This window comes from Melanerpes formicivorus, unplaced genomic scaffold (assembly GCF_026170545.1).
Source record: "Melanerpes formicivorus ecotype bairdi unplaced genomic scaffold, bMelFor1.0.p_v2 SCAF_84, whole genome shotgun sequence".
Taxonomy (NCBI): Eukaryota; Metazoa; Chordata; class Aves; order Piciformes; family Picidae; genus Melanerpes; species Melanerpes formicivorus.
Genome location: NW_027142436.1, coordinates 651,173 through 939,530, shown reverse-complemented (window position 1 = coordinate 939,530; position 288,358 = coordinate 651,173). Strand labels below are relative to the sequence as shown.

The 288,358-nt window shown below is 45.4% G+C and overlaps 1 protein-coding gene across 6 annotated transcripts; it reads left to right on the top strand.

The window, feature by feature from the left end:
* Positions 1 to 68,082: 68,082 nt before the first annotated feature.
* EML4 (EMAP like 4) lies at positions 68,083 to 272,068 on the top strand. Of its 6 annotated transcripts, none has more exons than XM_068165144.1 (24): positions 68,083 to 68,314; positions 179,118 to 179,300; positions 191,751 to 191,880; positions 197,326 to 197,499; positions 199,563 to 199,691; positions 202,679 to 202,704; positions 203,163 to 203,195; positions 219,485 to 219,608; positions 223,848 to 223,997; positions 226,261 to 226,330; positions 227,685 to 227,795; positions 231,032 to 231,127; positions 239,049 to 239,183; positions 239,404 to 239,539; positions 241,332 to 241,483; positions 243,425 to 243,550; positions 243,654 to 243,785; positions 244,359 to 244,426; positions 253,328 to 253,416; positions 255,098 to 255,195; positions 260,536 to 260,623; positions 261,868 to 261,966; positions 268,660 to 268,790; positions 269,259 to 272,068. In XM_068165144.1, exons 1-24 carry the CDS (start codon positions 68,290 to 68,292, stop codon positions 269,721 to 269,723), a joined length of 2,970 nt encoding a protein of 989 aa, XP_068021245.1. In that variant the 5' UTR covers positions 68,083 to 68,289; the 3' UTR covers positions 269,724 to 272,068. The 6 variants fall into 6 exon arrangements, 5 of the variants coding, with proteins under 5 accessions (XP_068021245.1, XP_068021246.1, XP_068021243.1 ...); XM_068165145.1 differs by lacking the exon at positions 68,083 to 68,314 and adding an exon at positions 118,005 to 118,144; XR_010990686.1 differs by lacking the exons at positions 68,083 to 68,314; positions 269,259 to 272,068 and adding exons at positions 152,438 to 152,663; positions 263,719 to 263,864 and having other exon boundaries at positions 268,660 to 268,715.
* The last annotated feature ends 16,290 nt before the right edge of the window (positions 272,069 to 288,358 follow it).

Here is a 288,358-nt window from a genome sequence, read left to right as displayed (position 1 = left end):
ACCCCATGACTAGACCATGGCACCAAGTGCCACGTCCAATCTCCCCTTGAACGCCTCCAGGGTCGATGACTCAACCACCTCCATGGGCAACCCGTTCCAATGACGAATGACTCGCTCGGTGAAGAACTTCCTCCTCACCTCGAGTCTAAACCTCCCCTGGCACAGCTTGAGACTGTGTCCCCTTGTTCTGGTGCTGGTTGCCTGGGAGAAGAGGCCAACCCCTTCCTGGCTACAACCTCCTTTCAGGTAGTTGTAGAGGGCAATGAGGTCACCCCTGAGCCTCCTCTTCTCCAGGCTAAACAACCCCAGCTCCCTCAGCCTCTCCTCACAGGGCTGTGTTCAAGGCCTCTCCCCAGCCTTGTTGCCCTTCTCTGGACACGTTCAAGTGTTTTGATGTCCTTCTTAAACTGAGGGTATGATTCCATGATTCTTGTATCCTGTGGGCAGTGTGTAGGCCTATTTTTCCATGCCATCAGAACTGATGGCACATTTCTCCGCTCTCCTAGAAACTGAGACAATGCAGAATGACTACAGCATCTCTTTGGATTGTCAAAATGCCCGTGGTAAACTTGATGTATCATTTAGCCTAAGTAAATCACAGCAAAGGACAGTGTCCAAGGAATACAGATTCTTTTCTCTTGATTAATGAAGGCTTGGAAATCATGCTTAAGAGCATTTTGTGGTCCCTCAAGGTCAAGGAGCAGATGGAATGCTTAAGAATTAGATGTGGTTCACTCTGAGGCACTAAGCAGTACTTTATCTCCCCTTACATTGCTCAGTAATTTACTTAAAAAACTTCAGTGTGGCTTCATCTATCCCTTCCCCCTCTCTCTGCAATGTTTTGTTTTGTTTCCCATCTGGGAAACAGTGCAGACCCCAGGGATGCTCACTCAGTCTTCATTCCATGGGCAGTGGTGGTTTTGGCAGAGCTGCTGAAGGGAATAATGCACTTAATTCTTCTGTGGGAAATACTGTGCAAACCTGTCTCAGTCCAGAGGAGGAGAGAAACTTGCTCTTATACATTCCCATGTTATGAAACTAAGGCACAAAAGAGGTCAAATATCAAAAGCAGGGCTATTTATTAAAGGATAGAGTGAACAGGACAGAGGAAGGGAGAAAAAAGAGAGGGAGAGGGGAAATGGGAAAAAACAGAGAGCAGGAAAGGAATTTTATTATCACACCTCCAAGAGACTTTCTTTGGCTGAAGGAGGTCTGAAGAGGGGTGCTGACACTTTGGCTTGGAGTAGAGGAGGTAGAGAGTTTATAAAGTCCAAGTCCTTTTCAGCTTGTGGTATCCAAGGGTGCTGCTGAGTCCTATGATGTTTGAAGGTGTTCAGAAGGAGACTTGATGGGGTGCTTGGTGCCATGGGTTAGCTGTTTGGGTGGGTTGGATTGGTTGATGGGTTGGACACGATGATCTTGAAGGTCTCTTCCAACCTGGTTTGGTTTATTCTAATAAAGGTTTATTCTAATAAAGGTTTCCAGAGTGTGTTGTTTTCAGTGGAGTTCCCACTTACAGAGGGCTCAACATGGTCCTTTGGTGGTGGTAGTGATGGGGAGACATCCTGGACTGCTCATTCCAGGCTGAGCCATGGTGATGTTTCCCCACAGAAGCTGGTGTAGCTCAGGGCTTTCACTCAGTTATTTTGATCACAGCTTCCTCCTGGCCCCTCACCCTTAGTCTTGGTCTTGCCTCCAGGGACTCCTGTGTGCCTGCAGGGGTCCAGCAGAGACTGGACTGAAGAGGGGTTGTAAACAGGCAGAGGTTGGTCTCTTCTCCCAGGCAGCCAGCACCAGAACAAGAGGACACAGTCTCAGGCTGCACCAGGGGAAGTTCAGGCTGGAGGTCAGGAGGAAGTTCTACACAGAGAGAGTGATTGCCCATTGGAATGGGCTGCCTGGGGAGGTGGTGGAGTCGCCGTCACTGGAGGTGCTCAGGAGGAGACTTGACAGGGTGCTTGGTGCCATGGGTTAGTTGATTAGGTGGTGTTGGATGATAGGTTGGACGCGATGATCTTGAAGGTCTCTTCCAGCCTGGTTTATTCTATTCTATTCTATTAGAGTGGACCTCCACTCCCCCACCCCACCCCCACCCCCACCCCTTTGCATCTCACTCCCCCAGTGCACATCCCTGGGCTTACCAGGCCAGGAGGTAATGTGTTGCATAGCCTTTTCAACATCCTCCCCTCCTGGGGTAGCTGCAGTTTTGATGGGTACAGATGATCTCATATTTATTGCAGATTGCAAGGGTCTTCCAACACAGCCCTTGGGCAGCTGCTGTCTCAGGGGAGGGGGCGGGGGGCAAAGGTGATTTTGCCTTTGTTGATTTACATGTACAAGACTCTTTCAAAAACCCTGATAGGAATTATGGCATCAACTCAAATTTATCTTTTATGTATGATTTCTTGAGTTTGGAATTTGCCACCACGTAACTGAAGTAGACTTCACAAGGTTGCTATAAAACATAAGGTAAGGCCATGTTTTGTAGGAATGATAAGGTCAGGTTTTGTAGGAGCTATGTGCAGCATCAGCAAACATTTTCTTTCCAGCCTCTGTCTCAGTAATTTATTTCCAAAGCAAGCTGCAGTGATTGTGACAGTTGTAAGAGACTAAATCTTGTCTCTCTTGATGTGAATCAACACAGATAAAATTACCCTTGCTCCTTGTGACAGTTTCAGGCTATGCCTTTAAAAGTTAGCTGCAGATTTTCCAGCAGAAGAGGGAAGAAGTATAAACAAATCCACAGTTGGGTGTAAAAAGGAAAACAAGAGATTATTCTAAACGAGTTCCATTGGCCAGAGGTGTGAAAGGGGACCCTTAGCAGTCTTGTTTCCCACATTCATTCCTGTCTGTCTCTTCTGTCTGCTTGGCTGCTTTTGCTAGAAGGGATCTTCTAATGACCTTGCAGATAAGACTAACAGAGCTCTCTAACATCTCTTTTCTCTTTCCTTCTAACTAAAAAGAGGAAAAAGGGGGGAAAGATTAGGAGGGAAGCGGGGCAGTTTTCCCCTGTTCAGGGAGGGTTTCTTGCTGCTTTCACCTTGTAAATACCTGTATAATATTGTAAATCCTGTATATTTGTACACATTTATTGTATTCCATTGTAGAGTGTAGTTTTGCTTGTAAATAGAGCTGCCATTTGCTTCTCCAACTGAATGAGCCGGGTTTTTGTTAATGCTGGTGGGCCAAACCATCACACTCCTCATCCAGACAATAGCTGCCAAGAGAGGGAATGGTGAACAGAGGCCACTGGATAATGACTCTCTGGAATGTGCATAGACAAGATCATCTCTACCCATCATCTACCCCAGAAAGGGAGGATGGTAAAAAGGACAATGGATTCACCACCTGGACTCATATCTAAAAAAACCTGTGACTAAAAGAACTGCATAAAAGACCTGGACAATGCCTATTCAGAAGAAAAACGGAGAAGAAAATACAAGGAGAGAAAAAGACAGACACAGGAGAAACGACATCACCATGTAGCCTGGAAGCGGCAGACCAGGAGGAGCCCTCTCTCCGTGTCCTGGGTTCTGCCTGCTGCAACTCATGGAGCTGAAGAGGCTGCTCAGAGAAGGTCTTGGACTTGGACTTTGGTATCTCTGCCTCCACCCCTCCAGTGGAGGACAGTACAGCTGACATGGATGACATGTCCTCCAAAGCAGCAGCACCCTTCCTTGGACCCAAACCATCTTGGGGAGTGTGGTAATATAATTCCTTTCTTCTCTCTCCCTCTCCTCCCTCTCTCTGTTTTTTAACCTCTCTCTCTCTCCTTTATTCTGTCCTGTCTACTTTACTCTGTTAATAAATAGCCTCAAGGGCTGTTGATATTTTGGCCTCATTTGTGCCTCTAATATCATAACATAATCAAAAGAGCTGAGTCTCTTTCCCTCTCCGGACTGAGACAGCACAGTGACTCACCAGTGCTGGTAAGCTTTCTAATGCACAAGGAACAGGGTGGGTGTTTAGGCAAAACCAATCTGTATTTTCTGTCATAACAGTACAAATAACAGCAAAGGAAATATTTATGAAGAGAGATTTTCAAACCAACGAGCATCACTCAGGAGCAACCCAGCTGACACAGGAAACAAGATGGAGCAAGGAACAATACACATAACTCATGGGGACACAGCACTCAGCAGTACTGGCTGGAAGACAAAAGCCCTCCCAGGAAAACTTACCCCTCTGACAGCCCAGTGGTGAACAGGAAAATTTTGTAGCTTCCTTATGCTGTTTTGACTATTTTAGCCATTGAAAGAGAGTGATAGCATGGTTCAACAACACCTCCTGCGTGTTTGCTTCCTTAAGTTCTTATAGACAACTTTTTAGTATAATAAGTTTGAGGAATGTGTTTGTCAATGCTTTCAGATGGTTTCTTCAAACAGCAACACATGGAAAGCACTATTTTCTATTGAGAAAAAAAAAAAAAGTCTGTGAATGGCTTATATAAAATGCAGCACTGAATGTCTTGATCAGTGAAACCCCAAGGGATGTGGAACAGAACTCCTACCACAGTAGCAAGTCCCAGGAGCACAGGCCTATTGTTTGATAAAAATTATAGAATAATAGAATAGAATAATAGAATAATAAACCAGGTTGGAAGAGACCTTCAAGATCATCGTGTCCAACCCATCAGCCAATCCAACCCACCTAAACGACTAAACCATGGCACCAAACACCCCATCAAGTCTCCTCCTGAACACCTCCAGGGATGGTGACTCCACCACCTCCCCAGGCAGCACATTCCAATGGGCACTCACTCTCTCTGTGTAAAACTTCTTCCTAACATCCAACCTGAACCTCCCCTGGTGCAGCCTGAGACTGTGTCCTCTTGTTCTGGTGCTGGTTGCCTGGGAGAAGAGACCAACCCCCACCTGGCTACAACCTCCCTTCAGGGAGTTTTAGACAGCAATAAGGTCACCCCTGAGCCTTCTCTTCTCCATGCTAAGCAGCCCCAGCTCCCTCAGCCTCTCCTCACAGGGCTGTGTTCCAAACCCCTCACCAACTTTGTTGCCCTTCTCTGGACTCGTTCCATCAAATCAACATCCTTCCTAAACTGAGGAGCCCAGAACTGGACACAGTACTTGATGGAAATACAGGCATTCATTACAGCATGTTCATTAGGAGCATTTCTGGTTTGTCATCACTGGAATAGTCTAATATCTGCCAGTCAGCTCAGGGATGTGAGCTTGCCACGTGAGGGAAATGCCTTTTTTAAAGGATGGAAGATGCTCATCCACCTGTCTCAGAAGCCGGTCTGAACATATTAGGATAACATTGCTGTGTAGAAAGGAAGGTGCATGGAACGCTAGAAAAAAGGTGAATGTCAGGTTCAGATTTGTCAACATAGATCTGCAAATCCATGTATTTTAAGTGCTCTGTGAATCCCAGTGTGACCGTTTGAGGCTGTGCCTTTAAGAAAGGGACAGTGCTGGGGCACTCTGGCTGAATGGTTTGAAAATGTTCAGATATTCTAAACGAATTTCATTGGTAGACAGGTAAAATGCAACTTCAAGTTTTAGTTCAGTTTGAGTCTCTGTCTCAGTTCCAGTCTGTTCTGTCTTTTCAGCCTGTCTGCTTCTGAGCAACAGCTGCAGGACCTGTTGACCTTGAGATAAGAGAACTAATCCTTGCATGCGCTTTGAGCCTACCAGAATTTCCTCCTTAATAATTACCTTTTCTCTCTCTAACCCTTTTGGGAAAAAAGGGAGGTAGGTGGAGAGAGGAGGTACAGGGGGGAAGTTTTATTCTGTATTACTTTCTTTGCTGTGTATTTCTGTGTATATTGTAAATAGTGTATATTGTGTATATATTCACTGCATCTCATCCTGCTTGTAAACAGAGCTTTGCTTCTCCGACTGAGTTAGCTGTGCTTTCTTTGTGGGGGAGGGAGAAACTTTCTCTCACCACCACACCCAGTTACCTTTTGTTCATCAAAAGAAGGATAAAAATTTTAAAAGTGAAGGAAAAGTTTTCACTGCAGTTAGGAGTCTGAAATATCAACTGACCACATCCTCAGCATGGTTTTACTGCTCCATCTGTAATTACTGGCCACCTTAAAAAGAAGTGACAACCACAGTGGTGTGGTTAGAAAACCCAACAGCTGCAATTTAGCTGCAATTTAGAAAGAGTAATAAAAATAAATGTCAATAAACACATTAGTTTCACGCTGCAACAGTTGGCTCTTACTCCCAGTATTCCTCTGTTGAAGCCCACAGTTATCTAATTATATGCACATACATCTAAAATAAAACTAGAGACAAAAAATACTTCAAACTCTCCAAAATGCATAAGGATTAGCAACAGAAAATAGTATGACCAAAGTATCATAGTATCATAGTATCAGTCAGGGTTGGAAGGGACCACAGGGATCATCTAATTCCAACCCCCCGGCCATGGACAGGGACACCCCACACTAGATCAGCCTGGCCAAAGCCTCATCCAGCCTGGGCTTAAACACCTTCAGGGACAGGGCCCCAACCACCTCCCTGGACAACCCATTCCAGGGCTTCACCACTTCCTCCTCACATCCAGCCTGAATCTCTCCACCTCCAGCTTCATTCCATTCCCCCTAGTCCTATCACTCCGTGAGATCCTGAGCAGTCCCTCCCCAGCCTTCCTGTAGCCCCCTTCAGATACTGGAAGGCCACAATGAGGTCATCTCGGAGCCTTCTCTTCTGCAGACTGAACAGCCCCAACTCCTTCAGTCTGTCCTCATAGGAGAGGTGCTCCAGCCCTCTGATCATCCTCGTGGTCCTTCTCTGGACACGTTCCAGCACCTCCACATCCCTCTTGTAATAGGGGCTCCAGAACTGGAGGCAGTACTCCAGGTGGGGTCCCACCAGAGCTGAGTAGAGGGGGAGAATCACCTCCCTTGCCCTGCTGGCCACACTTCTCCTGATGCAGCCCAGGATATGATTGGCTTTGGGGGCTGCAAGTGCACACTGAGAGCTCCTGTTGAGCTTCTCCTCCCCCAGCACCCCCAAGTCTCTCTCCTCAGGGCTACTTTCCAGCCAGTCCCTGCCCAGCCTGGATTTGTGCCTGGGATTGCCTCGACCCAGATGCAGGACCCTGCCCTTGGTCTTGTTGAACCTCATGAGGTTGGCTTGTGCCCACCTCTCCAGCCTGTCCAGGTCCCTCTGGATGGCCTCCCTTCCATCCAGTGTGTCTGCTGCACCACACAGCTTGGTGTCATCAGCAAACTTGCTGAGGGTGCACTCAGTGCCACTGTCCCTGGCACCCACAAAGATGTTGAACAACCCTGGTCCCAGAACTGATCCCTGAGGGACTCTGCTTGTTCCTGGCCTCCACTGGGACATGGAGCCATGGACAGCCACTCTTTGGGTGCGGCCACCAAGCCAGTTCTGTACCCATCTAGTGTCCACCCATCACACCCATGTGTCACCAGCCTGGAGACCAGGATGTGGTGCGGCAGTGTCGAAGGCTTTGCTCAGCTCCAGGTAAACGACATCAGTTGCTCGCCCCTCAGCTATTGATGTTGTCACCTGCTCATAGAAGTATGAAGAGCAAACTGAAATACTCCAAAGTAAATGAAACCTTAGCAAAAGTATGCAGTGGAAAAGAATATAGAAAAGGTCAGGGGAAATTCAGTACAAGTGATACAGCTAAAATAGGAAAGGAGGAAAAATAAACAAGGGGAAAGCTGTTTTTTAGAAAAGAGCATGAAATACCATACTCCACCTTCCCTGGAAACAAGTCCAGCCTTCACTTCTTTTATGCACAGAAAAGTAAACATGGACTAACACACTCGCGCTTCCCAACAGCACTGTCAGCATAAACACTGCCAGGGAACACAAGCTCTGCACAGCCCTTGCCCTGGAGCTAATGTTGTTGTTCTGACTTCTGAGCAACTCACCATGCCCATTCCTCAGTAGTGCTACACCTGGACAATGTGCATTGAACAAGGTGCTGCTGATGTAGTCTGGATGCATGTGGAAGGCTGCTCAGCAAAGGGAGAGATACTTTCACCATGGGGCTTCTTTGCAGGGCACTGGCCACAAACCTGCGGGCTCCTTCTTGCCTTTTTCAAAGCTGTTCAAACCGGGTAGCTTTCAAATTTGACATTTCATATTTGAAATGCAGAAAACCTACACTGCATCATATTTTACACCCATGTTCCTCTGCAGCTAAGGATAATCTCATAGCTGCCCTCTCAACAGCTGAAACCTGCTCTGGCTGCATGACCCATTTCATGTCACCTATCCTATGTGGTTACAACAAACTGTTACCAAGCTTCTCTACTGATTTTGACATTTTGATTTAAAATACCTTCGTGTGAGAGCCATTGGGAAGTGTCAGGAATTTAAACAGGTCTTTGTCAGGTCGTTTAGAAGCTACACTGGTGCTGAAGGTCATGGACTACCTGCCCATTGAGGCACAGGTACCAGCATCTGCTGGAAAGTGGTCTTGTCACCTCCTGAAGGCTTTCTGACTCTGTCAGTGTCCTTTTGTTTGGTGACTTCTGCCCCTTGCTAAGGGAGGAGATAGAGTGGTGGACAAAGGGATCTAACAGTTTGTAGATTCTGCATAGTGTCCACAACACATGCCACAAGAAAATCAAGCAACTATTTGATGTTTAATGTATGGAGGCAGGTGTTAGAACTTCTAAAAAATGCAGAAGTGTTGTTAACTGGCATGAGAGTATCAAGAAAAAACTCCCAGCCAACAGCCTGTGGTTCAAGTAATCACCTCACAGAAGTGAAGTCCAGCTAATGTTTAAAATGTTGCACAAACACTGCATAGTGGATACCTTTTAAAGCAGAAGACTACAGGGGTTTCCTTTGAGTAGGCACCAGTGATTTTTCTGGTGAAGACAAGCAGAAAGCCTGTCTCAGGTATCTCAGGGGAGGACTGTCCAGCACTGTTGGCAAATTGTTTCCCAGCAGGGTAGAATTGTTTTCTTGTTTTTCCCAAATCCTGTCTGGAGAGTGAACAACAGGCAGCGAGAAGGACAGCCTTCAAACTATCCAGTCCCCTGCAAGATCTCAGCACGTCAGAGTTAGAGTGCATGCACGCACACATACATGGGTGTGCTAAAGTGTGAAAATAGAAGGCTTCAAACTATCCAGTCCCCAGCAAGATCTCAGCACGTCAGAGTTAGAATGCATGCATGCACACATACATGGGTGTGCTAAAGTGTGAAAATAGAAGGCTTCAAACTATCCAGTCCCCTGCAAGATCTCAGCATGTCAGAGTTAGAATGCATGCATGCACACATACATGGGTGTGCTAAAGTGTGAAAATAGAAGGCTTCAAACTATCCAGTCCCCAGCAAGATCTCAGCACGTCAGAGTTAGAATGCATGCATGCACACATACATGGGTGTGCTAAAGTGTGAAAATAGAAGGCTTCAAACTATCCAGTCCCCTGCAAGATCTCAGCACGTCAGAGTTAGAGTGCACGCACGCACACATACATGGGTGTGCTAAAGTGTGAAAACAGAAGGCAAAATTAATGCATGATAGACTCTGCAGCCACTGGGCAATGTTAGGAGAGGGGCCAGCAAGATCCCTGACCTCTTTCCATTCATCCTAAATTACATGAACATTATTTTGCTCTGCTCACTTAACCATTGTTGTGTTCTTGTATTGGCTTTGTTTTCTCTTATTACTGTCACACTTCATTTGCTAACAGATAAGCATCCAACTGTTTATTTTTAAGAGCTAGGAACTGTAGATCATCATAAAAAATAAGAGCTACTGAAAAATAAACGCAGGAATGCAGGCTGGTTTGAGTCAGAAACACAAAAATGCAATGTTCTCCAGATAGCAAATTGCAAATCTTTCTGCCTTCCCCTGGTGAAAAGTTAGTTGTTGCTTCTTTATCCTCTCCAAGCTGTCTGACAATGGTGACCATGCAGAGTGAATACTCCTGAGAGGGGCTGACAGCAAAGCAAGGCATGTCTGGAATTGAAAGCTTAAAAATACAGTTTTTAGTGTCAGAGATTTTGCAAACAGTTTGCTCTTCTAAGCCAATGATTCAGAAGTATTTTCAAAATCAGGAAATCCTTTCTGTACAATGGATACTTTGCCATGCCAACAGGCAGATCCAAAATTGTCTTGTGACTCATTCACAAGGCATTTGAACACTTCTATTTTCTTCAAGTGTCTGGAGTTTGAATCATTCAGATCTCCATCAGAAGGAGCAACAAGCAGGCACTTCCCCCTTTCAGACGGGATGTTTTGGGAAGAGGCTGCGCCTTTCACCAGACACTGCAGATGTCTGGTACTCAAGGATCTGGGGACAGCAGTCAGTGATGCTTGCAGCATCCTGGGTGCTAAGTGGCTGCTTACCAACTCGTCTCCATAGATTTTTACCTTTGATAGAGCCTTTCAAAGAACAAAAGTACTTTGGCTGTGGTAAGGTATGTGTACATCATAATCACTTTGTACAAGCTATGTACCGTTGAAATTAATCTGTTTAGACAAGTTCCTCATCTGACTCACAGCTTAAGTAATATACCCTGAAAGGTTTTCATAGAGTTGTTATTAATTTCCTGTGTTGTTTCTGTTCAAATACTGCTGATGTAAAAAAATTTTATATGAGCACAGGAATAGCAAAGATATTCATCAGTGACAGCGCCAAAACTCCACAAAGTGCTTCTAAAAGTGATTTTCTCCTCTGGTGCACTGTGCATGCTAGAAAGCACCAATAGTGAGAATTTGTGCACAGATATTTTAAGTCAGTGCTCACTTTTGACATTGCACTCATAACCTGTGGGATTATTCCTGAGAAAATTTGTCATGTTTGTTTTGTTTCTTACTTTGATTATCTGCTGCACTGTTCATTAATGAGCACTTGTCACTTGTGAGTAGTGGGAAATGGAGACATAGGTAGAGAAAGTTCATTTTGGCCTTATCTCATCTCTTTTTTTTGATCTGAGAGTGCTTGGATTTTGTTCATAAAGGTTAATAATTAGTGCAAACAATGAATTTTAAATGGGTATGAGAAGTCCTACATGGGGTAAAGGATCAAAAGTTTTGCCTTTTAAATCAAGTGAAAACCATACCATGCTATTTTCTGATCAGGAATAAGTGCATCACATCACAGGGAAAACTAATCAGTTCACACAGTTCAAACCACATCAGTATTGAAGTGACTCACACAGTTTTTAATGACATAGTTAAAACAGTGATCTCTGAACTTTAGAATCAGGATCAATACTGATAATAGAACAGATACACCCCAGTGCTGGGCATTTATGAAATGTTAATAAACATCTGAAAATATCCAAAGACATCTCCAGTGAGGTTGTGGTTACTGCTGTTTCTGCTGCAAGGTCTCACCACCAGCTACAAATGGTCACACTTCTTTATAGACTACCCATCCAAAACTTGCAACTATTACTAATCAAGAACTGTGAAATATTTAGGTTCTTGCTTATGAGACAAGCAAACTAACTAAGTTGGTACAGTTTATTCACTCAGCTGTCACTGAAACAAAATACCATGCTCCAAATTTAAGACTGATTGTACAGGCTCCTACAAGCCCTTGTAGGACTGCTTAATTTTACCACGAGGAGCAGTTCCAGTTGGCCACTGAGCTTCACTTAAACTTGATGATTACTTTGACTTAATTTCAATGATAATTCAGTTTTTAGTCTCCTCATTGCAAAGGCAACAGCTACTTACTGCAAGCTTTACAATTTACAATTATCTGGAATTATACCATGAGGAGGAAGTTCTTCATGGAGAGAGTCATTTGTCATTGGGATGTGCTGCCCAGGGAGGTGGTGGAGTCACCGTCCCTGGAGGTGTTCAAGAGGGGATTGGATGTGGCACTTGGTACCATAGTCTAGTCATGAGGTCTGTGGTGACAGGTTGGACTTGATGATCTTTGAGGTCTCTTCCAACCTTGGTGATTCTGTGATACTGTGATACTGTTTTATTCATCAAACAAGTAGGTTGAACATTTGGTTAGAATCAAAGCAGTTCATGCACTTCAACACACACACAAAATTTAATCTCTGATAAGGAAATATAAAAAGAGACCCAGGAACTCCCACAGCCTGGAGGCTCATGTTTTTAAACTCAGCAGTGGCACAAAAAGGCAGACCTGAGATTCCAAGCCTCACCTTTCCATGATTTCCAAGCACTTCACTTTAAAAAACTTCATTAATATAAAGTCCAGGCTCTCAACATACTCAGTAACTCCTCCTAACTGTTTCAAAGCAGGCACTCCAATGCTGTGAAGACTGGCATACACAGCTGTTGGTTAATTAATGACACCATGTTCCATACACCACACATCAGAATGTGCAGTTCTACAAACGGTGTGCATCCAGGTGCAGCAACATTTTTGAGGTGCTAAATGTATAATTCTGCATGTTGCAATCTAAAATTAGACTTATTTTTGTTTGCAATTTCTGCCAGTTATAATGAGCTTTGAAAACCCTTTAATCTCCACAGAGTGCCTCTACCACATTTGCTTCCCCATCAGATGGAAGGTTCAGAAAAATGCTCTGCCTTTTCCTACATCAGGTTATTAAGACATCAGAATTACTTTTTCAGACTTAGAAATATATATGCAATATATTTCCAGCCTTTGTTCATCTTCGTTCAGAGCTGGAATAAATATATATAAGAACTGCCAACTGGAAAAATACTGGTAAGACAAGAGATTTTCCAAGAGCTGGATTACACCATGCAACCATAAAACCCCTAGGAGCACATTTTAATCACTTCTTCTGGAATGATTTGTCCTAGTCTACAGTAGCAAGTCTTATTAAATTGTCCTGGGTTTGATGGGATGGAATCACAGGCCAGCCATGGGATGCCAACCCTTACTCAGCTAGGACAGCTGACTCAAGTTGGCTCACAGGTGGATCCCAGACCATGAGCATCGCACTCTGCAGCATAGCAGTTAATCCTTAACCTACACCACCTCACTTCTGTGTTGGGAAAACAGAAATAGACAGGTTAACCCACTGGTTCAGTTTGACCCATTTTGCTCTGATTTAAATCATTACAGCTTCCAAAGGGAAACTACAACCAATGAAAGTCACAGTATTTCACAGTATTTCACAGTATCACTTAGGTTGGAAAGGACCTCGAGGATCATCGAGTCCAACCCATCAACACAGACCCCATGAGTAGACCATGGCACCAAGTGCCACGTCCAATCTCCCCTTGAACGCCTCCAGGGTCAATGACTCAACCACCTCCCTGGGCAACCCGTTCCAATGACGAATGACTCACTCGGTGAAGAACTTCCTCCTCACCTCGAGTCTGAACCTCCCCTGGTGCAGCTTGAGACTGTGTCCCCTTGTTCTGGTGCTGGTTGCCAGGGAGAAGAGGCCAACCAGTCACTACTACCCCCACAATAACTTGCAAAGACAACTGGCTGTTACCACAGTATTATGCACTTAAAGTGCCATTAGGGTAGATGTTCTTTTTGGTGTGCATTTGAACCCCATACTTTTATGAATATTCATGCAGTAGTGGATTGAAGCTTGACTCATTGAATTGAACTGTAAACACAAAGTTCCCTGGAACAGGATATCCATTAACACACCATTCTGTCTTAGCTTATGAATGGCTGCCGCAGCACGATAAAGTTACTTTGAATAAAATACAATTAACTTTCAAACACCACTCCAGGAGAAACTGACCATGAAATCTGATGCAGGAAAACTGAGGTTGTCCATTAGACCTGAGTTTTCTGATGAATCTGCAGTTGTGGGACAACATAAGATACAGGACATTAAATTGCCGGTTGCTTCTCAGACTGTGCATCACAGACAATACAGAACCAACCGTGGCTCTTTGTTGCCCATTCAGAATCTGATTCGTCAGTTGGAGAGTCAGAAAGTCGTCAGCAAAACTCATTCACCTTTCAACAGTCCAGTGTGGCCTGTGCGGAAGCAGAATGGAGACTGGCGTCTGACAGTCGACTACCGAGCCCTGAATGAAGTGACACCACCTATGAGTGCAGCAGTACCAGACATGATGGAACTCCAGTATGAGCTGGAAGCCAAAGAGGCCAAATGGTATGCTACCATAGACATTGCTAATGCATTTTTCTCTATCCCATAGCAGGGGAATGCAGGCCTCAGTTTGCCTTCACCTGGAGAGGAGTCTAGTACACCTTTAACAGATTGCCTCAAGGCTGGGTTCACAGCTCCAGCATCTGTCATGCAGTGATCCACGATGCTCTGGAGAAAGGCAGTGCTCCAGAACACATCCAGTTCATCGATGATATCATTGTCTGGGGTAAAACTGCTGAAGAAGTCTTCGAGAAAGGTAACAAATTCATTGACATTCTCCTGAAAGCTGTTTGGCTATTGAGGTGAAAGGACCTCAAGAGAGATCCAGTCTCTGGGAGTGCAGTGGCAGGATGGATGCTGACACATTCCAGTGGATGTAGTAAACAGAGTCTCTACCATGGCAAATCCCGTGAACAAGCAGGAAACTCTGGCTGGTAAATAGTAGAGGTTCAATGAATAGAGGTGGACCTGCACACTCAGATCTGCTACAAAAAGTAGAAGGTGATAGAGTTCCTGATGTCAGAGAAAAGAATCTGTTAGGCAGAACTGTTTGGGTATTTTCTCCCTCAGGAGAGGCCAACCCTGTCGAGGGGTGGTTGCAGCTGAAGGTCCTGGTCACACTTACTGGGTAATGCAAGAGAATGGTGAAATTCAGTGTGTTCTACAAAGAAATCCAACTTCAGCTGAGGGAGTTTAACTTCAGAGTGTTGTACAGATACAACGTCGTGCCCAAAGGAAGAATCCATGCAGAATCTATGGTGCATGAACCCTGAGAACGCTGAGAGGCCTGAGTCACCTGAGAGTTCCTGTTCCTTTTTGTTGCTTTGGCTGCAGAGAGACAAACTGTTTTCTGTTTTCTTGTTTCCTAGTTTATGGACTTCTGAATCATCTACATCTGAGACAGCCTGAATGGACTGTGAACTGTATGTACTCATTATTGTAGAGATTGTTTTAGATTAGATGGACAGTACTAGCAGGCAATGAAATTGTTTAGAAGGGGTAGATTGTGGCAGTTTTAGACTGTGCCTTTAAAATTTAGTTACAGATTTTGAACAGAAAAGTGGAAAAATATAAATAAATCACTATTGGGTGTAAAAAGGACAACAAAAGATTATTCTAAACAAATTCAACCAATATCTACAATAAGACAGGCTGTACCATAACAATTCTCTTTCTTCTTTCCTGATCTCTGCTGTTTTGCTTCGCTCAGGAGAGATTAACCTTCTTGTCAGCTGGCCTTGTCTGAAATTGTTTAGTTAAGTCTAACCCACTGCTTTCTCTCCTCTCCTTTTCTCTCATTGGACAGGGGGGTGGGGGTGCACTGGAACAGCTTCCCTCATCTCTGACCAGGTGTTGCTTGCTAATTGTAAATATCTGTATAATATTGTAAATCCTGAATATTTTGTACATATTTGAGATCATCAAGTCCAACCTATCACCCAACACCATCTAATTAAACAAACCATGGCACCAAGTGCCTCATCCAGGCTCTTCCTAAACACTTCCAGTGATGGTGACTCCACCACGCCCCTGGGCAGCACATTCCACTGGCAATCTCCCTCTCTGTGAAGAACTTCTTCCTAATGTCCAGCCTAAACCTGCCCTGGCACAGCTTGAGACTGTGTCCTCTTGCTCTGGTGCTGGCTGCCTGGGAGAAGAGACCAAGCCCCACCTGGCTACAACCTCCCTTCAGGTAGTTGTAGACAGCAAGAAGGTCTCTTCTGAGCCTCCTCCTCTCCAGGCTAAGCAACCCCAGCTCCCTCAGCCTCTCCTCACAGGGCTGTGCTCCAGACCCCTCCCCAGCTTTGTTGCCCTTCTCTGGACACCTGCAGCATCTCTACATCTTTCCTAAACTGAGGGGCCCAGAACTGGACACAGGACTCAAGGTGTGGCCTAACCAGTGCTGAGTACAGGGCACAATGACTTCCCTGCTCCTGCTGGCCACACTGTTCCCGATTCAGGCCAGGATGCCATTGGCATTCCTGGCCACGATGCCATTGGCATTCCTGGCCACGTGGGCACACTGCTGGCTCATGTTCAGCGTACCATCGACCAGTACCCCCAGGTTCCTCTCTGTTTGGGAGCTCTCCAGCCACTCTGACCCCAGCCTGTTGCTCTGCATGGGGTTGCTGTGGCCAAAATGCAGCACTCTGCACTTGGACTTGTTGAATGTCATCATGTTGGACTCTGTCCCTCTGTCCAGTCTGTCAAGGTCCTTCTGCAGAGCCTCTCTACCCTCCAGCAGATCAACTCCTGCCCCCAGCTTGGTGTCATCTGCAAATTTACAGACAATGGACTCAATGCCCTCATCCAGATCATCAATGAAGATCCCTGGGGGACACCATTAGTGCCTGGCTGCCAGCTGGATGTGGCACCATTCCCCACCACTCTCTGGGCTCAGCCTCCAGCCAGTTCCTAACCCAGCTCAGAGTGCTGCTGTCCAAGCCAGGGGCTGACAGCTTGGCCAGGAGTTTGCTGTGGGGGATGGTGTCAAAGGCCTTGCTGAAGTCCAGGTAGACTACATCCACAGCCAGCCCCACATCCACCAGGCAGTCACCTGGGCATGGAAGGAGATCAGGTTGGTCAGGCAGGACCTGCCCTTCCTAAATCCATGCTGGCTGGGCCTGAGCCCTTGGCCATCCTGTAAGTGCTGTGTGATTGCACTCAGGATGACCTGTCCCATAACCTTGCCTGGCACTGAGGTCAGGCTGACAGGCTTGGAGTTTGCAGGTTCCTCCTTTCAGCCCTTCTTGTGCATGGGCATCACGTTGGCAGCTTCCAGTCATCTGGGACCTCTGCAGTGAGCCGGAAAAATGATGGAGAGTGTCTTGGCAGATCATCAGCCAGCTCTCTCAGCACCCTACGATGGATTCAATCTGGTCCCATGGACTTATGAATGTCCAAGTGGCTCAGCAGGTCTCTGCCTGCTTCCTCCTGGATCACAAGGGAACTATACTGCTCCCTGCCTCCATCTGCCAGCTCTGGAGGCCAGCTGTCTGGAAGACAACCTGTCCTGCTATTGAAAATTGAGGCTAAGAAGGCTTTAAGTACCTCTGCTTTTTCCTCACCTTTTGTTACTGTGTTCCCCTCCATGTCCACCAAGGAGTGGAGGTTGTCCTTGCCCTCCTCTTGCCATTAATGTATTTGTAGAAGGAGTTTTTGTTGTCCTTCACAGCAGAGGCCAGGCTAAGCTCTAAATGGGCTTTTGCCTCTCTAATTTTTTTCCTACAAGACCTGGCAACATCCTGAACATTCCATGGGTCACCTCTCCTTCCTTCTAAAGATGATACACTCTCTAGTTTTCCCTTCATTCACTCAGAAGCTCATTGCCCATCCAGGCTGTCTGCCCTGGCGCTCATCTTCCAGCACATTGGCACAGCCTGTTCTGAGCCTCCAGGAGTTCTTTCTTGAAGCAGCTGCAGCCCTCCTGGACATCTTTGTTTTTAAGGGCTGTTTCCCAAGGTACCTTCTGAGTTAGTTCCTTGAGTCACCTGAAGTCTGCCCTCCAGAAGTCCATAGTGGAGGTTGTGTTGCTGCCCCTGTTCTGTTCAGAAATAGAAGAAGAGGGAATGGCCTCAAGCTGCAGTTGGGTAGCTTTAGAATGGATATTAGGAAAAATAATCACTAAAAGGATGGTCAGGCATTGGAATGTGCTGCCCAGGGAGGTGGTTGAGTTGCCAACTGTGGATGTGTTTAAAGGTCATTTAGATGTGGTTCTTGGGGATATGGTTTCAGGGTAAACCTTGTAGCATAGGCTTATCAGTTGGACTTGGTGATCCTGAGGTCTTTTCCAACCTCAGCGTTGCTGTGATCCTGAGTGATTCTGTGATTGTGCAGAGCTTAACAAGTGCAGGCAGTGATTAATAGCATGTTCATTGTGGGTCTTGGATACCTGGTGATCTGTCTCATGGCACTCAGTTCCCAGCATCTGCTGCTTTCAGAAAACATTGTGAAGAATTGGTGCTTTGTAATGTTTCTCTGAGGGTTTTTAAGTAACTTTGCCTGCATTGTTTACAGTAATCATGCCCTATTATTCCTACGGTGGTGGACTTTGTGTGCCCTGAGTTATGTCTTGATACCTGCATGCAGATATTGTATAAATATACATCCATAGCAGATTTCCAGGCTGCTCAGGACTGGACTAGCTATTGCATCCTGGCAGTATCTTAGCAAGCAAGTTTGTTGGCAGAAACACTCAGTACTTAAATGTTGCATTGTAGAGTGTAGTTTCCATTTGCTTCCAACTGAGTCAGTCACTCTTATGAATGTGAATGGGAAACTTTAACCCACCACACTTAAAACAAGTCTGAAGCAGGTCTTATAGAAGTCTGTTTTGAATGGGTATCATGAAAGTTCCCTGACATATAGATGTCTGAGGAGTGTGCTGGAACACTTGAACCCAGCCAAAACATACTCTGACTCACACTTGTGTATGATATGAAATACTTGTAAAGAACTGGTGTTTTGTAGCACCAATCCCCATCCTAGAATTCCTTGTGCTCCCAGTACAACACTCTCCTTAGCAGGCTTTCAATCAGCTAAGTCCCTAACAAGAGAATCATAGAATTAATAAGGTTGGAAAAGACCTCAGAGATCATCAAGTCCAACCTGTGACCCAGCACCTCATGACTAACTAAACCATGGCTTCAAGTGCCTCATCCAATCCTTTTTTGAACACCTCCAGGGACAGTGACTCCACCACCTCCCTGGGCAGCACAAAAATCCAGCCTCCTCCCCAGAACATCTCCCAGTGAGAAAAGATGCTGGTGTCTCTGTTGCTGGGGATGGCTTGGGCAGAACTGGTGGACTGCAGCCCTAACAAGAAGTTTTCTCAGTTGCTGCTGGGGGAGCTCCACCTCTGTGTACTCCACATCTAGTTGGCGGCTCCAGCTTTTGGCACTGAATTTGCATGGACATTTGTAGGCTGTTGAGTAGTTTGATGAAGAGTATGATGGTCAAGCATGTCAGTTTTCATGTCATAGAGCACTGCCAAAACACATTTTTATTTAAGACTATCTGGAAACTCGCTTTCATTCTTCCGTGATGTCTCAGGGATTACTGAAAGTTGGGGATTTTTTGAAGGCCACAGTGGCCTTTACAGCTTAACCTCCATTCTTCCTGAATTGCTCAGGGCATCTCCATGCTCCTCCCCACCCTGAACTCAACCACAGGCAGGTAGAATGGCATTCAGTGTTATGCTTTGCACACACAAAAAAATCCCAGCAATGTTCACATTTTGCAGTGTTTACACATAACTGTAGAGCAGGCTTTCTCCCTGATGGAAGGCAGCATCCAAACAGTGTAAGAGCTGTCCCACAGCAGGGCAGTCTTCTTCAAGTGAAAATAGTACTCAACAGGGAAGGAAAAAGTAAATGTTTGAACGAGCCTTTGTGTATACAAGGGTTAGAATCTGCTCTCCTTCTTCCTCTCTCCTGTCAAATTCCCCGCTGAAGCATGATTCTGGTGAAAATCCTTCCTTTTCTACCCCTGGACCATTAAAATTTGCCTTGTTTCCCCCACACCAATGGTTAGAACAGGAATTATCTGAAGTGGCAAGCAAAATATGTCTTACAGGAAGGCTAGAGCCATACACTGTATGCCTGGCTTGAATAACTCCCTTCCTCCCTCTTTCTACATTAGTTTTTTTGAGGTGGTTAAAAAAGTCTCACCAACTTCAGAGAGGAGAATATCACCCCAATTAGTCCAGCAGCCACTACAACAGAAATGTTCTGACATTATTTCAGTTTAGGCTAGCCTCTGAGAGGGCTGTGAGCTTGTAGGAAGGAGGACACTCAGGAAAGTTAATCCTTATTTGTCTTGAGAGGAGATTGGTTAAACCAAATTAAACTCCACATAGATGTTTTTACCCTTTGAAAGGGAATGAGCACTGGCAGTCACACTAGTATGTGTAACAGTGTCCACAGAGCAGTTTAACTCAATTTAATTAACTCCTTTAAATCAATTCAAGCTCACTTTCTAGATGTATGTCTTGTTGACAAGCCCTTCAAACGAGGCTGTCTGGTTTTGCTAACCAAAACATGGGAGAAATAATTCTAGGACACTAGTGTTGTTTAAGCTGAAGAAACGGTAAGAGAAGCTAGTGAAAGACAGTGTATGGCTTTGTTTTAAACCACAAACGTTTCTATGACGTTCCATATCTATTGGCTATTCCTGCTTCAGGTTTCCAAGAGTTCAAGATGCAATGAATTGATAAGAATTTCTCCTGGTTGAGATGGTTTAGTCGATTAGGTGGTGTTGGATGATAGGTTGAACACTATGATCTTGAAGGTCTCTTCCAACCTGGTTTATTCTATTCTATTCTATTCTATTCTATTCTATTCTATTCTATTCTATTCTATTCTATTCTATTCTATTCTATTCTATTCTAAAGAATCATCCAATTTCTGTCAATCTGTAATGACTTGAAACTTAACAAAAGCAAGACTAAACACATTCACTTAGAGAAACATGCTACAAATGGAGCCTGCTCATCCTGGGGCTCTATTCCAGGTAGCAAAAATGTATAGAAAATATTGCATTCATTTTTACACAGAGAAACCCCAGCATTTGGGGTTAAGGGAGTTGAAGCCCTATGAGGAGAGGCTGAGGGAGCTGGGATTGTTTAGCCTGGAGAAGAGGAGGCTCAGGGGTGACCTCATTGCTCTCTACAACTACCTGAAAGGTGGTTGTAGCCAGGAAGGGGTTGGTCTCTTCTCTCTAGCAACCAGCACCAGAACAAGGGGACACAGTCTCAAGCTGCACCAGGGGAAGTTTAGGCTGGAGGTGAGGAGAAAGTTCTTCATGGAGAGAGTCATTCATCACTGGAATGTGCTGCCCAGGGAGGTGGTGGAGTCCCTATCCCTGGAGGTGTTCAAGAGGGGATTGGATGTGGCACTTGTTGCCATGGTCTAGTCATGAGGTCTGTGGTGACAGGTTGGACTCAATGATCTTTGAGGTCTCTTCCAACCTCAGTGATATTGTGATACTGTGATACTGTGAACTCGGAGAGATCCGAGACCTGTTGGAAGACAACTACAGCTTTTAGGAAGAGGAAACTGGTAACACAGAATGACTAATGACTAGTGCATTTATGTTGTAGTTATTTACTATCTGAGTGCTCAACCTGTGGTATTTTCAGGCTGCCTGAATGCATTGGTGCACAAGCTTCAAAAATCTTGTTAAAGGCAGATGTTGAGTGAAAATCTTCACTTTCTTGAACTGCTGTTTAGAATCTGAGGAATTTGGGGTAGCTAAGACACAATTCTCCAAGGGGTTATTAGATGTTATCTTAATCCAACATAGCACTTAAACACTAATCTTAAGAGCTCTGCTGGATCTGTAAACCAGATGGCTCTGGTGCGCCTTGGTCATCAATTCCCATGTGAAAGCTGCTCAGTGAGGAAGAGGAAAATTAAGTGCTTCCAGACCACTAAGGGTTAAAAACACAGCTGCAGCATTCCAGCGATAACATCCAGGAGATATTAGCTCCCATAAGAACACATTGAGCACAAACATTTCTTAAGTTTAAACACTGAGAAAATTGATTCCTGCTACTTTTTAAAAAGCCCTGACTAGTGACAGGAGGTTTATGAAGCAGATTTGTAGTCACAGTCATGCCCAGTACCAAGTGGATTTCATCTCTGGAAAGAGAGAAGCACAGCAGCAGACACTGTCTTCCAAAACCTCAGAAAGTGAAACTCTGAAGGATTATTCAGTGTCTTTTCTCTCAAGTCCTCAAGGAGAGGGAGGTGGGCATTAGTAGTCATCACCTTCCACAGTTATACGAGCTCCAGTTCACCACCACCCCCAACATTAAGGCTGTTTTCAGTCTGGTGAACCACTCTAGCAGCAGCACTCTATGTCTCATGCAACACCCAAGCGTTGACGACGGAGTTTGGAATCAATACGGATGACCAGCATGATCTAAGTATTGTTCAGTTTATTAAGGAACCTTTACAGCTTATACAGACTGACAGAGCATCGTTGGCATAAGTTCATTGGTTCCCCCAGGTGTCCACACATTCTACTGTTATACAGTATTGGTTAAACTACTAATATCACACAAGGTTGCTGATCGACGTGTGCATCCTGTTGTTCCCAGACAGCTCTCTGTGTTTATAGCTACCAGTACCTTGCTTTAGTTACATGCTGCTAGCACAGCACTGTTTTGCTAAACTTCTACACTTAGGCTAAGCATGGCCTGCCACTGTGTCAAGCTCTAAGCTTATATTGCCAGATTGCTCACACCACTTATTGCTATGATTGCCACACCCAAGTGTTTCATTCTGCCAAGCAGCTGCGTTATCAGTTTCACTTGGTATAGATGTGTACATTTACTGGAAGCAAGTACAGATCCATCATGGTTCTGGGTGCCATGTACAAGTACATTAAAGAGCTCTGGGGGTATTCTGGAATTTATCTGTGAAGTGGCTGATCAGTTGTGGCATGGTTGCAACTGACCTTTGGTCTGGCTGCTGTCTCAGCTTTTCCCCTCTGAAAATATATCCCATAGGGATATATAGCCTGAAGAAAACCCTGTGTGATCTGAAAAACACACATAGTTTTCCTACTTTTGAGATAGCTTAGCTCTGTTTTTAATGATTACATTGCCCATGACACTAAGAGAGCACAGAATGTGGTGTTTAGCAACAGCAGCCATGCAGCAGTAGCAGTAGCAATGCATCTTTATTAGACTTGCTGCTGCTGCTACAGGAAGAAATAAGCTGTGACTTTGTGTGACACTGAAAGCCTTCTGAACATCTTCTGTTTAATTCTCCTTTTGTATGAACCATGCCTTAAGTCTTTTGTAACAGATATAAGCCAAAGAGAACAGGTGAAAAAGAGAAGTCAAAGTTGGTTCCATCAGAAATGATTAACAAAATAAAAGTGTACGCCCTTTTTCAAATGCTAAGTTGTTAAGTAACAGCCTGGATTCAAGCAAGGTCAGTTTACCTAGTGTCTTAATGTGTGAAATATAGCCCAGACCATATTTTTTACCTAATGCTTGCAATTTTATCAAAATAAAATAGCCCAGAGCCCAGTTGCCAACCTATCTATTGGTGCCACACATGAAGAAAATAGAGCCTTTTCTGCCTGTTCTATTTTATTTTTTCCCCAAGCAAAAAATTATTTCACTGTTTAAATCTTGCTAAAGATCTATTCTCCAAAGCATTGTAGCTGCAGAATTGTAGCTGGAACATTGCAGATGTGAGCTATTTAGATTCTTGTTTGGAAGCAGTCTGTAAGTGTAGATGATTTCTGTACCTCTGTTTCTGAAACCTATGCAAGCAGAGATGTAGAAAGAGAGGACCTATTTCGAGGTACCAGAACTCTGTGGTGAGTGAATGTTGTATGGTTGCTTTCAGCTTTAGCCAAAACCTTTGTCTCTGCTATACCAAGGAATCTTGAAGGATGTAGCAAAATAATAGATGGAAATTCTTACCTGGCAACTGTTAATGTGAAAGCCAGTTTAGCACTGCATAATAATCACAGTAGCAATAATAATACTACCTTAATTTCTTGAAAGGGCAGTTGAAGGCACTGCAGACAAGTGCAGTGATCACTGTTTGCAGATTGATCTAAAACTTTCCACGAAGAAAACCATAGCAAGTGGCTCAGAGCTTTTGCCAGGGTGCTAGTATTGCCATCACTATTCACACAGTGAAATATCTTCATCAGAGAGCAGGCCAGAGGCTTACCCTCTCCCTGGCATCAAGGGTGCAGACACAGAGAAAGGCACGCAGCAGCACTGGCAGTGACCCTGGTCCTGCTTCCCATGGTCAGAGGCAGTTAGGCTTTGGGCCAGCACTGATTGAATGACAGGGCTATCAGCAATCCCTCCAAATTATCTGGAGGTGTGTCTGAGGGCTGGCTCAGAAGGAAACATGTCACCCACTGACTCTTGCAGCACCCAGGATTTTCCCTGGAAAATCCTATTAAAAAAAGTCACACTGAGTGTCACTGATTTGTGGGTAAGGGATCAAGCTAAGACAAGCGTCATCAGGCAGAATGAGAAACTGGATCTGCTTACGGGACTCCTCTCTTTGCTTTACACAGTTCAGATTTTAGTTTTTAGTAGCAAAGCAATCAAAGACTTCAGAGAAAATTTTGCCTGAGAGGCGCTGCTCTGCAGAACTGTGCAGGACAAATGACAAATTTCCAGTGAAATAATATTAGTTTCAGGTTTATGGGATCATTCTGCTAATGGTCATTCTCCCAAATACAGTCTGGGTGATTTGCATACCTTAGCTTCAGTGGGCTTCTTCCCTAGATTTGCAGCTGTCTAGAGTCAGCTTTCTTCCTGTCATGAAGGCATCCTATGCCCAGAATTATGCCCCAGATATTGCCAAAACTTGTCCCAACATGTTTGGGTCACACCCCCCCCTTTCCCCTCCTCTCTGGAGTGGGTGCTCAGCCCAGAGCTGGGAAGACAAAGACCAAGGCACCAGTCAGACACCATTAACAACCCAACCTGCCTTGTTTGGGGCAAACAAGACCACACACCTGCCTCATGGGATGCTCATGCTTAGCCTGTGCTCCTTACAAGTTTGGGCATAATTCTAGCCACATGCTTGGTCATAGACTGAAAAGATATTAATCACTGTTGACTATAGGTCCAAATTCAGGGCTTGAGTAATGTATAAGTATTACCCCAAGATGTAAACAAGTTACTCTTTGCTTTGTGCTACCAAGCTCTTTGCCTGAGCTCTTTGCTACCAAGCTTTGTGCTTAAGCTCATGCTACTAAGCTCCTTGCTATTGCTTCTATTAAGCTCTGGTCATTCACACACATACTACCAGGCTCTGCAGTTTGAAGAGAAGCCACCAACCTGGGGAAAGCCACTGTGTCTCAGTTAACCCAGAAGCCCACAAAGAGTCCTTCACAAGCTGCTCTGAAGCTACAGCCAGCCTTGCATCACATCTGCAATCCCACCGCATCTCAAAGGGGCTGACCCCCTGAGGGCTCAGGGGGGTTCAGTCAGGGAGAGAACTTGTTTAAATCTCAGCAAGTCCAAATGTCTGCTACAGCTATGAGCTGCAGACCAGCAAGCCACAATCCTTCGTGTACTAGCTCACAAAGCAGGAATTGCGGTTGGCCACATCCTGCCTGACCTTGCTGTCCTGGGAGAAGAGGATCCACCTGCCCATGTGTAGTAGGTTGAGACACCAATTCTTCCCCCATGAGCAAAAGACAGACTCAGACAAAACAGTTTGCAAAAATGGTGGAAAGTTTAAATGGAAAAAAAAAAACAACCAACAACAGTTTTACAGAAAACCACAAGAGATAGAGATCCCAAAACATACCCAAGAACATCCCACCCCCACCTGGGGGTACACCCAAAACCCCCCCAGGGCTCTTTCTCCCCCCCAAACCCAGCCTTGGGCCTGGCCAGGCGCAAGGGAGGCAGCTCACACCATTACCTAGGCAGCAGCAAGGGAGGGAAGAGGAAGTGAGGACCCCTCGCTGATGTTTTATAGGGGAGCAGGGCATTATGGGATGAAATACCTGGCTTCCTGTGACCACCCACTGGGCTGGGCCCTCTTTTGGGACATCGCGGGTGTGGCTTGTGTGGCAGCACCCAGCCTAAACCACCACACCATGTCTGCTCCATAGCTCTGTATGAGCCAGGGAAATTCAGAGAACCGTCCATGCCCATAATTCGTTGTCAGGACTACTTGTGAGCATCCCATAGAGCTTTACAAAGGACCACCTGTAACCTTAGAGTGCAAAGCAGTTGCCCCCAGTGAGCATCAGCACCGCTTGCTCATTTCGAGCCAAGCCAGGGGAAAGCCTCGTCGCCATCCCCTCACCGACCCCCAAGGTCTCAAGCAGCACCTGCAGAAGGGGCCTCCCTCACAGCACCCTGATGGTCCCCCTGCAGCCTCTGCTATCCAGAAGGGACCACCATGCCGAGGGAGCCGAGAAAGAGAGAGAGAGCCTGTTTCAGGGTGAGCCTGTGTCTGGCAGAAGTCTATGTCTCATCCCCACCCCTGCAGTTGCAGAAGAAAGCTGCCCCCACTGCCATGTCTGGAGAGACCACCCTGGGTGCTGCACCAGCCCTTCAAGCCCCAAGCCTCAGAAGAGACTGCCCCCAGGAGCTCCAGAATGAAGGGTCATGGCGGACATGGCTCTGCCAGGACCCAGAGCCTGTCAGTGTCAGCAGCCAGCTTGCAGTCACCTAGAAACCAGCTCAGCTACAAGCGATGCATTGTATCTTTTCAGAGTGCACATCCAGTACCGTATAGAGTTCAGTTTAAATCACTGTGGTTTTAGCTGGCATGGAATTGTAACCCATGCCTTATAAGTAGCACCCTGGAGCCATAACTTGTGACAATTGATTTGAGTCTCTGAAAGGTTCCTTTAAGTTGTATTGCCCTGACACTGTTTCTTCTAGCTACTAGCAACCACCAAGCGTCTTGTCAAACAGCCATCTGCTGGACAAGTGCTGGAGTTGCACTTCAGTGCTTAATTGAGTAACTATTTTATGATATTCCTAATTGGGTTCAAATTGTTACCTGGTGCCAGGTTATGGCAGACATCCACAATCGTGCACTAGAATCTGCATATTAATAATGAAAAACGTTTATTCATAATCTTGAATAGTAATTAAAAGTATTTTCCTATTTCAAATGTTGATATCATAAATTAAGAACTTCCTTCATTACACTTCCATACATACTGTGGAAGCTTTATATCACTAAATAATAATGAATAGTGAAAGAGCTCTGAAAACTCTCCTTTTGTTACTGAGGCTGTTCTTTTCTCTCTGTCTACAGAGCGAAAATACTGTATCCCTAATTCTGCCCTTATTTACATTACTGTTCATTTTTAACAACTTGGTTTCTTTTATTTGCCTGAATTATTATTTGTATTGCTAACAGCAGAAACAGGAAGCCTATTTTTGACAGCTGGTGAGCCAAATTGTACTTTGTTACATGACCATGCACCTAAAATGAGCCCTTTCCAAAGTCCATGGCATTTAGCAGAGGCAGCATTCTCCCTCACAACTGTCTTTTCTTTAGTAAAGTTTGATTATCCCTTGCTTGAGATAATAAAACCCTACTCATTTAGATGAACTTGAAAGAGTCTTTCCTTAAGAAGACAAAGTGTCAGAGCCATTTTGCAAACCAATGAAGCTGCACAGGGGCACTACTTTTGCTGTTTCTGAAGCTGTCTTTAAAAAGAAGTGGAGTTTGTTGATGAGTGTGATCCCAAATGCTTTCAGGATACTGCTGTGACTCTTTCATTGCAAATTCAAATTTTATATTGCAGAAGATTTAAACAAAGAGACATCTGGGTAAAAAGCTGTGGATATGTTGGCTGGCCTGCCTTTCTGACAAGACACCATAGTATCACAGTATCATAGTATCATTCAGGGTTGGAAGGGACCACAAGGATCATCTAGTTCCAACCCCCCTGCCATGGGCAGGGACACCCCACACTAGATCAGCCTGGCCAGAGCCTCATCCAGCCTGGGCTTAAACACCCCCAGGGACGGGGCCTCGACCACCTCCCTGGACAACCCATTCCAGGGTTTCACCACTCTCATGGTGAAGAACCTCCTCCTCACATCTAGCCTGAATCTCCCCACCTCCAGCTTCATTCCATTCCCCCTAGTCCTATCACTACCTGAGATCCTGAGCAGTCCCTCCCCAGCCTTCCTGTAGCCCCCTTCAGATACTGGAAGGCCACAATTAGGTCACCTGGGAGCCTTCTCTTCTCCAGACTGAACAGCCCCAACTCCTTCAGTCTGTCCTCGTAGGAGAGGTGCTCCAGCCCTCTGATCATCCTTGTGGCCCTTCTCTGGACACACTCCAGCACCTCCAGATCCCTCTTGGAATAGGGGCTCCAGAACTGGACACAGTACTCCAGGTGGGGTCTCACCAGGGCTGAGTAGAGGGGGAGGATCACCTCCCTCGACCTGCTAGCCACACTTCTCCTGATGCAGCCCAGGATCTGATTGGCTTTGCGGGCTGCAAAGCCAATTGAGAGCTCATGTTGAGCTTTTTGTCCACCAGCACCCCCAGCTCTCTCTCCTCAGGGCTACTTTCCAGCCAGTCACTGCCCAGCCTGTATTTGTGCCTGGGATTGCCTCGACCCAGATGCAGAGAAACCAGACAGAAACACCCAGAAAAGTGCTGTGTGCAAGCCCCTGCTGTGCAGAACGTGGATACACTGGGGTCAGATTTAATCACGTCCTGGTCCATACTCACTCGAGTAGCAGTTTGCCTCTTTGCATCAGGAGTAAAATATACCAGCTGTCAGTTTAAAACATACATTTTCCCTTCTGCTTCTGTTCTTCTCTCACTGGCAAGCCCCAAAGTCTGTATGCTGAAATGAATTTCCAGAGCTGGGGTGTGTTTTCTTTTTGCAGATCAGATTTCAAGGCTTTACTCCTACATGCGTGAGATCTGAGGTTGGCTGAGCCTTCTTGCCTTAAAATGGAGCGACATAAGAAGTACTAGAGAGTTTGCCAGCAGAACTGGGTCAAGTACCCAGAAGGAGTATGGTATCTATTATAAAGAGTTTCCATGGTATCACATATCCAGAATCTATTTTTAGTTACACAAATGATCAGGAGTGAGATTACTCTTTTGTTGTCACAAGCAAAATGTCTTCAACTTTCACTTTCAAGTATCTTCTTCCAAAACCAAGTGAAGCCAAGTGGCCAGAAAGATCACCTGCTACTGATGCAGAGATTTGCAACCTGGTTTTTGAACCCCATGAGGGTTCATAGCCACCTCTCCTCTGCATAGGATAAGAGACCAAAGGACAGGGCAGCATGGAAGAGCTGGTGACAACTTATCCTTCCCTAGCATCCGGGCAGATGTTCCCCTTCCCTGGCCTAATTGCTGCTCATTCATTGGGCACAAAAAGGCTTAATTTAGAGAAACATCAAACACAGATTAAAGAGGGAAAATAAAGGAGGTGAAGACCACCCTCTGAGTAATTTATTCACTCAGTCTCCTGACAACATCTAGTATCTTCCTTTGCAAGGAAGATGTAATTCTTCATTTCCCCTCTTTGCGCCGTCTCCCCTGAGTTCGACACGCTCCTTCTCCTGCCCCAGTAATTTTGAGACGCCTCCCCCTACAGCCTGTTGAACAACTACAACTCACCTTAGAAAAATTAACATCACTTCTAGCTGCACTGAAAGCTGCTAAATTAATTCTTCAAGTGTCTGGCAGCACAGAGTTATTTCCCATTTTTGTCAGCATTCAGCCTTCTGGTCTTGTTCTCAGCAGCTCATTCTCTGTCCCTCTCCCCTCCAGCCTGCTTTTCATTTCCTGCCACTCAGATCCAGTCCCTGCAACCCCCTTACTGAGCATGGAAGAGAGAAAGTAAAACCTAACATTCTTTCCCAAATTCACAAAGAATAAACTTATCTGCCAGATGCCAGGCACCAAAACTACCCAAATCTAATACACATTTTCCTTTCCACCCTGAACAGCCATGTCTATTATCTCAAGGAAATGCAGACAGAAGGGAGGGTTTGGCAACATCTGCATTTCCTGTTGCAGATTCTTTGGGGTTTTTTTCCCCTCTTTTTTTTTTCCTGCAGGGAAATTTGGAGCAAACAGTTGAGAAAATACTGTCATTCTTCTTTGATCTAAAATCATGCCCATATTTTATCAGGGGAAAGAAAACAAACTCAAGACAGCTTCCTAATAGCCACAGGGAAATAAAAATAAGGTTGTCTATTCAATAGCACCAGGGGTGATGAAAATAGATTTCAGTGACTTGGCATTCTCATTGTCTGAAGCACAGTTTACCATTTACAGTTGAGACTGTCAATACTCCCATCCTGCACCCCTTCACCAGACATACTTACTCTGGGCTGAAATGTGGCATGCTGGACATGAGGCATCTTTTATTAAGCAAACGACAATTGAAGTGGTAGAAAGGCCTTAGCAAACGCTGAATTTTCCTGACAAATTCATGAGCCCGTGCTGAAAGCAAGAGAGCAGACACTCAAGTAGTGCCACATTATTCATCATGATAGTATCTCTCAAGAGCAGATGGGTATCACTATGGCTATAAGCAAAGCAAGACAAGGCTTCTAGGGAAAGACAGTTTGGTGGATTTTAGACTAGTTGGCATATTTACAAGAGAAAACCAAGCTTTGAGGACAACAAACTCTTCTGTGAGGCGCCATCTGAAACCGTTTTCAGGCCATTCTTTCTCCAGTCTCTCCTCACTCCTCAGAGAGGACTTTTTGTTGTTAAGGGAAGTTTAGAAGATCATTAAATAAGTTACCCTCTCACTTGATTTTGCTCAGGCAGATTGAATTTACACCGCACACGTTATTTGTATCACATAGCCATGATGTCTGCTGATGCAGGAATCAGAGCAGCTGTATGAGGGCATAAGTCTAAAGGAAAGCAGTGGTGAAAGTTGTGGTATAAAAAGATACCAACTTCCTGGGTTTAATTATTTTCTACAACCTGCTGTTCCTAGCTGGGCTATTGCTGCACATGTCTCCTTGGCCATGGGCTGCTTTGAGTGTAGCTTTGCAGCGCCAGTGAGCACCCCAGAGTCTGTGGCAGGAAAGGGGCACCCATGGCATGACAAGGGGGTAGAGAGGTGATGCTGGCATGACAGAGGAGCCCTCAGGAAAGCTGCATCCTGCAGCTTTCCCCTGGTGTTACTCCCAGGTCTCCCCCTAAGGCTGCCAGGGGACTGCCATGCACAGTGGTCCAGCACAGGTACAAAGTGGCAGGGGCTTTCCCGTGTACACCCCACTTGCAGCCTGCTGTGAGCAGCCTCCCAAATGAGGGGCAGAGCATCTACCCTCTTCTTCCCACTGTTCATACTGCACTTGCTCTAAGTGACTGTCCTCTCCTGGCCATGCCATAATTCTCCAGAGGCTTAACTCCCTCAGGGCCCTGAAGCCAGCACACCAAGTCCCCATCACGCAGGGAATTTTGCTAGTTGGCTGTGGAGGGATCATGATTGGAGGAAGGCTGTGCTGCCTTACTGCTGTCAGCTCAATGATGGGGAAGAGTGTTTCCTTAGGGATAAATCCCGACCATTTGTACCAGTAGAATAGCTCTCATCATTGCAGCAATGCACATGCCTTGTTTTTGGATGAGAAGAGGGGAGGACACATGTGACAGCCTGCAGGCAGATGCCACAGTGCCAGAAGGACTTGAGCTCACTCCCAGCCTGGCTTCTCCCCACTAAGGGGGACAGCTCATGGCAAGCAAAGCCACAGCTTTCCCCACACACTGGGGAAGAGGCCACTTGAGCAAGCTGTCACACCACAGTGTGCATGTTTTCCTTGTTTGGAAGGTGGCAGCTGCCTTCAGCAGACTGTGAGCTCCTCTACCTATGCTGTTAATAGTCTATGCTGTTCATAGTCCTCACCTTCTCTTGAATACCTTCTTGGTTTAAACACCAGTCTCGTGTTGCAACCACCTCCCAAAGCCTTTTGAGTCCTCTTTCCCTGAATGGTGAATCTTCACAGATTAAACCTGTCACAGCTTGCTTGCATCTTTCTCACCATGCTCCCATTCTGAGGTCTGGCCATACAGACATGTCAGCTTGCATAATGTTATCAGAAACTTACACAATTTGTAATTTTCCCAAGATCCCAGCTCCTGCCACAGCAAGGTTTTGGCTTTCTCTTTTATTAAACACAGCTGTATCCCTTACAGGAGTAGGAGTTATGAAAATGAAATGCTGTTAGTCCAGAGAACAAAGGGCAACCAAACCCAGAATCCACAGTTAGTGTTTTCAAAATAATCATGATGCTAAACTTTCTCAAGATTTCTCAAAGCTTGAGGTTGGCAGTACAAAACCTGCCTCCAATTCCTAGAGTCTGGAGAGAGATCTATCTGCACTGCAAAAGCACTGCAATAGAGATTTCATTCTGCTTTTGTTAGCAGCCGTCACCAGCGCGCCAGGCACAGGCACACGCACCCCATCCCGAGCAGCCCAGGCCACATCCTTATTTAGAGAACAGTCTCAGCTTCCTTGTGCTTTTGCTCAGTGCCCACTCATACCATGCAACACAGCAACATAAAAGCTGACAGAATTAATCAGCAGTAATAAAAGCACTTGCATGACTTGAGCCATATAATCTGAGGACCTCTCTCTCTTGCCTGGTCTTTCACTCACCCTCTGCTTTTACGTCTAGCTCGTTTATTTTTACTCATCATCTGCAGGACCATTTAACCATGCACAGTGCTAGTGTGATTAGTGGGCTACACAGCAGAAGTTAGTTTTGGCAGTGGCTATTGTATGAAGCAGGTCAAATATAGCTGCAAAGCTATTCTTGGGCAGCCTATTTTCTTTTTCTCCAAATGATGATCTGCACTGGGCAAATGTCATTTGGGTTGAGAAAAAAAAAAGCCTCAAATATTAACCCAATTAAGATTTGAAAAAATATTAAGAAGAGACAAAGCAAAGAGTAAAAAAAAAAGGAAATAAAAAGAAGGGAAAAATAATCATGGAAATGACCATGAGAATTAGTACATATGACGAGATAAGCCACTCTTTTGTCCTGTGTGTTATTATTGTTAATGAAGTAGATTTAATCTAATCAGAGGACAAAAGAGTGATGCTCAGATTAGGGAAATGAATTTTTTTTACAGACATGTAGGCCTTCAGTTCTTTAAATAGATGAAAATGCCTGCTTTTGTTTCTTGTGCAAGGAAGTAAATTATGAGGACACAGACCACTCAAGAAGAAATACAGGAACAATTACAGTTTCAGCTATAACCAAAGACAAAGACAGCTCTTTGTCTGGACTGGTGGTGGATGTGAGGCAAATCTAGCAACAGCAAACTCCTTCTTATGAAGCTGCACAGATGTGTGATTTTCCAAGGGAATACTGTATTTTGTTGTTCACTGAGGGCTTATCCCAGGAGATTTGTATTGGTGGGATGATCTGGAGAGTGATTCTGCATGCTGACCACCTTGCATGGCCTCTCAGCTGACAAGTTGTGAAAGCAGATCTCCAGCACTGGGCCAGTGTTTCCTGTTCCCACGGGTGCAGGTGAGGTCCAGGATTGGCTAGGAGAGTCTGATAGTGTGACTAACATGGAAAGAGGTGCCTTCCTGTCCCAGCCTTCTCGTGAACAGGGTGTCAGACTAGCCTTTATCAAGAAAGTTGAAGTAGAAGCTAATTCTGAATTTGGAAGTATGCAAACACATGGCCCAGGAGAGCTGCTCTGCCACCAGGGTGCAGCTGCACATTTGAGAGGGCTCCTCAATTAGGCAACTGCATGGCTGCTCTCCTTAAACAGGCTAATGATGATAAGATACCTTCTCCACCTGTGTCAGATTCCCTTCCTTCATTCCACATTGTTGTGACAGACTCTATTTGCACAATTTTTGCTTTTAAAGGTATCACAGACAGATAGGTGAAGATGAATAAATTAAACCAAGCCTTATTAAATATACTTTCTACTTGTTTAGCATCTATACACTACCCATTTCCAGATGTCTGTTTTTCCAGCTATGTTTCATGTTTCTCTGATTTCACACCTGATGAGCCTGTGGAGCTGCCCAGGTAGAGTCACCATCCCTGGAGGTGTTCAAGAGGGGACTGGACGTGGCACTTGGTGCCATGGTCTAGTCATGAGGTCTGTGGTGACAGGTTGGACTCGATGATCTTTGAGGTCTCTTCCAACCTTTGTGATACTGTGATACTGTGTGATACTGTGTGATACTGTGAATGAATCATTTCTGTTTGCTGGCTCTAGAAAATGGTTAAGCTTCAAAAGAAAACGAGCATGAGTAGGTCAGGTTCTAGCAACAATCCAATTTCTTTGAAATATGCACACCTCCACACTGTCAAACCTTTGCTGTTAATGTCTCACAAAAAAAAAAAACAACCAAAAATAATCTGGAAACAGAATTTCTTGGCTATTTACTGAGCCCAAATCAAGGGGAAGGACTTTCAGTAAATATTAATTTGGAATGGATGGGTTTGCTTTGTGCTTCTCCTGTGTACCTCCGCCTGACATTCTTTAATGACAACTTCTTAGTTTTCTTTAGAAACGCTGTCTGGAGAGAGGCACCAACAAGCCAAACCTGGTTTGCTACTACACCCTCTTCCCTCCCTTGTTACAGGGCACAGGGTGAGGTGGAGGAGCAGACAATAGGCCAACACCATCAAGCCTGGCTGGGGGGTGAGAGCTAAGCCCCGTGCTTCACGTGTTTCATGTAGCCTGTAACACGTGGGACTGCCTGCTTGAGAACGTGGGTGCAGTCTGCGTACTGTACAGCATTTTGAGTGGATTGACTCCATTTGAATAGGTTATCTGCCACTGGGCCTTTTAGTTTTCAAAAGGGGAATTTGTAGGGGATGATCTGAGAAGTCTCTGCCTGTCCTTAGTGGATTCTGGACAGCAGTGAGGACATGTTCCTGTCTTCCTGTCTTCAGGGCAAATAGCTCTTTGATCCAGTGGCAATGAGTTCCAGGTACAAAAGCTCTTCTACCACAGCAGCTCACTCTCTCACATTTCCTTTCTTTTGGGATTTACCATTTTGGATTTTATTGCCTTTTGGATTACAAATCACAGCTCCAGGTAGCACATTATCTAGCAAAATTCTGCTGAGTAGCAGCCCAGTGGATTTGTGAGTAGCTTTGGCTAATTCTCCTAATTGTTTGTAAAAGGGTTTGAAGCTTAGCTTTACCTGTTGTTTGGCTCTGTTCCTAACCTGAGGGGTCCATCTCACAACTCAAGCTGGCATTCCAGTTTGTTGTTGTGTTTATAGGATTTTTCCTATTTGTTCTTCTTAATTTCCAAGTTTCTGAGTTTTCCTAGACTGTTATCCTACTGTGTTATTAATACCTTTTGTATGTAAACCCCTGCCATAGGCCAGGCAGTCTAATTAATCAGTTTGGGATACATTTGTTATATTTAACAAATCACAATTCATATTTTATCATATTCTGGGCTTATCAATTTTCATAAATTATACCAAATATCAAATATTTTGGATATGCACTCTGGTGTCTCATTTACTGTTTGAACCCAACCTTTCACCAAATGAAGAGGTCCTGCCAAACCTTAAGCTCTGAACAATACTGCCCCGCACACCACACAGAAGTTTCAAACGCCTCCTCCTCTCTTTCCATGACTTGTCAAGGCATGAAATTGCCATCACAAGAAGGGTTCTCAGCTCTTTGTAAAATATTATTAATTAATTAGCAAGTGTTCAAAGCTTCATGAACATACCTGTATATCTGCACATACTTTTTCTTATGCTCGCAGCCAAAACATACCAGTCAGTTTTAGAACAGAATAGAATTAACCAGGTTGGAAGAGACCTTTCAGATCATTGAGTCCAACCAATCATCCAACACCATCTAATCAACTAAACCATGGCACCAAGCACCCTATCCAAGCTCTTCCTAAACATTTGGTGGTTGTAGCCAGGAAGGGGTTGGCCTCTTCTCCCAGGCAACCAGCATCAGAACAAGGGGACACAGTCTCAAGCTGCACCAGGGGAGGTTTAGACTCGAGGTGAGGAGGAAGTTCTTCACCGAGCGAGTCATTCATCATTGGAACCGGTTGCCCAGGGAGGTGGTTGAGTCATCGACCCTGGAGGCGTTCAAGGGGAGATTGGATGTGGCACTTGGTGCCATGGTCTAGTCATGGGGTCTGTGTTGATAGGTTGGACTCGATGATCCTCGAGGTCCTTTCCAACCTAAGTGATACTGTGATACTGTGATTTCCAGTGATGGTGACTCCACCACCTCCCTGGGCAGCACAGTCCAATGGCCAGTCTCTCTTGCTGGAAAGAACTTCTTCCTGACATCCAGCCTGAACCTCCCCTGGCACAGCTTGAGACTGTGTCCTCCCTCAACTCAAGATGATGGTGTTTCTCTGTTTCTCTATTTGTCTGTCTCCATTTTAGTGAAACAATAGAGCCCAGGAGGGAAGCCACACATAAAACTGAACTCACTGGCAAAGTTTCAGCCCTTCTCTAAGTTTTTTACACTTGCCTGGCTGAGCTGTTGAACTCTTCCACAGCACACTAAAGGTTCCTAAAGGTTATGATTTTGTAAAGTGGGTGGATTAAGATAAGAAAGTAAACATTTTGGGCTGCAAAATCATCTCTAGGACAGCAAGACTTCAAGCCACACTTTTCTGGATTTGGAGGAGATATTCTATGGAAGTTATTAAGCTTCTCTTTAGAACCTGCTATTGAACAGTGTCTTTGGAAAGACAGAGGGAGAAGTTCTACAGTCTTTGTCCTCTTGTCGACAGATGGAACAAACAAGAAAGTTTTACAGGTATTTTAATTCACTTTAAATTTCCCAAGTGACCTCTACATGCAGATGTACAGCAGCCAGTAACAGACCTTTTGGCCTGTCATGTTTTCTTCCCCTGACAGTTTTACTGAATCTGCCAAATCTGGATTCACAGGAAAGCTCCAGTACCACCTGAGAGCAGTGGAGAAACTGAGGGGATCTTGAGCAAAAATGTCCAGAAAGAATCACTTGTTTCAGTTCAGTGCAGAAAGAACTGAGCAACATGAAATCAGCTGGAGGGCTCAATCACTTACATCTAGGTCATGGAGGAGGATAAAACTTCTATGGTGGAAGGTAGAAAATGACAAGCAAGCCATGACTATGAAAGGAAAAGGAAGTGTGTAAAATTCTACATGGGTAAAATTCTGCATAATTGGAAGCAGAGTGAGCAGCCTGTAGAATATAGAAAGCAGCAGTGGCATGTTAAAAATAGTGAATGGAAGAAGGAAAGGAAGTTTACAATGAAAATATGCACCAGAAATGCATATTACAAGGTATTGTAAAAACTTGGAAAGGGAAGCAAGAAAATGAAGGCCAGCACAGTTCAGAACAGTGAGAAGAGATCTTCAAAAGATTAGGAGTGAAAGGGCTAAGCCATTCAGTGCAGGCACTGCAGTAAGCAGTCAGCTTTGATAAAATGGCAGAATTTTCAACAGGAATCAGAGAGTGAGAATATCTGACCTTAGTGGGGTGGCTTGGACAATTTCTATTCAAGAATTTTACAACAGCTCTCTGAGGACTTTTCTGAATTCCTTCCTTGAGTAATTTTTTATAGTGAGGGGTTTTTTTGTTTGGTTGTTTCCCCCCCCCCCCCTTTTTTTTTTTCTTGTCTTTTTTCAGCAGGTGCTGGATCAAGGGGGGTGAGCAGGAAGGGGTAAATCTGGGAAGAGAGATGAATATCATTTAGAATTGTGCCAATATTTAAAACAGCTAGGTAAGATGAAAGCTATTTCATGGGTGCTTGACTGTGACTCTTGAAGGATATATCCATGTATCTCTCATCAGTCTTACAGAGCATATCTGTATTGCACAGTGCAGCTCTTTGCTGAGATAGTATCTTTGTTTCAGGAACAATATAGATGTATCAGTGCAGCCTCTGCCCTCTTTTAATTAGCCTGGACATACCACTGTGCTGACGCAGCTAAACAGCTCCCAGTTCTGGAACTGGTTCATCTGGAGTTATGTCAGGTATTGTAGCATATTTTGGTATTTCACCATAAAGACAGAAAGATTAGGCTCCATATGCCTGGCCGTGTACTCTATCGCTGAACAGAGGGGTCACGCTTGTACCAGTAAAGAGAGCTTCCTACGGGAAGAGCAGGAAGCAGTACAGTATAAGTCTCACTGGTTGTCCTTCCAGCAGGGTAATTTGTACTCATCTCCAGCAGTTGTACACTTGCAGTGTTACAAACACTGATATGCAAGTACTCATGTGGAATGTAGCTCAGCTGCCACCATATCAAGGAAAGGGAAGGGAAAGGGAAGGGAAAGGGAAGGGAAAGGGAAGGGAAAGGGAAGGGAAAGGGAAGGGAAAGGGAAGGGAAGGGAAGGGAAGGGAAGGGAAGGGAAGGGAAGGGAAGGGAAGGGAAGGGAAGGGAAGGGAAGGGAAGGGAAGGGAAGGGAAGGGAAGGGAAGGGAAGGGAAGGGAAGGGAAGGGAAGGGAAGGGAAGGGAAGGGAAGGGAAGGGAAGGGAAGGGAAGGGAAGGGAAGGGAAGGGAAGGGAAGGGAAGGGAAGGGAAGGGAAGGGAAGGGAAGGGAAGGGAAGGGAAGGGAAGGGAAGGGAAGGGAAGGGAAGGGAAGAGGGAAGGGAAGGGAAGGGAAGGGAAGGGAAGGGAAGGGAAGGGAAGGGAAGGGAAAGGGAAGGGAAAGGGAAGGGAAGGGAAGGGAAGGGAAGGGAAGGGAAGGAAGGGAAGGGAAGGGAAGGGAAGGGAAGGGAAGGGAAGGGAAGGGGAAGGGAAGGGAAGGGAAGGGAAGGGAAGGGAAGGGAAGGGAAGGGAAGGGAAGGGAAGGGAAGGGAAGGGAAGGGAAGGGAAGGGAAGGGAAGGGAAGGGAAGGGAAGGGAAGGGAAGGGAAGGGAAGGGAAGGGAAGGGAAGGGAAGGGAAGGGAAGGAAGGAAAGGAAAGGAAAGGAAAGGAAAGGAAAGGAAAGGAAAGGAAAGGAAAGGAAAGGAAAGGAAAGGAAAGGAAAGGAAAGGAAAGGAAAGGAAAGGAAAGGAAAGGAAAGGAAAGGAAAGGAAAGGAAAGGAAAGGAAAGGAAAGGAAAGGAAAGGAAAGGAAAGGAAAGGAAAGGAAAGGAAAGGAAAGGAAAGGAAAGGAAAGGAAAGGAAAGGAAAAGGAAAAAAGAAAAAAGAAAAGAAGTAGAGAGAAAACAGTTCAGAAAGAGAAAGAAAAAAACCTGAAGACATGAAAAAGCCATCACATATTCTAGAGGATGGTTTGTTAAAGAATACACAATGGGATCTTTCATCTGTGTATCATTTTGGTTTAATTTTCTGAAGCTGGAATTTTTTTTTAATTACTTTTTCTGGGAGCCTTCTGGGAATTCTCCCACAGTAACTGCCCTGGAAGCCATTAGCCCAATTGCACAGACAATCCATGCAACCTGTAGGCTAGTACTTGGACTTGGCTTTTCCTGCTGCTAGCTTTTCTTTTTCCCCATCAGATTTTCTTCCTTGTTTAGTGCCACACTCTTAATTTTTCTCTTTTTCTCCCTGCTGTGGAAATGCATTTCTATTTTGCTCTCTCTAAAGCTCCTCCCCTCTGATCCTGCAGAGCTGTCCATCAGCTGCTCACAATTGAGAAAACAGCAGCTGCAGCAACCTCTTCTAGTACCTGGGACAACACAGGAGTGAATACATGGCTATCCTGCTCCTTGAAGCCAGTGTTTCCTGCTCCCACGTACCCTTTTGAGGCCTTCTGAGCAACATTTGGTGTCATCAGCTCACTGCGGTGTGGCTCAAGTCCTGGCGTAGCTATCACAGGTTTGGCTGTTCCCTGAAGAACTATTCAATGGCATGGGCAAAACCCCCAGCTCTGTTTGTGTATGGTCCTTTTGCTTTGAAGAACATGGTGCCCCAACTTAAATGTAGTTGTTTTTATCACTAAAATTACAAGGCAACAGTATTCAAGGAAATACAGACTAGAGGCAAGCCCATCTAGGCACAGCACCTGGCCCCCTCTCCCATCCTCCAAAACACAACAGACACTACAGGTTCCCTCCAATATTTGCCCTGTTCTTGCTTGGCTTGTACCCTCAGCATTCATGAGCTTTCACCCTTAGTTACAAAACAAATGTTCAGTGTCCCTGAATGTGCATGTAAAATCTTAAGAACAAAACTGTAGGGCAAAAGAATGGGAAAGAAGACTGAGGGGGGGAGTGAGGTAAACTACTAATGGAAACCTAAGACCTTTTCATGGTGGCATCATGGTTCTCCTTCCCAAGCTAACACCCAATTTGCTTCACCATGAGATTAGGGGAAAAATAAATACAGTCTTCATGATTAGTTCCAGAATTTGCAGAGAGATGCTTAGCTCTCCTCTTGTAAAAGGCCTTTGTGTGTACATGCACGGTTTTTAAAGTCTTTGGCAACCTCCCATCACCACAATAGATTCACTGCAAACATATGCATTGTATTAGTAAGTTATAGTCTTTTACCTTCCCCTCATCATGTCAGCAGTATCAAGTTCTGGAATTAATTTGACGTTCTCTTTCTTCATTTTAATTGTAATAAACCAGTCCTTCCCAGCGACTCAGGAAATGTTTTGAGTGGAATGTTTCAAAGTCATACCATCTGAAAGTTTAAGCTCTTTTGGTTTTGGCTGGTTTTTTTTGACTTCTGGTTTCTAGAGTCCCATAGATTTCATTAAAAAAATTAATTTGTCCCAGGATTGCAGAGAAAAGTTGAAATAAAATGGAAAACTTTTAACAATCCAAAGCAGATGAAAAAAATAACCTGCACAAGTAGTGTTTTACAATATCCTGGCTTTTGGACCATCACCATATCACCACAGTGACTTTTGTAATCTGCCTTTTGACTTCTAAATGCACAGGGCTGGTACATCTGCTTCAATCCCTGGTGCACATCAAGGGCAAAGTGCTCAGGTACTGAGGTTCTGGGAAACCTACCTGGAGGTGTCCCTTTGTGTTGAGGATTGGCTTAGGGCAAAAGGACATGAGTCCCAGGAACACCTGTGCAATTTAGGCCTTGAAGGACTCTCTGTTGAAGATATAGCAATGGAGTAGGGGTTGTGGAAAAGTGCTGATTGCCTGGTATGCTACGGTCAAGCTGCCTCTGAGAAGAGACAAACAAGATAAGGAGGAGGTGAGATCTGGGAAAGAAGAGCAATTAGACTGAGTAGAAAAAAACCACAAAGTAGTGAAATAATGATGTAACCTTTTAGAGAGAATCCAATAGTATGTGTTAAATTAGAATAGAATTAACTATGCATAAGATAAGACTACAAATAATGAAGTGTGGAGCAATAAAGTTGGATGATTTCTATCACTCATATTGAGTGGTGTCATCCCTGTCTCTGTTCTCATCACCTTTGTGCTTTACTTGAGGTGACCCTGCCCCAGCAGAGGGCTTGGGCTGATGCTATTGAGAGGTCACTTTCAATCTCTACCATCCTCTGCAAGTAAATAAACACAGTTGTACAGAATTAGGGGCTAAACAGAAGTACTATTTACAAAAGTAAATTAAATAGAATCATAGAGTCAGTCAGGTTGAAAAGACCTCAGAGATCATCAAGTCCAACCTGTCACCCAACACCTCATGACAACTCAACCAAGTGCCACGTCCAATCCCCTCTTGAACACCTCCAGGGATAGGGACTCCACCACCTCCCTGGGCAGCACATTCCAATGGCAAATTACTCTTTCTGGGAAAAACTTTCTCCTCACCTTGAGCCTAAACTTCCCCTGGCACAGCTTGAGACTGTGTCCTCTTGTTCTGGTGCTGGGTGCCTGGGAGAAGAGAGCAGGCCCCCAACTGGTTAATAAAGGTTCAAAGGCAAAGGATATCTATACACAATCAAAATCAGCTCAGGCCTAGGTCCCCAGCTGGGCCCACCCAGCCTCCCCCACCAGCACTTGGCCTCAGTAGTCCTCACTGCTCCCCCCCAGGCCTCTCCCCCTCCCCTGCCCTCCCGAGCTGGGCCCCAGCTGCAGGGAGCAGCTTGCCGACAGGGCTGCACCCCCTGCAAACCAGAGACTGCTGCACGCCCAGAGCAGAGAGCAAGAACTGGCTGGCAGGGCTCCTTGGCCAGGCAGACGCAGGATTATGGGATGGATCATCACAACATCCTGTGTCCACTCTCTGGGACGGACTCTCTGCCCCCTTGGTCTTCCAGTCCTCTGGAGGAACTCTACCTCCATGGTAGGAGAGTCAGACCTTAGTGCACAACCCTGTGTGGAGTCTCAGATGGTGCTCAGCTTTGCTGGGTGCCAGGGCAGAATTAAACATAGCAAAACACCCCAGCTTGCATAGGTGAGCAACAATTGATCATGAAATCTCCAGGCTGGAGGATTAGGAAGTTTCCCTCTCACCTAAGCTGTGTTGCTGCCAGAATCCTCAGGGGCAAATTTTCGTCCCAGAGCCATGGGCACAACAGAGACAGTGCCAGCAGAGACCTGGGAAGGCCTTGTTTTAGCCAGAGAGTGTGGGGGCAGCCAGGGAAATGCAGGAGATGCCCTGGTTCTGTAGGCCTTCCTGCAGAGAGGAGCCACAGATTGCCATGGGCTTCCATACCAACCTTCTGTCTCCTCAGGTGCTTGGAGACCCCTTGCTGCCATCACCAGTTCCATGGGCAGCAGCAGGAACAGTGACCTCCTGCTTGCAGCACCACTCAGCCATCCATGAAATGGTAAGGAAGTGTCTGTGGTGGTTCAGGAAGGTCTTCTGAAATATGTTTTTTTAAGCTGGATAGGAATATAACAGAATCTTAGCTAACACACCTAAGAGTTTCATAGTTTCATAGTTTCATTCAGGGTTGGAAGGGACCACAAGGATCATCTAGTTCCAACCCCCCTGCCATGGGCAGGGACACCCCACACTAGATCAGCCTGGCCAGAGCCTCATCCAGCCTGGGCTTAAACACCTCCAGGGACAGGGCCTCGACCACCTCCCTGGACAACCCATTCCAGGGCTTCACCACTCTCATGGTGAAGAACCTCCTCCTCACATCTAGCCTGAATCTCCCCACCTCCAGCTTCATTCCATTCCCCCTAGTCCTATCACTGCCTGAGATCCTGAGCAGTCCCTCCCCAGCCTTCCTGTAGCCCCCTTCAGATACTGGAAGGCCACAATGAGGTCACCTCGGAGCCTTCTCTTCTGCAGACTGAACAGCCCCAACTCCTTCAGTCTGTCTTCATAGGAGAGGTGCTCCAGCCCTCCGCTCATCCTCATGGCCCTTCTCTGGACACCTTCCAGCACCTCTAGATCCCTCTTGGAATAGGGGCTCCAGAACTGGACACAGTACTCCAGGTGGGATCTCACCAGGGCTGAGTAGAGGGGGAGGATCACCTCCCTCGACCTGCTGGCCACACTTCTCCTGATGCAGCCCAGGATCTGATTGGCTTTGCGGGCTGCAAGTGCACACTGAGAGCTCCTGGTGAGCTTTTTGTCCACCAGCACCCCCAAGTCTCTCTCCTCAGGGCTGCTTCCCAGCCAGTCACTGCCCAAGTACCTGAAGGTACTGGAGGCAGCTAAACCTTTTCTCCCTCTGCACTTACATATGATATGAAATTGCTGTACAGCCACAACAACCTGTACTGAAATGTACTTTCTAGACAATAACCAAATTTACTTTGTTCCTATTCACATCCCATGGATATAATTTATGAATGTTAGTATGCCAAGAATATTATACAATAAGAATTATGATTCAATAAATTAAAATCATTTATTTTCTCAATTAACTAGGATCCTCTGCCCAGGATCTGGCAGGTATTAATAATGCAGTAGGAAAACAGTCTAGGAAAAATCAGAAACTTGGGAAAAAAAAGGAATACACAGGAAAAATCCGTATATATGATAACAAACTGTGATGCCAGCTTGGGCTGTGAGATGGACCCCTTGGCTTAGAAACAGAGCCGAGCACCAGATGAAGCTAAGCTTTAAAACCTTTAGAAACAATTAGGAGAACTAGCCAAAGTTACTCACAAATCCACTGAGCTGCTACTCAGCAGAGCTTTTGCTAGACAATGTGCTACCTGGAGCTGTGATTTGTAATCCAAAAGGCAATAAAATCCAAAATGGTAAATCCCAAAAGAGAGGAAATGTGAGAGAGCAGGTTGCTAAGGTGAAGAGCTTTGTAGCTGGAATGCATTGCCACTGGCTATTTGCCCTGAAGACAGGAACTGTGGGACGACGGAGATGGGAATCAATATGGCTGATCAATATGATCTAGTATTGTTCCTTTATTGCTTCAGCGTTGTTCCGTTATAAAGCAAGCACAGTACAGAGCAGACAGTGGAGCTGACAGGCTAGGAAGAAGTGCGTACTAAGAAAAACTTTACAACTTGTATAAGCTCGGGGGGCATTGCTGGCATGGCTTCATTGGCCCCTCACGAGTGACCACACACTGTGCTACTGTGGATTATTGGTTAGCACGTGGGATGGTTGATATACCTGTGCGTCCTGTTATCCCAAGATAACTCTCTGTGTTTATGGCTACCAGTGCCCTGCTTCGGTTACACAGTGCAGGCACAGCACTCTTCTGCTATACTGCTAGCCACTTCCACACTCATGCTGGGCACAGCCTACCACCGTGTCAGGCTCTAGGCCTTCACTGCCAGATTACTCACACTGCTTGTTACAACCATTGCCACAAGGAACACACGAATGCAGTCCAGAATCCACTAAGGACAGGCAGAGACTTCTCAGATCATCCCCTACAAATTCCCCTTTTGAAAACTAAAAGGCCCAGTGGCAGATAACCTATTCAAATGGAGTCAAGCCACTCAAAATGCTGTACAGTATGCAGACTGCACCCACGTTCTCAAGCAGGCAGTCCCACGTGTTACAGGCTACATGAAACACGTGAAGCACGGGGCTTAGCTCTCACCCCCCAGCCAGGCTTGATGGTGTTGGCCTATTGTCTGCTCCTCCACCTCACCCTGTACTCTGGAACAAGGGAGGGAAGAGGGTGTAGTAGCAAACCAGGTTTGGCTTGTTGGTGCCTCTCTCCAGACATTCCACTGGGATGGCATTGGGCATTTTTGTGTTTAAGAGCTGGAAATGATTAGTAATTACCCTTGTGTATGATCTTGGCAGGTTCTCATTTCCACTATAGAACATAGTAACTTATTTAGCTATATAGACATTACGCAAACAATGTTACACAACCATATAACCATTAACTCCATACCTGGGTCTTATGCAGAGCAATGTTGCTCTGAGGCTAATCAGTCTTTGTTCAATGCTGACAGGTCTCCAAAGGGGAGTTGTCTCTTCTGGATGACCGTGGTGGTTGGGTCTATGGGGAAGACTTGTCTTCTCTGGTTGTCCACCCCAGTGATGGTCCCTTGTCCCTGTGTGACTTGTCTTCCTATTCCTGAGGCTGACCTCCCTGTTCCCAGTGCTGGTTGGAACCAGCCACTCAATCCAGGCTTCACCCTGTATGGAGGCAAAACTGGCATTGGTGTGTAGCAACCAGGCATATTAATTAATGGTTAGGAACAATCCACTCCACACTGATGCAAAGGGTCCTTCTGTTGGCATCCAGTGCTTTCCATGCATATAACTCTCAGGGTTTGGGCAGTGTCATGGGGACTATACCAGTTAATGTTAATGGCAGCTTCACTAATACAGGATGGCCTATCTGTAATTGTAGCAGTGAGTGCAGTAATTTGCCCTCTGGCTCACCTGGCATGTGAACAGCATCCACCATTGGTTCAGCTGGACAGAATGCCTTGTTCTTGGGGCTACTTTAACTTCACCATTGGTTGTTTACAGTAAAAACCACCTGGGCTAAACGCTTGTCCCAGTTACCTTTGGAGACATTTGCATGTCTGTTAATGAGGCCATTTGCCCTTTCCACTATGCTGTTTGCCTGGGAGTAGTATGGGGTATGGAACACTCATTTGACCCCTTCACCTCATGCCCAGTCTTGCACTAAGGCTGTGGTGTCCTTTGACCCATTACAGTGATACAGGCGTGAGATGCAGCTTGAATGGCTGTCACAAGAGTTCAGGCTTGGGAGTGCTGCTGCAAGAGGGGCTGTGTTGTCATTCAATCATTGGTAATCAACCATGAGTCACCACTGTCCATCAGGTTTTCACACCAGCCAAATCAGTGAGTTGTAAGGTGAATGACTCCTGCTGATAATCTGCCTCTGCTCCAGGTCTCCAATCACTTCTGAGAGGCCTTGTCTGGCTCCTGCTGCTAAGGGATACTGGTCAATGCAGGTTATGATAGACTGGGGTAAAGCAGGAGCAATTTGCAAAGTGTTAATACAAACAGTGTGCCCCTTTTGCCCCCATGCCATAGAACCCAAAAGACCATAGGGAAACATCAGAAAGATACCACCTTTTACTGGCCAGAACATCAAATCCTAAGATGTTCCCCAGATAAGGGCTCAAGGCAACCGCCACCGTGGTGCTACACTTGTCACCTGGGAGCCATGGCCTTGCCTTAGCCAGGTGGCAGATATTGGGTGTACCTGTAATACCACTAATTCTCCTGGGGGATAGCTGTATTCCCAGTCCCTTTTCCTTCTGCACATTTAAAACACTGATTTTTGCACCAATATCAATGAGGAATTTAATGGCAGTCTGGGCTGGTCCTGTTGGTTCCCAATTACCAGATGGTTGCAAGGCATACACCACACCATAAGAGAGGTCTGCAGCAATCATTGCAGCATTTAGTGTTTTGGCACATCAGTGGAGCTTTGGTGAGGAGGCATGAATGGGTTATTCACAACAGCAGGTGGATCTGCAGTGGAATCACGGCTGCTACCCTACAACTACCTGAAGGGAGGTTGTAGACAGGCGGATGATGGTCTCTTCTCCCAGGCAGCCAGCACCAGAACAAGAGGACACAGTCTCAGGCTGCGCCAGGGGAGGTTTAGGTTGGATGTTAGGAAGAAGTTTTACACAGAGAGAGTGATTGCCCATTGGGATGGGCTGCCTGGGGAGGTGGTGGAGTCGCCGTCATTGGAGGTGTTCAGGAGGAGACTTGGTGGGGTGCTTGGTGCCATGGTTTAGTTGTTTAGGTGGGTTGGACTGGTTGATGGGTTGGACACGATGATCTTGAAAGTCTCTTCCAACCTGGTTTATTCTATATTCTATATTCTGTGCTGCCACTGAGACTCTGTTTCCATTCACCACTTATTCAAGGCCTTAAGCACAAGTGATTTAATTTCCCATACGGTCATGCATTTCAAAACATGTTCAAGCATCCCTAAGGAAAGAGCTTGCTGGAACTAGTTCCTAGCCAGTGAAGCTTGTTTCAGGCTGGAATTACACCCTCAGTTTTTCCTGGTGTGACATCTATCCTGGTTTGGGCTGCTGTGTGGGCTTGCGTGGGAAAATGTTTTTGTTTGGAGCACTTCTCGTTTTTTGCCACGAGGTGACACTGTGTGGCTGTCTGTGTGGGTGCCAGCATGGTGTTCCTCACCAGAGGGCGCAAGGACTGGATAACCAATAAGACCCCCATAATTTGACAATCCCATTAAAAGTTCTTTCCACGCTAGGATGTGTTCACAGGAATCATCAGAGCTTTTATTCCATTCGATTGCCTGCTTCATTTGCTCCATTCAATTGAGCAAGCATCCCTTAAAGGCATCTGGTACTCCTCAAACAAGGGGTTGCATCCATAGGAGAAGCATGACATCCTCATTCATGCATGGCTTGAATGCAAGGCATTCTCCAAACTGCTGCAGACAGTTCAGCCAAGCTCTTCATCTGTACTGCAGTGGGTTCACCCCTTTCAGGGCTGTCTATACCCCCAGCCCAACAAGCAATTCTTGCAGTTAGGGAATAATTGCCATATGGACCTGGGCTCAAAAACACATCGGGGCCCCAGTCTGTGTCAGCTTCTTCAGAGCTCAGGAAAACAAGACTCTGAACAGTAAGTCCATAATGGATTTATTGGGATCATGGGAAAATTTTCCCTGCAATTCATTTAGTTGGTCTGCAGAGTATGGGCAAATTTGGGTTTTGGTGGCCCTGCAGCTGCAGCAGCTGGTTGTAACCTCCTGTCTAATCATGGGACAGACATGCTGTAGTATGACTCCATCATCAGAGCTGGAGTCTATGTTGCTAAACCTAGGAGAAGTCCCGGCTGGCCAGAGGTTTGCAGCTTGTCTGAAGCTGTCAACCACTCCTGGTTCAGGTTGGGCTGGGTGGCTGGTCTCCAGGTGGACCGGCTGCCAAACTGGCGAGTGGGGTACAGCATGGAGAGCTGGTGAAGCTGAGCTTGGCTACGCAGCTGGTGGTGGAGCACGCGGGGCCACGCTCAGAGTGCCAATGCGAAATCTGTTTCATAGTCCTTTAATGGAAAGCCTCTGTCCTGCGGCTGAGTCACAGATGGCCTTATTTCACATCCAGTGGCTGGGCTAAAAGCACAAGCAGCTGATGCACTACACTGAGCAGCCAAACTCAAAGCTGTTTGGTGCAGCACATAGGGGCTCAGCGTGGGGTGGGCTACGTACGGAGCCAGCGGAGCGGCGAGTTCAAATACACTGCTGTGGGATGAGCTCGTGCACGGGATGGGCTGTGTGAGAGCTGGCAGAGCGGCTGGTCTTGGTGACACAAAATCCAAATGAGCAGCTGGTGGTTGAACGTGCTGTAGATCTAACACACACACTGCAGCAAGGCTTGGCAGAGCCGTGCCTGGAGCTACACACAAAGCCAACATGCCTGCAGCTCTTAATGGCTCAAAATCTTGTGCCCCTGTAAAAGACACCGGTTCAGGGTCTATCCCCTTAAAGCCCTGTTCACGGGATCACAGTTCAGGCATCTCATAAAAAGAAGTCACTGGGGACTGCGCTCTGGCCACCTGGACTGAGTCGAGGCTGCAGTCTGGAGCTCTTGGACAAGCTGGGAACAGAAGCAGCACCTGACTCTGCATTCACTCTAATAGCTGCTATTAGACTCACGGAACAGAGAGGCGAGACAAAGAGAAAGAACTGGCTGGCAGGTCTCCTCATATAGGGAGATGAAGGATTATGGGATGGATTATTACAACATCCTGTGTCCACTCCGTGGGATGGATTGTTTGCCCCCTTGGGCTCTCTAGTCCTCTGGAGGAATTTTATCTCTATGTAGGACAGCTGGAGTCTCTTCCAAGACACTTACTTAGATCCTCTTTCTGGGAAAAAATATGCTGAAAGTGTCTCTTCAGGATTACTCAACTTGCAAGAGCAAATGCAGAACCTGATGAAGAGATTATGTGGGTGTAAATGCAGATTTGCAGAGACTAAAGGGTTTCCCAGGCAGGTATTTCTGGGTCAGGAACTGGGTGTCAGGCTGGCACTGTGGAAAAGATACCACCAGGAGCTTGTACTCAGCTGTCCCTCTTTCACTAGGGGTCTGCCTATGCAGAGGTCCACTCCTGCACTTGCAGTGACCTAAAAACACATGACAACTGCATGGAAAAGTGAAAGAGGCTGAGCTAAACATTAGTAATTAACTCTGTTGCCTCTCAGGGAGACTAACAGCCATTTAGGCTACAGTAACACCATTAAGGACCATGACTGGCAAGAGAGGCCCTTCATAGTGAGGAAAAGATTTATTACCTTCTCTACATAAGAAATGGAAAACTACAAAGAGGGCAGAGTGCTAAATTACATGTGCAATCTGCTTGAGAACCAGTTTGGAGACATGGAAAGTAAAAGGCAATACACCGTTGACAAGCACTGGACAGGAAAAGGAGAACACTCTGTCATGCTACACACATTACACCTCTCTCCAAGAGCTCACAGGAGAGGACATTCCAAAGGATGCCAGGAAGGAATTGAAGAGGACTGGAATTTGTTTTCTAGGAAGATCAACAAACTCCAACCATTGGACTTTAAAACAATAATAAAGTGACAATTTAGAGGAGCACTGAAATTAAAAAATCATTCCAGGAATGCTACACATGAAACAGAAATGAATGGTGAGACTGGTGCTGCCCAGCCACAGCTCCAGACCACATTGGCAAAACAATAAATGGGCTTATTTTGCTAATACAGAAATATCACAGTATCACAGGATCACTAAGGTTGGAAGAGACCTCAAAGATCATCAAGTCCAACCTGTCACCACAGACCTCGTGACTAGACCATGGCACCAAGTGCCACATCCAGGGATGGGGACTCCACCACCTCCCTGGGCAGCACATTCCAATGACGAATGACTCTCTCTGTGAAGAACTTTCTCCTCACCTCCAGCCTAAACTTTCCCTGGCACAGCTTGAGACTGTGTCCCTCTGATCTGGTGCTGGTTGCTAGAGAGAAGAGACCAATTCTCACCTGGCTACAACCACCTTGCAGGTAGTTGTAGAGAGCAATGAGGTCACCCCTGAGCCTCCTCTTCTCCAGGCTAAGCAACCCCAGCTCCCTCAGCCTCTCCTCACAGGGCTGTGCTCAAGGCCTCTCCCCAGCCTTGTTGCTCTTCTCTGGACACGTTCAAGCGTCTCAATGTCCTTCTTAAACTCAGGGGCCCAGAACTGGACACAGGACTCAAGGTGTGGCCTAAGCAGTGCAGAGTCCAGGGGCACAATGACTTCCCTGCTCCTGCTGGCCACACTATTCCTAATGCAGGCCAGGATGCCATTGGCTTTCTTGGCCACCTGGGCACACTGCTGGCTCCTGTTTAGGCAGCTGTCAATCAGCACCCCCAGGTCCCTCTCTGTTTGGCAGCTCTCAGCCACTCTGACCCCTGCCTGTAGCACTGCATGGGGTTGCCATGGCCAGTTCTTGCAAAACATATTCTTCATAGATAATTAGAACAATGCATACATTCATTGTCTATGAGGAGAGTGAAAAGTACATTGTAAGTACAAATAACCACAAAACTTTGCTTTGATGCTGTGTGCTGCTGAAATATGCTTAGATTTGCAGGCACCAGGGGTGGATGCAGGTCCCAGTGAGTTTTAATGTGACTTGATGTTATCTGGTGCATCAAATCTGGTGGTGTTCCCAACTGTTTGGCCATTTGGAGCAAGCACAAGGGGTCTATTGTTCAGCTACACTTCCCGCAGCAGATTGGGAATGAAGATCAGTTTGCTGTCAGGGTGGCTGCTACAGGGAATCCATCGATGTGATTAAGGCATTACAATGGCAAAAGAGGAAGAGAGATTTTTATCTATCCGTTATCTCTATAGCTTTTTCTGCCAGGTAACATTTTTTATATGCCAGATAACATTATCTGTTTGTCTCTTTATAACTGTATAGCACATAGGAACTGGCTGGAGGCTGAGCCCAGAGAGTGGTAGTGAACGGTGCCACATCCAGCTGGAGGCCAGTCACCAGTGGTGTCCCCCAGGGATCAGTGCTGGGCCCTGTCCTCTTCAACATATTCGTTGATGATCTGGATGAAGGGGTAGAGTCGGTCATCAGCAAGTTTGCAGATGACACAAAGTTAGGGGCAGATGTTAGTCAGTTAGAGGGTAGAAAGGCTCTGCAGAGGGACCTCGACCGACTGGACAGATGGGCAGAGTCCAATGGGATGGCATTCAACAAGTCCAAGTGCCGAGTGCTGCACTTTGGCTATGGCAATCCCATGCAGAGCTATAGGCTGGGGTCGGAGTGGCTGGAGAGCTCCCAAACAGAGAGGGACCTGGGGGTGCTGATCGACAGCCACCTGAATATGAGCCAGCAGTGTGCCCAGGTGGCCAGGAGGGCCAATAGCATCCTGGCCTGCATTAGGAATAGTGTGGCCAGCAGGAGCAGGGAGGTCATTGTGCCCCTGTACTCTGCTCTGGTTAGGCCGCACCTTGAGTCCTGTGTCCAGTTCTGGGCCCCTCAGTTTAGGAAGGACATTGAAACACTTGAAGGTGTCCAGAGAAGGGCAACAAGGCTGGGGAGAGGCCTTGAACACAAGCCCTATGAGGAGAGGCTGAGGGAGCTGGGATTGTTTAGCCTGGAGAAGAGGAGGCTCAGGGGTGACCTCATTGCCCTCTACAACTACCTGAAGGGAGGCTGTAGCCAGGAAGGGGTTGGCCTCTTCTCCCAGGCAACCAGCACCAGAACAAGGGGACACAGTCTCAAGCTGCGCCAGGGGAGGTTCAGACTCGAGGTGAGGAGGAAGTTCTTCACCGAGCGAGTCATTCGGCATTGGAACCGGTTGCCCAGGGAGGTGGTTGAGTCATCGACCCTGGAGGCGTTCAAGGGGAGACTGGATGTGGCACTTGGTGCCATGGTCTAGTCATGAGGTCTGTGTTGATAGGTTGGACTCGATGATCCTCGAGGTCCTTTCCAACCTAAGTTATACTGTGATACTGTGATACTGTGATTTTCATCACAGATAGACCTGCCTTAATATGAGATTAAGGATATGTTATGAATAAAAAGGTGTGGGGTGGGGAATTAATACAAATATAAATGATGCATTAATTTAGCTCTGCCACCCACAGATCGATACACAAAAGAGATGAAATATTATACAGGTTTTATGTTTGGTTGGAAAATATCTTCAGAGTACAGGAATGGTTACAAATAGTTTGAGAAAACAGTATTTGGAAAAGATAACTCTAAAAGGAGTGTGTTACCCCCACTAACAAAAGGCAGGTATTTCCCAGAGCCTTAGGAATTTACTCACAATGCTCTCTGTCGATTGTGGGGATTGCCCTGGGGTCTCTTTCAGTCAGAAAATCCTCATAGAACTGCGACACATGTGGGAGGGGAAAACTCAAGAAAAAGAGCATACGAGCTCTGCAGCTTATCCATTTAAACACCCACCCGAATTTCTTGCCCTAAATGATAGCAGAAAGCATATTCCAAAAGCTGAAAAGGGCAGAAGCTGGTTACCATCAGTTCTCTGCTTAAACATGCCCAGGCTGGCATAACCCTGGCACGGGGGTCTGTGCCTGACATGCGGCTTGTGGGGAGAGGCCCATGTGTGTATACCAACCACAGCCTTGGGGAGAGGGAGGTGCCTTCCTCCTGCCCCCTTTTCCCACACTTCTCTGTTTTCCTGGGTTCTAGTTTTATTTATTTAAGTACAATTTTTCACATCTCATCCTTTTTACCATTGATTCCCAGTAAAAAATGAACTTTATGGACCTGAACTCTTAAAGTTCAAGCACGTACGGTGTGGTTTCATCGAAGCAATGGTCATTAGCCATAAACAGGGCCAGACCTTCAATTAGTCTACATGGGTGTTTTTTGAAGCATTTGCTAGCATTCATACAGCAAGAATCTACTCTGCACATTTTGCTGGACAGAATATGCATGAAAATACTTTCAAACTAAATGCAGCTGGTTCTAATCCTCAGATAATTTCATCTACATGCACCCTTAGCTTTAACAGGAACCAGGCCATCTGTAAAATGTTAGTTACATGAGAAGTAACAAATCTAGGGTTTGAGCAGACCTGGGCCAATCTGTATGACTTTCTTCCTTTGATCTTTGTATTTTCTGGAATAATGGCAAGTAACCACACGAAAGTCACCATAAAATCAATCCAAGCCATAATGTAATCTTAAAACTACTAGGCCTTCTTTTTCATGAGGGACTCCATTGCTGGTAGAATGCCATACACATTCCAGTGGTGGATCAAATTTTTCTACCAATATGAGTGTAGAGGATAAACTGTACTTGCAATCATATTACAAGCAGCAGGAATATAAAAATGAAACATAAGTTTTACCCTTAAAGTCATACCTGACCTTCCCTGCTTTATTCACATGAAATCTAGACCAAATTTGTCTAAATAACCAGTATAGAAACTACAGGAACTGAATGCAGGAAGAATGCTGAGAAAAAAATAAACCAGCCAATTCCATTATGCCAAAAGCATTTTATTCACATTATATTCAAACTGTACTTGTCCAATATTCTCACATGCCAGCTAAAATGTGGTCTTAGCAGCCCTTGCAGATAACAGTTTGCATTTAAGGGGAAAAAAGGTTATTTTATTAAAAGGAAATGAGTTCTCATGACAAGTGCCCTTGTCTTCTGGTTTCTTTTTTTTCTTTCTTTCTTTTTCTTTTTTTGTGGTGAACCTGCAAGGGCCTCTAGCCACACTCCTGATGTTATGGAAGACAATGCCAGGGACGAGGAGGAAAAACTGCCTATCTTAATTGAAGATCAGTTTGGTGATCACCTTAAGAACCTGAAAGAGTTCAAGTCCATGGGACCCGACGGGTTACACCCACGGGTACTGAGAGAACTGGCAGAGGAGGTTGCTAAACCCCTCTCTATTCTATTCCAAAAGTCATGGCAGTCTGGGGCAGTCCCCACAGACTGGAAAAGGGGAAACATCACCCCCATTTTCAAAAAGGGGAAGAAGGAGGAACCAGGGAACTCCAGGCCAGGCAGTCTCACCTCTGTGCCTGGAAAGATCATGGAGCAGATCCTCCTGGAGGCACTACTGATTCAGAAGAATAGTGAAGAGGTGATTGGGAACAGTCAGCATGGCTTCACCAAGGGCAAATCCTGCCTGACCAACCTGGTAGCCTTCTGTGAGCAGGTGACAAAATTAATAGATGAGGGGCGAGCAACTGATGTCATTTACCTGGAGCTGAGCAAAGCCTTTGACACTGTCATGCACCACATGCTGGTCTCCAAACTGGTGACACATGGGTTGGATGGGTGACCACTAGATGGGTACAGAACTGGCTTGATGGCCACACCCAAAGAGTGGCTGTCAATGGCTCCATGTCCCAGTGGAGGCCAAGGACAACCAGAGTCCCTCAGGGATCAGTCCTGGGACCTGTCTTGCTCAACATCTCTGTGGGTGCCAAGGACAGTGGCATTGAGTGCACCCTCAGCAAGTTTGCTGATGACACCAAGCTGTGTGGTGCAGCAGGCACACTGGAGGGAAGGGAGGCCATCCAGAGGGACCTGGACAGGCTGGAGAGGTGGGCACAAGCCAACCTCATGAGGTTCAACAAGACCAAGTGCAGGGTCCTGCATCTGTGTCAAGGCAATCCCAGGAACAAATCCAGGCTGGGCAGGGACTGGCTGGAAAGCAGCCCTGAGGAGAGAGACTTGGGGGTGCTGGTGGACAAGAAGCTCAACATGAGCTCTCAGTGTGCACTTGCAGCCTGCAAAGCCAATCAGATCCTGGGCTGCATCAGGAGAAGTGTGGCCAGCAGGGCAAGGGAGGTGATCCTCCCCCTCTGATTAGCCCTGGTGAGACCCCACCTGGAGTACTGCCTCCAGTTCTGGAGCCCCTATGACAAGAGGGATGTGGAGGTGCTGGAGCGTGTCCAGAGAAGGGCCAGGAGGATGATCAGAGGGCTGGAGCACCTCTCCTGTGAGGACAGACTGAAGGAGTTGGGGCTGTTCAGTCTGGAGAAGAGAAGGCTCCCAGGTGACCTCATTGTGGCCTTCCAGTATCTGAAGGGGGCTACAGGAAGGCTGGGGAAGGACTTCTCAGGATCTCAGGTAGTGATAGGACTAGGGGGAATGGAATGAAGCTGGAGGTGGGGAGATTCAGGCTGGATGTGAGGAGGAAGTTTTCCCCATGAGAGTGGTGAAGCCCTGGAATGGGTTGTCCAGGGAGGTGGTTGAGGCCCTGTCCCTGGAGGTGTTTAAGCCCAGGCTGGATGAGGCTCTGGCCAGGCTGATCTAGTGTGGGGTGTCCCTGCCCATGGCAGGGGGGTTGGAACTAGATGATCCTTGTGGTCCCTTCCAACCCTGACTGATACTATGATACTATGATACTATGATGATCATGTAGTTTTCCTCCATTTATGAAAGGCATATTCTTACAGCAGGCTTTTCACTATCCTACTTTTATTTAAGTGAATGCTACTTGAGGGCATAAATGAGCACAAAGCACTGCTGCTGGTGTAGGGTAATGTTTTGATTTTGTCTGGTGCAATTATCCATGCAATGGGGAGGCAGAGTGAGAAACCAGTACCTGCCCACCAACTCCTCTTGGGAAAAGAGAGTAGCACTCCAGATGCCCCTGAGTAATTTTTTTTGGCTGCATACAATGATGATTGAGATGCAGCTCTTCATTTGCTGCCTGAAGTCCACTGCATGTTTTCAGGAGTTTTTGTGCTATAAACCCAAATCCCTAAGGCACAGAAAGCAAGAAGATTGCTAACTTGTTAGAAAAGGCTGCTCTGTTTCTCCCATTATCAGGCAAAATTAGTAAGTTCTCCTCCATGTTTTTTCCCCCCAGTTGCTGCAGGTTTGTAATTTTCTTGTCATTTTATTCATATATATTAGCTTCAATCTACATTATTTGCAGTCCTCAGGATCAGCCACTGTTTTTTTTTGGTTGGGTTTTTTGACTGATTCAGTGTCAGCTAGGATAATTTAAACGCCTTTCCAAATGCCTGTCATCACAACTAAACTTCTATTGTTTAATTTACCTGAGTTGTGATATTTTTATCTGGACTACTAACTAAGGTCTATTAGTGACTGATGGTGCTTTTTGCTTTTTCCATTTACATGATATCTTTACAGGCTCCTCACAAACCAGGAGACTGGTTTCTCATCCCTTCTTCCATGTAGCTCAAAAATTTGGGCAAACTCCATCATTTCATCCATTTTGCTGCTGTGGTGTGCCACGACAGAAATGGCCTTGTCCAGGTACATGATGAGTAGAGGTAAATCCTCCAGTACTCTGTGGTGGGTTAATGCCCTTTTCTGATAACAAAAAAAAACAAAGCAGGGTGGAGGGCTTGTGGGTACTTTACCCTCCCTGCAGGGCGTTTCCCCCTGGGAAAGCTGAGTCTGTTCCACTCCCCCCTCCCTGCCCAGCTAGGGTATAAAAAGCAGGACATCATAGCTGTTGGATCTCCTTTTGGCTCCTGCCTCTGCTGGATGAGAGCTACTGCAGCTGCCCTCCTGCTCCTCAGCCACATGGCCAGACCTGATCCTTCTCCCTGCTGCCTCTGTGCCTCCTCAGAGAAAGACTGGTTTTGTATTATCCTTTCCTGTCCCACTCCCATCCATTCTTGTTCCTTGCCCTTGTGAACTTTTTCTGTTATTGTCATACATATATAGTTTAAAGAAAAAATTCTTCACCTCTCTACTTCCAAGCCGACTCCAAATTGTTGTTTAGTGGATTTGCTCCTTACCCTTTTTTTTTCCCCTCTCTGTTTGGAGGGAGGAGGGGGCGGGGGGGAGTGGGGAAGAGATTCTCAGCCTTTTTCCCCATTTGGGCTTTTTAACTCCCAGTTAAGGCTCAAACCACTATATACTCCTAATTCTGAATGATGCTGGAAGGCTGGGCCAAATAGGGACTGGACAAACCCTCCCATTCAGTGCAGATCTCCTGGGCTTCAGAATATTACTTGAGGCACAAAACATAGTACCAATCATATGGAAATAAGATAAATAAGAAAAATTTGATTTCAGATTTCCTATGCTGGCACCTGTCCTCTGCCAGGAAGACTCTGGTTTGACAGTCTTTGTAGAAGGAGCACTTGAATCATATTTTGACCTCCATAAATTGTATCAGCTGGAACAGCAAAATATAAAGCATCTCACAATGGTTTTCCATAGGAAGAAATGCTGGAGACATCTCTAAATCCTTTGATTTGGCAGAGAGAAACAGTATGTATAGCAAATATAGTCTGTTTTTCATCCAGAATGAAAATGTGGTCATTATCCTGCATACTTCAACCAAAGCATGCAGAGATACACAAAGAGAGAAGAAACCTTGGGAAAGTGGTACATAGGCACAGGAAGAGCACTGCAGCCTTGAAGTCACTGTAAGAAATGTTGTTTAAATTGGAAACAAAGACCCTTCAGTTGTGAATTCTGACTGAAACAGGCAGTTAACCTGGCAGGGCCATCTGAGACACACACACACACACACAAAATCATGTCCCACAGCAGAAAAGAACATGATGAAAGAATGAGCAAAATGTAAAAATAAATAAAGAGGCTTTGATGAGCATGAGGCTGCCTGACCCAAAACACGGCAAAGGGATCTACAGAGCATGAGACAGCTGCATACTCAAGAAGAGTAAGGAAAAAACCTCACACAAGAATGTCTATAAAAAGATTGGAAATGAGGAAATTGCTCAAACACACACCCCACCCCACCCACCCCCCAATTAAAAAACCCCAAACCCACCAACATTATTCATAATGTCAGAGGAGTGGTTGAGACATTTCTGCTGACTCTGAGTCTGCACTATTCCAGCACGCTTGTTTAGTAGGGCTTTTTTTTACCCTAAGTTTTGTCTACATTTTAATTTGCCCTGAAGGAAATTTGCCCTGAAGGAAATTTGCCCTTCTCACAGTTCAAACTTTAGTTCCTCAAAACATATTACTTATCTGCAGAGATGGAGCTGCAGAACCTACTGCCCTGAACTACCTGTGGAAATCTCACTTCCACTGACTGCTGTTTAGTTGACTGCTCCTTTAGAGATATTAAACGCAACTCTTGTCTTTATTGCCTGTCTCACAGCGTTGGCAACATCAGCTTTTGTATGGCATTTTTCTTACTCTCTCAAAAAACACTGCCCTTGTCTGTGACTCCACTTGTTTATCACATTATGCTCAGGCAGCACTTTTCTCATATCTTGTCTCCAGTACAACACATCCTCTGCATCCAGAGTAACCCTGGGAGTGGCAGCCCTGGCACATGAAGGATTTTTTTCTGAGAACCATGTTTTAGGAGAAATGCTCCTATTCATCAGTGTTATATTTAAAACAAGATCAAGTTGTCCTGGGCACTCACCTTTGCCTGCAGCATGATTTCTCAGCATTATAAACTACATAAAAGGACAAAGGATACTTCTGCACCATGTCAGAAAGATTTAAGCCAAGAAATACCTCCCCAGGATGATCACAGACATTGAGACCATATGCCCAAAAGAGAAGGGAAGTTCATATTTCCGTATATATTCATGACCAGAGATATTAACCAAGAAACAATTCAAAGCCTGCCCACCAAAGTGAGGAAGGAAAGCCACAGATTTGGGTGCACACTGTCTCTCTTGCTGCCATCTGCTGTTTTCCTAGGGAAGAATGGAAGACTTCAAATAACATACCATGATTCTTCCCTCTACCTACTGCATTAACCCTACTTACAATCTGGCAAAGTTTCAGAGACAATGTGGGAATGCATTACACTCATTTGTTCACTCCATGGTTCTGGAAAACAAACAGCAAGCACAGCTCTCTCATTTGCAGAGTTACTGACAGCAACCACTGTTACTGAAGATGCTGGACTTGACTCAGCTTTTCTTGTAAGCACCTGCAGAAAAAGCAACTTGTGGAAAGGCTAATGCTAGCTGAAATGCTCAGAAGAAGCTTCTCTGTTAATCCCTTGGGAACAGAAGGGCACCAGGGATATCTTGTTGTTTTTCTTTCCCCCCTGATTCGAAGGCCATTGGGTGATGAATGAAGGCATGAACCCCACTGCCATACAGCATCGAGATTCCAGAAATGCAGAGAATCTCAGAAGTCCTCCCAGAAGTCCTTTATTGCTGTGTTGTAGAATCCCCAGCATTACAGAGTCTTAGAGTCACACTTACAGAAGTTGTCCCAGAAGCCCTTAACAGATGAAGCAGCTAACAGAAGTTGAAGTCCTGAACATATCCCTTGCAGCATCCCTACACCGAAGCCCTAGCCAGATGAAGTCGTGAACTAATAGAAGCAGAAGTGCCTAGCAGCCCTAACTGAAGTGGTTCGTACTTAAGTCTCTAACCCAAGATACCTATTGCTCAGAGTGGCTGTTCTTTATGCTTTTTGTTATCAATCCCTTAACCAGTAAAATCTAACCACATTTATAAGCTAAAATCTTTTCCCAATAAGAGACACCAGCATGTCTTGGAGGTGGCTTCTGCAGTGTGTTCCAATCAAAGGCTGCCAATGTGAGGATGTTGTTCTTGCCGCACATGGAATGTAATTGCTTTGCTCTATGCAGCATGCTAAGGAATTGGTCAGCTAAGAAATCAGTCAGCTAAGGAATCAGGCACTCTGCATGCACCCAGCAGCTGCCTTCAGAACAGTGGCTGCAACAATATCTCATCAGACTTTCACACAGCATTTCTGTATGACCCATCCTGCAAATGCAACAATGGTTTAAGTGTGCCCAAGAGGCTGGCAGAAGCCTCCTCCCTATGCCTACATTTCCTCATGGAGTAGTAAAGTCTGATATTGCAGATACCAGTGTTGAAAAGCCCAGTTTTGCACTGCTGGTATTCAGAGAGCAGGCTTGCCCTTAAACCAAGCTGTCTATATATAGTTGTTACTGCAGCAGTAATATTATTAAATAACAGAAATGGAGTTGCTTTCCAGATTATTTCAGTTTAGCCTAAGCTGACCTGGTTTTGGTCTGCATTCTCCAGAATAAAAATTCCACATGTAACACTAACTTATTCTCTCCCCAAGGGGGATCTCAACAAGGTCATCAGTCTAAAAAATCAGCTCCTCTCTCAGTGGTTATAACAGTTACTAGGCAGCAACCCTACTTAATTTTTCTAACCTGCTAGATTCACCTTTTCCGGATATTTCTAAGTAAGAGCAGAAAAGGGATGGCTCCTGAGCACAAGCTGAAGCACACTGTTTCCTGAGGCAGAGAATAAACTGCACCCTAATGTAAATGGCTGACACAAAGCCAATGCATCCATTTATGATTCAGATAAACCATTAACTTAGCACTTATGTAAGACATTAGACTTCTTAGGAGCTTGGACCAAGGTACAAATTTCATGGAGACCTCACTAATTTGAGAAAACAATTGAGTGTGCTCTTTAGCATGACAAACCAGACCACTTACCCATCGGGGAAAGATAAAGGAAGACAGGATTCTCTTTTTCCAGCTTTCTGAAATGCTTTTTAGCTTTCCTCATTTAATCTAAGCTGGATACAAAGTTCCAGAATAAAACTTTTAACTTGCTCTCCAGCTAAATGCTAAGCCTTGTCCCTCGTGAGGAAAGAAAACCAAACCATACACACAGGGTTTCAACAATCTCTGCTCGAGTTCAGCCAAATTTCAAATGCTGAACCTGTTCATTTCCCACCAGGGCTGGTGAATGAATTAGCACCAGAGCTATTTGTCTCTTACTCTGCAGTCACATTTCTAGGAGATTGCCATTTTCTAAATATATTTATGCAATTATGTGAAATTCAGCTTAGGCTGACAGGATTCTGCAGGTTCTACACTTGAACCAAAATGCACATTTAATGAGGACACCAGAAAGTTACCCCTCTTTGGCCAAAGTTTTGTTAATGGTCTGGAACTACAATTTTGAGGTAATCAATATGAAGCAGTAGATTGTAAGCTGATTTTGCTCAGAAAGTGGGTGCTCAGCACTCCCCCCAAATAAATCCCTCTCTCTTGGGTTTCCATTACAGAAGTCCTCACAAAGACATTTCTGAACCCTTGGGAACAACTTTGCATACTGATCAAAATCTGTTTGCAACAAACTGAAAGACTGAACATGCAGAAATAAAGATCAGTAATACACAGCTGCAAAATTCAACCTTGCTTGTGAAATTTTGTGCTAAATAAACAACAACGAGGTAGTACTGTTGCATTTCTACAGAAACAAGACTGTGATACATCTTACTACAAGAAATATTCCAGCTGACCAGAGTTTAGCCACTTGAGACCTATCAGCAAGCTATTCTTCATACAGAGAGTGATTGCCCATTGGAATGGGCTGCCTGGGGAGGTGGTGGAGTCGCCATCATTGGGGATAACTTGATGGGGTGCTTGGTGCCATGATTTAGTTGATAAGATGGTGTTGGGTGATGGGTTGGACTTGATGATCTCAAAGTTGTTTTCCAACCTGGTCTGGTCTGGTCTATTCTATTCTATTCTATTCTATTCTATTCTATTCTATTCTATTCTATTCTATTCTATTCTATTCTATTCTTGTTCAGAAGACTAATTCTGATCCTACTTTATATGATAATGGAGGGAAACCAAGAGATGCTTAGGTATGCCTTAACTGGAGACTTCTAGGAATAAACAAAACCTGAGCGAAGCAGACACAAAGCAGCATCAAAAGATAGGCTTCTAATCTGTATTATGTAGCAGCAGCTAGGCATCTTTATCAGAATTAATGAGCAGTTGTTAACAAATTTAGCATCATTTTTAAAACCCTATGTCATATTTTAGCTGAATACATAATTAAAAGCTTTCATTAAAGCTCTCTAGTTCTCTCCCTCAAGTCCCCGGCAAGACTTCTATTGCCTTCCAGCCCATCCAGCATTACAGGTGCTGATTAATGCCGTTGGGCAATTTAGTGGGACTAAATCTTAGGCTGTTTCTGTGGGGAGGCAAAATCTCAGCCCAGAAAGAAAAAACTGAAGCTGAAGCAACTTCTGGGTTCGTTCAGGGAAGCTTGTCCCCTTGCAGCGCTTGGCTTGGGCATGGTGTACTTTGCCTGCTAGGACAGACCTTTCAGCTGCAACTTTGGTGGTATTTGTCTCTTGTTGCTTTCTTGGTAAGAACAAGGCAAACAGTTTGCCATCTTGGCTGGTTTAAATAATTAATGTCTACTGGTAAAATGATGCCTTAACCTACAGAACAAGGCACGTCCAAACATGGCCAGAGACACACACAATTCACAGGTGTGTTACAAGGGCAGTCGCACATACATTGTGTGCTACATGTTTACCTGGACCATCCAGACCCCAGGAGATATACATTCACATTGCAAATTCACAGGTGCTTAGCCCATTGTCTGGTTTATGGCATGTTCTGGGGCTTGTCCCTTCAGGACAGGCACCAATTTTTCCCCTCACATCAGTGACCCCTGGGAACTTCTTATAACTTGGCTTTACTTGCAAGAATTACCGATATCAACCAACACCTCACAAGCTAACAGAGTTGTCCCTCTTCAAGCAAGGCTCCGTAAAGAAGCCCTTCATTCTGCAAAGGGAGAAGATTTCAAATGAGCACTATCAAGGAAGTGATTACACTGATTACACCAACAGCAGCTGCAGGACACAGCTGGTTAAAAATAGCAGCACTTTCCCCCCTCTTCCATCTCTGCAGGGGAGAGATGGAACCAGATTTAGAATAGAATAGAATAGAATAGAATAGAATAGAATAGAATAGAATAGAATAGAATAGAATAGAATAGACCAGACCAGACCAGGTTGGAAGAGACCTTCAAGATCATCGTGTCCAACCTATCATCCAACACCACCTAATCAACTAAACCATGGCACCAAGCACCCCATAAAGTCTCCTCCTGAACACCTCCAGTGATGGTGACTCCACCACCTCCCTGGGCAGCCCATTCCAATGGGCAATCACTCTCTCTGTGTAGAACTTCCTCCTAACCTCCAGCCGAAACCACCCCTGGTGCAGCCTGAGACTGTGTCCTCTTGTTCTGGTACTGGTTGCCTGGGAGAAGAGACCAACCCCTGCTTGTCTACACCCCCCCTTAAGGTAGTTATAGAGAGCAATAAGGCCACCCCTGAGTTTCCTCTTCTCCAGGCTAAGCAGCCCCAGCTCCCTCAGTCTTTCCTCACAGGGCTTATGTTCCAAGCCCCTCACCAACTTTGTTGCCCTTCTCTGGACTCGTTCCAGCAAGTCAACCTCCTTCCTAAACTGAGAGGCCCAGAACTGGACACAGGACTCAAGGTGTGGCCTAACCAGTGCAGTGTACAGGGGCAGAATGACCTCCCTGCTCCTGCTGGCCACACTGTTCTTGATGCAGACCAGCATGCTATTGGCCCTCCTGGCCACCTGGGCACACTGCAGGCTCATGTTCAGCCTACCATCCACCAGCACCCCCAGGTCCCTCTCTACCTGGCTGCTCTCCAGCCACTCTGACCCCAGCCTGTAGCTCTGCATGGGGTTGCTGTGGCCAATGTGCAGAACCTGGCACTTGGATGTGTTCACTCTCATGCTGTTGGACTCTGCCCATCTGTCCAACCTGTCAAGGTCCCTCTGCAAAGCCTTTGTGGGGCTGGAGCATGTTATGGGATGGATTGGATCCCCCCAATAACTTTTTTAGAATCTGCCCCAAAGAGCAAATTCAGCACACTCAGAATTTGGAAGTAAAAGTGGAATTGTATTTACAAAAGAAACTACATAGAAAAGGTGTATTTACATATATGTGCACAGTTTAACAACAGCACAGGTTCCCCCTGCACCTTAATACACCTCTTCCATCCCCTCCTGGGGATGAAAGGGCCACAGAAGGCTATACAACCATATGGGCTCCCTTTTAGAGCCCTCTTAGTTTAGAGAAACCAAAACAGAGAAGCCACCAGCATCAGAGGGAGAATAGCACAGCCCAAAACCCAGACTGGAGACAGAGAAGCAAAGAGAGCCAACAAACTGTGCTGCAAAGTATAAGGCTTTCAATACACCAATGGGATGATATTAACCTATCTATTATTATTCTGTGTCCAGTCCCTAACATTATTTATCTTTTACTCAAAGTCTCTGCAAATTTCCTATTTACAATTAGTGTCTAAGCTAGGTACTAGCTCAAACTGCCACAGGGCTCCCTGGCTGCTCCTTGCCACACATCTAGGCTCTTGGTGCTCACTGTGGTGAGGTGCATCAGAAAAACTGTAGGAGGAAGATTTATTTCAGGCATTTCCACTTTGGTCCAGAAAGCTAGACACCATTGTAAGCAAAAAGATATTCATACTGGCTGGAGGACTGTACCAGACTAGCAGCCTTCTGGTAACATCTCTGACCTGGGCCCCAGGGAGGCAGCAGACTTCCCTGTGGGAAGGCTCTGGCTGACACATGGGACCCTCTGTTCCCCTCAGGAGGGAATCACCAGTAACAATTACCCTCCTCTTTTTTCAAGGGAACAAGTCCTGATGCAGGGGACAGGCTGTTTGGCTTTAGGCAACACCTCAGATGGTGTTTCTTTTGCCTTCTCATTCACCTCACCCTCAACTTCCAGTACCCCATACTTGTTCTGCAAGGGGAACTTGGAAGGTGAGGGGAGTCGTGAGGGTTTTCCTTTGCCTGTCCTAGCAGGGACATGTATCCATTCCCTGCTGCTTCTTGTGTCTCCCCCCTCTGCTAGGGGAGCCTGCAGAGCCTGCGTGGTGGGTTGAAGTTTCCCCCGCAGCATTAACTTTGCCAGACCAACTCAGTCAGGAGCAAATGAAGCTGTATGTACAAGCAAGAACTACACTCTACAATGGAATGCAATGAGTATGTACAAAATATACAGGAGTTACAGCATTATACAGATATTTACAATTAGCAAACAACATGAAAAGCCCCCTGGGCAGAGACCAGGGAAGCTATTCCACTGTCCACCCCCCACTCCCCTGTCCCAAGAGAGGAAAGGAGAGGAGAGAAAGCAGTGGGTTTGACTTAACTAAACAGCTCAGTCAAGGCCAGCCGACAAGCAGGTTAATCTCTTCCAAGCGAAGCAAAACAGCAGAGACCAGGAAGGAAGAAAGAGAATTGTTATGGTACAACTTGTCTTATTCTAGATATTTATCCAATGAATTTGTTTAGAATAATCTTTTGTTGTCCTTTTTACACCCAATAGTGATTTGTTTGTATTTTTCTACTTTTCTGCTCAAAATCTGTAACTAAATTTTAAAGGCACAGCCTAAAACCATCAGGTACCTCAAATCCAACTCCCGTTCACGCTCTCTTACAGTCCTCAGTCTTGCCACTTCTTCCTTCAGTTCAGCCACTAGATTAAGCAGATAATCAAGCTGCTTGCACCTCAGACAGGTGTTGTCTCCACCACTCTCCATTTCAGGTGCCAGGTTCCAGCACTCTCTGCAGCCACTTGCCTGCGCACTTGCACGTTTATGTTCGACCCCAGCCTGGGTTGACACAGGTCTTTTGGAACAGCTTTACTCTGAGCTGCAAGCATACATGTATTTACTGGATTTTTTGTTGTCTAAAATTGCTTGTCTATTGTGCACACCCCAGTTACACCCATTGTGTACACCATAAACACAACCAATAAATACATTAACACTCCAATCAAAACTCCATCTAAATTTAGGGAGCATTCAGAACTCAGCTTAGACTAAGCTGGAGTTTGCCATATTTTGTTAAGCTCTGCACAGTGTTCGCTTGTCAGAAATTCCCAATTCACAAGTCACAGGAAGGTAACATTCTTGGCTTTTAAAAATTCTTTATAATTCTTCAGTTCCTTAACTCTGCAGTGATACAGTTTGTAGCTCGTTTGTTTGTGTGACAGACTGCGTTCTTATTTTTGGCTCGAGTTGCTGCACCCACAGCACCACTCCGGACCACAAAGCTAATGTCAACCAATCCACGAGAGGGAAGGCTTCCTGTTGTCTGAAGGTGATACTCATTGCTACTCAACCTCAGGACAGGGACTTTGTGTTTGTTGACTGTGGAGTGAGTTCTGAAAAAACAGGCCTGACAGGGGGGGCTTGACTCCTGTAAGTGACCACTGGAGACCCCCCAGTGAGCATGCCCACCACCACTGGGTGGTGGGTCTGGTTAAGCAAAATCACTCTTGGAATATGCTAAGTGGTTCTGAGATACACAATGAGGCAGCCAGATAAAAGGAGAGAGACCACCAAGCTGGACACGGACTTGATGGGATGCCCCAGGCCCGTGGGGGTAGCTATTTCCTGCCTTTTTTCCTGTACTGCTGACCCTTTCCCTGGTGAACATATGATTAAAGTCATTTTCTCAGCCGAATACCAGGCTGTGTCTCGGTTGTATTCAGGGAAATCTCTAACAACCCCTGTGTCCCACGACAGCGGGTTGAGAGAGTTTGTTTGCTGGGGTTTTTCTGCTTTGTTTTGGGGTTTTGTGGTTTGGGTTTTTTTTTTTTTTTTGGGGGGGGGGGGGGGGGAAGGTTGGAAGTTTGGGGTTTCAACAATACTTGTGTACCATACTCATCTTGGGTTTAAGAGAAGATTATGGAGAATTCCATCCTACCTCTGCACTTCAGTTTGGCAATACTACTTAGAAAGCCATGGATGTCTAATAACTTACTGGTGCATCTGAAGATGGTCCTGCTGTGAGAGATCAAGGTGGCAGCAGCTGGGCATGTGTTTTGTTTGTCTGGGGTTTTTGTTTTGTTGGACTGGACAGCACAGGCAATCACACAGGTGTCACCTGAAGGTTCTGCTTCAGGGGCAAGAGGCCTTTTTCTGAAGGAAACTGTCCACAGGCTCTGGATTCTCACTGTACTTCTAGCTGGAGGAGATACTTCTCTCTGTACTCCCAATGCTTTAAGCATCTTGAAAAACCTGGCCTGAAGCAAGTGGAGGGTTGGGGAGTTGGGGAGCTGTAGTGGCTGGTTCTTGCTGTTGTTTGCAAAAGCATTTTAAAGGGAATTTGTACTGGGCCGGACTCACTGCAGCGCTCATATGCCACAGCTAAAAGGCATTTATGTATCTACAGTCTACACAGAGCCACTCCACAGCAACAGACCCCAGAAGCAAGAAGGAATTATAATACCTAATTAAGTCTAATGAAGTCCAGAATGTAGTGGCTAATGATGTCCCACAGATTGAAAGGCATTTCTTTTGACCATACTGTAGGATGTAAGAAGATGGATTGCTGGCAGCCACACTCAAATTCATTGTTGTAGCATCTGTTGAGTAAAATCTGCTGGAAAATCTGGTGGGAGATTAGGATTTGATGAAAAATTTCAAGGCATTTTCCACTCTGAGCAAGTATAAACCGCCTGGGTTTTGTTTGTATCACAGATCAGCAAGGTAACAATGCTTGTGCCTGAGCGGATGGAAGGTGCTGGGAAGGTGCTGCTGCCATCAGCTCCGTGCTGCTCTCCCAGTACCGCATTCATCACCAGTCCTGCTTGACAACATCCACAGCCCATCATTAGAGGACATGGGTGCAACCGCCAGGAACAGGCTCCCAAGGCCAGCATCCATTTCTCTGTGCAACCACAGAGCAGCACTTGAGCTCATTACAGGAAAATGCTTATAGCAAAACAGGATGCCGCAACGGGGACGTTGCTTTTCCTGACCAAGGAGGAAGAAGTCGCGCATCACACAACCTGATGATGTTGCTTAACACGGCAAACACTGCTAGCTAAGAAATGAGGCGGTACGCAGCAGGGTGACTTGAATTTCTGGTTCTACTTTTGGTTTTCCCTCACCATCCAGCAGGTTGCTGTAAGTTACAGGAGCCAGCCGGGAGTGCTGCTGGCTGCCAGGGGAGGGAAGAGATCGCCTATACAGAGCTCTGTGAAGCAGACGGTTACAGAAGTGAGTTCCTCCGGCTTAAACAGCCAGCGCGGAACTAGTCTGAACGAACGTTTTAAGCTGAATCTAAAACATGCCTGTTTTGCTTGCAGGGATCATTCAGTTAAATCACTTAATTAACCCTCCCCCATACTGCTCGGTAGCATTAACTTCCGAACGTAAATCGAGACGCTACAACTGAATAGCTTATCCTGGAGACGGAGTGCTGCCACCGGCACCCCGCGATGCCCCCCGCCAGCAGCACGTCGTCTCCCGCTCCTCTTGGAAGGGCCCTGGCAGCCCGCGCCACCGGCACGGGAGGAGAAGGGCAGCGGGGCGCGGAGGAGCCACAGGCCTCTCGGGACGAGCCGCCGGCGGAAGCCGGGCCCGGGGCCGCCCCGCCCCCAGGGGAAGCGGCAGCCGCCAGCGTGGGCGGAGTCGGAATCACGACAGCGCGGGGCGCTGGGGCGGCGCTGGCGGCGGCGGGCGGAGCCGGGCAGGAGCTGCCGCGCGGGGCTCAGCGGCGCAGGGAGCGGGTTGGGTGCTGCCGCCGCCAGACCAGCAACTGCAAGAGAAAGAAGGGGAGGAGCCGTCTCCCCTTGGAGCCGCCTCCCGCCGCCACTGCCGAGCACGGGGAGCTGGCGGAGCCGCTGTCCCGGGCAGCTTGTGAGCGCCGGGCTGCGGCGCCGCCGCTGCCTGCCGCCACTCCGCGGGTGAATGAACCTGTCCCAGCCGGCGACGACGACGACGGCGGCAGCTTCACCTCGGGCTGCGGTACTGGCTCTCTCTCCCACAAGATGGACGGTTTCGCTGGGAGTTTGGGTGAGCGGCGGCGGGAAGCGTGAGGGAGGGGGCGGGACGGGGCAAGCGTGCCGGCAGCTGCCCGTCAGCCCGCCCGGACGCGGGGCCGGGGGCGCGCACCTGCGGCCCCGGGGGGGTGCCGGCGCCGCCGGCTGGGACGGGACTGCGTGTGCCAAGGCGGGCTGCGAGCACTGGCCCGGCGGGCAGGGAGCGCCCTGTGCGGCGGCGGTGGCCAGGAGCGACGCGCTGCCAGCCGGGCCGGTACGTGCAAACGGCTCCCGGAGGGGAGGAGATGCCAGCGGGAAAGCTGGTCTTCAAACCATCTGTTGCCAGAGCCCGGCTGCACTTGCCTCCTTTGTTCTCCCCTCGCCGGGGGCTTGCGCTTCATTAGAGTTAGTTGCTTGGATTTGGGCTGTTGTGGAGTTAAAAGAAAAAGAAGATCTATATTTGAAGTTCCTCTCTTCGGCTGCGGGGAAAACCTGGCCGGGCGCAGCGGGCCCGAGTGTCGCAGCCAGATCCCCGGGGGCGCCGCTGCCGCGGGGAGCTCTTCCCGGGGCCTGGCTCTGCTCGGCTCCGTCGTGCTTGCTCGCTAGCACGCCTTAAAAGTTGGGAGCGGTGGCAGCGGCCGCGGAAATGTCAAAGGCGGCGGCAGTCAGCGGCTTCCCGGCGGCCGCGCATCTCTGCGTGTCCCCGAGGTCCCTCCTGGCTCCCTGAGCGTCAGGTTCCGCTGCCTCTATCTGTGCTGCTACCGAAAATATCTGCAGCCAGATACTCACAGGAAACCGACAGGCTGCTTTCTCTTCAGTTTTGTTAACGTTGCGGCAAATTGTCATCATCGTCTTAAAGAAAAAATGTTTGCCCAGTCCCCTTTCTCAGTGATTTGGGGAACGCAGTATGTGTAGTATGAAGTTCGTGGGGATTAAAAGTCTGAACCGAAAATGTATCCAAGTACAAGAACTACAGAGTGTGCCTACTCCTACGTATGGTGTACAAATAAGGGTCACTTTGTGGTAACATTACATCTGGTGTCTACCTGCTGCTCTCTTCCTATGCCTTCTGTGTGCTTTCAGGGCTGCTGCATCTCCTGAAGGCATGTAGTGATCAGATTTGCTCCGTCTTTTGTACGAGAAGAAAGCCTGTGCTTCTGAAAACCGGCTTAATTTATTTTTATGGCACTCCTGTGTAGTCTCTAATAATAGTGAATAGGTCTCAATTTTCTGGAAAACCTGACTCATTTAAATACTTCTGAGAGTGATCCTAACCTTTCAGGTTTCCAAAATGTCAACTCCAGCATTTTGGGCACACTTCCAAACCAAACTGGTGCACCATAATTAACAGTATGCTTTGATAGTTTGGCTCTTTGCCTGGTGCACTCTCCTTGCTGAAGTAACTTCCGTGGTCATTTTATATCTGACAATCGAAAGGTGACGCGCAGAGGAATTGTCCAGGCTCTGTTCCTGGCTTACAGAGGGAAGATCGTGCCTGTGACATATGCAAATGTGCTGCATTTAATATTCATGAGCCTCTTTACCCAGTAGTGGAACTGATCAGCGTATCGAAGGGCACTGATACCACTTTTCACTCATTGGTTATTGGCTCCACTGAGGTCAGTGTTTGGAAGCAGCAGCATTCAGCTGGAAGTAGAAAAATGCCCAATTATTTTTAAATGATAAAGCATCCTTTTCCTGTGCAGAGGTTGCTTGCATGGGCTGGTTGAGTGGCCCTGCTCCTTGCTCTGGTGCGAGGATGGGTTCATCAGCACATCCTGCTTGCCTTGCTGAGGGGAGCCCCATCTGAACCTTCGATTTGTTTCACTGTTTGGTCAGGAAGACACTGTAATTTTAGTAGAGTTTAATGATGATTAAGCCCAGCTGAATTTGTGTATCACGATACTCACTGCTAGATGGGCTTTGATGTTGCTTTTCAGGCAAGCACTGATGCAGTGTGATTTCCTAACCTTGGGCTGAGAAGAGGGCATTTCCAGAATCTTTGAAGTCTGGAACTGTATGTGGTTTTCATATTGTGAGGTTTGAATCGTGGTGCTTCGTCCTCTTCTCTATTTGTAGTCACCTGTTGGTTGCTGTAGCTGCTCACAGGCATGCACTGTTCGGAGATGTGTGCATTTCCTGAGATGATTGTTTTTTTAAGCATCTCTAATTAGCTGTCTGCTGTCTATAAGCTATAAATGAATGCAATTTAGACTGAAATGTAAAAACTGAAGTTGTTGGCCAAACTGCTAACTGTGCGATTTCTGTGTGTGTGTGCTCAACAAGTTGAGTGAGCTTGTTACAGAGCAAGTTGTCCTTTTGATGCCTCCTGTCATTATCGGCAAGGCAAAATGTTATTACAGATTATGCCCTCCAGCACAGGCAGAAATACCTTCATGCATGCCTCTTGCAGTTGAAAATACTTTAGGCAGCTGTCTTGTTTTGGCTTCCACATGGAAATTTTTATGAGAATAAGCAGATGAAGGAAACCATTTTATATATAATTTAGACAATTGTTTGGGCTGTTGTCTCAGTGAGTGCTTGTGTAGCACTCTACTTAAGAGTACACAATTGCTGTGTACATTAACACAAAAAAGAATATGCATTATGAGTTGAGCTTGTCAGCCAAAATAGGTGTTGATTTACTTGCTGTGGTTGATAAAACCCTGAGTTACATCACATTTGTTGGGTCTTCAGTACCTTTTTGAGTATCAGCAGTAGCAAAGTGGCTGTTGAATCTCATTCATTGTCTGAAGCAGGGCAGTTGTATCTTACATTTGAGCAGTTCCAGTAAGATGGGCATCAGAGGACTCAAAGGATTTTGGCAGTCTGCTTTTTCACATGCGTGCCTTGAAGCGAAAGAATGTGCTTCTGAATAGAAACGAGAAATCGGCAAACTTGGGCTGAGTGCCTGGGCTCCTCCCCTGCCCCTGTGCCGAGACAGCAGCGCAGCATGGGTGTCTTGCTCTGGGTTTGCCAGGTTCTTTCCTGTCGTAGGGTCACGATCAAAGCAACCTGAAGGTGGCAATTTCAGGGACAAGAAAGCATTGTTAATTCCACCAAAAGAATTGGTCAGAGAGTTCTGCCAAAAAGCTCCAAACCAGCACAATTCAAAAGCAAACGAAGCAAAAAGTTCACATGAGAAAATCGGACAGCCAGGCCTGGCTGTAAGGATCAGGATCATCCTGCTGTAGCCCTTTCTCCTTTGGTGCTCCACCTGCCCTGTGCCTCTTCTACCTCGCACTGGTGCCTTGTGAGCCCGTGGGGAGCTGGTGCAGGGATGTCCAGTAGAGGGCTGCAGAACTGTAGGAGACTGACAGTTTTGCCCATAGTAATGTGGATTTTTATATAACTTCGTCTAGAGCTTTCCTGCTCCTGTTTTTGGCAAGGTTTATCTTGAATTGACTACCCTTAGGTAGGAGAAGCTAGTAGGACCTAGGTGGGATGTGGTGACACTGAGTATAGTTGGCAGCTGTTAGATTGGCCATGCTGCTGCTTTCTGTCACTCTTGGTATTAATGCTTCAGAGTTTTGTTACAGTGCCCACACCTGGAGTGAAAAGGAGAGGCAAGCAGAGGCCATTGGATCCAGCAGGTGTTAATGGGAGTGCTGCATCCTGCAAGGCTGTCCTTGTCCTTCATAGCTCACTAGCCTCTGCACACCTCCCCAGTCCTGCTAGAAGCATGCCTGATGCAGTGAGTGTCCTTAACTGAAGTGTGTGTTTTACAACTGTGCTTAATCATTTGCATCTCATCTGATGAGATGGTTTTGATCTGTTGTGCTTGTTAGGTGACTGCAGATAAAACATAGTTTAAAAGGAAAAAAACATTTGTTGAGCCTGGAGAAGAGGAGGCTCAGGGGTGACCTCATTGCTCTCTACAACTACCTGAAAGTGCTTGTAGCTAGGAAGGGGTTGGTCTCTTCTCCCAGGCAACCAGCACCAGAACAAGAGCACACAGTCTCAAGCTGCGCCAGGGGAGGTTTTGGCTGGAGGTGAGGAGAAAGTTCTTCATTGAGAGAGTCATTTGCCATTGGAATGTGCTGCCCAGGGAGGTGGTGGAGTCCCCATCCCTGGAGGTGTTCAAGAGGGGATTGGATGTGGCACTTGGTGCCATGGTCTAGTCCTGAGGTCTGTGGTGACAGGCTGGACTTGATGGTTTTTGAGGTCTCTTCCAACCTTGGTGATACTGTGATACTGTTTTGTGAACTTGCTGCAGCATGAAGGGTGATCCCTTTCTTGGCCCTGAAATACAGCCTTCTGCTGTAGCTAATGTTGGCATTTAACTGAAAGGTGTCACTGTCACCTCTCCGTGGCACCTCTTAAACTGTTCATTCATCTTACTTCCTTTAAGGTTAATTGGCTAAGGTATGAGATCATCTAGACTTTAGCTTTGTGAAGAGTAAGTGATGACTGGCTGCCTGGGGCAGGTGAAGTATCAGAGTATCACAGTATAACAAAGGTTGGAAGAGACCTCGAGGATCATCGAGTCCAACCTATCGATGCAGACCTCATGACTAGACCATGGCACCAAGTGCCACGTCCAGCCTCCTCTTGAACGCCTCCAGGGATGGTGACTCCACCACCTCCCTGGGCAGCACATTCCAATGGCCAATGACCAGTGAAGAACTTTCTCCTCACCTCGAGTCTAAACCTCCCCTGGCATAGCTTGAGACTGTGTCCTCTTGTTCTGGTGCTGGTTGCCTGGGAGAAGAGACCAACCCCTTCCTGGCTACAACCACCTTTGAGGTAGTTGTAGAGGGCAATGAGGTCAGCCCTGAGCCTCCTCTTCTCCAGGCTAAACAACCCCAGCTCCCTCAGCCTCTCCTCACAGGGCTGTGCTCAAGGCCTCTCCCCAGCCTTGTTGCCCTTCTCTGGACACGTTGAAGTGTCTCGATGTCCTTCTTAAACTGAGGGGCCCAGAACTGGACACGGGACTCAAGGTGTATATGCTCTGTAGGGGACAGTTTCCCAATGCTTTTAGCTGTGGCATTGTTTTCCCTTCTAAGAAAGCTCTTGCTAGTTGAGTTCTGTAGCAATAACTCTTTGTAAACAAAGACATTGAAGCATTCATCAGATTACACTGAAAAATGACTACAGATGTTCCCAAGTTTGCCAGCAGTGCAGAACAATGTGGCATAAAGCATTTCAGCAGGGTTCTCTCCAGCACTGCTGCCTGTGACAGAGTAGGAACTCCTGAAAACAAAGAAGCCTCGACTTCTGAATCTTAACCCTAGCTTTTGCACAGCAGTGCAGGGTGAGCTTTGCTTTCACAGGGAGATTAAAATCAGGCTTGAACTCTCAGGAAAATAATTGTTGTTTTGTTTTAAGAAATCAGTGGTTGAGCATAGGAGTTCTGGTTGGTTGGTGGGGTTTTTCAGATGAAGAAAAGGCAGAGGAGAGCTGCAGTGACTAGGTGAGACTGATGCTTTGCTATTGAGCTTATTGGAGGAGAACTGAAGGAGAAAGATTCATTTTTAAATTTTATACATCAGTTTCACACATAGTTTTGTTACTGTCTTTGTACTGCTGCTGACTGCAGTATGCCTAATGACTTACTGCTGGAGAGGTGGCATATATGTCAGCTCCTTTTCACATCCCCCCAGGCCCTCCCCCATTGATTTTACTGGGTATTGTATAAAAAACTATTGCAACACATGCCTTTTGGATAGGTGTGGCAGACCTCCACCGGGTAGCTACTGTGACAGCCTGATGAGTCTGTGCTGCTTCTCTGCACGGGAAGAGCCAGCAATGGCTGGGGACACATGGCTTTGCTCAAACCCACTAAGTCTTCTCTAGAGCCCCCCCGGGCTGCACAGGCAGGAGCATCCTCTCTAGAGCCCCCCTGGTGATGCACAGGCAGGAGCATCTTCTCTAGAGCCCCCCTGCTGATGCACAGGCAGGAGCACCTTCTCTAGAGCCCCCCTGGGGCTGCACAGACAGGAGCATCTTCTCTAAGGCCCCCCTGGTGGTGCACAGGCAGGAACATCTTCTCTAGAGCCCCCCCCCGGGCTGCACAGGCAGGAGCATCTTCTCTAGAGCCCCCCCGGGGCTGCACAGGCAGGAGCATCTTCTCTAAGGCCCCCCTGGTGATGCACAGACAGGAGCATCTTCTCTAGAGCCCCCCTGGGGATGCACAGACAGGAGCATCTTCTCTAGAGCCCCCCTGGTGATGCACAGGCAGGAGCATCTTCTCTAGAGCCCCCCCGGGGCTGCACAGGCAGGAGCATCTTCTCTAGAGCCCCCCCGGGGCTGCACAGGCAGGAGCAGCTTCTCTAGAGCCCCCCTGGGGATGCACAGGCAGGAGCATCTTCTCTAGAGCCCCCCTGGTGATGCACAGGCAGGAGCATCTTCTCTAGAGCCCCCCCGGGGCTGCACAGGCAGGAGCAGCTTCTCTAGAGCCCCCCTGGGGATGCACAGGCAGGAGCAGCTTCTCTAGAGCCCCCCTGTTGATGCACAGGCAGGAGCAGCTTCTCTAGAGCCCCCCCGGGGCTGCACAGGCAGGAGCATCTTCTCTAGAGCCCCCCCGGGGCTGCACAGGCAGGAGCATCTTCTCTAGAGCCCCCCCGGGGCTGCACAGGCAGGAGCATCTTCTCTGGAGCCCCCCCGGGGCTGCACAGGCAGGAGCATCTTCTCTGGAGCCCCCCCGGGGCTGCACAGGCAGGAGCATCTTCTCTGGAGCCCCCCCGGGGCTGCACAGGCAGGAGCATCTTCTCTGGAGCCCCCCCGGGGCTGCACAGGCAGGAGCATCTTCTCTAGAGCCCCCCCGGGGCTGCACAGACAGGAGCAGCTTCTCTAGAGCCCCCCTGGTGATGCACAGACAGGAGCAGCTTCTCTAGAGCCCCCCTGGTGATGCACAGGCAGGAGCAGCTTCTCTAGAGCCCCCCCCGGGGCTGCACAGGCAGGAGCATCTTCTCTAGAGCCCCCCTGGTGATGCACAGGCAGGAGCATCTTCTCTAGAGCCCCCCTGGTGATGCACAGGCAGGAGCATCTTCTCTAGAGCCCCCCTGGTGATGCACAGGCAGGAGCATCTTCTCTAGAGCCCCCCCGGGGCTGCACAGGCAGGAGCATCTTCTCTAGAGCCCCCCCGGGGCTGCACAGACAGGAGCATCTTCTCTAGAGCCCCCCCGGGGCTGCACAGACAGGAGCAGCTTCTCTAGAGCCCCCCTGGGGGTGCACAGACAGGAGCATCTTCTCTAGAGCCCCCCTGGTGATGCACAGGCAGGAGCATCTTCTCTAGAGCCCCCCCGGGGCTGCACAGGCAGGAGCATCTTCTCTAGAGCCCCCCCGGGGCTGCACAGACAGGAGCATCTTCTCTAGAGCCCCCCCGGGGCTGCACAGACAGGAGCAGCTTCTCTAGAGCCCCCCTGGGGGTGCACAGACAGGAGCATCTTCTCTAGAGCCCCCCTGGTGATGCACTGGTATGCCAGAGGAGTCAGGAGGGCTCAGGCAGGGAGCACCTTGTGGTCACCAGTGCTCAGAGCTGGGGGAGCAGGTGTGCCATCATGGTTCACCTCTGTCTCAGTTCAGTACCAAGAAGAGTGAGTGTGAAATGACTAGCCATAGCAAGTGTTGTCGTGTATTTGGGCTCGGGGATGAGGTTCTATGCTTGCCTGTCCAGACTGCCGAAGTGGCTGTGGTGTTGCAGTGCAGTTCTTGCTAGCAACAGTGAGTTCAGCTTCATCCCCGGGGCTCTGGCTGCGGGATGGCTGTGTGCTATTGTCAGCGTGCTGCTCCACTCAAAACCAGAACTCTGTCTGGCCGTCAGCATAGCCAGCTGGAGAAGGATGGCCTTGGTGCCAGGGATGATTAAGCTGCAGCACAAGGAGGCCAGGCTGTTTGCTTCAGAACCTCAGTGGTGGCCCATCTTTTAGTTAGTGGGCGACAAGGAGGAAGCCTTTGTGCTGTAGCTGGCTGCGAAGCAAAGGATCTTGTGTTTGAAAGAGTTTTGTTTGGGTAGTTGTTGTTTTTTTCCTACAGCACAATTGTCAATATTTGGCCTGGATGTGAGTAAGAGTCACTGCTAGAAGCACAGTCCCAAACACAGCAGTGTCTGTTGGAGAGACACTCTCCCCTGTCCTTTAGAAAGGCTTTCAGTGCTTGGGGTGCTGAGAAACATTTTGTGGCTTGTGGTGTGCTCTCCATACTTGTAGAGAAAATGTCTTTGATGTTGGAAGTACAGATACCTGACAGCATCTTCTCTTGCCTGAACAACCTGCTTTGAAAGTATTTTTTTCCCTGGTGCTCTTTATCCTGAGGTGTGTAAGAGGCAAAAAGCCATCAGTCAAGAGCAGCGCTCTTGCAAATCCTCCGAAGCATCACTGTGTTTGGCAGGCAGCATTGTGTTGCTGATTGTGCTGTCAGCAGTGTGCAAGGGGATCTGCATGGCACTCTTGCTCAGTGGGGTAGCTGATTCTCTCCTTGGAGTGCTTTCTGTGGGTAATTGAGTTTTACTTTTCCCTTCTCTCTTTCGGTCCTTGCTAAATCTAATCCTTCATGAATGCAACTTTAAGGCCAAGAATGTTGTTCCTGTTTTATGCCGGCATAATGTAATAGGAAGGGTGTTAGAGGGTAATTAATTTTACAGCACATGGCATGTCTGATGACAGTGCAAGTCTCTGACATTCTCCTGTTTAGGAGATGAGAATCACCTCATAAACAACTTTTTACAAGCTTCACTACCTTCCTTTTCAAGAGATCTCCCTGCAGTTATGCATGAGCCCAGGTGGAGCCCGGGCTTGCCTTGTTTCTCCTCTCTGTAAACAAGTCAGCACAGGCACCAACAGTCTAAAAAGGAATTGTTTGCCTTTTTCCCCTTTCACTGATGTGTTTAAATGGGTGCAGAATTTTGGCTTTCTAGGCTTTTCATTCATCAGTTGCTGAAGGATGGATGCCTGGAGACAACCCGTGGAGATGTGCAAGCTCTTCTGAGAGTTCTGAGTCGTCTTTCAGAAGCACACATCTATGCACCCAGGTTTGAAGAAGCTGTGCTGGAGAGTCTCAGGCTGCGCCAGGGGAGGTTCAGGTTGGATGTTAGGAAGAAGTTCTATACAGAAAGAGTGATTGCCCATTGGAATGGGTTGCCCGGGGAGGTGGTGGAGTCGCCGTCATTGAAGGTGTTCAGAAGGAGACTTGATGGGGTGCTTGGTGCCATGGGTTAGCTGTTTGGGTGGGTTGGATTGGTTGATGGGTTGGACACGATGATCTTGAAGGTCTCTTCCAACCTGGTTTGGTTTATTCTAATAAAGGTTTATTCTAATAAAGGCTTGCTGCCTGGGCTGATCGTTCAGTCCGTGGAAGCGAATGGGTGGTGCTGCTGGAGGGGTGGGATGTGCAGAGGGGCACCAGGGTCACTAAAGGCAGGAGTTTATTGCTAAATCTTAGAACATACAAAATGTTCTTCTCTTCCTGTGTGCTGCTGTTTGGGTTTATGGTGTGGGTTTTGTCGTTGTGGATTCTCCCAGTTTCTTTGCCATTATTTTCCAGCCCATAGTTGGTTGCCTCTTCTGCCAGTTTCTCTGGGCTTATAAAACAAGGGAAGAGGGATAGGGGACTGAAACCAAAGTGGTTTATGTTTCAATGTGTCGTGTGTGTAAACAGTGTTAATGCATCAACCTACATTGGCAGGCACTGCTAACCCTCTGGGGAAACTGGGGAGCTTGGAACCCAGTGGGTAAATTGAAGTCACAGAGGCTCCTGAGCCCCAGATTTGCCTCTGTGAAGGGATGCTGTAAACTAGTTAGAAGTGTGTTGCAGTTCAAGTAAGTAAAAATGCTTTTCTGTGAGAACTTTCTACTTTTAAAGACAACAGAGTTGGATTTCTTTTTTCTGAGTCGAGGTGGCCCTCCCTTGGACTCTCTCCAGCAGGTCTCTGCCCAGGGAGGAGGTGGAGTCACCGTCCCCGGAGGTGGTCAGGAGGGGATTGGATGTGGCACTTGAAGCTGTGGTTTAGTAGTTGTGAGGTGTTGGGTGACTGTCTAACACAAAGGGTTGGTATTTGCTGCCCAAGCACAAGGGGTAATGGTTTCACCATTTTTGATGTTTTTAATGAAATTATGACATAAGGCTAATAGGAATTGCTTTAAAATGCTTAATTGCAGTCAGCAGCTAAAGTAAGCAAGCCCTCACATGCATAGCTGGGTTAACAATCCCAGCTACACATGAAGCAAATGGTAGAACCATTCCTTTGCTTACAGTCTACTGTGTGTGACAGCAAAATGTCACTCCATGCTGGGGCTGTGACCAGACTTGGGCCCATCTGTGTGCAACAGAACAGGAGCAGAGCGGGCTCCAGTTTGTATTTTCCCCACTTCCTCATGGTCACAGACCCCTTAATGGGTTCTGTGTTGTGTGGATTACATGGGTCTTTAATTCATTAGACCTCTGACTTGCACTGACAAGCTCTGTTTAAAAATGGCAGAACAAAGCCCAGCCTTGCAGGCTGTGTTTGGGAGGGAGAATGTCACCTTTTGTATACCTGTATCAATGCAGCTTACAGTACTGCTGGCTTTTGTAACTAATAGACAGACTTGGGATTTGCATTGAACTGTAGGTGGAATCCTTTAGACAGGACATGACTGACCAAATTCCTTTCTAGGAGCAGTAGGTGCTGGAAACCTGACCATGTGGAAAGGAAAGAAAATGTTGCTGTTAGACTTTTCCCAGCCCTCTGCTCTGATTTAGCTGTGGTGAAATAATGCTTTGAGTTGGAACAGTTCTGCGATGACACATACACATCTGGGCTTCTGTCTGGAAGCAGAGTCCACTTCAGATGCCCCAGCATGCACTAGGACTGCTGCAGTTCAGGCTTGGTTGTTTGTTTGGATGCTGTTTGATTGAATGGCAATTGATGAGAGTGTTCCTAAACCACACTGCTAAGTGTTCTCCAGAGAGAGCTGTGGAAAGGAGGAAGCTTCACCAGCAGGAGCTGTAAATTAAACTCTCTTGGCTGCAAGGTTAGAATCAGAAATAATAGGGTTGGAAGGGACCTCAAGGATCATCCAGTTCCAGCCCCCCTGGCATAGGCAGGGACACCTCACACTACAACAGGTTGCCCAGAGCCGCATCCAGCCTGGCCTTAAATCCCTGGGCAAACTGTGCCAGTCTCTCACCACCCTCATGGGGAAGAACTTCCTAACATCCAGTCTGAATCTCCCCATTTCTAGTTTTGTTCCATTCCTCCCAGTCCTATCCCTCCCTGACACCCTACAAAGTCCCTCCCCAGCTTTCTTGTAGCCCACTGCAGATACTGAAAGGCCACAATAAGGTCTCCTCAGAGCCTTCTCCTCTCCAGACTGAACAGCCCCAACTCCTTCTGTCTGTCCTCACAGCAGAGCAGCTCCAGCCCTCTGCTCATCCTCGTGGCCCTTCTCTGGACACCTTCCAGCACCTCCAGATCCTTCCTGTAATAGAGGCTCCAGAACTGGAGGCAGTACTCCAGGTGAGGTCTCACCAGAGTGGAGCAGAGGGGGAGAATCTCCTCCCTTGACCTGCTGGCCATGCTTCTCTTGATGCAGCCCAGGGTGGGATTGGCTTTCTGGGCTGCAAGTGCACACTGAGAGCTCCTGGTGAGCTTCTCCTCCACCAGCACCCAGTGCCTGGGTTTGCCCTGACCCAGCTGCAGGACCTTGCCTTTGGTCTTGCTGAACCTCATGAGGTTGTCATGGGCCCAGCTCTCCAGCCTGTCAAGGTCCCTCTGGATGAATCCCTTCCCTCCGCCTGTCTGCTGCACCACACAGCTTGGTGTCATCAGCAACCCTGCTGAGGGTGCACTCAATGCCACTGTCTCTGGCACCAACAGAGATGTTGAACAAGCCTGGTGCCAAGACTGATCTCTGAGGGACTCCACTTGTCCCTGGCCTCCACTTGGACATGGAGCCATTGACAGCCACTCTTTGGGTGTGGCCCTCAAGCCAGTTCTGTATCCACTGAATGGTCCTTCCATGGAACCCATCCTGCCCCAGCTTGGAGACCAGGATGTGGTGTGGGACAGTGTTGAAGGCTTTGCTCAGGCCCAGGTCAATGACCTCAGTTGCTCAGCCTTCATCTATTGATGTTGTGACCTTGTCCTGGAAGGCCACCAGGTTTGTCAGGCAGGATTTGCCCTTGCTGATGCCCTGCTGATTGTGCCCAACCACCTCTTTGTTATTCTTCTGCCTCAGCAGTGCCTCCAGGAGGATCTGCTCCATGATCTTACCAGGCACAGAGGTGAGACTGCCTGGCCTGTAGCTCCCTGGGTCATTCCTCCTTCCCTTCTTGGAAATGGGAGTTATGTTTCCCCTTTTCAGTCAGTGGAGACCTCCCCTCCAGCAGATGTCAGGGTGGTTGAAATCCCCCACGAGGAGCAGGGCCTGTGAACACAAAGCCACTTCCATTTGCCTGTGGAGTGCCTCATCTGCTTGGTTCTGCTGCTCAGGTGGCCTGTAGCAGACCCCTACAGTAACATCACCTTCCCCTGGCTTCCTTTAACCTTCACCCATGTGCTCTCCAGCAGCTCATCATCCTTGCCCAGGTGGAGCTCCACTGATTCCAGCTGCTCACTGATCCAGAGAGCAACACCTCCTGGCCTGCCTGTCCTCCCTAAAGAGCTTGTACCCATCCATCCCTACCTTCCCCTCATGGGAATCATCCCACCCAGTGTCAGTGATAGCCTCTAGGTCATAGCACTCCAGCAGCACAGTGCCCTTCATCCATCCTGTTTGCTGCCCCAGCTGTGTGCATTGGCACAGAGGCACTTCAGCTGTGCTGGCTGTGCAGCCTCTGAGGTGAATCCCCCTTGATTCCCTTGGGGTGTCCCAGTGCTTCATCCTTGGCTTGCCTCAGGGCAACAAGTGGAGAGCCCTTGCTAGCATCCATCCCCCTGCCTCTGGTGAGCTGCCCCAATGTTTGTCACAGGCAAGCATGAGATTCACAACCCCTTCCCCCTTTGAATACTTCTGGCCTTGGTGACACTTCTGGCCTTGGTGAGCCCTCGTCCTTGCTCACAAGCAGTTCCTCCTGCAGAGCCTCATAGCTGTTCTGCAGGGGCACTGTGGGTGGTGTGGCTTCTCAAAGGAGCAGGTTTGCTCCATGGGTATTGTTTGTTTGGTGGGGCAGCTGCCTGTTCCCATTGACCCTGCAGGGGTGAGCTGCTGCAGGAGGGCTGGGGGCTTGCTGATGAGAGGATATCGAATCCTCTGCTCCACTAAGAGTCAACTCCTGTTCTGTATTTGTAAAGAGCAGTTTGTGAAAGTTATCAATTCTCCTCTCACTCTCCATGATGCTTCTTAACCTACTCACCTCTCCCCTGAGCTCCACCACTTCATCCTGGAGCTGTGCCTACCAGCTGAGCAGGTGAAAACCCTGCTCACACCTCACACACCCAGAGTCAGTGTTGCCTCCCTGTTGCCTGTGAAAGGCTGTGGCATTCCTCACAACCTGTGGCCTGGATGCCTATATCCATTTTGGTGGGTGCAGAAAGCACAGTCTTCCTCCTCCTGAGTAGCTGCCATCCTGCCTTCAGTAAGGCTGAAGCACCTTGTGTCCTGCCCACACACCCTGCTTGTGCCAGCCACTGAGCTAATTCCCAAGGAGCCCCTGGGGTAGCTCACACCCCACTCGCTGGGCTCCAACAGAGCTAGTTCAGAAGGAGCCCCTGGGGTGCACTCAGTCTCTCTTTGCTCCCCCTGTGCCTCGCAGCCTGCCTGCACCGTTGGCCAGGCGCTCCCAGCGGTCTGACCACACCGCTCCCCTCCCTCTCTCACCCCCTCCCTGCGTCCCCAGGAGCCCGAGGGCTGGTTGCCTCGCAGCTCGCAGCCTGTGCTTCAGGGACATGGCAATACTCACATCTGCATAGCATCACTTAGGGCTTTTAAACACTTAACAAGGAGAAAATGACAACTTCGTTTAGCTGTGAAACTTTGCTGTCATCTCCCTTCTCAACTTGCACTGTGTGAATTCCCTCCAAGAGCTGCAGTAGCAAGTCAGTAGTTTGTGTGGCTGCCATGCTTGCCTGCTGCACTCTGAACGTGTCCATTGCAGTCATGAGGCAAGGAGGTGGGGGAACAACAGCAAACAGGTCAAACTCTTTACCTTTTTTCCCTATAGGATGAGCATGAGAGTACACTTGAGTCCCTCTTGACAGGCTCGAGGTAGCTGTAATAAGCAGTGCTTTGAAGTGGTTTGACTTCCATGCACTGGGACTGGTGACAGGGGAGATTTGTGTGTTCATTTGCTGAACACTTAGCGTGTGGAATGGCTTATTCCCATGAAAATGATAAGGCATACTTAAAGATGGCTTGTTGGCACTGCTGTTCTTAGGTTTGGATTTGTTTAATTCCTGTTAGGTGACTTGATGGTGGTAGTGCCATGGTGGAGTGCTGTGTTTCAGTACTGTTGGGGTGATGCTATCCCTCTCCACTAGCACTTTGATTTTATACTGCTGTATGTTCTCTTTAGTAGGCTGAACTGCAAAACCTGCTGTAGCTTGGGCAAGTGTTTAGCCTGAAGCCTAGAAACACCTGAAATCTTATTCTGAGTTTGGTACTTGTGCTTGTTTTCCAGGAGAGGCATCCTGTAGAGAATGTCTCTTCTGCAGCATCCCTCCCAGGTTATTGCTTTTGTTTTCCTTACCCCATACTAGGGCTGACAGAGCAGGTTGGGTGAAATAGGAGCTGCACAAGGACACCGTGCTAGTGCAGAACTCATGGTAAACTAGGGTAGAGTGAGGGTGCAGTGTGGCCAGTGGTGATGAGGACAGATCCAGTGGGTCTATAAAGAAAGGGAAGGGATAGGTGCTTATCCGTACCCAGTACTGCTGATGTGCCTCTGAGTGCTGGAGCTGAATGTGCGTGCCGCAGGGGACCGGCACGGCTGAGCGATTAGGCTGCTCTGTGATCGTGAGCTGAAGAGAGTCAGGGATGTGCCTGTTCTGGGGAACTGCAGTACCCACAGAGGAACACAGGTGCAGAAATAAATCATCTCTGCTACAGGCAGGAGTACCTTCCACTAGGTCAGACTGCTGAAGTCCTCATCTAATAGCACTTAATTCTGAACCAGACTTCCATTGTTCACTTGCCAGACCTCTGGATGTGAGTTGCCATCACCTCTTTGAACAAAGTTGCTGATGTGAGCTGTTGGTTTGAGAGCATTGCCTGGAAAGTACCTATTTGTAGTTGATGAGGGTGCAAATACACCAAATGAGTTGCTTAAAGACCTAAGTGTAATAAAAGTCTTACTGATTACCTATACTGGCATTGGAAAGAGGAAGTAGGGAGGGTGCAGGTTAAGGGAGTTGAATATTCCAGGTAATCTGCATTAATGACTTCTTTACAGCTGCTAGGTACATAGAGTGTATGGCATAGGGGGGAAAAGAATCCTCCTGAACTGGTCTTTTGAGCATGGCAGTTTAATACATTCAGATTTAATGTGTGCAAGAATCCTAGCTGCAAGAGGGGGTAGCTGTGGTTACGCTGTTGCATGCCCCTCTGACCCTATGGGCTCAACAGCTTTGCTGCTGAGGGCCTTGCAGTCATTTGGGCTGTGCTTTGGAGAAGTTTTTGAAGACAGCTTGGCATATGCTTCTACTTTTCACTCCATTGCTGTTGAAGTAGAGGAACAGGATCCTGTGCTTTGGTGCCTCTGTAACTGTCCTGCCATAAGGTCTGTTTACAAAACGTTTGCAGCCCTCCCCTGCTTGCCTTCAGGCATTTCTTGTTCTGTGAAAAACCAGCAGTGCTTTCTATAATAGCAGCATTCTGCTTTCCACTTGAGCCTTGAATTTGTAGAGGATGCTGTGACCCTTCTGCAGGGGAGCCCACAGAAGGCACTTTCCAACCTTTAAGCAGTGGTGAGGATGCTGGCAGGAAAAGGGATCTGTTCTGTGCAAACATACTGCCAAGGTATCTTTGATGTGAAGGGGTTGAGGCTGTGGGCATCAGATGGGCAGTTGTTATCTCTGACCTTTGGCTACTGTTTTCTCTTGAGTTAAAAATCCTGGTGTGCATTAGCAAATGCTGAGAATCTGATTGCCTTGGAATAATCTTCTGTTGCCTTTTCCCTGGGATCATTTGTCAGTGAGTTGTGTAGTATTGGGTGGGACTTAATTTGGCATCCTGTTTCCTGAGCTGCTGTGAGCTGCAGTGGGGTTTTGGACCTGAAATTTGAACAGATTTTTGATCATTCATTTCCTATGTGTGTGCCAAGCTCCTGGTACTGCTACAAAAATGTGTGTGTGTGTTGTGCTCTGGATTACAGGGTTAAGAGAGTATTTAATATGAATGTTGACAGTCAAGTGTCTCTGTGGTTGAATCATGCCTCTCAACCATAAGGAGTGTAGGCTGTTTACTACTGTGCTAAGGCATTTCAAAACACATGCATGTGAAGATGGCAAGCTGTACAAGCCCCAAGCAGTGTCTCCTTCTCTGTACCTGTGGAAAGCCTTACAGCTTAATGCATGACCTGTCCCTGAATATATCTGGAGCTATTGGAAGGAGGAGGGCTCTGAGATGCTGTATATGTGTGCTCTGAACCTGGGGTGCTTGCCTGTGACCAGCAAGGAGTTGTGGTGTGAGAGGGAAGAAGTTGCTTAGCACGTTAAGCAAGAGTGTGTCTCTAAATGAAGGCAAACATGCAGCTTTGTTCCACACAGGCATTGCTCAGCAGTTCTTCCAGTTGCTTTACAAGAGGCTTCCATTTTGATGCTCCTGTATTCAGTCCATCTCCTCCCATTTGTACCTCAGGTCTTCCTGGTTTAGGTGGTACTGAAAGTATGGGCCATCAGAGTTAAATGCCTGTCCTGTAGCTCAGGTATTGACTGGTTGAAGTTCTGGCTATGCTGAAATAACATATTGAGGTTTTTTCTTTCTTTTTAAAAGCCCTGTCAAAATGTTTGCCTTTTATTTCTCGTCCCTGAATCTTTGTTCCTGTCCATGGCCTTCTTGAGTTCTCTCATTTTCCTTGTCCCAGTGCAGGCAGTCCCTGTTGGCCCCAGTGCCATCAGAGTTGAACATGACTTGCTTCCTCTAAGCCTTATGAATTCAGGGTGAAGGCTGGAGGATGGTGGAAGGGGGGAGGTGATGTGTGTGCAGGTAAGATTTGAACCCCAGGTGGGACTTGTCCTACTTGGTCATACTTCCTCTTACTGCCTCCCCTGTGTCCTCTCCAGCATATCTAAATACATGGATTCAAAACCTTCAGAAATAGGAAAATGAGATCTACTCTTTGTGCACTCTCTGGATATCAATTCAGTTATTGCCTAGCTAAATACTGCAGGTGTGGGTGTAGGGATTCTTGCTAGCATGCTTTTCATTTCCTGCATTTATGTACTTCCTGTTTTCAGCAGACATTTCAGCTTCCTGGTCCTGTAGCTACAGCAGCTTTACCAGCAAAAGGCCTCCTGGCCACTCCTCCTGTGAATGAATGGCAGCATTTGCTGTGCTGTTTTTAAAGACCAGAAAAGGACTATTTTGTTTAATTTTGTTATTAGCTGTGAACAAATGGGAATTGTGAGAAAGCAAAAGGGAGCTGATAGGAAAGCAGGTGTGGAGTACTTGCAGCAGGTCGTGTGTGTGTGTGTTGGTACCTGTGAATGTCTGTTCAGTAGGGTCACTCACGTGTGCTGTGCAGCCTTTAGCTGCAGTTAATTTCAGCAGATTAAATAGTCCTCATTTTTGTCTCTGGAAATAATTGGGAACCTTCTCAATTCTATTGTGTACCAGTGCCACCTTCCTCCAGGTTTTGTTTACAGGAACTGAAATCCCTTCTCAGTTTATAACTGAATGTTTCAAAGAATGACACCACCAGCAACCTGCAGTGGCTTTAATGTTCAGCAGCATCTCCTCCCAGTCCTTCTTGGCTTCTGCAAAAGCTGCAGGACATCATTGTGTAGTACTGTTACAACCTCAGGAACATTCTTCCTTTGGAACATTTCTGTGATGTTATATAGCTATAATTTCATTTAGAGGGTAGAAGGGCTCTGCAGAGGGACCTGGACTGGCTGGACAGATGGGCACAGTCCAACAGGATGGCATTCAACAAGTCCAAGTGCCAGGTGCTGCACTTTGGCCACAGCAACCCCATGCAGAGCTACAGGCTGGGGTCAGAGTGGCTGAGAGCTGCCAAACAGAGAGGGACCTGGGGGTGCTGATTGACCGCTGGGTGAACATGAGCCAGCAGTGTGCCCAGGTGGCCAAGAGGGCCAATGGCATCCTGGCCTGCATTAGGAATAGTGTGGCTAGCAGGAGCAGGGAAGTCATTGTGCCCTGTGTTCAGCACTAGTTAGGCCACACCTCGAGTCCTGTGTCCAGTTCTGGGCCCCTCACTTTAGGAAGGACATTGAGACACTTGAAGGTGTCCAGAGAAGGGCAACAAGGCTGGGGAGAGGCCTTGAGCACAGCCCTATGAGGAGAGGCTGAGGGAGCTGGGGTTGTTTAGCCTGGAGAAGAGGAGGCTCAGGGGAGACCTCATTGCTCTCTACAACTACCTAAAGGGTGGTTGTAGCCAGGAAGGGGTTGGTCTCTTCTCCCAGGCACCCAGCACCGGAACAAGAGGACACAGTCTCAAGCTGTGCCAGGGGAGGTTTAGGCTTGAGGTGAGAAGAAAGTTCTTCACTGAGAGAGTCATTCGGCATTGGAATGTGCTGCCCAGGGAGGTGGTGGAGTCCCCATCCCTGGAGGTGTTCAAGAGGGGATTGGATGTGGCACTTGCTGCCATGGTCTAGTCATGAGGTCTGTGGTGACAGGTTGGACTTGATGATGTTTGAGGTCTCTTCCAACCTTTGTGATACTGTGATTTACTTTCTGTATGCATGACCACATGTTTTAGTTCATGACCTTGATTACCCTGTGCTTTGCAGTCTGTCTATTGGCTTTGTAAATCTTTAAGCTCACTTTGAAGGACCTTTTTTCCTTTTTGCCATATTGTCTTTCAGAAGTCTTCTGCATACAATGCACAGATTTAAGCTAAAATGCCTTCAAAGTTAAACTAATTGGCAGATAAAAGATGATAGAAATCTTTCCTAGAAAGAATTTATTTGTCTGATGTGTTTGAGGAGCTACATTTTGGCAAAGAGCTCTTCTGTACTATCATTTGATCTGTGTGTATGTGTTCTTAGAATTAAAATGGGTAGGGTCAGTGTCATCTGAGAGTTGCCTGTTCACTCTTAACTCTTCTTCTTCAGTTCTTCTTCTTCATCATAACATCCTGGGATGTTATGGACCCTCGAGTTGCAGCACTGTCTGAACAACCTTAAGTACCAGCTTCTGTTTCGCTCTGCACGATTTTCTGCTGTGGAGATGACCATTTCATCATCTGATTCATCAGCTTTGATGTCTCTGTGTTGGTGTCCTCTTCTCTGCAGTGCCTAGTGCGCATTCTATCTAATGTTTTCCTGTAAGCTCCATGAGGCCGGCTGGTGGCCTTGAGCCACATGCCCCCTGTCAGTGCCATCGTGCCAGGAAGCAGAGCTGAGTCTGTGTTGGGGCTCGGGGTAACCCATGTGTGGTAAACTTTGAGGTGCTGCTGAAGATGAAAACCCTCCCTGTGCTTGGCTGCTAATTATGCTGCATATAGTTTCATAGTTTCATTCAGGGTTGGAAGGGACCACAAGGATCATCTAGTTCCAACCCCACACTAGATCAGCCTGCCCAGAGCCTCATCCAGCCTGGTCTTAAACACCTCCAGGGACGGGGCCTCGACCACCTCCCTGGACAACGCATTCCAGGGTCTCACCACTCTCATGGTGAAGAACCTCTTCCTCCCCTCCAGCCTGAATCTCCCCACCTCCAGCTTCATTCCATTCCCCCTAGTCCTATCACTACCTGAGATCCTGAGCAGTCCCTCCCCAGCCTTCCTGTAGCCCCCTTCAGATACTGGAAGGCCACAATTAGGTCACCTCGGAGCCTTCTCTTCTGCAGACATATGTGGTCCTAAGTGGTGTCTGCAGAAGGTTGTGTGACAGCCAGACTTCTGTATGCTTGCATGGAACAGGGGCAGTCTTCATCATGCAGTTTCGGCTCACCCAGAAGCAGCAGTGTTGTAGTAGGGAACGAAAGGCAGAGGTTCCATCTGCAAGGCAGGCTTCTAATCAGAAGCCATGGGAGGCACCCCCAGCTGCTCTCAGGGAGCTGTCACTGGGATGTTGACGAGCTGCAGCTGGCTGCAGTGGTGCTGCATAGAGTAAATCCTATCTCTTCCTGTTGTGTCAGGCCTCCATAATGTGCTCTCTACTATGAATACCTGGATTGAGCAGCACCACTGTGTTTTGTAGAGCTTCCCCTCCCTCCCTCCCTGGCCCCAGTGTCTGTATGCATGTTTTGTTGTGAGTGATTGTGGCTTGTTTGTTTTTCAAGCTTCTATTCCTTCAGGAATGCTGTTTTGTGCTCCTCACTGACTGCTGTTTGACACCAAGTTTCTTCTGAAAAATTCTTTAAGTGGGTCCTGAGTGTTTTTATTGTTGGCTGCAAGGCTGCACTGTAATCCTTCAAGAGAAGAAAGGGAAAGGTGGTGATCATCCTGCCAGCATACCTGAGGGCAGAGACTTGCGGCCTCCCTTCACAGTGCTGCCTGTCCTGGGGAGAGTGGTGGAGATGACATGCACTGATGCACTGCACACTTCTGTTTTTGCATTAAAAGAACCTAAGCTGAAGTGGGGAGGCCATCTTTGCTGTCTCTTGGCTGATGCCTCATGGACTCCCTAGCCCAAGCACCACACTCCTGTTTGTGTTGTGGCTTAGGATCCCCGGCAGTGTGTCCCCTGGCGTTGTGGTGGTGACAGAATAAAGTCATACCTCAAATCTGGGGTCTGCTGTGTTGTGCAGGCAGCAGAGTTAGCAAAGCCTTGCTCTGCAAATAATTGTCCAGATGTGGTGGTACCCAGCATGCACCCCATGTTCTGCTGTGCTCTTGGCTATCATGGGCTGTTGGCTAGGCAGTGACTGGCTGGAGGATAGCCCTGAGGAGAGAGACTTGGGGGTGCTGGTGGACAAAAAGCTCAACAGGAGCTCTCAGTGTGCACTTGCAGCCCGCAAAGCCAATCAGATCCTGGGCTGCATCAGGAGAAGTGTGGCTAGCAGGTCGAGGGAGGTGATCCTCCCCCTCTACTCAGCCCTGGTGAGACCCCACCTGGAGTACTGTGTCCAGTTCTGGAGCCCCTATTACAAGAGGGATGTGGAGGTGCTGGAACGTGTCCAGAGAAGGGCCACGAGGATGATCAGAGGGCTGGAGCACCTCTCCTCTGAGGACAGACTGAAGGAGTTGGGGCTGTTCAGTCTGCAGAAGAGAAGGCTCCGAGGTGACCTAATTGTCGCCTTCCAGTATCTGAAGGGGGCTACAGGAAGGCAGGGGAAGGACTTCTCAGGATATCAGGTAGTGATAGGACTAGGGGGAATGGAATGAAGCTGGAGGTGGGGAGATTCAGGCTGGATGTGAGGAGGAGGTTCTTCACCATGAGAGTGGTGAAACCCTGGAATGGGTTGTCCAGGGAGGTGGTCGAGGCCCCGTCCCTGGGGGTGTTTAAGAGCAGGCTGGATGAGGCTCTGTCCAGCCTGATCTAGTGTGGGGTGTCCCTGCCCATGGCAGGGGGGTTGGAACTAGATGATCCTTGTGGTCCCTTCCAACCCTGAATGAAACTATGAAACTATGAAACTATGAAACTATGTTATGTCTCTTTATCCAACCTGTGCCCTCTTTGGATGCTGACTTGGAATGGTTTCAGCATTAGAGAAGCTGCTCCAGGAAGCAGGTATTAGAGGAGATGTTAGCAATTTAACTTTTGTGTGATGCTAACCATCAACATTCTCAAAGTGGAAAGCTGAGTTATCTTGATGCTCTGATTCACAGGACATGTTGCTGAGCCACTTCCAGAGGGCTCAGAGCAGGAGGCTACTGCTGCAATGTGTTTTCTGTTCAGTCCAACAAGGATCTTCTCTTCAGTTCTCTTCTAACAAGAGCTGTCTTTCTTACTTACTAAGATCATATCTGGCATGTGGCTTTTTTTCCTCTCTTCTTTCACTTTTGCATGTGTTTATCTACTAAAAGCATAGGAAATTGTCAGGAAGACAGTTTGCCATCCTAGTTGTCATGGATCGAGTTGAACCGTTACACTGAACCGTTACACCAGTGTAGCACCGAAAGTAGGGAAGTTTCTACTTGCTTTTAGGGACAGCCTTGTAGTTTAATGAATGAAGAAAATGCTGATGCTTGCAAAATAGACTCCTGGAGTTTCCACCTTTGTGGGGTTGTTGTGATGTTTGAATTTTTGGATTCTTTTGTTTGCAGAAGGGTTAAAGCATTTTAAGATCACAGACTCTGGAACCTCTGGTTTTGCAAAATAGGGCAATGCTTTTGTTAAAGTCTTGACATATAATCTTATTTTAAAGGCTTTTACACTGGGGAAGAACTTTTTGGTACTGCAAGGTGTGTTCTGTGTCTTTGTTAATCATTAGGGTTTGATAGTTTAGTTTGATGTGACTCATTTTTCCAAGGGCCTTTGTTGTAGCAGATACACATGTGCAACAGGAAGCCTAGGAGGAAGTGCAACGTCAGATCGTCAGAGATTCTCTAGTGCTTTTAAAGCTAATTTGTATGTATTGTGGTGATAAAGTTAATGGTTTCTTGCTGTGCACATTCTGTTTGACATGCATAGTGTCTGTTCTCTGCTTTATCTCTGGGAGCATTCCTTAAAAACCCCACATGTGTCAACAAGTCACAGGAAAACTGTCTTTGGTTTTGTAATTGTGCATTCAGTTGTACTTAAAGTGCTTTTTATTGCTGCTGCTTTTTATCTGGGAAGGGACCTGTAGCAGCTGTACAGAACAGTTATAGCTGTCAAGCGGCAGGGCAACACTTCTGCTGCATTTTGTGATCTCACTGCTGCCATATGTTGTCTTTGAAGCCCTTTTGTGTTTCCCTTTCTGCACCCTTTTGAGTAAGCCTTAGGGAGGAGTTGCATGTTCAGCTACTTCCTACCTACCAGAAGCAGCTCAGTTTTAGTTTTGACACAGTATTTATACTCCTTTGGTACAAGTCACTCCTGTTTATGTTACTGGAAGTGCTGATCAGGGCAAACCGGATGGACTAACATTCTGGCTGTGTTCTCCCTGGATTCATTCCTTGAACTGTGGATGACACACTGCTGCTTTTGGGACTGTGCTTTGCTCTGTGTAAGTTCTTCACTGGGGTACTATGCTGTGGTGGACCCAGGAGGAGCTGACCCAATGACCCAATCTGGAGATGTTATCCATGACTTGTGGTTCAAACTGTGTGGAGTGTGAGGCTGTGATGACTGAACGTAGAAGGCTGGGAGAGGCAACTCTGGCAGCGGAGGACAATGGGCTACCCAGGGCCGTACAAGGAGAAGGCTCCTGAGCATGACTCTCCTGCCTGGGGAAAGAAAAGATTTACTTACTGGTTCATTTTTATAGACCCTTGTCACATGGAGATTGCCCTCAAATGTAGCTATTACTCAGAGGGATGAGAACTATGACAGGTGAATGCTTGAAACCCAAATTAGAGCACTTGGGAAGCCTGTTGGATTCCTTTGAACTTTCCTCTTCCTCTCTCCAAAACCCAACAGATTTCTTCCCTGTCCATTCTTTCTCCTCCACTTCTTCTCCACCTTCTCCTTATCACATCATCCTCAAAAAAAGTGTGTGAGAAGAGAGACCAGATGCTCCCCTCTTGAGAGTGGATTTTGCTTTTCCAGAGCCTTCTCAGAAAGGTGGATGTGTAGCCTTAGGCCACGTGGTTGTATGATCTCACAAATCATGTGTAAAGAAATGTTGAGCCACAAACATCCCCACCTTGAATGCAGCTGACAATACTAGTCCACTTGATTATCATTATCTATCTTGCTGTGCCTATTAAAACAGTTATGCATACATTCCAGACCAGAAAATGTATTTTAATTTGGTTTTACTGCTGTGTGCTAAGGAGAGGAAAAAGCAGCAGCCAGCCTTAAGCAGTCCCTTGGCATGTATACAGTTTATGCAAGTAGCCTCAAATTAAAGAATGAATAACTTTGACTTAATATTTCATTTATGAGAGCAGATTGCAAGCTCCACATTTAAAAGCCAGTATATTGTGGAGGAGATAATCATAAGAAAGGAAATAAGTGTCAGGTTACAGAATTTTTCTACACTAAAAAGCTGACCATATGTGCCTTTGAGTAATTCCAGATGGGAGGCTGCTGGCTTTGTACTTCATTGGTTTTGTCTGCAGAATTTTTAATTCATCTTTTTTTAAGCCAGGCCATTGTATAAGTGCACTGCAAGCAGAAGGAAGGAGAGGAATGTATTTGATGTTCTAGGTGTGTACATATAAGCTTGTCACTTCTTGACTCATCCCTCTAGCCCACCAACGTTTTGGTTGTACAGCTGAGCTGTCAGGGATGTGGCAGACTTAGGCTGATTCTATAGATCTTTACATATGTTATCATTAGGTTATCCCCTAAGTCATCACATTCTGCAGGGTGGTGTGTGTGGTTTCATGCAGTTGTGGTTGGTTGTTTTTTCATACTTTCATTCAGGGTTGGAAGGGACCACAAGGATCATCTAGTTCCAACCCCCCTGCCATGGGCAGGGACACCCCACACTAGATCAGGCTGGACAGAGCCTCATCCAGCCTGCTCTTAAACACCCCCAGGGCTGGGGACTCGACCACCTCCCTGGACAACCCATTCCAGGGTTTCACCACTCTCATGGTGAAGAACCTCCTCCTCACATCCAGCCTGAATCTCCCCACCTCCAGCTTCATTCCATTCCCCCTAGTCCTATCACTACCTGAGATCCTGAGAAGTCCTTCCCCAGCCTTCCTGTAGCCCCCTTCAGATACTGGAAGGCGACAATTAGGTCACCTGGGAGCCTTCTCTTCTGCAGACTGAAGAGCCCCAACTCCTTCAGTCTGTCCTCATAGGAGAGGTGCTCCAGCCCTCTGCTCATCCTCCTGGCCCTTCTCTGGACATGTTCCAGCACCTCCACATCCCTCTTGTAATAGGGGCTCCAGAACTGGACACAGTACTCCAGGTGGGGTCTCACCAGGGCTGAGTAGAGGGGGAGGATTGTTATAAGCATTTTCAGAAGCTTACTCACATGCTTATGGAGAACATTCCCACAGTGACTGTGAAACCTTGCAGAGAAAAAGGTAAATGCTTAACAAAGTTACAAATCAGATGAATCTGCCCCAAAGCTGCAGAGTGTACTTCTTACTGCATATATTGCTGAACCTGGAACAATCCTGACGCTTCTACCTCAAACAGAGACCTTTGCTTCTCAAAATGCCCCTGCTGAAACAGCTCAGCCAGCTCAAGGTCACCAGCAGCGGAAGGAAATGGAGAGTTCCTTCCCATGCCCTTGCAAAACAGTATACAGTCTACAAGAGCAACAAGGAAGATGGCTCACCCAGGCCAGAAGTGCCACCAAGGCTCAGCTGGCATAGAGCACACATCAAAACTGATTCCATGAAGAAAAAACGACAGGTCATTGTTGTGGGTGATTCCCTCCTGGAGGGTGTAAAGGGCCCAGCGTGCAGCCTGGACCTGCTTCCTTGGGAAGTCTGCTGTTTCCCTAGGATCCAGGCAAAGGATGTGACAAAACCCCTGGCTTCTGCTGTAGAAGACAGTAAGAAATCTTTGTCTAAACAGATTAGCAGCAAAAGAAGGGCCAGGGAGAGCCTCCATCTGGCTCCGTGCAGGAGAAGCAGCATGACGACTAAGGCTGAAGTGCTTAATAACTTCTTTGCCTCAGTCTGTAATAGTGTTGTACCATGGGAATCCCTCTGAGCTAGAAGACAGAAACTGGGAGCAGAGTGATCCCCTGCAGCTCAGGAAGAGATGGCCAGTGAGCTGCTGCACCACATGGATGTACATTTGACATCTTTATTAATGATCTGGATGAGGGGATCAAGTGCAACCTTAGTAACTGTTTGCAGGTGACACCAAGCTGTCTGGAAGTGTTGATCTGCTTGAGGGTAGGGAGGCCCTGTAGAGGGATCTAGACAGGCTGGCTGGCTGGGCCAAGAGCAGTTGTAGGAGTTGCAATAAAGCCAAATGCCAGATTCTGCACTTTGGTCACAGCAACCTCTGGCTACAGGGCTGGAGAGGAGTAACTAGGAAACTGCCTAGCAGTGAGGGACCTGGGGGTGTTGACCGATAGCCACCTGAACGTGCACCAGCAGCATGCCCAGGGGGCCAAGAAGGCCAAGGGCATCCTGGCTTGTATCATAGGATCATTCAGGGTTGGAAGGGACCACAAGGATCATCTAGTTCCAACCCCCCTGCCATGGGCAGGGACACCCTACACTAGATCAGGCTGGCCAGAGCCTCATCCAGCCTGGGCTTAAACACCTCCAGGGACAGGGCCCCAACCACCTCCCTGGACAACCCATTCCAGGGCTTCACCACTCTCATGGGGAAGAACTTCCTCCTCACCTCCAGCCTGAATCTCCCCACCTCCAGCTTCATTCCATTCCCCTTAGTCCTATCACTACCTGAGATCCTGAGCAGTCCCTCCCCAGCCTTCCTGTAGGCTGCCTTCAGATCCTGGAAGGCCACAATGAGGTCACCTGGGAGCCTTCTCTTCTGCAGACTGAACAGCCCCAACTCCTTCAGTCTGTCCCCATAGGAGAGGTGCTCCAGCCCTCTGATGATCCTCCTGGCCCTTCTCTGGACACACTCCAGGGAAGTGATCATGCCTCTGTACTTGGCACTGGTGGGGCCACACCTTGAATACTGTCTTCAGTTTTGGACCCCTCACTGCAAGGAGAACATTGAGGTGTTCTCTACAGCTACCTGAAAGGAGCTTGTAGAGAGGTGGGAGTCAGTCTGGTCAGCCAAGTGACATGATAGAACAAGAGGAAATGACATCAAGTTGCACCAGGGGAAATTTGGATGGGTGAATGTAAGGGAAGAATGTATTTAGTGAAAAGATGATCAGGACTGGAAGAGCTTGCCTGGGGAGGGGGGGAGTCCCCATCCCTGGAGATAATTAACAGCTGTGTAGAGGTAGTGCTTAGGGATATGGTTTATGGCCTTGTCAGTGTTTGGCTAATGATTAGACTCACTGATCCTAACAGGCTTTTCCAATCTAGGCAATCCTGTGATTAGGCTTGTCTGTGTGGCAGCTGTTGGAAGAACCCTGTCAGAAAGGCAGCTTCAGAAATTACATTCTCCCTAAGGGTTGATTAGTTTTAGAATGCAGGACCACTAACCTGGGGAGCACTTACCCTGGGAAAGCTGCTGGTTGGTGTGTGTGGTGTGGTGTTCTTTGCCTGCATTTTTCCCTCTTTGAACAGCTCAAGCAGCAGCTGTGAGGCACTGCCTGCTGTTTTTAAATCTCTGTGATCATTCCTTTCCATCAGGGTTTCAGGAAGACACTGCCACCACACCCACCAGCAGCTCCCTCTTCTCTGGGGACTCCTCTTCCTTGTATTTCCTGTGGTGCCTGTGGGATTCAGCCCTTCAGAAACATTTGTCTGACTTGTTCCACCACACAACAGGATTTTGCTCCAGAGTCAGAAGCCCTTGAGCAAAACTGTTGCAAGCTGACAAAATCTGTCAGCAGGTGCCCTTGCAAGGGGTGGAGGATGGTGGAAGGTGTGTGCACACCTAAGATGTTGGAGTAACTTACAGGAGCTGGGTTTGGAGCAGGACTGTTGAGATTGATCAGTTCTGTCAGCTCCATTTTCTGTTTGGGCCATAAGGACGATGCTGTGGGTTGGGTGTATGGACAGCACAGATAAAAAGCAGCTGAAATGGCTACAGAGTCTTTCTACAGTAATGGCCTTTGGGCAGGGAAGAGGCACAAAGAGCACAGGCCCACGTGGAGGCAATTTGCTGGAGCTACACAGAATTAAGGTTTGGAAAAAGGAATAGGGAGGCTGTAATGGGAGTTGGGTTTGTCTCCCCCAGCACAGCCTTCTGCACAGACACTGTACCTAGAGGTGAGATACAGGCCAGCAGAGGACAAAGTGCAGCAGTCTCTCTAAGTTAACACACACATACTGCATTAGACTATGTATTATAGATAGTCTATAGACTGTGCATTAGCCTGGAGAAGAGGAGGCTCAGGGGAGACCTCATTACTGTCTACAACTACCTGAAAGGTGGTTGTAGCTAGGAGGGGGTTGGTCTCTTCTCCCAGGCAACCAGCACCAGAACAAGAGGACACAGTCTCAAGCTGTGCCAGGGGAGGTTTAGGCTCAAGGTGAGGAGAAAGTTCTTCACAAAGAGAGTTGTTAGCCATTGGAATGTGCTGCCCAGAGAGGTGGTGGAGTCACCATCCCTGGAGGTGTTCAAGAGGGGTTTGGATGGGATAGTCTAGTCATGAGGTCTGTGGTGACAGGTTGGACTTGATGATCTTTGAGGTCTCTTCCAACCTTGGTGATAATGTGATACTGTGAAAACTGAAATGTGTGGGGGACAGGATGCATTAGGAGCTGTTATGAATCACTGTCAGTGCATTCTTAAGAGCAGGTGGCAGAGATGGCTTGTGTTTAAGAGGTGCAGATCAGCTGAAGAAATGCCAAACGCTGTTACAAATCCGAGATCCCTGCTGCCCTGTGCTGCAGAGTGAAATTTGTTATGTGAGTATGTGTTTTTTTAAGATGTAGTAATGTTTATGCTGTGCAAATAGTCTGACTTCTTTGTAGTCTGGCTTGCCACAGGCAATTGCAATAACCAAAATGTGCTGAAAGATCAGGTGATGCACTTCATGAAACTCCAGAGTAGTGTGGAATGAGAAAACTTTGTCATGGAGTCGATTTCTTCGCAGAGAAGTTTCTCTGAGTTACTCAAATGACATGTTTTGACTTTTGGCACAGTTATGTCTACAAATGGGTAATATTTGGTCTGAAAGGTATCATAGAATCAGTCAGGGTTGGAAGGGACCACAAGGATCATCTAGTTCCAACCCCCCTGCCATGGGCAGGGACACCCTGCACTAGGTCAGCCTGGCCACAGCCTCATCCAGCCTGGGCTTAAACACCTCCAGGGACAGGGCCCCAACCACCTCCCTGGACAACCCATTCCAGGGCTTCACCACTCTCATGGGGAAGAACTTCCTCCTCACCTCCAGCCTGAATCTCCCCACCTCCAGCTTCATTCTATCCCCCCTACTCCTATCACTGCCTGAGATCCTGAGCAGTCCCTCCCCAGCCTTCCTGTAGCCCCCTTCAGATACTGGAAGGCCACAATGAGGTCACCTGGGAGCCTTCTCTTCTCCAGACTGAACAGCCCCAGCTCCTTCAGTCTGTCCTTTTCACTGCTTTGCTTTTTCTGCATGGGCATGTTTGAAGTTGTTGGTTTGAGACCTCTGAAGAGGAAAATGTTAACCCCTGTTACTGGTACTGGAAAATGATGACTCACCCAAATAAAACTGCCAGCAAGAGGAATTGTAGCTGCTTAAAAAAGACCTGTAGGCAGGTGTTCTCAGGCTAAAGCCTGTAAATGTGTAGAAGAGCACCAGGAGCTGTTCCAAGTTTCTGTCTGCCTCGTTGGATTGCACAGTAAGTTCTGTAACTCTTTTTGCTTGTCTGTTCTTATCAGTTGTCCAAACCAGAAAACGTTGAGTGGCATAAGGAGCCTGGTGGGGCAGAGGGATGCCCTGGTACAATGAAGTTTGTGTGGTGTTCTAGGTGGACACAGGGAAACCTCTGATCTGTATAACCTTCCCAGTTTAACGAAGTGTCAAGCTGGTGTTAGATGCAACTATGTGCTTTCTTCAAGTGTCAGAGTGGTTACCCAGGCTTTTTCCTGTTTTCTGAGTGAATTACCCAGAGGTATCCGTTGAAGCCCTCAATGTCTTTGGGGGGCCACGCTCTCTTGAGCTGTGGAGTGTCTGGTTCACTCAGACTGCGTTTCTGTGAATGGCTCTTGGCATGCCAGCAGAGAGCAGCTTAGAAACTGGTAAGTGCTGGCATCTTTGGTCACTGATCAAGCTCTGCCACACTTGCTCTCGGAGTGGGTTTTAGTGTTCTGAGGGTTGGTCTTTTTCTCCCCTTACATCTGTTCATATGAGACTTGTTCTCTGCTTTCTAGCTGATTGTGCAGGCATGTGGTAATGGCATCGTCTTGTGGTTGTTTCTGTGCAAGCAGAGTGCTAGTCAAAGCTGCTGGGCTTCACAGGTGTTTGCACATTGCTTATGCTGTTAGTGTAGGTGCTTTGGCTTTGCATGGGTGTCATGCAGGCTGAAATGAAAGTGTTAATGTGCAGCTCAGCAAGAGTGGTGAGTTGAGCCTTCAGCATCTTTCCCCTGGTTTTGACAGTGTTCCTGCAGTACCTATTCAACATATTCAACTGTACTTCTTTCATCAGATGCCTCAGAAGACTTAGGATTTTGACCAGTAAAACAGAGACTCCTCTGTTGAAATGATTTTCTCCCTCTCTTCCATTCTTTGTGTTTTGGCTTTTTCTCTCTTTTCTTTCTTACTTCTATGCTTTTATAAATGGCACCCAGCTCAGTAAGGTTTTGTACAGCTCACACAGAGGCTCTGTTTTGCAGATGTCATAGTTGACACTAATGGCTGAGTACTCTCTCTGCAATGTGCCTCAACCTCCCTTTTTATTAAGACTTCTAAGTTACTTTCCCCCAAGTCTGATATCTCAGCTTCACGTTTTCACATGCTCACAAGTTTAAGCAACATGGTGTGAGTGAGCATTGCTTTTGGCTGTGTAGTGCCAGATAAGCTTGTTTTCTCTGATCTCCCTTCCAGGCTATCAGCATTTCCTATCCCAGGGAAAGGTTAAGATGTTGTCTCCACTGTTGATAGTGCCCTGCTAGCCCCCTGAAAGTCATAATTCCCAAGTGAAACCAGAATTCCTCAAAATAGTGGTTTCCAAATGGGAACAGCATCTTCAGTAGAGTAGATGAAGTGTGTCCTTGTAATTGCAGGAGGATCAGTGTCTGTGAGAGGCAGCTGAACACTGACTCTCATCTTTTGAAGCTCTGCTGGCACCTAAGTTTTTCACCAGTGAGTTTCTCTTCCTTGCTTCACCTTGCTAGGGAACCTAAATTATGGCCAGGTTCCAGTCTTTGTAGGAAATTCCAGTTAGTCTCCTAAAGCTGACATGGACTTTGGGCACACAGTACCTTAATTGTATTTATTATCAAAGCCCAATTAATGACTCTGTGTTTTGCACACAGATGGGTCTCTTCAGAAAGGTGCTGTTCTTCTGTCACCCTGCAAGTACCCGACATGGAGATGTCCAGCCTTACCCTGTTTTCCTTAGCAGGCTTTCTGTTGTGAGGACTGTCCACCAACATAAAGTTGTGATGACAAACTTTACTGAAGGTTTTTTCAGCTCAGGCAGCAAAAGCACAGCAGGCCAGATCCACTCTCCTTGGTGGGGCTTTGGTGATTAACATCAGCTGAATCTCTAGCCCAGCATGTCCCCTGCTCTCAGTTCCCAGGCATAGGTGTACTGGCTCCCTGACACCGGCAGAGCGTTCATGTTGGAGGAGAGTTTGCTGTATCAGCTGTGTTACAGAAAATCTCTTTTCCCTGGGTGGTTTGGTACAATTATGACAATTAGCAGATGTTTCTCTTTAAACAAAGAAGTTTCTTCCCAAGATGTTCTGCAGTGAAATACCTCGGAGAAAAAATGGATGGTATTCGCATATTTGATAGGTGACATCAAGACTTGACAGCAAGTCATTGGGTTGTGACTTCAGAGTAGGTTCCAGTGTGAGTAAACCTGTGGAGGGCATCTTAAAAAAAATATATAATTATTTCAGAACACTCAACTTTTATCCCAGATGTTTAGAATAGAATAGACCAGGTTGGAAGAGACCTTCAAGATCATCGTGTCCAACCTATCATCCAACACCACCTAAACAACTAAACCATGGCACCAAGCACCCCATCAAGTCTCCTCCTGAACGCCTCCAGGGATGGTGACTCCACCACCTCCCCAGGCAGCACATTCCAATGGGCAATCACTCTCTCTGTGTAGAACTTCTTCCTAACATCCAGCCTAAACCTCCCCTGGTGCAGCCTGAGACTGTGTCCTCTTGTTCTGGTGCTGGCTGCCTGGGAGAAGAGACCAACCTCTGCCTGTCTACAACCTCCCTTCAGGTAGTTGTAGAGAGCAATAAGGTCACCCCTGAGCCTCCTCTTCTCCAGGCTAAGCAACCCCAGCTCCCTCAGCCTCTCCTCACAGGGCTGTGTTCCAAACCCCTCCCCAACTTTGTTGCCCTTCTTCATCCTTCCTAAACTGAGGGGCCCAGAACTGGACACAGGACTCAAGGTGTGGCCTAACCAGTGCAGTCTACAGGGGCAGAATGACCTCCCTGCTCCTGCTGGCCACACTGTTCCTGATGCAGGCCAGGATGCCATTGGCCTTCTTGGCTGCCTGGGCACACTGCAGGCTCATGTTCAGCCTACCCTCTCTGCCTGGCTGCTCTCCAGCCACTCTGACCCCAGCCTGTAGCACTGCATGGGGTTGCTGTGGCCAATGTGCAGAACCTGGCACTTGGATGTGTTCAATGTCATGCCCTTCTACTCTGCCCATCTGTCCAGCCTGTTGAGGTTCCTCTGCAAAGCTTCTCTACCCTCCAGCAGATCAACTCCTGCCCCCAGCTTGGTGTCATCTGCAAATTTACTGGTGATGGACTCAATGCCCTCATCCAGATCATCAGTAAAGATGTTAAAGAGCACAGGGCCCAGCACTGATCCCTGGGGCACACCACTGGTGCCTGGCTGCCAGCTGGATGTGGCACCACTCACCACCACTCTCCAAAACTTTGTTCCCCTCCAAACCAAGTCTCTGCTAGCAGGATCTGTGCAACCTGTATCCATTGCTTAAGAGCGAGCTGTGGACAAGTGTGATCTGCTGCAGTAAAGGTAGAAATCCTTCTGTAAAGATGTGTCATGAAAACTGTGTCTTTGCATTTCTTAGTAATGTTTTTGTTCTTCCCCTTGCACTTTCCAGTGAGTTTTGACCCAGCATTTTGCAGCATCTGCTGACAGGGCTGTGTCAGAAGACTGTAGAGTAGTGTCTTCTGTTCTTGCATTTTGACTGGCAGTGCGTTTTGGCTTGCTGGTGTATTACACTTGCAATCCTATACCACACATGCCCTCCTAGAATAGATCATACAATCACTGAAAAATGTAGATTGGACCAGATGACCTCCAGTGTTTCCAGCACCCTCCAGCCCTGATACCACTGGCTTCAAAGGCAGATCATATTACTTGAGGTCTTGCTCCAGCTGAGTTTTGAGTACCTCCAAGGAGGGAGAGGCTGTATCTCTTCAGTACTAAGGGGGGGAAAAACCACAGCCACACTCTGCTGAGAGTGGTTAAGAGCTAAATCAGGCTACTGAGTTGGAGATTCCCTTGTTGCAGCTTGTGATAGTTGCCTCAGACATGCCCCTTCCCTTTACACCTCTGCATAGAGTTTGGTGTGCTCCACTTTGTGGCAGCTGTCCCACAAGGTAGTGGAGACTGGAACTGGATCCTGCTTTGGCTTTACTCTAGGCTGAACAAGGCCAATTCTCACAGCCTCTGGTCATTCATGATATGCTTCTTACCATCTTCATGGTCATCCACCCGGGCTGTCTCCAGTTGGTCAGTCTCTGCTGTACTACAGGACCCCAAATAGGACAGAGTTTTAACTGCCATCCAGAAGGGAATAATAATTTCTGCCAGCCTGTTGGCAGCACTTTGGCTCTTGTAGTTCAGTGTGTGGTCTGCCTTGGTTGCTGCAAATGTGCCCTGCTGACCCCTGTTCAGTTTGTCCCCCTGCAGTCCCTTTCTGCTGGTCACCCCGGTCTGCACTGCTGCCTGGGGTTATGCTGCCACTGCTGCAAGACTCTGCATTCATCTTTGCTGAGTATCAGGAGGCTTTTGTCAAGCCAGTCTTCCAGTTTGTCCTGATGCTGTTGAGCGACAGACCTGCTGTGGTGGTAGGGCCAAACAGGCCCAACACAAACCCAGAGCAAGCCCTGGCATGGCCAGGTGTCATCCCCCTCTTCCCCTCCCTCCTTCAGGGGTCCAGGCAATGACCAAGAGCCCAAGCATGGTAAAGTCTGGTAAACAAGGGGTCCATCCTCCTTGTGTGGTGGACAGGCATGTGCACTGCCCACCTTCCACCAGACTGGGTTTGTGTCTTCACCTGACAGGGTCACAGCCTGGTGTGAAGGGATACAGTGCTTCCTTAGTGTAGAAACGATACGGCAGCTATCAACACAGATATCAATAACCTTTGATAGGAGCAATTGCCGCTAGGGGTCATGAGGTTGGAGGTACAGTTAGAATACATTTACCATGGGAATGTGCAGGATTTGGGCAACTGTGACAATTTAACAATTTTATGCAGACCAGGAGGAGCATAACAGAGAGAGAATACTCTTGAGTGAAAGGTCACTCGACCACACAGCGGGGCTGGGGGCGAGGCTGGACAGGAACTGTTAAGCCAAAGAGGCAATCAATTAATTACAGCTGGTTCCACCCAAGTGGGAAGGGCTGCTGCTGTGTGTTGAGGCTTTGGGGCTCTCAGGCACCAGGCATGGCAGGCTGCCAGCAGGAATGCCACGGGGTCCTGGGGCTGGTCGATGGCAGGCTGGTTATGAGGCTTCTTGTGACGGGTGCTTACTTTGTCCTGGGGAGACTGAGGCACGGCAAAATCCTGGGCTGCAAGGGGAAGCAGGCTTGGCTCCAGCTCCAAGGTTCATGGCTTCTCTCATAGCTTGCTGTGTGTAGGCTCCTGGCTTATCCCAGGCTCTGGACTGGGCGCTCGAGGCAATGCAACTCAAGGCAACTTCAAGCCAGACAAGGTCCAAGCAGGTTCAAGCAAGGCAAGGCTTGAGCAGGGCAAGGCGACTAGAATCGGCCTGTAAGTCTTGCTGAGATTCAATTGGGCCAGCAGGGCAGCTGGAACCAGCACACAGCTCCCCAGAGGGGTTCTGCCAGGCTGTGGCCAGCACACGTGCCCTTACCTGAGCTACAGGGCTGTTTACAGACAACCAATCTCGTGTAACAATCACCTGCACAAGCTGGTGCTTGAGTTAGAGGTTTCTGAGGATAGGCACAGCTGGTGCAAACTCTCTTCAGGAACTCCTCAGCATAGGTGCATAGGTGTCCTCTTCGAATGTCATGATGCCTGGCTCACAAAGCAGAGCCCCTCCTTTGAGAAACACGGGTCCTCCCGTGCCATCAGTGCTCTCTGACTGCCTCTTACCTTTGGTCCTTATCAGTTGTTCTCCTGCCTGGCTTTGTGAAGATGCCCAGAGGCCAGGAGAGATCTTACCACCTGAGGACAGGATCCTTGTCTGCACCCTTTGTTTACTTTTTTTCCCTTAAAAACATGCACTTACTTTCTCCCTTAAAACCAGACTTGTGCTGTTCCCTTCATCAGCTCTCCCCCGTTAGCACGCCACTCAGTTATGTCGGCTATTTCAGTATTGTTCTTTTGGATCTAATGGTAATTCTACTTTATTTTCAGTCTTTGCAGTCAGGAACTAGGCTGAAGTTTCCCTTTCAGGCTGTAGCAAAGGTTCAGCATACTGGAACTAGTTTTACATATTTTAATCTTTAAGATCCTGGAAGTTTTAGAGTCACCTTTCCGTATGGCTTTTGTTAATTTAAGATTTGGGAGCTGGTGGCAAATTATCTCTAGTCTGATTTTGCTTTGTGAATTGCTCTTCATCTGAAAGACTGAGCTTGGATTTGGTTTGGATATGCCCAGGCATGGCTGTCCTGAACCACTTACACTCCTCTGAGCTGTGAAAGGCATCACTGAGCAGGCTTTAACAGATGCATCTGCAGGGGTATTGTTTTCCCACACAATGAGACAACCTTGGTGGGTGTTCGGAAGTTACAGCTGAGCACCACGGAGCTGTGAATTTACTGGGGAGAAGATGGGGATGGGAGAAGGTATTTTTAGTTCAGGAGCAACAGCTGATGTCTGTGAGCTTTGTGGATTATTTTTGCATCATATGAATGTGAGGAATGGAGTTGCAAATTGGGGCAAATGCTCCCTGGGTTTCCAACCTTGCACAGCAGCTTAGTGCTGGAAGATTTCAACAGTCCTGTTTAAAGGGAAGATTCGTGTGAAGGTCCTGTGTTGTGTTGGCAGCAGGGATTTTGTACCTCTATTCCTACTCTTTCTCCTTGGCACCTCCCTTTCCGTCACAGGGGACACAGTCTCAAGCTGCGCCAGGGGAGGTTTAGACTCGAGGTGAGGAGGAAGTTCTTCACCGAGCGAGTCATTCGTCATTGGAATGTGCTGCCCAGGGAGGTGGTGGAGTCACCGTCCCTGGAGGCGTTCAAGAGGAGATTGGATGTGGCACTTGGTGCCATGGTCTAGTCATGGGGTCTGTGTTGATAGGTTGGACTCGATGATCCTCAAGGTCCTTTCCAACCTGAGTTATACTGTGATACTGTCCCCCTGCCCTCCTTGGCAAACTAACCGGTGCCCACCACGTTCTGCCGCATCACAGATGCGTATTCACACCAGTGTCTGGTATTGCAAGTACCTCACTGTAGCTGTGCGTGGTGCAGCTGAATCTCACGTCCTGCCTTAGTACATCCATTTTCCTGACTTCACTAGAGCCATTATTTCCTAAACTTTTTTCCTTTGTTGTTGTTGTTTTAGGTTTGTTTGTTTTGACTTGCACAAAGCCCTCTGCATTTGCAGTCTCCCAACTAAGCCAAGCAGCCTTGGTGATCACTTGGTGACCACTAGATGGATAAGGAGCTGGCTTGATGGCCGCACCCAAAGAGTGGCTGTCAATGGCTCCATGTCCCAGTGGAGGCCAGGGACAAGCAGAGTCCCTCAGGGATCAGTCCTGGGACCAGGCTTGTTCAACATCTTTGTGGGTGCCAGGGACAGTGGCATTGAGTGCACCCTCAGCAGGTTTGCTGATGACACCGAGCTGTGTGGTGCAGCAGACAGCTGGAGGGAAGGGATCCATCCAGAGGGACCTGGACAGGCTGGAGAGGTGGGCACAAGCCAACCTCATGAGGTTCAACAAGAGCAAGGGCAGGGTCCTGCATCTGGGTTGAGGCAATCCCAGGCACAAATCCAGGCTGGGCAGGGACTGGCTGGAAAGTAGCCCTGAGGAGAGAGACTTGGGGGTGATGGTGGACAGAAAGCTCAACAGGAGCTCTCAGTGTGCACTTGCAGCCCAGAAAACCAATCAGATCCTTGGCTGCATCAGGAGAAGTGTGGCCAGCAGGGCAAGGGAGGTGATCCTCCCCCTCTACTCAGCTCTGGTGAGACCCCACCTGGAGTACTGTGTCCAGTTCTGGAGCCCCTATTGCAAGAGGGATCTGGAGGTGCTGGAAGGTGTCCAGAGAAGGGCCAGGAGGATGATCAGAGGGCTGGAGCACCTCTCCTATGAGGACAGACTGAAGGAGTTGGGGCTGTTCAGTCTGGAGAAGAGAAGGCTCTGAGGTGACCTCCTTGTGGCCTTCCAGTATCTGAAGGGGGCTACAGGAAGGCTGGGGAGGGACTGCTCAGGATCTCAGGTAGTGATAGGACTAGGGGGAATGGAATGAAGCTGGAGGTGGGGAGATTCAGGCTAGGTGTGAGGAGGAAGTTCTTCCCCATGAGGGTGGTGAAGCCCTGGAATGGGTTGTCCAGGGAGGTGGTTGGGGCCCTGTCCCTGGAGGTTTTGAAGGCCAGGCTGGATGAGGCTCTGGCCAGGCTGATCTAGTGTGGGGTGTCCCTGCCCATGGCAGGGGGGTTGGAACTGGATGATCCTTGTGGTCCCTTCCAACCCTGAATGATACTAGATACTATGAAAAGATACACAAGTACGTTGACTTTCCAAACAGAAGAGTATTTGGTTGATGAATTAGATAATTAGATCTGTTTTATCTTCATCTCTTCTATGAGACATCTTGAATGAACATTCATTTTCTTTATGCCACAGTTGACTTGCATTATCAACTTTAAACTTAGAATAAACTTAGAATAACCCAAACCAGGTGGGAAGAGACCTTCAAGATCATCGTGTCCAACCCATCAACCAATCCAACACCACCAAAACAACTAACCCATGGCACCAAGCACCCCATCAAGTCTCCTCCTGAACACCTCCAATGATGGTGACTCCACCACCTCCTTGAGCAGCCCATTCCAATGGGCAATCACTCTCTCTGTATAGAACTTAAAGGTCATAACAACACCTGCAAGAGAAAACACTGTGGTAGAGATCAGAGCTTTTGCTCTGGAAATGGATACAAAATTGTTACCAAAACTCTGCATGTGAATTTTTTTGGGTCCCAAGTGTTGATCCAATTTGCTTGAAGGTTTTAGTACATCTGTGTGACACTTCTTCTTCCAGCTTTTGCTTCTTTTAAACAAAATAAAATGTTTGCTATAACTTTGGAAGAAACCAATCCAGGGATGGATTCATTCATCTTTGCAGGGTAGCACAGGTCATATGGAAGGCACTTGTCACATGAAAGGGAGGCTGGAGATGCTTGGGCCTTTGAAATGCCTTAAAATCATGAGCTGTTGCTTAAGGTGCTGGCTGTATAGACTGATGCCAGCAGGAACATTTAGCATGAAGAGAATGCCTTCAGTTTTGAGCAGAAACCTTTTTGCTGTGCCATAAATGGTAGTCACCCTCTGAAAAACAATCTGCTGTCAAATACAGGGAATAATTGAGAGCTGTCAGCTTGCAGCCTATTTTGCCTGATAAAATCTGTGTGATTTTGTGTAGATATTTTCGTTGGTGTCAGTGGAAAGTGAGTGAATTGGTTTGGTGTGGGGTTTTTTTGGGGGGGGGAGGGGTGTTGGTGTGTGTGTTGGTTTCTTTTTCCCCTGTCTACACGTTGGCTGAAGCTCATCTTGCTGTGGTTTAATGTGGCATTCTGCAGCGAACTGCTCCGCTGGAAGGAGCTGCAGGTACACTTCTGGCTACTGTTGCAGCAAGAGAGGGCTGTGGGGAAAACGGGGCAGGGTTTTGACAGGGAGAAGGACCTGTGTGATTGGGGATTTCCCTTGTGATGGTGCAGGCAGAAATGGCTCATTCTGTTTTCATTATCTCTAATTACAGCAGATCCTGATCTTTGTAGGGAGTTAGTCAAGGTCATGTGCAATCTTCAGGTTTCTAACACAAATCAGCAACCAGTTTAGAGAAGACCACTGACTTTTAAGCACTTCTGTTGATCATCAGGTTCATGTGTCCCCAGGATAGCCCTTGATTTGCAATTATGAAAGTGTTTAAAGCCTCTTGTCTGTGTCCTGGTCTTGGTGGCACAGAATCACAGGCCAGCCGTGGGCTGCAGGCCATTAGCAGTTCTGAGTCTCTAGGACAGCTGACTTGAACTGGCTCACAGGTGTACGCCAACACCATGAGTATCACACTCAGTATAAAGGGTGAAGTTTGCTGTGGAGAGGTGACTCTCCTACTAGGGCCTCCTGCTTGGGCTTCTCAGGCTCCTCCTGACCTTATTTCTCTTCCCTCTCCTGCTCTTGAGGGCTGCCTTCCTGGATATTGCTGACTGCTGCACTTTTGGTTTAGTAGCTGCTGTTCTTGAGATAAGTTTTTTGTTTCAATTATATTTGAATTCAGAGCTCTGCATAATTTCAATGGATTCTCTGGTTTCAGCAGGTGTAAGGTAGAGTAGCTCAGTTGGTAGCACATCAGACCTTTAATAGGAAGGTCGTGAGTTCAAGTCTGCAGTGGGCAGTAGTGTCCTCCCTACTCTAGTCATGAGGTCTGTGGTGACAGGTTGGACTTGATGATCTTTGAGGTCCCTTCCAACCTTAGGAATACTGAAATGAAGCACTTGAGCTCTGAGAACATCCAACTACAATACCTTGTCTGGAAGAAAGCTAAGAAAATGTCATATGAATTTTGAATTTCTCTTTGGTATGAGCTGCTGAGACAGAAAGGAAAAGTTCCTGTGTTGTTTTTGGAACTGAGGTTTGCTGCTTTGCTGTTGTGCACTGTTCCTATCTGAGATTGCCTAAAGGCAGTTCTGTAATGTAGGAGCTCTTAGGATTTTCTGCTGTGTGGATGCAGCAGATCCCCAACAGCATTACATTTTGCATTCAGTCAACATCATGGTAGAACAGGAAGAAGAAACTTCATTTTCATAGGGGGCAGAAGGTCCACAATGGGAACCTATTGTTTCCTTTGTTTCTGTGGATCACCTCCAGGGATTTCCAGAAACTGTCATAAGAAACAGCACCATAGCTAGGATTGAAATGAAAGAATGAATTTAAAACCAAGGCTGGAGCCGAAGTAAAAGGCTGTTTGAGAAATCAGTTCACTGTCTCCTTGTGACCCAAGAACCATCAGATGAGACACTTCAGTGGCTTTTCAGTCCCTGAGAAAGTGCAGGTTACTTTTCAGTCACAAAGTGAAAGAAATGCAGAAGCTGCCCCTATTTTCCTTTTTCCCCTTGAGGCTTTGAAGCTTGCATTGTTCTGTGCATGTGTATCTGTGTGTCTACAAATCAATGACATTCAGAATGCAAACAAAACTTTATGAAACCAGAACTATAGAACTGGAAATCTTCCTTGATGATGCACAGACTTTTTCTTTCCTACCATCTCCTGCTGTGCTCCATACTTCTGCCTTTCCTTATTTCCCCCAGGTGCAGGTAGGTGCTTAAACCAGCTTACTGGTATGGACTGACAACCCTCACCTCTTTGGTGAAGCCATATGGCCACTTACTCCAGGAGCTGGGAAAATGCACTGCAGTTCCAGTTGGGGTTTTGTGAGCACTCACAAGCTTCTCGTATCTGTGTTGTCCTATGGTTTTCTATTGTTAATTGATTCAGTGGCATGAGGCTGTGACAGCTGTGATAAGCCTTAACCATTTTTACTTCCAGTTAAATACTTATAAATGTGAATTTCATTGTATGTGGCTTGGAAGTGAGGTGGTGAGTCTCTGAACCTGTTTGTTTACCCATCTGTAGCCAAATGCAATTAGCATGTGCTGCAAGGGCAATGGTAATTACCCTGTCTGCTAAGCATGCAGAATTCTTCCCTACTGGAAGATTGTTTTAATATTCCCTTGGTGTAGCTTAGGGCATCAGGGAGGTGGATCCTCATGCTAAAAATGAAGATGCACATTTTGTGTGTTGCAGCAACTTTCAGCAAGCTTAAAATAATGTCTTGTGCAATCAAGTATCTCCTTCAGAGGAGTCTCTAAGCAGTATTGACAAGTTTAACTTCCTTGAACCACCTCCTCTCATACACAGCTATTGTTCACATTCAGGCCATCAAATCATGTAACCGTCTATAAGTGTTGCTCTAAATTCAGGAGGATCTGTGTGCTAGGGGCAGGTTCAGTTGCCCTAGAGGAAGGAAAGCATCTCTAAATATTATCAAATGGTGCAAATAAGAGGTGTCTTCAAAGGCCTCCAGGCAAAATGAGTTTGTTTGAGTTTCATGCTCAATGGCAAGGCCGGTGGTTTGTTTGTGTAGAAGAGAAGAGGCAGTGTTAGCTTGAACTGAAATGCAGTATTTTGAGGTTGATGGATTTGGCACGAGGCCTGAGAGAATTAAATAAATGTCTTCTGAAAAGGTTGTTTAGGTGTCCATTTACTTTATTTGGCTGCTTTGTCCTGCAGGGAACAGACTTGGAGGCTGGATGTGTAATCTGAGAAGTCATTGTTGGGGGTGTGTGGAGGGGGCTGGGTGTGTGTTTGTTTCTTTTTCATGGTGAAATCACATACAGAGTGTTGTCAGTTTGGGAGGTCTGGGAAGTCAAGGCTTATTGTATTGTTTACATTAGAGATTGCTAGTTTACAGGGCATAAAAACGTTCAGGAATTGAGCATAGGTTGGGGGAAGTTACTCTGACACTAAAGCACTTCCAACCCTGAGCTTGCTATTTAGGGAAGAGAGAGCTGTACTGTAAATGTTCCAAGCTGAATGGATTGGTGCACGTGGTGTTTGAATCATTGCTGAAATACACCTCTCTCTTTTTGTTGTATTGGCACTGGAGCAAAATGAACCTATTTCATGGAAAGACTCACTGTGAGCCTTTCAACTTGTACCATGGCTGCTCTGAAATCATGTGTCTCTTCAATTCTATATGCTCTAGCCAGGATCTTTGGACTGCAGGTCTTGGAGAGTCAGCAATAAATGTAACCTTCCTAAAATACCAACGAAAAATAACTGCACATTTGTCTTCTCTGTTTCACTTCAGTTGTGAAGTGGTGCTCTACTTTGGTGAGTTTTCTGTTTTGCTTTAATACAGATGGGACTTTAAAGGAGAGCATATGTGGTCATTCCAGTAGGCAAAGGACCTAAATGTGTAAAGTTTAGCTTGAAGATGTGAGATTGAAGTATAAATTCCACAAATAAGCCATCAGCTGCAATGTTTTGAGACTTCTTTTGCTCTGTTTCTCCCGGGTTTGATTCCTTTTAGGTGTAAAGTTCAAGTAATGGCATTGTTAAGAGGAATAATCAATGAAAATGTCATTCATATCTATTAAGGTATCCCCCACAAATCTGCATGTGATGTGTCTAAGCAGATACTTCCGTTCTGAGGCATCCATCCTGGCAGCTGGACCTTGCTCAGTGAGGTGTGTCACTGCACTGCTTTTTCTGTTCCTTCTACACCAGATGGTAGCTGGCTGTAAACTTCATCTGTAAACTCCCCAGGTCCTTTTCTGTGTCCAGTGCTTATTGCTCTGCTCTTCATCTGGTGTTTCATGGGATGACAGCAGTGTAAATAACAGTGTGTACAAATCTAGCCTCACCTGACTGGAGGGACAGATCTTCTGGAAGTGCGCTGCAAATGCATGTTGCATTTACAAAGCACCCCTGGATAATCATAGCTGGAGTCCAGCTGTCAACCTAAGGCCACCATGGATAGCCTGGGTAATACTGGTTCATGGTATCACAGTATCAGTCAGGGTTGTAAGGGACCACAAGGATCATCTAGTTCCAACCCCTCTGCCATGGGCAGGGACACCCCACACTAGATCAGCCTGGCCAGAGCCTCATCCAGCCTGGGCTTAAACACCTCCAGGGACAGGGCCCCAACCACCTCCCTGGACAACCCATTCCAGGGCTTCACCACTCTCATGGGGAAGAACTTCCTCCTCACCTCCAGCCTCAATCTCCCCACCTCCAGCTTCATTCCAATCCCCCTAGTCCTATCACTACCTGAGATCCTGAGCAGTCCCTCCCCAGCCTTCCTGTAGCCCCCTTCAGATACTGGAAGGCCACAATGAGGTCACCTTGGAGCCTTCTCTTCTCCAGACTGAACAGCCCCAACTCCTTCAGTCTGTCCTCACAGGAGAGGTGCTCCAGCCCTCTGCTCATCCTCCTGGCCCTTCTCTGGACACCTTCCAGCACCTCCACATCCCTCTTGTAATAGGGGCTCCAGAACTGGAGGCAGTACTCCAGGTGGGGTCTCCCCAGAGCTGAGCAGAGGGGGAGGATCACCTCCCTTGCCCTGCTGGCCACACTTCTCTTGATGCAGCCCAGTTTGGAAGAGTAAAATGAAGAATCTGAATAAAATGGTTTAGAGTGTGATAGTAATGCTGCAGGAGAGGCATGGAGCAGAACACTGCACCTTTAACACAGCTTGTTTGTTCATAGTCCTGGAGTGAGAGAATAGGGAAGCATGAAACAGGTCTTTACCATCTACAATGGTAAAACTCATCCTGGGCAAGACAGAGTTGAATGTTTTTAATTTATTTTAAGGCATATGTATGTGTGTGCTGTCAAAACTTGCATGACCAGCCTGCTCTAGGTGGGGGTGTCCCTGCTGACTGCATGGAGTCACCTGGAGGTCCTTTCTGGCCCAGCCAGATCTGATGGAAGACTTGACAGGGGAAGTTTAGGCTGGAGGTGAGGAGAAAGTTCTTCACAGGGAGAGTTGTTAGCCATTGAGATGTGCTGCCCAGGGAGGTGGTGGAGTCACCATCCCTGGAGGTGTTCAAGAGGGGATTGGATGTGGCACTTGGAGCCATGGTTTAGTTAGTCATGAGGTGTTGGGTGACAGGTTGGACTTGATGATCTCTGAGGTCTTTTCCAACCTTACTGATTCTGTGAAGAGCTAAGGTTTCTGTTTGTGCTTTTGTCAAACACTGGCACTTCAGATGAAGGGAACTGGGAGCATAAATTTAGGCTATTTTATAATACTGACTTTCTCTAATTGAATCAGAATTTGAACTTGGATGTAGTTCAGAGTAGGCTTATGAGCAAAACCAATTTGTCTCTAAACAATTTAAGTTTTCCCAGTGTTGCCACCTGTGGGGGTGTGAAGGTACCAATCAGGTACTGTTAGTACTTCAACTGCTTAGTACAGTTTTAAACAATTCCAGCAAAGCCATAGAAATGCATAGAGTAGAAATGATGCTGCAGCTGGTTGGCTGTTGTCCCTCTGATAAACCTCAGGAGCCTACAGTTAGTTGGATTTATCTCTCTCTGTATCTGTGTTACAAGGGGCTCAATCACAAGCTCCCTGCTCTTTACCTCTTCTTTCAGGTGAAGTGAAAAACCTTTTAAAAATAAACCAATGACCTCTTCCTACCTTGCTGAATGTTTCCAGCCTCTGCTAGTTGCTGATGGAGGTAGTATCAGAGGTACAATTACAGTTGTGTACCTTAAGGTATTTCTTGTATGGGAAAGGGAACATTTTCACAGACTTCATTCTTCCTGCAGGAATTTAAATCTCTCACTGTCTTGAGTGGCACTTTCCCTTTTTTTGCTGCTCTGTTTCCTAGTTCCCTGGGTAAGAAGGACTTTTTGTGTTTGTTTTGCTTGCCAACATGAGAACTCCTGTATTCAGTTCTGTCTCAAAAGCATTTACTGGATTCCAGTAGCATTTACTGATCTAGAGAGATGAGCTAATGTGCTTTAACAGGTTCCTGCAGCTTTGAATGCCTGCCTTTTGTGTGCAGTAAGTGCAGAGGCAGCTGACTGGTGTTGGCCAAGTCCTGCTGCATCAGTCACAGTTGTTTAAGCTCAGACATACCAGCTATAGGATTTCCATCTTTTTTCACAAAATGAATTAACATTTTAGAAAGGCCTTTCTCTTCTGTCCTTCCCCTTAACAAGTTGTAGTGGGTTGGGAGGCCAATTCTCCCACCACAGGCAAAGAAAGACTCAGACAAACAGATTGCAAACATGGTGGAGAGTTTAAATGGCAAAACAATGAGAGTGTTACAGAGAACCACAGGCACCATGGCAAAGAGAGATCCCAAAACATACCCAAGAACATCCCACCCCCACCTGGGGGTACACCCAAACCCCCCCAGGGCTCTTTCTTTCCCCCCCCAACCCAGCCTTGGGTCTGGGCAGGCCCAAGGGAGGCAGCTCAGCCATTTTACCCTGCATTGGCGGGGCACGAAAGAGGAAGAGGACTCCTGTGTGGATGTTTTATAGGGGAGCAGGGAATTATGGGTGGAGATGTTCAGGGGGAGACTTGATGGGGTGCTTGGTGCCATGGGTTAGTTGTTTAGGTGGGTTGGATTGGTTGGTGGGTTGGACACGATCTTGAAGGTCTCGTCTGGTCTAGTCTATGGTCTAGTCTATGGTCTAGTCTATGGTCTAGTCTATGTTCTATTCTATTCTCCTGGCTTCCTGTGACCACCCACTAGGCTGGACCCTTTTGGGACCTCCCAGCTGTGGCCTGTGCAGTGGCATCCGGGCCAGCACCCAGCCTAAAGCACCACACAAGTGAAAGCAGATTAGCTCAAACATGTTTTGGAAATCTTTGGCAGACAAAGGAGACTAAGCCATGATGTTTGTCACTTATTTATTGATAGGAAGTTTTCCTAGATGTTTTTTTCTAATAATGTGCAAGCAAAATGGTAACTCTGAACTCATAACTCATGCCCTGCCCAAGGAAGCCAGGTGAGTGTGTGGAGGAAGGGTTTAATTTCTGCCCTCCTATCCCGTCAGACGTCAGTGTGCTCTCAGTAATTTGACCCAGGAAGCAAGGACAGTTGAGTAATTTAATGTAGGTCATAGATGTTTAAGCACCATCCGGTTTTAGAAAGGATGCATATGTCTGGAGGGGAGAAAAAGAGAGGAAAGACAAGAAGAGAAACAGGAAGACAGAGTGGTGCCCCAAGGTTAAGTCAACAGATGCCCTTCAGAAAAGGGGAATTAGCCCTGGTGAAACCAATACAGAAAGCCATAAAGTGCCTCAGATGTGGTAAGTCTGTGCAGCAGATGGCCTGCTTTGGAATGTGTCACAGACAGGAAGTTTGTGAACTTGTTCCTTCTCCAGTACACAGGTAAGGGGAAAAAATAGGTGGAACAGTGGTGATAGGTACTCTGGTTCTGTGGCTCTGTGTGTGTGTTTGGGGGTGTGTGTTTTTGTTTTGTGGTGTGTGGTTGTTTTTTGGGTGGTTTTGTTCATGGCTTTTGAATTGCTGCCAGGCAAGGATGAAGATAAACCCAAGAAAAAGGAACTACTCCCACCCACTCTTTTTACTTTATCCCTGTTCTCACAGAATGAGTGTCTATATGGAAAAACACACCTCTTCTGGAGGCTCCAGAAGCCAAGAATTCTCCTGAGGATTTGGATAATGTGATATTTGTGTGAGTAGCAAGAAGGTTTTAGAGCACTTCTCAGAAAAGTGTAGAATTCCCAAGTTTCTGGTCAGGAGAGGTGTGGCTTTGGGGTTTTTTCCATCCATGGGAAAGCATCTATGGGTGTGTTAACATAAATGGCCAAGCTGTCTGTTTCTAGAAACATGGTGTAGGTTAGATTCATCAGTGGTCTCACTGGATGCAATTGTTTTTCTAGAGTGAGCTGTACCACTGGGCTGCTTGTGACCTCAGTGTGCCTCAGGGTCTGCTGAGGTGGGAGGAATGTTTGTTAACTTCAATAAAACCAAAACAAAGCCGAAAACAAAACCAAAATGCTTGGCTTTTACTTGGGGAAATCATCAAGGACAACTTAGGAACATAAATGTATCTTCTTTTCTTCCACTTCAGGAAGTTGGTGCAAGGCAGCATCAATGGATGGTGTGGGCTCTTAGCCCCATGAATATAAACAGGATTAAACAGGAATTGCTCTGGCTGGAAACTAAACTGCATTAGCAGTTTGAGTGCTTCCAAGCACTAGTGGCTGCTGGAGCCATTTTGCCTTCATCTGCTCAATTCCAGCTACTTGATAGCCACTGCTGTTTCTGGGGAAGGGCTCATAAAGACTTGATATCTGCCCTGCATCACATGAATTTCCACCTGAGATAGGCAAATAAGCTCTTGACTTGTTTTTACTCTTGCTGAAGAGAAATGTAAGTTAGTTGTTGGTGGGTTGGGTGTGTTGCATTTTCTTCTCGCTCCTTGAGAGCTCCTGAGACCTGTTGTGCAGTTCCAAAATATGATGTAGAAATTGCAAGCTGAATTTGTAGTGCACAAAGAGTTTCCAAATTGCACAGGAAAATCATCTAATGTAGTGCAGGTGGAGGCTGGTGGTTGTAGCCCACTCCTCATGTAGCACAAGGAGGTGCACAGTTGGTACTTACAACCTTTTCTTGGTTAAACACAAACCAGTTGCCCTCAGTAAGCATCAAATGGGTTTATAATGCACTTAAAGAGTTCTTCTCTCATTCACTAGGTGTTAGAGAGCACATCTACAAAGCCATTCACATGCCTACTTCATTTGTGCTGACCTTGTTTCAGTTTTTACCCAAGTGTGTGTCTGTAAATCTTTGATCTGTGAGTTACTTATGCAGATATGTTCAAAATGAAGTTCTGTGCTTCAAAGTCTGTATAGTGTGGATGTGAAGTCCTTCAGAGGGCATGAGAAGGCCTCATGTCAAAGAGTTATCTCAACACATGTTTCTGAGGCTTGCAGAAGGAAGGTGCTTACCTGTTCTGCTTCAGGGGGAAAAACCACCTTTTATTACTGTTTGCACTGAGTTACAGGAGTTAATCATTGCTCATGTGTGTCTGTGTGCTGAGAGAGAATGTGTCCAAAGGCAGTAAATCTGACATTATGAAGCTGTTTTCTTCAACTCTGTGAGTTACTCACTGAGATACTGAAGTATGATCTTACTGTTAGGTGCTCTGAAAGCATTTTGAAATCTAGTAACCAGTGGTGAAGAGTTCTTGTGAGGTTTGGGTAGTGTGGTGCACTCAGAAGCACCAGAAAGCTGAAGTGTAGCTGTGCATTCTGAAATACAGTTAAATCTATCCAAGGTATGTCCAGGAGGAGACTTGATGGGGTGCTTGGTGCCATGGGATAGTTGTTTAGGTGGGTTGGATTGGTTGATGGGTTGGACATGATGATCTTGAAGGCCTATTCCATCCCTATTCCATCCCTATTCCATCCCTATTCCATCCCTATTCCATCCCTATTCCATCCCTATTCCATCCCTATTCCATCCCTATTCCATCCCTATTCCATCCCTATTCCATCCCTATTCCATCCCTATTCCATCCCATCATTAGACATGACAACTTGTGCATTTGTCAAGGGAAGACTCACAACAACAAACCAACCAACCCAAACCCAAGCAAAACAAAGCCAGCAACTGCCCAATTGCTCACTTACCAGTGGACAATGTTCAGTTTATTGTAACTGAAGGATGAATGCACATGTGAATTGGAAGAAAGGGGTGTTAACATTTGTGTAGGAGAGCTCAGGAGTAGTGATCACGTAGCTGGTGACCTTCAATATGGGAACACACTGTTGTCTGTCTAGCCAATGTCTTGGCTTTAACTGAAGGCATCATCAGCAATTGCAAGTAAAGTGTAAAACCTCCCTGCAGACCAATGTGGGATGAGCTTCCTTCTTATTTTTAATCAAATTGCTTTCCATCCTTAAGGAGAGTGCTCTCCAGCTCTGCTGAAGCACTTGTTGTAGTGTCATAGTATGGGTCAGGGTTGGAAGGGACCACAAGGATCATCTAGTTCCAACCCCCCTGCCACGGGCAGGTACACCCCACACTAGATCATGCTGGCCAGAGCCTTGTGTTTGGTTTTTCCATACTCTTGCCTGTCATGTCTGCTTTTAAAGCTGACCTTCCTTTGGGTGTGTTTTGACGCCTGGCAGCAACCTGAATGCATGCATTGCCCTCCTGGGAAGAGCAAGTCATGTTTGTAGGGATGGCTGCAATTCCTGACTTTGCATTTGTGAGATGTGAATGGTTTTGTCAATATAAATGCAGCAGTGCTTGTCATTAGGATGCTGTTCTGGTTTTAAGGATAATGCTGCTGCAGCAACCTTAACAAGTGCAAAGATGCTTCCTTTCCTAATGTAAAGTGTGACAAAATCCCCAAGGGTTTTTTTTTCTTCTCTTGAGATTTCTTTAAAGGCAGCATTTTCTTCTACCCAAACCATTAAAAAAGCCCTTCCCCCCCTTTTTTTTTGGTTATTTTTCCAAAGTAATACCCAAAAGAATGGACTTGTGAAGAGTTAGTGAGATGCAATAGGGAGGAACATGAGCCTCTGAAATACCGACTGCTGTTGTGTGTGGATCCTTTTGTGTGTGTGCGTTTGTGGCCGGTTGAAAGGAAATCAGCACTCTGCATCCTGCTCAGCATGGAAGGGTTTATGCTGTCTATTGCTTTGTATTAATTTTTAAAAACAGTTCCTTGTGACTGACACATCCTGGTGTGGTTTACTTTTCCTGCTAGTGACCTTGAGAACACGTCTGTGAAATAATTGCTTATTGCTGGAACAAAAGATGGTTCTGTCTAAGACCTGTTTGAATGCAGGAAGCTCTATGTGCCAAAGTAAAATCTTGGTGAGTCAACAATGTCACGTTTCAGCGGCCACACCTCTGCTAAGCAGTTTCAAGTTTTCAGTTTTAACCTTTGTTCCTAGTTGTATTCTTTTCCCAGCAAAATATGCGAGGCGGTTTCCTTTCTTCCTTTCGCGATGGAACTGTGCTGAAGCAATTCAGTATTTCAGAAGTCAGGGCAGCAAGTGCTGGTGAAGATTGCAGTGTTTTTATGTTAAGGTATCTGGACAGCCCAGGGATAAATGGATTCTCTTCTCAGTCGTTGTGGTAAGGATAACTCTCAATATTCACAGGTGTTGAAAGGCAGAGATGGGGTGGATTGTGTAGGACAGGTTTTCACCATGAGCTGTACTTGATAGCTGAGAACCAGCGCAGACTGGCACCACTAATTGCTTTGCATTGCAAAGGGCTAGTTGATCACATGAAAAATGTGCATCTTCACAACTGTAATACAAATTTCAGAGGGGCTCCAGGGTACTGTGGTAACATTTGTCTCTGGTATTAGTGTTGAATGCAAGAAGACCTTCCTAATGAGCCTGGCTGCCAAAAGTGTTCCCTCTCGACTGCACGAATGTAGTGAAAACCACTCTGTGATGAGGATTGGTTTTATTGTAATTATGCATTTGTAAGAATCACTTTGAAATTGATAGCTTTTGGGTAGCAATTAAATTTCTGAAGCTTGTTTCAATATTAATGTGCTGAGTTAGTCCCTCTGCCTGTGCCTGTACCGCTTGTGTATACTGACCTCCATTCCTGTGCTTTGGTGAATGTAGGACTGAATCTCTGATTAATTTATCTTCTCATCACTATCAAACTGCAAGTGAGCATGTAATTACAAATTAGCTGTTCTAATTGCTTTGGGTGGAAAGCCAGAGTTTTGAAATTGAGCCCTGAAGGATCAGCATTTCAAAACCAGCTCTATCCATTTCTGTCTGGGGCCATCCATATTGATGTGCGTGCCAACACACCAAAGTGTTACTGAGGCTTCTGGAATTTGCCCCTCAAGATGCAAATGCTAATTGTATTAAAGCCCTTGAGTACTGTAAGCATCCTTCTTTTGAATGCTCGCTGAATGTAGAGGGCTGCAGTAAGAGAGCCAGTGTCGTGGAGAGCATGCAGTCTCTGGATAACGCTCTTCAGACAGATGGCTGCCAGGGGTCAGACCCTTGTTTACAGCAGAAGTGAATAAAGCAGCCTTTTTTTCCCCAAATGACTTGGGAAGAAGTGATAGTAGCAGTGTGCTTTGTGTTGGTGTGTGTGGGCTAAACCATCACACCACTACAGGAGCCTCTGTAGTTGATCACTGCCCTCAGCTCTGCCTGGGTTTTGTACTGCCCTGATCTACTACCACGTTATGGGGCAGCTGCCAAGGACCCTCGCGGAGAGGCGTTTGTGACCTTCTGTGGTGAGTTACCTCCATGGCACTGTGTTGAGCACAATGTGACATTTCAGCAGCACAGTCCACTGGTGATGAGTTGAAACAGGCATGCAGAATCTGTCAGTTACAAAAGTAGATTTCCCCCCCAGCTTGCCATGAATGCCGTGTTTCTTTCTCTGTGTTCCTGCTTTCTGACTTCACTTCTTCAGGGACAATCAACACTAGTCCTTTCCCAGGTCCCTTGGAGGATGTAAGCATGTTCCAGCACCTCGACTGAACTTTAGTTTCTACTAGTCCAAAGGAAAAAATGCCTGGTTAACAAAGCATTTAGTGTGGGGTTCTGTTAGAAACAACAATAAAAAGAAAGCACACACAATTTCCTCACTGAATGCATTCCTAGGCCTTGAGTATGCAGATAGAAATCTGGTGTGCTCAGTGTGCTCAGAGCTTGCATCTCTCTAGGAGATAGGATTTGCAGGAAGAATACCTTCAGCTTTACTTGAAGTAAACCTGCTCCGTGATTGACAAAAGATAGTGGAACAGAACCCAGCTCTTCAGAAATGGTGTCTCCCCAGTGGTGAAGAGAAGAGAAGGCTTCACATTGTTTGGGAATGTGCTTCTGCCAGGAATCATAACTGCTCAACTCTGTCTTTAGTGAAAGTTTTACTTTCTTCCCCTGTTTAATGGCAAGCCTCAAATTAGAATTAATGTTTGCCAGAAAAAGCAGTGACAAAGAGGGAGGGATACAAAAGGTGTTACAAACAAACACTCTTTCAGCTTCCACACTGATTGATTGTTACCTTCCCCTTGGGCCACAAAGTGGGGAATGCTAAGGTGATATGGAAATGGGAGGGGAGAAGAACCTGGGAAAGGCATGAAACCTAATCTAAGAATATTTCAGTTGAGCATTGGTTTTCTGACCATGTGTAGCTTTAATACCATTTACCTGGTGTGTGACAGCCTCTGAGGAGGGCTGGAGTATGCTGTGGGGTTTTTGCTTAGTTAGGAAATATGTGAAATTAAGGGCACTGATACTGGAGTACTTACATTTATTCCGTGCAGAGATGATCCTTTACTTGGAGACAGATTGAGGTGATACAGCCCATAAATCACTCTTGCATTGCCTCCCTGCAAGGCTATTGGCAGCAGTGTTACTCAAAATGTGCCTGTTCTCAATCAGCTCGAGCAAAACTTTGTAGTCATGGGAAGAACATCCATCTCTGTTACCTGCACTGAGAACTGAACACCCAAATACATCTCTGAGGTGACCTCATTGTGGCCTTCCAGTATCTGAAGGGGGCCTACAGGAAGGCTGGGGAGGGACTGCTCAGGATCTCAGGGAGTGATAGGACTAGGGGGAATGGAATGAAGCTGGAGGTGGGGAGATTCAGGCTGGATGTGAGGAGGAAGTTCTTCCCCATGAGAGTGGTGAAACCCTGGAATGGGTTGTCCAGGGAGGTGGTTGGGGCCCTGTCCCTGGAGGTGTTTAAGGCCAGGCTGGATGAGGCTCTGGCCAGGCTAATCTAGTGTGGGGTGTCCCTGCCCATGGCAGGGGGGGTGGAACTAGATGATCCTTGTGGTCCCTTCCAACCCTGACTGATACTATGATACTATGATCTGCATGAAGATTACCTAAGCTTACTCTGCATAAGAGGGAATTAGTGCTGATTTTTAAATAGGAGAGTTTAACACCACTGTCCTTGCAAGGTTTCCAGCCCTGATACTTGGGGCTTGTGATCATCCATTGTGGAATAGCTCTTCTCTCCACTCTGTATGTAGCCTTCCCCCTTTCTGTATGGGGGAATTGAGAGCTTTTTATTCTGTCACTTAGACACTCTCTTGTTTTTTCTGTGTAACTTCCTCCTTTCATTGTGCTGTGATTTGAAGTGTTGTTTGGTCCTTACAACTAGAGTTTACAGCACTGATTGGTCTGTGCTCCCACTGTGTTTCTTGCGTAGGTGGTTCCACCTCTCCTGCATAGCCTTTATTCTCTTAACTGGAGAAAAGGCCGAGGACATTGCCAGCTTTCACAGAAAGCTTCTTTTCTTCCAAGGGGAATTGAAATAGTTTTCATCTGTGACTTTCTCCACTGAAACCCAAGTCAGTGTGAGCTGGCATGCACAGGAGTGAGCAGTGTCCCGTTAGCGTGGTCATTCCTAAATGCCGTTCTGAAGGCAGAACGGGCGATCCTGATCTGTGCAAGGCTGCCAAAGTAAATGTCACTTGAAGTCTTGTGGTTTGCATTTAGCTGGAGCAATATACCTGGCCTATAAATAAACCTTTTTTTCACTGCCTGATCCAAGATGCAGAGCTGATTTGATTCTGCTTTGCTGGTAGTGAACAGATTCCTACAGGTTACTGAACTCAAAAGCACAGCTGTGTTCTGTTGCTCCAGGACCTGTATGTTGTTGTGTGACTCTTAGGACAAAGCTTTGTTTGTGGGAGCATCTTGTCAGCCAGTTTGAGTGGGGAGTTTGGGCTGCTCAAGAGTGCCTGCATGTGTGTGGCTTTGGAGGACTTTGCTTTGTGAACATGTGCCTGCTGCTGCCAGAAAGTGCAAACTCCTGTCAAGAAATCCCACTGCATGTGTTTCAGATTACAATCGTGGTGGTGTTTGTCAGGGCTGCTAGGGAAATGCTAGGCATGTAGTGATTTCAGTAGTCACCTTTTGATTGTAGTCAGAAGTGGGTCACTTTGCAATGTGTGTAAGCTAGAGAAATACAGCCTGTGGCAGGATATGGTGAGGCTTGTTGCTCATGCACACAAGACTTAATGCCAAAGAAATACTTCATATGCATATGTGTACTGTGGTGGGAATTGCTGACATTGTTAATGGCTCATACATCTGCCTCCGAGACTTAAAAATACTTTGGAGATCTTCACACAGTTTATGGATCATAGAATTGTCAGGGTTGGAAGGGACCTCAAGGATCATCTAGTTCTAACCCCCCAACTAGATCAGGTTGCCCAGAGCTACATCCAGCCTGGCCTTCAAAACCTCCAGGAGTGGGACTTACACCACCTCCCTGGGCAACCTGTGCCAGTCTTTCACCACCCTCATAGTGAAGAGCTTCTTCCTAACATCCAATCTGAATCTCCCCATTTCCAGTTTTGTTCCATTCCCCCCAGTCCTATCACTCCCTGACACACTAAAAAGTCTCTCCCCAGCTTTCCTGTAGCCCCCTTCAGATACTGGAAGGCCACAATTAGGTCTCCTTGGAGCCTTCTCTTCTCCAGACTGAACAGCCCAAACACTCTCAGTCTGTCCTTACAGAAGAGGTGCTCCAGCCCTCTGCTCATCCTCATGGCCCTTTTCTGGACACCTTCCAGCACCTCCAGATCCTTCCTGTAATTGGGGCTCCAGAACTGGACACAATAGTCCAGTCTACCAGAGTGGAGTAAAGGAGAATCACCTCCCTCAACCTGCTGGCTATGCTCCATGATCTTGCTGGGCACAGAGGTGAGACTGCCTGGCCTGTAGTTCCCTGGGTCATCCTCTTTCCCTTCTTGGAAATGGGAGTTATGTTTCCCCTTTCCCAGTCAGTGGAAACCTCCCCCTGACTTTTGGAATGTAACAGAGAGTGGTTTAGCAACCTCCTCCCCAGCTCCCTCAGCACCTCTGGGTGTTATCCCATTAAGTCCCATGGCCTTGAACCTGATCTTCACTCACCATGGGCAGTTCCTTCTTGAGCCCCTGCCATTATCTGCAGTTATTCTGGGAGTGTGCCTGGAGCCCTTGCCAGGGAAGACTGAGCTAAAGAAGTCATTGAGAGCCTCAGCCTTCTCCATGTCACTTGTCACCAGCTCATCTGTTTCCTTTCTGAGGGGCCCACACCTTCCCCAGACTTCTTTTGACCCTCAGAGGGAGACGCCATCCCCAACCCAAGCACGTGGTGTCACTTGGTGCACCGGGTTGCTGCCGTGCCAGTGGTCAAGTCTGCTTCGGTTTGCTTGTAGTAGTTTCAGATAGAGTTGAGGCCAACAACTGAGAGATGTACTCCTCTTGGATTAGCAGGAGCTTTGCCCTGGACTTGCAGGAGGAGTGCAGGTGAATTCCCAGAAAAATGGACATGTGTGGTAAGCTGGGAACACTTTCTAGAAGAGCTTTCCTGAGGGATTCCCACACCCTCAATTAAAGGTGCTTGGGATTGGTGCTGTACTGAAGTGTTACAGTAGGCCATAAAAGGTAGGCAGAGTTAGCACAGTGTCTTGGGCTGTCTTTGAAGAACAGATGATGCTCTCTAAAGGTATTTTTTATGCCTTCCAGGGAGAGAGATTTTGAAATTCGTGGTTGGTTTGGTTTGGTTTGATTTTAAATATAAACATCCTATCCAGGTTGTTTGTGTAGAGCTGCCGTGAGTGGGAGGAGGAAAGAAGAGATGCTTCATGCAGGGGGAAGCACTGTGTGTAGCACAGGCAATGGCTGGTGTCTGCCAAACACATAAAAGCAAGGCAACTCTACTTCTGGGGGATTGCTGCTTTCAGGTGGGGGAATGACAGTAGAGAAAGGAAAGTAAGATGAGTTTCCTCTAGCCCTGGCAGAGGAGGTCTCTGTTGCTTACATGATTTGTGAAAAGGAAATAGTCCTAATGGCTGTTCATGGATCATTGGCTTAAGGGCTTGGCTCCAGAAAATGCTCTTGCAGGGAACAATTTAGTTCAAATGGTGACACTGATCAGGTGAAACAGAGTGGATGCTCAGCAATTTCAGTAACAGGATGTTGATTCATTTGTTGATACTGTCTCCCAAGCCCAGTAACTCTGTTACTTGACTTTCATCGGTGCCACATGCAATATCCACCTGACTTTTTTTTTTTGGTGTGCCTAGACTGTGTTTGACAAGGGCCAAGAACCTGTGCATCCACTGGAGTGCTGACTGGGAGACAGAGGGTCCTCAGTAAGGCTTCTAGATTTGAAGGAGTGCTTTCAGAAATGCTTTTTCCTGGGCTTTGTCTGAGCCACCTTTGACTCTAGCAGGAACAGTGTTTCCTAGAGGGCTGAATGTGCTGTCCTACCAGCTTCCCCAAAATTTGGAGCAGCAGGAAACTCCCAGACTGAGCAGAGAGATCTTAGCTCCCAGCTCCATCCTTGGTGGCCTTCCCCTGGCTGGCTTCCCTAGCATCTCCTTTTTGCTGCTTGACAATGAATACAGTTCCGAAGTGGAGCGGGTCAAGAAGGCCCTGACTCATGGGAGGGACATCTGAGGTTCCCTGCTTCCATGAGGAGGGTTATTTCCACTGAGTTGCTATCCAGAGTCAGAAATAGAACTTTTACTCCCTTTCACTGATGTCAAGCTCCCTGGCAGATCTCTAGTGCAGAAGTAGGCGGTACCACCAACCAGTATGAATTTGTCCAGAGGAGATGTTGGCACCACAGTGGAGCGACAGTGGCTCCTGGAGCTAACAATGGAAATGTTATGTAGGAAAGCTATTGGTGCTAACCAGGTGTTCAGTCTGTGTTTTAAAAGCACACTGTGTGTGAGGTGAATGTGAGAAGTTAAATACCAGTTCCACTGTGAAACCTCTGCTGAGCTGCATGCTGACATGCTTGTCCAGCAGTGAGAAGACAACAGCTGTGGCGAAGCTCCTTTGGGATGATGCACACCAAGAGTAAGTGGTGCTCAGTGCCCATGCTTCCTTTTGCTGCTTCCTGCAACTCTTAGGTTGTCTTTCAGCCTCCTTCCAAAAGTCAAGCACAGATCCCCACTAGGCATGGTGATGAAATTCAAAGCTGCCAGCTCTCTGAAACGTCGTTTCCTGGCTGGTTAAAAGGCGAAGGATATAAATGGTTTCTTCTGTGTGAAATGTATCTGCCACCTATCCAAGCAGCAGGTGGCTATCAACTGAAGAATGCTCCGTTATGTTGGTGGAAGAAATGGTGGGAATGCCTGCTTAGAGTGAGTTTCAGGTGGCACTGATACTTGCTCACTGGTGGTGATGAGCCCTTTGCACTGAGGTTAAATTGTTTATTTCTAAGTTTTCTGTGAGCATTCTCAGGATATTGTGATTTCTCTCTTCCTACTGCTGTGTGAAGCCTTCAGCTTTGCTCATGAAGAGCTTCCTTTCTGAAGGTGTGCACATGTGTGATGTTATATTTGCTTTTGCCTGCACAGAGTCTCCAAACACAATGAACTTGCTGTTTATTTTCAAAATCAACTTAGAGCAGACAAAGTGCTAACATGCTGTCAAAAACAGCCACAAGTTGCCATAGAGGAGGGAACAAAAGGACAGAGTTCTTGTAAGCAGGAATAACTGCCTCCTTAGGAGGCAGAGAAAGCTGCTGAGAGAAACATTACATACTGCAAAGAGTTTTGAATAGGTTGTGTCCTGCATTTGTGCTTTTCTTCTAATAAAGAGCAGTGAAATAACCACTGCTGCTCTGGAAAGAGAATGTCATGAAACATTTTTAGTGCTTCTACCCAAAACAAGGGAAAAAACCTCACAACATAATTCCCCTGCACTTTGGAAGGTCTTGGCTTTTTTTCAAGCTGCTTTCTTACCCACCTGCTTACTCTGTCAGGTTTGAGCAGCAGAAAGGTGATGTACAGGTCCATGATGTACACCATGTATGCCAAGCTGGGGGCAGGAGTTGATCTGCTGGAGGGTAGAGAGGCTCTGCAGAGAGACCTCGACAGGCTGGACAGATGGGCAGAGTCCAAGGGCAGGAGATTGAACACATCCAAGTGCCAGGTTCTGCACATTGGCCACAGCAACCCCAGGCAGTGCTACAGGCTGGGGTCAGAGTGGCTGGAGAGCAGCCAGGCAGAGAGGGACCTGGGGGTGCTGGTCAATGGTAGGCTGAACATGAGCCTGCAGTGTGCCCAGGCAGCCAGGAGGGCCAATGGCATCCTGGCCTGCATCAGGAACAGTGTGGCCAGCAGGAGCAGGGAGGTCATTCTGCCCCTGTACACTGCACTGGTTAGGCCACACCTTGAGTCCTGTGTCCAGTTCTGGGCCCCTCAGTTTAGGAAGGAGGTTGACTTGCTGGAAGGTGTCCAGAGAAGGGCAACAAAGTTGGTGAGGGGTTTGGAGCACAGCCCTGTGAGGAGAGGCTGAGGGAGTTGGGGTTGCTTAGCCTGGAGAAGAGGAGACTCAGGGGTGACCTTATTGCTCTCTACAACTACATGAGGGGAGGTTGTAGACAGGCAGAGGTTAGTCTCTTCTCCCAGGCAGCCAGCACCAGAACAAGAGGACACAGTCTCAGGCTGCGCCAGGGGAGGGTTAGGCTGGATGTTAGGAAGAAGTTCTATACAGAGAGAGTGATTGCCCATTGGAATGGGCTGCCCGGGGAGGTGGTGGAGTCACCATCATTGGAAGTGTTCAGGAGTGTTAGTTGCTTAGGGGGGTTGGATTGGTTGATGGGTTGGACATGATGATCTTGAAGGTCTCTTCCTACCTGGTCTATTCTATGTATGATCTGCAAACAGCAGCGTATGAACACAGACTGAAATAAGCCAGGATGTTAATTCTACATTCTTACATGCATGCAATCTCTTTTCTACTAGTCTTGGCCTGGCCTTTTCAGTGAGGTTTGGGCCTCATCATTTATACATGGAAAAGAATGAGGAAAGTGAAAATTGGTGAGGTGGGCTTAATGGAACCTTTGCCCTCTAATCTTCGGGTTTTGTGGTGTGCTTTTGTCTCATCTCTTTGGTTTTGGTTGTTGTTTCCTTTCATGGACTGTAAAGTCAGCACTGAGCAGGGAGAAAATCAGAATCAATTACATAAATCAAGTGCATTTTGTTCCTTTCACAGCTGATCTTGCTGCTGTGGGCTCAAGGGTAGCCTGCTGCTTTTGGAGAACTCAATTCCCCACAGACTACCATGACATAATTCACTGAAAAATGAACAGAGGAAACATCACCCTGGTGCTCCCTTCACATGGGGCAAAAAAAATGATAGAGAGCTGGAGTTCACTTTTTAAATGGAGTGCAGACATGTTTGCAAATTGGAGGGGAGAACACTTGTCAGAATTAACTACTCCAAAGTGTGAGAGGGCATGGCTGGCTGTAGCAGTCCTGAGAGGAGGGGGGGAGGGAAAAAATAGGGCAAAAGAGAAGTAACAGAAAATTGGGGGGGAAGGAGGAGTGGTTCGCCAGAATACACTGTCATGCTTTCAAGTAAGAGTAAAAGTGCAGTACACGGAATATAACATGTAAATGTGATGAACAGTAAGGATTTGGGGCATGCAAATGATTTCACACAGACTTGGGAAGAGGGGAAAAAGTTAACTGTGAGGCATTTGTAACAGAATGAATCTCTAAGGAGTGTAGGTTGCATTGGCTGTCCAGGACAGTTAAACCAAAAGTGTAGCCAGTCAAGTGGGATTCAAATCATTTTGCCCCACCTAGAGTTTGTCTGGGAGCTGCTGGGCTGTGTGAGCCTTGGTGGTGAGGGTAAGCTGCAGGGGAATTCCAGTTCAGTTTTCACAACTTGTTACTGTTTGAAACCGAAAACTAACTGAATGTTTTGTTGTTCTGCTATTCCTGGCGTCTCAGCTGTGGGGAACCTCTTGTCAAACCCTAACCCTCCCCTGGTGCAGCCTGAGACTGTCCTCTTGTCCTGGTGCTGGCTGCCTGGGAGAAGAGACCAACCTCTGCCTGTCTACAACCTCCCTTCAGGTAGTTGTAGAGAGCAATAGCCTGAGTCTCCTCCAGGCTAAGCAACCCCAGCTCCCTCAGTCTCTCCTCACAGGGCAGTGTTCCAAGCCCCTCACCAAGTTTGTTGCCCTTCTCTGGACACCTTCCAGCAAGTCAACCTCCTTCCTAAACTGAGGGGCCCAGAACTGGACACAGGACTCGAGGTGTGGCCTAACCAGTGCAGTGTACAGGGGCAGAATGACCTCCCTGCTCCTGCTGGCCACACTGTTCCTGATGCAGGCCAGGATGCCATTGGCCCTCTTGGCTGCCTGGGCACACTGCAGGCTCATGTTCAGCCTACCAGTACCCCCAGGTCCCTCTCTGCCTGGCAGCTCTCAGCCACTCTGACCCCAGCCTGTAGCACTGCATGGGGTTGCTGTGGCCAATGTGCAGAACCTGGCACTTGGATGTGTTCAATCTCATGGCGCTGGATTCTGCCCATCTGTCCAGTTTGACCAGCCCATGCTTTTGGCCAGTCTGTGCTTTTCTCCCTCTCAAAGGTTGCATTTCTCCTAATCTACTCCTTGTATCTCACAATGTGGCAATAGCCTATCTTTTGCAAGAGGAATGCTGCTGCTGTTCATCTTTTAATTGCCTGCTGTGGCAGGACACCCCAGCGCTAGTGTTGTCATCTCAGTGTTGCAAGCAGTTCATCCTGCAAGAGAAATGTGTGGTTGGATGATTTTTTGTCTGTTTAAAAGGAAAGCATTCCTGCAGGAGCCTGTTACTCTGGGACAAAGACTGTGGGGGAGAGCTGAAATTGCTGGAAACATGTTCACAGTGGAAACCCTGATAGATTGTTCACTGCCATACAAGCTGTGGCTGTCTGAAACCATGGCGTTGTGCAATTTTGTCCAGACGGATCTCTTCATCTTCAGTTGCAGGGTTAGGATATGAGAAGGATTAGGAGCAGAAGGACTCATAAAAAATGTCTAATTGCACTGATAATTGACTCAGGCTTCCTGTAACTCCATGTGCACAGTAAAGCAGCTGCTTGAAGGTGCATGTCCTGCACATGGGAGTGTCAGTGATGAGTGGAGTGAGAGGTGTTAAGCAGGCTGTGAAATCATGGAAGCTTTGCATGGTTAGAATGTGTGTCTGGGTCTGCTATGCATGAGGGTACACTGCTGCAGTGCTCCCTTCACTCAGCTGCCCAAACCTTCTCCTGTGCTCTCTGGGGTTTTCTGGCTTTGTTCTGTTTTCTCTTTTTTTCCCTCTTCTCTCACTTTTCTCCCACCCTCTGGGGTGTTTGGTGGTGTAAGTGTTTGTGGTGGTGGTGGTTTGGGGTTTTGTTGTTGTTTGGAATGTTTTGGGTAGTTTTGTTTTCACATTGTTGTGTAGGGTCACATCGGCCTCAGAAGGGGGAGATGTCATCAGGTTCTTGTCGGTTGTGGGTTTGCAGGCCTGAGTGTGCTGAGGGTGTAGGATTTTGTTTGTCTGAGTCAATGGTGAAGAGAGATGGGAAAAGGTTAAGCATTAGCAAGTCATGATGCCTGGCAGGGTTTGATTACACTTGAAATAGCTCTGCGTTGTGGTGTTTAGGTTTTGAGGAGGAAGAGGAAATGGGGGATATCCTGCCTACAACTCATGGTGATGCTGTAGGAGTTATCTTTGCATCGTGTGCAAGAACAGTGTTCAGACACCTTGTCTGTGTCCAAAACGTTCAGTGCTGGTGATTGTTGAGGCTTCTGTCTAGCACTGTCCACCAGCAAAGTCAATTCCAGACTTGATTCTTCTCTGTAGACCTTTGTAGTCAAGTAGCCCCAAGCCTAGTGTCACTGCTGCTCTCTTACACAGTGGAGCCCGTGTTTAATGCCATCAAACACAGGGAAGGCTGCAGAGCAATTTAGAAAGGGCAAGGTGAGGCAAGCTCTCTGTTACTCTTCTTAGAGATCTGCAGAGATGTTAGTGTAATCTCCTCTTGACCAGTGGCTCATACCAGACAAAGGATCTCAACACTTCTGAATCCAGGAACAACTCTTGGGTATCGTGTTGTCTGCTCAGTTAACGTGGTATTGCCTTCCTCTCCTTTTGGATCTCTGAACAGACACAGTATCTGCTAAGACTCAGTTGCTTTTACAGTAAGCACTATCTGCCTTGGTCCTAGGCCTGTCCTTTGTCCATCCTAAGTGAGCCACTCTGAAGGCCAAATAGGTACCTGGCTTTGCAGGTTACAGATGCATGCATTCATACGCAAATGTGAATTGGGCTGTCTCACACTGTTTGGCATTGAGTTGTTTCAGAGCTCTGTTGGTTTCAGGTGTGTCTTGGTAGGGCCAATTGAGCCTCAGCAGGAACCCAGAGAGACCCTGATGTGTCTAGACATGGTCCCCCTCTCCCCCCTCCTTCCTGCAGAAAGTCAGGGTAACGTGAGAAAAGGAACACAGGGGACAGGACCATGGGTGCCTGGGAACTCTCCTGGGCTAAGGGCACATGTACTGGCACTGCTGCTGCCTGACCAGGCCTGGGGTTCTGCCTTTTATGGCCACAGCCTGGCAGAACCCTTCTCACTGGGTAACTGTGTGCTGGTTTCAGTTGCCCTATTGGCCCAAACAAAACTTGGGCAAGATACATGCAGAGGCTGATTTCCAGTCACCTTGACTTGCTTAAGCTTTGCCTTGCTTGAACCTGCTTGGACTGTGTCTGGCTTGACGTTGCCTCGAGTTGCATTGCCTCAAGTGCCCAGTCCAGAGCCTGGGATAAAGCCAGGAGCCTACAAGAGAAGCCACGAGAGGCTTTGCTGTGCCTCAGTTTCCCCAGGACAAAGCAAGTGCCTGTCATGAGAAGCCTCATAACCAGCCCTCTGTCCGCTGAAGCCAGATCAGCCCCAGGACCCCATGGCATTCCTGCCAGCAGCCTGCCCTGCCTGGCACATGAGTGCCCCAAAGCCTCAACACACAGCAGCAGCACTTCCCATTTGGGTGGAACCAGCTGTGAGTAATTAATTGATTGCTCTTTGGCTTAACAGTTCCTGTCGAGTCTCCCCCGTGTGCTCGATGCTGTCTCGCTCCTGGGGCTTCTCTCTCTCTGATATTCCTGCTGCTGAGCATACAGCTGTTTGAATTGTCCCAGCTGCCTGAACACTGCACACCCTACTGCAAATATCTATTCCAGCCCTACACTGAGCCCATCTAATAGGTTTTTGGCAATTTTTCATCTTAATAAAAGGTTATTAATATTCCTACTACCCTTGGCTACATGGTTTATAAAGTAACCACCTATTCCTTAGCCAGGTGCTACGCAGCTGCTCCGTGTTGGTGTCGGCTGGCCACGCAGCTAGTGTGCCCCAGGGAGAGCCCACCGTGGCTGCCATAGTGTGAGACAGATTGAACAGCTCCCTGAGGAGTCTGCACACAACTCCCTTGGCAAAGATGAGGGATTCCTCTGTGTGCAGCTCCTCTGTGTGAGGATGCCTATGCCTGTATCTGCAACAGGGAATCTTCTGTGTAGATGGAATATTGTTTGTTCCTGTCACAAAGGAATCTGCTCAACCATGCCAGCAGGTTACTGTTCAAGCTGAGATCTAGGGACTACTACAACCAAGTCCCACTTTGTCAAGCCAGAGAGCTTCTAGTGTTTGAGGGAAGTGCAAATCTTAATGAATGATGAGTTCTGTCATTTGCTGTTTAGTGAAGAAGGACTAGTGCCAGGTCTTGCAGGTCTGTTGAGGAGCAACTGAAGGAGCTGGGATGGTTAGTTTGGAAAAGAGGAGGCTGAGGGGAGACCTCAGTGCTATGTACAACTACCCAAAAGGAGGTTGTGGAGAGGCTGGTGCTGGTCTCTTCTCACAGGTAATTAGTGATAGAACAAGAGGGAATGGCCTGAAGCTGTGACTGGGTAGGTTTACACTGGACATTAGAAAAACCATTTTCCCAGCCAGAGTGGCCAGGCATTGGAATGTGCTGCTCAGGGAGGTGTCTGAGTCACCAGCCCTGGGTGTGTTTAAAGCTCGTTTGGATGTGGTGCCTGGGGATATGGTTTAGGGGTGAACCTTGCAGAGCAGGGTTATTGGTTGGGCTTGGAAATCCTGAGGGTCTCTTCCAACCTGAGTGCTTCTGTGGTTCTGTTTTTGTGCTAGGCAGAAGGGAGAATAATGAGAAATCCATCTGGTTAATGTTTGCTCATCCAAGTGTAGGTTCCGTTTTTGTCAAGGTCCTTTTGGAGACTGGAATAAAATGCAAGTTTTGAATCTCTTTTCTCTGTGCTTTTGATGCTCAGTGAGGGCTGGAATTGTGTAGGCTGTGAGAAATCCTGGTCTAAGGGTATGTGTGTTCTAAGGGTAAGGGTATTCTGAGCAGAAATACCTCTCAGTCTAGTAAGTTTCTCTTTGTGAAGAACATCCTTTTACAATACATCAAAGCACTGCTGTCAGCATGACAGGAGTCACAAAATCATTCCTGTCATAATTTGTGGTCTAAATAGGCAAGAAAAGCAAAAATGGGGTAACAGGGAATATTTAAAGGAAAAACAATATTGTGTTTTCCTTCTGCTCTCTCTTCACTCTGTGTCCCCTGTCCATTATTGCTTGCTCAGTGTTCAACATGCCCATTTTGCACCTTCTCTGTGCCCAAAGCCACGGAACTGCCACCTCTGTGCACGCTGACAAAGAGGAACAAACACTGGTAGTGTAATTAGCTGAAGACAGTCCCTGGAGGAGTTTGAAAATAGAGCATTTGTGCTCCTGGGAGCCTGTGGCAGCTCCTTGCCTGCTGTTCCTGGGAGCCTGTGGCAGCTCCTTGCCTGCTGCTCCTGGGAGCCTGTGGCAGCTCCTTGCCTGCTGCTCCTGGGAGCCTGTCATTAGTGCCTGTCACAGCTGCCACAGGGCTGGAAGTGGCTCTGTATCCTCCAGAAAACCATTGCAGGCAAGGCTTCACCTTTAGGAAGGGCATTGCTCAATGCAGGCTTTGGGAAACAAAACACTGGCTGAAGTGGAGAAAGCCCATCCTGTCACTAGGAAGCTGTAGGAGGGTTTGTGGGGTGATATTTGTTTGTGTGGCTGGTGGAGGTTCCCCCCCTCCACCCCCCTCTTTTTTTCTGCACCTAGATTGGGGCAACCCTCAATATCAATACAGATTGGGGGATGATGAAATTGAGAGCAGCCCTGCAGAGAAGGACTTGGGGGTACTGGTGGATGAGAAGCTGGATGTGAGCCAGCAATGTGTGCTTGCAGCCCAGGTGGCCAATTGCTGCATCCAAGGAAGCACGGCCAGCAGGTGAGAGAGGTGAGGTGGGGTGCCCCTCTGCTCTGGTGGGGTGCCCCTCTGCTCTGGTGAGACATTACTTGAAGTACTCTGTCCAGCTGTGGACACCCAACACAAGAGAGACATGGACCTGCTGGAATGGGTCCAGAGAAGGGCTACAGAAATCATTAGAGGGCTGGTGCACCTCTCCTGTGAAGACAGGGTGAAAGAATTAGGACTCTTCAGCCTGGAGAAGAGAGGACTCTGGGTAGACCTTTTAGCTGCTCTTCAGTATCTGAAAGGGACCTACAGGAAGGCTGGGGAGGGACTGTTTAGAAGGGCATGCAGTGACAGGGTGGGGGGCAATGGTTTAAAACTGGAGCAGGGCAGCTTTAGGTTGGACAGAAGGAGGAATGGCTTGGACGGGAGCACACTGCGATGGGTTAGGAACTAGCTAGAGGCTGAGCCCAGAGAGTGGTGGTGAATGGTGCCACAGCCAGCTGGCAGCCAGGCACCAGTGGTGTGCCCCAGGGATCAGTGCTGGGCCCTGTGCTCTGTCACATCTTTATTGATGATCTGGATGAGGGCATTGAGTCCATCATCAGTAAATTTGCTGATGACACCAAGCTGGGGGCAGGAGTTGATCTGCTGGAGGGCAGAGAGGCTCTGCAGAGGGACCTCGACAGGCTGGACAGATGGGCAGAGGCCAAGGGCAGGAGATTGAACACATCCAAGTGCCAGGTTCTGCACATTGGCCACAGCAACCCCATGCAGTGCTACAGGCTGGGGTCAGAGTGGCTGGAGAGCAGCCAGGCAGAGAGGGACCTGGGGGTGCTGGTTGATGGTAGGCTGAACATGAGCCTGCAGTGTGCCCAGGCAGCCAGGAGGGCCAATGGCATCCTGGCCTGCATCAGGAAGAGTGTGGCCAGCAGGAGCAGGGAGGTCATTCTGCCCCTGTACACTGCACTGGTTAGGCCACACCTTGAGTCCTGTGTCCAGTTCTGGGCCCCTCAGTTTAGGAAGGAGGTTGACTTGCTGGAACGAGTCCAGAGAAGGGCAACAAAGTTGGTGAGGGGTTTGGAACACAGCCCTGTGAGGAGAGGCTGAGGGAGCTGGGGTTGCTTAGCCTGGAGAAGAGGAGACTCAGGGGTGACCTTATCACTCTCTACAACTACCTGAAGGGAGGTTGTAGACAGGCTGATGATGGTCTCTTCTCCCAGGCACCCAGTACCAGAACAAGAGGACACAGTCTCAGGCTGCGCCAGGGGAGGTTCAGATTGGATGTCAGGAAGAAGTTCTACACAGAGAGAGTGATTGCCCATTGGAATGGGCTGCCCAAGGAGGTGGTGGAGTCGCTGTCATTGAAGGTGTTCAGGAGGAGACTTGATGGGGTGCTTGGTGCCATGGGTTAGCTGTTTGGGTGGGTTGGATTGGTTGATGGGTTGGACATGATGATCTTGAAGGTCTCTTCCAACCTGGTTTGGTTTATTCTAGTAAAGGTTTTAGTCTAATAAAGTTCTTGGCAATGAGAGTGGTAAAATACTGGAACAGGTTGCCCTGGGATGTGGTTGAGGCCCTGTGCCTGGAGACATTCAAGATCAGACTTGATGTGGCCATGCATAGTCTGATCTAGTTGGAGGTGTCCCTGCTGACTGCAAGGGGGCTGGACAAAGTGGCCTTTGGGGATCCTTTCCAATCCAGGGCAATCTGTGTGAGTCTGTGTGTGATTTGTTGGGCATGGCTGACACAGTGCTGCCTCACTGGAGTTTCCCGTGGCTCGGAAACTTGACTGTTCCTTTCATGTGGAAAAGTCATGAGCTTGTTTTCATTGGTGTGCTGTACTGCAAGAAATGGTGAAACTGGAGGGCTCACAAATTTAGCATTCACCTAGAAGAATTACTAGCAGCAGAAAACCACCTGCCTTGTCTGTCTCAAACTAGAACTAGGAATCTTGCCCTGATAATTCAGAGGTATGGCTTTGCTGTTACTGTGCAGCCCCTCAGACCTGTGCTGGAAATAACCCAACAATTTCAGCAGTGCCTGAACTTGTGCTGATCTGGGGGAAGGTTAGAAAGACAAACTCATCATTCTTCCTTATCAGTTATGTGTTTTGAAATCAGCTTGAAAATGCACCTAACCATGCACAGGGCTGCAGGTTGTTTTGCAGGACGGTGTGCACTTCAGTCTTTGATACAGCCACTTGCAATTCAGATGGGTCAAATGGAAGAGAGTTTTAAAGGCTCTCTGTTTAATGCCCCAGTGCAATCAAATCCTGGCTTTGTTTGTAAAAGATAGATTCAGCATGCTTTGGAACAATCAATGTGCCTTGTAAAACTAAGAGGTTTGGTTGGTTCGGATTGTAAATGCCTCTGTGCTTAGCATGGGTCAAGCCACACCTGGAGTCCTGTGTCCAGTTCTGGGCCCCTCAGTTGTTGAGTTGCAGGAAGGTGTCCAGAGAAGAGCTGGGGAGGGGTCTGGAGCACAGCCCTGTGAGGAGAGGCTGAGGGAGCTGGGGTTGCTTAGCCTGGAGAAGAGGAAGCTCAGGGGAGACCTTCTTGCTCTCTCCAGCTCCCTGAGGGGAGGCTGTAGCCAGGTGGGGGTTGGTCTCTTCTCCCAGGCAGCCAGCACCAGAACATGAGGACACAGTCTCAAGCTGTGCCAGGAGAATTCAGGCTGGATGTTAGAAAGAAGTTCTTCCCAGAAAGAGAGATTGGCCTTTGGAATGTGCTGGCCAGGGAGGTGGTGGAGTCCCCATCCCTGGAGGTGTTTAGGAAGAGACTGGATGGGGTGCTTGGTGCCATGGTTGAGTTGGTTAGATGGTGTTGGGTGATAAGTTGGACTCGATGATCTCAAAGGTCTCTTCCAACCTGGTCTGGTCTATTCTATTTTATTCTGGTCCATTCTATTCTATTCTAAATGAAGTGAGCATTACCAAGGGCTGTGTATTCAGGGAGTGGACTCCAGCAGTCTCCCTGGCAGAGGAGGCCATCTGTCCCTCCTGATTTGGGGCTTTTTGCATCAGCAGCTCTGATGCTAATCAATATGATTTTGTGGATGTTTCAGGTGTTTGATTTTCTCTAAAGCCAGTCTTGATGCTGTGAAGTGTGAAGTTGATTTCTGTGTTTTAATCAAATGCTGAAGTCAGCAGAACTCAAAGTTGAAAAGGAAAAAGCCTGAAAATTAGACATTTCAGGGTGAGGCATTAAGGATGATATCACCCTGAATAAACAGAATCAGCATGACTGAAAACCTCCTAAAAATGCAGCATTCTGAGGTTGGCCTTGTGTTTAAGACCATCTTCATGACTTAGTGAAAACTTGGCTGTGACAGGTATCTGTCATCTAACACATGGCTTAAACAGGCATATTGAACTTAAACTGACACTGTTTGTAGCAGTCCTGTTCCTAGCCACGACCTCTCTGAGCAGATCCTGTTCTGTCTAGTGCCTTGTTGTGGTTGTTATTAATATTTAATAATAGTTCCATCTAATAGTAAAAAGTATTCATTTGTTAAACCCAAAAATCTCATGGGAAATATTCACAGAACCTATTTATTGAGTTGGAATATTCAATTGTGGGAAGGTATCTCAGAGGCAGGGACATGGAACAATCCAAACAGTGTTGCAAAATCCAAAAAGAGTGCAAGCAACAACTCAGAACTGGGGAGGATCACCTGTGGCTCAAAAGCCAGCTTTGAATGGGATAGAATTAACCAGGTTGGAAAAGAACTATGAGATCATCAAGTCCAGCCTCTCACCCAACACCATCTAATCAACTAACCGTGGCACCAAGTGCCTCATCCAGTCTCCTCCTAAACACCTCCAGGGATGGGAACTCCACCACCTCCCTGGGCAGCACATCCCAATGACAAATGACTCTCTCAGTGAAGAGCTTTCTCCTCACCTCGAGTCTAAACCTCCCCTGGTGCAGCCTGAGACTGTGTCCTCTTGTTCTGATGCTGGTTGCCTGGGAGAAGAGACCAGCCTCTGCCTGTCTACAACCTCCCTTCAGGGAGTTGGAGAGAGCAATAAGGTCACCCCTGAGCCTCCTCTTCTCCAGGCTGAGCAACCCCAGCTCCCTCAGCCTCTCCTCACAGGGCTGTGCTCCAGACCCCTCCCCAGCTTTGTTGCCCTTCTCTGGACACCTTCCAGCATCTCAGCATCTTTGCTAAACTGAGTGGCCCAGAACTGGACACAGGACTCAAGGTGTGGCCTAACCAGTGCTGAGCACAGGGGTTTGCCCACAAAGGGGATCTCTAGAACTCACCCAATAGAGTGGCCATGGCAAGACAGACTTTTGACAGCTCTGCGGTGAGCGGCTGTGCTGCACACAGCGGGTCGCTGCACATGTCACCCCAGGAGCCTCAGCTCAGCTGCATTCACGCCAGCTGGAGAGAGCAGCGCTGGCATCAGCACGTGGGGGCTGCTGTGCTGGGGAAAGGCTTCTCTCTGAAGGACACATCCCTGGCTCGGTGTAGGCAGGCTGTCTGGGCAGGCTGTGGTTTGGGTTATCTGCAGTGCTTGGGCTTTTGAGCAGCTCGCATCCCTGCAGCTCTGGGCTTGGCAGCCTCTGTAGCTTCGCCTGCTGTGGAGAGCTTCTGTAGCTGCAACCTTTGCAGCAGCTCTTCTCGCTTCTTCCAGTAAAACAAGGCAAACTGCTCACCCTTTGGGCTGGCCTTTATGAACTTCCTGTGACAGTGATGGCCAGTGGCAACAAAGATAGAGAGAAACCTACTACTTGAACCTATAGAATTAGGTGTTCTCTGGACATGGCCCAAGACATGCACACCTGGCCCGCTTGGACCCCAGGATGTGTTCAGGTGAGTCTGGGCAGCGTGGGCAATGCCCTGGAACAGCAGACCTCCTGGCTCCTGCTCTGTTGTCTGCTTCAGGGCATATTTGAGGCTTTGTCCATTCAGGACATGGCTGTGCCTTGCAGACAACCTCACTTGGCCTATGGGGTCTTCACTCCGCTCCACCTATCCCATATATTGACAAATGGTTTTGCAGTTGTGGCATGAGCTACAGCAGGAGGTTGATGAATGTCCCCTCCCTGTTCTCTGGAAATAGCAGATCCTTTCAAAAGCAACTCCAGAGTTCTTGATGCATCTGTGCAGTTCAGCTGAATTTGGCATACTGATTCTCCTGTAGCTCTTGATCAGTTTTGTGGAGCCAGCAGAAGGCTTTGTGTATGTTGAGGCTGTAAGTGCACTGTCTTCCCTGTGCTGCTGTGGTTAGACTGCAAGGAAACCCAACACAGTGGAACATGGGAACAGCAGGATGCCTTGCTTGGGGCATGTTACTCCATAACATGAGGGGTGTGATCTGCAGGAGTACTGGGGCAGCAACCTAGAGGGGGGAAAGATAACTCTTCACTTTTCAGACTTCAGTTATGCCATCTTGTTTTTTCTGTTCATGATATGACAGAGCAAACACAAAATGACAAACCAGGGACATGTTCTCTCTAAGGAAAAAACGTCTCTGGTAGTAAGGAGTGTTACTGATTGTAATGATTGATTAACTGAGATCAACCAGGTTCCAGGTTTATGTCTCCTGGGAGGCAAAGCTGTACTTAATGTGTAACTATAAGGCAAAGTAATTTTAGTAAGCAAGCCTTCGACACTGTCCCACACCACATCCTGGTCTCCAGGCTGGTGACACATGGGTGTGATGGGTGACTACTAGGTGGATACACAACTGGCTTGATGGCTGCACCCAAAGAGTGGCTGTCAATGGTCCATGTCCCAGTGGAGGCCAGGGACAAGCAGAGTCCCTCAGGGATCAGTCCTGGGACCTGTCTTGTTCAACGTCTTTGTGGGTGCCATGGACAGTGGCATTGAGTGCACCCTCAGCAGGTTTGCTGATGACACCAAGCTCTGTGGTGCAGCAGACACGCTGGAGCGAAGGGATCCATCCAGAGGGACCTGGACAGGCTGGAGAGGTGGGCACAAGCCAACCTCATGAGGTTCAACAAGACCAAGTGCAGGGTCCTGCATCTGGGTGGAGGCAATCCCAGGCACAAATCCAGGCTGCGCAGGGACTGGCTGGAAAGCAGCCCTGAGGAGAGAGAGTTAGGGGTGATGGTGGAGGAGAAGCTCACCAGGAGCTCTCAGTGTGCACTTGCAGCCCAGAAAGCCAATCAGATCCTGGGCTGAATCAGGAGAAGTGTGGCTAGCAGGTCAAGGGAGGTGATCCTCCCCCTCTGCTCAGCTCTGGTGAGACCCCACCTGGAGTACAGCCTCCAGTTCTGGAGCCCCTATTACAAGAGGGATCTGGAGGTGCTGGAAGGTGTCCAGAGAAGGGCCAGGAGGATGATCAGAGGGCTGGAGCACCTCTCCTGTGAGGACAGACTGAAGGAGTTGGGGCTGTTCAGTCTGGAGAAGAGAAGACTCCCAGGTGACCTAATTGTCGCCTTCCAGTATCTGAAGGGTGCTACAGGAAGGCTGGGGAGGGACTGCTCAGGATCTCAGGCAGTGATAGGACTAGGGGGAATGGAATGAAGCTGGAGGTGGAGAGATTGAGGCTGGAGATGAGGAGGAAGTTCTTCCCCATGAGAGTGGTGAAGCCCTGGAATGGGTTGTCCAGGGAGGTGGTTGAGGCCCTGTCCCTGGAGGTTTTGAAGGCCAGGCTGGATGAGGCTCTGGCCAGGCTGATGTAGTGTGGGGTGTCCCTGCCCATGGCAGGGGGGTTGGAACTGGATGATCCTTGTGGTCCCTTCCAACCCTGACTGATACCATGATACTCTGTGCTGTAGTATGTAGACTTGCCTACCCAGCATTTTAATGCACATTAGTGGAATTTATTTGGTGAAGCAAGTCACTAAAACCTGCTCCAGTCCTGCTGCCTGCAGTACTCCAAAGCAGCGATGGAATTCAGTCAAGTTGGCATATCTGTGGTTTTGTCATCTTCAGGAATTGATGAGGTGGTGTTGTGTTCTAGCAGAACAAGTGTGAGAAATCACAATACTTGAATAATTTGCAAAACCAGGATGGGGCAATAATGTTAATAACTGTCCTTTTTACAAAGCTAGCTCAGAACATGATGCTCCAGAAGAAGACATGACAATATCATACAGTAGTTACTGTGTCTCAGGTTGTCCAAATGCTGCTGAGGTAGAGTTTAATTACAATGTCTTTCAAACGACTTTGATATCTATGAAGACACCCTGTTTAATAGCTGTCCCAGTTTGAGGCCAGGCAGATCCTCTCTTGCCTCCCACCGGGGCAGAAAGATGAGACTCTCACAAAGGGATGGCAGAAGTGATGGGAAGTTTAAATGGAAAAGCAGTGAGTGTTTTACAGAGCTAGAAGCACAGTGACAAAAGAAACCCAAAGCACATAGAATCCCTTACAGCAGACCCAGAAGCCTCCCAGCACTTCCCTTCTCCCCACCTGAGGATACACCCAAAACCCCCAGGGCTCTTTCTTCCCCACCACCACTGTTAGGCTAATCTCAGCTGGCCAGATCTGAGATTGCCCTTCCCCCTTCTCCTCCTGGCATTAGGCCTAGCCAGGCCTAAGAGGCTTTGAGATACTCCCCTTCCATTACCAGATAGGGAACATCTCCCACGGGAGCAGCAAGGGAAGAAAGAGGAAGAGAGAGACTTTGCAGATGGATTTATAGGAAGCAGGATATTATGGGTATGAAATACACAGCTTCCTGTGTCCACCCACTGGGCTGGACCCTGGTGACAGCAGCAGGAGGCATCCAGCCTGAACTGCCACAGTAACTTACTGAAATTGATGTGTTGGTTTAATTGTACCACAGGAAAGGCTGCAATGATCCTGTAGGTGAGGCGAGTCCCAGGCCCATTTGCAGCCAGCTGGGGTTTCTCGCTGATTTTCAGCCTGTCTAGCCTCTTGCTTAGGACATAGTCTGTGTTCAGAGCTGTGTCCCCCTTCTGCCAGGCAAACTCCTCCCAGCAGAGCTGTGCAGCAAGATTGCAGAGTTTGCTTACCAAATCTTCTGATGTTGAATCTCGTTGAAAGCACTGATTTGCTAATGATCTAGACCAAACTCCTGACTGAAGGGGTTTGTGCCAAGTGCAGGTTATTTCCACTCTACTCCTTTTACTGAAGAGTGGCATCTTGAGAGCAGTTACCTGCTGTTTTCTGCAGACCAAGTGCTTATCACACATGGGTGTTGATGTGTGATGCCCCTGCTCGGTGGCCTCTGATGCAGTCTGGCTGCAAACACTATTGTACAGTTTGGGGGGAAGGTGATAAGGACCAGGAGGCAAATTCCCTTCACTGTTTTGCTCTTTGTTCCTTCAGATGTATATCCTGCCTGAGGGCAGCAATTGATTTTTAAATGAGCAGAGGAAGGAGACAGTGAAAATAAGCCACGTTCTCTGGCATCAGTTAATGTGATAGACCTGATTTCATCAGGAGAGATGGAAAACAGCAAGATGCTTCCTCCAAATTGTTTAATTGAATCCTCTCTACTTCTCCCCACTGCCTTCCAATGCACACAGCCTCTGTGGCTTGGTCTGATCTGGTTGCAGGTGTGCTTTCAAACCTGTAATTTGCCTTGATAGAAGGTGAGGCTGATCACTTGATAACTGATAAAATGAGTTGCCTGATTACCCATCTGATGAGTTAATCATTAAGTCAAGAACTTCACCTTTGGTAAAACAAAATGAGCAATTTGAATTCTGTCAAGAGAAATACTGAAGTGTGAGTTCTCTGTTAAGAAAATCTTGAAAGGTGTTTAGTTATTTACAATCCACAACTGCCCTCTCTTGACCTTGTCTTAAAGGGGCCGGGGGGGGAGCTGCCTCCTTGTGTGCACGTTGCAGGGTGGTAGACACTTTTCAGCAAGGAGCTGTGTAGTGATGGGGAAAAAAAGGCAAAGCAGTGCTGTTGAGGATTGCTTTTGAGATACAAATGTGTTTATGTTAAAATTTAAATCCCCAAACTCTTCAGGTGTAGGAAAGCTGCATGAGTGATGTGCAACAATTAATTCCTGACTGCTGCAGTGTAACTTCAGGCTTTTCCTGTTGGGTGAGGTAGTATTGAGCAATTGTACTGAAAACTTGTGGTTTTGTTTGGATGATGCCTCTCGGTTTGCTTCACATCTGTTGCCTTGGAAACCGAATGCATCCTCCAATGGTGCCCAAAGAGATGTGCCACCTGTAGTGAGAACTGCAAAAACAGGGACTGGAGTCTTCTTTTCCTTTGTACTTCAGCCTGTCTTCTAGTTGCTGCCCAGTGCCCTTTCTTTTAATTCCCCTCTCCAGCAGTGTACTTTGGTAGTGCAGGCTTTTCTGTAGAAGGATTTTCCTGTGCATTGAAAAGAGGGAAAAACACACCCATGCTGTAAATGCAGCCAGTTGGTAAAGATAATGAAGTGTCCATCCACACAGGTTTGATGCTTGGAAGCACGTGTGGCAGCAGGCTCTAAGCCTGTAGCAGCTGGTTGAAGGAAAGAGCTGAGCCTCCCTTTCTATAGAGATAACAGGCAAACCCGTGTTACAAAATAACACACTGGAAACGTCATGTTGTCAGCTGCTCTGTGTCCTGTGAGCTCCTGTGCTGGTTACAAACACTGACAAATCAATCACTAGTTACAGTTGGTCTTCTGAAGCCTTCTTGTGGCAGAAACTTTTGAAAACCAAATTGGTTTGGCTCGGGGATAGAAAGAAAGAAGCAGCTGGGAGTTCTGGGGCTGCTTTGCTGGACTGTTTAACTGATCAGATGTGACTTCAGATATGCATGAGTGCAAAAAAAAAAGTACCTTTTTCTGTGAACTGCTTTAGAGAACTTGAGTAAGGTTTGGGCATCCTCTGTGTCTCAGGACCACCTTGAGATCATCTCACTCTCTTAAAAGAAAAACACAGACTGCAAACACAATGGTGTCTTGTTAGGTCCAAAATGTAACAGCTGCACAGCCATGTGTGGTTATAATTCTGTGGTACTTCAACTGGCTTTGTGGAGTGCTCTAAACATTGTACAAGCTGATAAGAGGGAAGTCTCTATCTAAAAATCCTGTGGTGTGATGATGCTCCACATCAGTCTTGATCGTGCAAACTTGCATGTGAGCAGCTAGTTGCATGACGCCTACTGACTTCATGGCTTGGGAACACCCTCTTGTGTTAAGAAAAACACAGTTGCTGCTGCCATAGCCTGGACTTCAAAAACGAGGGGGGCTGGAGGGTGGGAGTGAGTCACTCTTTAATTTTCAGGTACTTCCTATGCAATTCTGTATAGATTATTTCTTATTGTAAGGCCTCAGGTGCTTGCAGCAGTCAGTGCTATTGGCTGTTCTGCCAGTGGGTGAGTTGCTTTTAACTGTAGCCCCATCACCTCTGATATCTTATTCACTGAAGTGATGGGCTTTTCAAAGAACAGATGGGCAAGCCCTACATTTGAGGCTTGATTAAATTCCTGTCACAGTCATGACTTCAGTATTTTTTTGACTGTTCTCTTGTTTTCCAGCTTTTATTACTTGAAGATGGCCAGGTAGAGTTGGAGTGCAGGAGCCTCTTGTCATGGAAGGAAGGGCATAGTGAGCTCAATCAGACACTGCTGTTGCCATCCCCATGTCTTAGGGTGGGTGGTTTTGCAGTGTATGAAAATGCCTCTTACATAATGATACCTTGAAGTTCCTGCTGCTTCTGACCTTTAGTAGGTCTCTGGAGCTTTGGTGGGCTAGGTCCTTGGACAATCTAACTGTATTTCTTATGGCCATTTCTTTCCCCTGTGCCCTTGTCTTACACCACAGCTGTTTGTCAGTTCAAGTTAGACCTCTATCACTGCTCACCAAATTTCCCCCTCTCGCTTTTTCCCTCTCTCAAATCAGCCTTTTTTGTTCTTTGCTTTGACCTTCAGCTGTCACAACAGGATTGATGATCCAGAGGAAGACATTATTTTTCCTGACCTATAGAATGATTTTTCTGGCTATATCAACACACATTTCTGTAGTCAAAAGGTGACCTTGGGTTTGACCTGTGAAGGAGCTGCTGATTAAAATCATGGGGTGCTTGTTGTCTCTTGCTGCCCTTGGGTTTTTCTCCTGAGAAGCTGGCAAGGTTATCCATTGTGCCATTTTTTTGGTACCATTACTCTTCCCACAGGATGAGTGAACTGGAAATCAATACCTTCTTCTGTGTCAATAGTGTCACTCAAACTTTCAAGTAAGTGTGACTTCTGTTCTGGCAGATTTCATTTTCTGACTTAGCTGAAAGGTCTCTCTTGAAGGGTCTCTGTGTGGGAGCCAAGCTGGTTTCTTCTGATGACAGTTCTTCATAAAACAATTAATGGAAGTCATGTGGCTTGTTCTTCCCATTCTGTATTCACCAAGTTTTAAGTTGAAGCTAAGATACAATACTGATAACATTACTGAAACACTGCAGTGCTTCCATAGGGTTAAAAAATAAAGTAAACTAGACACATTTATTTAATGCTTTCCCCACAGCACAGCCCAAAAGCTCTGCCTGAGAATTCCACAACTCAACCCTGTGTTTGTAAATAAAGCATGGTGTTTATTACTGTGACCCATTTTACTGGGAGTACAAAATCTGCTGTCACCTGAATTGGAGGGAATGATATGGCTATAAAACAGCCTCTGCAGATTCCCTTTAAACCACTTTGTGTAGTAATCTGTGCCATTGGAAGGGTAATTAATTTATGGAGGGCACAGCTGTTACACATATATATATGTATATCATGGAATGAAGCTGGAGGTGGGGAGATTCAGGCTGGAGGGGAGGAGGAAGTTCTTCCCCATGAGAGTGGTGAAGCCCTGCAATGGGTTGTCCAGGGAGGTGGTTGGGGTGCCATCCCTGGAGGTGTTTAAGCCCAGGCTGGATGAGGCTCTGGCCAGCCTGATCTAGTGTGGGGTGTCCCTGCCCATGGCAGGGGGGTTGGAACTGGCTGATCCTTGTGGTCCCTTCCAACCCTGACTGATACTATGATATATGTCGAAACTGTGTGGCTGTAAATGATCTTTTGATAAGGTCAAACTCTGAGGTGTTGTAATAGTTTAAGGTGTGACACCTAGATCTAGTGCATGCAAATGAGATCACAGTTGAACTGGAGATGCTGTGTGCTCTCCCAGGGAGATGATGAGCCCACCCCTCGGGTGGAAGGTGTGTGTTCTGCTGGCTTATGCACAAATCTGGAAGCCAAAATGTGTTCCTAGCTATCTAGAGTAAGCCAGAGTATTGTTTGTGGGGTTTCCTCCTTATTTACATGATGTACCAAGATGTGGTTACAGTTGAGCCACCCTCGGGATGCATTTCCCATCCCTGTCTGCTCTGTGCACAAGTACTGTGCTGTCCCAGTGCCCTGCTGAGCAGGCCACCTGCTGTGGAAGCACTTGGAGCGTTTGCAGAGATCTCATGCTGGGCATCTTCAGCAAGTGTGTTTTGTGTGAAGGATTGCTTTTTTCCTGCTGGTGTTTCCATAGAGGTTTTCCTGCTTCCTCAGCATCTCCAAGTCAATAACAAATGCAAACCTCTGTCATAAACAGCAGGCTCTTTCAGGTTCTGGTGGGTTTTTGGTGGTGGTGGTTTTGATTTCTTACTTAGTTATTCTTTTGAGAGATGGAGGTTACTTTTTTAATACTTTAAAAGCAGTAAAAATAGTCCACACTCCATCACCATGTGGGTGAAAACAGCCAGTGTTTGGGGCTGTTTTAATATGGGAAAATGCAATTGAATGTAATGGTGTTTTTTCAGTGTATGTGAGCCTTAAGCAATGTAGTATGGCTGTAAGCAGGCACTTTTGAAAGTGCTTTGTTACAAACACTTCTGCACTTGGTCTCTCCCTTGCTGGTTCCTCACCTCTGCATGGCAAAATGACTCTTTTTTCCCCCCTTTTGCTGGCAAAGGTTAACCAGCAGTCACTGAACCATAGCTAGTGACTAACTGGCTACTCCATAGCCATAGCTTTATGATGATTAAGCCTACCAGTTAGTTGCTGTAATTGAGAGTGACACTGCTGCCGAGCGCTTTCACAGGATGGAAATGATTTGTGTTTAACAACCTGCTAGAATTTACTTGTAGCTTGCAAAAATTCACTTCCATCAAACTCTCTGAGGCTGCATAGATTGTGTTTTCTGAGCAGAGACACAGCCATAATGTTCCCAACAGAAACACACACTGTGCCGAGAAAAGCTGCTGGGCTGTGCTTTGGTGAAATACCAGCCTGAAACTTGCCACCCTTCCTACTCCTCACATCAGCTCCTGCCACCTCCATCACGGTGGTGCAAACGCCTCTGTAAGCAAGTGATGCAGCAGAGAAGTCACCTGACAGGAATGGCCAGATGATTGTCCCTGGGAGTCTGTGTGTTCATTTGGAGGCGTTTGGATGGTTTGGGGGGGTTCTTTTTTCAGAGTGTGGTTTGGGGTGGGTGCTGGTGAGGGGAGTTTTCCCCACTGAGATCCCTTTCCCAGGATGGCTGACTGCATGGACATGAGTATGGTTTCATCTGGAGAACAGCCTCAAGGGAACTTCTCTTACGTTGTCTACATTTTAGCTCTCAGAAACACCCCTGAAGGACAAAGGGGCTCAGTGTAGAGTCTGGGGGGGCTGATAAGGGAATGGCCTCAGACACTGTGTGCTCACTGCCATGTCCTGCCCGTGTGCTCCTCTTGGGGATTTCACTCTGTTCTATGTAGGTTCTTGTTTTGCTCAGCTTTCTAGCAATCAAAGGTGATTTACAAGTGTAGGTGTTTCACAATCCCCTTAAGACAGTTCCCACTGCTCTTTCCAGAGTGTGCTGCCACCTTCCTGCTGCTGCAACAGGGCTCATTGTGCCATATGACTGGCTGGGTCAGTTTTGCCCTTAGTGCTGATGGGTTAATTCTCACGCTGTTAAGTCTTCCAGTGTGCTTCCCCCTGCAGTCCTGTGAGTGGTTGTGTGAGTGGCAGGGGCAGGATGAAGACAGCAATGAAACAGAAGGGCAGGGACTATTTTAGCAGTAGTGCTGCGTTAGGCCAACTGAAGTGAGCTTAGTCGTAGCCAAAGGTCCTGCTGTCAGTCATTCTCATGCTTCAGAGAATGAAGCTTCAGTAGGTTTTGTTACAGTGCCCACACCTGGAGTGAAAAGGAGAGGCAAGCAGAGGCCATTGGATCCAGCAGGTGTTACTGGGAGTGCTGCATCCTGCAAGGCTGTCCTTGTCCTCCATAGCTCACTAGCCTCTGCACACCTCCCCAGTCCTGCTAGAAGCATGCCTGATGCAGTGAGTGTCCTTAACTGAAGTGTGTGTTTTACAACTGTGCTTAATCATTTGCATCTCATCTGATGAGATGGTTTTGATCTGTTGTGCTTGTTAGGTGATTGCAGATAAAACATAGTTTAAAAGGAAAAAAACATTTGTTGAGCCTGGAGAAGAGGAGGCTCAGGGGTGACCTCATTGCTCTCTACAACTACCTGAAAGTGCTTGTAGCCAGGAAGGGGTTGGTCTCTTCTCCCAGGCAACCAGCACCAGAACAAGAGGACACAATCTCAAGCTGCACCAGGGGAGGTTTAGGCTGGAGGTGAGGAGAAAATTCTTCACTGAGAGAGTCATTCGTCATTGGAATGTGCTGCCCAGGGAGGTGGTGGAGTCCCCATCCCTGGAGGTGTTCAAGAGGGGATTGGATGTGGCACTTGGTGCCATGGTCTAGTCATGAGGTCTGTGGTGACAGGTTGGACTCGGTGATAACTTTGAGGTCTCTTCCAACCTTGGTGATACTGTGATAACTGTGATTTCAGAAACAATTCCACCCCCAAGGAAGAAGGAATAAGACTCCGAGTTCTTAGGAACTGGGTACTTGCTAAAACTATCATTGTTATTCACTCTTTGCCATGGGTTAAAGGTAATACTGGAACAGAGATGCATTCAGCTGCTGTTTGGCCATGAGGGTAATTGCCAACTGCAGTTTCTTTTCAGAAAGAAAAAAGAAAAACAATGGAAGAGTTGTTTGCCAGTGGAGACACGTTTTGATTTATGTACATGGAGAAACAAATGAACTGGTACTGCCCTCTTGCAGTTCAACAGCAGGATGGTCATCCAACACGGCTCAGTACAGTTAGCACATTGTACTGTTTAGATACAGTTACAGCTGCAGGCTTTCTGAATGAATGGAAGGTAAGGAGGATTTCCAGCAGTCCTTTGATGTGATTGCCTGGTGCAGCAGCTCTTGGATCTACAGCCCCCTAAATCTGAAGGGGATGAAGAGACCCTTGTTCTGTGGAAACCAATGTCCACGTTGCTTTTAAATGAAGGTTTTTCCTTAGCAGAAGGCTTACTTTCCAAGGAAACTCAATTAATCTTCTTTGGTTTTTAGTTACTGGAGGTGAAGTGGGGAGAAGGAGTCTGTGCCCCAGGCTGTAGATCTGAGGGTGCAATGGCTTTGGGGGGGCGTACGCAGTTTGCTTAGCTGGTTCTGGGTCACCTGCAGGCAGTGTTTGGGTTATGGAGCAGGGCACCCACTTCTTCCTTCTCTTTATGTGGAAGTGATACTTCAAAGAGTTCATGTCTTCCTGTGGCCCTGTTCAAAACCTGAAGGAGCCATTTGCTCTCCCACCTCTGAAGAAAGTGGGGTTTTGTGCATCAAAACCTGAAGTGTGTCTAAAGCAGTTCCTATTGCCGGTGTAGAACCTGAGTGATGCTGCACTCTTCAAGGTGTCAGCTGTTCCTGCCAGAGGGGTGATGTGCCTAAATACCTGTGTGCTGGGGACAAACAAACAAGAAGGAATTCTGTACTGGTGCAATCTGCACAGCACTGTTCTTGATCTTTAACTGGCATTTCTTGTGTTAGATTGAGGAGGGTGGTTGTGTCATGTGTGTTTCCTCTTGGCCTGTGCCATGTGTTAAATACTTCTTTTATAATCTGTGCCTGTCTAAAATATGTAACAGTGCCTCCTCATCCTCCATGGTCCCTGTTAAACCACACCAGGGAAAAGGAGCCAGACATTGTACTTCAGAGCTAGATAGTTGTTGAAGCTAGGGAGATTGCCTAAAAAGACAGGTATGGGCTAGAGCTGGAAGTGTGAAAAACCCTAATGAGGACCTGAAGCTTTCATGGGAGATTTAAAACCCTTCTGTCACTTTCAGTGTGAGCTGCATACAAGGGACCCTCTGAAATCTTACTTCAAATGTTTGTGTGCAGAGGATCATTCTGAAGGTGTCCCAACATTTATAGTATAGTGTCATAGTATCAGTCAGGGTTGGAAGGGACCAAAAGAATCATCTAGTTCCAACCCCCCTGCCATGGGCAGGGACACCCCACACTAGATCAGCCTGGCCACAGCCTCATCCAGCCTGGGCTTAAACACCTCCAGGGACAGGGCCCCAACCACCTCCCTGGACAACCCATTCCAGGGCTTCACCACTCTCATGGGGAAGAACTTCCTCCTCCCCTCCAGCCTGAATCTCCCCACCTCCAGCTTCATTCCATTCCCCCTAGTCCTATCACTCCCTGAGATCCTGAGCAGTCCCTCCCCAGCCTTCTTGTAGCCCCCTTCAGATACTGGAAGGCCACAATGAGGTCACCTCAGAGCCTTCTCTTCTGCAGACTGAACAGCCCCAACTCCTTCAGTCTGTCCTCACAGGAGAGGGGCTCCAGACCTGGAGGCAGTACTCCAGGTGGGATCTCCCCAGAGCTGAGCAGAGGGGGAGGATCACCTCCCTTGCCCTGCTGGCCACACTTCTCCTGATGCAGCCCAGGATCTGATTGGCTTTCTGGGCTGCAAGTGCACACTGAGAGCTCCTGGTGAGCTTCTCCTCCACCAGCACCCCTAACTCTCTCTCCTCAGGGCTGCTTTCCAGCCAGTCCCTGCCCAGCCTGGATTTGTGCCTGGGATTGCCTCCACCCAGCTGCAGGACCCTGCCCTTGGTCTTGTTGAAGCTCATGAGGTTGGCTTGTGCCCACCTCTCCAGCCTGTCAAGGTCCCTCTGGATGGATCCCTTCCCTCCAGCTGTCTGCTGCACCACACAGCTTGGTGTCATCAGCAAACTTGCTGAGGGTGCACTCAATGCCACTGTCCGTGGCACCCACAAAGATGCTGAGCAAGCCTGGTCCCAGGACTGATCCCTGAGGGACTCTGCTTGTCCCTGGCCTCCACTGGGACATGGAGCCATTGACAGCCACTCTTTGGGTGCAGCCATCAAGCCAGTTCTGTATCCACCTAGTGGTCCACCCATCACACCCATGTGTCACCAGACTGGAGACCAGGATGTGGTGTGGGACAGTGTTGAAGGCTTTGCTCAGCTCCAGGTGAATGACATCAGTTGCTCGCCCCTCAGCTATTGATGTTGTCACCTGCTCATAGAAGGCCACCAGGTTTGCTCACAGCCACATCCAGCCTGGCCTTCAAAACCTCCATGGATGAGGCTTCCACCACCTCCCTGGGCAGCCTGTGCCAGTGTCTCATGACCTTCATGGGGAAGAACTTCTTCCTAACATCCAATCTGAATCTACCCATTTCCAGTTTTCTTTCCATTCTCCCCAGTCCTATCACTGCTTTGACATCCCAAAAAGTCCCTCACCAGCTTTACATGTTACATAATTCTGTGTGCCAAGCCCACCCAGGGTAAGATTTGATGTTTTGTCTTGCAGTGAAGATTGTTTAATGATGGGATGCAGCATGTGGCTGGGACAAGCTGGAAGTGTGCTGCTCTTGGTGAATCCTACTGCCATGACTGCTTCATTAGAGCCCTTTCTGTAGCTGTGTCCCCTTGCCTTTTACTCTTCATTTTCTTAGTCCTGTGTTTTTGCTAATCATGGTAGTTTCCTGGGTGGCTTCATACTGACATTGAGACACTTGAACGTGTCCAGAGAAGGGCAACAAGGCTGGGGAGAGGCCTTGAGCACAGCCCTGTGAGGAGAGGCTGAGGGAGCTGGGGTTGTTTAGCCTGGAGAAGAGGAGGCTCAGGGGTGACCTCATTGCTCTCTACAACTACCTGAAAGGTGGTTGTAGTTAGGAAGGGGTTGGTCTCTTCTCCCAGGCAACCAGCACCAGAACAAGAGGACACAGTCTCAAGCTGTGCCAGGGGAAGTTTAGGCTTGAGGTGAGGAGAAAGTTCTTCACAGAGAGAGTCATTTGTCATTGGAATGTGCTGCCCAGGGAGGTGATGGAGTCCCCATCCCTGGAGGTGTTCAAGAGGGGATTGGATGTGGCACTTGGTGCCATGGTCTAGTCATGAAGTCTGTGGTGACAGGTTGGACTTGATGATCTTTGAGGTCTCTTCCAACCTTGTTGATACTGTGATACTGTGTGAACCTTCTTATCAACCCTTTGTGATGGTGGGAAAAAATGCTTGCCCATCCCTGCTGCTGGAGTGGACACATGGATGTGCCCCATCGAGGGTTTTGGTTGGGTTAGGTTATTTTTAGTGCGGGGTTTTTTGTTTGGTTGTTTGTTTCTTGTTTGGGTTGGTTTGTTTGCTTTACTATCCTACTGCTGTCTGGAAATCAAAACCCTAATCCAGAATTATTTAATGTGCTTGCAAAGCTTGAAAATAAAGAACTATTTGAAGTATGCTAGAGGCAAAGATATATGCAGTTACATATTCACAAATAGTTTTGTTTGGACATTTATCTTGCTGCAGTCCCTCTGCCAGTTGGCTTCAGGCACGGCTACCAAAAGAATGAACACATGTTGCATTCATTAGTTCTCATCTGGCTGTGCAGGACAGAGGCAGTCATGGTCATGCTAAGTGGATTGTAATGCATTAGTAATATGGGTTCCCTTCTGCTGCACATGACAACAGATTTGCAAAGCTGCTGCTTTTAAGCCCTGACATTTTTGCTTCATGTTAATGTGGTGGCTAGGAATGTGTTGTGGTGATGTCATATGAAAGACATTCAAATATAATACTGAACAATCAGCATCCCTCTTCCTCTCCCTGTCCTTCCTGTGTGAATTGTTCATGTTATCTTGTGCTTTGACTCGTGTGAGATCTGCGGTGTCGCTGATCCACCAGCGAATGTGCATTGGAACCATAGTGGCTTATCTGAGTTGACCGACTATCAAAATCCTTTTCGTTAGTCACTGGTGGTGGTTCTGCGTGCTCAGACCGAGAGCAGATTGCTTGCTGCGGGTTTTTTAGCACTGATACCACAATTTGGAATCCTTGTGGTGAAGCAAGATCAGGAACGGGAGTGACGGGTTGCCTGTGCGACAGCCAAGTGACGTTGATGAAATGCGGGAAGGGTGCGAGACCCTCTCCGCCGGCGAGCAGCCGCCGGCTGCCTGCAGCTAGCTGCGCTTCCCTTCAGCGGAGGCATCTCAGCCCAGCACCGCGGTGTGCGAGGGCGGCAGCGCTCCTGCGCCCAGCCGGGCTGACGTCTGAGTGTTAGCCACTCCCTGCGGCAGACGACGAGTTTTGTCCCGACGCCATCCTCTCCTTCTGTCCGGGGTGGCAGGGGGACGGGCCGCCTGCAGCCGCGCGTTGTGGTCCAGGAGGGGCTCCTCGGAGTCCGCACCATGCCGGCCGTTCCGGGCCGCGGGGGCTCGCTCTGAGCCTCGCCGGGAGGGTGGCGGGGGCAGCGGAGGGGCCAGCTCGGCATCGCCAGCGGCGGCGGTGGGAGGAATGGAAGACGCTTTGCCCTGCCTGGCCGCAGCCTGCGACCCCTCGGCGCTCGTCGGCTTCTGCACGGGTAAGGCAGCACCGCCCGCCCCGCGCAGTGCCAGCCCGCAGTGCCAGCCCGCCCCGCGGCGCGCTGCTGGGGCTCCGAGAGTCGCCGCCGGATCCGTTCCTCAGCACTTCCCTGCTCTGGCGGGGGCATGAGGAGAGCTGTGAAGTAGATGCTGGGGTAACTATTTATCTGTGTGATTAAGTTCATTCTGTGCCTTCGTTAGCAGCCGAGACGGCGTGTGCTCGAAGTCTGAGGTGGCTCGCTGCCGTGAAGCATTCTGACCTTGAGAAAATGTTAAAAATAGATCAAAATGTTATTTATTTTATGTGGATAGCAGAGAAAACGACAAGGAGATAATAGAGAGTGCTCGCTGGACAGAAGGCTCCTGCGGTGAGAGGGTCTGCACCGCTGCCTGGGCGTTGTGGCTCCTGCTGGGTGTCCCGGCATGGTCCTTAAACTGGGAAGGGGAAGAATTTTATCCCAGAGGCCCTCAGCTGTCTGTTCAGTCCTTCCTTTTGACCTCTCGGTCTTACGCTTCGCAAAGGTAACGTCAGTGGCATGCCCCGCCGGGCAGCGCGGGCTGCATGCGGGCCCCAGGCAGGAGGCGGCAGCAGAGCCTCACGCACAGCCCCGCATCTGCTGCAGCCTCCGCTCTGGCTGTTGCCCTGTGCTTTCTGTGTCTGTGTCCTTCAGAGCTAAGTTGGGCCTTCCCCCGCCTCTGTTTTTACTAGTGTTGTAGTAAAAATTAAATATTTCGACACATTTTCTTTTTCTCAACCAGCTGCTCTCAGAGCAACCCGCCGAGTGTAAGTCAGGGCATGAATTGAAGCACTCTGGCTGTATCGACCAGAAGAAATGAGTTAAGCCTCAAATGAAAGAACATGAGTTAAACCAGCCAACCAAGTAACCCACATCAAGAGATCAGGCATAAAATGTATTGCTCTTGTGTCGGGCGCAGAAGTGTGTTACTGCCAATGAAACAATGAACAGCAATTTTCATGCCTGCTGAATGATTTTGATATGAATGCAGCATCCTGCACAGAAAAACTTACTCCTTTGGCCTAAAACATGATAATTAACAGGAATACTTGTTTAAACAGGGGCAGGTGTTTAATGCATAGATATCCATGTGTTTTCACTGGGAGAAAGGAATGACTTTGCTGCAGTGTACCTTCTTAACCAACGCACTGTGCTCTGCTTCAGGATTCAGAGCATTCGGCCTAGAATTCAAAATGTTGCAACTCTGGGGAAAAAAAAAAGGGGGAAAAAAGAGGATTAATTGAAAATTACACGTGCTTCATGCAGTCTTTTGCAGGCTGGCATGGATTTTTGTGGTAGAAAAGAAACGTTAACCATTTCTCTTCAGAACAACATTGAAAGAAACAGCAATTTTTACTTGCAGCTTTGTTACTGATGAGTGGAGTTTGGTGTAAAGGCATTTCCTTTAACAGCTTTTAGCAAGAGGTTTGGTGATAATCTGCAAAAAATACAGCACTGTCTCGCATCTGAGTTGAGGCATGTCTTGAGTTTCAGGAGTGAGTGTGGCAGGATGGGCTAATCTTTTGAGATGTGTCTAGCAATCCATCAGAATCATGTGTCAGAAATACAGTCTCTTTTTATCAATCTGTTCTACTTTGTTTTTGGTTTTTTTTTCCCATGCATCTCATAATTTTGACTACAATTTTGATACAAGGCTGAGGATTTTGATGAATAAGGATCGCAGAATCACAGACTGTTAAGGGCTGGAAGGGACCTCGGACGATCATCTAGTCCAACAGCCAGCCCTGCCAGGGCAGGCTCACCTATAGCAGATCAGCAGAATCACAGAATGTTAAGGGCTAGAAGTTCACAGCAGCATTTGTAATTAAACAAAAATGTGGCTTTAGATACTCTTGGCAGTGTGATCTAGTCTACTGATTCCTATTTATTAGACTTGATAGAGCCTTATATAAAGTTTTGTGAGGAGTGTGTGTTGGCTGGCAATTCAACTTGAAAGGGATAAGAAATTGTTATGGTGGAGAATCGAGAACTGCTTTGTTCATATGAAATTTCTAACCTGCCTTGAGATTTTGCAGTGGTAACAAAGTAGGAAAAAGCCTGAGACTAAGCTGCAGAAATCATTGAAATTTCCTTTTTTGACCCTATGTGCATATTTGAGGGGGATTAAGACTTTGTACTAACAGTAGAGCATTTCAGGTGAGGCTTTGGGGTATGAGTTAAAGTATTCTGTACTGATATGCTTTTCTGTGGGAACTTCTCCCCCTTTAGTGGTGAATTCATTTGTGTGTGTGCACAGCTATCATTGTGCAGATGTCCAATTGTTCCTCTTTTTGCCAAAGCTAAAAGTGAATTCCTAATTCAGCAGTGAAGGATTAGCACTCTCTGTTAGCATCTGGGTTACTGCTGCTTAATCAGACTCTTTAAAGAAGCATGCTTGCCTTCAGTAAGAACAGCTTTTTCTGTTTGTCTTTAATTAGCTTTTTGCAGCTAAAAGTAAGGCAAGGTCTTATGACATGATGTGTCCCTTTAGAAAGATCTTAGCTGTCAAACCTGAGCTAGAATTTAGCTTAGGTGATACTGAAAATTTCTATCCTGATCAGTTTGACCAAGGGAAGTATTTACCTTCAAACAGAACTTTGGGTTTATATTCTTTTTGATGAAGTCCTCCTCCCATGACACTTGTGATTGTAAGCAGTATTTATAAATGGAAAAACAGCCCCCCAATGACCACAGCTATGTAAACTTCACTGCTTTAGGACTGAAATTGATTTGGACACCTTTAATGCTAAGACAAAGAGAGGTTAGCTTAGGTGGTGGTGTTTCACATAAAGCACTTTGTTGTGAGTATTTAGGTGTTACAAGGGCTTCCCTCTTTCCAGTCGCTGTTATGTACCTAGATAAATTCAACATAGAAATCCCACTTTCAGGTTGCTATTTTGCCTAAAGTGGTTAGGTAGTTGATGGGGACCAGTTAAATAAACGAAGTATCAGCCTGTTTAAGGGGATGAGATCGCCCTAAATGAAAAGGGAGATGTGGTTTTTCTTACGGTCTTGGACTGATACAGCTGCAGGTTTGTGCTGGTGCACCGAAGCCTCTTTAAATGAGAGAGCGTTTGCTGTGATTTCATTGGAAGCTTCTGAGCTAGCCTTCATCTAGGTGCTGCCAATAATACTGATGGTAAATGTAAAACCCTCTATCACTCTCTTAATACTTAAAAAAAAAATGAAAAAAAGTCTAAAACCATGAAAAATCTGCATCTTCTTAGTCATTACATACACCTCCTTAGAATTATTCACTGCTCCATTGAAAACCCAACTTGCTGTGGATTTGTGTTTGACACAATTTGACTGTGAGAGTCAGTGCTGTCATAACTAGTTGTAAAACTACTTTAAATTATTTGTTCTGAGTAATTAAGTAATTAATCCACATTATTATTTCCTTCTCCTAAATTATCAGACTCAGAGCAAATGCTTCTCAGTTGATTTTTCTTCTCCATTCAGTTGATTTTTCTTCTCCATTCAGTTGATTTTTCTTCTCCATTCAGTTGATTATTCTTCTCCATTCAGTTGATTTTTCTTCTCCATTCAGTTGATTTTTACAGATGAGGGGAGAATTGACACCAGCTTGCCTTTGTAAACTTATGCTGGCTTGCCTAGTGTAAGGATTTCAACAGGCGCAATCAGGGAAGCCTATGAGCATGTCTGTGACTCCAAATTGCGCCACTCAATGAGTGTAGGATTTCTGCTGTGGCTAAGTTACACTGGTGAGGAGATTTAAAGGCTTAAAAGCTACATTAGAACAGTTTTATCCACAGCTCTCTGCTGGTAATGTGTTAGTAGTTTTTCTGGACTGACTTTCCTGTTTTCCAGAGGAAAACCCCTGTTTGATAATAGCATGCTTTAGAGAACCACATTGAGTTCCCTGAGTGAAGAGCATTTTGTTTGCTAGAAATAGTGAAATGCAGCCTAGCTATACGAGCAGAGCTGGGGCTCGTTCTGCCCAGCGTTGTTGTAGTCCAAATGCTTTAGGCTGTATTTTGAGATAATGTTTTTCTTCTTAGTGATCCACTGACAGAAGAGCAAACTAGTCTCTACCAGGGGAAACAGTAGTTACCAAGAAATGAATGCAGAGGGCTTCATTTTTGTAGATGTGACTATTCATGCTCTTAAGGGAAGAGCTTAAATGCCTGGAAGTGGGGCTTTTCTGAGTGCAGAGATGGATAGGGTATTACTCTCCCTTTGTATGCTTATTTGCTCATTAAACCATACTCAGTAGGAGGAAATGATGATAGCCACCACTTTTTACAGGTACAATTTTCCACATCAGTGCAGATATCTTCAACTAGGATCCTTGTCTTACATCTAGAGGTGAAAGCTCATCTCATTGTGGTTTATAAAAATGCCATTGCTGCCTTCTGTGCTGTTGTAAGCCTGCTGGAATTTGCAGGAGGATGTATACTTGTTTTTAAATTCTGCTTCCTTATTAGGCTAGGAGTGTTTTACTTGCTGCTTTCTAATAACTTGACAGAGTTAAAGAGAGCTGCTATTTAGTGAATATAGTGAGTAATTATAAACACAGTTGGAGTAAGGGGTATTTACTTGCTTCATCAGTTAGCTGAGCCTGTGTTTAATGAAATGAGCTGTAAGCTGGAACTGCTAACAGCTTCCAGACTTTGTTAACATTAAAATTGTCAAAGTACCACTTCCCTTTACCTGCTTTCCAGGTAACTGAGGGGAGAGACCTGTGTAGGGTCTGACCCAGCTGTGCCTGTTACAGACTCTCGTGGTGGCATCATGCAGAGCTGTGGGGATCCCTTTGTAGTCCTGCTGTAAACATTTGCATGTAGGCAGCTTGTTTGTTTTGTCTGAGAAGCAGACAGTCCCTCTGGTACCTGCTTCCCTGAGTAACTGCGTTGTTACTCGATAGCGTGTGACTAAGCAGCTGCGGTGGTGCTCTGTAACAGCAGGGCGATGTGGATACACCATGAAACTACAAATGTTGTGAAGGTCCGTAGGGGTTTGCACCATACGCAGTGTAAGAGGCTAATGCTGAGCCTGACTCAGTGGAAAAGTCTCCGTTCTGTGATAGCTACCTTGTAAAAATGTGGTTACATTTTTTGGTAACATTGCTTCTGCTTTTCTGGTTGGGTGTCTATCTTGTTCTGACAGTTCTAGGAATAGGTGTTAGTCATCAAAAGGGGTTGAGAAGATAACTTGTGCAGAGTAGCAGCTAGCGTTTTTTAGCAGTCACCAAAAGTAATTTCCACTTGAAATAACTGCAAGCTGTACTTGAGGGTGCTGAAGCATCAAAACTGGTGAAATATCAGTGGTACAGTCAATGCATCAGATTTGTCACTGAATGTTAGATAAGGGGTTCAGATTACATCCTCCTTCCTAGCACTGAGTCTTTGCATTCACATCTTGCGTAATGTCTACCCTGAGAAACCTGAGAAAGTGTCTTTATGAACTCTGCATCACACACAGAAATAATCAGGGAAAGCAGCAGCATTGGAAACCTCCCTTTTGCAGCATGCAGAACTAAAGTGCTTCTTCAACCTGCTCATTCTGCAGTGAGCCAGAAGGACTCTGAGAGCAGAACTTGCAAAGATACACAGGAAAACTGCTGGTTGTGCAGATCCCCCTCTGTCATTGTGCTGAGAATGTGCTCTGATGTATGATACAACTGGATAGAGTTTAGGTGTCCTGTCTTCTGCATTTGTTCTTCATATGCTCAAAAACTGTTGGGGTTTGCCTGTGGTGCTCTTCAGAGAAGAATACCCAGTCAGATGTCTGATACCTGTGAAACAAAGGGAGTGTGCCCTTGCAGGAGCAGCTGGGCTGCACTGATCGTTCAGGTCTTTGCATTGTGCTGCCCTGTTGCTTTTCCCATTTTGATGGCTTAAGTGGCACAGAGTCTGGAGCAATAAGGTTCTTTGGGGGTGGGTTTTATTGGGTGGTAAAGGGGCAAAAATCAGAGTGGAAGTGGCTTTTTGTTCTGAAGTGGATTTCACTGATCTTGTGCCATTTGTATATTGGGGTTACATTATGTGGGTGATGGTAGAACAGCCCTGGGGTTTGGTTGGGCAGGGGTTTGGCTGGAGCAGGCAGGAGCAAAGCTGTGCTTCTGGCCCTGCTTCCTCCACACCAGAGCAGTGACGCTGCTGGGGCAGGGTCACTTGTCCTCTCTGCCTGAAGGACGATGCAGGGACGTCATCCTCAGCTCTCTGAGCTGTACAGGCTGCGCTTCATGTCGTCAGCTCATCTAAGCACTTTGCTACCCAAGTTGCAGGTCACAGAGGATGGTCACATCTCGTACGTGTGGGCTTACACGTGACTTGCAGACAGCTAAATGAAGGGAGAAAGATACAACATGTTGACACAGTAGGGTAGTAAATGCTGATTAGTAGGTTAAACAACCTGGAATTTAGTCTTGAGTAAGATCATGAGCTTGAGAAGTGACTGTATGGTGGCTGTGATGCTGCGGTGCCCTCTTGGGCTCAGTCCCTGGCAGTTTCTGTGGCTGTAGCTCTGAGAGCATCATACTAGCTCAGTTTTAATCCTTCCCTGTTAATGCTAAAAATAAAAGTTGTAAAATGGGATTATCAGGCTGGATACTGAAAAGGTATACAACAATTTGGTTCTCACTGATGCAGTCTGTTGGAGTGAAGGGAATCCTTTTCATGCATGAAGAGTCCTGTCACTTTGCAGAAAGAGCATGCTCCTGGCCAGGTTTTTTATACATATACCTGTAAATGACACACAAATGTAAATTGTGGGATGAGTATAGCTAATGCTTGGTTAATATTAAAATGCTCAATGCTTAAAACATAAGCATCAAGGGAACAAACCAGAGAATTCTCTGATTTCACATAACTGCTTTCAGAGTAACCTCGCTGGTTGGGTTTTTTGGCTTTATATTGTTCTCCCCACAAATGTCAAAGAGAAATCTCTATGGTTTTAAACAGGGAGGGGGAACTGAGCTCTAAACACTGGAGGCCTACAATATACAGCTGTAGCCAGTAAATTTTTCACCTCATTGGTTTCATTATGGAACTGTACATTTTCTTTCCATGGGTTTCAAGGGAGCTTTACATAGCATTGCTGGGTTGGGTTTTTGCTGTTGGGTTTTTTTGGTATGGGGTGGGTTTTTTTCCCCTCCCTTCTCCTCTGGGAATTGGTAGTGTCACACAACACTGTTGCCATGTGTTTGTGCTGGTTTGCAGGTGAATTGATTCTGAAACTTGTTTTGTGGCTTAGCCTAAATTAAAGATGAGGCCTAACTCCTCCCTTTCCTGTGCAGTTCTTAATTTTAAATGCAGTAGTGCTAGGATTAGAAACTGAAATTAGCATTGAAACTTGCTTCAGTTTTCTGTATTGGTGTTTGTAGAAGCAGCCTGACTACAGCTGTTGAAAATGTGTAGTCACCCACACCATGCTGTTCAAGAATTCTTCCTCTGCATGAATTAAAGACATTTACTTTCACAGTTACGTTATTGGTTTGCAGAGCTTTTGTGGAGGCTTCTGTTGATGATGTCCTTGCTAAGGAAAAGGTGACAAGGGTTTCTTGCAGCACATCTGCAATCTGAACTGTTTGAAAGTGTGTCTTTCTTTGTAGAATAATGAATGTGAATATGAAATATTTCTCCAGCCATCCAGATGCAGAGCGATGCAGAGCTGATGTCTGAGCTGTCTTCTGTCAGGCAGCAGCAGCTGCAGTGACAGGAAAGGTGTGAGCAATACTTTCCACCCACACCTTGTTTATAGGTGTTAGCTTCAAAGCTGCACTGGGGCTGTTTAATTGCTAACATAGTAAAACATGAGGAGTTTAACTGAAGTAATTAAAAAAACCCAAACCAACATATTTGTGCTCTGTTCCCCTTTTTGAGGGAGGTTGTTGACTTACACCATATAGGTACTTGCTGTCTGGTCTGAAATGTTTTCTGTGCCATACAGTGTGCAATATTCTCTTCATTTCTCAATAGTTGTTCCACAGTAGTACCAGGAGTTGTGACTCATGTGCCATGAGTGGTTAGAGATAGCACCTTGCAGGTTGGCTGTGTGGGAGTCATGCAGCTTGTGCTGACACTAAGAAGAGAGTTTGGCAGAGTCTATACAATGACAGATCTGTGTGGGGACTTTTTAGTTCTTTTCTATGCACTGCAATCCAGCAACCAAAGCTGCTGTTGATCTGGTTCTACTTGGAGTAAGCAAGAGCCTTTGCAGAGATACTACTCTAGTACCAAAGCTGCAAGCAGTGCCAGAAGGTGGGGAGGCATCTTGCTGCTGTTGGAAGCGTAGTGTTGGATCTAGCCTGTGATGAGAGAGATTTAGTTTCACACTTCCAAGAAAGAATGGACTTCAAAAAAAATCAAAAGCAAACCTCATGGCTGTTCTTGCTTAGAAGGCACAGGAGAGGCTTAACAGCTGTGAGATGGTATCCCCTGCTGCAACAGCAAGTGTAAGGTTTTGATTGCAGGTATGGGTTAAGGGGGTACCCCCTGCAGGAGGTGCTGCCTGCTGGGATGGAGCATAATGGGCATGCAAGGACCAGTCCCCCAGACCTCACTGCAGTGGTGCCTCAGCCATGGTGGGTGGTCCCAGGATAAAACTTCACACTGGAATTAATACTCCATCCAGAAAGCCTGTCTCTCAGCAGGGAAGGAGCATCTTGGCATTCTTGGCTTCTGAATAAGAAAATGCAGAGAAGGACATTAACTTTCCAAGGTCGTATTAGCTTGTCGGAGAGGAAGTTGGCATTTTACTGACCAAGCTCCGGTATTGAGAGCTTATAAAGAGGTGGCCACGTAGGGCTGTGAGTAAAGGGAAGGAATTTCTATCAGTGAAGTTCTAGGAAAACCAAGGTAAGACAGAGAGTTGGTCTCTTTTCCAAACAGATATTCCCTTTATCTGAAATCACTGTGTCCTGTGACTTGGGGAGACCAGAGCTGTCAAATACCCCACTGAGTACACCCGTCCTGCTCCTTCTCCCCTCCTCTCCTGTTCCTGTGTTGTGCTGCCCTCTGGATCCGCTCTTTCCAGGGGAGCCAAACGTGAAGGTTTCCCCCATGGGGGAGAAGGTGTTTTCTGAGAGAGAACTTGCAGTGCCAAGGGGGATGCCGGCCCCATAAAGCCAAACTGCAGTGTTTTGGTGGCATGTGGGCAGCTGCCAGCCTCCCTGGGAGGGGTGTGCCCGCTTGAGGCTGTGCCTTTAAGAAAGGGACAGTGCTGGGGCACTCTGGCTGAATGGTTTGAAAACATTCAGGTATCCTAAACGAATTTCATTGGTGGATTGGTGGAATGCAACTTTAAGTTTTAGTGCAGTTTGAGTCTGTCTCTGTTCCAGTCTGTTCTGCCTTTCCAGCCTGTCTGCTTCAGAGCAACTAGCCAGAGCTGACCTTGGATAACAGATAAGAATAATCCCTGCATGCACTCTGAGGCCTAACCAAATTTCATCCTTATTAATTACCTTGTCTCTCTCTCTAGCCCTTTTCAGAAGAAAGGGAGGTAGATGGAGGGAGGGGGTACGGGGGGGGACCCTCCTCTGTCTGGAGGAGGGAGTTTTGTTCTGTATGACTTTCTTTGCTGTGCATTTCTGTATATATTGTAAATACTGTATATACCGTGCATACATTCACTGCATTTCATCCTGCTTGTAAATAGAGCTTTAATTCATCTTTTGCTCCTCCAACTGAGCTAGCTGTGGTTTCTTTGTGGGGGAGGGAGAACTGAACCTTCTCTCTTTCCTCTGCAAGGGGTTATACAGGGCTCTGTCTCATGGGAAGAGCTCGACATCCTGCCTTGCTGTCCTGGCACCCACAAGACGTTTGCTGTGCCTGTGGAAGAGTGGTGATGAATGGGGGTGTCTCTGTCATTAGGGCTGAATTTTGAGCCTGAATTGAGGCTACAAAGGACTGGCTGGGGCAGTATTTCCTCAAGCATTCCATGTGCTAGGTGTTTAATAAGCTAATTTCTTTATGTGACAGTACTCTGATACTGGTGTATGCACCTTTGTCATCCCAATAGGAGGCTGTTCTTGTCACATGCACGTAATACTGAATCTACAGGGTAACATCATACAGCCTGTGACACCTAAGCAGCCCCTGGCAGCTGCACAGGATGGAAACCCCACATGCAGAAGTGGCCACTGGCAACAATAACAATTCTTTTTTTGGAGAAAAAAAATCAGTAAAATAGTCCAGGATTCTATTTTGGTGAACTTGATGGAGCTCTGCATTTACGATAGAGTGCCTTAGAGCAGCACAGAGCGAGATCAAAGAAACCCAGCATGTATAGTGGGATTTTGGATGTTCCAAATGAGAGCGAGTCCTGGGGGAAGGAAGCAAAGAGCAGCACAGGGAGGCAGAGAGCACACCCCATTTCCAGTGTTCCAACACTTCTATTTACAGAGCTGATGCCTGACTTGATTGCTGGATAACTCAGGAGTTTCAAGGCTTGAGTACAGTCTTGTAAATAAACAACATTGCATGGTACAAGATGAGTTCTATCCATAACAGAAAGGGGTATGCTACTTTGCTTGAGGTTATCTCACTTAATGATTTCTCTGCTGTTCTGTTTTGCTGCTGAAATTATGCCCTACACAGATGAGAATACAGCAAGCTTGAAGGGCAGAAACAGCTTTCCTCTGGGCAAAAACGTACTTATGAGCACACCACAAACAAAACTCAGATAAGTTTTTTTCTGAATGAGCAATAAATATTTGACATGTTGGGAGGCTTCCTTCGCTTTCAGATAGCAAGTATGGTAGTGCTACTGAGCTGGTATGCTTTACAGCAGAGGAGACACACTGCACTGATGGGAAGTGTTGGGCTCACCCTGTGTTGTTGCACTCTAAAGATGCAATGTTTTGCCAGCTGGATTTTGTTTGCATGTTACTGGGAAAAATATATTGGAAATAGAATTTGGAATAATAGCTTGGAAAGCCAGAGGGAAACCTGTATGAATTTGGGCTGGAATTCTGAAAAACAGCAACAAAATCCAAACAAAAGCAAAGAAACAAAGCAAACAACCCCCTGAATATCCAGGCACTCCTCTGAACAGCAGTGAGCACCATCCACCTGACAAGAGCAGTCGGAAAACAGAAGGCCTCGGAGGGGAAGGAGGGGTGCAGAGCATGGTGGAGTAGAATAGAATGGACCAGGTTGGGAGAGACCTTCAAGATCATTGTGTCCAACCTATCATCCAACACGATCTAATCAGCTAAACCATGGCACCAAGCACCCCATCAAGTCTCCTCCTGAACACCTTCAGTGATGGTGACTCCACCACCTCCCCGGGCAGCCCATTCCAATGGGCAATCTCTCTCTGTGTAGAACTTCTTCCTAACATCCAACCTGAACCTCCCCTGGCACAGCCTGAGACTGTGTCCTCTTGTTCTGGTACTGGCTGCCTGGGAGAAGAGACCATCATCAGCCTGTCTACAACCTCCCTTCAGGTAGTTGTAGAGAGCAATAAGGTCACCCCTGAGTCTCCTCCTCTCCAGGCTAAGCAACCCCAGCTCCCTCAGCCTCTCCTCACAGGGCTGTGTTCCAAACCCCTCCCCAGCTTCGTTGCCCTTCTCTGGACACACTCCAGCAAGTCAACCTCCTTCCTAAACTGAGGGGCCCAGAACTGGACACAGTACTCGAGGTGTGGCCTAAGCAGTGCAGTGTAGAGGGGCAGAATGACCTCTGGCACCATTCACCACCACTCTCTGGGCTCGGCCCTCCAGCCGGTTCCTAACCCAGCGCAGTGTGCTCCCATCCAAGCCCCGGGCCTCTCAGGGCTGCTGCTTTATTTGTCTGTATATATTTTTTCCTTTTTTAAATTTTTTCCCCCTACTTTTTCATTCCTTCCCTCCCCAGCCTTTTCCATGTGCAAACCATCACACCAGCTTCCTTGTCCACCAAATGTCTGATGGATAACTGTCTGTGTAAGTGAGTTTACAGAATGCTCCAGGGAAACCATTGTGTCATGTTCCTTGTTTCTTGCTGAACTCTGTGGTGTTTGCTGGACTTCTGTCTGGGTAGTGGCACTTTTGTCTGAGCCTGAACATAATCATTGATTGTGCTAAGCAGATCAGTGACAATTACTGCTGCTGTCTTTTGTAGATGTATGCAGTAATGAAACCTGGTTAAAGTTTTCTGAGTGGGAAGTCAAAGACTGAACATAAACCCCAAATCCTTCAAGCTTGTATTTAATCTTCTGGATGGCACAGGTATCTTTGATCATAGTCTCTTCCAGGTCAGTCAGTGCTTGCAAAAGATGTTTCTGCCTAAAATGCAGTTGATTATTGCTTTGAGTTGCCTTCATTTTCTTTGTTTGTCTCGCTATCTCATGGTAATTTTTAGGCTTCTTCTCAAAGATGAGCATGGATTTGATATTGACTTTGCTACGGCGCTTAGGGCAGTGCCTCAGTAGCTTGCAACTGTTAATTAACCTTTATGTGATGTGGGGTGATGCTTAGATTTAGCACATAAAGAGTGAAGTCAAAAAGGGATTAAGGTCACAAGCATGTGCTAATTTTCTAGTTAAGTAATTGCCTAATTTGAAACTTGGAAGACTTGATTGTCAAAGCACATAGGTAGGACAGCTCTGTACACGTCAGAGGCCTGATAGCTGCTGCTGTGAGGTGCCTGTGGGAGCTCAGCACTTCTCTGCTCTGATGTCTGGTGTTTCAGGTTCAGCAGAATAAGCTGGTTCTTCCTTTGTGTGGCCTTGGAGGGCAGGAAGGATGCTTCCTTCCCATCAGACTCTGGTCACCCAGGCAGTGTCTGGCTTTGTGCGGTGTCCAGAATGCCATCCGCTCATGGTACTGGGAGATGGGCAGTGGCAGAGCCCTCGGCAAAGAGGAAGACCTCAGAGTCTGAGCTCTTTTCAGCATGTGAGAAGTTACTCTCTTAGAAAATTTTACCTTGATCTGTTTGGGCATGAGGAGGATAGGGGCAAGGAACTCCAGGCACTGACAGAGTTTCATACTTGGAACATTATTGATTTGTAGCTTTTAGCATTTTATCATGGAGAGGTTCTGACATGTCCAGCACCAGATGACAAAGGCATACTAACGTGCCTGTTGGTGTTATTTTTAATGCATGTGTAACCTACAGTAGCTCTTTGCAGCTGTCTCTCTGGTTGCTATGTGAAATTCCAAGCATATGTCTTAGAAAAGATGCTCTCTGCCTCTCTCTTTCTCTTACTGTGACATGAAAACAGAAGTAGTATTAGAACAAGAGGACACAGTCTCAAACTGTGCCGGGGGTGGTTCAGGCTGGATGTTAGGAAGAAATTCTTCCCAGAAGGAGAGATTTGCCATTGGAATGTGCTGCCCAGGGAGGTGGTGGAGTCACCATCACTGGAAGTGTTTAAGAAGAGACTGGAAGGGGTGCTTGGTGCCGTGGTTTAGTTGATTAGATGGTGTTGGGTGATGGGTTGGACTCGATCTCAAAGGTCCTTTCCAACCTGCTTATTTCTGTTCTATTCTACAACTTGAAACCATGGTTTAGCTACTCCTGAGGTGTTGGGTGATAGGTAGAATTTGATGATCTCTGAGGTCTTTTCAAAACTTACTGATTCTATGATTCAAAAGAGCTTGATGTGACTAGAATTGCTGCTCAGCAAGTTACAAGGGAGATCTCTAGCAGCTGCCTGTGGCCACCGTGAATTCTGTCCACGGAGTGTAGAGGTTGCTCCTGTCTTTAGCAGAAACACCCTTTTGGCTGGTAGGGGCATAAACTGCTGGCTGAAGACCAAACATTGAAGAGTCCTGCACTGTAAAACAGTGTCCAAAGTATCAAGAGCAAAGCAGTGCCTGAGAAAGAAAAATGCTTTGAAACTGCAAGGTCGTGAAGTAGTGGGTGGTGAAAACCCTGTGAATAATCTTGCTGCTGAGATGCATCTCACTGGAGGTGAAACTGATATGAAGCAAGCAGTTGGAGGAAGACATGACACAGGCAGCATAATTACCTGCTTCTTCCAGTAACTGTATGGCTACCAGTGTCAAATGTGGGAAGTGTGTGCAAGTGTTTGCTTGGTCTGGGTATCGAAACTGGCATGAGCAAGTGTAAAGTCTGATCTGTTTCTTACCAAAACTGCTGTGCCTAATAAATAGTAGTTGCTGGAAATGGGTAAGCTGAGCACTCCTGTTGGGCAGAGTCAGCCGGGGTGCAGACACCCTATGAGGCTGGGGCTGCTGTGTTTCTAGACTGTATGTGTTAGAAACAGCAGCAGATGCACACAGTGATGGCAAAAATGTTTGTCATAGCAGCTGTGATTGGTGATTGTTAACAACCTGGGGGCTTGGGGGGATTTTTGGTGTGCTTCAGTCTCTCACTCTGTTGCTTTTTTCGTGTAAAAAAGAATAATCAGCCTATGTGTCAGGATCTGCTGAGCACACGCAAGCAGGACTGCTAATTCTTAGGGGTGGAGCTGCAGATCATCTTACATGTCAGACCAACCCTTTAAAATGAGATTGCCTGGAAACAGAGGATGTTCTCTGTAGTGTAATGGTGCAGTAGTAGGCTCACGAGCATGGTCTCACTTCAGACAGACCATGAAGCAGTTCACATGCAGCAAAGGTGAGCAGTGACTATTGCACTGCAGAATATTCACACAGATCACCTACAGGCAAAGCACTGCAAGTGGGTAGAGGAGAATAGAACTACAACTCTCTCTACAACTACCTGAAGGGAGGTTGTAGACAGGCAGAGGTTGGTCTCTTCTCCCAGGCACCCAGTACCAGAACAAGAGGACACAGTCTCAGGCTGCGCCAGGGGAGGTTTAGGCTGGAGGTTAGGAAGAAGTTCTACACAGAGAGAGTGATTGCCCATTGGAATGGGCTGCCTGGGGAGGTGGAGTTGCCGTCATTGGAGGTGTTCAGGAGGAGACTTGATGGGGTGCTTGGTGCCATGGGTTAGCTGTTTAGGTGGTGTTGGATTGGTTGGTGAGTTGGACACGATGATCTTGAAGGTCTCTTCCAACCTGGTTTGGTTTATTCTATTCTAAATGCTTGTAGCATGTTTACAGTTTCATCTAAATTAAAGATTGGAATAGAATAGACCAGGTTGGAAGAGACCTTCAATATCATCGAGTCCAACCTATCATCCAACACCATCTAATCAGCTAACCCATGGCACCAAGCACCCTATCAAGTCTCCTCCTGAACACCTCCAATGATGGGGACTCCACCACCTCCCCGGGCAGCCCATTCCAATGGGCAATCACTCTCTCACTGTAAAACTTCCTCCTAACCTCCAGCCTAAACCTCCCCTGGCACATCCTGAGACTGTGTCCTCTTGTTCTGGTACTGGCTGCCAGAGAGAATAGACCAACCTCTGCCTGTCTACAACCTCCCTTCAGGTAGTTGTAGACAGCAAGAAGGTCTCCCCTGAGCCTCCTTCTCTCCAGGCTAAGCAACCCCAGCTCCCTCAGCCTCTCCTCACAGGGCTGTTCCAACCCCCTCACCAGCTTTGTTGTACAGCACATAGATGCTGTGCTTAAGTGAAAAAAGCCTAAGGAAGCTCTGTCCAGTGTGGTTTAAAAATCTAATGCAGCACTTTCACAATTCCAGTTTATGGTGGTGGTTCTTCTTAAATGGAGTTATGGGATGCATGATTATTTGTATGGATACATACCACAGGTGTGCAGACCTGTTCCATATGGGCCACTTGACATGTATTCAAGTAATGCAAGCACTCCTAACAGCATAAATGAAATGCCTTTCCAGGGATTTGACTGCAGGTTTTGGGCACAGTGTAGATATTCAGGTGTGAGTGGTGGTTGGAGGGTTTTTGTTGTTGCTCTGTTAAGGGCTTTTTTACAGCACAGCTCTCAGTGGTGGATCACTGCCTGCAGCCAGGGACTTGTCTGGAGCCATCTCAAAGCATTTATGTTGCCGTTCCACCAGGTAGCACAGAGAGAGCTCTTTACCTTTGTCTGCAGTAGTTAATGGGAGCTCAGGCAGGGTGTTGTTTTAAAATCCAATTCAAAAAATCGAGAAATTAGGACTAGAGACTTGGAAAAGTAGGAGAGGAAGTACAAAAATCTGTGGAGTAGCCCAGAGCAATAAAGGCCAGGATCTTGCACTGGGAGGAGAGGCCATCTCGGGACAGCTTCCCACTCTACTTCTAAGCCACCAGATCAGTCTTCTAAGGGTACTTACATTAATGTAGTATCATTTGGGGGGAAGAAGTGTTGTTTATCTTCCTTGTTTGTGTTGTGTCCATTCCCCTCCACCCCTTCTTCCTTGCCTGTCTCTCCTGAAGAGCCTGTAGCTGTTGATTGCAGCGCTCCAGTCGTGTGAGTCGTCCCACCACGTCTCTGTGATGGCAACTACATCAAAACTTTCCTGCTGCAGCAAGGCTTCCAGCTCCTCCTGTTTGTTGCCCATGCTTCATGCATTAGTGTACATGCACTGCAGCTGGGCTGCTGGTTTCACCTCTGGCTCCGGCTTATCACCCCCAGACTCCTGCCTGGGGGACTGGTTTCAGCCCCTTCCCCCTTCAAAACTAGTTTAAAGCCCTGTGAGGAGAGGCTGTGGGAGCTGGGGTTGCTTAGCCTGGAGAGGAGGAGACTCAGGGGTGACCTTATTGCTCTCTACAACTACCTGAAGGGAGGTTGTAGCCAGGCAGAGGTTGGTCTCTTCTCCCAGGCAGCCAGCACCAGAACAAGAGGACACAGTCTCAGGCTGCACCAGGGGAGGTTCAGGCTGGAGGTTAGGAAGAAGTTCTACACAGAGAGAGTGATTGCCCATTGGAATGGGCTGCCTGGGGAGGTGGTGGAGTCACCATCACTGGAGGTGTTCAGGAGGAGACTTGATGGGGTGCTTGGTGCCATGGGTTAGTTGATTAGGTGGTGTTGGATGATAGGTTGGACACGATGATCTTGAAGGTCTCTTCCAGCCTGTCCTGGTCTGTTCTGTTCTATTCCTTCCCTGACTTGCATCCTGTACACAGCTAATTGCTGTGTGTGCTGTAATTTGAAGGAGGGGAAGGAGATACTGGGAGCACCAGTGTAGAGGCTTAATTCTGCTTATTGTTGTGGAGAATGATGTATTAGAGACAGGGAGCAGAATTCCTGGTCTTTCATAAGCTGCTCTTGAGAGAAGTGAGCCACAGAGAACTGCAGAGAATTTTCTTTCCCTTGACATGGTAGCAAAACCAAATGTCTCAGGGATCTCTCCAGGCCTCATCCAGAGTCAGCCTCTTGATTTTCAGAATCAAATTTAAAAGTTATGCAAATGCAAACTTCCTGCACACAGGGGCAGAGCACAGTTGCAGGGAGAAAGGGTTCTGCTGGGCCAGCTGCCTCCTGGAATTGTGAGCCAGAGCTTGAGAGAAGTCCAAGTAATTTCTCTTGCATTTCTGTAATAAAAGATTGTACCACTCTGAGGGAAGCACAGAAAGCTGTGTGGGTGCCTTGGCAGGCAGGAGTTCAGAAATACCTGTGGTTTGTGTGGCTTTATCGGGGAGAGTGCAGTATTTTCCACCCTGTGGTTTGAATTTCCATGTGCTGGAGTTAGTAGAATTTGTTTTTCTGAGCTGTTGCTTATGTCTAAAATGAAGCTCTTACTTGTGTTTGGTCAGGGCTAGGAGGAATTGACTCAGACAAGTGATAATGGATGCTGTGGAGCTGTTGAGGGGCCTCCAGAACAGATGGTTCAGGAGTAGGATTGTTGCTGGCTGTCACTGGTTTTTAAATGCAAGCAGTGTGAATTTCTCAAGGGGGCAATGAAGGTTGATACTTCTCAAATGCTCTTACCCTCTCCTGCCTAGTGGGTGACAGGGGAGGAGAGGAGTGACAGGAAGGTTGGGAGTGGGCTTGTTAAGTACCAACAACTACCTACTGGGTACCACTTCTGAAGTTCCTGGCCAACATCTAAGGGTCAGTTTGAGCTGTTAATTGACGTCTCATGAGTACTGAATGTGAGCATCCAAAAGCAGGGGGAAAATGAATGCATTAGTGGCTGAATTAAACTTGAAAGTAGTGAACTATGACAAAAGAACAAGTCACCTTGCTGTGAAAGCTGCAGTACTGTGTGTTCAGACCTGGCATGTCTTTGCTGAGACTTGTGTACCAGTATTTGTATTACACTACTTTTTAAGACTGAAGGACATTCAATCCACATCAGTGTGGATGTCTCATCACTGCCACCAGCAAACAATGCAGGTAACACTTATTTTCCCAATGGGTCTTGTTCTCAGCAGCTCTCTTGAAGATGTAGCTCATAGATAGCTTGGGAACCATAACCAACACATCAGAAATCATAGAGTCATGGAATTGTTAGGGTTGGAAGGGACCTCAAGGATCATCCAGTTCCAGCCCCCCTGCCATGGGCAGGGACACCTCACACTGCAGCAGGTTGCTCAGAGCGATATTCAGCCTGGCCTTAAAAACCTTCAGGGATGAGGCTTCCACCACCTCCCTGGGCAACCTGTGCCAGTCTCTCACCACTCTCATGGGGAAGAGCTTCTTCCTAACATCCAATGTGAATCTACCCATTTCTAGTTTTGTTTCCATTTCCCCCAGTCCTATCACTCCCTGACACACTAAAAAGTCCCTTCCCAGCTTTCCTGGAGCCCCCTTCAGATACTGGAAGGCCACAAGAAGGTCTCCTCAGAGTCTTCTTGTCTCCAGACTGAATAGTCCCAATTCTCTCACTCTGTCCTCACAGCAGAGCAGCTCCAGCCCTCAGCTCATCCTTGTGGCCCTTCTCTGGACACCTCCCAGCACCTCCAGATCCTTCCAGAACTGGACACAGTGCTTCAGGTGGGGTCTCACCAGAGTGGAGTAGAGGGGGAGAATCACCTCCCTCAACCTGCTGGCCACACTTCTCCTGATGCAGCCCAGGATGGGATTGGCTTTCTGGGCTGCAAGTGCTCACTGCTGGCTCCTGTTGAGCTTCTTGTCCCCCAGCACCCCCAGGTCCTTTTCTTCAGGGCTGCTCTCAAGCAAGTCCCTGCCCAGCCTATATCAGTGCCTGGGATTGCCCTGGCCCAGCTGCAGGACCTTGCCTTTGGTCTTGCTGAACCTCATGAGGTTGTCATGGGCCCACCTCTGCAGCCTGTCAAGGTCCTTCTGGATGGATCCCTTCCCTCCAGCCTGTCTGCTGCACCACACAGCTTGGTGTCATCAGCAAACCTGCTGAGGGTGCACTCAATGCCACTGTCCCTGGCACCCACAGAGATGTTGAACAAGCCTGGTCCCAGGACTGATCCCTGAGGGACTCCACTTGTCCCTGGCCTCCACTTGGACATGGAGCCATTGACAGCCACTCTTTGGGTGTGGCCCTCAAGCCAGTTCTGTATCCACTGAATGGTCCTTCCATGGAACCCATCCTGCCCCAGCTTGGAGATCAGGATGTGGTGTGGGACAGTGTCAAAGGCTTTGCTCAGGCCCAGGTCAATGACCTCAGTTGCTCAGCCTTCATCTATTGATGTTGTGACCTTGTCATGGAAGGCCACCAGGTTTGTCAGGCAGGATTTGCCCTTGGTGAAGCTGTGCTGATGGTGCCCAACCACCTCTTTGTTATTCTTCTGCCTCAGCAGTGCCTCCAGGAGGATCTGCTCCATGATCTTACCAGGCACAGAGGTGAGACTGCCTGGCCTGTAGTTCCCTGGGTCATCCTCTTTTCCTTCTTGAAAATGGGAGTTATGTTTCCCCTTTTCAGTCAGTGGGGACCTCCCCTCCAGCAGAGGTCAGGGTGGTTGAAATCCCCCACGAGGAGCAGGGCCTGTGAACACAAAGCCACTTCCATTTGCCTGTGGAGTGCCTCATCTGCTTGGTTCTGCTGGCCAGGGGGCCTGTAGCAGATCCCTACAGTAACATCACCTTCCCCTGGCTTCCCTTAACCTTCACCCATGTGCTCTCCAGCAGCTCATCATCCTTGCCCAGGTGGAGCTCCACTGATTCCAGCTGCTCACTGATCCAGAGAGCAACACCTCCTGCCCTCCTGCCCTGCCTGTCCTTCCTAAAGAGCTTGTACCCATCCATCCCTACCTTCCCCTCATGGGAATCATCCCACCCAGTGTCAGTGATAGCCTCTAGGTCATAGCACTCCAGCAGCACAGTGCCCTTCATCCATCCTGTTTGCTGCCCCAGCTGTGTGCATTGGCACAGAGGCACTTCAGCTGTGCTGGCTGTGCAGCCTCTGAGGTGAATCCCCCTTGATTCCCTTGGGGTGTCCCAGTGCTTCATCCTCGGCTTGCCTCAGGGCAACAAGTGGAGAGCCCTTGCTAGCATCCATCCCCCTGCCTCTGGTGAGCTGCCCCAATGTTTGTCACAGGCAAGCATGAGATTCACAACCCCTTCCCCCTTCCATGCTAGTTTAGAGCCCTATCAATGAGCCCTGCCAACTCCTGCCCTAGGATCCTGTTCCCCCTCTGGGCCAGGTGCATCCCATGGGTTGCTTGTGTCCTGCCCACACACCCTGCTTGTGCCAGCCACTGAGCTAATTCAGATGGACCCCCTGGGGTGCACTCAGTCTCTCTTTGCTCTCCCTGTGCCTCTCAGCCTGCTTGCACCGACGGCCAGGCACTCCCAGCGGTCTGACCACACCGCTGCCTGGGTTCCAACTAGCGAGAGAGTTGTTGCCTCACAGCTGGCAGCCTGGGAGCCTCTGCCGGTGTCGTGGGGGTTAAATCCCCAGCAGCATCTCCTGGAACACCCCCAGCCACATTGCCCTCTCCGGCACCCTTGTGAGAGACGACGGGTGCTGTCGGGTCGCCTCTCTCCCTGTCTCTGGGAGCCCCCTTTTCTCTTGTGCAGGTCTCAGCCCAGCACGGAGGTAGCCGGTGATGGTATTTGGTTATCATGAAACTAACCAGATAACTAAAAAGGTCTCTTTAAAATTAAGTGAATTAATCAAACTGCAGTTAGGGATTTCTTGCTATGTGGTGGTTGAGTCACCGTCCCTGGAGGCGTTCAAGTGGAGATTGGATGTGGCACTTGGTGCCATGGTCCAGTCATGGGGTCGGTGTTGATAGGTTGGACTCGATGATCCCCGAGGTCCTTTCCAACCTAAGTGATACTGTGAACAGCTTTTCATCTTCAAATAAATCTCCGCTAGTAAATCGAGTGGCTTAAGGAAGGCCTGGACACATGTCTGAGCCAAATGCTTAGGAGTGGGAGAGCAGGGAGGGAGGACATGGACTTCTTCACACACCACTGACTTTGGACTTGCATAAGAGCTCTTGCCCTTCTGAAGGTAGAGGGGCACGTCCTTGAAGCTTTTGACTGAAACTTCTTTTGATGTAGTTCTTTACATTGGTAACAATGGAAGAGAAATCTGGAAGACATTTTTACAACTTAGATGAAAACCAACACCCAACCAACCAAACAAGTTTAGTGTTGCATGCTGCAGGTGTGCAGCTGTGGTCGTGCTTACTGTCAAGGCATCTCCTTTAAGCTAATCTCTAGTCGACTGACTTTTCAAGACACTGCCAAGAAGGGCATGTTGGAGTTGAGTTGAATTTTGGCTGTCAGAGTTGAGGTATTTGAGTTGGGAATCACTCACTTCAGTGTGAATGGCTAAGAGTGTCTAAGTTAATATATTGTAATCACTTCAAACAGATACTGCTGCTGTGAAGTAATACAGAGTAATAAAATGTCTTCCCAGTGTGCAGTTGTGGTCTTTGATCAACCAAAAGATTGCTGATTTTCCAGTGATGATCTTGCTATCCACCTTTGTTCAGTCACTGTGTCTCCTGTGTCCTGTCTGCCATGGAAAGCAGCCACTGGTGGTTTGAAACTTCTCTCACTGTGCATACAGCTCATTGCTGTGCTTGTATTTGAACCAGCTAAATGGCTTAACCTTATTGCTTTTCTACTAATGCCTCATGTATAGAGCTATGACCTGGTTGAGGGGAAAGCCCGGCCTTCTCCCCCTCCTGTAAGTGAAGGGAAGAAAATGGAAAGAAAACCACAGCTGGGTTAGCAAAGGATTGTGCTGTATTTACACGTGGTTTAGGAAATGCAGGTTTGTATACACCATTTACAGTATTGACAACATATATACAGAAATACACGACAAAGTAACACAGGAATGAGATTCCCCTCCCCCGCCAGGAGGAAGGGGTTTTCCCCCTGTACCCCCTTCTCTCCCCCTTTTCCCCAGGGAGGGTTAGAAAGAGAGAAAAAGAGCAATTGTTAATGAAAGCAGAATATGTTAGTAAGTTTTAGTGCAGGCCTTACGCTTTATCAGGTCCAATGTCAGTCTGGCTGAAAGCCCAGAAGCTGCAAGCATGCGAAAGGAGGGGGAGAAAGTGCAAGACTGAGACTAGTCTCTGCTGAACTCAGAGTTTAAAGTTGCTTTCTACCAATCCACGAATTAAATTAGTTTAGACCTGTCCTTTGTTTATAAAACACTCGGTCACAGTGTCTCTCTTCTTAAAGGCACCGCCTCAAACGGTCACAGACCTCAAACAAGCTGTTGGGATTGAGTTGGAGGGTCCTGCTGCCTTTATAGAATAGAATAGACCAAACCAGGTTGGAAGAGACCTTCAAGATCATCGCGTCCAACCTATCATCCAACACCAGCTGATCAAGTAACCCATGCAACCAAGTACCCTATCAGGTCTCCTCCTGAACACCCCCACTGATGGTGACTCCACCACCTCCCCAGGCAGCACATTCCAATGGGCAATCACTCTCTCTGTGTAGAACTTCCTCCTAACCTCCAGCCTGAACCTCCCATAGTGCAGCCTGAGACTGTGTCCTCTTGTTCTGGTGCTGGCTGCCTGGGAGAAGAGACCAACCCCTGCCTGTCTACAACCTCCCTTCAGGTAGTTGTAGAGAGCAACAAGGTCACCCCTGAGTCTCCTCCTCTCCAAGCTCAGCAGCCCCAGCTTCCTCAGTCTCTCCTCACAGGGCTGTGTTCCAAGCCCCTCACCAACTTTGTTGCCCTTCTCTGGACACACTCCAGCAAGTCAACGCCTCATCTAGGGGTTAAAACGCCATAGCACGGGTTAGAGGTGGACACTGACCATCTCATTTGATATGTTGAGGAGGCCAAAGCATTGCAGCTCTCCCTTACCAGGCAGAGAGATTTTCTCTCCTGTTCTCCTTTGAAGTTCCTCATTAGTGCCATAACTGGCAGCTGCAGGAGCCATCTAATGTATCTGGTTTTGGGGGTGCTGGAGTTCAGCAGAAGCAGGCTCGCCAATTTCAGTAGTCGCTGGGGAAAAACCATGCAGCGTCAGTCAGAGCAGCTGCATCTGTGCTCTGACCCACAGTGAAGCCTTTCTGGTTTGTTAATTACTGTTATTTGGATGGCACACAGGGATCACAGTTATGTCTGGCCTCTGAGATGATGATTTCACAAATGCTTGGTAGTGATCCTCTGCGAATCTGTACAGCCTGGGGATTTATCCATCATTCATCCAGCGTCAGACCTTTTGAAAGTTCATTAATTGAAGGCTTCAGCAGACCAAAAAAAAAGCTTTTTTTTCTTTCCCTTTTTAAAGTAAATGTCAGACTTCTCCCTTCCATTGGGGTTGCTAGCCAGTGTCAGATGATTTATAGGATTCTGGTAGTTTGAAAATAGTGATCATGTTTGTCTGCAGTGTTTCTTTTGATTTGTCCACTGCATGTTTAAGAGCAGGCTGGATGAGGCTCTGTCCAGCCTGATCTAGTGTGGGGTGTCCCTGGCCATGGCAGGGGGGTTGGAACTAGATGATCCTTGTGGTCCCTTCCAACCCTGAATGAAACTATGAAACTATGTGTTTACAGGCTAATAATATAAGGATAGCAGAAGTATGAATTCTATAGTACTTCTTCAAGTCCAGTTACTTCCCTAAAGGAAAAGCTTTTCTCCATGAATCAGTGTAAACTTATCTTGGTTCCCTTTTCTGTGCTGCATAGGTATGTGTGCTTGTAGAAACTTCCTTAAAACAGATGGGGTTCCAGGTTTTGAAAATGGAGGCTTTAATTAAGAGTCTAACAGAGTCCTTCACAACCTGGGGCAGCTGTCTGTGGTCGGATTGGTGAGGTACTCTAGAGAGAGCCTTGGGTGTCCTGGGCTGTAGCATCTTTAAAGTAACCTTGCTTCATGTAGGAGGTACAGTTATGGTTGGTGATATTAAAGGCATTTTGTGCAGGGTGGTTCTGATCCATTGTCTCTGGATCTCAATCTCATTACATGCCTCACTAATTCCTCTGCTGTTCTATTACCCTCAGTGAATGCAGTATGAAATATGAGGTGCTACACCTCTGCTCTTGTTTTAACCCAATAGTGGATTAAATCAGTTTGCAGAACTGTCTTCTTGCAGGAGTTGCTTTACCAATTCGGTTTCAACCGTTCCTTTCAGTTTAGGTGAATGCATTTCACAACTAATATTAGCTTGGTTTGCTAATGTCTTGTAAGAATTTTGTGAGTGTTGTGGAAGGTATTACTCTGATTATTTGGGTTGGTTCAATTCTTTGTCCTTCAGTAGTGAGTGTAATGCTTTAACTGAAAGGAAGCTGGAGTTAAACCGCTTAATCTCTTTGATATTTAAGTGAAGTGGTTTGGCTGAATGCTTCTTTTCCTTGCATTTGTTTTGAAAGTGCCCTAGTGCAAGCATTTAAAAGATTAAGGCTTTTGAGTGAAAAATATGTGTTTTAGGTCTGTGAATTATATCAACTCTTTCCTTTGACTGTCTTGCTAAGATTAGTGGACTGAAGTTTAGATTGTATATAATTGCAGTAATAATAGCAGCTGTTTATCCTTGCCTGTAAATGCATTGTGTATATTCCACACAGTATAGGCCTCTATTCTCTGGCTGTTTAACACACATACATTTTGTAAACCTGTGTTAGAAGTGGATCAGGATAAGGAATTCAGTACCTTGTGATTAAGCAACATATTATTGTATGCTTTCTCTTGGTGGCTGGCATGTTATTCATTGGAACAGCCAGATAGAAAAATACGTTACGTGCTCTTCTGGCTTGGCAGAAATCGTGCAAAGAGCTGTCAAAGGCAAAGACTGTGCAGAAGCTGTGATTTCCTTTTTACCACTGAAGAATACATTTGGCAGCACTGTGCCTTCAATGCTAATCTGTCTCTGTGTGGCCAAACAGATTTTTGGAACCTTTATGTGGTGTGTCTATTGTCTGTTTGCTTCAGGCCAGATATGATAATGTCCTAAGGCTGTCTTGGCACACGCAGCGTAGTGATGCGGGAAAGGCTCAAGGGGAGGAATCGGAGTTAACAAACTGATTGAGTAAAGTATTTCAATGGAGCAACACTTGATGCAGCTGGCCCATGGCTACCAGTACTTATATCACAGTACCATAGTATCACTCAGGTTGGAAGAGACCTCAAGGATCATTTAGTCCAACCTGTCACCACAGACCTCATGACTAGACCATGGCACCAAGTGCCACATCCAATCCCCTCTTGAACACCTCCAGGGATGGTGACTCCACCACCTCCCTGGGCAGCAAAGGCGAATGACTCTCTCTGGGAAGAACTTTCTCCTCACCTCCAGCCTAAACCTCCCCTGGCATAGCTTGAGACTGTGTCCCCTTGTTCTGGTGTTGGTTGCTAGAGAGAAGAGACCAAGCCCCACCTGGCTACAACCACCTTTCAGGTAGTTGTAGAGGGCAATGAGGTCACCCGTAAGCCTCCTCTTCTCCAGGCTAATCAATCCCAGCTCCCTCAGCCTCTCCTCATAGGGCTTGAGTTCAAGGCCTCTCCCCAGCCTTGTTGCCCTTCTCTGGACATGTTCAAGAATTTCGATGTCCTTCCTAAACTGAGGGGCCCAGAACTGGACACAGGACTCAAGGTGTGGCCTAACCAATGCAGAGTACAGGGGCAGAATGTCTTCCCTGCTCCTGCTGGCCACACTATTCCTAATGCAGGCCAGGACGCCGTTGGCCTCCTTGGCCCCCTGGGCACACTGCTGGCTCATGTTTAGGCAGCTGTCAATCAGCACCCCCAGGTCCCTTTCTGTTTGGGAGCTCTCCAGCCACTCTGACCCCAGCCTGTAGCTCTGCATTGGGTTGCTGTGGCCAAAGTGCTTGTATATTCACCTGGGGGTGTTCTTAAATTTACAACTTCCCTTATTGTTAAGGGCTATAGTTGAAATTCTTCAACAGCTCTCAAAGAATATATTGCAAACTTTTACCACGGTTTTATACTCTTCTAGTTAATTCAGTTGGCTGTTCAGATATGCTCAGTTGCAGGCTTCTCTCTACTGGTAAGCATATTCTTCTTTCTGCACTATTCTAGCAGAAAGCATATTGCCTCTTCTGGTTGCAGTAGGGCCAAACTCCATAAGCCTTCTGTCTTAGCTAATGGTTAGTGGTGTTTCTGTCTTGAAACATGAGAAACATTTAACACAGTATCTGTTCCTTGTGTGTCTGAAGGTGTTTGTTTGAACACCTTCAGCGTTTCAGAATGGTGGGACAGGCATACTCATGCTGTATATGTGCTTCTTTCTCTGGCTTTTAGTTTTGAACAAAACAGTTCAATGCCTCTTCCTACTCTGCTTTCCCTCTGTACAGATGACAGCATCTCAGCTGCGAGCACATCTGATGTCCAGGACCGTCTTTCAGCCCTGGAGCTGAGGGTACAGCAGCAAGAAGATGAAATCACTGTGCTGAAAGCAGCGTTGGCTGACGTGCTGAGGCGGCTTGCTATCTCCGAAGACCATGTAGCTTCCGTGAGAAAATCAGCACCAAGTAAAGGTAAGCCCATAACTGGTGAGCTTTTACAGAGTCAGTGTTGCAATTCACAATGTATGGCCCCTGATCACTTCCCCCCCTTCCTTTTTCTGCCAGATTAGGAAAGGCAGGAAGTAGTTGGACTGTTTATTTTTTTAAGAGTGGCTTTGCAGTGTATGGCTCACACCTGCAATGTGCTTATTGATTTCCCTGCTCACTTACACCTTCATGTGCCTAACCCTCCTGAAAAATTACCTTGGTTCTTGTTTTAATTTAAATGGAGAGCTGCTTTATGGCTGTAGTCTTTAACCTGCCACTGGGGATTCTGAGCCTCAGCTTGGGCTTCACCTAGAAGTTATTAAACTGAAGGGGTATGGTAATGGCTACATTTCCCTCTGCTCCTAAATTAAAACAAACCCCCCCACAAGCAAGCCACAAATGCATTGCCACCAAATGAAGAAGCTTTCTGAATGCAGGTTTTGGGGATTTCTTCATCTACAGAGATAACTCTCTGCCAGTAGATTCTTGTAATAAAAGTGGCCATGCAGCCAGTCAGCAGTGTCTTCTGGTTAGTGGCTGTTAAGTTTTGCATTATAACTATGAAATATACAGGATTGTTTAGAAATAAAGAAACTAGCTGCTGTTGGCACTAATTTTCATGTACTTTGTTTTGTTTACTCTGTGGATATTTCCTTTTCTGGTCCAGAGAACTATTTGAGTTTGCTTCTAACTTAAGTTCTGTATTTGGAGAGAACTACAGCTGTGTGTGTTTGTGGCATATCTTAGGCCTCTGATTAAACAAAAGTTTAGGTCATATTTCAGATAATTCACAGTTCTCATTAACCATAAATGTTTGTGTCTTAATCAAACCATGCAGAGCATAGCTCTCTGGGCTCAGTCCCTGTGGTACAAAACACTGGAGTACATAATACTGAACTAACCTATTGTAGCCTATATTTGCTTGGGTAGTGGCTGCATTGTACAGGCTGAAAATGGAAAAGCTAAAAATGCTGAAGGTCTGAATGATTTTGGATGTGTCAGAGAGATCAAATTCCTTAATTAAGTGTTGTTGCAGTTTCACTGCCAGCTGGAAGGAAGTGATGATGCTTAATTGGCTTGGGCTCTGAATCCTGCCATTCTCTCTTGCCTGCTAATGGTAGGCTGTTGTCATCTGTGCTTATAAACGCAGCTTTTATCTGCTCAATATGCATCCCTGGTTTCATCAAGATTGAGACTTCCTTCTCTAACTGTGTAAAAAGACTTCTAGCAGGTATTTGGCTAAATCACTCTTTGCTCTCTGCTTTCCATTGTAACAAAAAGACTTTTACTTTTTGTGTTGAGAAGGTTGGAAAGATGTGGGTAAAACATGTACAGCATAGAGCCTTATTCTTCCCTTTTATGTAGGCCTGAAGACTTTTGGCTTGTAGCTGTCTAATGCCCATTAAACTCTGTGCACAGGCAGGACAAACTTGCTGTGTTCTTCAAAATGCCTTGGGGCCTTCTCCCTGCTGGGAGTCCGGGGGTCTTGGTGCTGTGCCAAGTTCTCTAGGTGAATTTGTTATTTCTTGTGTGTGTGGGGGGGGAATATTTGAATATTTTCAGGTTTGTACTGTTATTGCCAATTAGTGACAGCAGAATGTAGCTGTGAAGAACAAGATGGGGACAGGGGCTGGCACTTCAGGACGCAGTTTAATGGCCACGGTGTTCTTAGGTTGATGATTTGACTCGTTGATCTTAGAGGTCTTTTTCAACTGAAACAATCCTATGATTCAGTGTGCACGTATGAGGTAATACACTAAACTTGAATGAGTTATTATTGATGGACACTGTATTTAATTTGTGGTGAACGTGTCCCCATTGTGTCCAGTTATCTAATAGCACCAGGCAACACATCGGTTTCACTGCCGATTATAGTTTCAGTCAGGGTTGGAAGGGACCACAAGGATCATCTAGTTCCAACCCCCCTGCCATGGGCAGGGACACCCTACACTAGATCAGGCTGCCCAGAGCCTCATCCAGCCTGCTCTCAAACACCTCCAGGGACGGGGCCTCGACCACCTCCCTGGACAACCCATTCCACGGTCTCACCACTCTCATGGTGAAGAACCTCCTCCTCCCATCCAGCCTGAATCTCCCCACCTCCAGCTTCATTCCATTTCCCCTAGTCCTATCACTACCTGAGATCCTGAGAAGTCCTTCCGATCAGCTGCATGTGGGTAGTATAAAGACAGCTCAAAAGAGTATTTTCACATAGTCACTGTCTCAGATTAGACTTGAGAAATGATCCTGAGATTAATGTGGTTTGAAACTTAAATATCTTAAGATATTTAAGTTTAATAAACTTAAGTATTTCATCACAAATTCTTATGTAGCTTCTTGTAATGCATTGGGTTCTACTTGTGTTTTCTGTATTTTGCATTCATGCAGTAGGTGAAGCACTCTGGCAGTGCTTTGTCAGAAATACTATTTTTGAGACAGGGAAAGATTGGCAGAAGATCCAAACTGTCATACCAAAATAATACTTTGGGAAGCAATTATCAATTCTTCTAGGCATCTTATGGGTGCATAACAGGCTCTCACTAGTCATGTCCTGGCTGCTGCAAAGGTAATTGTGTCCGTCCACAACTTTTTGGCATTCCTGATCCTGTCAGGGATTTGGATCAATGCATTGCAATGGTTGCACTTTCCTGATAAATATTATGCAAATGCTTTCTTAAAAAAAAACCACTGAGGCTGTGGTTCTCAGGTATTTGTCTCTGCCATAGCCCTTCAAGATACATGCTGATGTAAATAATGAATAAATACATGTATTTCTGAGTACATTGAGAGAGATGCGCTCAGCTCCAAGTGTGGCAATACAGTGAGATAAAATACTTACAAAATAAAACTGAGCTTACAAGAACCATCAAATTAGGAAAAGTCCCCTTGAATATTTCTACCAAAAAGTTTTAATGTGAGTAAGAGACAATATGTAACCTAGTTTGAAGGAGTCTCTCCTGCTTGCTGCTGTAATTAATTTGCTAAACCATAGCCATTTTTCCCTTGCTGCCACTTCAGCAGAATCTTTGAAGAGAGATTTTTCATAGGCTAAACACAAGTGTTGTGAGCAGACCGTGACTCCTGCTGAAAGGAGCAAGTCCTAACCATCACATTTTGTCTGATTTTTTCTCCTTGTGTTAGTTTGTCTGCATCTCATACCTGTTCAGCTCATTCTGTTCCTATTCCTTTATTTGAATTGGCAAATTGAATCGACCATATTTGAAGATACAATAGTTTACATTGTCCTTGTAGTCTTTGGTTTTTTTCTTCTCTCCCTCCCCCCCCCTACATTTCTCTTGCATCCTTATTTTGCACTTACTCCAGTTTTCAGTGGAAAAAACTGTGGGCATGGGCATATTTTTCTTTCTAACCCATGGACTATCAGTCAGGAGGTTGATACCTATGGGGTTTTTTTCTGTAGCCCTATCTCAGAAGTAAGCTGCTCTTCACACAAGGTAGGTGATTTGTGACCAGTATTGGATAAGCTAAAGTATGAAGCAGAGATACTGTATGAGGGAAACACCTCTCGTAGGCATTGCAACAGAAATAGCTCTTGTCTGTTCCTTGCACAGCAAAAAGCAGGCTGGGAGTGTTCATGTGACTTCTTTTCCTCTTTAGTACTTCTCAATGCACAGTCATTCCAAACAGAGAAATAAAAGACTATGGTTGCAGTTCTCCATCTCTGTACACACCTGAGTAAGTCCACAGAGATTACCAGGTCCAGAAATAATATGGAGGATTAGAAACAGGAAGAGGATTATTAGGAGCCAGGTCCCCAGCAGTGACAGGGTTTGGGGAGATCACAGGCTGTAGGTGCATTTATGGATTTCATTTTTCTTCCTTCCTATATTTCTTTCTCTCTCTCTTTTTTAATGGATGGCTTGGCAAGATATTCTTAGGTGGGAATTTCTTCACCTTTGGCAATTTGAAGCGCTTGTTGCCACATGTCTCTGATGCGTGATTGATGCTGTTAATGTTCACAACAAGTTCCAAACCCAAGGATTACCTGGACGCTGGAAAAAAGGAAAGCATGAAAGCAGTCTGGTACTTGTCGCTGCCAGCAAGATAGATTGTCTCTCAGCTGGTGCCTGGTAAACCTATTAGAATCTTGCAGGGTATCAAAATGTGTGCAACTGGAGAATTCATCTCTCAGGCTCTTGAGTGTGGAGACAAGGTTGTGGCACACAGTGGCACCAATAAAATACCTGGGGTAGGAGCTCTTGCCTGAAAAAGTCACCATCCACCAGAAAGTACATCCAGTGTCTGCCCACAAAGAAACAGAGTTTGTGTCCTTTTCCTGGACTTGGAAGTAATGAGACTCAAACCTTTGGATGACCATTTCCTATTGTTTGGACAAGAACTGATATAACTCATTCACAAATTCAATGGAAGCAGTGCATGGTAGGTTGCAGAGAGGATCTCCCATGACAATGCAGGCTGGCAAATTGAGAGGCATTTACTTTACTTAGGGGACTTGCAAAAGCAGCTCTGTACTGGGAACACAGACATTCCTTATTTTTGTTTTCTACTTTGTGCAGTGAATTTGGGTCACAGGGATCCAGAGAAACTTTCTTCCTGTTCCTCTTCTGTTCCCCTCTTCAATGTGGCTACTCAATGGCAAAAATCCGAAGTAGTGTCTTGCATCGCATTCCATCTTGTTGTGCTAATGTAAGCCAAGCACTTCAGGTGTAGTTTTTACCTTATCTCAACAGTGGTTTAACTTCAATAACATTAAGTAATTTTGGTTTATGTTTGAAGTGTCCTCATAGGCTCAGCAAGCTTCGGTGATGAGCGCAGAAGACAGACTTCATGTGTGGGTTTAGTCTTAACACTCTAACGTGGAAAATTGTTCCATTAATTTGGTAGATGTTTATGTTGCCCAATCAGGAAATGCTAAAGGAACAGAAAATAGAAGTGTAGATGAAAAAGTGCTTTTGGTAGTGCTAAGATACAGGCTTTTATCCCTGATATTAAAACTATCTTGGCAAGCCAGTACCTGTGTCATTGTACTCGTGGGAATAGTCCAATTGAAGTCTGCAGACTGCGTGCTCGCACAACCAGTAATGATACTCCTGAGGTCTGAATGGATTTTCCAGGCATTGGCTTCAGTGCCATCTGTTCTTTCTGCATAGATTTTTTTTGTTCTGTATCTCTCTCCCATTTTTCCCTATCTTTTCCTCTGTCTGCTTTAATATTTCCCTGTGTTATACTTAACTGTTCTCGATGCTGTTCATTTATTTTTCTTTATTCAAAGAATTTGGATCTAGAGGGCGTTAATGAACTCGGGGTCACTGACCAGCCAAACCAACTGAGGGACTGATTTATTGTTTTAAAGACTTCTGTAACCTAATAACCATTGGAGAAGATACTCAGAGCATTGTAGAGGAGTGTTTTTCAGTTGTGGTGATAAGTGTCTATTCTTTTTCCATATGCTGCTTAGTTTTGGATATGTTTTGTGCATTTGACTGCTTTCTTGAGAGCCATGTGGGCAAATTCTCCTCAGCAGTACCCTGCTGTTCTCTGTGGTGTTTCTCAAATGCCAGGTTCCAATGTTGAAAGAGTTAAAATGGTGCCACTAACTTTTTCAAGTAAAAACTGCTTGTTTTTAGTACTTGAGTGCCTCTTTCATCACTGTTTGCTAGAGCATGTCAAATTGTTTCTGATTACCATAGTTAACATTTTCTTTTCTCTGCTTGGATGTAGCTCACTTGGCAGTTGGTTGAGGAAGTAGATGGTACCTCTGGGAAAGTATAGCACAATAATAAGATGGTGGAGAGGGAGGGGGGGAAAGGGCTGTGTGCGTTGACTAATCAGTTGTCTCATGCCGAAGACATCTTCGGTTTCCCTGGGTAGGAGGTTTGAAAATGCCAGCCCAAAGAGCCTTGGGCAGGAGTTTCCTATGTTTTTAAGGGCATAACACCTGAAAAACTAGTTTTGTGTCTCTATAAGGATCAATTATAGTTAGAAGTTTGTGTGTTGACAGGTCAAGTCACTAGATGTAAAAGTTTTGTAGGCAATCTGTAAATAAATATTGAATTATGCATAATGTGCTTCATTTATCTATCTGGGAGAGAGTCAGTTGGATCTCAAGGTGTTTAGGCATTAGCTATACATTCTCCAACTGTTGTATATTAAAGTCTGTTAACTACCTGAAGGGGGGTTTTAGACAGGCAGAGGTTGGTCTCTTCTCCCAGGCAACCAGTACCAGAACAAGAGGACACAGTCTCAGGCTGCACCAGGGGAGGTTTGGGCTGGAGGTTAGGAGGAAGTTTTACACAGAGAGAGTGATTGCCCATTGGAATGGGCTGCCCGGGGAGGTGGTGGAGTCACCATCACTGGAGGTGTTCAGGAGGAGACTTGACAGGGTGCTTGGTGCCATGGTTTAGTTGATTCGGTGGTGTTGGATGATAGGTTGGACACAATGATCTTGAAGGTCTCTTCCAACCTGGTCTGGTCTATTCTCTCCTCTTCTCCTCTTCTCCTCTTCTCCTCTTCTCCTCTTCTCCTCTTCTCCTCTTCTCCTCTTCTCCTCTTCTCCTCTTCTCCTCTTCTCCTCTTCTCCTCTTCTCCTCTTCTCCTCTTCTCCTCTTCTCCTCTTCTCCTCTTCTCCTCTTCTCCTCTTCTCCTCTTCTCCTCTTCTCCTCTTCTCCTCTTCTCCTCTTCTCCTCTTCTCCTCTTCTCCTCTTCTCCTCTTCTCCTCTTCTCCTCTTCTCCTCTTCTCCTCTTCTCCTCTTCTCCTCTTCTCCTCTTCTCCTCTTATTCTGGTATTTCCATTCATTTAAGAGGACAGGACAAATAATGTGTGTTTAACAGCCAGTTGTCAGTTGAGATTTGTGAAATTTGGCTTCCATAAAACAGTATTTTAAACATCTGGGGGGAGTTATCCAGATACAATTCTTGTAAGAATTGCAAAGCTTGTCAAAATGTAATTTTTTTCTTAACATTGGATATTAAGATGAAGTATAACCCATTAGTAACGAACTGAGTAATGAACTGAGAACTAGTATCTTGCCCTAACCTGTAGCTGTGGCTCAGTTGGTAGTGCATATGTCCTCCCTACTCCAGTCATGAGGTCTGTGGTGACAGGTTGGACTTGATGATCTTTGAGGTCTCTTCCAACCTTAGTAATACTGAATACTGTTGTAATTTGTTCATATGACAGAAGAACACTTTTTCTGCTTGTCTCAGAGTTTGATTCTTACTGTGTAAGTGTAGTAGTTGAATAAAACAAAGTGCTGCAGAAAATACTTTCCTGCAATTCAGAGCACAGTGCTCATTTTCAAAAAAGCCTTAGTGCTCCCCAGCTGTTTCTTTGCCAGCATCTTCCATGAGTTGAAACACTTGACATCTGTGAGAGACTAAATCTTGTCTCTCTTGATGTGACTCAATGAAGATAAGATCACCTTTGCTGCCTGCCCAGACAATAGCTGATGTGTATTGGGCAGACACCACTGGATAACTCTCTGGAATGTGCATAGACAAGATCATCTCTACCCATCAGCTACCCTGGAAAGGGAGGATGGTACAAAGGATAAAGATTGCTCAGCAGACTGCAGCTGCCCTGGAAATGGGCAGAGGCCACTGCTGTCATACTCTCTGGAATATGCATAGCCACCACCTGGACCCATAGCTACAAAAACTGCATAAAAGATCTGAACAACTGCTGGCTCAGGAAGGAAAAGAGCTGCACAGTGCCTCTCTGAAGAAAATACTAGGAGAGAATAGGACAGAGACATCACCATGCAGCCTGGAAGAAGCAGACCAGGAGGAACCCAAGTTCCACCTGCTGCAACTCATGGAGCTGAAGAAGCTGCTCAGAGAAGGGTCCCTCTCCTCCTCTGCTGGAGGGCAGCACAGCCAACAAGGATGACCTCTCCTCCACAGCCAAACGGCAGCAGCCTTCCTCCACAGACCCAAACTGTACTGGGGGGTGAGAGGTGTAGTAATATAATTCCTTTCTTCTCTTTCCCTTTTTGTTACAGTATCACAGTATCACAGTATCACTTAGGTTGGAAAGGACCTCGAGGATCATCGAGTCCAACCTGACACCGCAGACCCCATGACTAGACCATGGCACCAAGTGCCACGTCCAATCTCCCCTTGAACGCCTCCAGGGTCGATGACTCAACCACCTCCCTGGGCAACCCATTCCAATGCCGAATGACTCGCTCGGTGAAGAACTTCCTCCTCACCTCGAGTCTGAACCTCCCCTGGCGCAGCTTGAGACTGTGTCCCCTTGTTCTGGTGCTGGTTGCCTGGGAGAAGAGGCCAACTCCCTCCTGGCTACAACCACCCTTCAGGTAGTTGTAGAGGGCAATAAGGTCACCCCTGAGCCTCCTCTTCTCCAGGCTAAACAATCCCAGCTCCCTCAGCCTCTCCTCATAGGGCTTGTGTTCAAGGCCTCTCACCAGCCTTGTTGCCCTTCTCTGGACACGCTCAAGTGTCTCAATGTCCTTCTTAAACTGAGGAGCCCAGAACTGGACACAGTACTCAAGGTGCGGCCTAACCAGAGCAGAGTACAGGGGCACTATGACCTCCCTGCTCCTGCTGGCCACACTATTCCTAATGCAGGCCAGAATGCTATTGGCCCTCCTGGCCACCTGAGCACACTGCTGGCTCATATTCAGGTGGCTGTCGATCAGCACACCCAGGTCCCTCTCTGTCTGGGAGCTCTCCAGCCACTCCGACCCCAGCCTATACCTCTGCATGGGATTGCCATAGCCAAAGTGCAGCACTCGGCACTTGGACTTGTTGAAAGCCATCCCATTGGACTCTGCCCATCTTTCCAGTCGGTCGAGGTCCCTCTGCAGAGCCTTTCTACCCTCTAATTGACTAACATCTGCCCCTAACTTTGTGTCATCTGCAAACTTGCTGATGACTGACTCTACCCCTTCATCCAGATCATCAACGAATATGTTGAAGAGGACAGGGCCCAGCACTGATCCCTGGGGGACACCACTGGTGACTGGCCTCCAGCTGGATGCGGCACCGTTCACGACCACTCTCTGGGCCCGGCCCTCCAGCCAGTTCCTAACCCAGCACAGAGTGTAGTGGTCCAATCCACAGGCTGACAGCTTAGTCAGCAGTTTGCTGTGGGGGACGGTGTCAAAGGCCTTGCTGAAGTCTAGGTAGACCACATCCACAGGCCTCCCCACATCCACCAGGCGGGTCACCTGATCATAGAAAGAGATCAGGTTGGAGAGGCAGGATCTGCCCTTCCTGAATCCATGTTGGCTGGACCTGAGCCCTTGGCCATCCTTCAGGTGCGCAGTTATTGCTGCCAGGATAATCTGTTCTCTCTCTCTGTTTTCTCTCTCTCTCTCTGCTTCTGATCCATCCACTTTATTCTGCTAATAAATAGCCTCAAGGGCTGTTGATCTTCTGGCCTCATTTGTGCCTCTAATATCATAACCCCGAATATTCAAAAGAACTGAGTCTCTTTCCTTCTCTGGACCGAGACACATCCTTCGAAACTTTGGAAGCACAGTGGTGACTACAGTTCACTGCTTTGCTATCATTCATTATAACATCTTGAAGGAAGTTTAGGTTTTGTCATATTTTCTACTTCTTTTTTGGTGTCTTTATTTTAGGAAGGAAGGACATTAAAAAAATCTTATGTTTTGCTGCACTTGGTACGGTTTCAGTGGTGTTGTTCTGTGGTGCATCTGTGTGGTGGGTGTACCGGTGACTAATGGTGTGGTTGGCCACACACTGTACACTTAGAGTACTAATTTCTGTCCTTAAAAGTGTCAGTTTTGTTAGCACAAAACTCCTAGGCATGTCGTGTTTTTGAAGTCCAGAATTCTTTTGTCAAGTTTTTCTGAAAATGAAAACACAGCATTCTGGGGTGGTTGAAGGATTTGAAGATCCTTAGGGCTTAGTGTAAAAGTGATTGAAGTAAAACCAAGTTAATTTTGCATGCCACTTGTGGAAATTAGGAAGTACTCTACAGATCTGCCACCAGCATCCACTTCACTAATAAACAACCCAAAGAATGCCATATAGATCCTTTGTCTTCAGTTGTTACTGTGTTCATCAGTGCTTGGAGGAGCCGACATTCCTGTCAGGAGTACACATTGATGTACAGTTTTGTTCTGAATCATTTTTGTCCATGAACATAAGCAGGAGCTGAGACTTTTCATACCTGGCAGTGGTGACTTTTCTAGATGTCATCAGCAAACAAAATATCAATCTTCTCCTTACTGGAGAAAACTGAGCAATTTGCTCCCCATCTTGTTAAGTTCCTGTACTTTACAGGAAAAGTGTATCCTTTACAATTTCCACCCCATGCTTCCCCCACCATACTAAGAATTATCTCTGTTATGTCTCCTGATTGATGTTTCTGGAAAGCTGTGCTAGTGCTGGTTGGAGAGGTACTGATGTATTGTGACGAGCAGATGGAGATGCTGAGGTCATACACAGTTCAAGAGTGAATCATAGGCCTTGGTATTATGAATCTCCACAAAGAAGATTATTTACTTTGTCACTGAAAGTAAAAGAAGCTAATTTATAGGCTTCTAATACTAAAAGTGCTTTTAAAGCTCATTATTCTTGCATCTACCTTACACATGGGGGTAAAATCTCTTGAGCTTCAGATGTTTTGTACAGTAGATTGACTTTTAAAATGAAATGTGTATTCCAAGTGCATATGTTGCAAATAAAACAGTGCTCTAAGAATGTTGGAAGGAATTACATTACACTGATTTGTGCAGAACAATGATCTCTGCAGTGTTTCTGTATTGAAGCATGCCTTTCCTCTCTTCAGGGTCCTTTAGTCTCATTTCTGCCTGGCATATTCATGCTTCTTTTGGTTTTCCTGATCTGCATTTCAGACGTGGTCATGTGCTGCTTGGTGTATTTGAGGCAGTCTGTGGTTAGCACAGATCAGCTCACTTTCTGTGTTCATCCAAATAGTTCTGCAATGTAACATTCCCTCGATGGGTATTTCTCATATGTAAAATGTTTATTTAAAGTGAGAATTAATTTGCATCTCAGGCTGCCTGGTAGAACTGCACTGTGATAGAGGTGCCACCACATGCTGGTATTGTTCAAATGATGTGAGTTTGTCCTTGGTGCACAGAACAGCTGATAGTCCCAGACTGCTTTTTTACTCACTTCTGTCTTCAGTGTGTGGCCTCATGCCTTATCTCTCTCACACTATTCCTGGCCTGACATGAACACAGAGCTGTTATTTTGCTGTCAGTCATGTCCTTCATGCTTATTGCTGGAATCAGAGTGACTGGACATCACAACCCCATGAGATGCAGTAACAACTTATTTGTGAAAGGGGGATATGGCATGAAATTGGGGTTAAAAGTGATGCCTGATTTTTGGATGCTTAGTGTGAGATTAGCCCAGGAATTTTTGTCAGGTCGTGTAATGCTTCAGAACAGTGGAAGTATAGCACTCAAGGGGAGGAGGAGGCAACACAGTTCTCTGGATAAGAGCTTAGAAATAAGACAGTCATGCCAAAAAGGGAGAGACCCACAATCAGTGGAAAGGGGTGAAGTGTCAGGTTGGGTCTAATGTCTTGTATTTCATTGATGGTCTGTAGCAGAGGCAGCTCTGGAAGGCAGTTTCCAGACTAGCATTTAGCTCTTTAAATAGAAGAGCCTTTGCTCCCCCCCTCCTTTCCTTGCTATCCCTCTCACATTCACTGCATAGTTTCAAACTTCTGCAGTGAGTGAAGTGGGCATCTGACAGATTACAGACTTCTTCACAAATAGAGTCTTAATTCATCCCCAAAGGGAGTCTCTAATGTTCACTGCATGTGGCAGTTGTTCTAAGGAGTGAACTAGATCAGAAGCTTAACAATTGTACTACAGTGCATGTACTCAAAATCAATACCTTGTAAGGTAGAAAGGGAAACTGAAAGCAAGCTGAAAGTTTTGATAGTTGAATCATTAGCATCACCATGCTTGAATAACTTAATTCTTTCACTGTAGAGAGCCCTTCTGTCTGCAACTTCTTTTCAGTTCAGTATAAAGCCAAACAAACTGAAAGCATTAAACTTCACACTGTATTCCTTGAGCTGTGATGGTTTGGAACAACAGAGTTGAAATAATCAAGATAATCAAGATCAGCTATTGGAGCTGATCAGTTTCCCAAGGCTAGCTGTAATCTGTAATTCTCCCAATGGATCACAACTGGAAAGAGATGTGGCATATCACTGAGTTAAAGTATTTGCTGGCAGCATGGCAGTAGAGAAGTTGACCCCTGTCAGAGGGTATTCTTGCTTGCCTTAGTGTCCCAGGTCTGCTGCCTCCAGCCGTCTAGCTCCATGAATGCGTGCCACTGGATCCAGGCTGGAGTTCCTGAGTGCTGGAACTGCTGCCATGTGTACCAGGTCCATATCTGATAGCTTTTGGTTGTTTGAATAGGTCTTTGGATGCAGCTATAAAACCTTGTGTTCTTCAATATTTATTTTCTTTCTAGGCCAGCCAAGCCTCCGAGAAGCCATCTCAATGTCTTGTATAACTAATGGGAGTACAGGAAGCAGGAAAACAAGCCACAGTTCATCTGTTTCTGTTGCTAGAAAAGAAACTCTTTCATCTGCTGCAAAAAGGTATCTGTTTGCTATTAAAATTTAATTTGTACATTTCTTGACAAACAAACAGAGGAAGGGTTTGATTTTTGTCTCTGCATGACCCTCACTGAAGCTTCGTGGCATCTAGTAAGGAACAAATAAACTCTGGAGCTATACCCTGTTGTTGGGCTGGGTTTCCAGCATAAATGGAAAATCTGTCTGCATCTTTTTTTCCAAAGAAGCTAAAGGACAATGCACCATTGTAAAGGACAGGCAGTAGCTTTGAAACAATACGAGTTGTGCAAGATAAAATCTTAATCCAAACTATGGCTACTTATTCTTTAGTAGGAATATCTGTATCAGATCTCAAATGTGTAAAAATGACACTGCATGAAAGTGAGCTAAGCACCCAACAATAGGCCTTTTTTTTGTTCCTTTCCCTCAGCTGCATGCAGTAAACAAAGTGTTTGTATAACTGTTTTCTTCTGTGGCTCTCTTAGATGGTGATTGTGGGGCTTCTTTAATCTGTATGCTTTGCACCTAGTTCTTTTTGTTGCAAGGCACAGGATGCCAGATACAGCCACAGGGCAAAGACTCTTATGTAAAACTGTGGTAAATTATGTGAACAAGTTCTTGGACTCTCTGGAGTACTCTTCAGTGGCCAGTTTCTCTTCTAGTTTGGATATAAATACTGTGCTATACAGCAAGACAGGGAAATGATGTACTTGGGGGAATAAAAATGCTGTGTGCAAATACAAACTGTGTGCCAGCCAAGCAGAGCAAGATTTAGTGCCCTTTGGAATTTGGAAAACAATGGCAGTGCCCTGCTCTTTGCCTTTCTCCATTGTGTAGCATTGCATAGCTTTCCTTTTGCTGAATCTTTGCTTATTTTTCAACAGTAAGTCAGAAAGTGATCATTGACTGCCTCTCTCTGCTCGTATGACAGGCACTGGGACAAACACATTCCTGTGGGGAGGTATTTCTTAGCACTTTTCCATTAATCTTATGCCTGTGGCTCTTGGCACTTTGATGAGAGCCAGTCCGGTTCCTGTGGTGTTCAGCTTGCATTTGTGCTGAATCACCTTCTTGATTCATTGGCTGCTCAGCACTTGACAGAAGAAGAGCACAGTGGAGTGGCTGGCATCCCTTTCATCTGAGTTAAGGTCTTTAAAAGGAGACCGGGACAGGCCAAAAGAGGAAAGCCTTCATACACCCAGGGCAGCTCTCCCCAGGCACCTAAATTATTATCCAGGAGAGGTTTTGGTGCTTTCAGTACATCTGAAGACACTTAGTCCCTTCTTTAAGAAAGGCTTGTTTAGAAAGGCTTGAGTCCTCTCTTCAGTGATCTTTTCAGCAGTTCCTTTCGCTCTGCTGCCTTTATACACTGTTTTGTGAAATGTGTTTGGTATTTGGAAGAAGAGAGGCTTGCAATTGTATAAAACTGCCAGCTCAAGAAAGGTGAAAGAAAATGTCAAATCTCAGGCTTTGTGGTTGTGTTTAACAACAGCAGAACTGTTCAGTACCAAATAGTGTCCCCAGAAGGAGGCATAAATGAATGTCAGTAGTCCAGTTGCCTTAAAGTTAGGGTAAATGTGTTTATTTCCAAATTCTTACTACAGTTGAAAAGGAAGGAGGCCAAAAGAGAAAGTCAGCTGGTCGTGGGATGCTCCACCCCAGCTTGTCCAGGCCCTTCTTCAGGATGGGAGTTGAGGTGGTGCAGCACATGGGCACGGTCACCTGTTTGATGTCAAATTACACTGTAGTTGCCAAGCAGCCCCCATGACCTGCCTATAGCTTTGCATTTCTAAATATATGTTGTTGTTGTTGAAGTTAGGTACCTGTATTTTGTGCAGTCTTTACATTGCATGTTTCCCAGGCTCTGGCCTCTGTGGACCTGTCAGCTCTGATAATTTATTTTGTTTCATTTCCTGGACTGTTTAATTCTTGTTTTGCCATCTTGAACACTGAGGTCATGCAGATGTACTGATGGCTCTGAGGCTGCACAACAGCAGCACATCTCATTTCAACAGGTATGCTAAAATATCAGTTATTGCTAAAAGCAGAGCCCAGGAATGTACCCCAAACAGATAGATGATGTCCCACTGACAGAGGTGAAGTCACATACATTTGGGAAAATTTCAGCCCTGTAGTCTGGAACTGCCTTGTGCTAGAGGTGCCAAAACTCTTTAGAACACAAATCATGCCTTTTTTTAATCTACAGAGTTGCAAACAAGTTTGTACTGCAGATGATGGTCTTTGTGACATGCTTGATCATTTTCCTTATGACTAAACATTCTTCTGAAAGTGGCTTCTGGTAAGAGTAGTCTCCATGTTTCAGAATAACCACTCTGCTGGCAGTTACTGAGCTGCCAATGGGTTGTGGTCCAAAGGATGAAACATTCTGCGAAGGGGAGTTGGAAATTATGCAAAATGCAGACAGATGTAATAGATCTCAGTTGCTCACATGGAGACTGAAGAAATTCCTCATCAATATAGGATTTGGGAATTTTTGGGGGCATTAAATGACTGCTTCCCAGAAAAAACTAGTCTTGGTAACCCCCAAGAAAAGGTGCTTTTCTGGATTTGGTTTCAGTTTTTCACAAGACCTAGGGAGAGCTGCTCTGTGACAGCATAGTACAGTTCAACACAGTACAACAGCATAGTGGAGTTCAGCAGGAGAGAGCAAAGCAAATTCAGTGCAAAGATACTCAATATCAGGTCAGCCACATGCCTACAGAATTTACTTTTCACATTAAAATAGCAGTGAAAAAAAATCCTCTTGCAACTTGGTGGTAGATAAAAGAACTGTGCTGGAATCCAAGGTATGCCTTATGCTGCACCTCAGAGAAGGTAGAGTGGTCCAGCTGCCTCTCGTGGTCTCAACAGAGAATTTAAGGAGTGAACCTGATGGCAAAGTGTGAAACAAATAGTCCACTGACAAAGCCCAGTGAAGCCATTCAGAAGATTCCACACTGAAGCTATGGTTTCTAGGAAGTTGATCAGGTGAGCTAAAGAAGTTTAGGTAGGAACACAACATAAGAGACCAGGTGGATAAGTTAGATGCTGTCGGCAGGTAGCATTCACCTGAGCATGCGGAAGGAACACAGATGTGAATTGCAGAATTTCTGCTGTGTCATTGTAAACAAGATACTACAAAGAGGAGGAAGAAAGAGACAGCAGGTAATGACTTCACAGATGAGCTCTTTTCTGCCACCACCAGAGAAAACATGGTGGCAGCATGTTTCCTTAGCTCCTGCAAGCTGGAGTTAAGGAAGTCATGACATTTGTGCATTCTGGCTCCTCCTACATCGCTTTTATTAAGCCATGATTTAGTTAGTCATGAGGTGTTGGGTGACAGGTTGGACTTGATGATCTTTGAGGTCTCTTCCAACCTTATTGATTCTATGATTCTGTGATTCTATTAGTACTAAACTGTATTTTGAAATCCTTAAATAAAGGGAAAGTTGGAAGCATGTCTTTCTGAATCACAGAATCACCAAGGTTGGAAGAGACCTCAAAGGTCATCAAGTCCAACCTGTCACCACAGACCTCATGACTAGACCATGCCACCAAGTGCCACATCCAATCCCCTCTTGAACACCTCCAGGGATGGGGACTCCACCACCTCCCTGAGCAGCACATTCCAATGGCTAACAACTCTCTCTGTGAAGAACTTTCTCCTCACCTCCAGCCTAAACTTCCCCTGGCGCAGCTTGAGACTGTGTCCTCTGAAAGATAACTTCCTTTTAAAAACAAACCAAAAAGGTCTGCCATCATGAGACACCTTGCATTTATAGGGGAATGAATATTGGAGTGGGAACACAGAGGTTTGTTTAGTGGTGAGAGAATCCAAGAATTCATTTCATTGCCGCAGCCTGTGAAAAGCTTGTGGAGTGTGCTTTTGCATCCAGCAATCCAAGCTATCTTCTAATTAAAAATTAGTGATTTTTTTATGCTTCCAGTTTAATAAAGGCTTCTGTAAAGTATTAACCAAAATCCTACAGTTCTTCAGGCTCTGTTCTCCGTGATCACATCTATGCCTTCAGATGTGACAGTGCTGGCTTGCTCTCGTCTGCTGTTCTGTAAAGGGACTGTGCCTTTGGTGCGTTGTATTGACATCTCTGACGAGTAATTTGGTTTGCATGACAAATCCTGAGTAGTCCTTATAAATGTGTTTGGGGCTTTTTATTGTTTTTCATGTTCTTCAGTACTTCTAAACAAGAAGAGGAGCTTGTGAATGTCTAACTAATGTCAGGGGGTCATTTTTATTCATTTTGAATGTTGTCTTACTGCTTTTCATTGTTTTGTGGGGAGAGGTAGCTGGAATCACAAATAATTAAGATTATACAAGGCTTCAGAGGAAAAAATGGTGTCAGGGAATAGAAATCTGCCTTCTCCCTTTCAATAAAATACTGTTTTTAATGTTTTTAATTAATTTTACTTTGCAGGTTACTTTAAACCTAGGAGAAAAATGTTTGTTTTTCCTTTTGATATGTTTGTATCAATGTTTGTTTACTAAGATATTTGCCTTTGAAGGGTTTTATTTAAGAAAAATAGAGTGTGTAATACGGGAACACTTTTCTTTCAGGTCCTGCTGATGTGTGTGTGGCCCAATATATTGCAAAGCATGCTATTTTATAGAAGAGCCTGTTAAATAATCTTCTTTCTATTTACTTAGTGGACATTTGGTTATATCCTTAATGAGTTTAAGATTATTAATTATGTGTTTTTAAACTGTTTTAAGTGTTGGCCTAATAAATACAGGACTAGGAACAAAAAAGTGTATCCTTAGCTGCTGTTTTCTGAACACCTTAAAGAAGTGGTGAGGCATTCTGTTAGTCAACTACAGATCAAAACAGCAATGAGTTTTCAGGGGTGATTTCCTTTGAATGCTGATGCAGCCACGGAAAGCAGAGAGACCAGCAACAGGATTCCTCTCTTGTGGTGCCGGCACAAAGATAAGCAGTACCATGCGTGGCCAGAAGTATTGAGAGAGAGGTTTGGTGTCATTGTGGGCTTCAAATGGGAGACAGTGCAACTCTCACTCCTGCCTGTGGCTTGCGCTGAGCCTTGGCTGGCAGGATGGTAAGGTAGTCACTGGGCTGCTCCAGAGGATGACTTTTGTTTTTTGGTGAGAGATGGCAGACTCGTGCCAGCCTCAAACACTGGAGAAGAGCCCATGAATGAGGGATGTGCTCATTCTCAAATCAGAGAGTACAGCTGCACAGTTGAAATAAGTAAGTAATCATCTGTGCTTCCCTAGCCTTTTTTACTGGTGGGCCTTGTGAATAAACCTTACTGTAGCAGAACGCTAAGCTGAGGAGTGTGAGTGACGGATCCAGGCGTTCTTGTGGTGCTCGTGTGTTGTCAGTTGTCGCCTGCGTCTCCCATCTTTTCACAGAAAGAATTTTCTCCACCCTTTTTTAACGTATGTGCTTATTCTCTGTTTTTTTTTTTCCCACTGTGTTATACTTTATTTTGCAGCAGCACAGAAAAAAAGAAGGAAAAACCTCCAGGACAGAAAGAAAAAAAAGAGGAATCTCATTCTAATGATCAAAGTCCACAAACTCAAGCTTCACCTCCTCCCCAGCCCTCCTCACAGACTCTCCAAACACACAGGCAAACTCAAGAAAGCAAGAGTTCAGCTCCAGCTAAAAGGTTTTCACAGTACTACAGTACAGAACTAGAAAGTGATTGTAATGATACTGAGTTCATATTTGACAACAAGTCATGTGAAATAGTTGGGTCTTGTGATCGAGTTAGTAAATATTTGCTGTTTTTGTCGTCAGAGAGGATGCATTCAGCATGCATTGCAGCAGAGCAAATACATTAAAATACAGCTTTTTGCTGGGTGAAATGTTAAGGTTATGTAGGTGTTTTTTTATGCTCTGTGATTGAAATCCTAAGGTGCTAATCAGTCATGATTCTAAAGCCCTTAACTCTGACTTGATCCTTCTCAAGATGCATTTCATAGGCTGTGTCTGGCACAGCCAGATTGTGGAGCGTGTTTCGCACATGACTGTTACTATGTTCTGTTGCGGCATTTGAAGTGCAGGAGTATCATTGCAACTCCTCCTTCAGGAGCTTTTCTGAAGTTATTTTTTTTAATGATTGCAGTTTGAATTTGTTTATTTATTTATTTATCATCCTTTCCCTTTTGAGCTCCTGTGGAGTTGCAGGGTGGTTCACTTCACTTTTTGTTCCTGTTTTTTACCGTGAGGGAAGTTCTGGTTCTGCACCCAAATCAGAACTGATTGACTTGACACAGTTTGTTTAGGATGGCCCCTATGTTCCCACTCATTTTGGTGGGAATTAGGCAGCAAAAAAACCTGTACATTTCTTTTTTGATGGTGTTTTGAGGACAAGGAAATGGAATTGAGAATTTGGGTGATGATTTTTGCATTTCAGACCTATGCAGATCACTCAATATGTTCTCTTTATTTTTCTGTTACATTGTCACCTTACTGGTTTGGAATTCTTTTGGTGTTTGGCATTTAGGATCCTCACACAAGTTCTTAAACAAAATGTATTGCTCTGAGATTTACTGTAGTTCACAAGATTGTTGTCTTGCATTGCTTGAATTCACAACTCTAATAAGTAAACTCCCACTTGACTGATGCATGTTATAACACTCCATGGAGGCTCTGTCTACATGTCTTGCACAAACTCCTAAGCTATCTGAAGCTGAACTTGCAGCCTGTTGCTCTGCTGCCTGGTATCTCACTGTAAAGGTGTTTGTGTGAAGTCTTGCTTACTAATCTTTTGCAGTGTGAGGGGAAAAAAATGCCTCTTTCAGTCTCCTTATTGTTTAACCTGATGTGATTAACTTGTTTGTCTCAGGACATTTCAGCCTCCTGAGGTGCTGTGGAAGGAGTTTGCCATTTCTAAGGTTGCAGTTAAGGACTTACTTCTGCAAAAAGCATTTCTGACAGGATGAAGTATAATACTGTTAGCAGGACCAATTTGCCCACTAAATGAACTGGTTGAAGAATAATTTGGATGAGATCACCTTTGAACATAATTAAGATGTGTGAGAAAATAATGGTGGCTACAGAACTTGCAAATTCCAATTAGTGTAAATTGGTTACAATAAGATTGATGGAAAACTGTATCAGAATTTGTGGATTTACTAGTCTATAGCATTGAACCAAACCTAGCTTGCCCGAGTCGTGTAAGGAGTTTGCAGACATTATGTCAAAGTTAAAGCCATTCATGTGGTTTAGAAAGTGCTATCTGCAAGACAGCCATGTGAAACTAACCTTATGGAACTGTTCTGCCTTAGAAATCAGTGTATTAAAACTAGCAAACAGTTCAGTAGGGAAAAAGTTTCTACTTTGCTTTGTTAGCTTCTTGAGTGTTGTTTTTTTAAACAAAAATCATGATTTAAGGCTCATATTCTGTAGCCTCATTTTTGTCCACTTCTGTAATACATTAGCAATATAATAATGAAGTACAGGGCTGGGGTTTTTTCTTCTTTATGTAAGAGCATTTGGAAATGGAAAGGAATGCATAAAATATTTGGCAGCTGTCTTGCTGACTTGTTTTCATTCATCCAGTTAGAACTTTTTGACTAAACTTTTTTCCCTTTTTCATGCTTCAGCTTGAAGGAAGACCTAGCTCTGCTTTTGTCTCCTGCTGCTTGATCTGTCCGTTGCATACCAGTTACAGTTTTTATTATCTTACTGTTTTATCATTTTAAAATGCACTTTTGTTTCTCCTAGCATAAAGAAGTCCTTGACTGCTGAAAAGTCTCACAGTGCTTGGGAAGGTTCTGATGACAGTCGTTACAAGCTGCTGAGGGTAACATCAACATCTAAATTAATATCAAAAGTGGCGAAGAATGCAGACAAGTATGTATCATTTTTGTACATAAAAGCAAGTGAACTTTAGAGTAAAAATATTATGAAGTGGCACAATTCCAGTGACCTTAATAGCCCTGTCTGTAGGTAGAAAAAGACCATTTGCACATTTATCAGGAGTAATGAGTTATGTAACTTGCCAATGTGGTGCTGCAGGTGCCTGTGGAATCTTGACATTATTCTATATTGCTGCATGATTTGAGTGTAGCTGTTTTGTTGTTGCCCATTTCGGCACTGTGAGTGAAGGTTCATGGCTTAATGCCCCTGTTGGTAAGCTTTCCATTTCTTTTTCCCTAATTAAAACTAATTTGAAAATGGAAATGTATTTCCTTGACATTAATTTGCTGGATTCAGCATAGTATGTGTGCTTCTAAAGTACACTGCAATAGTAAGAATATGCCTTAATGATTTCAGGTAGGTCTCTCACATAAACTCTCTAACAGACTCCTGATTGTGCCTTCTGGATAATAGGCAAGGATCTTCGTTTCAGCTTCCACTTCAGTAGGTGATGAGCTGTAGCCATCACTCCTCTTGTGCTCTTCTTCAGCAGCAGGTTTTTTTTCAGCTTGTGGTCTCCAGGATGAATACCACAGAGTAGTTACTTATCAAGAACAGGCCCAAAAGTTTCCCTTTTCCTGTAACTCCATGTTGTTGACTCCTGTTGTGACCCACTTCTTTCCCACAATACTCTTTGCCAGTTGGGGTTCCCACTTTGTTTCTTTTCACACTTAGTTTCATCTGTTAATTTAAAAAAAAAATAACAATTTAGCTGAATTTGTTGCAGTTGCTGTTCTTAACTTTTTGACCAACCCCTCTCCTAGTACCGAGAGACCCTCAGCATGCTGCCAGCTTCTCCCAGCTTGATGTCATCTGCAGATTTCATCTGTTTGCTCATTAATCATCATTGGCATAGCCATTAGTTGGTGCAAGGCAGCCCTACTTGAAAATCCCACCCTCAGTGCCACATTTCCAGTACTTTTTATGACTGTGCCTGTAGTGCTCTCCTTAGCTTGCCTATAAGGCTGTCAAATACACACTCAGAGTCAAGAGCTGTGCTAGTACATTCCTTCTTTCCTAGGAATGGGAAGAACAAAAACATCTCAAGTTAATCTTGGGTGTGTATATCAGCACATTTGCTGAAAGTTTTGTGCTCTGCCTGAAGCGTTCTGCAGAGCAGTGAAGTGCTGTGTGAGGAATTATGGGTTGCATATTTTGCAAATATTTGTTTTCCTGTTAAAATTGGTTTTCGTTGTTGGGAATTTAAAAGTCCTTTGGCAATTCAGATCATAGCAGGCTACTGCTAGATAACATTTTGGAATGAAAAATCACTCTGTCTTGATTTCTACTTACCCAATTTATTTTCTTGGGTATTGTTACCATACTAAAATCTTTCACAATGTGGCAGGTACTTCATGTTTGCTAGTAATAAAAAAGTTTTATTGGTATTTTGGTTCAGACATGGTTAAAATAGAGGTATCTTGGTGTCTTTTCCTATGATTGTGCTTATTCTCTGTAAGATTCTAAATGTCCTTTTACAATCTCTAGAGTAGAGGAAAAAAATCAAGTATCTCACAAAAGAGCAGACAAGGAAACAGTAGATTTAATTACTCATAGAGAAAGTTGTCTGTTCATTACTGTTGTATCTTAAAGTATGTGGCAAAGTGTCCAAGTTTCAAGCACTATCAATTGTAGGTCATCATCAGGACTGGGGTTTGTGTTGCCTGTGTACCTTGTTCTTGCGTTCCCATTTTCAATAAAAGCACAGGTTAAGACTGATTTCTTCCATTCTGTGTGCCCTATTTCTAAAAGAATTGATTGGTTTGTGCAAAGTCACACTTGTGTGGCATTTGTAAATGCCTATTAACAAACATCCGAAGTTAGCCGAGTCTTGTGCAAGGGAATAGAATGCAGCCCCTTATGGGGGCCCCAGGACAGAAACGTTTCGCATGTGCTTTGCACTACCAGCCTAGAATATGAACTTTGTTTAGTAAGTCTGTGAGCTAGTGCTGAGCTGTAAATCAGACTGATAAAACTGTAACAAGTAAGAGGAGAGGGTTCCCACAGCAGCCCATCATTCAGGGTTTTCCAGGCAAGGCTGGGAATCCAGTTTTAGCTTTTCACTTGGCAGTGTGATGATGGTGATTCAACCAATAGCCAGAGATTACTTTCCTCATTCATATGTTTGACCCTTTGTCGCTCTTAAAAAATTTGACCTCCATCCCACTGAAAGTACTGGATGCCACTCATACCCTCCTGCTGCATTTCAAATGAATTCAGGAGGATTTGTTATGCAGTGTGTCTGGCCATCTACCAGTGTTAGTCTGTTAGGAGGTAGATCTTATGCAGGATATTAACACTGCTTCCCTCTTCACAGAAGGTTTTTTGTGATGAATTCATTCCTGGTTCTGGGGAAGAGAGACATTGCAACTGCTGTCCTTTGAACACTTTTTGTGGCACATCCAGTAATCCTGCTAGGATCTGCTTTAAATGAAACTGCAACTTGCTTATGTTTAATCCATGTATCCAACAGGGTTAATTCCTAAAAAAAATGTGTGGTATTGTGTGCTGACAGCTTATTTTGACAGGTGTTAAATGCTTTGCATGCAGGCCCGAGGGTGTTTCTCGGTTTAAAACGTTTGGTTATTACAAGTTTGCTCTCTCAAAATGGCGTTTTCCCTGCACAAGAAATATGCTCTCCATAAGTTATTCTTGGAAGCTTTCTGTATTTTGTTACCATCACCGTAATGCCTAGGAGCATTTGCCATGGGGACAAAGACTTTAAGTTACTTAAAAGACATAGTAAACTGCATAAAGTAATGCATGGCTAAAAATGCAGCGTGATAAGCAGGGTTAGTTATTTAGCATCAGTTACGTTGGGCACAGAATCTAATGAGATTGCCAAATGGGTAAGAACTAGATAGTGTTGGCTCGATTAGCGTTGTGCGTTATTAACGATGTTATTCTGCATTCCTCCCCAGGCACAAAGATGTCATCATCAGCCAAGGTAAATAAAAACATTTATTTCCTAAATACTGGATGAGGTTGAAAAGATTTGCTCTTGACTTAGTATTTCCTGTAAATAAAGGCAGTGGAACGTGTGCTTTTGAAACAGGGCTGTAGAGCTAAAAGGGTATTAATAATTGCTCCAAGAATTCACTTAGCCAAATGTTACTCAAGACCTGTGTAGAGATTTCTGAAATGATGGAGGAATGTCTCATCAGATTGGATCTTTGGAAAGGACAGAAACTTTTGATGGGTGGTTTTGATGGGTGGGTTCTGCTTTTGTGAAACAAAATACCTTTTTTTTTTTGGTATCGTTTTCTCTGTCTGTATGTGCGTAGAGAGATGGCATATAAAAACAAAACCCTAAAGTTTTGACCTATGTGCCAGTCTTCATCCAAGCAGTTATGAGTAAGACTTTAGAAATAGTTTTAAGATATTTCATTTCTGTCCCATAACCAGCAAAAATGTCAACTCGTGAAAAAAACAGCCAAGGTAAGATTTCAGATACGCCCTTTGGTCGTTTTCTAATACAGCTCTCTCATGAATCTTTTCTTTGGCTTTTCACTGTCAAAGAGCATGACCTCTTCAAAACTTGAAGCATTAAAGTGAATGTTTCAGCTATCTTATTATGGAAATCCATATGCATATGGACCTTGCAGTCTATGTGGGGATTGTTTGGGGACAGTCTAAAATAAATTACTGCATGCATAATTTCCTCCGAGAGGAACGTGTGCTCAAATAAGGTGTTAGAAGTCTTGCACTGTTGCCTAAGTTGAAAGAATATTAAGAACTGCCAACTAAAAGATTTGTTTTACCTTAGCTTTCTGTCTTGCCAATATTACAACATATACATGCTGATTAAACAAGAGCAGAGACTGAAGGGTTTAACATAGTGTCCTAGAATGAAAAACGAGTCTCTTCTAGAGTCTGTGTCTATGCACCATTGAATCTTGTGTTCTGTGGCTACCTGCTGCTGCTGGCTTGTTCAGGCAGGAAAAACAGCTGTGTATCTGAAGGTGGTGGGACAGGACAGCAAAGGAAATCCACTTCTTATGCCACAAAACAACTCTGATGTCCTGCAAACTGTACTGAAGCATGCAGTATCAGAACTAAAGCATGTAACCCAAATGCATGCGATACACAACATTTATCTGTGTTCCAGCTTCTGTCTCATGCTTTCTTGCTGCTAATTAACAAATCCTCAGTCTCCAAATTCTGTGAAAGATTACATTATACACAGTTTGGTTACATTTGATCTCCTCTGGATTTTCTTCCAAAAGTTCTGTAAGCTGATACATGAATTGTTTTAATGAATGCTAAATCACCTTGAGTCCAATTGCTTTATCTAATTATAATTCTTAGAGAAGTTACACACTAAAAAATATTCTACACTGCTTATCAAAAGTATCCTTTAAAGACAGTAGGGGTGAAAGGGGGTGTGCAAGCAGCAGAAACAAAGAAGAAATGTCAATGTCAGATTGCTTAACACCAACTGTGGAGCAGTACACACGTGCAGTGCAGCAGTGGTTACTGTTTTACAGGAGACTGCTCCGTAGTGACCAGACCAGCAGCAGTTTAGATTTGCAGGAGTTAAATGAAATTGTTATATTAAAAATATCCTTTCTACCAAACATACCTTTTTACAAATCCAGGTTGCATACAGTTAAAAATATCTTTAATACTAACTCTTTGCTTACAATGTGCTTCTGTAATTCTACATGTTCTGCCAAGAGTGGGCTATCCTTCAGTGTGCTCATCCTGGTAGCCATAAAATAAGTGGCTTTGATGTGTGCCCTGGTGTCTGTTGTGTTGCTCTGCAGATGACGTGATCTTTCCCTGAATGATGAACAGGTACCTTCCATGTGTGTTATGCCACAGTCTGTTCTGAGCCTAACTGGAATGGAAGAGCAATATGCAGATGGCAGTGGTCCTGTCTATATGGAAGATGAAGATAAAGTCTTGTCATAGGAAATGCATTCACCAACATGTGAAACATGTATAGTGGCAAAACATCGTTCTGCCTCTGATGTGGATGAAGTTGTGCTCAGCAGGATTCAGCATACACAGATTTGTTTTTTAATACTGATCAACAAGTGTATTTTGTGACACATTTTAGAGTATGTGTCTGTGTGTGTATGTGACTGAGTTGGATTTGTGTGTTGTGTTTACTGCCATAGAACACAGAAGTAGCCACCCATTAGTTACCATAGTGGCGGTGTGCCCTCCATCCTCTCCAGTACAAGCTTAGCAACACTCAGCCAGTTCTCTGCAGTGCGATGTTCTGTTCAAGGCATGTCACTTCAGCCTGTTTTGTACTTGATAGCTGCTACCTAAATAAACCAATTGCCAATTGACACCAGTCATAGGGTTGAAGGGTTGCACAGATAATTAACATGGTTGCTGGAGGTACATCGCATGCAGCTGGACAGTCATCTTGGGCAGTGGGATGAAGAGCCTTTGCTCATGCTCTTTGTACAGGACCTTTCCTGTTCTACAATTCAAAGGCATGAAAAGTTACAGCTACTTAAATACTTCTTTGTGGCTTGCCAGGCTTTGCCTCGAGATGAGCAGTCCCCAGCATGGCGTTATTTAAGCTACAGCAGCTCCCCTGAGTCGCTATTTCACTGTACAGTGAGATACTGCATGCACCTCCTGTGCCAGCGATTGTGTTGGTGTGCTTCCTAGAAATCCTGTGAAGGAAACTCTTGGGGTGACTGCTGCTGGTGTAAGAATTGTCAAGCTTTCAAGGAAATCTACGTAAAAATACTTCAGTCTCTTTACACACACGTGAAATAAGCCTGGGAAAGGTGAAATTGCGAGTTGCCATCACAGGCGGTGTTTGCATGGAAGACGATAATTCTCTGTGGCTTTGAACATCTTGAATCCCTTTGCTTCCTTTTTTTTATTATTTCAGCTATTAAACTGCCTTGAAATATGTCAGGATAGTACGGTTTTGTACAGTTCTTGGAACAGTTTGCATGTTTAGTTCTTGGAATCTTTTATGGCAACAGAAGTTACTGAAATATTATCTGTCTTGTGACCATCTGTGCGTGCTCATTGTGATTTCTGTAGATAGTAAGTCCCCCTGAGAGTGTGCTACAGGTCTTACACATGAATGTCAGCAAGACCTGGGCAATTCTGTCCTCTTGCCAGCACCAGCAGAGTGGGGAGTTGCAGCTGCCTTGCAGACAGTCCTCTGAATTTTGTTTGTTTAGCGTCAGGCTGAGCCTATGCATGTTACCAGTGTTCATTATCTTAGTTCCCAGTTTTGTTCCCCCGGTACCTGTATCTCTCTCATATGAGCTGAGTTGCATCTACTCTGTGTTAAGGTTAGTCTTGAGCTTTATGCATCTGGATTTATGGTGAAGCTGAGCTAATACAGGGAGGAACACCTTTGGTGATTCCAGTCAAACAAGGGAAGTATCATGCATGTTTTCATGCATTTGCTGAAGACATTTTGGGGTTTAGACTTCTCAGTTTATGTTTGAACATTTATTTGTTTACCCTTGTAAACCAGAACAACCTTCATACAATAAAATCCAGTAGTAAGGACGTATTAAAATGTTGTGAAAGTCCAATGAAGCTATGGGTGAAATGAACAGGTGCTTAGGACAGCCTTAAAAGGACTCTATCTAATAAAGTTATTCTTTTAAATTCATCACAAGCAGGTGTTTATAATCACCTATAAAAAGAGTCTTGCTTTTCAACTGAGCAAAGACATGATTAATTATATAGCATTCAGAATTTTCTAATCAGAAGTTAATGACCTGGCTTATTGTAGGATAATTTTTTAACCTCCCTCCCCCCCTGAGATTCCATGTGAGAGTTTGGGTTTCAGCGATAGCAACTCTGCACATGAATCACTTGTTCACTTATTATAAAGCAATAAGAGACACTTAGACGGTTCTGGATGGCAATAAAAACCATATGTGAAAGAATTAATGAAAAACATTCACTGCATTCCTAAGTTTGTTTCCTTTTAGATTATGCTTTATTAGTTTCCAGTACATTTTCTTCTGTTAGTTTTGCTGTGCTGTAGTTCTAGCTTCACAGAGTGGGGCAGTCATGAAGCACACGTCTGAAGAGTTTACCCTGTTGACGGTGTGCCCTGTCCACTCAGAGTGCAAAATTCAGTTGCTGCCTCGTATCAGGCTTTTTGGTCAGAGACAGATTTTCTATCAGGTGCTTATTGAAGGTGTACTCATGTACCTGAGGGCAGATGGAGACCAAGTCTATCTCACTGGGCTGCTTGCTCTCATTCAGGCACAGTGCATGTCATTAAAACCCATGCATACTGTCAGAAAAACAAAGTGGTGATTGGAAGTTTCTGTTACTGATGCTTAGTCAAGTCAGGATTTTACTAGTTAAGCAGGAGGCCTTTAGATGCAGTCTCACTGAGCTTGTTTCTGCCCCATACTCCCTCATGAGTCCTTTATTTTTGTTAGTGAAATGCTAGAGTTTCATATTAAACTAGAATGATTTCAGTACATATGGTGACTTCTGTTGATGCCTCCATTCCCAATGGCAGCTGATACATGCAGAACCAGGACTTTAAAAAGGATTTATTTATCAACTTTATAAAACTATTAACTGAAGACCTATTCATAGAATCATGGAGTAGTGAGGGCTGGAAAGGACCTCTGGAAGATCTTCTGGTCCAACCCCCTTGCCAAAGCAGGGTCACCTAGGGCAGGCCACACAAGAATGTGTACAGGTAGGTTTTGAAAGTCTCTAGAGAAGGAGACTCCACAACCTCTTTGGACAGCCTGTTTCAGTGTTCTGTCACCCTCACAGTAAAGAATTGAGAAATCAAAAGCAAAGCTGTAAAACCATTCCAAACGGAGGCAGCTCTTTCATCTCTTCTGCTTTGTTTCCTATTTGGTTTGCATCGCACCAGTGCTTAATAGCAACAGTGCCTGTACACTTGTCGGCTTCAGCAGGCATGGACACATGGCTCAGGGTGAGAGACAGCAGACCTGCAGCCACATTTTAGTTCCACTGTAACTTCAAATGTAATGGTCTGAGCACGGTGGGTGAATTTGCTTATATTCATCTCTGTGCTGTTGTCACTGCTTTAAATTAGAAACAGGTTTCAAAGCCTTTGTCCTTCAGGTTAGTGGTCCTACAGAGTTCTGGGATGCAGGCCTGAAAGCAGAAATCCTGTGGGAAAGAAACTATTTGTACTATTAAAAAGCATAACTTCACTGGTCAAGCAACTAGAAGGTGAAGACAGATGAATAAATGTACTCTGGACGTGGTACTTCATTGTATGTTATTAGAGAGTTCTGCTTGGCCAAGCTAGTTGGAGCTGGGGTTTTTCATTTGCTTGTAATTCACTATGAGGGTAAGGTTCAGCTCACAGATCACTTCAGAAGAACGAGTAGAACTGAGCAGAGGGTTTTGATGCACCAGTCCTTATTACTCTTTCAAATTAGATGGGCTAAGACCTGTTGAAAAACACTAATAATTTGCAAGATAAAATTGCCATGATTGCTTAGGAATTGAATTTACAATCGTGTAAGAAACCAGATCCTCTCGGTTTTTATTCACTAGTGTCTGCTCTCTCTGTGTGTGTGTGTGCATATATAATCTACTGTATGCTCATTAGACTTCCCAGTATGCATACACTTTCTCACTGGAGAACAGTTACCTACAGCACAGGGTTTGACTAATGAGGAATAGTGTGATAAATGTTCTTCTATTATTTATGTCCAGTGTTGTTGAAGAAGTCAGGAATTGAGGATAAGGACGTCTCACATGCTTCTAGTAAACTACTGTGTAGTCCTCAGCGATTTCATTTGCAGTCATGGGGTTTGGAAAGGAGGAAGATTTTGGCTTTGTTGTATCATTGGTGTCTGAAGGATCTGAATAGTACCTTTCAGTTTCCTGAATTGCTCCTTTCTTGTAGGTACTTCTGAGTTAATTTATGAAGACTTGATCTTTCTTTTTGGTTTCCTTCTCATTCTTTTCATAGTTTCATAGTTTCATTCAGGGTTGGAAGGGACCACAAGGATCATCTAGTTCCAACCCCCCTGCCACGGGCAGGGACACCCCACACTACATCAGCCTGGCCAGAGCCTCATCCAGCCTGGGCTTAAACACCTCCAGGGACGGGGCCTCGACCACCTCCCTGGACAACCCATTCCAGGGTTTCACCACTCTCATGGTGAAGAACCTCCTCCTCACATCTAGCCTCAATCTCCCCACCTCCAGCTTCATTCCATTCCCCCTAGTCCTATCACTACCTGAGATCTTGAGAAGTCCTTCCCCAGCCTTCCTGTAGGCCCCCTTCAGATACTGGAAGGCCACAATGAGGTCACCTCGGAGCCTTCTCTTCTGCAGACTGAACAGTCCCAACTCCTTCAGTCTGTCCTCACAGGAGAGGTGCTCCAGCCCTCTAATCATCCTTGTGGCCCTTCTCTGGACACCTTCCCGCACCTCCACATCCCTCTTGTAATAGGGGCTCCAGAACTGGACACAGTACTCCAGGTGGGGTCTCACCAGGGCTGAGTAGAGGGGGAGGATCACCTCCCTCGACCTGCTAGCCACACTTCTCCTGATGCAGCCCAGGATCTGATTGGTTTTGCGGGCTGCAAGTGCACATTGAGAGCTCCTGTTGAGCTTTTTGTCCACCAGCACCCCCAAGTCTCTCTCCTCAGGGCTGCTTTCCAGCCAGTCACTGCCCAGCCTGGATTTGTGCCTGGGATTGCCTCCACCCAGATGCAGGACCCTGCACTTGCTCTTATTCTTTCTGTTTCCCTCTGAAAACCTTCCATATGCCCTGAAGAATATGGTTCACAAAGTAATAAATTGCTGAAGTGTCATAGCATGAGTCTTTCTGTGCTGACTTCGTGGAAGCACTACATTCAGCCTTTTGTTATCATCTGCAGTGTTTATTTGCCTTACATTCCAGCTTGCCTTCCCTGAATTGCTGCATTTTAAACTCTCTCCCAGGTCTGAATTGTTTGAAGCTGAATTCTGCTGTTCCCTTTGTGCTGCTTTTTATTTTTCTGATGTTTTCCCCTCCCCTGTGTAAGAAAAGCTTATTGATATTGATAATGGAAAACTTCTTTTGATGTACAGAGGCTTTGCAGGAAGCTTTCAGCCACTCTCTACTGTTTATCCACCATTTTTGAGTTGTCCCTAGCTTTCATTATTGGATCCTTGGTGTTCTGTGCTTTATTGACTGTTTCCTTGCATGCAGGGTATTACACTGATTTACAGCGACAGGAAGATGGCTCTTCTTTCCTTGCAGATCGTGCAGGCTTCTATCTAGGGTTGCCTTTCAACAGCAGCATCTTATTTCACTTGACATATTTATTTCTGTCTCTGCAACAGGCTATAAAATGTCAAAAAACCTGTAGTAAATACCTTGGTTGCTAACATCTGCCTCCAGCCTGTTGGGACCTATTTGGTTTAGTGTTTATGCTAATGAACACAGCAGAGTAGGAGCACTGATGAAAGTTCACTGATGACAAGAAGCTGAGGGACCAAACTGATGCAGGGGAAGGTGAGGTTTTAATAGAGTAAGACCTAGATATTCCTGAGGCCTGGAGAAGTATAAGACAAAATGAAACTATTTTAAATGAATGATTAAACATGCAGGAGTCACTGTTAACATTTTAGGTATAAATAGATTGCCTTCCAGAATTAGATGGTGAGGAAAAGGGCTCTGACATGTTGGCTGAACATGAGCCTGCAGTGTGCCCAGGCAGCCAAGAGGGCCAATGGCATCCTGGCCTGCATCAAGAACAGTGTGGCCAGCAGGAGCAGGGAGGTCATTCTGCCCCTGTACACTGCACTGGTTAGGCCACACCTCGAGTCCTGTGTCCAGTTCTGGGCCCCTCAGTTTAGGAAGGAGGTTGACTTGCTGGAACGAGTCCAGAGAAGGGCAACAAAGTTGGTGAGGGGTTTGGAACACAGCCCTGTGAGGAGAGGCTGAGGGAGCTGGGGTTGCTTAGCCTGGAGAAGAGGAGACTCAGGGGAGACCTTATCACTCTCTACAACTACCTGAAGGGGGGTTGTAGACAGGCTGATGATGGTCTCTTCTCCCAGGCAGCCAGCACCAGAACAAGAGGACACAGTCTCAGGCTGCGCCAGGGGAGGTTTAGGTTGGATGTTAGGAAGAAGTTCTATACAGAAAGAGTGATTGCCCATTGGAATGGGCTGCCCAGGGAGGTGGTGGAGTCGCCGTCATTGAAGGTGTTCAGAAGGAGACTTGATGGGGTGCTTGGTGCCATGGTTTAGCTGTTTGGGTGGGTTGGATTGGTTGATGGGTTGGACACGATGATCTTGAAGGTCTCTTCCAACCTGGTTTGGTTTATTCTAATAAAGGTTTATTCTAAAGGTTCATCATGCAAGGACTGAATCACTTGAAAACAAAAATGCAATCACAAGATGTATTAGAAGTAATTCTAAGAGAGGTATGCAGGCTTATGGAAAGTGTTAATGCATCAGAACCCTGGTCCACTCTCCTCTGTAGCACTGCATACAGTCATAGCCACCCACAATTCTAAAAGCTAAATTTTGTAGTAGTGTGGAGACAGGTTGAAACCTTATCACACAAAAAGAGAGCTGGATGTTTTTATCATAGCAAAACTAAGGCTGGGAGAAGGAAGGGCATGGTTGCTGTTTTCATGCTTACTTGATGCATTTTCAGATGGCAGAGCTGTGCTGAAGTTAACAACCATGCAGCTAAACAGTTAACCAGTTAACAACAGTTAACAACCATGCAACTAAACAATCTGGCTGTGCTTTTTTATTGTCTGGAACCTGAGAAGTTATCAACAATTAGGAGATTTTTGCGTAGCACCCTGAAATCAATAGAGCATGTTTTTCTGTAGCCCAGCAATGGCCAAGTTACTCCTGTCCAAAGTGAGTGCTGCAGTACCGTCATGAGAGGGAAAACCAGAGAGGGTACTGGAGAGCGTGATGTGCATTCATCAGGCTGGTCACAGCTGTGGTACACCTTCGGCTCATGACATGGGCTTAAAGAGTCCCACAGAATCATACAATTGACCTCAAGGATCATCCAGTTCCAACTCCCCTGCCATGGGCAGGGACACCTCACACTAGAGCAGGTTGCTTAGAGCCACATCCAGCCTCCAGAATTTCTTCCTAACATCCAATCCGAATCTGCCCATTTCCACTTTTTTTCCATCCCCCCAGTCCTATCACTACCTGACACCCTCAAAAGCCCCTCCCCAGCTTTTCTCGTAGGCCCTCTTAAGATACTGGAGCCTTCTCTTCTCCAGACTGAATATCCCCAACTCTTTCAGTCTGTCTTCATAGGAGAGGTGCTCCAGGCCTCTGACAATTGTTCAGTCCACCTTTAGGTGGGCCCTCACCAAGTGCTGGGCTGTCTTTGGTTCAGTCTTCCCAAGCACAGTTTCATATCCCTTCAGCTGACTGGGGCCATGGTGTGGTCAGATCAAGTGTTTCTGTCTTTGGAGCTGAGCTAGTAGATTCCTTAGACCTGTGGGGATCCCACAGAGAGCTGAGACGTTCACAGAGTTTGCTTGGGTCCAGCATGCTAATAGACTTGGGCTGATCCTGGGAACAAAAATTAGGAGTGGTGGTCCTGTGGCCCCTGGTGCTTGTGTGGAGATTGTTGAGGCTCTAGTGGTGAATTAGTGTGGAGCCAAGCTGAGTTTGGCAGGGGCTGTGAATCTGAGCTCAAAGCTGCACAAAAGCAGCTACAGCTGTTCCCATTGAAAAGCTGGCCCTTGAAGTCAGAATGCTGTCTCCCCTTGTAGGAGCCCTGGGCCTGAGCTGTTCCTTTGTGTGGCATGGATAATCCATGGCATCTAGGTGTGCTGTCTACAGAGTTTCAGGTGTACTTTTAGGTTGGTTTGATCCCTGTTTGAAAAGATTTGTGGGGTGTTTGCAGTTGTAAATTAATTTGGCAAGCACCAAGGGTCTTTTGGGTATGCCCTCCTGCCCCTTCCCCACCCAAAATGTTTCTGCACAGTAGGTGGTGGGATCTGACATCTCTTTGTATGGAGAAGAGATTTTTTACTTCCACACCTACTGTTTTCCTGCTGGTAGATACCAGCATTTTTGAGGATTTTTTGTTTGCTGGGGTTTCCTCCTCAGTCTCCTTGCTGATTTCTCTCTCCTGTACCCCCTTACCTTTGTGTGGTATGAGATGACAAATGCTCTTTTCTTCTAAAAGATCAAGTGAGGGGGAAAAGAGTCTTGACCTACTTGTTTGCACCTGGGAATAATGAGAGTGCAAGAAGGAAGGGGTCTCGTGCTCTTAAGCATGCAGTTGAGCCAGTATGCTACGAAAGAGTTAAATCACTGTTTTTCTTAGCTTGCAGATACAAGAATTTGGCCTCAAGCAAGGAGCTGCTGTTTGAGAATGGGCTTGTTGATTGGCTGCCATCCTCTCTTGTATTTCAGAAAGTTTTCTAGATTAATATTCTATCTGCCCTGCAGGTTATTCTGACAAAAGGAAATTTACAGCCTTGGACAAGAATCTTTCAGTGTGTTGTCTCTTCTTAATCCTTCCTCTTCTGCTGGGAGAGGCTAAATCAAGTTGTACCTAGCCCATGTCTCTCTAACAAGTGTGTTAAATGTGTAACTTCAAAGCTAATCCTGAAAAAACAGGCAGCTAACTAATAAAAGAAAAAATGTCCTTTCTTTGAGAGGGAAGTTCAGCAAGCCAGTCTGTGCCTGAATGTCCTACAGGTGATCATTCTCCTGAGCTGCAGGAGAGGCTCTTTCCTTCTGGCCAAAAGGCCTGACTGAATTCCTCTTGGACTCTTCATCTCTCTTATCTGCAGAGTCTGACAGGTGCAGCTGCCTTCATCCATATGAATTTCAGTTGCAGCTTGTCTCCACTGTTCTAAGCAGCAATGAGCAATTTGATCTTACATTTGTGGTGGTGTTTTGCACTGATCTGTGGAGGCGGAAGTGCCAAATTCAGTGTTAAGTCAAGAATCTGACTTGCCAAACAAATGGTCTTTTCTAAATGCCCTCAGGCTACACTGTGCTTTAATGTATTGTAGTGTAAATGCCAGGTTTTAATGGGAGGGTCATTATTAATATGGCACTGCTGGGTTTGGCCACTGTTATTTTGTCTCTGTAAAATGTGTACTATATGTATTTAAAAGGATAATCTTTTTTGATGGAAGAAAGAGACCTGTTACAGTTTGGAGTAATGGACTAAATACTTGTGTCAAACTCCAGGAGCAGTGATCTGCAGCTTTTCTCAGCAATCATAGTATCATAGTATCACAGTATCATTCAGGGTTGGAAGGGACCACAAGGATCATCTAGTTCCAACCCCCCTGCCATGGGCAGGGACACCCCACACTAGATCAGCCTGGCCAGAGCCTCATCCAGCCTGGTCTTAAACACCTCCAGGGACGGGGCCTCGACCACCTCCCTGGACAACCCATTCACATTTGGTGGAACAAACATTGCTTCTAAGCTAGCTGCAGGGAAGTGATGTTCTCTGCTATTTGATCTGAGGAAAGGCTCCCACTGGTGCTGGTGGATGTACTCATTTCTTCAGAAGAACTCTATTTGTTTTCAGGAGGGGGACAACTGTTTTTCTTCTTATTTGTTCCTTTCATACTGGAGTTAAATGGCTCAGCCTTCACTGTATTCATAGTCTAAAGAAAGGACAATCTTCATAGATATGTTAGTTTGACATTCCTCAGTCGTGACTGATCCTTTCTGAACATTCTTTTTTGGGTTTGGGGGGGTTTTGCACTAGCTTTCAGTTGTATTTCACCTGTCATAGGGAAATTCTCTTGTCTCCAGCACAGAGTAAACTCACTGGCAGAGTCAAAAGTGATGCAAATTTGGAGTAAAATAAAGGCTAACTTGAGCACATGGAAAGTGTAGAACAAGTCACACTGAACTGTTTAGTCTGAGAGCCTTGGAATTTTGATAAGCTGTGATTGCTTCTAGCAAACAGTTAAAAAATAATGTTAAAACTGGTAAGCATCATCAAACCAAGGGGAAGTGTATTAAGAGGAAGAGCTTTTCAGCAAGTTGTGTGTTGTGAAATCTTCAAAGTGAATACCATGCAGAATACTTTTAACTAGCTTCTGTTGAGGTACCTGAATTCATTGAGATGATGAAGTTTGAGCAATCATGTGACAAGTGATGTTAAAACCATGCAAGTTCATGGGTGGTTCTTTCTCTGGCTGGGAGTTACTGCATGCCAGTGCTGTCCAGGTCAGTGGTGTGTGCCAGGATCACCACTGCTGTATTCAAACCAGTGCTGTTCCCATGCTTTCAGAGCTGGAGTGGTATTCCACAGAATTTCACACAACTCCAGTTAAGATACTCTGTGATAAAAAATGTTTGTTTTAAATGATCTGGAATATTCGTGGCACTTTTTCATTAGACTGATAATTGTCAGTTCTGTGTCTTGTGTAGCTGTAGGAGACATTAGTTGAAGAATTCATTCCCAAGCTTTGTGCAACACTGCTTTATCTTTATGTCTTTGGTGGATGTAAATGTTTACCTTTTTTTCCTCTCATTCTCTTCTGACTGCAGTAAGACACAGTGTGTTTCTGCAGCATGTGTGGTAGGGGTATTTCAGATCCAGAGAAGGGTAGAGACCCTAACTTGGGCTGATCTTGCTCACAAATGTATTTCTTGATCTTGCTTCTTCTTGTGGCCGGTTGACGTTGTCCCCTTAAGAAAGGGAATATGGTGGACGGAAGTTGGTAAACGGAAAGAATAATCTAAACTAATTTCATTGGTGAAGTGGGAGGAAGCACCTTCTGAACTGGGAGTGCAGGAGAAAGTATCCTGGGCATTCCAGCACTTCTCTATCAGTCTTGCTTCTGCCTCTTCTTTGGGCAGCAGCTTTTTGTGCTAGGCTTTCTGCCAAGACTTCGGCCTTGAAACCGATAAGATAGAAGGCCTGTATTAACTGCTTTCCAATTAACACAAAACTGCTTTTAACTTCTTTCTTTCTCTTTCTCTCTCTCTTTTCTGACCTACTCTGGGGAAAGGGGGGGAGAGAGGGGAGAGCGGAGGTGGGGAACCCCCTCTGCCGAGGTGGGGGTTACTCTCATTTCTGTGTTACTCTATTGTATATCTTTGTATAAATTGTACATATTGTAAATTTGTATATATTCCCCTGCATACCCTACATTGCTTTGTAAATATACAGCTCCACTGCTTTGCTAATTCAGCTTGTGAGGTTTTTTTTCCTTTCCCTTCAATTTTTCTTTCCCCTTACTTACAGGGGGGAGGGAAGAGGCTTCTTGGCCTTACCCTTCCAACCCTCGACACTTCTAAAGTAGTTCCCTGAGCAAGAGACTGGTTTGGTGTGTACACTGCACCTGCTGTCACTGAAATGATCTGCTTTCTGGCCTTTTTGGATCTCTGAGTTTGACTTGGGCTATTAAGTCATCATTCTGTGTACATAAGTCTGAGTTTCTCTTTATTTCAGTTTTAGATGTTTTGGGGAATGAAAAGCATAGATCCTCCATTGCATGCATTGTGACTAATAATCTCACACTCCACTGGGGAAATACTTATAAGCATTCCCTGGGCATTTATGGCAAAGTCTGTATCATGTTTGACTTTGAAAGAAATACAACAGTAATTATTTCAATGTATTAATGGTAGAGTTCAAGATTGTTTACATCAAATGTGATTACAGATTTGTTAATACAGCATTGCTAATCACAGCTATTTTTCTGTTCCAGTCCTACTCAGCACTGAAACTCTAGCTGTCACAGCTACAGGCAGTGTTATAGTGGAATCATTAGGAGCTGTTGCTTCTCACTATTCTTCAGGATATGATACAGTTGGCAATAGCATGCAATTGGAATTATTTCAATAAATTTAAGACTTCAAGTTAGTGTATTGTTTCATGATGATAGATAACTTCAGATTATATTCTTCAACACAGCTTTTGACTCTCTTCCCTGCAGTATCCCTCTGGATAAGCTTTCTCATTATGGTTTACCTTCTTTGCCTCCATTTTCAACAGTAAGGCAGGAGGACTTCAGGACAAGTAGCCTCCTGAACTGGTAGATGGGGTCAGGGAGCAGTATAATCCCCCTGAAATCCATGAGGAAGTAGTTAGGGACTTGCTGAGGCACTTGGATACTCACAAGTCCATGGGACCGGATGGGATCCATCCTAGGGTGCTGAGAGAGCTGGCAGATGAGCTGCCAAGCCTCTCTCCATCATTTTCAACCAGTCCTGGCTCACTGGAGAGGTCCCAGATTACTGGAAGCTGCCAACGTGATGCCCATCCACAAGAAGGGCTGGATGGAGGAACCTGCAAACTCCAGGCCTGTCAGCCTGACCTCGGTGCCAGGCAAGATTATGGAAAAGGTCATCTTGGGGGCAATCACAGTGCACCTGCAAGATGGCCAAGGGCTCAGGTCCAGCCAGCATGGATTCAGGAAGGGCAGATCCTGCCTGACCAGTCTGATCTCCTTCCATGCCCAGGTGACTGCCTGGTGGATGTGGGGCAGGCTGTGGATGTAGTTTACCTGGACTTCAGCAAGGCCTTTGACACCGTCCCCCATAGCAAACTCCTGGCCAAGCTGTCAGCCCCTGGCTTGGACAGCAGCACTATGAGCTGGGTCAGGAGCTGGCTGGAGGCTCAGCCCAGAGAGTGGTGGTGAATGGTGCCACAGCCAGCTGTCAGCCAGGCACTAGTGGTGTCCCCCAGGGATCAGTGCTGGGCCCCATGCTCTTTAGCATCTTTATTGATGATCTGGAGGAGGGGATTGAGTCCATCATCAGTAAATTTGCAGATGACACCAAGCTGGGGGCAGGAGTTGATCTGTTAGAGGGTAGGAGAGCTCTGCAGAGGGACCTCGACAGGCTGGACAGACGGGCAGAGGCCAACAAAGTGCTGGGTTCTGCACTTTGGCCACAACAACCCCATGCAGTGCTACAGGCTGGGGTTGGAGTGGCTGGAGAACAGCCAGGCAGAAAGGGACCTGGGGGTACTGGTTGACAGCAGCTGAACATGAGCCAGCAGTGTGCCCAGGTGGCCAAGAAGGCCAATGGCATCCTGCATCAGAAATAGTGTGGCCAGCAGGAGCAGGGAAGTCGTGCCCTGTACTCAGCACTGGTTAGACCACACCTTGCGTCCTGTGTCTAATTCTGGGACCCTGAATTCAAGAAGGACATCGAGACACTTGAAGGTGTCCAGAGAAGGGCAACAAGGCTGGGGAGGGGTCTGGAGCACAGCCCTGTGAGGAGAGGCTGAGGGAGCTGGGGTTGCTTAGCCTGGAGAAGAGGAGGCTCAGGGGTGACCTCATTGCTCTCTACAACTACCTGAAGGGAGGTTGGAGCCAGGTGGGGTTTGGTCTTTTGTCCCAGGCAACCAGCACCAGAACAAGAGGACACAGTCTCAAGCTGTGTCAGGGAAGGTATAGGCTGGAGGTGAGGAGAAAGTTCTTCCCAGAGAGAGTTGTTAGCCATTGGAATGTGCTGCCCAGGGAGGTGGTGGAGTCCCCATCCCTGGAGGTGTTCAAGAGGGGATTGGATGTGGCACTTGGTGCCATGGTCCAGTCATGAGGTCTGTGGTGACAGGTTGGACTTGGTGATCTTTGAGGCCCCTTTGAACTTTGGTGATTCTGTGATACTTGGATAGTGCAACTGCGTAATCCTGATGGCTTGTGTACAAAAGGAGTTGGAATATTTGAGTGCTTATAATTACATTTTATGCATGTTTAAGAGCCAACCCAAATACTGAACAAGAGGACACAGTCTCAAGCTGGAGGTTATGAAGAAGTTCTTCACAGAAAGAGTAATTAGCCCCTGGAATGTGCTGCCCAGGGAGGTGGTGGAGTCACCATCCCTGGAGGTGTGCTGGAGGGGATTGGATGTGGCACTTCCAGCCATGGTTTAGTTGTCAGGAGGTGTTAGGTAACAGATTGGACTTGATGATCTTTGAGGTCTTTTCCAACCTGGTTGATTCTGTGAGTCTGTGATTCTGTTTGCATAGGTGAGCAGCTAAGTGGCCGCAGAGGGTTGTGCTTAACCAGTCATACTCTAGCTGGTGGCCAGTAGGTAACAAGTAGAGTCTGCAGGGGTCTGTCCTAGACCTGTCTGGTTTAACATCTTTAGCAATGACACAGAGAAGGCAATACAGCCCACTCAATGTTTGTAGAGGACAGCAGACCGGGGGCCCAGTTGATGTGCTGGAGGGTAGAGCTGCCAAGAAAGGGTACCAGGGCAGGTTGAAGGGATGGGCCTGCAGGAACCTCACAAAATTCAGCGATGACAAATGTGAAGTCCTGCACCTGGAAGAAGGAGCCTTTGTATCCTTGGCAGGGATACAGGCTGGGGACAGGGGCTGCAGTGAGCAGCTCTGCTGGAAGAACCCTAAGGGTGCTAAGAGACAGCCAGGTGGCTAGAGAGGTGCTATCTCCATCCTTGGAGGTTTTCAAGACTGGACTAGGCAAAACCTTAAGCAACCTAGTCTGACTTACTGGCTGAGCCTACTTGGAGCCAGAGGTTGGAGTTAAAGGCTTCCTGAGGCCCTCTTCAACCTAATGTACCTTATATCCTCTGATTTATCCTCTGAAAATTTGCTTTGCAATTTAATGTGCATGTCTAAACTGTTACACATTCAGTCTGCTCTGTCACCAGCTCCACTAACGCCCTGTGTCCGTGTGTGTGTGTGCGCTTCAGTGTGCTGTTCTGAGAAATTACAGCTCACCTTGCAGAAGTAATCACAAGTGTTCCTTGCATCTCTGTGCTTATTACTGATTTCTTTTGTGCTTAGTTCTTGTGTGAACTTGTCACATGATTAATACACTTTTTTGTTTCAACAGAGGGAGAATATATCAAGATGTTCATGCGAGGTCGACCAATCACAATGTTCATTCCTTCTGATGTAGAAAACTATGATGATATTAGGACAGAGCTGCCTCCTGAAAAGCTAAAACTGGAGTGGGTGTATCCTTGAGATCAGTAACTACTTTCTGTTCCTTTTTTTGTCTTATCTTGCCTCTTTTTTTTTCCCCTCCTTTAAAAGCTGGTCTGGTGTCTTTCCAGATATAACAAATACTTGGAATAGGAGGAAGTTCATTGTACTGTGACAACGGCAATGGTTTGTAAGGACTGTATAGTACAGCTTTAAGCTGCAAAATACCTAGGCAGAGAAAAGTGTACTTTGTTTTACTGTTCAAACTAATTGCACTTATTTTTCAGCATGAAAGAAAGTGTTTTTGGAGACACAGACTTAAAAGCATTCCTCTTTTCCTTCCACTGTATTAATGCAGGCCATGCATTCATCAACATTGTTAAGGTTTCAGTCTCTGTTCACTTTAGGATGTTCTAGAGTTATGGAAGATCTAGAATTTCTCATTGTCCTTGCAGAGTGAGGGTTGGAGAAGCAACTGTCCTTTGCACTGCTTCTCTGTTTCATCTCCATACTGAAGGGGTTAGTTTCTTAGAAGCTGGTTTGCAATAAATGCAGTAAATAAATGCATCCTTTGAAGAATGGAGTTGGTTTGTGGCTGACAAGAGTTTTACACGCATAGTAGATCAGACATTAAGCTCATTATAAGAGACACATTTGGGTCTTCCTGTTACACACACACCCCTGCCACCCACCCCCCATCTCTGCAGATTCTTCCAGTAAGTTGTGATTGTATAAGTTCTAGTACTTCAGTAAAACAACATGTCTAGGCAGCACTTGAGTTGGTGTAATAATCTCATGTTTGATCCTTCTGATGTTGCTTAAAGCAGGAATGCTTTTAGGAATGTTGATAATATATTGTCACATGTCAGGATATGTACAGACAGAGGCTGCCTATACATCTTTGTTAGAGACTAGGCATACATGTATTTTAAGCCATCCCTGGTTACTCACTTTGAGACAGAAGATGTCTTTGTTATTTTTTCTGTATTAACTAGTAGATTTTTAAAACAGGTACTTGGGTACTTGGTTATGAAAAGCAGCTCATGCCCTCTAAATTATCAGTGGAATTGTGGGAGCTTAGACTGTGGAGGATAGTTTTGGATTAGAAGTCTGACTGGAAGGAAAACAACTTTTCTTCATGCTTTGTGGAAGTGTGCTGCCCAGCTATTCTACTGCCACAGCTCTTGGATGATGCTGCTGGCACTTAGATGACTGTGGAGTGAATTGGGTCAGTCACTGACTTGGCTGAAATGTCATGGGGTTGTGAGAGTTAACTCTCAGCAGCATCAGCTCGTTGATCTGCTTTTCCCCACAAATGTGCAAGGGCTAGAGCTCTGGCATACTGGAGATAGATCAGATCTTACTGTTCCAGCAGCAATGAGCAGTTTGGCCTGATGAAAACTGATCATGAAACCTCACCCTCAGTTAAGTAGGTGCAAATCCCAGTGTGGACACACTTATGTAATATCCAAGGATCTTCAATTCAGGTTAAAGCAGTTTCCTGCTGAGGGCTAATTAAAGTGATATAAATCAAGTCCAAACAGACTGTGCCCATGTTTTTGGAATCTGTTCAAGGAAATGTCATCTTAAATCGGTACATTTATGAGTGTAGGGTATCTCTTCAATGCAAGGGTGAAGAAAGCAATGAGGAAAAGGTAGTACAATTTATGAAGACTTAACATTGGTCTCTATGAAGTTGCACAGAGTTGGTTTTTCGTTTGGGAGACAGGAAAATAGAGCAGCAGAATGTCTTATCAAGCAGGGAAAATACCTGCAAGCCAGCCTGTACTTCCAAAAATTATGGCAAACTGAGACCTGTAGCTGTTAAAAAGACCTGGGGACCTGGCTTCACAGAGTATTGTAGCAATGTCAGTGTTCTGCAACAGAAAAGTCAGGTGAGTGTTGAAGTGCTCCATCTTTGAGCTTTTTTGTTTGTATATCAAATGTGGCAAAACAAAACAGGCTGTGTGATTGGTGAGAAACTTTCTCCATATGAAGGTGAATATCTTTGAAATTCTCTGGTTGAAGCATCAGTCTCATTGAAAGATTAATACAGAAAGTTGGTGGAAATTAAGAGTCAAAGCTGTATCACCCCTTTGACTGTGTGTAGAAAATTGCTGTATCTGCTGCTTTCTTCTGAGTGTGTGAAGAAGGATAGAACTGCTGTGGGGTAACAGCTCCTCTAGTTTTCTTGTAAGGTAACCTGGGATGGAGAATGAAAAAAGCAAAAAAATTCTCCCACAAAACAAATTGTTTCTTTAAATGCTCCTAGGAAAACACTCCCAGGATATGGAGCTCCTCCTTAGTACTTCATTATGGAGGGGGAGTAAAGGAAAGCAATGGACTGAGAAAATGCAGATGTTTTTGCAGCCCCATGAATGCGAGAGCCAAGTGGTGGGTGCCAAAATATCTAGCCTTGGCTTTGCATGGTAGCCCTGCTACAGAAAGGCATGCTTTCTAGGATGAATGTTCAGAGATGTCAATCTGACTAAGTCCTTATCAATACACTCCCTATTGTATACAGCAGACTGACAAGATCTGCCTTTCTCCTCTGAGAAGGTATTTGTGATAGCATTCTCTGTGCTTCAGGGTAGAAAAAATATTTTCATTGGTTTGTAGCCCATCTTTTCTGAAGGGTCAGTGGTGTAGTTTTGGTTTTGGTTTGGGTTGGTTGGTTTTTTTTTAGTGAAAGGCCATTCTGGAGTTTCTTTTTGTTTCATCAGTGTTTAAAAGAAGAAGAAAGGAAAATTTAGTGGGAAAGCAAATAGTGATGGAAGAGAAACAGAGGCATTGGGGGATGTGGGGTTGCTGTTTGGTTTGGTTTGGTTTGGTTTTATACCTGCCCTCATTATTGTTTTGTATCAGCATTTCTCTTGATACTTTTTTTCCTCTGCAAGACACCAAATAATCTCTGCTCTAGAGGAGGCTTTGTGTTCCTCTGTAATAGATGGAAGACAGCAAGAATGAATTTTTTCATGTATTTTTTTCACTGTACTCTGAAGAGATTCAACTGACAACTGAGTGCAGTGTGACTCTCTGAATCATTGTTTGGTCACATCATCTTGAATTCTGGAAGTGTTCTTGCAGTTTGGTGTGACCACAAAAGAAGAAAGGGGTGTGGAGGTGAATTTTGGGTGGCAGGGGGTGGTTTTAGAAGGGGTTTGGTGGTGGTTTTGGTAGGAAGCTATCCCTTTGCCAAGAAGAACAGCAGCCAGACTCTATTTGACAATTCTCTAACTGACATCACAGTAGATGTCAGTAGACCTTCCCAAACTTGGACTACTTCACATGCCTTCGTTTGAGAGAGGGCCAGCTTCATCCATCCAACATTATTCATGTGGGTCTTTGACTTCCTTTTATGTAGATCATTAACCAGGACCTGAGACTGGGATCCCTCAGATAAAGTTCCTGAATGTATTTCCCTTTCCTTGCTGTTGCAGGTGTATTCGTTGGCACTGGAGAGCTCTCTGAAAAGTTACATTTTTTGAGGCTACAGAGCTCCTGTTAAAGTATGGTGTGGATTGTACCTAGTGACCCCAGGAGCTGAACTACCAGCAGCAGCCACATTAGTAGTCTAGATGAAGAAAAGTGCACCTGTTTCAAAGAAATAATGAGTCCTAATAATGTTTGATTAGTGCTAAACAAGCCTGCTTTGCAGTGTGTGAGACTTCTGAATGTCACTAGGAGTCATGATGGTTTCTTACAAAAATCATCCCTCTTATATATTTTGGGTAGATGTGGATAGAGTATTTTTCAGTGTCAGTTCCTTCTGAGATTGGTTTGGTTTAAAAATACTCTAGAACAATCTAAAGAAGTATTTCCTGAATTTGGCAGCTGCTGTACAGAAGCTTGCCCTTTTCTGAAGGGTATTAAGACTTTTCACACACTTCTTTGAAAAGGCCAAGTGCAAGTAAAACTGATGGCTAGAGTGCAGATGCACAGCTCTGCTGCTGTAAAGTGTCATATCAGAACAGTGAGCCCTGCTGTTGCCTAATGAAACTTCACAGGGAGGTTTTTGTAGATAACTTCAATGTATGCCTGATACAGTTTATTGTTAACATCAATGAGCATCACTTTTCAAGAGGCTGGGTTTGGTTTGGGTTTTTTTCACCTGTGCTACTGAAATTGTGCTGCAGTTCCAGAGGAAAAAGGTAAAGAACATTTGATGACATGTGAGAGTTCCCCCAGGAATACTTTAGGGGAGGTGGGAGTTGTGTTTTTTATATACAGTGATTATGAAAACCTTGACTTGAAAAAATATATATGTATAGATATGGGTATCGTGGAAGAGACTGTCGAGCCAATGTTTACCTCCTTCCTACTGGAGAAATTGTCTATTTCATAGCATCAGTGGTGGTACTGTTCAACTATGAGGAGAAAACTCAGCGGCACTACCTGGGTCATACAGACTGTGTTAAATGGTTAGTATATGACACTTGCATGTAAGTATGTGTGTAATAATGCAGAAATGCATTTTTTTGTTCTCCCCTACTGTATGTATGAGCTCATTGCTGTCATCATAATCGTAATCATTTTCTGTTTCACCAGTCTCAGTAGATTCACTGCGGTAAACATTGCACAAATAGTATTAGGCACTCCATGCTAGCTTAGGAATTCTGTCTTAAATGTAAAGCAACAGGATATGTAGACAATCAGAGAGATTAGAGAAGAGATCTCAGTGTAAATTTGTCATAATAGATGTCCCAGAAACTAAAAACGCTCAGCTTAAGTCAGTGATTTACAAGCACTGTGGCAAAGACGTAGCCTTAAAGAATAATTAGAAAATCAAATGGAAAACTGAGCAATAATTTTGTCATTTTTTTTTTTAATAGATGCCCCATCCCAATATTAAGGCTGTCTGGGAAATCAGAAGGATGTTTGCAAAACAAAACAGACAAGCAGGGAAGCTGAAGCCCGCATCATTGTGGGTGCAAAGGCAGTTGTTGACTGTACGATGCTAGTCTGAAGAGTAGTGTACGTAACGTAATGGGGACGTGAGCTCCCTACTCTACCTGAATGGAGAAGGGTTGCCATCTAATCATCTTTTCTCCTAGCTATGTTTTGGCAACTGTAATTGCATCCTGTGGAAGGAATGCTGTCAGTCTTGTGTTCTTCAATTTCTTTCAAAGGCCTGGACTGAATTGTAAATGGTTTTGGTGTCCATCATTCTGACCTCTTCATGCCTCCCCTGCACCTCACTTTCTGTTTCAATGGCATTCTTCACCTTTGTAGTTATACAGAGAAAGCAAACAAGAAGATGTATAAGAGGATGTGAAAATCTGTCTATTCACATCAGCTCCAAAGCAAAATGTGATGAGCAAAAGCAGATTTATTATTTTGAGTTCCCTTACTCTACTAGTACACTACTTCATGAGTACAGTCACATCAGTAACTTGTTTCAAGTGGCAGTAATCCCTGACTCTGGGGCACATAAGCCCTTGGACAACTTTTCAGCTGTTGTATTTTTCTTCCAGCTTCATGCTGTCTGTAGGTTTAGGCATAAAATATGCTCTAGTGTTTATAAATATGTTTAGGAAGTTCATCATTCAACAGTGACACAAAACTGGGTGGAGTGGCTGACACACCAGAGGGCTGGGCTTCCCTTCAGCAGGACCTAGACAGGCTGGAGAGTCGGGCAGGGAGAAATGTAACGGAACAGAACAAGGGCAAGTGTGGAGTCTTGCATCTGGAAAAGAAGAACATCCCCATGTACCAGTTGAAGTTGGGGGGGTGATGTGTTGGGAGAGCAGCACAGAGGAGAGGGACCTGGGATGGGAGTCCTGGTGGACAGAAGGATGACCATAAGCCAGCAATGTGCCCTTGTAGCCCGAAAGGCCATTGGCATCCTGTGGTTTATTAGAAGGCGTGTGGTTACTAGGCTGAGAGAAGTTCTCCTCCCCCTCTGCTCTGCCCTAGTGAGGCTGCATCTGGAATACTTTGTCCAATTCTGGGTCCCTCAGTTCAAGAAGGACAGGGAACTGCTTGAAAGAGTCCAGTGAACATCTCCCTTACTAGGAAAGGCTGAGGGAGCTGGGTCTTTTTAGCTTGGAGGAGACTGAGAGGTGACCTCATCCATGTTTATAAAGATGTGAAGAATGACTGTTGGGACCAAGGCTCTGCTTGATGTCCAATGGTAGGACAAGGGGTAATGGGTGCAAGCAGGTGTGTAGGAAGTTCTGTCTAAACAAGGAAAAACTTTCTCAACTGTGAGGGTGAGAGAGCCCTGGAATGGGCTGCCCAGAGAGATGGTGAAGTCTCCTTCTCTGGAGATGTTCAAAACCTGCCTGGGTGCATTCCTGCGTGACCTGCTCGAGGTGATCCTGCTCTGGCAGGGGGTTTGGACTAGGTGATCTTTCGAGGTCCCTTCCAAACCCTAATGTTCTGAGCTTTTGTAATAGTGGACTCCCAATAGAGTTCAAGCCTTTGTCAGAGCACATGTGGAGGCGGCTCTTCTGGCACTCCAGGTTGTGTGCCAGCAGCCATTGCAAGAGCCTGATCAACCCATCAGTACAGTGTGCAATGAAATCAGTGACAAACACTGATGCTGTCTCATTGAAAGTGGTCTTTAGGATCATAAGTGTCTTCATGGGCTTCTGTGAGAAAGGGAAAAGAAATAATTACATAAGCCTCTCTCTTGTGAAGACCCATGACAGCAAAAGCAAGTCATATTTCTGTCTGTCTTAGTCTTGCAGTTCATCCAGACAAAATTAGAATTGCAACAGGACAGTTAGCTGGAGTGGATAAAGATGGAAGGGTAAGTAACATAGCTGTTGAGCAGTAGTATCTTGCTCTGAAAATCAGGCAAACCTCTTCTGGGTTTGTTGGGGTTTTTTGGTGGGTTTTGTGGTGGGTTTGTTTGTTGCTTTGGTTTCAGTTTTTTTGGTTTTTGTTTTTCAATCTCATCCTCACCTTCTGTGTGCAGTTTTAAGAGCTACATTCGCTGAGGTATTTTGCTGTTTCTATGGTAGCAGCCTATATCTATCAAAACCCAGTAACACCTAAGCATTCAGCCATACATCAAAAAGCAGAAGAGCAGAAGCTTATATAGTCCTGTCTGTGACATAAGGGACTCCATTTCAGTCCTGCAAGTAAATGTGACACTTTCAAGTGATTTATAAGGCCACATAATTTCTGTTACATTTCTTGCAATAAGCCTTCTCCCTGAGAACAAGTCCTAGTTCTGTGGGTCAGTCTTAAAGTTTCACAGAAAAAGAACCATCTTTGAGAATTCATGGAAGGTGTGTCAAGATTTCCTGCAAACTGCTTATTTGAGAGCAAGTGTTTCAATATTCTTGTCCCTGGTTCTTGAACAATTGGATTATCTTCATGGACTTAGAGAAAAAAGAAGCAGCAAAAAGACAAGAGATACTGCCAGGTGTAGAAACGCATTAAACCTAAGCCTTATTTATATGCTCAACTTAATTTCTTAGATTTTTATAAGAAACTGATGTGGATATTTTTGTGCTGATGTTATTATGATTTCCACTGAGCATTCACCAACTGTTCCACTAGGGCTGGTTAGTTGTTTTTCCATGGGTGGAATTTTTTATTGTCACTTTCTATGGTGAATGGTGTCCTTAAGACAAGTTAAGTCCCTCCCGCTTTATTTACTATTGTTTCACATTTATGAAGCTAAACTGCTTGGGACAGTACTTGTGTGACATATAGCCATGGACATTTTCATTGAGTTGCTGGTGATGGGTAGAAAACTGCAAGAGGATTTTTTATTTCATTTTTCCCTACTGTATATGTAAAAACCCCAAGATTTGATCATTATTTTCAATTGTTGCTTAAGGTTTCTAGGTCTGAAATGCAAGATGACTCTTCTATGATTTGTTCAATCTTAAATTAGACAAAGATTTAATTTTACAGCTACCAAATGCCACAGTACTTGATGGGGCACCGCCTGTAACCCAGGCGTAAGATTGGCTTGAGTCTCCCCAGGACAGAGCTTCAAGATGCATCCAGAAGCATCATTAGCAGAGGTCATCCTGCATTTCAGTCTGCAGTTTGTAATTCAGGTAGCATGTGCTTACCAAGACTTGACACCTGCATATAATGCTTTCACTGTTGATAATGCTGCCTGTCCCCTTGCTTTTTTCATGCAGCCTCTGCAGCCCCATGTTAGAGTATGGGACTCGGTGAGCCTGGTGACACTGCAGGTTATTGGCCTTGGGACTTTCGAGCGTGGAGTGGGGTGTTTGGATTTTTCTAAAGCGGTAAGAGGACCACGATTGCTTGGTGTGGTGAATAATTTATCCAACCCTGTGTAAATCTCTGTGAAGGAAATCTCTGAAGACTTTGTATGTGGTTGTCTGGCTGATCTGGTTTGGTATTGAAAGCATGTCAGTCAAGTTAATGTATACTTCATAAAGCCAGCTGATATGGAGCTAGCTGGAGAAACAGGAAATAGCACGTGGAAAGTTTGGTCACAAACTAGCAGAGTGATGGAACCTGCTTGGGTTGGTGGTTTGCTTTTGTTTGTGGAGCTTTGGGGTTTTTTCCTTTAGATGCTAAAAACAGGTTTGTTAGTGAGGTTCATGAAGGTAAATGTTAGTGAGCTCTCATAGAAGGATAATTCTTCTGCTTGCACAGCTGGAGTTAGTTTTTATCCAGCAATAGGAAATGAAGTTTAAAAAAAATCCCACAAAACAAAACAAAGAACCAACCAAACAAAAACCCCATAGACCAACAACAAGCCAAATAACAAAATGTGTCATGTGCTATTTTTTCCTAAGGAATAGTTTGTTCAATTTGTGCATCTGCTTTTACATAGGGGAAGGAAAAAAAAGTCTTGTTATGGGGCCCGCAGAATTTATCAGTAAAAATGAGTAGCAAATGGAGATGTGCTACTTGTCACTGATAAAGTTGTCATTTCTAGACTGCCCATGTGATTATTTTTTTTGTAAACTATAGTTTAATCTTTAAGCTACCTTTTTTTTTTTGGCCAAAGCAAAACCTCCTGAAAACCCAGGCTGTAATTGTTGCATCCCAGCAAGGAGAGGTAACACACATGAAAAATGAAGAAACAGAATGTCTGCTGTGTTTTGCTAATAGAGATTTACAGGACAGCTGAGGTGAGAAGGACGGTCTGGAGATCACCCCACGAACACTCCTGTTCACAGCAGGCTCAGCCCGAGCAGACTGCTCAGGGTTGTGTCCAGCTGGGTTCTGGCTGTCTCCGAGGATGGAGACTGAGCAATGCCACTCACTCATTAAAAAAAAGGATGCTGATGCTCTCTTGCTGCAGTATTGCTTAGCACTGAAATGTTGAAGTTTTGTCTTGCAGTTAAGATGGGAGATTTTTTTATTATTATTATTCACTGATTTATTTTTAGATAGGGTATCATGAATTCAAATAATGTGAAAGGAGTGCAGTGATTCCTGTCACTAACAAACCCACACAACTTTTGAACTCAGATACATTTTTTTTTAAGGTGAATAAATACATATTTCATTATTTTAAAAGCAAAAGAAAGGGGGAAAAATGCATTTTTGAGGGCTAGATTTTCATTTTCACTAGTTCTGATTTGCAGATGAAACTGATTTTGAAACCTTATTACAGTCTCATGATTCCTGACTAGACAGATTCCTCAACAGACTCATCAATGTGCAAAACTGGTTTTTACCACAAAATTTCATTAATCTACATGTCTGTCTGCACATCTACATCTGTGCTTGCTGTCCTCAGGGTTTCTTTCCACTTAGTAATTGGCATGTGTATTTGCACTTTACTGCTATAATGGTATTTGAGAATAAAAATGTCAGGTACCTCTATTTTCATAGTTTGTTAGAGAATGCAGTTGAATTGCAAGAATCAACTTCAAAGTAAATAAGGCCTCCTCCAAATCTTTCTACACATGTCCTTGAAACAACTTCTTGGTGCAAGTATGTGTTACTGTGAGTAAGTATGGGTTTGTTCTAAGAATTCCTGTCTGCTCTTTTAATCTCATAAAGCTACATAAAGCATTTTGTTGTAAAGTTATTCAAAATAAGCTGTTTCAACTATTTAATGGCATAGGTGTCAGTCTTTCTGCTCTCTAAACATTCAGCAAATTGTACCTTTGCTGCAGCTTTACCAACTACAGGGTGAAACTTCTGGTACTTAATGCTCCATAGGGAAAAAAAAATGAGATGTGCTCACAAAACCTGATAAAGTAAACTTGCATGTACAGGATGGTGACAGCTAAGAAAAAGAAGTGGAGCTATTTGTCTGTCCTCTGAGACCCAAGGGAAAATAAATTATGTGCAGAGTAGAAAAAAGGAGAAACCTCTTTGCTATGTGCATGATACTACAAACAATGCCACCACAAATGTAGATTGTTACAGTTTATGATCAAGTTTATAAGCCTGAAATATTGCCTGGTCGATGGCAGGTTGATTACACATGATAGGATGCTAATAACAGTAGAATGACGGTCTAGGAAAATTAGAAACTTGGAATAGAGAGGAACAAACTGGAATATCTTACAACTCAAAAGCAAAGTGTTATGCCAGCTTGGGTCGCAGGATGGACCCCTCGGCTTCACAACAGAGTTAAGCAACAGGTAGACAGGCTATATGCTTTAGAAATAACCAGGTACATTAGCTTAAGTTACTCACGAACTGCAGAGCTGCTAATCATCAAAACCTTTGCTGGATGAAGCAATACGCAGGAGTTGTGATTCGTAATCCAGGAGGCAGGGATAATCCAAAAGCTAAATCCCAAAACAGAGGAAAGGACAGAGAGCAAGCTGCTGTAATGAAGCTCTGTGACTCAAACAGGCTGCTGCTAGAGCAAGAGAACTAATTGCCTTAAAGGCAGGAGCACAGTGCAGGTGCATGTGGCAGTCCTGATGCCGTTAAGGAATGGGGTGTGGGCTTTCAAATTATTCCCTATAAATTCCTTTTTTGGAAACTGGATGCCCCAGTGGCAGATGACCTATTCAAATGCAGCCAATCAGTTAAAAATGCTGCATGGCGGCAAACTGCACATGCTGCCTGGAGTAGGCAACTGCATGTGTCAGAGGCTACCTGAAACACGAGAAACACGAAGCAGGGGGCTTGGCTTCCACCCCGCCAGGCAGCCTTAGCGCTGGCCTGTTGGCTCCTCAACCTGGACCCTGCAATGGGGAGGGAGGAGAGAGGGCAGTGGCCAAACAGGTGTAGCTGGTTTGCTAATGCCTCTTCCAGAACACAGACTAAAAGGGACAGACTTGGGAAGATAACTTTTCAAGCCTTTGTAGAATATTATTTGAAGCATGGTCTTTTTTTGTGAGATTATACAAAAATCTGTGTCTGTCTTTAAGAGAAAAGGAAAATAGCAGATATGTCAAGCTTAGAAGTGCTTTAAAAGGCCCTGCACAATTTTCATGTTTGGACTTACATTATTTTTTTTAGAATACTCCTGCCTGCCCTGTCTGTGAGTGGGGTGTATTAGTACATTGTCAGCATTTCTTGTTCTCTTTTTCTTTAGGATTCTGGTACTCATTTATGTGTAATTGATGACTCCAATGAGCATATGCTCACTGTGTGGGATTGGCAGAGGAAATCCAAAATAGCAGAAATAAAGGTAATTATTGCATGCATGGACATTTTGAAATATAAATGATTATGTTTCCATAAAGACAGTAGTTTATGGGACACACTTGATATTACTTGGGTAGTGCAACTGTGTAATCCTGATGGCTTGTTTAGAAAAAGGAGCTTGAATATTTGAGTGCTTATAATTACATTTTGTGCATCCTTAAGAGCCAACCCAGATGCTGTCATCCTCTAACATTTTGCTAATTTAGAAAAAAGTAAATCCTGGAAACTTTAAGAAACTGAAGAGATCATTTAGTCTGTACGTGTTAAAAAAAAAACCAAACAACCAGCCAAAAACCCAACAGGTATTTAGACATTCCTTACTTTCATTTTTGCCTGAATTGAGTTCCAGGCATTGATTCTCAGGATGTCTCTCATTTGAAGTTCATCAGTACTTCTGTAGATTGCAGTCTGTGTGTTGGACTCCACAGTGCGTCTTCTGTAACCTTCTACATTTCTGATCAACAAGCAGCAGTCAGAGGTGGTGTGCTCACTGTTCACATGAAGCTGGTTCACTGGAAACACCCAATCCAAAAATTGCTTTCAGAGTTCATATTTTGAGACATCTTGCTTTGCATTATATAATATCCAGCAAGGAAATATTATGTGGATGTGGAACTGACTTTTTTTTTTAAGTTGCCCCTTTTTTAACCACGAGTCAGCCTGTGGAGTACTTCACAAGCACGAATCTCTGTGTGTTTACAAACTTGCAATTTAAGACAAAATCAGGTTGGTTTGACTCATTTTCTTTATGTTCATTGATACCAATTAGATTCTCTTCTGCAAATTCTATTGGAATTCTGTGTAAGTGTTTTAATTTCATGTTGATATTTCATGTGAAGCTATTTGGCATATGCCTTGCGTTTCCATTTTATTGATACTGTTTTGACTACTGTTTTGATACTGTTTTCTCTACAGGGAGTTCCTTGGTGTTTCAGAGTTGACTCAAACCAGTTTGGCAGGGTGTGGTAGTTTTAGGCTATACCTTAAAATTTTTTTCACAGATCTTGAACAGAAAAGTAGTAAAATGTAAATAAATCACTATTGGGCATAAAAAGGAAAATAATGATATTTCTAAACAATCCCATTGGAAGAGTTAAGGGTCTAAAACTAGTTGTACCAAAACAATCTCTCTTCTTGCTTCTTTGTCTGGGGGAGATACTAACCTGCTTCTGCTTGACCTTGGCTGCATTGTTGTGGTTAAGTCTCTGTGTTCCTTTCTCTTCTCCTTTTTGTACAGGGGGATAAGGGGGAGGCAGAGAGGGAGAAGCTAGTAGGTTCCCCTGGTCTTTAACCAGGGGGGTTCCAGTGCTGTTTGTTAATTGCAAATATTGTATATTTGTATTCATTGCATTTCATTGTAGAATGTAGTTTTGCTTGTAAATACATCTTTCATTTGGTTCCAGCTGAGCTGGTCTGCAAAATATAATGTTGGGGGGGACTTTTCAACCCACCACATTGCAAAATTAATTGGCACCTATTCAACATGGGGCATTACTTGATTGGTTAATTCCTGCTCAGGTCAAGGAATCCAAAATGAAGGTGTTTTGGCTTAAGTGATGCTTTATAAATGGTTTGTTTCTGCACTAATTGACCAACTTGGCAGGTACATAGTATATAAGCTGTTCCTTTGGTTTAAGTACAAGTTACAGAGGTTTGGTGATTGCTGCCTTGGATTTGTTGGGTTTGGGGGATATGGCAATGCAACTGTGAGTGTCCCTCCTGAGTTTTTTTAATTTAGTGTTCCTGTAACTGAGAGTTGTCTTGCTGGTTTGAATCTTATAATAGCCTGTTCATTATGCCTAAATTTGCTATTTGTGGTGGCAATAATAGCTCTGTTGATAGCATTGTTCCAAGAGAGACATGCAGCTAATTGTTTTGTCTTTAAACTGAGGAGACTCTAATCCAAGTGATCCCAATAGCAGGTAAGACACAGAGACAGGAGAAGCTGCAGCAGCAGGCAGTAGCAGGCAAGCAGGAGTTAATGGGAACCACAGTGAACCATGGCAGACTGGCACTGAACCAGTGGGGGGTGGCCGCTAGCCCCTGTGCTGGCGGCAGCTAGCCCTGCACAAGTGGAGGCAGCTGTGCCAGTGCCTGCTGCAACCCTGGCTGTGCTGGTAAAAGTGGCAGTCCCAGGAGTTTCGCCCGTAGTCCCTGCGCAAGTGGCCGTGGTATCGGTGGTGGCAGACTCTGTGCCAGCACCCGTAATGGCAGTGGTGATGGCTTCACCAGTGGCAGCCATTACCAAGCCAGAGAGACTTCCACCTGCTGCAGCTGGGATGGAAGTGAGTCCAGCAGCGGTGGCAGGGTCCCAAAGAGCGCCCAATGATGCTGTTTATGTGCAAGCCCCTTCTGCTTCTGGCGGTCCCGCTGTGAATTTTCAAAGTAGCACTAGTAAAAGTGGTTGCTACTCTGGACAAGCCTGATGATAAGGATCCTTCTGATCCAGGTCCAAACTCTCTATGTAAAATAAAGGGGACTTCTCAAGTGCAGACCAGGAGACGAACCAAGAATATTGCTCAGGGTGATTGTGATGAGGAAGTGAAAGTCTGTCTTAAAGATCTAGCTAACTTAGTGAAGCTACCAATGGATGATGAAGACGCTGGAGAGGGTATGAGTCGTGGGAGATCAGGAGGTGCTTCTGAACTGAAGGAGATCCTACAGAGGCTTTCAACAGGGGGACAACAGGATGAGGAAGATGATGATGATGAAGATGATAAGGATGACATACAGTCAGCTAATGCAGCCAGGCAGGAAATTAAGCATGTAAGAAAAGATTACATTAGCGGAGACACTGAGCCATTAATGAGGTGGTTAGGAGGATGCTCTGACACAGGTGCTCCTGCTTTAGTGGTAGGTGACAAGTCAGTGGCTCAGGTAGGAACATTTGAAGGACTCCAGAACTGATAAGCATTTAGGCAGTTGCCTTGGTAAAGTTTCTCTGTGGGCACAACTCCTATTGACTGTCCTAATGAGATAGCTATCCAGGAATTACCTCCCATGGAATCCTCAGAAATAGAACACGAGAGATGAGGGAATCAAGCATTTGAGAGAGTTTGCTCTGAGAGAAGTAATTTATGGAAATCATGGAACCCTGAATCCTGATGAAATTCCTGTGGGAACAGGTCTTGCCAAGAAGCTCATTAAACTTGCTCCTCCTAATTATGCTACTATTCTGGCAAGCAGAATTGTGGCAAGAAATTATGGTGAAGGTGGTCATTTTACTAACGAGATGAGGCATTTGGAGGATAGTCTCACATGTGTTATTTTGGTCTCAGCCATTGAAACTCTGGAGAGATAAAGAATTGCATGAAAGAGATGAAAGAGGAATTTAAAATCTACATATCCAAACTGGCAAAGGGGGATGATCTTAATTCTTCCTCTTCCAGATGGATACAGGTTTCAGCTGTCAGAAAAAGATGTCCACCAAGAAGGCCATTTCAAGCTAGGTTTAACCAAAACAGACAACAGAGGCAATCATGTGGGAGTATTTGAATAACTCTGCGTGACCAGTTTGGTGAGAACATGAACAGATGGGATTGTCAACCAACTGCTGATCTTTTCAGGAGATTATGGGAGCTGCAGAGTGGCAGAGCTTGAGGTAACAATACCAGAGGCATAGCTGTCACTTCTTCAGTTTCCTAGAACAACTCTAATTGCTACAACAGTGATTCTGACACTAACATTGGGCACTGGGTCAACTGTACTTATGGATGTAATCCCCATAATTAGGGGTGCCCTGCCTCCCACCAGAGGAAAGGGATAATGGAGATCACAGAATCTATTGGGATGTGTGCATCCAGTGGCTGCTTGGCACTTCAAAATTTCGGAACGACAGGGCTTTGGTTGACACAGGAGCTCAGTGCACCATGACACCATCAAATTATCAAGGGTTAAAGCCTATTCTGCGAGTCAGTGGTGGAGCTAAAGAGTTGGCGAAGTTGCAGGTTGACATAAATTTAACGGGAAAAGAATGGAAGAAATGCATTATTGTAACAGGACCAGATGCACCTTGTATTTTGGGAACTGACTTTCTGAGAGAAGGGCATTTCAAAGACCCTAAGGGCTACAAATGGGCTTTTGGAGTAGCATCTGTAGAAATTGATGGAGGAAAATTGAAGCTGTCTATTAGACCTGAGCTTTCTGATGAATCTGCAGTTGTGGGACAACATGAGAGGACATAAAGTTGCTAGTTGCTTCTCAGACTGCATCACAGACAATACAGAACCAACCCTGACTCTTTGGTCACTTAATTCATCAACTGGAAGGTCAGAATGTCATCAGCAAAACTCATTCACCTTTCACCAGTCCAGTGTGGCCTGTGCAAAAGCAGAATGGAGACTGGCGTCTGACAGTCGACTACCGAGCCCTGAATGAAGTAACACCACCTATGAGTGCAGCAGTACCAGACATGATAGAATTCCAGTATGAGCTGGAATCCAAAGAGGCCAAATGGTTATGCTACCATAGACAATGCTAATGCTTTCTTCTTTATTCCTATAGCAGAGGAATGCAGGCCTCAGTTTGACTTTACCTGGAAGGGCATACAGTACACCTATAATCATTTGCCCCAGGGCTGGCGTCACAGTTCAAGCATCTGTCATGCACTGATTCAGGAGATGCATAGGCCTTTAAGAAAGGTGGCGCTCCAGAACACATTCAGTTTATTGACAACATCATCATCTGGGGTAAAACTGCTGAAGAAGTCTTCGAGAGAGGTAACAAATTCATTGACATTCTCTTGAGAGCTGTTTGGCCTTGAGCGAGACAAGGTGAAAGGACCTGCCAGAGAGATCCAGTCTCTGGGAGTGCAGTGGCAGGATGGTCGGTGTCACAGTCCAGTGGATGTGGCAAACATAGTCTCTACCATGGCAAATCCAATGAGTGCAGAAGCAAAGGATGGAGAAGGAGAATCCAGTCAATTTGCAGAGGTAAAAGCTGTCCAGCTAGCTCTTGACGTAGCTGAACATGAGAGATGGCCAAAGCTTTATCTTTACACCGACTCGTGGATGGTAGCCAATGCTCTGTGGGGTTGGCTAAAGGACTGGAAAAAGAGTGGTTGGCAGAGGAAAGGAAACCGATTTGGGCAGCTGACCTGTGGCAGGACATTGCTGATCGAATTGAGAGAATTCCAGTGAAGGTGAGACACATCGATGCTCACATTCCTAAGAGCAAAGCTACTGAGGAACAACAACACAACCATCAGGCAGATCTAGCTGCAAGAGTCTCTCAAGTAGACACAGACTCTGATCTTGATCTCGACTGGAAACACCGAGGTGAGATGCTCTGAGCTCGCTGGGCTCATGATTCGTCAGGACATCAAGGCAGAGATGCAACATACCGATGGGCTCGTGACAGATCCATAGACATTTCCATGGATGCTATCACACAAGTCATCCATGACTGTGACATTTGTGCTGCTATTAAGCAGGCAAAGCCAATCAAAACCTTGTGTTACAGTGACCAATGGTCCAAGTACAAGTATGGTGAGGCTTGGCAGATTGACTACATCACTACCACGTTCTCATTCTGGTAAGCAATATGTGCTGACTATGGTAGAGGCGAACACTGGATGGTTGGAAACTTATCCAGTTCCACATGCAACTGCACGCAACACCATTCTCGGTCTGGAGAGACAAATCCTGTGGAGACACGGAACTCCAGAGAGGATTGAGTCAGACAATGGAACTCACTTCAAAACCAATCTTGTAAAGAGCTGGGCCAAAGAGCAGGCATGGAGTGGATATTCCACATCTCTTACTATGCACCAGCTGCAGGGAAGATTGAATGCTGAAGACCACTCTCAAAGCCATGGGGGGGTGGATCTTCGAAAATCTGGGAGAAGTATCTAGCACAAGCAACCTGGCTGGTAAATAGTAGAGGTTCGGGGAATCGGGCTGGACCTACACACTCAGATCTGCTACAGAAAGTAGAAGGTGATGGAGTTCCTGTGGTTAGAGAAAATAATCTGTTAGGCAGAACTGTTTGGCTATTTTCTTCTTCAGGAGAGGCCAAACCTGTCCGAGGGGTGGTTTCAGCTGAAGGTCTTGGTCACACTTACTGGGTAATGCAAGAGAATGGTGAAATTCAGTGTGTTCCACAAAGAAATCTAACTTTAGCTGAGAGTGTTTAAATGCAGAGTGTATAGTACAGATACAACACTGCACCCAAGAGAAAAATCCATGAGGAATCTACAGTGCATGAACCCTAAGAACCCTGAGAGTCTCTGTTCCTTTTCTTCGTTTCATCTGCAAAGAGACAAACGGTTTTCTTATTTCCTGGTTTTTGAACTTTTAAATTATCTATGTCTGACAGCCAGAATGGACAAAGAACTCTATTTACTCATTATTGTAGATATTGTTTTAGATTAAATGGATAGTGTTAGCAGCCAGTGGAATTGTTTAGAAGGGGTGGATTGTGGTAGTTTCAGGCTATGACTTTAAATATTTTTCACAGATCTCGAACAGAAAAGTAGTAAAATGTAAATAAATCACTATTGGGCATAAAAAGGAAAATAATGATATTTCTAAACAATCCCATTGGAAGAGTTAAGGGTCTAAAACTAGTTGTACCAAAACAATCTCTTTCTCTTCTTGCTTCTTTGTCTGGGAGAGATACTAACTTGCTTCTGCTTGACCTTGGCTGCATTGTTTTGGTTAAGTCTAACGTCTCTGTGTTCCTTTCTCTTCTCCTTTTTGTAAAGGGGAGTAAGGGGGAGGCAGAGGGGAAGATGCTAGTAGCTTCCCCTGATCTTTAACCAGGGGGGTTCCTATGCTGTTTATTAATTGCAAATATTGTACATTTGTACATATTCATTGCATTTCATTGTACAGTGTAGTTTTGCTTGTAAATACAGCTTTCATTTGCTTCCAGCTGAGCTGGTCTGGCAAAATTTAATGTTAGGGTGGACTTTTCAACCCACCACACAGGGACAACTTGCCCTTCAGTACTCATTTACATTTAAAATTTGATCTTGTTGTATCTTATGCACCTTCCTTGACAAGTGGAAGGAAGCAGCTGCATCCCTTAAGCTAGAGTTCAAAACGGAAGCCTTTTCTGAGCTGAACTCTATAAAATTTTCCGGTCCTTAGTTTCCATAGAATTTGTGGATATAGCAGATCCACTCCTGTTGAGGTAACTGTGTGTGAGAAGCATAATTCCATAAATACATCCATCAAGAAAAATTGAAACTTTGAAGGTTGTTTTCCTAAAGTGAGTCAAAAATGGTGATGTGGTAACCCCAAGGTGCCAAGACCGCAGCACTTTTATGTGTACTCTGTTAAAGCAGGGGCTTAAATCCCAGAGAAGTAAATGCCTAGATGCATTTACTGAAGTGCTTTGTAGAATCATTGCCTCCAAGAGATTGTCTTCAAGGGCAACTTGATTGAATATACATTAGAAGCTAGATAAATGACCAGTTTGTTTGTAAAATCTGTTGGTAAAGGATGAAATGTTCACTGAGATGTTAGTAATTGAGTAACAGTATATACAGCCATGCCTCACTGGTCCATGCCACAGCTTTTTTTATCCAGAATAGCAGACTGGCCTGCATGAAAAACTGAGCAGGATTTTCAACCCAAAAAAGTATCTTTTATGCATCCTTCACTTTTCATGGCAAAAGTCTTAGCTATTCCAGAGGGCAAAAGCTTTTGTAATTTAAAAAGTGAATTTAAACTCTTGGCTTTTCTACTGAAGTTCTATTAAAAAATCTCTTAGGAATGTAAAATATCAATTTATATAAAACAAGTGTAGTCATTCAGACAGTTGATTTATTACAGAACACTTAGGGTTCTTTCAAGTCTGCAGTGAGCTGTGTAGTTCCTCAAATCTCTGTTCTGAAACTTCAGTTTTTACATACATTTGATATCCCATCTGAATAAATATTATTTATGTTTTTATTTCAGACTACAAATGAAGTTGTTCTTGCTGTAGAATTCCATCCAACTGATGCAAATACCATAATAACATGTGGCAAATCTCATATATTCTTCTGGACATGGAGTGGCAATTCATTATCAAGGAAGCAAGGGATATTTGGGGTAAGAATGTCTTGCCCTTTCAACTGAATGATCTGCTTATACTTTCTATAAATTTGCTCCATTGTCACTGTCCTGTTGGGTCAGAGAGAGAGAGAGAAAGAAAAAAAGGTTAAATTCTGTTTACATGTATATATGTGAAGGTGTATGGGTGTGGATGCATTACACTAATTACATGAAGGGTGCAAACAACCTTCCCTTTCTTTTGCTTACTTTGTTTCAGAAATATGAAAAACCCAAATTTGTTCAGTGTTTGGCTTTTCTGGGAAATGGTGATGTGCTCACTGGAGACTCAGGTGGGATAATACTTATATGGGGCAAAACTACTGTAGAATCTACTCCAGGAAAAGGACCTAAAGGTAGGAAATATTCATAGCTAATTTCCAATTTTAGATCATCTGCAGAAGACAAACATAAAGGATTGCATAAGAAATGGAACAGGGAAACAGGCCTTGATTCAAGCTTTATACTCCCTATTATTAACAGGTGGCACTATACCCCTTCAGGTCTCATGAATTTGCTGATTTAAGAGCAATCTAGTTTCTCAATTAATGAAACTGCCTGAAATGAATGAAAACTGCTCTAAATGTTTTGCATTTTGTTAAAAGTGCAGTTAATCAGTATTCTTTTCATCCTGAAATTTGAAAAAGGCTGTAGGATCAGTTTGAGGATACTGCATGGTCCTTTTGCCTCTTACGGCTTGTGTTATTCCATGCTTGGTCTCAGAGGAGTAACATTAAAGTGTCAGAGCAGTAACATTAAAGTGTCGAAGCCAGTGTTAATAAGACTTGTACAGGAACAAAATAGGAGATATGTAGTTGTACTAGTTACACAAATAACTGTACCTGGTTTAGCAGATAACTCAGGTCTTGTCTGTTAAAGGTACTTAAAAAAGCATCTTATTTCAGATTTGGGTTAAAATTACTCCTTAGGGCAAAGCTTCTGCAAAAAAAAATTGAAAGGAAAATTATTTGTTACTCAACATATGCAGACCTGGCACAATTGAGCCCTAAGGTAATTTCTAAATTTGAGGATAATTCATTTTGCTTGGCAACTATTTTCAAATGCTTTGATTTTAATTGGTATGTCAGGAAAACAATCACATACAAAGTAGTTTCAACAATTGGTTTGGTTTTGTAGGTAAATCTTTCTCTTGTCTTTCAAGCTAAGTGCAATGGAGAAATCATTTAACAGATTAGCTGATGTTTAATTTTGTGCCAATATAATCTTAAAAGATTAAACTCTTCCCAGAATAATCTTAAAAAATACCAAATAGATCATTTATTTGCGTTGGCTTCATTAAATATGGGATCTTCTATTTGGTTTATCACATTGGGTTGTCAGACTCCTTTTTTTCACAGTGTGAAAGCATCATGACTTCAGCTGATTTAAGCCATAGGCAATAGTTAAACTGGAATTTCTTTGGGTAGTGGTATAGTTGTTTTTTATTCATGTGATTGCTGTTTGAAAATAGCCACATCTGAAAGCACCACAATCTTGCTTTTTCAGAAATATGCTTTCCCACAGCAGTTATTTTGACTTGAAAACTCAGTTAGGATGCTGAAGGCTTCTTTTGCTACCTTTGTGGTTTAATTTGCTTATCTCTCTTTTGTTCTACCTAGTGTTTTCCTTTGAGTAGGCTGCTATCTGCTAGATGCCAAATGCTGGTTCTACTATTTTTAAGTGAGGCAACATCCAGCATTAGATACTACGTTCATGCATCCTGGAAACTTGGCTATAAATTAGTTCCCATAAGACTGCAGACAGCTTCCTTTAATAAAATAACTTTTTGTTTTTCTTCCTAACAATGCCTTGCTAAATATTTATAGATTCTAAAGGACATTCTGTCTTGCTTCTGGAAAGCTGGATAGCAGAGAAGTGAAAGCATTTTGCAAATAGTTTCTCTTGTCTTCATAACTTCTTCGGACCATCAGTCTCAAAAAAGTTTCTGTTCAGAAAGGCAGGTCCTTTATCATCTTATCCTGTAAGCAAACAGTGCTACGTTGTGTTTGCAGTACCCGTGCAGTGCTCAATAGCCTGATAGTCCAAATGTAATTTATTAGATAAGATTTTTCTGTCAAAGGCAAGGCTTCTTGTGAATGCCAGGTGAACAAAGTATTAATTTTTATTATTTTCTTTCTGTGCATCTAGGAGTATATCAGATAAGCAAACAAATTAAAGCTCATGATGGCAGTGTCTTCACACTCTGTCAAATGAGGAATGGGATGCTGCTAACTGGAGGCGGGAAAGACCGAAAGATCATCCTGTGGGATCATGATCTGAATCCTGAAAGAGAAATTGAGGTAAGTAAGCAAGAGTGACAAGGAAATTGCCTTGAGCAAGGTATTGACTAGCAAAACTCTCCACTTTTTGGGGGACTGGCTGTTTTGATGATAGGATATCTTCTGTTTGCTGTGTTTCAAGTGGGTGACAATGTTTTATTATGAAAATGTTTGCATTTTCAGCCTATCCATGAGCTTATATGAGGCTTCAGAGGCTTCTCCTCTCTTTAAGTAGAACAGAAATGTTCCAAATTCTCCTTAGTTCCTTTTATTCATGCCTCTCTTGAGGATATTCTGTAACATTGCCTGTGTTTTGTTAAGTTTGCCTGTCTGGAGACAGACATTGTTACCAGGATTTGATGGTTTTAATTGCATTTTTGACATAAAGCAAACAATTGGTAGAATATATATGGATATTCTGTAAGAATTAGTGATTAATAAGCTATGTTGAGGAGCTTCTTTTAACTTGATCCTAAACCAAGTGTTTAGTAATAAGTCTCTGTGATTTGACTGTGTGGCAATGCTAGGTAAATGGGTGTGTACTGAAAAAAAAATTTATATTGTGGATTTTAATTTTTTTTCCTGACAATAAGGATTTAGAACAGTCTTTCTAATAATGGTTTAGTCCAATTCCATAGTTTTCATTTATAGCAGCATTTTTTTTCTTCCATGTATATACATACATCTAGAGTTTGTTACTACCTTGAATCTAATACTGACCTTTAGAAAATACGGCTCAGAGGTAGCAAGCATTGACTGTTGTATACAACTCTTAGGCTTCATACCAGTATTCAAACCAGTGTCTGTTTTCCATTTGTTAATAATTTTATCTTAGACTAAATTTTTTTTTTTATGTTGGGAAATATTACCAAAATTCTGACAGACAACATTCTGAATGATTGCATTGATTTTCTGTGTTGTCTGGCTAATACTAATGTGCTTTCTAAAGAGAAATCGTATAGAAAACCAAACAAATGCATTCTGTAAAATAAAGCACTGTATTAGAATTTAAGCATGCAGTGAAATTCAGATGCTGACATAAAAATGTTGAGTTGCTGGAACGTGTCCAGAGAAGGGCAACAAAGCTGGGGAGGGGTTTGGAGCACAGCCCTGTGAAGAGAGGCTGAGGGAGCTCTGGGGTTGCTTAGCCCAGGGAAGAGGAGGCTCAGGGAAGACCTTAATGCTGCCTACAACTACCTGAAGGGTTGTTGTAGCCAGGAAGGGCTTGGTCTCTTCTCGCAGGCAGCCAACACTAGAACAAGAAGACACAGTCTCAAGCTGCACCAGGGGAAGTTTAGGCTTGAGGCGAGGAGAAAGTTCTTGACAGGAAGAGTAACTGGCCATTGGAATGTGCTGCCCAGGGGGGTGATGGAGTCACCATCACTGGAGGTGTTCAAGAGGGGTTTGGACATGGCACTTGGTGCCATGGTTTAGTAGTCATGAGGTGACAGGTCGGACTCGATGATCTCTTAGGTCTTTTCCAACATTATTGATTCTATGATTCTATAAGGCATCTGAACATTTACTTAAGGCTAATCAGGAAACTAAGAGATAAAGAAATTCAAGGCATTTACTGTTTGCTACAAGATGTTTCTGATTTTTTGCAATGTGTTTTGAAAAGCGAACAAAAAACTGTGTGTTACTCCTGTCTTCATGAGTTACACGGTTGTAGAATGCATTTAGTGCATTTAACACAAACATCCATGTAATTTAATTTGTAATTTTTTCCACTGAGGCTTCTGAAAAATGCATAGTTTTGGTTGTTTTGAATCGCATGCTTGTACTGAGCAAATAAATAAAGTAGGTTTGGGGAGAACTTCTCATCTACTATACACATGATTATTGATTATTTTGCTGGGAGCATTGCATTTCTGGTACTGTCATGGTGCACTCTTTGTGACCTTCAAAAACAAGCACCTGTCAAGGTGTGTGATGTGGTTTTACAGGTGTTTCTTTTCCTAGGTTCCTGACCAGTATGGAACAATCCGAGCCGTAGCAGAAGGAAAAGCAGATCAATTTTTAGTGGGTACTTCACGAAACTTTGTTTTGCGGGGAACATTTAACGATGGTTTTGTAGTAGAGGTACAGGTGAGCAAAACTTTTTAAATTATAACCCAAAAATTTAAAGTCTTTCCCTGCTGGTGTGGTCTTTATTTTATTCATTGTTAAATCATGAATATTTTCTTCCCAGGGACATACAGATGAGCTCTGGGGACTGGCATCCCATCCTTTCAAAGACTTATTTTTAACTTGCGCCCAAGATAGGCAAGTTTGCATGTGGAACTCCGTGGACCACACACTGGAATGGACCAGGCTGCTAGATGTATGTAAACCCTATAATGTTAAATATAGAGCTGGAAAACAGGGAAAAAGATCAGTTTTCTACAACAGTCTTATCCTATCTGATTGCAAGAGAAGCAAAAATACTAACCAGGCTGATCAGATGTTGTATAGACTGTAATCTGGTTGCTGTTGCTATTGCCATTCCGAACAATCCAGACCGGAATAAAACTTAGTCCTTCATTCTTGCTACAGTTAAACTTTTCCCCCAGTTATCTAAACAATATGAAGAGAATACTGTACAGTTGTACAAGATTTGGCTTTGGTTGTCCTTTCTTCCTATCACTGTTAGTTTCTAGTTCTGTCACAATTCCCAAGCAACAGTACCCTTTTTACACAGAAATTTAGGCTTTTACTTTCAAGGATGTCATGCAGTGCACATCGCTGATACATTAGAAGAAAATCTGTTTGAGGATTATAAGGACGCTGCTAACTGACTGTTTTTTCCTGTGCCAGTTCACCACAGACTTTTAGGATAGCTTTGGTATAAAGAGAGGTGCTTATCTTTCTCCTGACCTTAAAGAAGTGAATGACATACCTGTACCTCTCTGTTCAGGAACCGGGGCACTGTGCTGACTTCCATCCCAGTGGCGCTGTGGTTGCGATAGGAACACATTCGGGCAGGTACATGACTTTTGACTGAGTTGTGATGACTGAAAGTTTAAAAATGCTTAGCATCAAATTGTCTGCTTAGGTGTAGGCATTCATTTTGCTTTTGTTCTTCTTGCTTTAGATTAGGCAGCCTGAAAAGCCTGGGAGGAGGGGCGGATCTTTCTTACATGGCTTAGATGAGAACTGGATTATTTGTAGGCTGGTTTGGTTTCTTTAACTACACTTTCACAAAAGCCCAAATCTTGTTTTTTTAATTTATTTTTTTTTCCATGGTTTTGCAGAGGTTTCTGTGAGCATGTGTTACTGGCTTTACCAAGTATTGTGTATTTTTATATTGTGTGTGTGTGTGTGCGTTACATTAGTTTTGTGTGTTACATTAGTTTATAGGACAGATCTTTCTTTCCCAAATCAAACACAATTGCAACTTTTTAAACTGATGTGTGGAGGAGGCTGGTGTTTTGATTTTTGTGTATGACAGAGTTTAACACGGCACACTACTGCAGGAAAGTGCTGTTGAGCTGTTCATACTCTTCCTGAAATTGTTGCTTATTTGAGGACTATCAAAACACAGGCTGGATCTTTTAACTCAGGCTTCATTCAGCAATGGAAAAAAATTGTTCTAATTCATACTCCAACTCTGCCTTGATGTCGTCAGCCAAGAAAGGATTTTTAGCAAGTACCAATTAACAGAAAAAGCAGGATACTCATAGAATTAGGAATTACTAGAATTCTTCTTCAGTTCTCCACTTAGACCTTGTGAGTGATAACTCAGAAATGCATATTGCCTGTAAGAAAACTGGAAATTTTTCTTTGTTTGTTTGGGTTTTGGTCTGTTTAATTCATCCCCTAGATGCTTTTTAGGCACTAAGTTAAAGTCTGTCTTTTAGAAACTGCTGAACAATGTAAAACATTCTCAGACTGGTTCACTGACATTTTCCATGATCACCTAAGGCTGCTGCTCCTGTTCATGCCACATGAAGTTCATGCCACATGAAGTTCAGTGTGCACTCCTAAGAGCTGCAGTTTTTACACTGTTTTTGATGCACAGTGACACCTCTTACTTTCAGTAGAATAGGAGGGGTTGACTATTTTTCTGGTTGCATTTTAGGCTTCTGGGGTATTTTTAATTTTACATAATATTAACTGGACAATTACCAGGTTCAGGTAACAGCCTCAAAGAACCAACTCAGGAGCCAGTTTGAGGGCCAGCATGAAGAGGCATGTCCCTGCTGCAGCAGCCCCCCTGCTCTACCCTGGTCATATATTTCAGAACACCAAGGCTTAATCTTCCCTTTAGCTGTCTAGCAGAAGGGCTGTGCACCGCAGTCACTCACAGGAGGTATCTGTCCACTTTGTGGGAGAAGGCTGCTTTTGGTTACTACTGTGCTGATCTTCAGTTTGTATGTCTAGGCACCGCAATTCTGCTGCTCAGGATAAACCACAAGGTATTGTGCTGTCATCTTGCTAGGTAAAAAGATTTTACAGCATAGTGCCTAAGTTGTCTGGTAAGGCAAAAGGTGCCTTTCCTATCTCTTTTTGCTGTCTGTGCATGTGAGGTGTGTTGCCTATCAAGACTGAAGCAGCCTCCACCCTGTGCTGGTCCATGAAAAGACAATTTAAAAGTGAGAGGTCATTGGCTTTCAGACCAGCTTCTTATATTGAAAACCAGGTGACTTCAATTCAGTAATGCCTTCATGTGTGTTCTTCAAACCTCTGTTGTCCTGTATCAAGATGTACTTCCATAGCAGCTTTACAGTCATGAGGAGGTGATATTCTGCAACCACAGAAAGAAAAGACATAGGTACTCCCTGCCTCCCCTGCCAAGCTCTTTTTTGGCTTTGGTTTTTGGCTTTTTTAAAACTTATTTTGGTTTGTTCCTTAACCCTGATAGAGGTGTGGATATTGTCAGCCAGGTAACATTTTAGTGAAACATTTGACAAGGCCATATGTGTGCACAGATTGAGCTAAATAGCTGAATGGCACCTTGTAACTTCCAATGTGTTCAAAGAACCCACAAAGCTTCCATGTGTAGGTTGGAAATCAAATGTCCAATTTCAGCAGAGGGATTAACAGCAGTGAAACTTTTGAGTGTGATTTCTGCTGCTGTCCAACACAAACACATTAGCTGTTTTCCATTGGTTCCATCTATCTTGCACACAAGTTATTCAGCAGTCTGTGGCATGTGGTACTGTTGAGGAGTGGCTTGAGTCTAAGGGACATGGTTCTATGGAACAACTATTTGAACAGAATGTGTAGGCCATACTCCATCTTGTTGTTTACTGCTCACAGCTGAAATGCCTTGTCACTATGACTTGTGACTATGATTGCAGCTGTGTTGCAAGATAATGGGATGTGAAATAAGGAACCAGTTAGAAAGGAGCTTTGCAATAGCACTGATAGCACGTAGACCTAACTGCAGGAGGCTGGACATGATAATGTAACCCTGGCTAAGATGCTATAAAAGCCGCGTATTTGAACAACAAAGTTGAAGCTTGCTTATCAATCATATTGATTGTGCGGGTCTTCCCTCGCCATCCTTGCTGTGGGTTCATCCTGACATCTGGCGCCCGAACGTGGGACGTGAAGGGTTAACAGGGACAGAAGAGAAGACTGTCGAAGACCCTACAGCTGTTGAGGTGATTCGGTGAGCCCAGAGATGCGTCGATTAGGGTTGCAGCAATCGACGAGCGCAGTACAACTCGACGCTGGCGTAAGGAGTTCGTACACAAGGAATTCATATTGTGCCTGGGCAGGAATTCTGCTCGCCAGCCGGGTAAGGGCTGCAGGCTCAGGTTTAAGGCTGCACTAGGAAATACCCAGGGTATGGAGAGCGAAGTAGCCCTTAATTGATGTAGAAGTTTCCTTGAGAAACGAAAAGTAGAGGATGTGATGGGGACGACAGTGCAAGACCGCACCGGTGGGTCAAAACAGCAGCCGGTGATCATGGAAGAAGAGGTAGCATGGAAGAAGAGGTAGCATGGAAGAAGAGGTAGCGTTCTCATTACTTCGTTGGTTTTTTAGAAAAACAAAAGGCAGATGTATCATCAAAGATAATTCCTGGGCTTTTGCCCCATGGATCCGCCTTGGGGTTTTTCCCTAGCGGAGATAGTTATTTTCATGAAACTTGTTGGGGAGAATATGGAAGCAAACTGTGGAACTTGGTAATAGATGGTGATAAAACTGCTATCAAGCTGCAAAAAACTGCTATCAAGCTGCAAAAGCTGTGGTGAGAATGCATAAATTGTATTAAAAAATATAAGCTAAAACTGTGGATGGCTGCTGCAGTTACAGCAACTTTGTCAGGACGAGATGCAGCCCCAGTTCTATCTGAGTTGCAGATGAACGATGTGTTTGAAAAGTATCGACTGGGGCCGCCCCCGGTACATCTTGTGGCGACCACACCGTGCTTACCAGCCGCCACCACTGCCATTCACCTCAAGCAGAGAAAAAGCCGGAAAAGGGCTGCGAAACCTGTGCCTCAGTGTGTTTGATCCCATTCATCAACATCTCTGATATCGCCAGCGAGGGCTCAGATTCGGAAGGCGACAACACTGGCAGCGAGGAATTCAAACAGCACCGACTTTGCTTTACAGCCCCTCTTAGAAACAATAGAGCGCTTGGAGGCTCGCGGTTACGGCATTCTTATGACTGCACCCTGCCCGCGAGCCCTGATGGCACCTGCGAGCCCCGGCAGCCCCAACCACGGCAGTACCTACTGACACACCACCGACACCAGCAGCACCGTCCGTAGCAGTGGCACCAGCCCGGCAGCAGCCAGAGATGATAAAATTAGCACTGTTGCTTTAAATGAGAGCAGAGCGGCAGTGCCAATTTCATCATTTCTGGTTGTAATGTCTTTCAGAGATTTGTTATTTAGAGTTTTGCTAAGTTTTTCTAATAAGAATAATTAATAGTAAGCATTTAGTATTTACAGGTACTTAGTACATAGTAACTGTAGCAAGGTGTACCTTCTTAGTAATGAGTTCAAATTGTAAGATTTCCTTTTGGTTCGAACCTTTTTAATTGTGTGCCTAGGCATTTCAAAGGAGCTCCATGTAATATAGTTTAAGGTTTGTAGTAAATAGGTATTAACTTTTAAAAGTATTTTTTAGCTAATGTGTAGAAGAATCAAGACTATGAGGAAACAGCATTTCCCATGAAGTTGAACATCAATCACAATAACTGTTATGATAATCTGGGATCAAAAGCATCACTTATAAGAATGTACCACAGCACCATGTGAATTAGGACTGAATATTATAGTTGTTTGATTGTTATGTAATTGGAGAATATATTCACATGGATTTATATGTTAACAGTCTGTCATAGTTAGGCAATAATGTCAAATAGTTAAAGGGAAAGTCAAAGTGAATTATAGGAAGGAGGATGTAAAGACTTTGATGGGATGTGTTGTTATCAGGGTGGATGAAGTTTCTTATCAATATTGGGTTGTTGATTTTATTGATTGCTTTTGTTATATTGTTAATTTTACCTTGTTTGCTTTTATGTGTACAAAGGATGTTAGGTCAGAATGATGTGGTTTTGTTGCTTTTTGATTCTGTTTGTTATAGAGTTAAACTTTGTAGAAAAAGATAAACTTTATTATAACGTGTGTCATCAATTAACAATAATAGTTAACAGGAACTGTGAAAACAACTTATTTACAACAATTATTGAGATAACAAAGAATGGCAGTAGCAAAAATAAGGATAACAGCGCAAATTGAGACACCTAACAGTGAATAAACTAACACTCTAAGCCGCCTTTGATCAACCACCTCAGCATCTGGATGCAGTGTGGTGCGATGGGTGGTGCCAGCTCTCCTCCTGAGAAAAGAAGAAATAACAAAAAAAAAAGGGAATATCCTTGATTCTTTTGAATAAACCATGTAGGGTGAGAGAAACTTTAGAGCCTTAACACAACTAACCTCTCTGGTTGTTGTGGAGTGCGAACAACTGCTCGTCTAGTCCTCTCCTCCCTGGTGGGTGACAGTGGCCTACCAGCCTAATGGTGAGAAAACATTGCAGTGTTACAGCCAAGTTAGGAAATATTTTCTGGGGTTTTACTAAAATGCTATAGAGAAACATTACCATTGGTGGATTGGCTGACATCTCAGAAAGCTCTGGAAATGGATCCAGGGTGGTCTCATCCCCTCTGGTGGTGGCCATCTCTTCCAACTCAAGTGGTAACACCTCGTGATTCGGGTGTGAGAATGCACAACTCCAACCCTGCGCATGCGCCATAACCCTCTGTGGTTCAGCCATAATGCTGTGCCGCATGTTGAAATCAAGGCCATAACTAGCAAAAGGGTTTATGTTCTATATGATTGTTTTAATTGTGTTGTATGAATCTGTTAGATCATTCAGTCTCAATGCATAAGCATATTCAAGAACTAGAATAGAGAGTAACACATTTGCAGATTGATAATGAAGGTTTAAAGGATTGTTTAAAACATCTAACTTAGGACTGTATATCATAATTGCTTAATGATTGTGTGATTGGAGAAAATGTTTATATGGACTTATACGTTTTCCCACCAGTTTGCTATAATTTTATACACCTAGAAGAAAATTAAAATTCATTATAACACAACATGTATTTTCATTTTAGATTGAAAACATCAACGAACAAATATGAAAAAGGGGAAAAGAGAAAATAACCCATAGCAGAAAGGAAGTTTTAATGGTACCAATAAGAGATTAGTATTACTAGGATGAGCAAAAACACATTATTATGTGTAATTTTATGTTGGACAAACCAATGAAGCTCTTTGCTCTTGCTGCTTGCCTGCAAGTTTTCTATCTGTGAAGCTAGAGCCTGGCCAGATCTACATTTACAAAGAAATCTTGCTACCATTAAACAATTTATGATTTTTGACCATCCTAGAGAAAATAAAGATGCAACATACCCCTGAAGCAGATTGTAAAAGAGTGCTAAGGATTGCATTTGTGTCTTAATCTTTGTGTGCAATGTGTTCAGGCATAATCAAGGTTTTTTTGTCAATAAGAGGAGTGAAATGTAAAGATCGGAACTGTTAAGATCAAAGTTCTTCTTTACAATGTCTGTTATCTTTGACCAGGTATTATACCAGTTCTGTTAGAACATTATAACTGGTTTAACTTAAGCTTTGTGTCTTGTATGGGTTATATCAGTCTGTTAGACATGCTTTGCTATCGAACTCTTGCTTTTGCTATACAGCTTAGCTTTAACTTGCTTGCTTTTGTGTTGTGAGCAATCTGGCAGTGTGGGCCTAGAGCCTGACATGGTGGTAGGCCATGCTCAGTGTAAGTGCGGAAGTGGCTAGCAGCGCAGCGGAACAGTGGTGTGCCTGCAGCATGTAACTAAAGCAGGACACTGGTATGGTGTAATTGATAAAAGAAGCTTTAAAGTTTTTAAGTATTATTGTATTAATTTTGATTATTGTTAAACTTGTGTATAATTGTACAATGTGACGTGTCAAAGGATAACCTCCAAGGCCTTATTTGTACAAAAGAAAAAAGGGGGAGATCTGTCTCTTTTATGGAACAATGACACAGCCAAGGCTCTGCCCCCTGGAATCTTTTTGATCTGTGGTGACAGAGCATGGCAGGGAATACCAAAAAAACACCTATGGCGGTCTGTGTTGTCTGGGTAGGCTTTCCCTATTTGCTCCTCAATACCGAGACTGGCTTAATATTTTTGATGCATTGCAACAACGCCAAAAACCATCCGTGCACCACCTGGATGGAAATTGTAAAGATGATGTAGCCTTGTGGTCAGCTATGGCAAATGGTTTTGCCTCTCTCCTTGTTTCTACTCTTGCTGTTAAACAGGCTTTAAGGCAAATAGAAAAATTGGCTTGCTGGTCAGTTAAACAAGCTAATGTTACTACTACATATTTACAGAATAGAGCTGCTATTGATTTTTTGCTTTTAGCTCATGGTCATGGCTGTGACGATTTTGAAGGCATGTGTTGTTTTAATTTGTCTGATCACAGTCAATCAATTCATAAAAAGATTGCTTGGTTAGAAAACCATACTCAATCAGTTGTTAAAGATGTAAATCCTTTTGATCAGTGGTTTCAATCTTGGTTTGGAAATATGTCTCCTTGGCTGTTGGGCCTACTCAAGGAAGGTTTATGCTGGATTGGTATTGTTGTGTTGATTTTGCTCGTTTTGCATATTGCGACTGGATGTGTTATGCAAAGCATAAATGAGGTCATCTCGGGCTTTCCTTGTTCAGAAGAAAAAGGGGGCAATTGTTGAGGAATGGCTTGAGTCTAAGGGACATGGTTCTGTGGAACAACTATTTGAACAGAATGTGTAGGCCGTACTCCATCTTGTTGTTTACTGCTCACAGCTGAAATGCCTTGTCACTATGACTTGTGACTATGATTGCAGCTGTGTTGCAAGATAACGGGATGTGAAATAAGGAACCAGTTAGAAAGGAGCTTTGCAATAGCACTGATAGCATGTAGGCCTAACTGCAAGGAGGCTGGACATGATAATGTAACCCTGGCTAAGATGCCATATAAGCCGTGTATTTGAACAATAAAGTTGAAGCTTGCTTATCAATCATATTGATTGTGCGGGTCTTCCCTCGCCATCCTTGCCGTGGCTTCGTCCCGACATGGGACCAGGTTGTTTTATGTGTAGGTTATTTAATTTCTTTCATGTGGTTTTCTAATCACAAGCTGATCTTTAGCCATTGGGACCAGGCCACATTCCAGATACCTAGCTCCTGGATTCTGGATCAACATGAGCTGGAATGTCATCTCCATCTGTAGAAAGCAGTGATGAATACTGCTGTTCCTTGAGTTCATACTAGGTTATAGAAGCTAGTTACAAAATAAATGGTCCTAGCTTTAACAATGTTCTACTGAGTTCACTGCGAGGCGGCATGTAGAGTTGCCTTACTTGTTTCCATAGCATGTGAACCCACCATTGGCCACCAAGGATGGAAGCCTGTCTGTGGTGTATGCACATGGTTGTAAGCAAAGGAATTAAATTCAGGGTACACCCCAAACATATTTAGTCATGTTGATATCTTAAATTTTCAGGATATACGTGTATGTATATAATATATACTTTCATTAAATTGTCTTTGTTTTGTTCATGTTTGCTGTATTTAGGAGTTGGGAAAGCAGCAGAACTGCTGCAAAATGCTCAAGTTCTGCTGATCTTACTGCCAGTGGCCATTTTGCTGTATAGGCCACTGACTTCCTGTAAGCTTCTCTGAGCTTTTACAAGTGTGTTGTAACTAATAGTGCAGATTAAAAGTTTTTGTTAAGTAACAAAATAGTCCTATTAATGAACTTAGTTGTAAGTCACCCAAGCAGGAAATGGAAAAAGAAATAAAGTAAAATGCAAGGTTTGTGAACCATTGCATTTCAGTAAATGGTTATTCCTTTGATAAAATTATTCATAGAAACAAATACTGAGGGGAAAATACCAGACTAGAATATATTTTGTGTTTAAAATGAGTATGGAAATGTTTTCAGCTCCCTCCTCCTACTTTTTTTTTCAGCTTCGCTTCATGCAAATTGCAAGATTAGTTTTTATATCAAAGGTGTCCTTCAAATTGGGGAAGAATTAGTATGTTAAAATTCAGCTGTAGCCTTAAGGCTTCAGGGTGATAAGGTACAGTCATATTAGCTATCTTATGGCATGTTTATTATCCAGTAGACATTTTGGTGATTACTATAGTGTTCAAGGGTGGGGGGAAATACTGGACTGTATTTAGGATCTCTTGTATATTATTCACTGAAACTTGTATTGCTTCATGAGCCAGAAAAGCTTTCCATTAAAAGCAGATGTTTGCTGTGCTGCCCTTGAGGGCTAGCATCCAAAGAAGAAGGCAGGCAGTGATCATTGCTCTTTTGCTTGCTTTTTCACTAATTGGAAGAGATACTCACTGGAATTCTCCTCTCTTTAGATGGTTCGTTTTGGATGCAGAAACAAGGGATCTGGTTTCAATACACACTGATGGTAATGAACAGCTCTCCGTGATGCGCTACTCAGTAGGTATGCAGACTTGTGCATTCAGAATAATTGCTGATAAATGAGATGTCTGTTCCATTAAATGGTGTTAAACTGCTCCCCAGTCACTAAAAAGGGCTTTAAAAGAGTTTTGAAAAGAACAATTTAGATCCTTGATACATAACTGAATACTTGCTTACAGATTTCTTTGTAAACCTTGGAGATGCTAAGTCATGTTGATTTTTAATTGCAAACCTTACACTTTGCTTTTCCCAATCTTCCTTTCATATTGAACTTGAATAAAGTTCTCAACTAAATAGCTGACACTAGGAACGTCTGTAAAAAGCTTGGTATTTCAGTTAACTATTGGTTAATATTTATTAAAATGATAAAATGAAGTTTAGATTTGTCTGAAACTCAGAGATGTTTAAATATTTGCCATGGGTTTACATGGAGTCCAATCCAGTATTGAGTCTCCTCTTCAAATGGGACATGACAGATCACCATCACTCTTAAAACCAGATGGAAGAACACTCTCATAAATTTGTTTCTTGTTTGTCTTTGGATAATGTCCTGTGTCAGTGGACAAAATACTCCTCTGCTGCCACCACACCTGCCAAATGTAGTAGTTTATTTTAAAGCAGTAATATTCATTGCCACTAGAGGCATTTGGTCATGGTTTAAAGCAACTCTTGTGCGTGGTGTTTTGGTTTTGTTTGTTCTTTTAATGGAGACAGCACAGGTTAGAACTGCTTATATTTGAATGCTTCACTTCTTTAGACATTTAGTGCTGATTTACAGGCTCACAGGATGTTAGGTGTTGGAAGGAACCTCTGGCGACCTTCAAGTCAAACCACCCTGCCAGAGCAGGACCATATAATCTAGTGCAGGTCACACAGGAATGCGTCCAGACTGGTCTTGAAAGTCTGCAGAGGAGGAGACTCCACAACCTCTCTGGGGAGCCTGTTCCAGTGCTCTGTGACACTCACAGTAAATAAGTTCTTTCTCATATTGAGGTGGAACTTCCTGTGCTGTAGTTTACTTCTATTACCCCTTGTCCTATCTTGACACCCAGCTCTCATGTATTTATATATATTTATTAGATCCCCTCTCAGTCTTTTCCTCTCCAGACTGAATAGCCCCAGGTGTGTCAGCCTTTCTTCATAAGGCATGTGCTTCAGTCCCTTAATCATGCTTGTAGCCCTGCACTGGACTCTCTCAAGTAGATCCCTGTCCCTCTTGAACTGGGGAGCCCAGAACTAGATTCAGTATTCCAGGTGGGGCCTCACTAGGGCAGAGTAGAGGGGAAGGAGAACCCTCCTGAATCTGCTAGACACACTGTTCTTAATGCACCCAAGGATACCATTGGCCTTCTTGGCCACAAGATTTACATGCGATTCCTGTTGCCAAAGCTAAGTTAACTGTAGAGTAAATGGTGTTCTGCATTTTTTGTGATGCAGAAAACTCAAGCTTACCTGCTGTTGACAATTTCAAGAAATCTGGTGCAATTTGAGGATTTGTACCCTGTTCATTGGACACTTATTTCAAAAAAGCAGAAGTGAAATAGCTTGACCGAGAAACATCCCCACAAAGTAAACAGGTGCTGACTGAAAAGCAACATGAGCAGTTATGTATCCTTAAGCACAATTGGTAGGGGTAGCTTAAGTGACACTATGGTCTTAATGATAAACCTGTTTAATTAACTTTCAAATATTTTGTCTTGTAGATGGCACTTTACTTGCAGTTGGATCGCATGACAACTTTATTTACCTCTATGTAGTAACAGAAAACGGAAGAAAGTACAGCAGATACGGCAAATGCACTGTAAGTTTTGGAGCAAATATAGTCAGCTTTTTCTTGCATGTTCATGTTGCACATACAGTAAAATATTAAGCAGTGGAACTTTCTCTGGGTTGATGCTTTTCCATTTGCAATTTGGATTGCTTGTAAACCTCAGGTTGACAGATGCTGCAACTGTTAGTATTAGGTGCATACTTTTGTATCAAATATCACTAATTTCTCAGACAACTTCTTTGAAATGGGGAAATTTCCTATATGCTGAAACTCTGGAAACTCATACGCTTGTTTGAGGATATTTTCTCCCTGTTGGTAAGGTTCTCTTTTGACCAGCGTAGCGTTTGATGGTGGAGGATGATTAATTCTGGAGGTTGCAAATATGAACTGTGTTCAGCTGTAATTGTTACTACAAAATTTGGAATTGGTGGATATTTTAGCAGTTATTTTCTTATCCAAATTAAATAAATCTGCATGTAATGCAATTAGTGGAGGTCATATTAGCCCTTACACAAAGTTACCCCAGGGCTAAAAAGACATACTTTTTCTTTCTCAAGTGTTACCTAACATCCTCTTCTTAAGTTCAGCTCTCTCTTTATGTTAGTGGGAATATTTATAGAAAGAACAGCTGAACATTAATGGGACTTGCAAGTGATATCCTAGTAATAGGTTCATGCTTGAAATGTGACATTTTTAATTTAAGGAATGCCTCTCCTGTTCTAAATACTTTTCATATAATTGTGTAGTGGGTTGGGAGGCCAATTCTCCCACCACAAGCAAAGAAAGACTCAGACAAACAGATTGCAAACATGGTGGAGAGTTTAAATGAAAAAACAATGAAAGTTTTACCGAAAACCACAAGCCCCATGACAAAGAGAGAGATATCCCAAAACATACCCAAGAACGTCCCATCCCCACCTGGGGTTACACCCAAAACCCCCCCAGGGCTCTTTCTTCCCCCCCCCCCAACACAGCCTTGGGCCTGGGCAGGCCCAAGGGAGGCAGCTCAGCCATTTTACCTAGGCAGCAGTGAGGGAGACAAAAGAGAGCGAGACATAGAGGAGCAGGGCATTATGGGTGAAATACCTGGTTTCCTGTGACCACCCACTGGGCTGGACCCTTTTGGCACCTCCCAGGTGTGGCCTGTGCGGTGGCATCAGGGCCAGCACCCAGCCTAAACCACCACAGATTGTCACCAGTTGAATTTCTTAATTTCAAAAGCAATAGAACTTCTCAAGCTGCTTACTTAATTTGAAAATGAGAAGTAAGGGAACCATAAGGCTAATTTGTGAGAGATTTGCTGTGTTGGTTTTTTCTTAAGTGTTTGGTTTTTGAGCTTTTTTTTAATGGTTTTTATTTTTCTGCAATTTCTAATGCAAGACTCACAGTGGAGACTGTTAGGGAAAAGGGACAAACACTTGCAGTCCTTTACTGCCATGTAAGATGTCTTAGATATATCTATCCATCATGTGGCTGAGGACTCTCCTTACCACTAACAAATGGGGATCCAATGCAGCTGGGGTCCAGCTGTACTAGGAGCACGGGGCATCCAGGGCAGTCAGCAGAAATGGATTTGCTCCATCCTTGCAGACTGCAGGCTGGCAGGCAGGGCTCTGCATTGGGATGGGATACAACAGGGAGAGAGACTGGTGGGTGTGCTGGACGCTCTTCTAATGGCAGGGTTATGGTGCAGGGTGAGCCAGGAAGTCCTGCAGTCCCCAGCCAGGGTGGTGGTGGAGTTAGCCAGTAGAACAAGCATCATGAAACAAGAAATAAATGTGCAGCCTTTCCAGGTAGTTCAGACAGTGGGTAAAGGGCTGAGCCTACATAGAGTTCAGACTTGGGGGCCTGATGGGGCTAGTGGAGATGGCAGCAGATAGCTGCACTGCAGTACAGCATTTTATCCCATCACTTATTTTTTTAACTATAACTTGGCTAATCTTAACATACATAGTATTTAGCTTGCTATGCACTTCAAGGACTCTGTGAGCTCTCTGAAGATGTATGAGATTGTTTATTTCAGTGTATTGTGTGTATTACATATCAGGAGAGAGTATATTGTAATTTAAACCAGCATCTGTATATCTGTCTGTCCCTCTGCCTTGGCAGGAAAGGGGTTTGTAAAAATGGAAATGGGAGAAAAGAGCATTGTTATACTTCAGCAGAATCATTAAGAGTTCAAAGCATATTCCTGTTAAGCATTTTTTTCAGTCCAAGTGACTGTGTGTAGAAGCCAAAATTAGCAACCTGGTTTCTGTCCGGGCTGAGCAACCCTGACCCTTCCAGCCTGTGCAGAAGGCAGCAACATGTTCACTGACGGGAGCATGCTGCAAGGCTGCCGATCCAGTTTCACATGCCCCGTGCCTCCCCTTGCTGCCTGCCAGAGGCTGGCAGCTCAGTACCAGCTTGATGCTAAGCAGGGAGACACCCAGGCATGCTCAGGACCCAGAGCGCTTTCCTGGCCAGTGCTCGGGGGCTGGCACAGCTTCCTTCTGGCACTCTGTCATTCGGTAGCCTCATGGGCTATGTAACATGACTCAGTCCTCCTGGTAGTCAACTTCTAATTGTTTCTTCTAACTTGCATACATTATTTGAATGCTTTCAGAAGGAGTTTATCTTCTGAACCAGCATTTGCTTGTGCATGAGGGCTGCATGCCCACTGTTACATTTAAATCCTTTTTCAGTCACAACCAGGCTTTCTGCTGCTGTTGGAGAGGCAAGTCTCTGACCCTGTAAGCATGTTTCCACGGTGAGGGATGGTGTTGGTTATGGCCAAAAGGAATTTCAGATGAGCTGAAGCAACAGTTTTCACTAGTGCAGCTGTTTGAGGGCTCCAGCTATGCAGACAGCAATGTGGAGGTATGGCTGTGATAGGAACTTCCAGCATGTCAGCAGCTCAGTGCAACTTGTGGTGTCTCTGTTTGCCTTACATCAGAGAGACCTGTTAGCAAAGAAGGAGCAAGTGCTTTGCATTTATCAAGAGGGCTGTGGGGCGAAAGCCACATGGGCAGTCATGCTGAAACTTTTGAAACACTGGACTAGATATAATTAGTGTGCCCATCCTACAGGCTAGGGGCATTTTGACCCTTTCACCACTTAAGCCTGAAACAGATAAACATTGCCAATGAAGAAGGTTTCTGTTCAGTCAGATAGCTTTATTAGCCAATGATAATATGAGTAATTATGTTCATTGTATATAAAGGTACACAAAGAGTAAAATACTGCTTTATCGATGGCCAACTACCAAAGAAAGATTTTAATAGAAAATGGGGCCGTCCTATTGCAAATATTAGGGCAACATTATGTTCCAGTTCATTGTTCAGTAATCACTTGCCTGAAGGGATTTTGCAGCATGGAGCCCCCTGGCCAATTGCTTTGTTCCTCTCCCACCACCCCCAGGAATTTTAACAGCTGCCAAATGTCTGGCAGGATTTAGTAAATGACTGACCAGTTCTTTTCCATGTTGGAGTTCACTTGCAAATTTTAAGACTTAGAAAATAAGGAGGGGAGAAAAAATCCTAGCCAGTTGTGGGGGATTTTTGTTTGTTTGTTGTTGGGTTGTTTTTTCCCTTCAAAATACCAAGTTTACACATCTATGTATCTCATATCCCTCCCATGACTGCAAAGCAGTTATGTCAATACAGTTCCTCTGCTTACTTTGTAAGTAAATAAATCTTAAAGGCTAGCTTTTCTCCTAAAATGTTTTGTGGGCTCTTACAGATGACCTGGGGACAGGGAGACAGGCACGGATTTGTTCCTACATGGAATTCTGGAAGCAATTGGCATCTTTTAAAGCTCTTTGTAGAGGACATTGGTGTGGTGGGTGATGCATCAGACTGCTCCAGCATGGCCCTGGCATGGTGGGTGCAAGCTGGGTCAGGAGTCCTTACTATGGGCCAAAGGATATCATTCACATAATGCCCACTGAGAGAGATGGATGAATTGGCATATACCAGTCAAAAAAAAAGGCATTTTGTTGCCTGTCAGAAAAACTAGGAAGGAGAAAAAGGATGGTCTTAAAGGGGGAAAGGAACACTAAGAAGAAATGGATGGGTAGAAGAAGAGAGTGACATGGGTATCACTTTTGTTAATTTCTTATCTTTTCCTCTACAGACAAATAATTTAGTTCTACTTTATACACGTGTGGCTTCTCTGGAGCCTCTCATAGATGTATTATTATTACTATTATTACTGTTACTACCAACCAAACAGTTCATGCACCAGAAAGTTATTCTGACCAGCTGTATTTAGGTTATTCCTCAAAAACACCCCTCAATGTGCTCTTGGTGGCGATTACTAAACCACAAAGCGCTTTGATTCTCACATGGAATCTAGCTGGAGATGTCCCTCCTCACTGCAGGGTGTTAGACAAGATGACCCCAGGAAGGCTGGGGAAGGACTTCTCAGGATCTCAGGTAGTGATAGGACTAGGGGGAATGGAATGAAGCTGGAGGTGGGGAGATTCAGGCTGGAGGTGAGGAGGAGGTTCTTCCCCATGAGAGTGGTGAAGCCCTGGAATGGGTTGTCCAGGGAGGTGGTCGAGGCCCCATCTGTGGAGGTGTTTAATCCCAGGCTGGATGAGGCTCTGGCCAGCCTGATCTAGTGTGGGGTGTCCCTGCCCATGGCAGGGGTTTGGAACTAGATGATCCTTGTGGTCCCTTCCAACCCTGACTGATACTATGATACTATGACTATGACCTTTGAGGGTCCTTTCCAACTGGATGCTATGTTTGAACCTATGGTGCTGTGCCTACAGAGGGTGTTTCTTTCAAAGCTGGCACTAAGGTGCACAGCAGAAACTTTCAAGAAGCTTGTGGAAGTATTGTAACACAAATCCTTGATCTTTTTTACCTGGTGGTTGTTAACCAGGATATCCTAAGTTTTTAAGATGGGCAAAGGTTATTCGAATGTGCATGCATTTAATGGAAATTATTTTGAATAGAGAAATAAGACGAGTCCTATGTGTCCCTTTTCTGATGGAATCTAAAAATGATCCTCTGCAAGTTTCTTGCCTTTCTCAGTAGCAATGGATAATTTTTCAATTCAAGGACAGATGTGAGTTCATCCGTATTTTAGCAATGTAACTTCTAGGAGTAAATCATTCTGGAGTCCAAGAGTGACACAGTTTACAAGTGAAGAATCTGCTGTGCAGTGGGAGAGGCAAGATGCCCAGCCTGTGTTTGTTTAGCTGTTAACAAGTGTGGCACTGTGGCTAGGAAGCCTTTAAAGGAGCACAAGCGAATTGCAGCAGACCTGTGGTGGGTGGTAGGTGCTCTTTTTCTGTTAGTGGTTCCATCTGCTGGTGCAACTTCTGCTCTTGTTCGAAATGAAATAAGTATTTGACATTGGTTTCACTGCATTCTTCTCCAGGGACATTCCAGCTATATTACACACCTTGACTGGTCCCCAGACAACAAGTATATAATGTCAAACTCAGGAGACTATGAAATATTATACTGTAAGTATGAAATTAAATACACTGAAAGCAGAACTATGTATTAGCTGTCAGAATATTTAGAAGAGTATGCTTGATCAGGGCTGTACAAAATGCTTACTGACAAAGGAACCAATGTGAACTTGTGTAACCTGATGTCTTGATGTTATTCAGAGCTGTGTATTACCTAATTGCAATGCCAAATATAGCTTACTTCTTTACAAGGTCATAAATCAGTTTAACAGTGTTGAATTTACAGACCAAGTGGCACTGTATTTTGATGTTGGCCCGAAGTTCTGTAGATTGAAAATAATATATACAGTTACCTAATTAGTGTCAACAATACCAGTTATTTTCAGGGAGTAAAATCCGTGAGTCTCTGCCACTGTTCTGGGGTTTATGGTTTTGAAACCTTTTTTTTGGCTGATGGTGTTGAAAACCAAGCAAACTTAATGAGTTAGAGGTAATAAAGTTTTTATGTTTGTCTTTAATATGTGAAAATATGAATCTAATAGAACTTATGTCAAAATTTTATTTTGCACAGTGCATATTGGTCTAGTGTTAAGTTGGTTTTTTTGTATTCTTGTCGTTCTCTGGCTTTAAATAGGTGCAAAAGAATTGAAGTTCTGTTGCTGGACAGGCAAGAAGAGGCAGCGGTTTAAATATCTGTCACCTTAATGTGCTTTTTCTGTCTGTCACAACTTAGGTTTCACATTTGGATAGTGCAGTATCTCAGTCTACCAAAAAGAAGTATTAGTGCAAGTACTTGCCTATATAGGGAAGCAAAAGGCTATAAGCCATTAGCACTAGACAGGTGTATTGAAAGATGGATGATATTTCCTTTCCTAGTCAGAAGTTGAAAAACAGTCTAAGGCTTCTCTGGCAGTAGTTGTTCACTGTTTTAAAAACAGAGCTTCCTGTATGATTGGTTGGATTTTAGCACATTGGTGGAGCTTGTAGGAAGGAGAAATTCTTCTGTTACAGATTCTACTAAAGCATTTTGCAGACTTGGTAGCAGGAACTCAAGGTGCAGGGAAGTGTTTTTGATGTATGCTGGTCTGAAGAGGGAAATGAGAAGTGAATGTGACACTTAAATATCAGGCAAAGCTTCAAGTACCTGGAATTTGATAAAGGTATCAGTCTCTATTTGCTAATGTGAGTCCACATTGGTTTTAAGATACGTTTATTTAGTATCTTAGCACCTTGAAGGGAGTCCATGTGTCAGTATAATTTTATGGGGCAGAACTCATCATGCACTGTTTTCACAGGGGACATTCCAAGTGGCTGTAAGCTAATCAGGAATCGTTCTGACTGTAAGGATATAGATTGGACAACATACACTTGTGTGCTAGGCTTCCAGGTGTTTGGTAAGCATCATTTTATTTGCTTTCTAAGCTGTTTGCACTGTGCTTTTGTGATTTCTTTTGTCATTAGAGATACCCTGAGATGACAGATGAAAGAGACTGCAATACTTTTCCATGATACAGAGCACTGGGTGCTGTACAAAGTACAATTGATTCCTATTTAGTCTTGAAGTTTGGGATTTGATTTTTCTGCTGCCATCCTAGACTATCAGTTTTAGAGCCACTGAAGCAAAAAGCTGATGGCACATACAAGTTTTCCTTTGCTTAGCTTGCTTTGAGATAAGTACAAGACTATGAGTATGGGTTACAGTTCATGACTTAAAAATCATGACAGCACTTTGAGTCAAAGGTGAGTAATATACACTGCTTCTACAGAGTAAAAATGCTTCAAAGATTCATCAAATTCTTTACCTTTAGGGTTTTTTATAAATGTACACAAAAGTCTACAGAGCTGACAGAAATTATTTTTAATAGTGCAGTTCAAGACTGTGGCCAAGCAGTCTGAATTGCTTTTGCTGGAGAACAGCTCTGTTGATTGTGAGAAGCCTGTCTGGAAGGGCTTGCAAAGTGTGGTTCAACCTCTCAGTGTTGTAGAACCAAGTTGTGTCTTGCTTCCACTGTTGAGATTAGATGCTTGCCTCTGTTCTTCATGTTGATGGAAACTCAGAAGTAGGTAAATCACCAAATTCCTAAATCTTTTTTTCACAGCTACTACACTTCAACTTTGAATATCAGTTTATGTGAAGGGTACAAGAAAACCAGTTAAGTCTAAGTGCTTTCTGTAGGTTCTGTCGCCTACTGCGCACATTTTAGGACTTATGTGCTTAAGGAGCAAGTAGCCATAAAGGATTGCAGTTGATGTGTGGGCTAAGGCACAATATGCCACACTTGTGTGGCATATTGTTTGGGTGGAGGACATTTGGTGCTTTATAAGTAGGTTTGATTTCCTTTCTGGGTGATAAAGATCTGGGCAGAGCAGGGAGAACAAAGAGGTCAGGGAAGGAAGCTGACTGGTTTATAAACTCCATGAATGCTTTTGAGTTGTTCTGAACTTGAGGTAGATAGCAGAAATAAACAGGAGCATGCCATTTGTGGAGCTGAATATTGTTGCATATGGCTAGTTTTATGAAAATACGGACTTTCATTAGCCTGAGAACTGTGAATGCAAAGACCTGGTTTTTGTGGGTGAAGTTGAGAGTGGACAGCTGTTTTCCCCCTGATGCTCTGTGCACATAAGCCTGGGCTTACAAGAAGTTGGTCCACAGCAGTCATTTCCTCACTGTCTTTGCTACTGCAACTGAAATAATGGTGCAACACAATGTGGTGGTAGGGCCAAGTGGGTTTGTGTTGGGCCCACACCAACACCAAGGTGTTCCATACCCTGGCCTGTGGGCCGAGTTGTTCTCAGGCAATAAATGCCCTTTTAGTGAGGGGTACCTTGTGGGCTACCTTGACTTATACAAGCATAATAGCTTACACATAAACGTAGTGACTTACAATACCGTATGCACTTGCAAGTGCCTCCTGACCCTTCTGTGCTGCGGTGAGGCATAGCCTTGTCGCTGGTTTTACTGGGTTTATGGCGAATGAGCTCATTTAACATCCTGAGCTGGAACCAGATTTTGAGTGCAGTGCTGGCGGGCTGGAGTCATGTGGTGTGAAGGAGCTTGCAGTGCCAGTGCCTGCAGGAGAATGTCCTTGCAATTTGAAATTTGTGGCAGATAATTTTGTTTCCTCTTGCTGCACGGGCTGTAGACTGGATCTGTGGTGGACAGGCAGTCCAGGTCGGTTTCTGAGGCTTGTCTCACTGCGGATGGGCTGCCGTGTTGCCAGATTCACACCGGGTATGCTTTGCTCACACTGCACAGGAAAATACAGTGAACAGCATGCTGGTGCACTAGGTAAGGCTACTTTTTGTGATTTAATTTTCTTGGTGCCACATGAAGATGGGCTGACTCTGTGACAGTCTGGTGCCATGTCCAGCAAAGCTGAATCAGATCTTGCTCTTCATTATGAAATTTGCTGCTTGGAGGAGCCCAGGGCTTCCTTATCTGAATGAGTTTGTGCTGCGGGCAGTGTGTTCTGGTATAGCTTGCAGAACAGGTTTGGTAGCTGCTAGCAGTTCAGGGTTCCTTCTCAGATTTCCCTCATTTATGAGTGACAAGGAGTGAGGAGAAGCAGTTTCTCCAGAGGTGCTTGCTGGCTGTGGTGGCAGGCTGCATGGTTCATGTCTGAGCGGCATGGGGGATGCACTTTCCCATGGGTCAGAATTGCTTTCTGCTTTCTCAAATCCTCTTAAGGAGGCATTCAACTTAACGTGCAACACAAGGTTCTGTGCCTCTGTCATGCTAATTCTCTTTCCAGACAAAAAACCTACTCACTATAATTTTTAAATGTCTCTAGCATCTGCAGCATGTGGGTTCCCATAATCACAGTGTGTACACTGATGGAGTTACTAGCATTCTTGGTTAGCTTCTGTAAAATGTGTTCCAGATTTTTGCAATTTTGTTTTGCCCAGTCCAAATCTGAGACTGTTGGTACATACTCCAATCTCTGTAAAATATAGATGGTTGTACACCCTGCTACTCGCTGGGCCATTTGTTATGAATATGAATATGGTATTTTTATTAAGGCAAATAGGTTATTAATAAAAATATTAATTATTGTTCATTAATAGGAATTTTTGCCCAAAAACTTACCAATAGATTTGGAGTACAGCTGTAGTATATTTTCAATGGATATGTGAAGATATGTAAGCAATATTAACAATTTAAGCAGCATTAAGCAAAATGGGAAAATAACACTGGGAAAGACAATCTGCAGCTTGTTATGCTACTTGTCCACCAAGGGGAGACTTGACAGGAACTTTGTGAAAATGGCAGCAATGAAAGACAGATAGAATCCTTTACAGAGGCGTTATAGAAAATAACCATGATCCAGTAAAAACTTCTCAGGAGCAGACAGACATGTCTTGCCAGGCAGAGAGGACAAATCCTGGGTGAGCCAAGACCCCTTGCAGAGATAAGTCGCTTCCACCTTAAGTGCCCACTTTTCAAACCCAGACCTTGCAGCAAAGCGCTGAGAGAAACAGGCTGTAGTTGAGAGCCTGAAACCTTAGGACAGCCTGAGAACCCTGGGAAGCTTCAAGAGCCGCCTGCCATCATGCCGTGGCCAACCTGACCATTGGGACAGTGAAACAAGCCTGCCGGCAGCCAGTGCCCGGAAATGCTCCAGGAGCTGTTCCTGGCTAATGTACAGCAACAGCACCCCTCTGCATAGGTGGAATTCCCTTTGCGCTGTGTAACTTGGACTATATTGCAGCTCCAGAGAGAGTACCAGAGAAATAATATTGTGAGTAATTGGTTATTTTCTATTAAGCCTCTTTTGAAAGGTTCTATCTTTGGTTGCTGCCATTTTGGGAAGGTTACTGTCGAGTCTCCCCCTGGTGAGCATAAGCCACAGATTGTCTTTCCCTGTAGTACTTTCCTGTTTTGCTTAATACTGTTTAAATTGTTAATATTGCCTATATACTTTACATATCTATTGTAAATATACTACAGCCATGCACTGAACCTATTGATAAGTTTTTTGGCAATTTTTCATGTTAATGAATAGTAATTACTATTTTAATATATTTGCCTTATTAATAATAATTCATGTTCATAACACATATGCCTTTATAGAATGGAGTATCAGAAGATCCAGGAGACTAGATAAAATGTAAAGCAAAATTGATGCTATTGTGATGTGTTTCTTCAGGAGCAATGAAAATACTTCATAAGGAAATAGCCTTGGAGCTGAAGCTGGTTCATTTACATTTTATGCTTAGTACTTAAATCTACTAGAAATGGGAGGTAGCAGACTGTGGTGCAACTGAACTTTCACCACTACCTTTGGTGATAGAGCAGACAAAATAAGGGGAGCAGCTCTCTGTATCTCTCTGCTTTCCCAGAAGTATGCCTTACTCATGACCTAAGGAGATGAGGTACACGAGTGTAGAAGGACTTTGCTTCAGTTTACCCAGACAAGACTGCAAGACCCCTCACTGCAAGTATTGTAAAGCCCAGAAGCAGACAGATGTGTCTTGCCGGGCTGAGATATGAACCCCAGGAGGAGCTGAGAGTCCCTGGGACAGTTTTGTTTTATTGGAAGAAGCAACAAGCACCGCTGCGAAGATTGCAGCTGAAGAACCTCTCCAAATAGGCAAAGCTACAAAGCTGACAAGCCCTGCAAGCATCAGCAGCAACCTCTTTTCTACAAAGCTATCAGCTACAGAGCCTCTGGAGATAAACCCTGTGTGTGCTACAGCAACAAGCTGCAGGAGCCAACAGAAGGTGGAACTGTGTTCCTGCAGCTTTCACGTGCTTGACGCCATTTTGGTTTTGTTTAAATCCCCACACGTGCCGCGGGGTGCCATGATCAGTGAGTAATTGTGACATCTGGTTTTTATAAGCTCTGTTAAAGGTCTTACGGGCAATCTCCGATGTTCTCTTTTTTCTTTACAGTTTAAATTGCTGTTTGTTATTTTTGGATTTTTGCTCACATTGTTTAAATTGTTTCATGTTCCTGCTGGTGAGACATCTGTTCCACAACTGAATATTTTGAACCAGTAAATAGATTTTATTAATATTTTCTGTGGGGATTTTAATTAATAAAGTTATTAATGTTTTTATTAATCATTCTGCCTATTAAATATTAATAACCTCCTTATGACCATAACAGCTTCCTAGCCAAGAATCATCATGCTTGAATTTTATATTGTGTGACAGCCTTTGCTGAATTTTAAAATTGTGTCTCAGTCTCAGACAAAGGCAAATATTTTCCCATTAAATCAGTGCAGCTAAGCCAGCCTAGCAGATATTTGCAGCCCAAAGGAAAAGTTTGGCTTTGACCTGATGGTCAGATGACTCGGGGATCCAAACAGCCTGGGGAATATTCACTTTGATATTGAGGAGAGAGTTCAGTTTATGGGATGTGGGCTTTTGGGGTATGTGTTTTAATAATTTAGCTCCATGTCCATAGGCTCAGGCATTGCACTGTCAGCAGAAGAAAGAGGATGGAAATGCATGGCTCCGATGAGAACAGCATCACTGCTCTTCAGCAGTTGATGACTATGCTGGCTCAGCAGTGTCATCCCTGTACCCCTAACACTTGAAGTCACTTTATTTACTGCACATTTCCCACATTTTTATCTGAGCACAACCTTTTGAGAGGCTTACTGCTGGCTAGCAGAATTTAATAAAATTTAAGTGCTGCTGCTGTACCTAATAACAAAGTTCTATTTAGTATTTTTTGTTATTTTTCCAAATATTAAGAGCTAAGAACTTGGTCAAACTAATATCTTTGTTCCATTGAACAAAGATATTGATGCATTGAAAGCCAATGCTGCTATCTCACGACAAAGAGTTGTCTTATGTTTAGAGCTGACAAAGACACTTGTGAGCACAAAGAATATTAAATAAGAGGTGAAATCTTGAATATTAGTCTTTGAAATTTAAAATAAGAGGAAATAGCATAGCTGTTTGGCAGGGTCTGCCTAAGGTGGTAGCTGAAATCAGGAAACTGATTTCAAGTTCATGATTGCTCCCACTTGTTGACAGTATTTTATATATAGAATGCAAGAGAAAGTTAATTCATTCAGAGTCATTTGAAAATTCTTAAATAGTACGTATTTTTAGATTCATTTCTTTGATGTGTGAGCACTAAAATGTTCCTGAGTATGTTGCATAGCATTTTGTCTTTAGTGAATTAGCTACAATGTAGTTTATTGGCATTGTAACAAGATTAACGAGCTGCCTTTGTTATTCTTTAGAGAAAATAAAGTTCTTACTCTGCCCACAGAATAATGAAAAAAACCCCACCAACTTTAAAGTTAAATGCTGTTTGCCATTTTGTTTAAAAACAAGAGGAGATAATGTGGGCGTTTGAAAAAGATAAGACAATTCTAGGTCAGCATTTTGTGCTGTATGAAGTAACAGACAGCACATCTTGCAGATGTGAATCATTAGTTTTATAGGAATCTCTAGGGTCTTTATTTTTTGTTAAAACTGGAGTCTCCCTCCCCCCCAATTTGTTCAGTGCTTTTCATCCAAGCAATGTTGTTATTCTTTTGTCTAGACGTATCTGTATCATTCTTTTCTCTTAGAAGCGTATTGAATTATACTTAAGCACTTGACAGCACTTACATCTGTGACTCTCACATACGCTGGGTTTCTGTGGAAAGTATCATCAATCGTCTCCTTTAAATCGTGCAAATAATAGGATGTAAAATATAACAAAAGGAATCACTGCATGCTGTGTCAGGCTTGTTCCATGCTTCAGCATCATTCTTGGTTTAAAAGATTTGTGCATGAATTCAAGTGTTACATTAAGCATTGCCAGTTTTAGCAGCAAACCTAATCCTAAAACAAGCTTTAAACAAGACTGATGTTTTGAACAATAAATGTACAGTAAGCCTGAGAGGTTATCCTGACCAAGGCTGAGGTTCTGGGAGAACAGCAGGAGGAGGAGGAGAGCATTAGACTGGCAAAACATTAGTGACATTTAATACAATGTGTATTCTCTTTTCTAGTTTACTATCTTACCTTCTGTAAGCTTGCCTTTTCTTACAGCTTTGTAGATTTTTATTTTTATGGATTGTCTTTCAACTTGTTTCTAAAATTACCATCACTAAACACATGCTCTGCTTTCTCCTAGGAGTTTGGCCCGAAGGATCAGATGGGACAGACATAAATGCCCTTGTCAGATCCCATAACCGAAAAGTGATAGCAGTTGCTGATGATTTTTGTAAGGTCCATCTCTTTCAGTATCCCTGTTCCAAGCCAAAGGTAAGATGAGATCAGTCTAGTCTATATGCTTGTTTGCACTGTGTGAAGCAGGTTTTGCAGACACCTCCTTCCGGCTCAGTCATTTTGGAGCCTGGCAGCCAAATAGCTCATTTATATCTGCAGATGGTGCTAAGAGACCATTTTCCCCATTAAGTTCATATAAAATAATATACCTACAAGTAAAGTGGCAATAATTAACCTTGAGTTCTGGAGCAGAGGCTTGATGCTTTTTGGGTTTTGGCTTTGGTGTTTAGCCCATTACTTTTTGGGTAAAGATCTAAATCTGCCCTAAGTTGTAAGTCTTAAGAAGAGAGGATGTATCATGGGGGAAACCTAGTATAAATACAATTCTTTGTTCTTCAGATAATAAAGAGCTGTCTTGAGGGGTTATGCAAAAGTAGTAATAGTTTTAGATTTTGGTACCATGTGCTCAAGCACACAATAAATCTTTCTGCTTGTTTTCAATAGGCTCCAAGTCACAAATACAGTGCTCACAGTAGTCATGTGACAAATGTCAGCTTCACCCATAGAGACGGTCACTTGATTTCAACTGGAGGGAAAGACATGAGTATTATTCAATGGAAACTTGTGGAGAAGGTGACTCTGCCACAAAATGACGTCGTCGTAGACATCAGCGCAGCCAAAGTGCCCATCCCTGCCAGTGAAAACGCTGTACAGTCTCCTGCCCCTCTCCCACAGCTTCTTAGTGAAATGAACCAAAATGAAAATGTAACTGGTAGCTCTCTGGTTTCTTTGGAGAGCAACCTGGAGCAGTCTGTGGAGGCTAGTGAAGAACAAAGTGAGGAGCAAAGCGAGGGGAGCAGCCTGGATCCCGCTGAGCTGGGCTATGATGAGCCCTCCAATGAGATAAGTGAGGAGCACAGCGAATCCACGGTCACTGAAGAGCAGCAAGATAACTCGCCAGTGTCTTAACACTCAGGTGGCTGTTGTTTTCCCTTGGTGTGCGTGCTTTCATTACAGGGTGAGGGTTCAAATAGGTAAAAGTAGCTGAGATTCATGACCACTCCAGATTTGAGTTTCAGTGAGATTTTTAGTCTGAGCTTCAGTTCAATGTGTGGAACCATCCCAAGGGTCTGTGTCAAGATCTGGTCACAGTTAGTAGTGGACATTACCATAGATCTGTTTGAGTTCTGAAATTGCTGTCATGAAATGGCATGAAATATATACTGGAAAAAAGGTTAGTTCTGAGAATTAGCTGAAGTAGACCATCTTAACCATGTGAAAGTGCTTTACGAAATGAGTTAAGCTGATGGGAAGCACCGAGCTGTTCCAGCTAGGGAGTACTGTGCTGCTTTTTCCAGGTACAAAGACAAACAAAACAGAAACAACCAAAAACTACTCTATGTAGGGCTGTTTTTCTTTATTTTTTCTTAATGAGAAAACTAGAGGAAAAACATGTAACAGCGCCACATGTATGGTGATGCCTTCTTGACCTAACACATATGCAATTTTCTAACACTACTAATTCCTAGTGGAGTCTGGATGTGTTCGCAGTTGGTCTGCCCTGGGTGCTGCTAGTTCTAAGGCAAATCCTGTCAAGAAACAGTGTCAGCTGTTCTGTTTCCACAGACTGCTTAAAAACAGACTAAACAAATACTGGCATGTTTCACTTTTCATGGCCTGAAAGTTGATTTAAACTATAGGACTTAATTGTCTCTTCAAAGAATTGCTTGCCTAGAGAGGTTGAAACTTGATGTGACCAGCAGAGGAAGCGTGGCGAGAACACAGAAATCAGATGGGCTCCAAAGTTAAGCCTTCAAGCAGAACTTGCTTCATCCCTAGTAGGAGAAATATAAATACAGTTAACTTAAATTATTAAATTGGTGCTTAGGATTAGTGTATTAAGTTGATCTTTTTTTCTTCTGAATCTTTAGAGGTAACTCTAAGAATCATTAAACTGCTTTCTCTACTTTTTATGGGCTATTTTTATTTTTCTAGTTTCCCTGCTGGCTCCTTTAGCAGTTGTGATGTAAGCATACAGTAATTTAGATGATGATGTGATTTGATTTGATTTGATTTTTTTTTTTCCTAGACTTGCTGATCTATCGTTTTTGTGAATTTTGTTTCCACTCCACCCCTCCCCAGGTTGCTTTCAGCCATGCAGTTCTCATGTGGCTATACCTGGCCAGTTTCGGGATGTGTTGGCATTTGTTATGCATCTGGAAAGTACTTTTTTTACAAAGTTTGTCAGATAGCTGCCTTTTTTTTTTTTCTCTAAGTGTATACGTGTCCTACTTTTTAAAAGATACAGATTTACTGGCAGATATCCATTTCTTATGTACTTGTTTATGTTTTGATTACATAGAATTTTCTTTTTTTTACCTTGTGCTGGTATTTTAGTTCTTAGTTAGAATATCATGTTTAGAATCTTTGGATGAGTTCATGAGTCTTAATTGTGCAAGCGTTTACGTGATTGTGCCATTCCAAAGTGCATCAAAACTGTCATTCCCTTACTAGTATCTTCTCAGGAGAAATGCTACAGATCAGGTATTTAGTCATCATTTGGAAAGATTTTTCAAAGTGGACTCCCAAAGGATACTTAGGACATTTATATATAAAATATATAAATATATATATACACACGCATACGTATAAAAAAATATCCTCTTGTTTACAACAGTTCCAGAAAACCTCAAAGTCGTTCCCTTCAGATGGAAGGAAAAACGGATTCCGAGCAACCCATCTGTTTAAACTGTGCTCTGTACAGTGAGTTTCACTGGAGAGCTCTAGTATGCCTGACTTGTAAACTTGCCAAATAGCAACAATGGAAGTTGAAGGTCAACTCATCAAAGTTCTTGGTTCCAAGTCAGGAATATGCTGTACATTTAGAAAACAAACATAGTAAGGAGGAAGGATTTTAGAGGTACCTGAGGCACAGAGCTCTCTCTGACGTTTTTATGAATTCCACATAAGCAACACATTTCTTCTTGGAACCTCTGTCACCTGGGGTTGCCATTTAAAGTGAGACTTACAGTTGTGATATTCTTGTGTTTGTAGTTCAGAAGACTCTACTAATATGCAAAAAGCCTTACAGCTTTCAACTGCTGGCAACTACTGTTTAACAAATAATTAAATCTGTGATAATGGATGGAAATGGGTGGGGTTATGTAACTGTAGATGTTTTAGAAAACTAATTGTGAATGAATTATGATTAAGAGTGTTTCATGTGAAGATATTTGAGCCATTTCTATCTATCATGCATTCCTGTCTCAAGGCAGAAAATTTTGAAGATTAAAAATAAAATACTCAAAACAATATATCAGAGTGACTTCCTATCCTGGTTCCTTCTGTATGTAAAGGAAATACTGCGGTCACGGTTGCAATGCCTCAGTGTTATTTTGGAAGAACCTTTTTGACTTGTGCTTTTTGGATACCTCCCAGTCTGCCTAAAAATAAGTTAATTCAGCACCACGAATAATGCTGGCACCCTAAACACTGATCTGTTTACTTTTCAAAAGTTTTAGGACATTTCCCTTTTCTATTTTTATTAATAGGCTACTGGCATTATCCTGCTGTAGCTACAGGCCACAGGGGATTACAAATGGGTAGTTGTCCTGATGTGAAGAACTCTTCCAGAGTTCTGTCTGAAGCTTTTTCTCCTGGAAGTTGTATGAAAAGCACGAGGTAATTTTGGATATAATGTGCTAAATACCCTGATGTTTCCACATTCCTGATAGTCTGTGTTCAGTTGCAGATTCAGAAGTTCACAATGTGCTTAATATTCCTTGTGAAAGACTCCTAGTCTTTTAAAAGGCTTTGAATCATCTTCATTTTGTGCAGCTGGTTTCTGTCCTTCACAAACGGGGAAGGGTGGGGTGGAGAAAAAAGAAACCCGCAATATAGGCAAATACCTCATGTTTATCCTCCCTTAAAGAAAAAGCAAACAAAAAGGCATAATTGCCATCCCTGGAATTGGACTGGAAACTTAACTCTTCTGACAAATTGTCGGGAGAATGCTGCTGTCCCTACTTGAGCCACAGGCACATAGCACATCTTCAACGTCATGTACGACTCTGCCCCGAGGTAAGCTTTGCAGTGCTGTGCTTTTCTAGGCTCTGTTCCCTTTCCCTCTAAATTCAGCTGCTTCTTCTGGGATGTTCAGTAAGGCAGGAACCTTCCTGAAGAGCAGGTAAGCCAGACTGTGAACTTCGCTCATGGTGGAGATAGGGCAGGGTTCCAAGTTCCCGCTCTTACTTCAGTGTATCTGGTGTCTGGAGGTAGCTGCTACAATGGTATTTGTCACATGGAGCTGAAGTTCAGGGTGGGTATTTCACTGAAGGCACAAAACTATTAACAGCATCCCATCTTTCATGATCTAAAATTTAAATTCAAAATCTGCATTAAAATGTTCACTTAAGTTGCATAGTAAAATACTTGAATGTTACAAAATGCCAAGTTTACAGATTGGTACAGTATGTGTCTGTTTTGGGCACATGCCCTGCAAAGTGATACTGCTTGAGTTTTACATTTAAAGGGCTGATTTAGGGATATGACTACGTATTTCCATTTGAAGGGATTTTTTACACCATAGAAGTTCCAGGATCGGTAATGAAGAGGCAGGGGCTGTATGAGCCAAGTATTTCTGAGGTTTGATGTTTATGCAATTCTCATTGCTGGAAGGTGTCCAGAGAAGCGCAACAAAGCTGGGGAGGGGTTTGGAACACAAGCCCTATGAGGAGAGTCTGAGGGAGCTTGGGGTTGCTTAGCCTGGAGAAGAGGAGGCTCAGGGGAGACCTTATTGCTCTCTACAACTACCTGAAGGGAGGTTGTAGCCAGGTGGGGGTTGGTCTCTTCTCCCAGGCAGCCAGCACCAGAACAAGAGGACACAGTCTCAAGCTGCACCAGGGGAGGTTTAACTGGATGTTAGGAAGAAATTCTACACAGAGAGAGTGATTGCCCATTGGAATGGGCTGCCCAGGGAGGTGGTGGAGTCACCATCACTGGAGGTGTTTAGAAGGAGACTTGATGGGGTGCTTGGTTGCATGGTTTAGTTGAGTAGGTGGTGTTGGATAATAGGTTGGACGCAATGATCTTGAAGGTCTCTTCCAACATGGTCTGTTCTGTTCTGTTTTAACAAGTACTAGTTTTTTCATAGGATGCATATCAAGTTCCAGCCTCTCACTTCTTCTGGTCATTCTTAGAATACACAAATGCTAGCTTTGTCTCTAAAAATAAAATATTGATTGTTATACTGATTGAACAGTATGTTGAATTTTCATCCCATAAGATGTGTTACACCTCCTTACATTTCCTTCAGTTCACTGTGGTATTTCAGTTGAATCAGGATAACAATACAATATCCTTGTGAAATTTAAGCTTGGCTGACACAAACAACAATTTTCCTTTCCACCACCTCCTGCCAATAAAATGTTGGTTCCTGGCAATGAAAGGATTAATGTTACATGAGGTAGATTTACTTGCATTATATTTGTGCTGCTTGTTTGCTTTCCTCCTCAACAAGTCCAAGTCTATTGCTTAATCTTTAGTTCTGGCTGATGTTTTATGTACTAATATTTTAATCAACTGAGAAAGAAAGCTGCCTGCATTAAGATTATACAATTTGGAAGGCTGGGCAGTGTACACGCTTTAATGTCTTTTATTTTCATGGTGTGTCTTTGTGTGCATACACACACATGCTGCTCAGGGCCTGTGTGGCTTGTTTGAAAGAGAATTGTGAATGACTTCACACTGCTGCAAATTAAGAAGGTTTACCATTTGCAGCAGAATGGCAAGGCAAGAAGACAAGAGGGCTGGGAGAGGAGGTGTACTGGTGGAAGCGTGGTTTCCTAGGTTGGACTGCTGGTACCCTGTGCAAACTGAACTGTCTCCTCCTGTCCAGATGGATGCCATAAAGTCACCTAAGCCTTGTTTCACAAATTCAGGGCATTTTCAGGTAAATTAAAAGCCCCTTCAAAGGTCAGATAAAATTGCTGTGAAGGGAGCCTATGCCCAGAATTATGCCCCAAAGACTGCCAAAACTTGTCCCAACATTTTTTGGTCAAATTCCCCCTTCCACCTCCTTTCTGGAGTGGGTACTCAGGCCAGAGTTGAGGAAACAAAGAGCCAGGCATGCCCAAGACAGGGTAAACAAGATCATGTACCCACCTCATGGGATGCTTGTGCTTCTCCCAAGTTCGGGCATAATTCTAGCCACATGGTTTGCCATTGGTTAAAGGTATTACCAAGGCTGACTAGTGGCCAGTTCCAAGCCTCGAGCAGCTTATAAATATTACCCCAAATCAGAAACAAGTTACTCTTTGCTCTTGCAACTAAGCTGCTTTACGCTGTCCATCTCCATTGCATGTGCTTCACCCTCTTGCATGTTCTGCTGTCTGCAGTCTGGAGAAAAGCCAGCAACCTGGGAAGTGCCACCGTGCCTCAGTTTACCCAGAAGCCTGCAAAGAGTCCTTCACAAGCTGCTGTGCAACTACAGCCAGCCTACTGTCGTATCCCAGTCCTGCTGGTAGGAAGAAGCTGCCACCACATCTTAAAGAGACTTAACCCCGATGGTATGCTTGTCCCAGTCAGGGGAACAACTAGCCTCAATAGTTCTAATAGTCTGCTGCAGACCTGCAAGCCAAAGCCTTTGTGTGCCTGCTCACAAAGTCGGACTGCGCACAGCCACAAGAGAGGGAGTTGCAGCCACTCTGTCACAGCTGACGTAGGGCTCTGCTGGAAACACCTGTGAGTGCCCCAGACAGCTTCACAAAGGACTGTCCTGTAACCCTAAAAAATGGGAAAGCAGTCACCAAGAGGAACTCAGCAGTACTGCCTCATTTCAAGCTGAGCCAGGGGAAAGCCATGCCACTCCATGCTGCTCCCCCAACACTCCAGCAGCCACAAGAGGGGAGCCACCCCCACAGCACCCTGCTGACTCTGAAGGGACCACAGTGCAAGGGAGCCACTTGAGAGAGTCTGTTCAGGGATTCTGCCTGTTGGCAGAAGTCTGCACCATGCCTCCACAGTTGCAGGAGAAAGCTGTCCCCACTGCCATGTCTGGAAGGGACCACTCCCAGGAGCCAGGGCCAGGTCCCTGCAAGCCCCTGAGCTTTGGCAGGGACCAGCCCCAGCAGCCACAGCCCCAGTCAGGTCCCTGGAGCTAACCTTGCCAGCCAGTGTAGCCATAACTCAGCAACCAGTTTAGCAAATGCAGCTGTATCTTTCCAGTCTTCACCTGTGTCTAACACCAGATTTGGTTCTGTTTAAAATTCCCATGTATCGTAACTTAGTGTTCATAAGCAGCCTCCCTGGCAGTGCCCAGCGCTGTAATTCATGATCAACATTGATTTAAGGCTCTGAAAGGTTCCTTTAAGTTGTATTGCCCTGACACATTTGTCTCTTCTGGCTGTTTAGCTGCTGCAAGCATCTTGTCCAGCAGCCATCTGGTGGACAAGCAGCAGAATTGCAACCTTGGTTCTTAATTGAATAACTAGTTTGTAATTTTCTAATTGGTTCAAAATTGTCAAACTCTACTAGTTTAAGGGATATTTCCCCCAACCATGCACTAGGATCTGAATATAAATAAAATTTAAAGCTTATTAATACTTCTTAATAACATTAATTTTCATAATTCATTTTTTCCTAAATTAATAACTGTATTCATTGCAATCATTACCTTAAACTTGCTTTGTTACTCTAAACTAAGCACAGACCTTGGATTCCTTTTTATAAAGAAAGAAACACTTGAAACATGGAGGTTTGGCTGCTTCCTGGCATGGTTGAGCGTGTTGCAAGGGCACTGGTACGGAGGAGGGACGTAATGCCCCTGTGAGGCAAGACTCCACTGAATGGCCTCTGGTTGCCACTGAAAAAAAAGGAAGCCAAATTGAAAACCTCTTGATACTGTACTTAAGGCACTGCATCAAAACAACAAAAGTGACTTTAAGGGAAGAAGGGAACATTATCAGTGGATAATAAAAAATATATTGTGATGGTTTGAGGCAGACCCCCTCCCCACCACAGGCAGAAATAACGACTCAGACAAATGGATTGCAAAAGTGATGGAAAGTTTGAATGGGGAGCAGTGAATGTTTACTGAGAGCCAGAAGCGCAGTGACAAAAGAGATCCCAAAAGCATACCCAGAAGTATCCCATCCCCACCTGAGGGTACACCCAAGACCCCCAGGGCTCCTTCCTTCCCCCCTTCCCACTCCACTGCCAGGCTAGTCTCAGCTGGCTAGATCTGAGACTGTACATACCCTCGTCCTTGGGCCTAGCCAGGCCCAAGGCCGGAAGAAACCTCCCCCAAGTTACCAGGTGACGGCGAGGGAAGAAAAGAGAAAGTGCCAGACCCTGCACTGGATCTTACAGTGGTGCAGAGAATTATGGTATGAAATACCTAGTTTCCTGTGTCCACCCACTGGGCTGGACTTCTGGACACAGGAAGCACCTCACGTAGCAGAGGGCACCCAGCCCAAACTGATACATATATAAATTGACTCTTTTCCCCACCCCACACCCAGAATTGCCCCTCCTAGGGGTTTGTCTGTGTCCTACAACATGTGAAAGCTTTCACTTCTGTTCAGTGTACTGGGTGTACAGGATAATTTTGAGAAAGAACACATTCATGGAGATTTTGGATGGGTTTTATTTTTGACAATTCTAGAAAACAGTTTTCTTCCCAAAAGTTCTACAAACAACCAAAATTCTAGAAAGAGTCTACATCTTCAAGGGATATGTGTGTGTCCTTGTGATTTTCAACAGTGGGCTTTACAACCCTTTATTTAGAACAAACCAAACCAGGTTGGAAGAGACCTTCAAGATCATCGTGTCCAACCCATCAACCAATCCAACACCACCCAAACAGCTAACCCATGGCACCAAGCACCCCATCAAGTCTCCTCCTGAACACCTCCGATGATGGTGACTCCACCACCTCCTTGGGCAGCCCATTCCAATGGGCAATCACTCTCTCTGTGTAGAACTTCTTCCTAACATCCAACCTAAACCTCCCCTGACGCAGCCTGAGACTGTGTCCTCTTGTTCTGGTGCTGGCTGCCTGGGAGAAGAGACTGTCATCTGCCTGTCTACAGCCTCCCTTCAGGTAGTTGTAGAGAGTGATAAGGTCACCCCTGAGTCTCCTCTTCTCCAGGCTGAACAATCCCAGCTCCCTTAGTCTTTCCTCATAGGGCTGTGTTCCAAACCCCTCACCAACTTTGTTGCCCTTCTCTGGACTTGTTCCAGCAAGTCAACCTCCTTCCTAAACTGAGGGGCCCAGAACTGGACACAGTACTCGAGGTGTGGCCTAACCAGTGCAGTGTACAGGGGCAGGATCATCTCTCTGCTCCTGCTGGCCACACTGTTCTTGAGGCAGGCCAGGATGCCATTGGCCCTCTTGGCCACCTGGGCACACTGCAGGCTCATGTTCAGCCTGCCATCAACCAGTACCCCCAGGTCCCTCTCTGCCTGGCTGCTCTCCAGCCACTCTGACCCCAGCCTGTAGCACTGCATGGGGTTGCTGTGGCCAATGTGCAGAACCTGGCACTTGGATGTGTTCAATCTCCTGCCCTTGGACTCTGCCCATCTCTCCAGCCTGTCGAGGTCCCTCTGCAGAGCCTCTCTACCCTCCAGCAGATCAACTCCTGATCTCAGGCAGGGACCCTTGGGCACTTCTTCATAGCTGCTACCAGACAAGTGATCTCTGGAAGAGTCAGCAAGGTTCATGCCTTTCTAGCAGCCTCTGCTTCCTACCTCTGTGTGTGTGGTGAAGGCACATTATGCCCTAATACTGAATCTTGTCCCAGCATGTGGGCAAGTTCCCCCTCCCTCTAGGAGGGAGACAAAAGCCAAGGCATTAGCCAGGCTTGCACGCACCCAGCGCATGCAGCGCTTGTGCTTACACCAAGTATGGGCATAATTCTAGCTTCACGCTCTCTATAGGCTGAAGCCAGTTGCTTATGAGAATGCCCATTGGTCAAGCCCAGCCTCGAGGAATCTGTAAGTATCACCCCAGTTGGTGAACACGTTGCCCCCTCATTTACTTTGTCTCTGTGCTTGCTCGAGAGAGTAACTCTCGAGCTGCAGCCTTTGCCATTGAGCTTATTGTTAGCTTCTGTTATACATGCACGCATACTGGAAGCCTCTGCATTGTTGAAGAAGCCCAGAGGGAGGACCTTCGCTGAGCCTGAGGAGCTCAGCATTGCTACAACCAGTCGTGCCGATCGGAAGAGCCCATCGTGCCACCGGAGGACTGGACCAACCCCCGCGGGTAAGATCTGCCCAGTTGTCGGGGAGAAGGGACTTGATCAATACCGAGTGCCGCTCTCTCAGAGTCGCCGAGTGCCGCTCTGAGCCCTGTGAATTCCAGGGAAAACCAGAGCATTGTTCGTGCTTGTATTGCACCGGACCCGGGACCACTACGAGAGTCCTGTTGCTCCTTTAACCTCGGTAAAGAGAATCCGCCGCCTAACGCAGCCGCATTCTCTCCCTGAGGCTGTTTGCATCAGCCCCGAGAACCGCCGTGGTTGGGCCGACCCCCGTAGCTTCGCCTGCTTCCGTCGTTCGAGCCCACCTACCGGCCACCGTTGTCCCGCCCTGCCGTGCGAGCCGACTTCTGAGGGCCGATCCCACGGACCGACCCCGACGAGGACCGATCCCTGTTGTCTGAAGGGGATTGAATATTGTCCACGTGCTTTCCACCCACTAACACTCAGTTCAAAGTATCCGCGTCTAGCAGAGTAAGCGCTGACGCATAGAAAGATTGTAATATCGCTGTGTATAGCCAGAAGCCGCCCGCGTCCCGCCGAGTCTCCATCTAGTGGCCAAGCGGCGGAACTGCACCCTTCTTTATATAAATATAGAAAGGGTTTATAGATAGTTCAATTACGTTATAATCATAACACTAAGCTAGTTGTGGAATCTATTTCACGAACGTGCACTAGAACATGTATATAAGTTGGTGATTCATCGGTTAGTAATAGTTTGATAATTAATAAAATAATATTTTTCATAATTCATATTTCATATTAATAAATTTAATAACCTCTTCACCACAGTGTGTCAGGTTATTTTGCTTGCAGATAACCAGCACTCTTTGTCAGCTCTTTGGGACAGCTATTAAAAACCACCTTATGTAAATTCTTAGACTCTGATTTACAGAGTCCCAGCTTTATTTTTTTGATAGAATGCCTTTAAGTTACTACTTCTAGAACATGTTTTTGCATGATGAGCCAAATAAATACTCCAGATAGAGAACAGTGTGTTAAGAGCTATTGCAGGGTGCTTCAGCAATTTGATATTGCTATCATGGACCACTTGTTTTGCCCACTGGCTTTTCTCTGCATCCTCCTTGTGTACATCACTGCTCTCCTAGGCTCAAAGTAAGAGGTGACATTTGCCTTAACTTCTGCTTCAGAATTTAATTGTGTGTGTGTCCCCTTCCCCCCCCAGCTCCATCAAAGAAGAGATCAGTGTTTGCTCTGGAGATAATTTTTCCTGTCAGTCTCAAGTCCATTTGTGCTTTTGTGTACATCTGTAACTGTGTACAGGAAAATCATAGAGAAGCAAAGTTATAAACTCTCTGCATCAGAAAATGAATACAGCTTCAAACTCTATCTTGCACATAAGCAGAAAAATCCCCAGACTTTTGTGTTCAACAAATGAGTGTCTCTGGGGGTGTGCAGGCACTGATGATAGAATTGGGAACTTAAGAAGTATATATCCTAGGTAAAAGGAACATGAACTAAATTTTATTGCTGCATGAGAGGGGCCTTGAGACTCGCCTCATATCTCAGGAAAACAAAACAGCAAAACCCCCCAGCTGCAGTGTTTTTCCTTAGCAAGGCAAATAAACAAAAATCAATTTGACAGTGAAAGGAAGAGGGAGCAAGCAGAGGCAGGTGCTGTGCTGTGCTGTGTGTGGAGGAGGAGACTGTATGCCAAACATCTTTCTGTTTCTTCTGGTCTGGTGGTGTGTATTAAAGCAGATGGAAAGCAGCTCTACAGAGAGACACCCCAGGCTGCTGGTGAACATGTTCACTATGAGCCAGCAATGTGCCCTTGTGGCCAAGAAGGCCAATGGTGTTCTAGGGAGCACTGAGAAGAGGCAGGTTGAATGAAGTTTTCTTGCCTCTATGCTCTGCCTTGCTGAGGCTGCACCTGGAGTATTGTGTCCAGTTCTGGGCTCCCCAGTTCAAGAGGACAGGGAACTACTGGGGAGATTTCAATGGAGGGCCCTGAGGATGAAGAGAGGCTGAGACAGCTGGGGCCCTTTAGCCTGGAAGAGAGAAGGCAAAGAGGGGATCTTGCAAATGTGTATAATTACCTAAAGGGTGGAAGCCATGAGGATGGAACTGGGCTCTTTTCAGTGGTGGTCAGTGACAGGACAAGTGGCAGTCTAGAACATGGGAGGTTTCACTTCAACTTCAGAAGAAACTTCTCTACTTTGAAGATGTAGAGCACTGGAACAGACCACCCAGAGAGGATATGTTCCTATGTAACCTGATCTAGGTGCACCTGCATTAGCAGGGGGGTTGGACTACAAGATCTCCGAGGTCCCTTCTACTCCCTACCATTCCATGATGCTATGAGTTGCATCCCTGTGATAAGTGTGTGTTTTCTTTCCCAGCAATGATGCAGATTGTGCCATAGGCAGAATTTCTGTGGAAAAAAATGTTTTCTGCCTTGAGCTCATTAGACAATGCAGAATTAAGAGCGGGGGAGCAGTCAACATCTTGTCTTCACAGAGAGATTGGCCATTGGAATGTGCTGCCCAGGGAGTTAGTGGAGTCACCATCACTGGAGGTGTTTAGGAACAGACTGGATGAGGTGCTTGATGCCATGGTTTAGTTGATCAGATGGTGTTGGGTGATAGGTTGGACTTGATGATCTCAGAGGTCTTTTCCAACCTGGTTAATTCTAACTGCACAAGTCACTATATGCCTTCTTAGAGTTGTGCCTCTGCATCATCCCTTGAGTAGGCCTCTGGCTCTGATTAACTAATTTATTTTTATTCAATTATAATGTTTCAAAATGTGGGGGTTTTGTTTGTTTGTTTGTTTTTAATTTCCTGAAGACTCTGATGACATTCCAGGTTATTTCCAGCAATTAAATCAAAATCTGTCTCCCTAACAATCAGAGAGGGGAATGGCTGCAACTTGCAGAGGCTTCCTCTCTTCTGAAAATTTTGGCTAAGGCTTTAGCTGTCAAGGAGAAGTTCTGTGATTGTGCTGCACTTAAAGACTAAGGAGGGCAGGTGTTGTATGTGAGTGGACACATACCCTAAAGAGGTGGGTGTGAGGTGGCTGAATAGGACTCTCCAGCCTGCAGCAGCTTATGAAGTGCCATCAAGGTTGCCCTGTTTTGGTCAGCGCTGCCTTATGGCATGTTATTATTATCAACCTGTGTGACATTCCTGGAGCAGTTTCACTTCCTCAGATTACTTTCTCTCAGACTGTTCCCAGTTTAGTGGCAGCACACAGGCTATCACAGTCATGAATTTCTCAGAGAAGGGAAGAGGTTTGCATATGTGGCATTCTGCTTTGATTTTTATCTTTTTTTTCCCCCATGGAATTTATCTTCCTACAGATTTAAATTTGTTTAAATGGAAATAGATGAAGGAATATGTCATCAGAAAGCCTGCTGCAGGTTTGACTGGAAAGCGTATGGCTATGTTCCCCCTACCATGTCTCTTTGAAGCCTGATGAGTATCATGGATTTTGATGTCCTAGGTAACATGCTTTAATTCTTCTATCAGAAAATACCTACAGAGACTGTGGGCTGTGTGGCGTTTTTGGGTCCTGAATTAGTGTTTGCTATAGCATCTCCTCACTGCAGGCACTGTCTTCCCAGAATCACCCAGTGGGAATAAAACATTACAGCAAAGAGCAAAAGCATTTTTGTCCATAGCAGGGAGGACTGCAGATGAGGAGAACTACCATAGATAGCTTACTTGAAAGCCCAGCATTTTGCTGAAACATTTCTAGAGGCTGAACTCACTGAAAATCATGGAAATCAGCACACAAGTTTCAGGCTACACTCATCTATGTAAAGTTGTATGCACAGAGAGCTTGTCCTGGGTTGTGGTGGTTCAGGCTGGGTGCCTCCCCTGATGCCACCATACAAGCCACACCTATGGTGTCCCAAAAGGATCCAGCCTGGTGGGTGGGCACAGGAAGCCAGGTATGTCATCCCATAATGCCCTGCTCCCTTATAAGACATCAGTGAGGGGCCCTGCACTTTCTCTTTCCTCCCTCACCGCTACCTGGTAATGGCGTGAGCCATCTCATGGCCTCTTTGAGTCTGGCTATGCCCAAGGCTGGGGGGAGAAGAAAGAGCCCTGGGGGTTTTGGGTGTACCCTCAGGTGGGGGTGGGATGCTTTTGGGTATGCTTTGGGATCTCTCTTTAGTCACTGTGCTTGTGGTTCTCCAAGAATTTTTCACTGCTTTTCCATTTAAACTTTCCACCACTTTTGCAATCCATTTGCCTGAGTCTTATTTTTGCCCCTGGTGGGAGAATCGGCCTCAACCTGCCACATGGGTATACTGTGCTCTATGCATATGTGCTTGCTGTACGTGTTGCCCTGCACTCTGTAAAATATGTGTTTAATGAAGTGTATGTGAAATGGAAGGAACTGATAGCATGTGCAAAGGAATAGGCAAGTCTTTGATCATCTCACCATGCAGTTCTTTTGTAATCATTAAGCTGATGCTTTGGGATTTTTTTCCTTCGTTCCTTCAAATTTTCGAAGGCCCTCTGTGAGTTTTATTCCTGAGAGTTCTCAAGGAGTTACAGTTCAGAGTAATTTTCAGGCCAGAGCTGCATTTAAACTGCAATGAAATGCACTATTGTTTTCTCCTGCAATCCAAATTATCAAGCCACTGCTGATGGCTTGACTAAACACTACAGTAGTGAGGCTGTGTAGTTACTGAATGCAGCAGTGAGAGAAAGCAAATTTGTAGAATCATAGAGTTGTTTAGTTTGGGAAAAGCCTTTAAGATCAAGTCCTACAAGTTCTGTGATTGTAGAAGTCCTGCACATTGAACAGATCATCAAGTCCATCACGTTCTGCAGTTCTGCACAGTAATGGCAAGTGCCCCCAAGTACAGTAAAGGCATACCATTCCAATACATGTATGTAGACATGATAAGCAGAGCTGCTTGTTTCCAGTAGTTACTTTGAGTAGCACGGATACTTGTTTGCCCTTGACTCTTATGCACAAACCACTGACCACATATGAATATGACAGTTCTTGCCTTTCGACCTTTGTTGCTTTAATATTCATTTGGAAAAAATATACTTCCCATCTGATCAGGAATATGGCAGTTTAACACAAGGCGAATCTTAAGCTAGCATTAACGAATATACGCATAAGAAATTTCACAGGTGCATACTTAAGCTTTGAGGTGGAAAGGTAAATCTGAAAGCTGATTATAAGGAAACATGGTCTCTCATGAGCTGCATCACTTGAATTTTCTGAATCATAGCGGACAAGTGGTCTCCAAACACTACTGTAGGTATCTGGGTTAGTTCAGCAGTAAATGTACTCTAGGAAATAATTATGTGGTTCTTGAGCAATTTGAAAATAGAGGAGGGGGGGAAAATAGAGGAGGGATTTGCATGCATGGGTCGTCTTACTTAGCAAATGAGTGTGCTCACCACGACACAACATTGCAGGCTAGATGGTTTTATGATTCACGTTCTCTAAATTACAGGAATTTGACCTTTTAAAGGGGTCTTTTATATTCAAGTAGAGAAAAAGCAATAGGCAGCATGTTGTGCAACATTTTGTCAAAATCTCTTACAGAATGAACTTTCCTAAAGGATTTTTCTCAATGACTATTTTAAACCAATTTTTTAACCCTCTAGGAGACTTGGGTTTCCTTGTTTTACTTTTCTACTCAAGAAGATTCTGAATAACCTCCCTCTCCCTGGTATTCTCTGGCTCTGCATTAGCACTTTCTTTAGCATGCAGAAATTGATAATGGTTAATTTGACCACCACCCTTAGAAGAAACACATCACTGCTCAGGCATTAGGTATTCCAGCTTAAGCTTTAGGACTTTCCCAATTTTCTTCTGAACATTCCATCTGTCGTGCAGGCTGTATAGGCTACCTTTACCCACAAGATCCTGGGATATTGTATGTTGTAGCAATGGACAGTCCCGTTCTTCCAGATGTGCTACAGTGTATGTTATTCTCCTCTGACCACCACCTCAGTATAAATTAGAGCTGGATTGCTACCTAGCTGCATTGCTGCCTTTCCTACCAGCAAGTGAAAATCTGCCTGGGTAGGAAAGACGCACACACCTCTCAACTTAGACTTGTGAAACTCCTATAGCAAATGAAGACAAAGTTATGTAACTTTCCTGTCTCATGTTGGAGGTAGTGTGTAGTCTAAGAAACGCTACAGCTGTGGAGAAATTTCTACAAAGATATTTCAGATAATTATGTTTCATTACCTTTACCCTTTGATGGTGAAATATTTTGATTAATTTACACCACCTCTGTTATAGGTGTGGTTCACTAAGTTCTGTGCTAAGACTCAAGCTGAACAGTGCTGCACAGTTATGTTTAAACTTTGGAAATGTTTTCCAAAAAAAAGAAAAATACATCCACTCTTTGGTATATTTTCCATGTGGGTTGTTTTTGTGGAGTTTTTTTTTGTGGGGTGCAGGGTGGAGTTTGGTTGGTTGTTTCTTTTCTGTTTTGACTTTCTCATGTTCTTGCAGAAAATCTGGTATTTTTTCCTTGCTGCAAGCAGAAAATAATTATTTAATGTCTTTACCAAAATTTTGATCCATAGTAAGTGGTAACAACCATCAGGATCTCTACTCTGGGCATTAGCCAAGAAGGTATTTAGTGTCATAGAATCAGTCAGGGTTGGAAGGGACCAGAAGGATCATCTAGTTCCAACCCCCCTGCCATGGGCAGGGACACCCCACAGAGCCTCATCCAGCCTGGGCTTAAACACCCCCAGGGATGGGGCCTCAACCACCTCCCTGGACAACCCATTCCAGGGCTTCACCACTCTCATGGGGAAGAACTTCCTCCTCATGTCCAGCCTGAATCTCCCCACCTCCAGCTTCATTCCATTCCCCCTAGTCCTATCACTACCTGAGATCCTGAGAAGTCCCTCCCCAGCCTTCGTGTAGGCCCCCTTCAGATACTGGAAGGCCACAATGACCTCAGAGCCTTCTCTTCTGCAGACTGAACAGCCCCAACTCCTTCAATCTGTCCTCATAGGAGAGGTGCTCCAGCCCTCTGATCACCCTCGTGGCCTTTCTCTGGACACGTTCCAGCATCTCCAGATCCCTCTTGTAATAGGGGCTCCAGAACTGGACTTTCTCTTTTTCACCAGAGTAGCCTGTAAGTGTGTGGAAATAGGATTTTGCCTCCCAAGAGCATTTAGAGATGGATTTTTGTTGCTGTTGGGTTTGGGGTAGGGGGTGGCAGTGGGGTTGTTTTCAGGGGGTTTATTTATTTAGCAAGTTGTACTTTGATGTAGCTGATCTATAAGGAGAGATTTAGATTCTGGGCTTCTGGGAAGGAATGCCACAGGTATCCTGCTAGCATTGACAATGTTTTGCTGCTATGTTGGCTTGTGAGCAACCCTTTCTCTTCATGTTTAAAGCAGCTTCACCAAGAAACTGTGAAGGGCAAGTAGAATTCCACAAAATACCTTCAGCAACATCTTAAAGGTACTGATCTTTGCAGACAATGCAGAAACCATTACATGGGTGAAAGAGAATCATAGAACACTTTTGGCTGGAAGGGTCCTCCAAGGGTCATCTAGTCCAACCCCCCTATAGTGAGAAGGGACATCTACTAGATCAGCTTGCTCAGAGCCTTATTGAGTGTGGTGGGTATTTAGCAGCAGGGAAAAGGATCAGGTCTGGCCACGTGGCTGAGGAGCAGGAGGGCAGCTGCCATAGCTCTCATCCAGCAGAGGCAGGAGCCAAAAAAGGAGATCCAACAGCTATGATGTCCTGCTTTTTATACCCTAGCTGGGCAGGGAGGGGGGAGTGGAACAGACTCAGCTTTCCCAGGGGGGAAACGCCCTTCAGGGAGTGTAAAGTACCCGCAAGCCCTCCACCCTGCTTGCTTCTTTTGTTTTCAGAAAAAAGGCGTTAACCCACCACAATCCACCCCTCTGTTCCACTTCTTCTCTCCTGCCACAGCCCCTTCATGCGATTTTGACACGTGGCATTTGAATCCTTGATGCAAGTCTCTTGCTATCCCGGCTTGCTCTCTTCCAGGGCAGTCTCTCTCTCTCTCTGGTGATGGTCACTGTAGGTGGTGCTTGAACTGGGCAGGCATGTGGAGAAGAATCAGGAATCAGTCTGTCTTTGAAAGGGAAAGAAAAAAAAATCAGACACAGTCCGTTGCTGCAGGGACATCGGGAACAGTCCATTTCTGTAAGGACATCGGGAACAGTCCGTTGCTGTAGGGACATCAGGAATGGGTACAGGTGAGGTGATGCTCTTTGGGTTGGTGTGCAGTGGCATCCGGGCCAGCACCCAGCCTAAACCACCACATTGAGCATGACCTTCAATATCTCCAGGGCTGGGGCCTCAAACACCTCCCTGGGCAAACTGTTCCAGTGTTCCACCACCCTCATGGGTAAAGAACTTGTTCCTAACATCCAATCTAAATCTACTCTTCTGTAATTTCAAACCACTGCCTCTCATCCTATTACTACAGGCCTTTGTAAATAGTCCCTCTCCAGCATCTTGTAGGCCTCCTTCAGGTATTGGAAGGCCACTATTAGGTCCTCCTGGAGCCTTCTCTTCTTGAGGTTGAAATGCACTTGTCAGATCTGCACATGGCAGTTTTTGCTTCCAAGTTTGCTTCTGTGTAGTGTGGATTGAAACCCTTCCACAGTGAACACTGCATCAGGGAGGCTGAACTCTGCCTTGTAAATTAAATTCAGCTGTTTGATCTGATCATCTATAATGTGGAAGCAAATGTTTGTATCAGTCTAAAGTTTTCGTAGAAGCATAGAATATTTTGGGCTGGAAGGGACCTTTAATGGTCATCTAGTTCAACCTCTTCCTCAGTTGAGCATGGACATCCTTAAGTAGACCAGATTGCTCAGAGCCCTGTCCAGCCTGACCTCAAATGTTTCCAGGGATGGGGCATCTGCCGCTTCTCTGGGCAACCTGTGCCATTGTTTCACCACCCTCTTTGTAAAAAATTCCTTCCATGTACCCAGTCTAAATCTATCTCTTTTAGTTTAAAACCACTACCCCTCATCCTCTCACAACTGGCCTTACTGAAAGAAGTGTCCCCATTTTTCTTGTACACACCCTTTAAGTATTGAGAGGATGCAATGAGGTCTTCCTGGAGCCTTTTCTTCTCCATGTTTAACAATACCAGCTATCTCAGTCTGTCCTCATAGGGGAAAGGTGTGCCATCCCTCCAATCATTACTGTGGCCCTCCTCTGGAGCCACTCCAGGAGGTCCATAACTTTCTTGTGCCGAGAACTCCAGAGTTGGATGCAATACTCCAGGTAAGGTCTCACAAGAGCAATGCAGAGAAGCAGAATGATCTCCCTTGATCTATTAGCCATTCTTCTTTTGATACAGCCCAGGAGGATATGGTTGGCCTT

Bases quoted from the DNA above. Each gene is read 5' to 3' on its own strand.
- EML4 (XM_068165141.1), top strand. From the start codon at position 152,597: ATGGAAGACGCTTTGCCCTGCCTGGCCGCAGCCTGCGACCCCTCGGCG. The intron at 231,128-239,048 runs GTAATTATTGCA...TTTTTATTTCAG, and splicing joins CCAAAATAGCAGAAATAAAG to ACTACAAATGAAGTTGTTCT. The intron at 260,624-261,867 runs GTAAGTATGAAA...CTGTTTTCACAG, and splicing joins AGACTATGAAATATTATACT to GGGACATTCCAAGTGGCTGT.